General features: G+C 54.0%; 12 protein-coding genes and 2 pseudogenes across 46 annotated transcripts; 9 read left to right on the top strand and 5 right to left on the bottom strand.

Moving 5' to 3' along the window:
• Window positions 1-22,876: 22,876 nt before the first annotated feature.
• DNPEP (aspartyl aminopeptidase) lies at window positions 22,877-33,456 on the bottom strand. 2 transcript variants are annotated; one of them, XM_059703248.1, is made up of 15 exons: window positions 33,314-33,456; window positions 32,658-32,751; window positions 32,486-32,574; window positions 32,261-32,374; window positions 31,901-32,026; window positions 31,557-31,687; window positions 31,186-31,261; window positions 30,984-31,091; window positions 30,179-30,256; window positions 29,189-29,272; window positions 28,092-28,252; window positions 27,732-27,771; window positions 27,533-27,634; window positions 23,374-23,541; window positions 22,877-23,017 (listed from the first exon to the last, which is right to left on the bottom strand). In XM_059703248.1, exons 1-15 carry the CDS (start codon window positions 33,317-33,319, stop codon window positions 22,967-22,969), a joined length of 1,428 nt encoding a protein of 475 aa, XP_059559231.1. In that variant the 5' UTR covers window positions 33,320-33,456; the 3' UTR covers window positions 22,877-22,966. The 2 variants fall into 2 exon arrangements, with proteins under 2 accessions (XP_059559231.1, XP_059559234.1); XM_059703251.1 differs by lacking the exon at window positions 33,314-33,456 and adding an exon at window positions 33,164-33,288.
• LOC132238266 (TIP41-like protein) lies at window positions 23,548-26,220 on the bottom strand (annotated as a pseudogene).
• A 20,326-nt stretch (window positions 33,457-53,782) lies between the features above and the next one.
• Window positions 53,783-54,639, bottom strand: LOC132238814 (transcription elongation factor A protein-like 3; annotated as a pseudogene).
• Window positions 54,640-58,813: 4,174 nt separating this feature from the next.
• Window positions 58,814-66,594, top strand: DES (desmin). The gene is made up of 9 exons (XM_059703252.1): window positions 58,814-59,486; window positions 60,431-60,491; window positions 60,637-60,732; window positions 60,871-61,032; window positions 61,194-61,319; window positions 61,724-61,944; window positions 63,384-63,427; window positions 65,521-65,603; window positions 65,811-66,594. Exons 1-9 carry the CDS (start codon window positions 58,909-58,911, stop codon window positions 65,850-65,852), a joined length of 1,413 nt encoding a protein of 470 aa, XP_059559235.1. The 5' UTR covers window positions 58,814-58,908; the 3' UTR covers window positions 65,853-66,594.
• A 6,889-nt stretch (window positions 66,595-73,483) lies between these two features.
• Window positions 73,484-129,742, top strand: SPEG (striated muscle enriched protein kinase). Of its 15 annotated transcripts, none has more exons than XM_059703258.1 (43): window positions 80,134-80,755; window positions 81,809-81,851; window positions 82,741-82,770; window positions 83,344-83,433; window positions 83,517-83,853; window positions 86,570-87,870; window positions 89,910-90,053; window positions 90,342-90,524; window positions 99,837-100,012; window positions 100,232-100,320; window positions 101,214-101,389; window positions 103,849-104,109; window positions 105,372-105,530; window positions 105,629-105,818; window positions 105,926-106,149; window positions 108,482-108,601; window positions 108,821-108,925; window positions 109,524-109,730; window positions 110,019-110,142; window positions 110,256-110,431; window positions 112,995-113,107; window positions 113,460-113,628; window positions 113,910-114,006; window positions 114,133-114,333; window positions 115,380-115,437; window positions 116,014-116,091; window positions 116,197-116,375; window positions 116,910-116,936; window positions 117,609-117,761; window positions 117,946-117,988; window positions 119,009-119,077; window positions 119,352-121,341; window positions 121,586-121,717; window positions 124,375-124,491; window positions 124,634-124,801; window positions 124,916-125,038; window positions 125,212-125,379; window positions 125,511-126,126; window positions 126,585-126,824; window positions 126,906-127,129; window positions 127,953-128,028; window positions 128,209-128,358; window positions 128,691-129,742. In XM_059703258.1, the coding sequence occupies exons 1-43, from the start codon at window positions 80,723-80,725 to the stop codon at window positions 128,881-128,883; spliced, it is 9,552 nt and encodes a 3,183-aa protein (XP_059559241.1). In that variant the 5' UTR covers window positions 80,134-80,722; the 3' UTR covers window positions 128,884-129,742. The 15 variants fall into 15 exon arrangements, 14 of the variants coding, with proteins under 14 accessions (XP_059559248.1, XP_059559249.1, XP_059559250.1 ...); XM_059703261.1 differs by having other exon boundaries at window positions 80,136-80,755; window positions 83,574-83,853; XM_059703262.1 differs by having other exon boundaries at window positions 80,717-80,755; window positions 82,736-82,770.
• A 2,113-nt stretch (window positions 129,743-131,855) lies between these two features.
• On the top strand, window positions 131,856-134,053 carry SPEGNB (SPEG neighbor). 3 transcript variants are annotated; one of them, XM_059703280.1, is made up of 5 exons: window positions 131,856-131,985; window positions 132,115-132,242; window positions 132,578-132,885; window positions 133,500-133,641; window positions 133,825-134,053. In XM_059703280.1, the coding sequence occupies exons 2-5, from the start codon at window positions 132,115-132,117 to the stop codon at window positions 133,961-133,963; spliced, it is 717 nt and encodes a 238-aa protein (XP_059559263.1). In that variant the 5' UTR covers window positions 131,856-131,985; the 3' UTR covers window positions 133,964-134,053. The 3 variants fall into 3 exon arrangements, with proteins under 3 accessions (XP_059559263.1, XP_059559260.1, XP_059559261.1); XM_059703277.1 differs by having other exon boundaries at window positions 133,500-134,053; XM_059703278.1 differs by lacking the exon at window positions 131,856-131,985 and having other exon boundaries at window positions 132,063-132,242; window positions 133,500-134,053.
• Window positions 134,054-134,573: 520 nt separating this feature from the next.
• On the top strand, window positions 134,574-142,572 carry GMPPA (GDP-mannose pyrophosphorylase A). Of its 8 annotated transcripts, none has more exons than XM_059703271.1 (13): window positions 134,574-134,670; window positions 135,529-135,589; window positions 135,678-135,775; window positions 137,094-137,197; window positions 137,455-137,641; window positions 137,992-138,051; window positions 139,740-139,870; window positions 140,884-141,018; window positions 141,141-141,238; window positions 141,427-141,473; window positions 141,655-141,747; window positions 141,838-142,006; window positions 142,306-142,572. In XM_059703271.1, the coding sequence occupies exons 2-13, from the start codon at window positions 135,550-135,552 to the stop codon at window positions 142,404-142,406; spliced, it is 1,263 nt and encodes a 420-aa protein (XP_059559254.1). In that variant the 5' UTR covers window positions 134,574-134,670; window positions 135,529-135,549; the 3' UTR covers window positions 142,407-142,572. The 8 variants fall into 8 exon arrangements, with proteins under 8 accessions (XP_059559254.1, XP_059559255.1, XP_059559258.1 ...); XM_059703272.1 differs by having other exon boundaries at window positions 134,586-134,670; window positions 135,535-135,589; XM_059703270.1 differs by having other exon boundaries at window positions 134,670-134,808.
• A 6,750-nt stretch (window positions 142,573-149,322) lies between these two features.
• ASIC4 (acid sensing ion channel subunit family member 4) lies at window positions 149,323-172,235 on the top strand. The gene is made up of 10 exons (XM_059703291.1): window positions 149,323-150,724; window positions 166,426-166,570; window positions 166,666-166,793; window positions 166,981-167,143; window positions 167,652-167,708; window positions 169,588-169,741; window positions 170,891-170,982; window positions 171,058-171,137; window positions 171,522-171,626; window positions 171,811-172,235. The coding sequence occupies exons 1-10, from the start codon at window positions 150,143-150,145 to the stop codon at window positions 171,922-171,924; spliced, it is 1,620 nt and encodes a 539-aa protein (XP_059559274.1). The 5' UTR covers window positions 149,323-150,142; the 3' UTR covers window positions 171,925-172,235.
• Window positions 172,236-172,817: 582 nt separating this feature from the next.
• Window positions 172,818-178,198, bottom strand: CHPF (chondroitin polymerizing factor). Its single transcript, XM_059703285.1, has 4 exons — window positions 177,543-178,198; window positions 175,476-176,049; window positions 174,793-174,972; window positions 172,818-174,478 (listed from the first exon to the last, which is right to left on the bottom strand). The coding sequence occupies exons 1-4, from the start codon at window positions 177,848-177,850 to the stop codon at window positions 173,219-173,221; spliced, it is 2,322 nt and encodes a 773-aa protein (XP_059559268.1). The 5' UTR covers window positions 177,851-178,198; the 3' UTR covers window positions 172,818-173,218.
• TMEM198 (transmembrane protein 198) lies at window positions 177,086-185,539 on the top strand. 4 transcript variants are annotated; one of them, XM_059703287.1, is made up of 6 exons: window positions 177,086-177,198; window positions 178,461-178,689; window positions 179,035-179,204; window positions 182,048-182,623; window positions 183,873-184,075; window positions 184,672-185,539. In XM_059703287.1, exons 1-6 carry the CDS (start codon window positions 177,132-177,134, stop codon window positions 184,807-184,809), a joined length of 1,383 nt encoding a protein of 460 aa, XP_059559270.1. In that variant the 5' UTR covers window positions 177,086-177,131; the 3' UTR covers window positions 184,810-185,539. The 4 variants fall into 4 exon arrangements, with proteins under 4 accessions (XP_059559270.1, XP_059559269.1, XP_059559273.1 ...); XM_059703286.1 differs by lacking the exon at window positions 177,086-177,198 and adding an exon at window positions 177,954-178,073; XM_059703290.1 differs by lacking the exon at window positions 177,086-177,198 and having other exon boundaries at window positions 178,463-178,542; window positions 179,000-179,204; window positions 184,672-185,538.
• A 137-nt stretch (window positions 185,540-185,676) lies between these two features.
• Window positions 185,677-205,673, bottom strand: OBSL1 (obscurin like cytoskeletal adaptor 1). 4 transcript variants are annotated; one of them, XM_059703282.1, is made up of 21 exons: window positions 204,322-205,673; window positions 202,338-202,607; window positions 201,999-202,250; window positions 201,546-201,848; window positions 201,084-201,380; window positions 199,702-199,974; window positions 197,765-198,037; window positions 196,957-197,229; window positions 193,918-194,190; window positions 192,888-193,163; window positions 192,521-192,808; window positions 192,097-192,372; window positions 191,208-191,477; window positions 190,767-191,039; window positions 189,516-189,782; window positions 188,562-188,674; window positions 187,872-188,028; window positions 187,546-187,707; window positions 187,119-187,223; window positions 186,538-186,807; window positions 185,677-185,809 (listed from the first exon to the last, which is right to left on the bottom strand). In XM_059703282.1, exons 1-21 carry the CDS (start codon window positions 205,331-205,333, stop codon window positions 185,802-185,804), a joined length of 5,691 nt encoding a protein of 1,896 aa, XP_059559265.1. In that variant the 5' UTR covers window positions 205,334-205,673; the 3' UTR covers window positions 185,677-185,801. The 4 variants fall into 4 exon arrangements, with proteins under 4 accessions (XP_059559265.1, XP_059559264.1, XP_059559266.1 ...); XM_059703281.1 differs by having other exon boundaries at window positions 190,767-191,477; XM_059703283.1 differs by lacking the exon at window positions 189,516-189,782 and having other exon boundaries at window positions 190,767-191,477.
• Window positions 205,674-206,334: 661 nt separating this feature from the next.
• Window positions 206,335-208,951, top strand: INHA (inhibin subunit alpha). The gene is made up of 2 exons (XM_059703292.1): window positions 206,335-206,673; window positions 208,028-208,951. Exons 1-2 carry the CDS (start codon window positions 206,403-206,405, stop codon window positions 208,858-208,860), a joined length of 1,104 nt encoding a protein of 367 aa, XP_059559275.1. The 5' UTR covers window positions 206,335-206,402; the 3' UTR covers window positions 208,861-208,951.
• A 13,935-nt stretch (window positions 208,952-222,886) lies between these two features.
• On the top strand, window positions 222,887-242,650 carry STK11IP (serine/threonine kinase 11 interacting protein). Of its 3 annotated transcripts, none has more exons than XM_059703293.1 (25): window positions 222,887-223,029; window positions 223,195-223,280; window positions 230,252-230,457; window positions 230,659-230,733; window positions 230,947-231,042; window positions 231,429-231,536; window positions 231,655-231,726; window positions 233,296-233,422; window positions 233,675-233,778; window positions 233,910-234,005; window positions 234,246-234,287; window positions 234,481-234,615; window positions 234,751-234,835; window positions 235,367-235,711; window positions 235,851-236,056; window positions 236,339-236,455; window positions 236,535-236,712; window positions 238,528-238,761; window positions 238,881-238,984; window positions 239,952-240,049; window positions 240,150-240,328; window positions 240,534-240,615; window positions 240,807-240,877; window positions 241,315-241,562; window positions 242,253-242,650. In XM_059703293.1, exons 2-25 carry the CDS (start codon window positions 223,220-223,222, stop codon window positions 242,400-242,402), a joined length of 3,219 nt encoding a protein of 1,072 aa, XP_059559276.1. In that variant the 5' UTR covers window positions 222,887-223,029; window positions 223,195-223,219; the 3' UTR covers window positions 242,403-242,650. The 3 variants fall into 3 exon arrangements, with proteins under 3 accessions (XP_059559276.1, XP_059559277.1, XP_059559278.1); XM_059703294.1 differs by having other exon boundaries at window positions 235,382-235,711; XM_059703295.1 differs by lacking the exon at window positions 242,253-242,650 and having other exon boundaries at window positions 240,422-240,615; window positions 241,315-241,454.
• Window positions 242,651-252,372: 9,722 nt separating this feature from the next.
• Window positions 252,373-265,631, top strand: SLC4A3 (solute carrier family 4 member 3). Of its 3 annotated transcripts, XM_059703299.1 has the most exons (23): window positions 252,377-252,575; window positions 252,726-252,867; window positions 253,205-253,370; window positions 253,964-254,238; window positions 254,358-254,473; window positions 254,841-255,040; window positions 256,561-256,709; window positions 256,848-257,028; window positions 257,467-257,602; window positions 257,879-258,062; window positions 258,490-258,589; window positions 259,012-259,196; window positions 259,800-260,025; window positions 260,229-260,447; window positions 260,795-260,943; window positions 261,139-261,333; window positions 261,799-262,017; window positions 262,344-262,433; window positions 262,931-263,097; window positions 263,532-263,785; window positions 264,130-264,299; window positions 264,472-264,645; window positions 265,297-265,631. In XM_059703299.1, exons 2-23 carry the CDS (start codon window positions 252,817-252,819, stop codon window positions 265,372-265,374), a joined length of 3,684 nt encoding a protein of 1,227 aa, XP_059559282.1. In that variant the 5' UTR covers window positions 252,377-252,575; window positions 252,726-252,816; the 3' UTR covers window positions 265,375-265,631. The 3 variants fall into 3 exon arrangements, with proteins under 3 accessions (XP_059559280.1, XP_059559282.1, XP_059559279.1); XM_059703297.1 differs by lacking the exons at window positions 262,931-263,097; window positions 263,532-263,785; window positions 264,130-264,299; window positions 264,472-264,645; window positions 265,297-265,631 and having other exon boundaries at window positions 252,373-252,575; window positions 260,795-261,006; window positions 262,344-262,907; XM_059703296.1 differs by lacking the exons at window positions 252,377-252,575; window positions 252,726-252,867; window positions 253,205-253,370; ... (6 more) ...; window positions 264,472-264,645; window positions 265,297-265,631 and adding an exon at window positions 255,065-256,080 and having other exon boundaries at window positions 260,795-261,006; window positions 262,344-262,910.
• The last annotated feature ends 9,080 nt before the right edge of the window (window positions 265,632-274,711 follow it).

A 274,711-nucleotide genomic window follows, 5' to 3' on the forward strand; every position in this document is an offset into this window, starting at 1 on the left:
CCCTTCTTATGGAATTACTGAGCACCCGTCTGTGCCAGGGGCTGGGGTACAAAGGCAAAGCTAGCATCTCCAAGACCTCACCGCCCAGTGAGAGCATCATCCAGAAAACAGCTGTGACTGGGGTGGGTGCAGGATGCAGGGCGAGCCCTAAGTGACTCAGGGAAGGTTCTCCAGTGGAGTTAAAGCTGAGCAGGGATTTGAAGGATGAGGAAGGGCATTCGAGGTGGAGGGAACTGCATGTGTGAAGGCAGGGAGGCAGGAAACAGCCCGCGTGGTCTGGGAACTGTGGGAGGGTGATGGCGCCCAGGCCCAGGAAATCTGCTAGGTGAGGTTGGGGTCCCCGAACCCACTACCTGGACCCTCTGCCTCCTTGACTTCCTTTGTTCTCGGCTGCCTGGCCAGGAAGAGGCCCCGCCTACCTACACAAAAGGAGGCTTTGAAGCTGGAGAGAGGAAGTGAGTATGGAGGGGCCACCTGGTGTGTATTTTTGGATTGCTTCTCAGAAATCTCTTCCTCCTCCAACACCATGGCAACCAGGCAGCAGCTGGGGGAGCCACCTGTGAGCTGGGCTGAGTTGAGGGGGAGGTGGGCTGGGGGTAGGGACCTCTGCTCCCCCTCTCTGAGCCTCAGTTTTGGCATCTAGAATATGGGCACAACAGAGGCCCAGGCTGGAGTCATTAGGGGGAAGGCCTGGGAGGTAAGGGCAGGGCTGGGGAGTACTCTGCAGCACCCTGCAGCTGGGGGCTCGGCAAGGTGGGGAGGAGTTTCTGAGCCACGTAGCCTGCACTTCCCACCAAGCAGCCTGCCCTGGTGTGCCCACTGCACTGTCACTGCTGAGGAGCCACCGGGGGAGTGGGAGACAGGGCCGAGGCACAGACACAGGGGTGAATCTCCCTGTGAGCTCCTGCAGTGAGAGGTCTAGGGGGTCTCCCTGGGGCACAGGGCTCAGCTGTTCCCAGAACCCAGTCAAAGCCCCAAAAGGGGCAAGGAGCGGTCTATTTCCTGAGGCTGCTGCTCTGGTGACTACAGATGGCCTAAACAAACAGGAACATGTGCTCTCCCCATTCTGGGGCCAGAATCTGAAATCAGGGTGTCTGAGGCTGTGCTCCCTGGAAGGGCTCCAGGGGAAGGTCCTTCCTGCCCCTTCAGCTCCTGGGAGCTCCTGGCCACACTCCTTCCATTTTCACATGGCCCCTCCTCCATCCTCACTGGAGAAGGACTTCTCAAGTGTGTTCACGTGGACCTGCCCCCTTGTTCACGTGAGCACTTCTGCCTGATCACGTGGCCCCGCTCCCTTGAGACCCTGGATGGTCTCTGTTTCCAGGCTGCTACCTCCCTGGTTGGCTACCTGCCCCTGCTCTCACACCTGTCAACAGTCCCTTTGCCAAAGTCCTTCCAGAAAATTGTTTGTGCGTGCTCTTTCCTGCTGGGACTGTGACAGCTGCGATTGAAAGGACACAGGAGAGCAGTGGCCCATCCAGAGTCCATGCAAGAGGTCCAGAGGAGCCTATGGAATTCCTGGAAGGCTCGGGGAGGGAAGGATAGTGAGGCTGATTAGGGAGCAGAAAGCCCTCAGGACAAGTGGGGTACACACACCATCACCCCACACTTCTGCGATGAGCAGCTGTGGCCCATTGTACAGGTGAGGCTACTGCAGCACAGAGAGGGTGAGCAACTTCCTCAAGGGCACACAGCAGCAAAAGGTCAGAGCTAAAAATGGAACCCTGGGCTACCCACAGCCTGTGTCTCCTTTGCCTGTGACCCCTGGGTAAGCAGCCCCTCACCCTGTGGCCATTTGCTCTGATGGGCTTCACCTTTCCCCCCACTCCTCCTCTTCCACCCGCAGCAGACAGGGGGCCTGTCATTGCACAAGTGCCTCTGGGCAGCTGCTCTCTTTGTCCTGTGGTCCCTCCCAGCTGGTAACCTTGGCAAAGTCCTGCTGCATTGGGGGGAGGGCATTGTGTGGAGAACGCCCCGCCTCCCCTCGCTGTCTGTGGCTTAGATTGCAAAGTAGCATTATTTTTCCTGTGTCTGGCTTCCAGCGCCTGCCTCCCCTGGCAGATTTTGTTTTACCTCAAAAAGAAATTGATTGGGGTCTGCAAACCGCTGACTTCCTGCATTCGCTCTGTGAGACATGGCTCTGTCCCGCTGCCGCCTGGTCCATTTCCCTGATGCCACCCCACCTCTGTGGTAGCAACTCTCAGCCCCTGGAGTCCCCATTCAGCCTCAGCTTGTCACTAGCCCCCCAGGTCCTGCCTGCAGCCCCAGGGTCCTCAAACCAGTCTGGGAGGGGCAGGTGAGTTGACCCTGAAAGGAGTTTTTTGGGAAAAATAGGAATTTTGGGGGGTGAAATAGGCAGGTTTAGGAAATTTTAAAAATTAAGGGGTCCATGGAAAAAACACAGGGTTACAGAGTTGCAAAAGGGTACATTTCCATAAAACAAGGGAGCAGAGAGCAGAAGTTACATTTCCATAAGACAAGGAAGCTGGGAGTAGCAAAAGGTACACATTTACAGAATAAAGGGAAGGAGGAAGAACGCCCAGAGGGAATAGGAGAACAATGAGGAGCAGAGGCTCACGTGTCCTGTGCGAGGTTCGACCTTTGAGCTCAGAAGTTGCTATAGTGACCAAATCAGAAGGGGGTGGTGACCAATCAGAGGAGATATCAAGGCACACAGATCTGCAGCCTTATAAACCGCAGGGAAGAGGGACTCGGTGGGACTCGGTGGGAGTCTGTACTTGTTCTTCAATAAATTTCCACCTTTACTATACCATCATCCATCTGTGATTTCAGTCCGTGATTTCATTCTTCAACTCCAACGGACAAAGAGCCTGGGAAAAGCCATCCTGCCCAGGGAACACCGCGCGTTCCAGTCCAAAATTCCCGTCTCAACCCCTTAGAGTGCCAGTGGTTCTCCACCTTCCTAATGCCTGATCCTTTAATATACTTCCTCATGTTGTGGTGACCCCCAACCATAAAATTATTTTCGTTGCTACTTCATAACTGTAATTTTGCTACTGTTATGAATCGTAATGTAAATATCTGATATGCAGGATGTATTTTCATTGTTCGCAACCCACAGGTTGAGAACCGCTGCGAGACAGCGGGGTGCGACACCAGGTGGGCACCCTCCCCCCCCCCCCCCCCAAAAGCCATGACCTCTGCTGACGTCCACCTCCTGGAGGGCTCGGCCTGTGCAGTGTGGCTACCAGAGGGGACCCGTCTGCAGAGTGGTGGGCGGAACAGGCCTCCCAGGGCAGCTGGGTGACCACCTGGCCCCAAAGCCATAGTTCAGCCTCCCACCTACCCTGCCGAAGGGTAACCAGGTGTGGTTTCCACCCAGTCCAGCTGCCTGCTTTGGGTTTCTCAGGAGGTGGCAGATGCTGTCTCCCTCTGCTGGCCGTTCCTATCACTGCAGAAGGTAGAATCATCCTTGCCGCCCAGCCAGTGCTCACCAGGAGCCAGCCCAGCACATCATTCCCATTTCACAGGTAAGAACCAGGCCTCGGCGCTTCTCGGCCAGGATGGAGCAGAGCTGGACTGGGAATCAGGACGGTCTCTGCAGCTGATGTGCAGAGACCCCATTTTCACGAACCCAGGAGGCTCCAGGGCCCTCTGTGCATTTGTAACTGTGGATATGTCGTTGTATTACCAGAGGTCCCTTCAGGGCACAAACTGGAAGGGGTGGCCAGAACTTGTAGGCAGATTCTAGGATGGGAGCCCTCTGCTCTTTCCTCCACATGCTGCAGGGACATCCTGTCAGGCGCTCCGCTCAGAAACAAGAGGGTACCTTGCATCCAAATAGGCCACAGACACGGGCCTGTGGGTATGGAGACGACCCCTGAGCCGGCTCCGAATCAGATGAGGCAGAAGGTGCTGGAGCCCAGGCTCAAGCCAGAATATCTGTTCTGCAATTGTTGGTTTTAGTGTTCTATAAATATCAAGGAAGTCATGTTGATGAATGCTCAGTGTTTTCATATCTGTATTGATTTCTGTGTGCTGGAACTATCTATTATAACCTAATAGATTTGTGGAATTGTCTATATTCCCTTTAGGTTCAATCAGTTTTGCTTTGTTTTTTTTTGAAACTGTCATTTGATGCATCCACAGTAGGACTGTATGCCCTCTTGAAAAATTGACCCTTTATCATTATGAAATATCCCTCTATCTCTCTAGTAATGCTGCTTATCTTAAGCCTACTTTTTCTGATAGCGAGATGGCCACAACAGCTTTCTGTTGGTTAGTATTTTCATGGTATATGCTTTTTCATTATTTTACTTTCAAGTAATCCTTGTCATTATATTTAAAGTATATCTCTCTTGCCTGGCTTGCATGACTCAGTGGTTGAGCGTTGACCTATGAACCAGGAGGTCACGGTTCGATTCCTGGTCGGGGCTCAATCCCCAGGAGAGGGCGTGCAGGAGGCATCCGAACGTTGATTCTCTCTCATCATTGATGTTTCTCTCTCTCTCTCTCCCTTCCTCTCTGAAATCAACAAAAATATATTAAAAAAAAAAAAGATTTTCTCTTGATTATATTTTATATTTTCCTGCTTCTTTACCAGCTAATTTTTTCTTATGCACTGGATCTATTTGGTTGAGATATGGTAGCAACTTTGAATGATCTTCCTTTTAAAGGGTGTTGACATTGTTCTAGCAGACAATTCAATTTTGGGCAAAAAACTTGAAGCCTGGCTAGGACAAGAATAGTTCAGTCCTGTCTTAGTCCAGGGATGAAATCCTTAGTCCTGGGACTTGGGATTTGCAGTTCACCTTGGGTGTGGTACTTGTAGGATTTCAATAAAGATCCCAAGGTGTTACCAAGTCCCTCTAATTTTGCAGGTCCTGGACCCCAAACGGTCTCTCTAACACTGTGGAAGCTTCCAACATTTCTGTTCAGACATTTTACTTTTTCACTAGGTTCCTTGAAATCTCTCTGTAAATGTGTCATTGAGAAGGCAGCTAAGACTTTGAGGGAACTTTGCACATGGATTTTGGTTTCCCCTCTCTGTAGCTCACTCGTTTCCCAGATGTCTCCTTCGATTTCCAGCTGCTCTGGTGTTTCACCAGCCTCTGCTTCCTCGGTCAGTCACACTGCCACTCTCTGCATGAGCCATGTCTCCCCCTGTGCTGCAGGCAATGGTAGGTGAAGTGTCCTCAGGGGAAAAGCTTGTTAAATGTGGAATGCATAAATCCTTTTTTCAAGGATTATATTTCACCTCATTTTTCTTGCTTTTGGCTGGTCTCCATGCTTCCATACGGTTATTTTTATATTTTGTCTTGTTAGTGGGAGGGTCTGACACAAGTGATTTTGTCACTCCAGGCACTGGAGGTTAATCTTGTATCATTGATGTGTGTTATACATAGTATTTTTAAATTATTGCATAAATAATATGAGGCCTAGGAGCCAATGAGTGTGAACATTCTCTGAGAAGTATACTACTACAGGACACAGGGACAGATGCTCTTTGGGTAGGTTGAGCATAGGTGGGAGTGCTTCTCTCTCCACTTTAAGATGTCAAACTACCAGGGAAATAGCTATGAAATTGATACTGTGCTTCTTTTTGGTATTTATTGGAGGGGCCCTAATTCTGAGAGCAATATTCTCAGAAGACCAAGCAGATCCTCAAGCCTTTTGAACTTGGGGTTCAAAGGAAGTTCCTTTCCCAAGGGGAAAAATGACTCTCGTAAGTGTGGCGGATGGAGGGGTGGGCGTGGTTGAGGAAAGATTGCAGTTCATTCGAGGTCCTATTCTGCCTTACATTCACATTATGAACGATGTCTGGAAGGAGAAAGGGTTCAGAAACCAGGCCTCCATCCTCCACCAAGAATCCATTCTACCTCCCGCCCCAACGTCCCCTCCGTCCTGGTCCTATGTAGTTTACTTCAGAGGTTCTGGCTGGAACCCACCTGCCCTGGCACCAAACAAGACCACAAAAAGAGTTCCAACAAAAACCACTCAAAAAATTCAGAGGTAGGTTGTCCGACTATCTCCTCTGACTGGCAATGCAGGGGGTGGGGGATGGGGATGCCTCAAAGTTTTGCTCAGTGAAGGAAACAGTTCAAGGCAGCTCTAAATGGGAGGAAACATGGGATTTGTAATCTGTGTGCTTCTGTGCTGGAGGACCCCCCCCTCTACAACATAAACCTCCCCGCCCCCAGTAAATGGCATGCTCTGATAGCAGTCCTGATTTGGGCAAGTTCTGAGGCAGAGTGACTCAGCACCTGCCTGACAGCGGGCCTCCCCTTGGCTCCACGTCTGATCTCCTTTCCTTTAGGTTCAGTCAAGGACCTTGACCTGGAGAAGAATAGGGTTCCATACTTTAGCACCATGGCAACCAGCTTTTCTGTGTGGATCAGTCACTTAGTGATGATGATGTCACCCCAGCGACCAATCCAGACAGATGAAGCATAGTTGCCATGGTGACAGGAGTCAGAAGCTGTTTCCTTGGAGAGCATGAGAGTCTGAATTCCCCCTGAAGTTCAGGCTGCCTCTGGGTAGAGTGCATGACCAGCTGGAGATGCTCAGCTCTACTGAGAAAGCCCAATCCAATCCACCCAATGTCCCTGGACCAAAACAATGCTTCCTAACAGGTCGATCTGTTCCACTCTTGCCCTCTACCTCCAACAGTGCTAGCCAAAGAGCATCTGTCCCTGTGTCCTGTAGTAGTATACTTCTCAGAGAATGTTCACACTCATTGGCTCCTAGGCCTCATATTATTTATGCAATAATTAAAAAATATTATGTATAACACACATCAATGATACAAGATAAACCTCCAGTGCCTGGAGTGACAAAATCACTTGTGTCAGACCCTCCCACTAACAAGACAAAATATAAAAATAACTGTATGGAAGCATGGAGACCAGCCAAAAGCAAGAAAAATGAGGTGAAATATAATCCTTGAAAAAAGGATTCTATGCATTCCACATTTAACAAGCTTTTCCCCTGAGGACACTTCACCTACCATTGCCTGCAGCACAGGGGGAGACATGGCTCATGCAGAGAGTGGCAGTGTGACTGACCGAGGAAGCAGAGGCTGGCGAAACACCAGAGCAGCTGGAAATTGAAGGAGACATCTGGGAAACGAGTGAGCTACAGAGAGGGGAAACCAAAATCCATGTGCAAAGTTCCCTCAAAGTCTTAGCTGCCTTCTCAATGACACATTTACAGAGAGATTTCAAGGAACCTAGTGAAAAAGTAAAATGTCTGAACAGAAATGTTGGAAGCTTCCACAGTGTTAGAGAGACCGTTTGGGGTCCAGGACCTGCAAAATTAGAGGGACTTGGTAACACCTTGGGATCTTTATTGAAATCCTACAAGTACCACACCCAAGGTGAACTGCAAATCCCAAGTCCCAGGACTAAGGATTACATCCCTGGACTAAGACAGGACTGAACTATTCTTGTCCTAGCCAGGCTTCAAGTTTTTTTGCCCCAAATTGAGTTGTCTGCTAGAACAAAGTCAACACCCTTTTAAAGGAAGATCATTCAAAGTTGCTACCATATCTCAACCAAATAGATCCAGTGCATAAGAAAAAACTAGCTGGTAAAGAAACGGGAAAATGTGAACTATAATCAAGTTCAAAATCAAGGCACTGGTGTCTGGTGAAGGCCTACTTCCTGGTTTATAGAAGGTGCCTTTCTGCTGTAACCTCACACGATTTTGGGCTTCCCAGCCTCTAGCATCGTGAGAAATAAATTTCTGTTTATAAGCTACCCAGCTGATGGCCTGAATAGAACCAAAAGGTGGAGGAAGGGTCAGTTGGCTCTCTCTGCTTGAGCCAGACATCACGTTCCTGGTTCTCAGGCCTTTGAACTTGGATTGGGACATCTGGAGCTGTATGAGCTGAGCAATGATGGCTCGATGGCTGGTCTCCCTTTCCCAAGGGCAAACTGACCACTGGCATCGAAATGTTAAATGTGCATAGCCTTTGGCTGCAGAATTCTTTTTTTTTTTTTTTTTATCAAGGAACCTTGATTTATTTTATTTATTTATTTCTCTGACTTAGAATGCCAGTTTATTCATGGCATCTGGATGTCAGGTTTTTCTTTCTTTTTCATTTTTGGTACTTACCTCTTACAGGACACTCTAATAAGCATTTGCAAAAACCCAACTATTTCGAAATTAATTTTCATTAAGGAAATTAACACACCAATTAAAAAGCCCATTTCACTGAATCTTGTCTTTAAATCTGCTAACCAGCCCTGTGAAAATGCTTTATGTCTTGAAAAATGCAATATATGCAATGTTAATTTGGCAATTTACTGTCCTGGGATCTTTTAGAAATTCAAGTAATGATTAATCAAAAGTAGTCCTGCCAAGCATAAATCACCACTATACATTAACAATAGTCAATCCACTTTCAAACTGCTTGTCATCAAATTTCTTCTCTGGGGTAGCTGACTTGTTTATGTTCACACTCACTCTGGGAAAGAGCAATTTTATTTTGCTCTTAAACAAGTTTTTTTAAGCTGACACTACCATCTTCCTCTTGGTCTTTCCTTTTCCTCTCAGTATCTGGGTTGTTTTTTTTTTGTTTTTTTTTTTATTGCTTAAAGTATTACAAAGGGTATTACATATGTATCCATTTTATCCCCCCGCCCTAGACAGTCCCCTAGCCTCCCCTATCACCCAGTGTCTTATGTCCATTGGTTATGCTTATATGCATGCATACAAGTCCTTTAGTTGATCTCTTACCCCCCTACCTCCTGCCCCCCAACCCTCCCCGGCCTTCCCGCTGCAGCTCGACAATCTGTTTGAGGCAGCTCTGCCTCTGTATCTATTATTGTTCAAAAGTTTATAATGGTCTCTATTGTCCACGAATGAGTGAGATCATGTGGTATTTTTCCTTTACTGACTGGCTTATTTCACTTAGCATAATGCTCTCCAGTTCCATCCATGACGTTGCAAATGGTAAGAGTTCCTTCCTTTTTATAGCAGCATAGTATTCCATCGTGTAGATGTACCACAGTTTTCTAATCCATTCATCTACTGATGGGCACTTACGCTGTTTCCAGATCTTAGCTATGGTGAATTGTGCTGCTATGAACATAGGGGTGCATATATCCTTTCTGATTGGTGTTTCTGGTTTCTTGGGATATATTCCTAGAAGTGGGATCACAGGGTCAAATGGGAGTTCCATTTTCAGTTTTTTAAGGAAACTCCATACTGTCTTCCATAGTGGCTGGACCAGTCTGCATTCCCACCAGCAGTGCACAAGTGTTCCTTTTTCTCCACATCCTCTCCAGCACTTGTCGTTTGTTGATTTGTTGATGATAGCCAGTCTGACAGGTGTGAGATGGTACCTCATTGCTGTTTTGATTTGCATCTCTCGGATGATTAGTGACTTTGAGCATGTTTTCATATGTCTCTTGGCTTTCTGAATGTCCTCTTTTGAAAGGTGTCTATTTAGGTCCTTTGCCCATTTTTTGATTGGATTGTTTATCTTTCTTTTGTTAGGTTGTATGAGTTCCCTATAAATTTTGGAGATTAGGTCCTTATCAGATATGTCATTGGCAAATATGTTTTCCCACACAGTGGGTTTTCTCGTTGTTTTGTTGATGGTTTCTTTTGCTGTGCAGAAGCTTTTTATTTTGATGTAGTCCCATTTGTTCATTTTTTCTTTAGTTTCAAGTGCCCTAGGAGCTGTATCAGTGAAGAAATTGCTTCGGCATATGTCTGAGATTTTCTTGCCTTTGGATTCTTCTAGAATTTTTATGGTATCCTGTCGTACATTTAAGTCCTTTATCCATTTTGAGTTTATTTTTGTGTATGGTGTAAGTTGGTGGTCTAGTTTCATTTTCTTGCATATATCTGTCCAATTTTCCCAACACCATTTATTGAAGAGACTATCTTGGCTCCATTGTATGTTCTTGCCTCCTTTGTCAAATATTAATTGAGCATATTGGTTCGGGCCGATTTCTGGGCTCTCTATTCTATTCCATTGATCTATATGCCTATTCTTGTGCCAGTACCAGGCAGTTTTGAGAACAGTGGCTTTGTAATACAACTTGATATCTGGTATTGAGATCCCACCTACTTTGTTCTTTTTCAGGGTTGCTGCAGCTATTCGGGGTCTTTTTTTATTCCAGATGAATTTTTGGAAAGTTCGTTCTAGATCTCTGAAGTATGCTGTTGGTACTTTAATGGGAAGTGCGTTGAATTTATAGATTGTTTTGGGTAGTATGGACATTTTGATGATGTTGATTCTACCAATCCATGAACATGGTATGTTCTTCCATCTGTTTATGTCTTCCTCTATGTCTTTTTTCAACGTCCTGTAGTTTTCTGAGTAGAGGTCTTTTACCTCTTTAGTTAAGTTTATTCCTAGGTAGCTTAGTTTTTTCGGTGCAATGGTAAACGGGATTGTTTTTATAATCTCTCTTTCTGAAAGTTCACTATTGGTGTATAGAAATGCCTCAGATTTCTTGGGGTTAATTTTGTATCCTGCTACATTGCCAAATTCATGTATTAAGTCTAGTAGCTTTTTGATGGAATCTCTAGGGTTTTGTATGTATAATATCATGTCGTCTGCAAATAAGGACAGTTTTACTTCCTCTTTTCCAATTTGGATGCCTTTTATTTCTTCTTCTTGCCGAATTGCAATGGCTAACACTTCCAGTACTATGTTGAACAGGAGTGGTGAGAGGGGGCATCCCTGTCTTGTTCCTGTTCTTAGGGGAAATGGTGTTAGTTTTTGTCCGTTGAGTATGATGTTGGCTGTGGGCCTGTCATATATGGCTTTTATTATGTTGAGGTATGATCCTTCTACTCCCACCTTGCTGAGAGTTTTTATCAAAAATGGGTGTTGAATTTTGTCAAATGCTTTTTCTGCATCAATTGATATGACCATGTGGTTTTTTTCTTTCAATTTGTTTATGTGATGTATCACGTTTATTGATTTGCGGATATTGTACCATCCTTGCATCCCTGGGATAAATCCTACTTGGTCATGGTGTATGATCTTTCTGATGTACTGCTGGATCCGATTTGCTAAGATTTTGTTGAGGATTTTGGCATCTATGTTCATGAGGGATATTGGCCTGTAATTCTCTTTCATTGTGTTGTCTTTACCTGGTTTTGGTATTAGGGTGATGCTGGCTTCATAGAATGAGCTTGGAAGTGTTCCTTCCTCTTGAATTTTTTGTAGTAGTCTGAGGAGGATAGGTTTTAGTTCTTCCTTGAATGTTTGGTAAAACTCCCCTGTGAAGCCGTCTGGTCCTGGGCTTTTGTTTGATGGAAGCTTTTTGATGACTGCTTCAATTTCTTCCATAGTTATTGGCCTGTTGAGATTTTTAGATTCTTCCTGATTGAGTTTTGGAATGCTGTATTTTTCTAGGAATTTGTCCATTTCCTCCAGGTTGTCTAGTTTGTTGGAGTAAAGCTGTCCATAGTATTTTTTAACAATCATTTGTATTTCTGTGGGGTCTGTTGTTATTTCGCCTCTATCGTTTCTGATTTTATTTATTTGGGTCCTCTCTCTCTGCTTCTTGGTGAGTCTGGCTAGAGGTTTGTCAATCTTGTTTATCCTTTCAAAGAACCAGCTCTTGGTTTCATTGATTTTCTGTATTGTTTTTTTGGTCTCTATGTCATTTATTTCTGCTCTAATCTTTATTATCTCCTTCCTTCTGCTCACTCTGGGGTTTTCTTGTTGCTCTCTTTCTAATTCTTTGAGCTGTAGAGTTAGATGATTTACTACCATTTTTTCTTGTTTTTTGAGATAGGCCTGTAGAGCTATAAACTTCCCTCTCAGGACTGCTTTCAATGTGTCCCATAGGTTTTGGATTGTTGTGTTTTCATTGTCATTAGTTTCCAGGATGTTTTTAATTTCTTCTTTGATCTCATTGGTAACCCAATCAATATTTAATAGCATGCTATTCAGCTTCCAGGTGTTTGAGTATTTTGGGTTGTTTTTATTGTAGTTTATTTCTAATATTATGCCATCGTGGTCTGCGAAGACGCTTTTTATGATTTCAATCTTCTTGAATTTGGGGATACTTTGCTTGTGACCCAATATGTGGTCTATTTTTGAATATGTCCCATGAGCACCTGAGAAGAACGTATATTCTCTGGCTTTGGGGTGAAGTGTTCTGAAGATGTCTATTAAGTCCATCTGATCTAGTGAGTCATTTAGGATTGCTGTATCTTTGCTGATTGTTTGTCTATAGGACTTATCCAGTGCTGTCAATGGTGTATTAAAGTCCCCTACTATGATTGTATTGTTGTCGATCTCTCCTTTGATATTTTCCAGGAGTTTTTTTATGAATTTGGGTGCTCCTACATTGGGTGCATATATGTTTACCAGGGTTATATCTTCTTGTTGTATTGATCCCTTTAGTATTATGAAGTGGCCTTCCTTATCTCTTGTTAAGGCCTTCACTTTGAGGTCTATTTTGTCCGATATAAGTATTGCTACCCCAGCTTTCTTTTCCTTTCCATTTGCCTGAAAGATATTTTTCCATCCTTTCACTTTCAGTCTGTGTGAGTCCCTTCTAATGAGGTGGGTTTCTTGTAGACAGCAGATGTATGGGTCATGTTTTTTTATCCATTCAGCCACTCGATGTCTTTTGGTTGGAGCATTTAGTCCGTTTACGTTTAAAGTTATTATTGAAAGGTACTTGTTTGTAGCCATTTCTTTTTGTGTGTGTGTGTGGCTGTTTTCTTTCTGAGCTTTTTATTTCTTCTTTTTATACCAGTCCCTTTAGCATTCCTTGCATTGCTGGCTTGGTGGTGACAAACTCCCTTAGTCTTTTTTTGTCTGTGAAGCTTCTTATTTCCCCTTCAAGTTTGAATGATAGCCTTGCTGGATAGAGTATTCTTGGATTCAGTCCTTTGCTTTGCATCACTTTGTAAATTTCAGTCCATTCTTTTCTGGCCTGATGTGTTTCTGTTGAGAAGTCATTTGACAATCTAATGGGAGATCCCTTGTATGTAACTTTCCGTCTCTCTCTTGCAGCCTGTAAGATTCTCTCTTTGTCCTGAACATTTGCCATGGTGATTATGATGTGTCTTGGTGTGGGTCTTTTCGGGTTCACCTTGTTTGGGACTCTCTGGGCTTGTGTGACTTTTTTCTTCCCCACCTCAGGAAAGTTTTCTGATATTATTTCTTCGAGTAGGTTTTCTAATCCTTGTTCATCTTTCTGTTGTTCTGGTACTCCTATTATTCGTATGTTGTTTCGTTTCATGTTGTCCCAAAGCTCCCTTAGGCTCTCCTCCTGTCTTTTAATTTTTTTCTCCAATTGCAGTACATTTTGGGTGTGTTTTGCTTCCTTGTCTTCTAATTCACTTATTCGGTCCTCCGCTTCTCCTAGTCTACTGTTGATACTTTCAATGGAGTTTTTCATTGCAGCTATATCACTCTTCATTTCTTCTTGGGTCTTACTTAGGTTGTTGATTTTTTCATCTGTTTCTTCTAGCTTCTTCCATATGTTATCGATTTTTTCATCTGTTTCTTCTTGCTTCTTGCAGAGGTTGTCGATTTTTTCCTCCATCCGGTTTATGCACTCTAGGATCCTTATTCTGAATTCTTTATCTGTCATGTTGCATGCCTCTGTATTACTTAGCTGCTTTTCTGGAGAGTCCTCCTTCTCTTTCCTTTGGGGGTTTCTTTGTCTACCCATGTTTGATCTCACTGACATATCTAGACGTTGAGTTGTTCAGTGGTTGCTCCCTTGGTGGCAGTGATTCCTTGGTCTGTGGTTGCTCTTCGGGCGGTTGTGGTAGCAGCTGCTCTTCAGTTGGCAGCAGCTCCTCTGGTGGGTGCTGTTCACAGCTGTGGTGGCTCTTCCGGCTGGTGGGGCGAGGTTTCACGTACAGCTGCTGTTCCTCAGCAGAGGATGAGGTGCTCAGGAGGTTGCTGTTGCTTGGATCTGCTGCGTTGATTTAAAGGCACAAAATACAACACAACAAGGCACCACGTACCAGGCACTATACACAAATATATTCACGATATTAATAACCCCAATTAAAGGTGACCACCTGAATTAAGAGAATTAGGGGATAAGGAAGAAGGAAGAGAAAAAGATAAAAGAGAAAAAGGAAAAGAAAAGTAGGGACCAAAAAAAAAGGGAGTGCAAAAATGAAATTGGGAAAAAGGAAGGGGGAAAATAAAAGCGAGAAAAGAAAAGAAAAAAAAAAAAAAGAGCGAAAAGAGAGAATGAAGTGGAAGAGGGAAGAGACTTTTTATATGAGGAGAATACTCCTATAGAACAGCCATTAATCCCAACAAATTCCAGCAACAGCTCCCTGGATATGAATGCAAACTAGAAACAACCAATAATATAACGATGAAAATAGAATGGTGAACACTAATCCCAAAATAAAATAAAGAAAAAATAAAATGGCACTTTAAAAAATGGTAAAATGGTAGCAGTAATAATACTGGTTAAAAATAAGAAGGTAGTAATTAAAAGGGTAAAATCAGGTGATGGAAAAAGAAGAAAAGAAAGAGAAAAAAAAAGAACAGAAAAAAAAAGAATGAAAAAAAAATTGGTTTCTTAGTTAAAAAGTGAAAAAAGAAAAAAAATTGCAGTAGTGAAGGTCCTTCGTTTCTTCTATTCTTCAGTGTGGCTCGCCTTAGACCTTCCAGGTATTCAGGAGAGTGTTGAGTTTCCCTGCGATATACTGTTCCTCTGTGTTGTAAACCACAGTCCTTATTTTAAAGCATGCCGCATTTATTTCCCAGACTGCCTTATTTTGTGTTTAGCAAAGAGTCAGTTTGTGGGTCAGCCTCTGGGTGGCAGTGTTCTGGGGTTGGCCTCTGAGGCTATAGGGCCTCTCTGTCCAGTGGAAGTTCACTGCCCAGAGCTGACTGCGTAATAGTTAGTTACCGGCGCTATGTTGTTGCTGGGATTGAAAATCCCCCTATAGGCCAGACCCTGTTAACTCCCAGGGACTGATCAGGTTATCTTAATCCTTGATCTCGTACACGGTGGGATCTGGGTGTGGCTGTGCTCCTTGCCTGGGGGCTGGGGGGAGGAGACTCCCTCTCAGGAGCGGGTGGCTGCCCCAGTCCCGGACTCTGGGGTGTCTCAGCACTCAATTCACTACCACCTCTCCCGGCTCCCCCTCTTTCCCCAGTCTCTCCCCAGATTCCACTCCCCAGCACACTCTCCCTCTCTTCAGCACAGGTGAGTGTCTGTATCCGAAATGTCCCATGAACAGGATTCAGTGAAAACAAACAAACAAATGCTGGCCGCGGAAACGGGGAAGGCTTGGTTTCTGTAAGCTTCTTCTCTTACCGGGACTGCATGGTCAGGTCAGCTCTTCAGGCTGCCCCCTTTAGGCTCAGTCCTCCGTGATCACAGAACCCAGCTCTCAATTTCCCTGGCGGCGCCAGGAATCCCGCGGTTCCCCCCCCCCCCCCGTCAGGGGCTGTGCCTGTCCCAAGGGACTCGGCTGTCTGCCACGCGGTCTCCCTCCGACTCTCTGGGCTCAGAGGTCTGGCAAACTTTCCTGCCCAAATCCCTGGTTTTTTTTTTACCTTACCAGGGGAGTTCTGCTCTTCCCGGCTGTAAACCCTCTCACCAGCTGAGCAATTTCGCCAATTCGGTGTGAGTGTTACTAGCTTCAGCTGCTCGTTCCATTTGCTCCGGGACACGACCTGGGACACGTCTGCCTATATCGCTGCCATCTTGGTTCTCCCCGGCTGCAGAATTCTTTGTGTGGTTTCTTGGGGTCAGGGCTGACATGACTGCTCTGTCGGGGACCATAATGCTCAGGGGACACAGTGACCATCAAAAAGCAGAGTAAGGTCCCAGGCCTGCCTGACCTGGGGTCTGGAGGGATTTCCTTCTACAAATGGAAGAAAACCAAGACACATTTGAAAGCTGTGGGTGGGGATGGCTGTCATTCCAGCTGTGAGTTCACCTCGCTTTTCACTGCTTTCGAAATGATCTGTGGGAGGAAGGGATCTGAAACCAGCGGCTGTGCTCTCGGAACACCACACCCCAAACTTCCTGTCTCACCTGACTCTGGTCATGTCCAAACCCTGTCCATCTTGCCTCCAGAAAAGTCTAGAAAAAGTTTAACTGAGAATTGGCTTTAATAATCCAGATTTGGGTCAGCCTGAAATTGCCCTTCTTGAGAAGATGAGGGAAAGTGTGGGGGATTGATCGTTTCTCTCCACCCTTCCTCCGCTCCCCCCCAAGTCCTTAATCAGCTACAAGGTTGTGAGTCAAAGTAGGAAATAGCTCAAGGACATCCTAAAATGGGGAGCAACAAGGGATTTTCAATGAATGCACTGAGGCAGGGTTGCCACTCTCTTCCCCATCCCTCCCCCACAAAATTAAAAAAAAGTTTCAATAGCAGTCTTGGTCTAAATAAGCCTTGAGACGAGTGATTCAGGAACTTGTAAAAGTCTGAAGTAGATTCTGTAGGCGCTTCCCTGATCCCGACCTCTAATCCTGTCTCCTTCCTGGGATTTTCCATCAGACAGGCCTGGTCTGTCCCCTGAGCCTGAAGAAGAATGGCAGTTCCTTATTTGCGTATTTGACAGAACCATGGCAACCAGTTCCCATCCTGACATCAGACACAGGACCAACATTGGTCTGGCAACCAATCCAAGCTAAGGAGGCCCAGCTGCCATGGTGACAGGGGTGGAGACTAATTTCTTTCAAAGGAGTGAGGGGCTAAAGCACCTTTCAGATGCCGGCTGCCTTTGGATGGAGCCCAGCTAGGAGCTTCCCAGTGATGCTGCCATGATCTTAGTCCAAGGTATCACCAGACCCCTGCTGGACAACTCAATAGCCCCAAACAGGCCTACCTCTCTCTCCCTCTCCCTTCCTCTCTGAAATCAATAAAAATATTTAAGAGAGAGAGAGGGAGGGAGAGAGAGAGAGAGAGAGAGAGAGAGAGAGAGAGAGAGAGAGAGCCCAAATAAAGGATTTCAAAATTCCTGAAAGAATCTCATCTTAGGGAACAATAGTTAAAGTTTCTCTTCATGCTTGCCCCTAGAAGACAAAGATGGGGACAGCAAGTAGCAGACATACTTCCTAATCCCTTCCTTTGCAGATATCACTCATGGAGCATGAGATTGTTTCTTGCTAAAGTCAGACAGGTGCTTCAGGTGCTCTCTTCATGCAATTCACTGGACTTCCCAGAGCTCCTACCTGTACCCCTAACATTCATGCTCTTCCCAGTTGCTCTGTCTTCCAGACCACAGGCCTCACACACCTCAGCCCAGTGGTTTTCGTGGTGAAGGCTGCTTGCCCATTCCTCATGCTGGTCTCATAGAGCCTGGGTGTCTTCTGGTCTTCACATGTTGAGTGATATCATCCTTCTAGAACAGTCCTGCAGGTTGAAAGGATTGAGAGTTGACACTTGGGAGAGTCTGAGTAGCCCACCCCAAAAACCAGAAGTTGCTTTCCCCAAAGTGCACAGGGATCATAGGTCATTGGAGGGATCAGAGACTGGCTAGGGCACAGAAGTTTGCATTCTGCCCACCTCAGCATTTGAATCCCTGCTCTTACTAGCTCTGTGACCCTGGGAAACGTAATTAAATTTGCCAAGCTTCAGTTTTCTCATCCATGAAATGACTAACCTCAAAGGATTGGTGAGAGGATTAAAGGAGATAATGCATGTAACTTTCTTAGCACAGTGCGTGGCATATAGTAAGTGATCAAATGGGAATTTAATAATAATGCTGTTGTTTCTTAAGTGAGGCTGAGGATGGAAAGAGTGCTAAAACACTAAGGTATTACTTGCACATTAGACACTATTAGTAATAGTAGTAGCAATTTGAACTCAAAACTTCTGAACCCTGCGACCATGAAACTGATTTTAGAGTCAGACACATTTTTCTGAGGAACCCACCTCCCACGCTCCACCCCGCCTTTCATGTCTTCCATTGCCATACACCGAGCTGCCCGCTGCCCAATTCAGAGTCTGGCATAGGTGGGGGTGAGGAGGGGTTCTGACTGGGGACCCATTATTCTTGGCTCTGGAGCGCTCAGATAGCACCAGTGGGTTGGACCAGTCCCAAGGAGATGGATGCTGTCTCTTCCAGATACTGTGCTTCTCTAGAGACCCAGTGTGAACAGCTTCCCTGTGACACTGGGAGGCCAGCACCCCTGTCTCGCCCAGGGTCCGGGGAGGTAAGGGTCCAGAGGTGGGCATGATGAGAAAGCTCAGGCAGAAAAGTTTGGGGAAGGAGCTTTTAATGTCGAGGTGGGGATTCCCTCTCTACCCCTATATCTGACAGGCCCAGCCTCTCTCCTCCAGCAATTCAGGTTTGATCTTGAGGCACAAGCTGCTGGAGCAACCTGCCAGGATTGGAAGACTGGGGCGATGACTTCTTGGAGGGGTCTGACCAGCTGCACTCCCACTTGGCTCTGTCCCTCTAAGGGCATGAGAATGGCATTAGCAGGGACGTTTGACAAAAGCCTTCAAAAGGCCCCAGTTGCATCCTCTGGATCTCACTCTCCCTTGGCATAGACTTTCAGGTAAGAGTAGAGACTTCTGGCAAAGCGGCAGCCTATGGACAGACAGGAGAGCAGAGCCTCAGATGGCTACAAAAATTAAATGGACAGGTGGACAGGCTAGGGCTGAGGAAGAAGTTTAGCTGCTTCCTGGGAGGAGAGTTGGAAGGAGTTCTAGGATCCTTGGAAGGATGAAGCATGGAGCTGGGTGTCAGACAGTGAGGGCTGGAGAGTCCAGGTTCTTTTCCTGAAAGCCTACACAATTCAGGAAATGACCTTGCTACTATACAGACCCTCCTCAATCCAGGTAGATGGGGTAGGGTGGGAGAGAATCCAGGTTTGTTTGTGTCTGTTTTTTCCTATCCTGAATCTTTCTCCCTCTCCAGTTCACAAGCAGACCCTAACAAAGGTGCAAAAAGGTGGCAACCCCAATAAAAAGACAAATAACCCAGTTTTAAAAGGGAAAGGATCTGAACAGACATTTCTCCAAAGGAGATACTCAGGTGGCCAATAAGCACATGAAAAGATGCTAAATTCTATAGCCATCAGGGAAAAACAAATCAAAATCAGGGTGAGATACCACTTCTCACCCACTATGATGGCTAGAATAAAAAAGACATGGTAACAGGTGCTGGTGAGAATGTAGAGGAACTGGAACCCTTATAAACGGTTGGTGGCAGCTATGGAGAACAGTTTGGTAGTTCATCAAAAGGTTAAACAGCCCTAGCCGGTTTGGCTCAGTGGATAAAGCTGTGGACTGAAGGGTTCCAGGTTTGAATCTAGTCAAGGGCACATACCTCAGTTGCAGGCCCCTCTCCAGCCTGGACCCTGGCCGGCACACATGCAGGAGGCAACCAATTAATTGGTTTCTTTCCTTCTTTCTTCCACTCTCTAAAAATCTGTGGAAAAATAACCTTGGGTGAGGATTAAAAAAAAAAAGTTAAACATAGAGTTACCATATGACCGAGCATTATCTCTATATTATAGGTATCCACACAACATAAATGAAAACATGTCCACACCAAACTTCTATACAAATGTTCATAGCAGCATTATTCATTACAGCCAAAAAAGTAGAAACAAACCAAATGTTCATCAACTGATGAATGAATGTGATATAGCTATACAATAGAATACTATTCATTAATAAAAAGAAGTGAAGTGCTGATACATGCTCCAACATGGATGAGCCTTGACAACATTAAGCTAAGCAAGAAGCCAGTCACAAAAGATATGAAATGTGAAATGTACAGGATAGGCAAATTCAACAAGACAGAAAGTAAATTGCTATTTTCTTAGGGCTGGGGGAGGTAAGGGGGAAGGAGGAATGGGTGTGATGCTGAAGAGTATGGGTTTCTTTGGGATAATGATAAATGTAATAAAATCAATTGTGGTGATGGTTGCACAACTCCATAAATATGCTAAAAACCATTAAATGGGCAATTATATCTCAATACAGTTATTGAAAAATCACAAATAAATTTAATTTGACAAAATGGAAGCATTATAGCTTAACACAGCTTTCCCAAAACCAGTTATTTAGGAACCACCAATATGATTTTTGGCTTATCTTTGTATCATTGTACTAGTACTATTATTGGCTTATTTTTTAAATTGATTCATTTTTTTTAAATTCAAGAAATATTATTTTAAAAGGAAGATTTTCCACTGTAAATGGAAAAATCATTATCTCTATAACTATTATAGATAACAGTAATTATAAAAAATAAAGAAAATTTAAAAATGAGAGAAAGCCCCTCCCCCCTCAGCACCCTACTGTGGGAGAAGCGGCTTTGGCAGGGGAGCTGGGCTTCTGAGGCAGCGACCCCTTTGACCTGTCAGGTGAAAGGAGACGGGTACCACGTGCAGTATGTACATGCAGGTATATGTGTGGGGTAGTGTTTTTGTGCCTGTGTACTAGTATATGTGTGTGTTTGTGTGTATATATAAATTTGTGGTATATATGAATACCTGTATATATGAATATGTGTGCATGAGCATGTACATGTGTATGTGTGTGTGTGCATAAATGTGTGTTGGCACATACATGCAAGCTTAGAAATGTCACCTGCTATGTGCTGTGGAGGAATCCAGAATGGGTAGATTCATGATTCTCTCTGCATTTGGCTCTCCTTTGTCAAGGCTTCCTTATTGGTTAATTTTCGTTTGAACATTTCAGTCTTCCTTGAGCTGTGCACTAAGCAAAGGGCTTACTCTAGGCCCTGGAAGCTGAGTTTAGTGGAGAGCAGCGCCCTCTGGGGGAACCAGAGAGAGATGAGCCAGGGGAAGGGGATTTTCCTGGAGAGACCCATTGAAACTCTCATCTAGTCTCCGTCCAGGGCCAATCCGGACCTTCTGGGTTTATTAGGCAAGAAGGGGGCATTTCTTTACTTCTAACAATCCAATCATTTTAGAAGCAACTCCTCTTTCAATTTAGAATGCTTCACTTTTGCGTTTGGAAGCCTTTATGCTTTTTTCTTTTTCCCTTAAAAAAAGTGTTTACCTCATGATTGTGAAAAGTAATGCAGATAAACAAGTGGATAAAATATAAAGGTGCAGCTCAACAGATTATTAGTGTGAACAACCATGTGATACTCTGCAGGCAACAGAACACTGCCAGTACCCCAAACACCCCCTCGTCCCTTCCAGATTACAGCCCTCTCTCTCCTTCCTCCCAAAGTTAATCACCCTCCTCTCTTTGTGGGCGTAACGTCCTTCTTTGCTGTTGTACAACATAAGCACGCATTGGTAAAGACCAGTGTTCAGGAATGTAATTATATAGCGTGCTAGCTTCCTGGGGCCGCCACAACAAACTACCACAAACTTGATGGTTTAAAACAACAGAAACGCATTTTCTCAGTTCTGGGGCCAGAAGTCTGAAATCAAGGTGTTGGCTGAGCCATGCTCCTGCCAAGGGTTCTCTGGAGGGTCCCTCTCTGCCTCTTCCAGCTCCTGGGGATCCTGGCATTCCTTGGCCTGTGGCAGCTTCAGTCCAATTACTGCCTCCATCTTCACATGGCCCTCTTCTGTGCCTCTAAATCTCCCTTTCCTTTCTCTTCTAAAGACAACTAGAGGCCTGTTGCACAAAAAGATTCGTGCAAGAGGCCTTCCCTTCCCCTGGCTGCTGGCACCGGTTTTCCTCCGGCACCCGGGACCCAGGCCTTCGCTCTGGCCGGAGCCACCTTCAGTCTTCGCTCCACTGCTTTGCGCCTAAGTATGCAAATTAACCACCATCTTTGTTGGTGGTTAATTTGCATATTGCACTGATTAGCCAATGGGAGGCATAGCAAAAGTACAGTCAATTACCATGTTTGTCTATTATTAGTTAGGATAATCATTGGATTTAGGCCCACCCTAAATCCAGCATGATTTAATCTCAAGATACTTAACTCATTACATCTGAAAGACTCTATTTCCAAATTAGGACATTCTAAAATTCTAGGTAGACATGAATTTTTGGGAGACACTATTCCATTCACTCAGTAGAATGTGTATTATTTTGTGTTTGACTTTTGTTCAATATTGCATTTTAAAGATTCACCCATATTGCTGAATGTAGTTATATCCTATTCATCTTCATTGCTGTATAGTTTTCTATTGTGTAATAACATTACACTACAGTTCAGAGTAGGATGTACTTTGAAGCTAACAAGTCTTTAAGTTCAAGGGTCCTCATCTTCACAGACTTCTTCCAAGGCCCTGGTAGAAGCCCTAGCAATGTGTTCACATGATCCAATATTTTTTGCATGGTTTGCAAAAGTAATTTGTTATATTTTCTCATGTTAGTAGTGCCTTTTTCTTGTCTAATTGCCCTGGATAGAAACGCCAGTATAATGTTAACTAAAAGTGGCGAGAGCAGCCCTAGCTGGTTGGCTCAGTAGATAGAGCGTCGGCCTGCAGACTGAAAGGTCCTGGGTTCAATTCTGGTCCAGGGCACATGCCTGGGTTGCAGGCTTGATCCCCTGTAAGGGGTGTGCAGGAGGCAGCGGATCAATGACTTTCTCTTATCATTGATGTTTCTCTCTCTCTCTCCCTCTCCTTTCCTCTCTGAAATCAATAAAAAAATAAATAAATAAAAGTGGTGAGAGCAGACAGCCTTGTCTCGTTTCTCATCTCAGGGGGAATGCTTTCAGTGTTTTCCCCTTTTAAGTGGGGGGCTGGCTACTGCTCAACGCTGAGACCTGAGGGCTAAGCTGGGCTTCAGGACTATTGTGGGAATGGAAGTAGGGAAGAGCACTGAGGGAGGACTGAGGATGGGAGAAATGACCTTCCCATTGTGGGCCCGCCCACCTTTCACACACTTCAGGCATGAGCTTCAGGAAGAAAAGAGATTGGAAATCAGCTCCCAGGAGTTGTGGTCTCCTCTACTTGCATCCCAACCTCCCGTTCTGGTTCCAGAGGTTTAAGCCTGGCCAAACTCCACCCCTCCAATCACCAAATAAACACAACAGAATGAGTTTAAGTGAAAAATCCACTTTAATATTCTAGCTTCAACTCAGCTGAGAACTTCCCTTCTCCAAGTGCAAGAGAAGTCTTTCCAAGAGGCCTCAATCCACTAAGAGGTTACGGCTCAGAGAAGGGTACAGCTCAAAAAAGCCCTAAATGGGAGACAACATGGAATTTGCAATCAGTAGAGACCAGATGGGGGTGCCCCACCACTCACCTCCCACCAACTTGGGCTCCAGCAAGAGAAGCATAGTTGTTTCACCCACTTACAAGTGCTGCAGTCTTACCCCTGATCCCTTCTCTGTCCCCTCATTATCCCCTGGGGGCTGATCAAGGCACAAGTCTTGAGAATAATAGGGACCCTTCTTTCTCTACATGGTAGAACCAAGACAACCAGCCCCATCACCTAGGCCAGCCACTCAGTGATGGTGATGTTGCCCCAGCAACCAATCCAGGCACTAGAGGGGGAAGGAGCCAGCCCGATGGTGATGGGTGGGAGGGGAGTCACCTTGAAGAGGGTGATGGTCTGGAGCACTCCTGTGGTGCAGGCTGTCTCCCGGATGGAGTGCATGGCCAGTTGAGGGCTGCCTAAATCCAGTACACGCAGCCCCAGCCGAGCAGCCAAGATAGGCCCAATGGTGGTCCCACAGGGAGAGTCATTCCGGACCATGATATCCTGGGGAGAGGTGAAGAGATTTTTGAGTAACATGTAGTCTGTGCTCATTAAGGCCAATGAGGAAGTCACCTTACAACTTCAGGGCTGAAAGGGGCCTGGCAGATGGTTTACTTCTACCCCCTCGGAGGGTGGATGTGACCAGCTAAAATCACAAAACCAACATTAGATGGCAGGCAGGGGAATTAAAGGAAAAAAGTATCCTTTATGCCACTCTCTTGCTTAACACATACTCAGCCCCATATAACACACAAAGAAAAACCACTCCGTAGTTTTGCTATTGACATTTTTAAACTATTTTCTTTATATCCTTGGAAAAAACTATATAATAAAATCATGTTAGATATCAAGACTTCAGTATAAGGGAAAAACAATTATAAAATCAAATTAAGTAATAACTATTCTTATTTTTTAAGATTTACAGTATTACCTCAAGATTTTCAAAATACATATATTATGAATTTTGACACTTCTAGCTATGCCCTCCCAATAACAATGAACACTCCTGGTGCCAGACCATGGGCTCCGATATCATTATCTATTAAATGCTACCAAGTCTGGGGAGAGAAATGAACAAGATGAGCCTGTAGTTTGTTGTAGTGCCAAAAAGCAAGAAAACTTTAGCCATGTCAAAATACACAGGCATTAAAAGTGGAAGGATATCAGGTAGTGTGATTCCTCCAACGTTGTTCTTTCTCAAGACTGCTGTGGCTCTTCAGGGTCTCTCGTGGTTCTAATTCTGTGAAATATGCCATTGGTAACTCCAGGAACATAAATCTGATTATGAATTCGAAGACAGACAGTACAAACAGCAGTTGGTGGAACTGACCTGCAACTATCTCTTTTTTTCCTTTGAGGTTACAGAAAATCGGCACATAGACAAGGCAATTAATTCTCAAAAAAACACCCGTCTTCATCAGGTCCCACGGTGAGCATACGGTGCATCACATTCTATTCCACAGCTGCATTTTCTTTCGAGTCTACGGGGTTATGATCAATTCTTTCTGGAAATAGTAGCTTCTCACAAACTCCTCCCTGATCGGTAAATACTGTGACATTTCACTAGGTTCCATGAAGAGGAAAGGTGAAACATGCAATTTTGCTCTCTTGTGACATATGTACTTGTAACATCTTTTGTTAGCCTCGTGGTAGTCTCATGTCATTCATTCTGATAAGCACTCCATCAATTATCAAGAAAAATTACAATAGCAAAAAAAGCTGGAAGGCCTTCCTCTAATTTTCATACTTAGGCTTGAAATTCCATGATCATGAAGCTCATCCTCAAACAGAACTTCTTCAAGCCAATCTGTGTTCTGGCTTTCCATTCCTCCGTATCTATAACATCCGTTGTAGGCACAACCTTTAACTTGAGTGGCTCTCCAAGGAATGCTCCTTCTAATCTGCTGTATAGGCCCACTTGTATGGTTTAATAACTGTGGAGTGTTCACCCTCCATCCTGCTTTCCCGCCACTCTTCCACACAGGCTACTTTCGGCATCTGTGGCACTGAACTCAATCCCAAAGCCATGCCGGATTCTTAAAACATTGTCTCCAAACACCATTTTGGGGAGAGATGGCATATGCAATTCGTCAGCTAAACTTCTCCAGGGCCACCGACTTCATGATGTGGGTCTTGGTTGCCATCAGCTTCCAGGGCCTGGAGAAATCCTCCTAGTGGCTGTTCTGCAAGCTGGGGATCATCATGGCTGAGGGGGGGGCCCACATGGACCTCGTGGAACAGGCTGGAGTGGCGGCAGTGGACAATGGTTCCTCCGCCTCAACCTTCAAATTATTACTTATTGACAATGCACTTGGTCACCCAACAACTCTAATGGGGACATACAAAGAGATTCATGCTTTCACGCCTGCTAACACAACATCCATTCTGGAGCCCACGGATCGAGGAGTAATTCTGACTTTCAAGTATTATTAAAGAAATGCATTTTATAAGCCTATAGTTGCCTTACAAAATGATTCTTCTCATGGATCTGGCAAAGCAATTGAAAACTAAGAGAAAGGGTTCACCATTATAGAACATTCACAATTCACGGGGAAATGGTCATAGTATCGACATTAACAGTTTGGGAGAAGTTGATTCCAACCCTCACAGATGACTTTAAGGCATTCAACTTCAGTGAAGGAAGTAACTACAGATGTGGTGGAAGTAACAAGAGAACTAGAATTGTCAGTGGAGCCTGAACATGTGACTGAGTTGCTGCAATCTTGTAAGATTTTAATGCAACTCTAAGGGTGAGCAAATGAAGTGGTTTCTTGAGATGAAATTTACTACTGGTGAAGTTGCTGTGAAGATTGTTGAAATGACCACAAATGATTTAGAATATAACATAAATCTGGTTGCTAAAGCAGCTGCAGGTTTGAGAGGACTGACTACATTTTTTAAAGAAGTTATACTGTGGGTAAGATGCTATCAAACAGCATTGCATGCTACCGAGCAATCATTTGTGAAAGGACAAGTCAATTGATGCAGCAAAAACTTCACTGTTGTTTTATTTTAAGAAATTGCCAGTCACCACAACCTTCACCAACCACCACCTGATTAGTCAGCAGTCATCAACATGGAAGTAAGACCGTCCACCAGGAAAAAGGATTACAACTCGTGAAGGTCCAGATGATAATTAACATGTTTTTAGCAATGAAGTATTTTTTAATTTATTGATTGATTTCTTTAATATATTTTATTGATTTTTTACAGAGAGGAAGGGAGAGAGATAGAGAGTTAGAAACATCGATCAGCTGCCTCCTGCACATCTCCTACTGGGGATGTGCCCACAACCCAGGTACATGCCCTTGACCGGAATCGAACCTGGGACCTTTCAGTCCGCAGGCCGACGCTCTATCCACTGAGCCAAACCGGTTTCAGCTGATTGATTTTTTTAGAGAGAGAGGAGGGGAGAGAGGAGTGGAGGGGGAGAGAGAAACATCACTTTGTTGTTCCACTTATTTATGCATTCATTGGTTGATTCTTATATGTGTCCTTACCAGAGATCAAACCCACAACCTTGGTGTATAGGGACAATGCTCTAACCAACTGAACTACCCAGTCATGGCCAGCAATAAAGTACAGAGGGAAAGAGACAAAGCCACACCACGCCATCAGGCAGTATTTTAAATTAATGTGTATACATTATTATTATTACTTTAAATATATTTTTATTGATTTCAGGGAGGAATGGAGAGAGACACAGAAACATCAATGATGAGAGAGAATAAATGGTCAGCTGCCTCCTGCATGCCCCCTACTAGGGACCAAGCCCAGAATCCGGACTCGTGCCCTGACCTGTAATCTCCTGCTTCATAGGTAGGCGCTCAACCACTGAGCCACATCAGCCAAGCTATACATTACTTTTAGTCATAATGCTATAGTACACTTAATGGACTGCAATACAGTCTATTTTTGGGAAACCAAAAACTTCATGTGAATAGCTTTATTGTGACATTCACTTTATTGTGGAAGTCTAGAACCGAACCCACAATATCTCCGAAGTATGCCTGTGTCTACACCTACACCTATGACTAGATGGGCCATTGCCAAGGGAAGAGTGAAAACGAACAGTTAAGAGTTCCAAGCCCCTCAGCCCTGAAGTTCCCTTATGGAAGCCCCCAGGGTGTGTAAGAGAGACACAGGGGAGGTGGGAGTGCTGGATGAGAAAAGGGCAGGACTAACTCACCATGTGCCATAAGCACACTGTACCTTTAATCCTCAGAGAAATCCAGCAGAATAGGCATCGTCCTCAGCCCCATTTTACAGGTGTAGAAACTGAGACTCCAAGAAATTAGAAGACTAGTCCGAGGTCACAGGGCTAGTACCACGGCAGAATCAGCATGGATTCCAGCTCTGCCTATATCCCAAACCCCTGTTCTCCTCACTCTACTGGGACCCTCTCCACTAAATACTGTCTACCATGGTCCCCACTCATTCGGGGCCCATCTGCTTGTGCCCCTCTGCTCCCTTCCGAGGCAGTGCCAGCTCTCACCTGCAGGGGCACCCCGACATTGTTGGCCACCCTGCGGATCAGGGCCTCTGAAACGGCATTGGAGGCATAGCGCTGCTTGTTGTTCACCTTGATCACAGGGCCCTGGGGAGAGGGAAACCAGGTATCAACGGTGAGGCAGCCATGAGGCCCAGAAACAGCCAAGCTGACAAGTTCTGAGAAAGAAATAGGGGCACCTCACCTTGTGGAATAAGGGCCGGTGGTTCTCCTCATGCTTGTCCCTGTAAGAGACAGTTTAAGGGCAAGAGATGGCAAACAGGAGCCGGGCCTGTCAACACCCACCTCTTCCACAGCAGACATCACTAGTGGATCACAGCATGCTTTCCCACCAGCCCGGCAGCACCTGAGTCATGCCAAACAGTGTTCTAGGCAGCCTCTAGCGATAGATGGAAATAAGTTCGCAGACAGAGCTCAGGCATTATGTGACTTTGGCCAAGCTCAGCCTTGGAGCAGTCAAGAGGAAGGGGGAATTAGGGGAAGGGGGAAGAAGCCAGGGCTCTCCAGCTATGTGAAGACTGCATGCCCGGCACAGTACACTCACAGGTAGTTGGGGTGCACGGCATGGGCCATGTCTGCGCTGATCATGTAGGACTTGGGTATGGCTTCCTCGAAGGCCGTCAGGTGCTGGGGCGAGGCCGAGATCCGCCGCAGCACCAGCTCCGTCAGCAGTGACTGTGCCCCTTGGGCGCTTTCAGACCCCACCTGCCAACAGCAGAGACCTGGCTCGGGGGGTCTGGGCTGGAGGCCAGGGAGAGGGGCCCAAGGCCCACACTGGCCCAGGACCCCACTGAGTCACTGGGTGAGGTATGTAGGATGTTATTAGCAACTTCCCCAACCCTGTGTCACCAAAAGCCTGATGGTGGGCTGGGGTCAAACTAAACCTCAGTCATCTCTGGGGCAGAAACAGCACTTTCTAGTGGGCTCCCTGCACGGCCCCCTTCCTTCTCCCGACCCTGGTAACCAGGGCTCAGAACAGTGCCCCACCACAAGGATGAATCTTCTTTTATGCATGTGACAGACTCTGTCCATGGCATCTCCTATAACAGGACCTCCAAGCTATCGCTAAGCACATGACGTGCCAAGGTGAGGTGGCATTCCTAGTTTCCCTGAAGCTACATGTGGCCGTGCTCAGTTCTGTGGAATGTAGGCAGTGACAAATGCCGTCTTTGGGTCATGCCCTTTAAAGGCTGGGCAGCACTCCCCCATGCCCTTTCCTCCCTTCCTACTCAGTACAGACGTGATGGCATGAGCTGGAACAGCCACCCTGGGTCCTGAGCTGGAAGCCCTGTGTTCAGGATGGCAGAGACCTGTCCCGAACTGCTAAGTCTGACCTGTGCGGTTACATGAGAGAGAACCACCCAGCTGTTCCAGTTCTGTTACAGTGTCTGAGACAGCAGCCCAGCACCAGCAGGCATGAGGACCCACCATGTGCTGCCCTGGGGCTTTGAGGATGAAAGGGCACAGAGAAATTGGGAGGTATGGTCACACTAGAGGCAGATAAAGGCTGACCCAGAGGGGACCAAGTGCTAAGGGAATATAGGCAGCGTCTCCCCTGCTGGCTCAGTGGGCACCTGGCAAGGGATGGCCATGGAAGACTCCCCAGAGGGCCCCCTCCCCCGCTCAGAGCTCTCCGCCTACCTCTTCATTGTCGTAGAGGGCAATCATGCGCACATGGGGATCAGCAGCCAGGGAGGCAGGGGCCGCGCAGGATTCGATCAAGGCCTGGTTTGAGGGGGGATCAACAGCATCATCCTCACCCCTCCCGCTTCTGTAACTCGGCCCACCAACACCTCGGAGGTGCCCATCCCCACCCACCTGAGGGCACTGCCTGGGAGAGGGTGGTGTGGAACCCTGAGATGCGAGAAGCCACCCTTTGGGGTTCTTCTCCCACACCTTCCCATGCAAAAGACAAGCAGGTGTGTAGGACAGAGGGGAAGGGCTGAGAATCTCATAAAGTCCAAAGAACCACACAGATCATGCAAACTGATTGGCCTCAGCGAAGAGACCGAGGTCCACGGGAGTGACTGTGGTTCCATCAGGGTGACATGACTGGCTGGCTGGTGGCAGAAGTGAGTAGGTGTCCTAGGCCTAGCTCTGGCCTCAGTGACAGCCCAAAGTCTGTCTCTAAGAACAGGATGGGAGGGAAGAAGAGGTGTGAAAAGGGCAGAGGGAGGGGCAGGGGTAAGAGGAGAAATGGTGGGAATACCAAGGTGGTGAGGAGGAAGAGACCGCCAGGCACAGAGAGAAGGCTGGGTGGGCTTAAGCCTGAGGTAGGGGGATGGGAGAGGAGCAGGGAGAGGTGGGTGAGACTGCCTGATGGGCTAAGGCCTTTCCCTGGAAGCAGAGTTAACTTAGAAAAGAGGCAGCAGGAGCAGGGTTAGGATAAGACACTGTGGTGCCCCAAACCTCTCAGCCTTCCCCACTGCAGCCCCAGCCTCCAGATCAGTGTAAGGATGGAGCCAAGAGGCTGCAGCATTTAGGCCCCTCCCCATGGCCCACCAGCACCAGCAGACTGGGAAGGGTGGGGGCTACAGCTATCTCACAACTGTTGGGGCTTCAGACGATCCCCCCACCCCATTATTCCACCTCTCCAGGAGCTGTGTGCCCCCTGGGGGTGCCCCAGCTCACCTGCAGGGCACAGAAGCAGCTGTGCAGATTGTCCAGTCGAGGGGCAAAGATGAACTCCTCATAAGCACCACCCAGCACCTAGGAAGACAGGACAGTCAGCCTGACCTTTAAACCCTCATCCCAACTCACCTGCGTTTCCCTGCTCTCAAGGGCCTGAGCTTGAGCTACCTCTTTGGTTCCTTGTGCAACCACTCCCTGACCTCTGGCTTAGGACTCTGATACTGCTGTGCAGGGCTGAGTGGAGAATGGGCTGGGCTGGGCTGGGGCAGAGGGAGGGGAGGTTGCAGGCCTGTAGTTCCTGACAAGTTCCTATGGGACAGGAAAAGAGAGAATCTGAATGGTCACAAGAAAAGCTAAGGAAATAAATAAAGAGACCAGCCAACATACAGAAACTTAGTGCACGTTCAAAGAGGATCGAACATCCAAAGCCTTAGCAATGCCCTATGGTCAGCAACTGGGAGGGACGCGAGGGCAGACTCCGGAAAAAGAGTGGGTACATCGAGGCCTCTTGCCCTCAGAGGTTCAGAGCCAGTGTGGGTCACAGAGGACAGGGCCACCTGTGGTAGAAACTCCTAGGGAATCTTGGAAAAACGGATTCCCAAACCCCACACCAGAAAGTCCGGAGGCAGGTCTAGTGTGGGAAACTACCATTTTTTTTGACAAAGAGGTAGGTGGTGTCTTCTGGGAAGAACAGAAATGAGAGTAACTGGGGGACTGGCCGAGTCGATGAGTGCCTAGGGGGCACTCTGGGACAGGCTGGGATCCCTGAGGTTCCCCCGCCATGAGATCGGCAGCCGTTCCTCACCGCAGGCTGGGTGTCTGCAAGGCAGAGCTCCATCTCCAAGATGTCCTCAGGGCTCAGCCCCAGATGGCCACAGAGAAGGGACACGAGGACCGAGTGGTGCCGGTCATCCTGCAGTGAAGAGGATGCTAGGAGGGTCTGCTCTTCCCTCCTCTCCCGTTCTCAGGGGATCGGTCCCTCCCCGGTGAGCAGGGGACTGTCTTACTGCAGCATTGAAAGCCCCTGGCTCAGCATTCTCCTTCTCCAGCTCCTCCTGGACGGCTGTGGCAAGGATGGGGACTCTGTGGAGAGACACATGAGGAGGGGCTGTGAGGAGGCCTAGAGGGCACAGCAGGGCGGGGCACACCTCAGCTCAGACATCTCCTGATGGAGTGCCCTGGCCCTTCAACTTCTAGTCCCCCCCCCTTCCTCAATGGCAGAGTAGTGAGGGCCCTTGGACATCACCTGGGTCCCAAGAATAGAACCTGAGGGTGGCTACCATTAGGTAGTACTCTCCCAGGGCCCACTGGGGCTCCTTCCATCAGCTGGTGCCACACCCCATCCCTCCCAGTCACCACAGCCCTTGCCCAGTCTCACAAGTGCGTCTCCGTGTTGGGCCCAAAGTTCTCATTGACATTTCGCTGCAGATGGATGGCCAGGTGTGGGATGCGAAGAATGGGCCGGTCCACATGCACCAGCCGCTGCTCCAGCCGGTCTGAGGTAGGGCACTGTGGCCAACCAGGCCTGGTCAGCCCAGGCTGCCTCCCAACCACAGTCCGTTACAGCCCCTGCTTCACACAAACTAACCAAGGTGGTCCTCTGACCTGGACCACCCCAAGCCCCTCCCCCCGGGGGGCTGTCCACAGGTTCCCTGAAGGAAGGTGAGTCAATCTTCAGGCAGTTGAAGGTGAGAACCTCCCAGGTTCCCTCCCTGTTACTACCTTGACAATGACGCGTCCAGCCAAGGTCAGGTCACGGTCAAACCAGGTGCTCCAGATGCCACCACCATAGGTCTCCACACCAACCTGATGGAAGCCCACCTGGCTGCGGCGAGATCGCCGCTTCACCTGAGTGTGAAGATGGGGGACAGGAAGTCAGGGAAGGCTGCGAGGCGTGATTTGGAGATGAGAACGACTGTTCACAGGCTAAGTCACAGAACGAATACTCAGGACAGAGCAGGGCCCAACGTGTGGCAGAGGCCCTGCTCCAGGGAACAGCGCCCCGGAAATGTACCTCGTACCTCCTGGCTCTTCTGCCCTGTTCCCTGCCCCTCCCAGCTCAGCACAGCCCTAGGTGCTTACCCGAAGGCAGGGGCTGTCCGTGTGGGCACCAATGAGGCTGAAACCATTGCCAGGAACATACTGGCCTCCCACAGCAAAGGCGATGATGGTGGAGGAGTTCCTGGTCAGGAAGTACTGGGGGTGGGGGAGGGGAGGTTTTGAATCGGATGAGCCGGCCTGCTGGCATACAGGACTTTGAGCCCCGGCCTAAGGACCTGCCATTTGCCCCTACCCCATCCCTGGTACCTTGCTCTCGGGCTTCAGGTCCCAGCTCTCCGTCTCCTTGAGTTCATGGAAGCCAGCCTGGAGGAGACGGCTGCGACACTCGGCCACAACTGTAGGGAAAGACCTTGCTCACAGCGATGCAAGCCGGTAGGGGCACACCAGCGCCCTCTCCTCCGCTGCCCTGGGCACTGACCGTGGAAAGGAGAGGGGCTCCGGTTCACGAACTTGAGGAGTTCCCGGGCCGCAGCCTGCACCGCCTCTTTGCTGGCCCAGCCGTTCATGGCCACCTAGGGGAGGGGGCGCTCAGAGGCTCCAGGGACTTCCACCCCGACCACGAAAGGGACCGCTCCCAGGCTCAGACTGCTGCCTCCCCTAGCTCCACGGAGAGACCCAGCCTGACCGGACCTCAATCTGCAGAAAGCTCCGGCGCTCGAGCCAAAGTATCACAACCCAGCAGCGATCCCCGCCCAGCTCGTCCAAGACGCCGCGCCCCGAATCCTTAGCCCGGCCCCCAAGTCCCGCCCCACGTGCCCGCCCAGCAGAGAAAGCCCGGCCGGGGTCCCTAACTCCAAGCCCGCCGGCGGCACCACGTGCGTGACCCCTTTCCGAAATGAAAGCCCGGTTCTCCAGGGAATACCCCGACTCCCCTCCACCCTGTGCCCCCGTCCCCCCGTCTCTCGCAGGCCACCCTCTTACAACCTCCGGACGGTCAGGTCACGCGGGGCTGGGCTTTCGGTTTTGCTCTGGGATGGGCGCCGCCCCAACCCCGCGTGCTGGGCAGCTGGGGCCCGAGCCGGCCGGGCTGGGTCTGCGACCGAATTTCGCGCGGGGCGGGCGGTGGCCACCTACCCGCATTGGCCCCGCTCGTGGGCTAGACTTGACTCGCCAGGCCCTTGCACTTGGCCAGCCCCCGCTCCCGCCACGCCAGGCCCGGCCTCGCCGTCCGCCCCGTTCCCGCCCCAGCCCTCCGCGGCGATGGCGGGTGCCCTCTGGCGCACCGGAGGTGGTAGGACAGCCACAGCCGCCAAACACCATCCCCACCCCTCCTGGAGGTCAGAAAGTCAGAAAAACTCGCCCCCGCCAGCTCATCTGGTCCGAAGATACTGTCCAAAGTGCCCTCTCTTTCATAGGCGCCCTGCGATGGTAAAAGCAACACGACTAATGGCCATGGAGCCTCACCATGAGCTTTGGCTTTATGATAAAGCTTGAGGTGTCATCTCATTTAATCTTCACAACCGCCCTGTCGACTTTGTACTTTGTCATCATTTTACACATGAACAAACCTACACGCAGAGACCAGTAACCTGTCCAAGGTAGTAAATGGCAGAGGTGGAGTTTGGACTCAATTAATGACAGGGCCTGGAACTACCCGCTCTCAGGTCTTTTCTGGGCCTTCCTTTTTCTCGGTCAGTGTTATGTTACTTGGGAGGCCCTGAGGGACAGGGAAGTTAGTGACTTGCCCAAGATCACACAGCTGTTGGAGACATCTGGGATTCGACTCTAATATATGTACTCTTTCCACATCTTAAGACAGAAAAAAAACTAGATCCATATGTTCTTGGAGGTATTTCTAATATTCCTGTGTCAAGAGTGGTGAGTAGCAATTTAATAAAACCATTCACCTGCCTAACATAGACAATGACCAGGACCCTTGGAGGCCTCTTAGTCCTGACTGGACCTCAATCTGCAGAACGGGTGTTGTCAGTATCCCAGGTTTGCCTGGAGGATGGAGCAGTCTTCATGTATGTACTGGGGTGGGAATGTCCAAGGTTGGAAAGGTCCTGCAATCCTCACTTTGAAGGAGTAGATATTGCAGGGGAATGTTCAGGAATATACTTGTCCAGCTGGTGTGGCTCAGTGGTTGAGTGACAACCTATAAATCAGGAGGTCACAGTTCAATTTCTGGTCAGGGCACATGCCTGGGATGGGGGCTCAAGGCTCTATCTCCAGTGTGGGGCGTACAGGAGGCAGCCAATTAGTGACTCTCATCATTGATGTTTCTATCTCTCTCCCTCTCCCTTCTGTGAAATAAAAGTGCCCTTTTTTTTTTTTTTTTAAGAATATACACACTAGGTGACAGGTTAAATTCATGGCATTCCCTAACCATTCAGTGTTGACGTGACATGAAGAAAATATTCGTGGGGAAGGGACACATTCGAAGACAGTTGAAAAGAGCTGAAATGGGGGTACAATGCGTAAGGGAAGGAGACAAAGAAAAATCTTTAATGTTCTTCTGATCACAAAAAGAGTACATGTAAATGTGAGAAATTCAAATATCACCAAAATGCATAGCTTATTAAGTTAAACTGAACATCTGTTCTTTCTTTAAAATACATTTTTATTTCTGAGAGGAAGAGAGAGAGAGAGCATAAATGATGAGAGAGAATCATTGATCAGCACATCCTCTACTGGGGATTGAGCCCACAATCTGGGCATGTGCCCTGATGGGGAATCGAACTGTGACCTCCTGGTTCATAGGTCAACACTCCACCACTGAGCCACACTGGCCGGGCTGAGCATTCATTCTTTATAAAAAACAAAACAAAACCCTCTTAAGAAACCACAAAGAGAAAGGATAAAGGCTATTTGTCAGAAATCTATAGCAGACATTAGTGGGGAAGAACAGAACTGCTCCTATTCAAATCAGAAGACACAGGTGGGCTGTCACCACTGGTAGCCAATGTGGACCTGCAGTCAGAGCCAGCGCCACAGAACAAAATAAACAATTATACATGGGAAAGTAAAATTTGTCATTATTTGTAGATTATTTGATTATTTAGAACCTCCAAGAAAATAAACTGACAAACTTTTAGAACTGGTGGAAAGGATGGCCTGATATTAAAAATTATCAGCTTTCCTGTACAAGAATCAGCTAGAATACTAGTATATAATAGTAAAAACATCTTATTTACAAAAAATTACTATTAAATTCTTAGGAATGAACATATGAGAGACCCAATCTCACTGTAACTAAGGAAATGCAAGTTAAAAATGAGATACCATATTTTGATTTGCCAGATTAGCAAAAATGAAAAGGATTGGTAATATCAAGTGTTGGAGAAGGCTTGGAAATACATGCCTTTATACCCAATTTCTGTGGTACAACCACTCCTTGTGGTGATTCCAAGTTGCCAATGTGAACTGAACGTGGAATTGGGAATAGATTTGCAAAAGCACAGAATTATATAGCTTCTTCCTACCATAGAGATATAATAGACATTAACCCCAAAAGCATAGATTTACAGCAAGGTAATTAGGAAAATGATGATTTCTGAGTATATCGTATTTCTCTTTGTAATATAATTTATGTAATTGTAAGTTTATGTAATTTAAATTTTAAGTGACTGCTGTCTTTAACAGTGGGATCACAAATTCCTGGAAATTTGACAGTTTCTATGAGCTAGTCCAAGATGGCTCTAGCACACAACTTCACCCATACTCTATCTACATCTTTGATCCTCAAAGTGTGATTTTTTTTGACCTGGACACTTTTTAGAAATGCAGGACAAGGTCTCTAGTGGATTCGAATGCATGTTAAAGTGTAAGACACAGTGTTTGAATACCATGTGGTAGTAAAAAATAATGGGAGGCCAATCTTTATGTATTGTAGAAAAAACTCCAAAAATATTGTTGAGTGAAAAAGAACAATTTGCAAAATAATGTCTACAGGACATTTAGATAAAACTCACACAATGAGCTAATTCCTAGATTTTATAAAAATATACATGTAAATGCATGGAAAAGGTTTGGGAGAGTGGTCATGTCTGGACTGGGGGATGATATTGTATATGAGGTGGGAGGACCAAGGGGGAAACTTAGCTATCTGAAAAGAGTTTCTGAGAATCATTCTTGCCTCCAGCATCTTGAAAAAATCTTCCATTTATTTATCTTTTTGGTTTAACAAATGAGTTAACATTGCAATCGGTTATACACACTTCAGTGTGAGTTGATGTGATATGCCTGTCTCTTCTGACCCATCAGTTTATGAGAGAACTTTCTAAGTAGTAGTTTGTCACATAATTATTAAGGGTGATTTGGGGTATAGGAGACCAAAGCAGTGCTGTAAGGAAGAATGGGGTGTGTGTGTGTGTGTGTGTGTGTGTGTGTCCTGCCTCTCCCCGTCTACTAAAATGGGTGCAGAGTGGGGCTGAATCAGATGATCTTGATTTCCCTGGGTGTCTCATTGCTGGTAGGTATCTTGGTGGTTTAATGAATAAATAATTTGCTTTTGGGTAAAAGGATAGGAACTTGCATAAACTGTACAATTTGTCCTCTGACAGTGTTGTTGGAAGGGCACTTTAGTTTCCAACATGTATCTTCTGCTCAAGTTCTGTTTTCCAAGCAAGACTAAATTGATCAAGAACTACAACTCCCAGGATGCCTTGAGGTGAGTAGCTCAGGCAAGATTATAATTTCCAACCAGTTATGTTCTAGGAGGGAGGTTTAAAAAGCACTTTATATAGCTACAAAGAATGAAGCACCTCTATAGATATTAATAAGGAACAAATTCCAAGATAGACTATTAAGTGAAAAAAACAAGATGCAAAATAGCAGTTGTGATATGCTGCCATTTGTATGTGTGTGTGAACACACAGGCAAACATATATATTCTTAAATGTTTATAATATGCCACAAGAAAATAGTAACTGGCTCTGGGAAGGAGAAATGGAAGGGCTCAGGGTCTAAGGTGAAAGACACACTTCTTTTTTCCTATAAATTCTTTTGCACTTCATATATATATATATATATATATATATATATATATATATATATATATAATGTATGAATTTTTTTCTACATATATATATCACCTACTTTAAAAGACTAAATAAGTAAATTTTATTTATTTATTTTTTTAAATATATTTTTATTGATTTCAGAGAGGGAGAGGGAGAGAGATATCAAAACATCAATAATGAGAGCAAATCACTGATCAGGCTGCCTCCTGCACACCCCACACTGGGGATGGAGCCCACAACCCAGACATATATGTGCCCTGACTGGGAATTAAATTGTGACCTCCTGGCTCATATGTGGATGCTCAACCACTAAGCCATGCCGGCCAGGCAGTATCCTATATTCTTATTTGCTAAATCTGGCAATCCTAAAAAAAAATGACATGGGCCTATACACACACCAATGTCACTTGCCTGGTTGTGAGATTGTACTGTAGTTAGGTAAAATGGGAAACTGGGTGAAGGGTACACAGAACCTCTCTGTACTATTTTTGCGACCATCTGTGAATGTATAATTCTTTCAAAATAAAAAGGTTTTTGAAATGACCCTCAAAAGAAAACCCACTGCTCCTGTTGGTGATAAAAACAGAGATACAGGGAAGTGCTGATTATTAAACCTTGGGAGTTTTATGGAGCATTGTAAAACTGGCTTTTTGCAAAGGTCTGAGATGTATCTCTCTTGAATGTCAATGATCTTGCATAGTTATTGACAGTAAAACCAAGTGGCTATATGGTGGGCTCAGGATCAGACAGCATGGGTTCAAATCCGGACTCCTCCATGGATTAGCTGCGGGCCATAATTGCAGGGGAGCACTGGAGTCAGCTCATACTCCACACTCGGTGACATCAGGCAGAAGTTATACTACCAAGAATGGCAAACATGACAAATCAGGGTTATTTATTTATTGATTTATTTATTTTATTCAGGAGAGCTAGTTGTTCAGCATTTACCACTACCCTACAGACTTTGAGCTTCAGTTTCTTCATCCATAAAATGGGGGAAGATAACAGTAATAACCCATAATGTTTTTTTTTAATTAAAATACATTTTTATTGATTTCAGAGAGGAAGGGAGAGAGAAAGATAGAGATAGAAACATCAACGATGAGAGAGAATCACTGATCGGCTGCCTCCCGCACACCCCCAACTGGGGATTGGGCCTGCAACCCAGGCAGGTGCCCTTGAGTGGAATCGAACCCAAGACCCTTCAGTCCTCAGGCTGACGCTCTATCCACTGAGCCAAACCAGCCAGGGCACCTCATAATGTTTTGAGGATTAAATGAGACCATGCCTGGAGGGTGCTATCATGAAGTCTGTCAAATAGTAAGTGAGCAATAAATGTTAGCTATTAATATCTCTGACATCAGTATCTCTCATATTAAACTGTGAGCTACTTGAGGCCAAGTTCATGCCTTACTCATCTTGATATCTTTAGTGACTGGCACAGGGCCTGAAACAGCAAGGGCTAAACGAATGCTCTCTAAATTAATGAATAAATGACAATAGTGCCTTGAGGTTCTCAACCTCCAGGAAATTTGCATTTTATCAGAGACCTTTTAGGCACACTTTGATCTTTCATCATGAGGTTTTCAGGCCCTGTGTCAGGCTGCCAGGAAGGTCTGGGCAGCACTCGCACTCCCCCCAAGGTAATCCCCAGTGCCTGCAGGCCTGGCCCTGGCCTCCCTAGGTGGCACGCTTGGAGCGCCCCCCCCCCCCCGCCCATTGTTGGGGACAGGCCCTCACATCTCCTTCCTCAGGGAGCCAAGATGGGACATATCTGGCTCCGAGCCTAGAGCCTGTCTGACTAGAGGTCATTTAGCCCTCGCTGGATTTGTCCTGTTTATCTTAGTGAACAGGGCTGTTTACTTTCATTTCTTATTTCTAGGGGCGCTTGCTCAACTTGCTTCCCTTTTATTTACTCTTTGTAAGCACTTGGGTTTGAGTAAATATATCTATAAAGTTCCAGGGACTAGGTTATTCTGTGTCTGGTATTTTAATGGCCTTTAAACAGTGTCTGCTCAGGTAAGCATTTTATAGACGGGTCGAAAAGATAAAGATTTCTGTACTCAGTGGCTTCTGATTCCTTCCAAGCTGTCAGCTGGCCACCAGCAGCCTGTGAATCATCAATAATAAAAACATGAAAAGCTCACACCCTCCCGGACAGAGAAACCGACCCACCTTGGTCAGCCAGACAGAGGATGTGGGTACTGTGGTAGGTGTTTCAACTCTAGGGCAGTGCTTGGGGAAGAATGACCGAGAGCGATTTTTAAAATGAAGATTCGTGAGCCCCACACTTGAAAATTCTGATTTGGAAGGTTTGGGCTGAGGCCCAGGGATATGCCGTTTTAACCCATGCTGCAAATAATTCTGCTCTCCTTAGATTGCTCATCTGTTTTCTTGAAAACATTTATGCCAGGGGTGGTCTGCTGCATTGTAGGGCAACGTGGAGAGAAGCTCCAGGACCCAGAGAGGGCTGGTTGGAGTGGTTCCATCGGCACTTAGCATACTGCCCTTAGCCGATGATGAGTATTGCGCTGGTAAACCCCTTGCTCAGGCTCTAACTTGTCAGTAACTTGAGGGCAGGGACCATGTCTCATTCATCTTTTATCTCCTGCAATCCAATCCCTAACAGAGTGCATGGCTCACAGGTTGGTGCTCTGCACTGACGGGGACATTCCCACCGAGGACAGACCTAGACACAGGCCGGGTCCCCTCAGGGTAGCCTGGGAGCCAGTTGCTGGGAACAGATGTGGTGGAGAGGCTGAGCATGATGGTCACCTGCTCGCTTCTTCCTGAGCTGGGCTGGGTCTTTCAGAGGCTGAATGGACGACGCCTGGACCTACTGCTTTTTTTTTTTTTTCTTTTGCCAGCCTCTCCCTCTGTCTCAGCCTCTCTGCTTTAACTTGCAGAACCCTTATGACATCATCGGTGTGATTTGATATCGTAATGTCCTCACAGCACCCAGGCCTCAGGTTAGCCTATCGTGGCCAATGTGTAAATGATGACCTGAGCTGGTTGTATTCCAGGAGGCTACGGGTGTAGACTTTCTTTGAAGACCTCCACTCCCACTTTCCAGCTCAGCCCCTTTGGGACTTTCCCCAGTCAGTGTGCTAATTATTTTATTTGTGTGTTTCCTTGTGTATTGTCTGTTTCCCCCACCAGAGGATGAGCTCCAGGCGGGCACAACCCACAGCTGCCTTGTTCACTGCTGAATCCCCAGTGCCTGGCACATAGTAAGTGCTCAGTAAAGATTTTGTGGTTGCACTAACACCAGAATGACAGTCTTTGCTGGCTCCGCCATCCATTCATTTATTCATTCGACAAGCATGTTTTGCACATCTGTTGTGGGTCAGGCTCTTGTCAACCTGAATAGCTCCTTTTCTGCCCCAGGAGCTCCCACGCCGGTGATGGAACGCTGGAGACACATCCTTTGTGTAATGCACCCTGACAAGGGCTATATATCTGAGGTTTAACAGAGATGGGGTTGCAGGGAGGAGCACGGGGTGGCAATGACAGGCTCTTAAGCCAGAGAAATGGTATGTGGTCTGGCAGGATTTCCATCCAGGGGGCCTCATCTGCCCCAAGGCCTCAGTCTCTGCTGACAGCCACGGCTGCTTGTTTCTGTTAATATTGCAGCAGGGTGCATCTTTAGAAGCAATCTATAAAACACCATTTACAGCCATAACTAAACCACAAAAATCAATCCCCAACACTCACTCCCATCAACAAACATGTGGGGAGGGCCTCCTGCGTGTGGTATACAGTGTTGTCGTTTAGGTGTACGGTTTTAAGGGGCTGTGGGAGACACAGGGATGAATGAAATGAGGACTCTGAGCCAGGGGGCTGCTAGAGAGACAGGACATGGGGGCATGAGACCGTCAACCACACAGAGTGTGCGCCAAGGAGTGAATGAAGGCCCTGGAGCTGTGCTGTCCAGCCCAGTAGCCAGAAGCCACAAGTGGACACTGAACATTGAGAGGTGCTGGACATGTAAAATAATGTACAAAAATATGTATCATATACCTCACGTGTAAAATATTGGTTACATCTTGAAATGATAACATTTTGGATACAATGTGTTAAATATACATTATTAAAATTAATCTGTCTCTTTTACCTTTTTGAAATGTGGCTAATAGAACATTTAAAATGGCATAGGTGTACCATTCTATACTACATCATCTGTATATTGTATTGTGTGTCCATCACCATTTAATCCTCCTTTATCCTAACCAATGTCACACACAAAAAAACACCCCCAAAACACAGCAAAACAAAGAACTAGCTAACACAGTGATACTTCTAACTTTCAGTTTGTCATTTTATTTAAAACTAGAGGCCCGGTGCACGAAATTCATGCACTGGGTGGTGGTGGTGGGGGGGTCCCTCAGCCTGGCCTGTGCCCTTTCGCAGTCCGGGAGCCCTCAGGGAATGTCCAACTGATGGCTTAGTGCTGCTGCGGAGTCAGGAGAGGCTCCCGCCACCACCACTGCGCTCACCAGCCATGAGCCCAGCTTCTTGATAAGCTCCTGCATTGAGTGTCTTCCCCCTGGTGGTCAGTGCACGTCATAGCGACCGTTCGTTCTGCCATTTGGTCAATTTGCATATTAGCCTTTTATTATATAAGATTATTTATATCTGAAACTAATATAAAACATTGACTGTCAACTGTAATTGAAAAATAAACTAAAATAATAAAAATAATTATTTATGAAAATAAATAAAATGGCATACATGGCTTCCATTGTATTTCTGTTGGACAGCATTGGTCTAGGAGTTGAGGGGACCCAGTGAGGGACCTGTGCTATTCAGCTGCGAAGAATTCTAAGGAAATGGTGATTAGGGGCAGCAGGGGGTGCCAAGGAAGGGGTAGGAGACTTTCAAGAAGTTTGATCATGAGTGGAAGGAGGGAGGATGGCAGCACAAAGAGGCAACAGAGTCCCATGAACAATGGGCATTTGTAACAGACGCTCACCCAGCTCTTCCTGCTGCTCAGGCACCTTCCACAGATGGAAGCACTTCTAGCCACTCTTTACCCAGTGCCTCTAGATCAGCGTTTCTCAACCTGTGGGTCGCGACTCCTTTGGGGGTCGAACAACCCTTTCACAGGGGTCGCCTAAGACCATCGGAAAACACACATATAATTACATATTGTTTACAGTAGCAAAATTACAGTTATGAAGTAGCAACGAAAATAATTTTATGGTTGGGGATTAGATGCTAAATATTGAGAAAGTTAACCCAGGCCATTCATTGCAAGGTGGGTTAAACACCACCCCTCCACCCTCCCACCTCCGACTCCCTGCCCTGGACCCTGGGCGAAGGCAGTGCTGGGAAAGGGAGGGGAGATCAGGGGCCCCAAGCAGGTGGAGCTGGGAGTTTGGTCAATGTTTGAGATGGAGAACATTTCTCAGAGTAGCAGTATGGCCCAGGAGGAGGAAGTCAGCCCAAACCTGGCCAGACAAAGCTTCCACTATGGACACATTTCATCAGGGGCCTCAGGCAGCCTGGATTTGAGGTTCCTGCCTCTGCCCTCTCACTCAGCCACACAGAGAAAGAAGCTGTAAACACTCAGATGCAAGGATTAACTCTGCATGTGGTGTCTGGGACATTGTGAACAACTCTTGGCAGCAGTATTTATGTCTGTATTAGATTGATCTTTTTAACCCCCAGTACCTAGGACGTGAGGCTTGGTACACAGCCAGTGTTCAATAAAATGAATGCAGGGAGAGAGGGAGGGAGGAGGGAGAGAAGGAGGGAGGGAGGGAGGGAGGAAGGAAAGAAGGAAGGAAGGAAGGAAGGAAGGAAGGAAGGAAGGAAGGAAGGAAGGAAGGAAGGAAGGAAGGAAGGAAGGAAGGAAGGAAGGAAGGGAGAGAGGGAAGGAGGAGAGAAGGTTGAACAAGTGTCCAGAAGCAGATTCGTGACGTGGGCTATACTTGTTCTGTGCTGGATATTTGGATGTGGCAGCAAGAGGGGTCTCGCACCAGCCAGATCCCACAGTGTCCAGGTCAGAGGAGAACTAATGCCCAGCACACAGCACTCCACCATCCTACCTCCCTGCGGCAGGGCCCTCGCCCAGCAGCTTTGAGAAACAGTTTACGTCCAGGCTGTAGCATTCCTGGGCTAAAGCTCTGCCCCTGGTGTCTTGTCCTATTAAGTACTTTAGAAAGCCCCTTAAGGCCTCTGTAAAAGGAAAGATAAAGTGAAGAATTCCAGTTGGGTTAGATAAGCCTGGCCTGGGGGTGGGGTAGCTGAGTTAGTTCCTGGACCAGCAAAAGGACTCCCCAAGTGAATCAGGAAGCCTGCAGTTTCACAGTATGGCCACTGGAGGGCACGTCAACCATGAAATACCAGATCTTCACCTCCCAAGAGTCCAGGTTCAATTCAACAAACATTTAAAAATCATCACAATACTGATAGCTCTCCTATATTGAATACCCAATACACGCAAAACGCCTTAACATATATGATCTCATTTAATATTCACTACAATTGCTGTGAGTTATCTTGGCTGTTTAGGTAAAACTGAGGCTTAAAAAAGCCAAAGAACTTGCCTGAGGTGGCTCAACTGTGATTTGGGAGTAAGGACTTGAACCCAATACCTTGGGTACCAGCCTTCAACAATGAATGCACAGCCCAGTTGGTGTGGCTCAGTGGTTGAGCATCAACCCATGAACCAAGAGGTTGCTGGTTCGATTCCTGGTCAGGCTCGTGCCTGGGTTGCAGGCTTGTTCCCCAGTAGAGGGTGTGCAGGAGGCAGCTGATTGATGTTTCTATCTTTCTCTCTCTCCCTCTCAACTTCCTCTCTTTCTAAAAATCAATAAAAACAAAACAGTGAATGCACAGAAGCTGAAAAAGGACTCTCTGGGTAGAAGCAGAGACATCGGAGAGATGAGTATGCGACACAAATTTTGTTACTGAACAATTTACACATGTGAAATTGGAAGATGGCTTACAGATAATTTGTACATTTTATATGGCAATGATTTTCCCCTCCCCCCAAAATGATGTTATTAAATAAATGAAGTGTTTCACAATTCATGGTGTCTTCACTTGGAGGAAATAAACTCATTGTAATACAAGACTGGGAAAGAGAATTTTTGTTTAACACTTAAAAAGCACTTAGTATGTATCTGGAGCTATTCTAAGCACTTTACATAAAGTAACGCAGTTAATCCTCACAGCTGTCTCTGAGGTGCGCGCTGATATGGTCCCCATTTACAGATGAGAAACAGAGACAAGGAGAGGGAAGCAGCCTGCCCACGGTCACATGACTGGTCAGCGGCAGAGCTGGGACCAGGAACCCAGGTAGTCTGGTTCCAGATTTTGTCCTCTGGAATTTGGGGAACCTTCCCTTGAGGTGGAAAAGCGGGAGGTGAGGAGTCAGGATGGGCTCAGGCCTGGGTTCCCTTGGGGTTTCCTAGGCATGGGGGGAAGAGGAGGGGGTATAGCAGGAGGGCCCAGGAAGCGGGGGTGCTCCAGTCTAGGGAAGAGCTGGGGCCACCCTGGCCCTGCCCCTCTCCAGGGACTGGCAGTTTGGAAGTGCAGTGTGTGGCCAGGAAATGGCCAGATTGCATTACAGGGAAGATTAAAGGAGCTAAATTGGGCCTGGGGCTGAGGGAGACGTCCCAGAAGGGAACTGCAGAGGGCCAGCAGCTGAATGGCCAGAGAGGCTGCCGGAGCTAAGGGTGGGGGCAGGGATCTCACGCGAGGCAGGAAGCCCTTGTGAGCTCTGCAAGGCTGGAATGTGGGGTCACCCAGCAAGGGCATCATCCTCTCTTTTTAAAAAAATATATTTTATTGATTTTTTACAGAGAGGAAGGGAGAGGGATAGAGAGTTAGAAACATTGATAAGAGAGAAACATCAATCAGCTGCCTCCTGCACACCCCACTGGGGATGTGCCCGCAACCAAGGTGCATGCCCTTGACCAGAATCGAACCCGGGACCCTTCAGTCCGCAGGCCGACGCTCCATCCACTGAGCCAAACCAGTTAGGGCCAGGGCATCATCCTCTTAGAAAGAGCTGGGGGTGAGGGTAGAGACCCTGACCCCAGAGAAGGGGAGGGGTGGGGCATACCCATAGGGGAGGTGGAGACAGACCTAGAGCTTGAGGTGTTCAGGGGGGAGAGGGGAAGAGGCCTGATCTGGGGAGGGAGGGAAGGGGCAGGGACCAGACTCGGGGAGGGGTGGAGGCCAGAGACTGAGAGGGGGAGGAAGTTGGGTTGGAGACTCAGCCTGAGCCCTGAGAGGGGGTCTGGAGCTCTAAGCTCTTCCTGGCTGTTGTTTGCAGGGTGTTGGTGGGGAGCTCTTTGTACTACACAGAGGAGCAGCTGGAAACAGCCTGGGTCCCTGGAACGCCTTCCCACAATCCCAGCCTCCCCACTCCTCTCTTCCCAACCCCACTCCCAGCCTGAGTGGCAGCACTGGCTGTGGCCCCTTCCAGTCCCCAGGGCAGGTGGTCAGTGGTCTATTCTGGTGTGCAGGGTGGCCGGGAGCCTGGGGACAGAAGAGGAAGAGAGCCTTGCCCTCCCTTTGAAGCTGGATGGGGAGGGGCACCAGGGGGCTCTCTGGGACAGGAGGGATGAAAAAGCTTCAGTGCTCCATTTTCAACAAACTATATCTCAGGGTCCTTATCACTGGGAAGGGGATTGTATCTGGGGCTTTCTAGGTGGCGTTGGGCCTGGGATCTGGGCAGTGAAAATCCCGGGCAGCTGACAGTGGATTCCCCAGTTGCTTTTGAGTCCGAGGCTGCAGGAGCAAGCCTGGCCCCCAGTGCTAGCCCTCCAGGCAGCCTCTCCAGGACCGGATTGTGCCTGCTGCTGCCCAGGCCCTCTCCCAGGCCGGTTGGGGGCAGTCTGGGGCCAGGACGCACTCAGGGGAGCCTCTCCAGCTTGCAGGGGAGCCCCAGTGCCTGGTTGGCCTGAGGGTGGCACTAGGCAAAGCAGCCCCCAGTGGCCTCTTTACTCCCCACACAGGAGGTCGGCAGTGTCCCCCGCCTCTCCCCCGGGGCTCGTGGGAAAAGGCCAGACTCCTCTGCTGACGGGACCTGACTCCCTAACAACTCCTAACTGAGAAAGAGCTGGTTCTTTCAGCCCAGGCCCTTTTCCCGAGAGCAGTGGGGTTGGGGAGAAGAGCAGGGCAGAATGCTGGGAGGGACTTGCCCTCTACTGGACAATGGACTTTCCAGTGGAGATCCCCCAATAAGGCCGTTTAAAAGAAGTACCTAGAAAGGAAACTGCTTGAGCCTGCCAAGTCAGTCTGCAGCAAGGCCTTAGAGACGATGCAGAGAAATGAGTCCGGCTTCCAAGAGCCATTATCTAAAATACAGATCCAGACTGTGTGCTTACTTGCTGTGCAACCTTAAAGAACTTACCTAACCTCTCTGAGCCTAGAATCTGTGATTGTAAAATGAGGATAATAGTTATTTCCCAGTATTATGAAGTTTGGAGATACAGTGATTTTTACATGACAGGTGTCCAGTATACAGTAGGCACTTAATAAGTGGTATAACTGTTATTCTCAGAGGTGGCATGCCTCTGATAGAGAGCTTTGGAGTTAGGCAGTCTTGGCTATTAGTTTTGGTCCTACACTTGCTGACCTGAAGCAAGGATTCAAGCCAGTCCCTGGGCATCCGAGAACCAGCTCTTTATTAGTCAAAGGAGGTAACGTTCTAGCGCTAGCTGACTCTTATTGAATACTTACGGTGCGCCAGGTGTACCTAGTGCTTTGCAGACAATTTCCCATTTAATCTTCCTAGAAAACCTATGCTGTTATTATTGTTTTTCAGATGAAGAAACTGAGGCTCCAATAGGTAGTAACTTACCCAAGAGTGGTAGAGGATTTAAGCCCAGGTAGTGATCCAGCAGCTGCTCCCCAAATCTCTCTCCTTGCTCACACCTCTGTGAAGTCAAATGGGATTTAGGCCATGACTGGCTATCTGGCCAGGTATGAGAAGACAGAGGGATGAAGGACTGAGGCTATAAAAACACTGAGGGCCCAAGAAGGTCTTCTGGACCCAAGACTCACTTTCATTGCATACTTGGATGGTTTGGAGAATAAAGAACAGCTCAGGGTGCTGTGGTGGGCTGTGGTCTGGAGTGGCAGAGAAGGTCCTGGGGTCTGAGTGGACCCCAAGCTGACTGTGACTCAGCTGGTTGGAGGAAGAAGAGGATGATCCTATAAGGCTATATATAGCAACTGTGCATAGTGGCTCTGTGAGGTCATTGCCAGCCTGCTCAGGCCCTGTTTAAAGAACCCCACAGCCTCAAAGGGCGGTAGGAAACCTGGAAAGAGTCCAGGACAGCAGGGATCTGACCAAACTGGAGGGGCTGAAACCAAAAAAAGCCTGTGAGGGAAGATGAAAGGAATGAATGAATCAGGCAGAAGAGAAGGCTGAATGACGGCACTAAGAACCTGACAGAGAATTCCAGGGAAGAAAGGAAACTGCTTTTCTCTATCTGGGTTAATGTCTAAAGAAAGAAGGGGCTTACAGTTCAGCAGAGGGTTAGGGGGCGTGAGAGCCGGGTCCCAGCATAGGGGAAAGAGACTGTGAAATCTCCTTGGAGCGGGGCTGAGTACCACCCTGCACATACCTGTTTCTGACTCACCCTGATCCCCCCACCCCAGTTCTCACACCCCTTACCCTCTTCCACCTACTCTGTTCAAAGAGCATTTGCCCCTGTTCTGCTAGGGGGTTTCAATGTGGCTGCACGGGACGGGGGGAGATGCACGTCTGTGTTGGGGCTCCTCTGCCTCCTGTCTCTGCTGCTTCAGGACTGGGTGGATTTGGAGAAGTTCAAGGGTAGACTTCTGGGAATTGTGAGGAGGTGGCCAGATATGCTGAGGGGACAACTGAGATGCTGAGAGCCCTAAGGGGGCTGCATTTGTTGTGCTGGGCAGGACCAGGTGCTCATCCAGGGAAGATGAAAGCCTGGGGAGAGGGAGAAGAGGAGGAGGGAGGAACCTGATTCCATTTCTGCTGGCAGGTGTGGCCACGTCCATCCACGTGTGGTGGGATTCAGGCTATTCTGGGGACATGCCAGTGATCTGGGTCCCACCTGATGGTGGATTCTGAAGAAAGGGGCCTCTGTCACTCCTCTCCTTGGGGCGAGAATAGAGAGGGATATGTCACTTCAAGCAAGAGAAACAGACCCAGAGAGGGCACGCAGCCAGTCCAGTGTCACCCAGCCTATCCACTCCCAGCCACATGCTGCTCCCAACACATCAGGGTGCCTTCCAGGGCATCTTCCCTTAATGCTACCTAAGTCTCCTCCCCTTCCCTGGACCGGACCTCCGACCCCATTCTCGCCATTCCCCATCCCCCCATCTCTAACTGATGCAAATAACACCTGGACTTTGTGGGGCGCTCCGAGTCCACAAAGGGCTTTCACCTCCACCCTTCTCATTAGCTCCTCCCCCTTGAGGCTCAGCTTCACCCGCCCCCTCCCCCCCTCCCCCCGCCCCTTCTTCCCTCCACCACCGCGGCCCCCTCCGCCTCCCCGCAGCCTGCCAGACGTCCTATTTGGTAGGATAGGTTGGGAGCTGGGAGGAGGTGAGATTAGCTTCAGACTTCTCCTACTTTGGCAGAAAACCCGCAGCGCTCCATGTCTGTAAAAGGAGCGCGGGCAGGAGGGGGTTGGCGCCCGGAGAAGGAGCTGGGGAGTGGGTGATGAGGAGGAGGCGGAGGCGGAGGCGGAGGCGGAGGAGGGGTTTGTGAGAACTGGGGTGGGTGTGCGCTGAGGGGCTTACGGAAGGGTCTGGGGTCAGGTGGAGAAAGCTGGGAGTGGAGGCTGCCGCCTGAAGGTCTTAAACTAATGAGATGCGGAGAGTAACAGAGGAGAGGGGATGGTCGCTGCCTGCGCCTGGGGAAGAGGGGCCAGCGCAGCAGGGAGAGATGCGTTTCAGGGAGGATCCTGCCTCCGCCACTGTCTGGCTGGGCCCCCCAACCCAACCTCCCCCCAGTGATATCAGGGAGAAACAATTGCCTCTGGACATTCCTTCCCTTTTACAGTCACTCGGGCTCCTCAGCAGCCTGTGGAGGTTAAGCAGCATCACAGCTGAGGGAAGGTGGGTGGAGGGGGCAGCATGAGCGTGGCTGCTGGGGGAGGGGCTCTGGGAGCAATGAGGCAGGGAGGCTTCTGGGAGCAAGGGCCCGGCTGGGGACCTGTTCCACCCAGAGACTGGGCCCAGAGACTCAGGATGGGAGACACTAAGGGACTTCAGAGATGACCTTGCCTGGGCCCCTTTCGCACCTGGGCCTGATGGGGGGTGGGGGTGAGGGGAACAGGACTTACCCAGGTGGCACAGATGTTCAGTTGGTAAAACCCCAGGATGAGTGCTGTCTCTGTCTTAGCCTCTGGATAGTGGGCCACCCCCACGGCCCCAGGCTTGGGCCTCGACCAAGGGCTAAAGCTGAGGCAAGAGCCAGGCCACCCAAGTTCACACCTGCCACACCGTCCCCAAGGCGCACATGCAGTGGCAGCCTCCTGGCCCAGTCCAGGTTAAGGATGGAAGCATGAGGTCCTCGGTTGGGAAACAAAAAGAAGAGGAGGATAAGCCCTGGAGAAAGGGGCAAAGGACTCCCCCCTCGCCCCAGGTGGGTGTGAATCAGAGGAGGGAGGTGTCAGCCCCCAGGGATTCTGGGGTGGACCTGGGTAAGGTGAGGTGCTTCCAGACAGGGCAAAGTGGAAGAGTCACTTCTATTTCTCTCCTTGCGGACCTCCCTCAGTTTTTCTCAATCTAAATGCTCTGTGCTGTCCGGGTCAGTGTCCCCATCACAGCCACCCACTCACATCAGCCGCCTGCGCCCTATTCGTGCCATCCACAGGATCTGGGAGGTCCTACGGGTGGGCAGGGCCCTTGTCTGCCAGCGAGCCCTCTGTGAGGTTCGGAGACCTGCCTAGGCATCCATGCGCCCTCCAGACACTCGGCAGAGGGGACAGTAAATGCAAAGAAGCCTGGTGGCTGGACAGAGCCCAGCAATATGATTCCACAGAAAAGAGGGCCGTGTGCCTGACGTGAGGTGAGCACAGCGGAGAGGTGAGTGAATTGAGAGGGCAGGGTGGGCAGGGCCAGTCCTGTGGGGACTTGGGGGCCATGATGAGCTTGGGTGTTGCTGGTGCAGTAGTCCAGGGAAGGGAGAGAAGGTGGCGATGGTGAAACAGGCCGTTTCCAAAAGGCAGGAGCATTCCCCAGAAGTAACTGAGGGGCAGGTCTGTGAAAGGGGGTTCTTCGTGCTCTGTCTGGCTCTGAGGTTACAATAAGCGGCATAGCAGAGACACATCAGCTGGGTTCACATACAAAGAAACATTTTCTAACAACAGAACTGTCATGCGTTAGGTACCCAGTGACTCTTTATGGAATGGAATGGGCCGCCTGCAGACGCCAAGTTCCCAGGCAGTGGAGGGATTCGAGGCGGAGCAGAGCTTGCTGGAGTCACAATGAAGAAGACTTCAGCCTTAACTGAGAAGTGGGGCCGTGAGACTGGTCAACCTCGTGATTTATAAAGTTACCTTCAACCTGAAGTTTCCAAGACTCTCCAAGGTCAGAGTAACTTGGGAAGATCTCAAGCGAACTTCAGGACTGGCTTTCTTTTTCATTTGATTCAACAAAATATATTGATAGCACGCACTGTACAAGGCACCATATCACATACACAAATTTGTGAATTTTGAGTCCCCCTCCCCCGCCCTGTCTTCTCTGCACTGGGAGCAGCTCCCCTCATCCCTGAAATGTGTGCCTGCATCAGGTTTGTCTCCACCCCCTCCTGGGTCAGGAGCACCTCTCAGGTGAGCCGATCGCTGTCTGCAGTGGTGCTGAGACTATCAGAGACACCGACAGATCAGAGCCTCAGCAGCTTGGCAGCCCCATGTTCCCTGGCCTCACTTATTTCTAGCCATCTGGGAGCTCTTCTGCCTGATGGTGGCCTTTCTCATCCTCTTCGCCATGTGAAGGAGCTGTCTCCACCTCCCATAGTTCTTTTTTTTAAAAAAATTTTTAAAAATATATTTTATTGGTTTTTTACAGAGAGGAAGGGAGAGGGATAGGGAGTTAGAAACATCGATCAGCTGTCTCCTGCACACTCCCTACTGGGGATGTGCTCACAACCAAGGTACATACCCTTGACCAGAATCAAACCTGGGACCCTTGAGTTCGCAGGCCGACACTCTATCCACTGAGCTAAACCGGCTAGGGCACCTCCCATAGTTCTTTTTCCCGTGTCTTGTCTTCCCTGTCTGTTCCTTTTCCTGTACCTCCCCAGGCAGCCTGGGGAAAGTGGTTGGCTCAGGGTTGGACAGAAGGAAGACAAATACTGTATTAATAAGAAAAAAATATTTGCCTTGGTGGAGCTTCCCATTTCCAATATCAATCAGCTTACGAGGTGTGACCATAAAATAATGTGACTGCTAAAGTTATATATTTAAAGTGTGTCCCCCCCAAAAAAGTGTGTCCTGAGGATGTTCATCGCTGTGTTGTTTATAATAGCAAAATACTACAAATAATATAAATGTCTATCAATAAAAAATTGGCCAAATAAACGATTGCAAATTCATACAGTGAAATACAAACGAGAATAGTAAGAGGAATGACTGAAAACCTCCCATCAAAGAAACAAGCTGGACCAGATGGCTTCACTGGTGAATTCTACCAAACATTTCAGAATTTACACCAATCTCTTCCAATAATTTGAAAATAAGGGACTTCTTCCTAGCTCATTCCGTCATCCCATCATTACCCCGATATCAAAGCCAGAAAAAGACACACAATAAAATAAAACGATAAGCCTTATGAATATTGTTATAAAAATTCTCAATAAAATACTAGCAAACCAAATTCAGCACATCTTAAAGAAATTATATCATATGATCAAGTGGGATTTATTCCTGGAATGGAAGGATGGTTCAAGATATGAAAAATCAATTAGGATAATACACTACAATAACAGAATGCAGGAAGACCCCCAAATGATCAATTTCATTTACAGTAGCATAAAAAAGAATAACATACTTTGGAATAAATTTAACCAAGCAGGTATAAGACTTGTACATTAAAAACTACAAACCATTGCTGAAATAAATTAAAGAAGACAGAAATAAATGGAAAGGCATTCTGTGTTTATTAAGGGAAGATTTAATATTGTTAAGCTATCAATACTACTCAGAGTGATCTACAGATTCAGGATGATCCCTGTCAAAAGCCCATCAATGTTTTTTGAAGAAATAGAAAAATCCATCCTAGAACTCATATGGAATTTTAAGGGACCCTGAATAGCCAAAACATCTTGCAAAAGAAGAACAAAGTTGGAGGATTCATACTTCCTGATTTCAAAACTCACTAGAAACATACAGTAATCAAAACAGTATGATACTGGTATAAGGACAGGTATATAGATAGGCCAATGGAATAGAATAGAGAGCCCTGAAATAAATAATCACATATATGGCTAAATGATTTTCAACAGGGTGTCCAGACCATTCAATAGGGAAAGACTGTCTTTTCAACAAATGCTGGAAAAATTGGATATTCATTTGTGAAAGAATGAAGTTGGACCCTTACCTTTACCCGGCATACAAAAATTAACTCAAAATGGACCAAAGATATAAAACTGTAAAGCTCTTAGAAGAAAACACAGGGGTAAAAGTCATGACATTGGATTTAGCAATGATTTCTTGAATATGAAACCAAAAGCACAGGCGATAAACGAAAAAAATAGAGCCCTAACTGGTTTGGCTCAGCGGATAGAGCATCGGCCTGCGACTGAAGGGTCCCAGGTTCGATCCCGGTCAAGGGCACGTACCTTGGTTGCAGGCACATCCCCAGTAGGTGGTGTGCAGGAGGCAGCTGAGTCGATGTTTCTCTCTCGTTGATGTTTCTAACTCTCTATCCCTCTCCCCTCCACTCTGTAAAAACTCAATAAAATATATTTTTTTAAAAAGAAAGAAAAAAAAATAGATAAATTTGACTTCATCAAAATTGAAAACTTTTGTTCATCAAAGGATACTACCAACAGAATGAAAAGGCAACCCACAGAATAGGCCTCTTGCATTTTGTGATGAGTACATTAACCATCCAAATAAATTTTTTGTTTTTGTTTTAGTGTGTCCAATTCTAAGTGGTCCCTGGGGATGCTAAACCCAACCCAGCAGTACTGCTGCCAAAACAGAGCGCTTTTCCACCTGTCGTCCAAGCCTCGGAGTGTTGTTTTGCTGTCCTCCATGGTAGCAAATCCTCAGGGTGAAACTTAACTTTGGAAACAGACCCAAGTGGTTCAGAGCCAAGTCTGGTAGAGATGTTGATTTTGACTAGAGAATAGGTGGATTTATTTATTTACTTATTTGCTTTCTGCCTCATTTCACAATTACATTGAGCTGTTGGACTAGTCAGAAGAGCAATTTTGTGTGTGTGTGTGTGTGTGTGTGTGTGTGTGTGTGTGTAAACTTTTTCCTTCATTGTTTTACAAAGTGCCATGAATATCTCTTCCATGCATATGGGTGAACATCCCCTACGGATATAGAGCACTGTATAGTTGGATAAAAAGGCCGCTGGTAACAAGAATGACAGGCACCTGAAGCAAAGTATCAGCTTAAGGTGAAAACACATCACCTGGCAAATGCCCACCAGAGAAAACAGAGTTGAAATATTCTTACCAGAGAAATCAGAATTAAAGTCCAAAGGCTTTAAAGTATGGGATATCATGTAAGTCCCTTTGGGTCCTATCTCCACCCTGCACTCCCCTGACACCCCGTTAGCCCCTTGGTAGGAATGGATCCTATGCATCTTTTTGCATCCAATGAAAACCATCCGTTTTGTTCTTTTTTTTTTTCCTTAGCTCTTCCTGAGCCCTTGAGGCGTCTCCACCTTTCCTCATCGTCTCCTCACTGCCCAAATGCCTTTCCTGTAAGTCCTCCTGATAGTCCTTGGGGGAATCATCTGTCCACCCGTCCGTTTTTGGTTTTATTTTTCCGGGGCACACAATCTTCAGCCGGGCGCTCCTTGGCAGCCCATGGCTGGCTCTCTGGCTTGGCCTGGGTTCTGACTTGCCCTCACCTGGTGCTTTTCCCTCGCCTTCTGACTTGCTTCCCCTCATCATCTGGCTGTCCCTCATGTTGGTGCTTTTCCGCATGCTCTGGCTTCCCCTCCATTTCTGGCTTTTCTTCCTCATAGACTTTTCCTTCATCTTGTGTATCTACATCATCTTCAGTCTTTCCCTCGCTTTCCAGCTTTCCTTCGTTTTCACTGTAGAGTTTTTCCTGCTGAGATAGCCCCTCCTTTTCCTGTCATGCAGGGATTCTGGATAGGTTCTTTCTCCTTTTCTAGCCTTGCAGAGTGCTGGGGACAGACACGCAGACCTGTGGACTGGGCCAGGCCTGCACCTCCTCGTACACATGAAGCTGGCTCATCCCTCACCTGCTGGGGCAGCTCAGGAGGTTGGTAGCACATGGACAACAGGAGTGGACAGTGAGGGGTAGAAGGGCAATTTCCTTCTCCATGAACACTGCTGTCTCTCCACAGCAGTAATCCCAGTTCCATCCATAAATCCCAGGGAAGGTCTCTGATTGGCCCTGCTCAGATCCAGCACCACCCTTTGAGCCAATCACTACAGTAAGAGGGATGCAGTTCTTTTTTTTTTTAATTAAATCTTTATTGTTCAGATTATTACATTTGTTCCTCTTTTTCCCCCCATAACTGCCCTCCTCCCAGTTCCCGCCCCACCCTCCTCCCTCACTGTCCTCATCCATAGGTGCACGATTTTTGTCCAGTCTCTTCCCGCATCTCCCACACCCCTTTCCCCCCGCAAGAATAGTCAGTCCATTCCCTTTCTATGTCCCTGATTCTATTATGATCACCAGATTATTTGTTCACTTGATTCTTAGATTCACTTGTTGATAGATGCATGTTTGTTGTTCATAATTTGTATCTTTACCTTTTTCTTCTTCTTCCTCTTCTTAAAGGATACCTTTCAGCATTTCATATAATACTGGTTTGGTGGTGATGAACTCCTTTAGCTTTTCCTTATCTGTGAAACTCTTTATCTGACCTTCAGTTCTGAATGATAGCTTTGCTGGATAAAGTAATCTTGGGTGTAGGTTCTTGGTATTCATCACTTTGAATATTTCTTGCCATTCCCTTCTGGCCTGCAAAGTTTCTGTTGAGAAATCAGCTGACAGTCGTATGGGTATTCCCTTGTAGGTAACTGAGTTTCTTTCTCTTGCTGCTTTTAAGATTCTCTCTTTGTCTTTTGCTCTTGGCATTTTAATTATGATGTGTCTTGGTGTGGTCCTCTTTGGATTCCTTTTGTTTAGGGTTCTCTGCGCTTCCTGGACCTGTAAGTCTATTTCTTTCACCAGGTGGGGGAAGTTTTCTGTCATTATTTCTTCAAATAGGTTTTCAATATCTTGGTCTCTCTCATCTTCTGGCACTCCTATAATTCTGATGTTGTTACGCTTGAAGCTGTCCCAGAGGCTCCTTACACTATCTTCGTATTTTCGGATTCTTTTTTCATTTTGCTTTTCTGGTTGGGTGTTTTTTGCTTCTTCGCATTTCAAATCTTTGCCTTGATTCTTGCGCTCCTCTAGTCTGCTATTGGGAGTCTGTATAGTATTCGTTATTTCAGTCCGTGTATGCTTAATTTCTAGTTGGTTCTTTATCATAACATCAAGGGTCTCATTAGATTTCTTGAGGATCTCACTACATTTATCAGCGGCTTCTAGACAGTTCTTAAGAGACCTTAAAAGTGTGGTTCTGAACTCAATATCCTCCATTGACAGTTTTGTCCTGTTTCATTGTCTCTGCATTTTTTATGCTTTCTTGGTACACCCCCTAGTGGTCTTTGTGCGCAGTCTTGTTGTAGTTAAGCCTTGATTGTTGTTGGCAATAGTGGGGGTGATTTGACCTCCAGGCTAACTGGCTATGAGAGTCCGCTGTGTCTGCAATGGGAGAGCTTCTGTGCTGGATCTCTAGGGCGGTGCTAATGTAGCATTTGCCTGAGGCTATCCGGCAAATGGCTCTGCGCAAGGTTTGGGCGGGGTGGGTCCCCGGGGATCTACAGGGCGGGCTGGAGCGAGCAGTTATGGCTGCTCTCGGTTTCGTCCCTAGGGGCTCTGCCTCACAGAGTCCCAGCAACCGCTGCAAACCTCGGAGAGAAAGCTCCCTTTGAGTTCCGACCGAAGCCAGACAGTCCCGCTTCTCCCGTTTGAGTCTGGGTCCCTAGAGACTCGCCCGGATCTGGAGCTCAGAGTCTGAAACTCCCTCCTGATTGAAAACAACAACCGCGCCCTCCGCACCTGAGTATTTCACTTCAGCACTGCGCCTCCTCTGAATCTGGGTATGATATTCTCTTTCCTCCTAGTTGTAGAATTTCCACTCAGCCAGCCTTCCTGTGGTTCTGGATGATGTCCGTTCCGTCTTTTAGTTGTTTTTTGAAGTGGTTGTTCGAGGCAGCAATCTCCGGCATTAACCTATGCCTCCATCTTGGTTTCTCGGATGCAGTTCTAAGACTGGCTGAGAGCTGAATCACTTATCCACTCCTGATGTGTGTGTGTGTGACATTTTTTACCAAAATAAGGAAATGAGAAAGGAAGCTCACAGGCTACTTTGAACTACAACAAGGACAAGGCTGCCTGGAATGTACTAAGAACCACATGCTCTCCAAAATTCTCCAGGAGTCTAGAATCTAGATTGGGAGACAGACACAAAAATAACCAGAACGCAACAGCTTGCAGTGACTCCAAGAATGGATAAGAATAGCTGGAACTCTCCACCGACCTCATAAGCTTGTCTCTTGGGTAAAAATTAGACACATAATGTGAAAGGGCTTTGAAAAGACAGCAGTAACAAAGCTCTTTAAGATCACCTGGCACATTCACACCCACCCTGGGGACAAAGCATGGGCTCTGGAGTCAGATTGCCTCAGCAGAGTGGCATAGGGTAGGCGGTTCATACATGTAAAGTATTATTATTATTTTTGCATATTGTTACCTGAGGCATGTATAGGGTAAACATGGCAAGGCTAGTATTCTCTCTCTATAATGAGGACACTGAGAAGTAAAGGACGTGTCTGCTAGTAATTAGTTCTGCTGGTAATGGCAGAGTTCGGGAAGGACCAGAACTCTATTTCCAGGATTTGCATTCCAAAAGGGTCAGGCCTCAGAGAGGCCTGTGGAGTGCCAGGTGGAGGTGTGGAGACAGCAGTGTTCATGGAGACGTGGGCATGTCCTGTGGGGTCAGTCAGTGCCTTGCAGATGGGCAAGAAGACCTCTGCAGGGCTCCATTCCTGCTGGGGGCTTAGAACACTGTGGGGGTGGGAAGTGAGTGGGGCTTAGCGCCCCAAGCCTTCCTCCACCATCTGACACTCACGCCCCCTCCTCAGGTACCTGGCCCCCACCCCAGAGCTTCTCTTCTGTGCGCTTGTTTACCGGACCCATGCATTCTCCTCTATAAATACCAGCTCTGGTATTTCGGGTTGGCAGCTGTTGCTGTCAGGGAGATGGCTGGGTTGACATGCGGCTCGTGACAAAACACAAACCCCTGGTGTGTGTGGGCGTGGGTGATGTGGGTAGGCCCTACCCGGTAGGGGGTTGAGTCAGAGAGGGATGGAGTGGACACAAGGGGATAGAAACCAGATGAATTTGGTGGTGTGGGGGTGAGAGTGTCCCTAGCCATTGGAAACTGAAAGCACACCAGACTGTTCTGGGAAATCACCCTGTTGCTTATAAACTTGAGGCCGTGTCCTCATCAGTAGGTGGGGAGGAAAAGGCCTATACTAGTCTAGGGGGAAACTGAGGCTCAGAGCTAGAGCCCAGGTGCCCATGGACAGCTCTGGCCATGATTGCTCTCTGGCCCTAGGGCAGGGATGGGCAAACTTTTTGACTCGAGGGCCACAATGGGTTCTTAAACTGGACCGGAGGGCCGAACAAAAGCATGGATGGAGTGTTTGTGTGAACTAATATAAATTCAAAGTAAACATCATTACATAAAAGGGTACGGTCTTTTTTTTTTTTTTTAGTTTTATTCATTTCAAACGGGCCAAATCCAGTTTGCCCACGGCTGCCCTAGGGCATGCTCACACTCTGAGGCCTGCCTAGAGACCCTCCCCTCCTCCTCTAGGTCTGGCTGGTGGACTCCTGGTCTTTGCCTGACACCCCCCCCCCCCGGCCCCCAAACCTCTGCCACTTCCAGAGAATCTTTGGAAAAATGGTGACTTGGAGCCTTTCTTGGGAACAGGCCTTGTTCCTTCAGGAAATGACCCAAAGTCTCACCTTGGAGACTTCAAAAATGAGACCCTCAGACTAAACGGAAGCCTCTCCCAGGCTCTCTCCCCTGACTACCGCCAGTATGAGGCCGGCACCCAAAGGCTGAGGGGGCCTGCCTGGGGATTCCGGCGTGCTCGCTGCCCTGCTGAAGCTGTGGGCAGGCCGGCCACTCTTCTGCCCTCCTAGGTGGATCAGCCTCTCTCACACCCCTTACGAGCCCCCCACAGGCCTCTTGCTGGGAAGCTGGGCTCCCCGCCCCCTCGCCAGTGGCCGCCCTTTCCTGGCAGGACAGCCGGATCCTGCAGCTGTCAGGGGAGGGGCGGCGGGGGCTGATGTCAGGAGGGATACAAATAGTGCCGGCTGCTGGGGGCCCGGTATCCCCTGTCGAATCCACTCTCCAGCCGGCCGCCTGCCCGCCGCCTTCTCTTCGCCTCCCAGCCTCGCCCGCGCCGCCACGATGAGCCAGGCCTACTCCTCCAGCCAGCGCGTGTCCTCCTACCGCCGCACCTTCGGCGGGGCCCCGGCCTTCTCGCTCGGCTCCCCGCTGAGCTCGCCCGTGTTCCCGCGCGCTGGCTTCGGCAGCAAGGGCTCCTCGAGCTCGATGACATCCCGGGTGTACCAGATGTCGCGCACGTCGGGCGGGGCGGGGGGCCTGGGCGGGCTGCGGGCCAGCCGGCTGGGGACGGCCCGCGCGCCCTCCTCCTACGGCGCGGGCGAGCTGCTGGACTTCTCGCTGGCCGACGCCGTGAACCAGGAGTTCCTGACCACGCGCACCAACGAGAAGGTGGAGCTGCAGGAGCTCAACGACCGCTTTGCCAACTACATCGAGAAGGTGCGCTTCCTGGAGCAGCAGAACGCGGCGCTCGCCGCCGAGGTGAACCGGCTCAAGGGCCGTGAGCCCACGCGGGTCGCCGAGATCTACGAGGAGGAGCTGCGCGAGCTGCGGCGCCAGGTGGAGGTGCTCACCAACCAGCGCTCCCGCGTCGACCTGGAGCGCGACAACCTGCTGGACGACCTGCAGCGGCTCAAGGCCAAGTGAGAACCCTGTGTTCCCACCAACCCCTTCCCACGGGCGGGGCGCGCCTTGCAGGGAGAAGGTCATCTGCCTGTGTCCCCTGAGCGAGAGGCACTCCAGGTCTCTCTCCTGCGCTCCACGCTACAAAAGAGTTTTCTTGGAGACATTATGGGGCGGAAATGGGGAACCTGGGAAGACCCTGTAGACAGCCCCTTAAAAAGCATCTTAAGATGATGCGGTGATGTGGCTGGCGGTCAGGCGGGCAGATGGGAGGTGGAGGGAGGAGGGGCCCAGGTTCAGTCAGAGGGAAAGGGGGTTTGATAAGAGAGGAGGAAATCTGGGGCCAGCTGGGAAGGGGAGGGGCCGGGGAATCCCATGGTAGCTCTCAGCTCCTCTGTGATGAGACCCTGGGGAGGGGGGTAGAGTGGGGATCTGTGCCCTGGGCCTAGCTGAGGCTGTGCCATTTCACAGGGGAACAGATAGTCCAGAGGAAAAAGGAGAGTGGGTGGGGGCCCTCAAGACAGCTGGGAGGACCGGATGGTGGGCTCCACTGGGCTCCCAGTAGGAAAGGGCAACAAGGATAAGCGAGTGTTCATGGGTCCTGTTTCTGACAGCCCAAGTGAGCAGAGTCGCCACCCTGCCACCCAGGTCACAAACATTAATCGAGCCCTACATGGGCCAAGCTGGGGCTAGGAACCAGGGACATAGAGGTGGATAAAATAGACAGGCTTCCTAATCTCCGCGAGGTCACAGTCTGATGGGGACATAGACTTCCAGGGTGTGGCTCTAGGGCAGATTGGGCCACTTCCTGTCCCCTCCCCCATTGGGCAGGGCCTCTCCTGTTTCTACCCAGCACCCAGGCCTCCTTTCTCTGTTCTCAACCCACTCTCTGGGCAGCCCTGGGCAGTTTTATTCCCTACAAACTACCGATCTTTCTGTCTGTCTGTCTGTCTGTCCCCACCAGGCTGCAAGAGGAGATTCAATTGAGAGAAGAAGCAGAGAACAACTTGGCTGCGTTCCGATCGGTGAGCCCTCATTGATCACTGGGGATCTTTACCCCTCTGTTTCTCCCCGCCTCCCCCCCGCCCCCCCGGGGAGGGGGGGCCCTGGTTTCCCTCAGCCCTGCCCGGGTGATCAGTGACCCTGTCCCTCTTGCTTGACCTCTCCCAGGATGTGGATGCCGCCACTCTAGCTCGAATTGACCTGGAGCGCAGGATCGAATCTCTCAATGAGGAAATCGCATTCCTTAAGAAAGTGCACGAAGAGGTATGCTCTGGGCCCTCCTCCTCAGGGTCCTTAGATTCTGGTGAAAGCAGGTGGAAAGGGGGGATCGTGGTGCTGGGCCCTGGGAATGGGGGTGTGAGGGTGCCTGGTAGGGGACTGAAGCCCAGATGCTCCCTGCAGGAGATCCGAGAGCTACAGGCCCAGCTTCAAGAACAGCAGGTCCATGTGGAGATGGACATGACCAAGCCGGACCTCACTGCTGCCCTCAGGGACATCCGGGCCCAGTATGAGACCATTGCTGCTAAGAACATCTCTGAAGCTGAGGAGTGGTACAAGTCGAAGGTAGGCAGCCTGACCCCTACGTCCCCCTCAATTCCAGTTGGGAAGTGTTTCCTGTGGCCCCATCCACGGGGAGGAGGGTGAGCCAGGGTCTCTGTGCTCCCTTGCCCACCCCCACCTGCATCCTGCATCCTCCTCATGTCAGGGCCCCTCTCTGCCCTTAGGTGTCCGACCTGACCCAGGCAGCCAACAAGAACAATGATGCACTGCGCCAGGCCAAGCAGGAGATGATGGAATACCGGCACCAGATCCAGTCCTATACCTGCGAGATCGATGCTCTCAAAGGCACTGTGAGTCCCTGCCCACCTTGCCTGGCCCAGCCCTTCCTACCTATAGCTCCCACCCTCACTCTGTGACTTTAGGCCCATCACATGCCCTCTCTGGGCCTCTGTCCCCTCAAATCTACCACAGCGGTAAGAACAGGTGGATTGCCAGTTGGGCTCTCAGGAAATCATGAGGCTCCTGTGTGGGGGTGCAGAGGCTGAACAGCGATACCGCCCTTTGTCAGTTCTATTGTCTGAGTTTCCACATAATACTTAATTTGAGTTCAGGGTTCCCTGGCTGAGAAGAGTTTGACAACTCCTGGGCTTGACCATCTGGAGTGTCTCCAAGCCCCGAAGCTGTCTTTCCCCCATCCTGGACCCCTCCCCACTTAAAACAACCTGACCTTGACTTGGGCATCCCTCCCCTGCAGAATGATTCCCTGATGAGGCAGATGCGGGAGATGGAGGATCGATTTACTAGCGAGGCCAGCGGCTACCAGGACAACATCGCTCGCTTAGAGGAAGAGATCCGTCACCTCAAGGATGAGATGGCCCGCCACCTCCGAGAATACCAAGACCTGCTCAATGTCAAAATGGCCCTGGATGTGGAGATCGCCACCTACCGGAAGCTGCTGGAGGGCGAGGAGAGCCGGTGAGGGGCAAGGCAGGGCTGGCAGTGGGGTTCTGGGGCACCCATTCCTGCCATGGTGGGGGCTCAGGATTACCTCAACAAGACCTGGAAACAATATTACACAAGAGGCCACCACTCCACTAATAGCAGAGAATTAACCAAGGCCACCTGAGTAAAAGTGATTTAATTAATAGCTTTTATAAAAAGAGAAATATAACTATTCCCTCTGCTACCTTCAGAATTAAGAACCCGCAGCATAAAACCATGTTCAGCAAACGGTAATAAAATATTACTGCCAGTCAAGGGAGAGATGAGAGCAAAGTGGGGAATGATGAGGTAGGAAAGGGAGGGGCAGATAAAGGCAGAGACAGGGAGAGACAAGCTAGAAGAGAGGGTGCAGACTTGTACACTGAGGGCGCACATGTGCACACACGTGCTCATAGGAAAAAACCAGAATGACAAGCTCGGACATGTAAATTCATTCATCTCTAGACACAGAAAACAGCACACAATTGGAAGGGGACATGAGATCACCTGCTGGGGTGGAGGGAATGTTCTATATCTTTATTTAGACTTGCAGTTAGACACTGATCAAAACTCACTGGATTGCACACTAAAGACCCATGCATTTCACTGTATGTAAACTTAACTTCAATTTAAAATAGGTCATTAACTAAAAAAAATGATGTCCATTGATACTCATAAAAATGATAATATTGGAAGTTCTTAAAAATCAGCAGACATGTTTAGGTGGAGACTTAAACATTTCAGGTTTTGTAGAGTAACACCTATATGTAATGACTTTAAAAAATATATAATTGTTATTGATTTCAGAGAGGAAGGGAGAGGGAGAGAGAGATAGAAACATCAATGATGAGAGAAAATCATTGATTGGCTGCCTCTTGCATGCCACCCACTGGGAATTGAGCCCACAACCCGGGCATGTGCCCTTTCCTGGAATCGAACCTGGGACCCATCAGTCTGCAGGCTGACGCGCTATCCACTATGCCAAACCGGCTAGGGCTATAATGACCTTTTAAGGTAGCTAAATGGCATTTCCTGGAACTTGGCCTCACATGTGGATGGGCCAGAAGTTCCCACCCTGGCTGGAGGGCACACACAATGGATGTCCCCCTGAGCTGCTATCCATACTTCCTGCCATGTCAGGAGCAAGAAGGGAATCCTGGTGAACAGGACAGTGCAGCAGGATTGGGGGTGTTGGTGTCATACCAGCAGTCCGAGATGGAATGGGTGATCCCTCCTGAAGGGACAGTTCCGGGGACAGCCAAAGTTGGCCTTTGACCCTATGCCCTAAGCAGTATGGCAGTGGGAGTGCTGGGTTCCCTGGGACTGGGACAGCTGAGGATGGTGTTTAGAGAGGACCAGGGCAAACTTGATAGGTGGTCACGGGGAGAGAGAGAGGGTCCTAACCCTTTGGGATTTGATCTCTCTCCTTTCAGGATCAACCTCCCTATCCAGACCTTCTCTGCCCTCAACTTTCGAGGTGAGTGTATGTTAGCAAGTGGAGGCCTGGGTGGTGCGGGGCAGGAATCCAGCATGGGCAGTGCTCAAGACCAGCCAGGAGGGGAGGATGGAACTGTGGGGACAGGACTGGGGCTTGGAGAAGAGAGAGGGAGCTGCTGCCAGAGTAGGGGAGTGGTGGGGAGGGGGGTTAGGTAGAGGATCTTCTGACAAAGAGATCGTTTTATTTTATTATCTCACTAGAGGCCCAGTGCACTAGTGGGGGGTGTGGCCTGCGGGGATCAGCCCGCAGTGGGAGCGGTGGGAACGCTGCTGCTCCTCCTGGTCAGTGGAGCGGCCGTGGACCTGCCCTCTGAGTGGCTGATCCCTGGTCCGGCATCTTCCGTGGAGCCGCAGCACTTGCCTCTCCAGGGGACCTGCTCAGGGCAGACCCAGGGACAATAGCACTGAGAGCCGGGGGAGTAGGCCTCAGTTCCACAGCGGCCACGAACCTGCTTTCCAGCCTCCTGGGTCAGCTCTGCGAGCCCCGTGGCCTGTGGGCATCTGGAGGAGGTGGCAGGGAGCGAGGAGGAAGAGGAGGAGGCAACTACCACAGCCCGGGTTCCTGCCCGTGGGCCCGGGGTTCACAGTGGGAGCAGCCACTCATCCTGGTCAGCCCATCCTAGTCAGCCGAGCGGCGCTCCCACTGTGGTAGCGCACTGACCACCAGGGGGCAGCTCCTGCATTGAGCATCTGCCCCTTGGTGGTCAGTGTGCATCATAGCAACTGGTCGACCAGTTGTTCTAGTTGTTCTGCCATTCGGTGGCTGGGCTTTTATTATATAGGATGATATTGTATTGACCATGTCCCCTGAACCTTCTGAAAATATTGAGCATCAGCAAACAGCTTCTTTTTCCTGATACACCCAAACTCTGAAGGAACCAGGGGTGTCCTTAGGGGCCAGGCAGCAGAAGCAACTAGGATCATACTTCCTGGCTATAAGGCACCAACCACCCATTGCCTGGCAAATTGCCAAGTGCCACCTCTCCCACCCCCACCCTCTCCGCTGCTTGCTGAACACCTCCAGTTTGCTGGAACAAGATGTTGGATTCAGGTTTATAACAATGAAGCCAAACCTTAGCAAAGCCAAACAATGAGAAGTAGCTGCTAGGGCATTGTGCCATTCTGCCATTAGTAATATGCAGATCGCATGGCTTTCCAACCCTGGAGAACAGAAAAACACACTATAATGATACATTAGGAAAGGAAGTCGGAGTCGTTGGCAGCTTTGCCTTTCCTAGATCACACCTTTTATATCTTCGATGTTCATTTCCATCAGGGAAAAATACATGCTGGCTCCACGGAGTTACAACGTTCATCACAGGCTGATTGCTTGCTAAGGAGATTCACGAACACCAAACTCTTAGTACCGCGGACCTAAACTTGACCCTTACTGTAAAACTCAGCACCTCTCTTTTTAGTTAGTCATTTATACAGATACCAAGTGTGAGCCTCACATTTAAAACTGCTTCACGCTTTTTGAAATTAATAGTCCTGTGGCCATGATAGGACAAGTATCATTGTTACCATTTCACAATGAGGAAACTGAGGCACAGAGAACAAGTCACTGGCCACCAACACAATGAATCAGTGACTGACTCCTGTCCATCTCTCTTTCATTAAGACATCAAGTTACTCATCCAGAGCCTTAAAGGGGGCTGGGTACCATGAGATCCTCTAAGAGAGTATCTTGGGACTGGGTTTTGGGTTCTAACTGTACAAATTCATGCAGGGCTCTCCTGCAGCCCAAGGGTGGAGAGGGAGCAAGATGTATGGGGAATGGAAGTGCTGGGTGGCCTGGGCCTCAGGGGTCCTGCCCTCCTGAACCAGTTCACATCTGGAGCACTTTTGTTGGTTCCTAATCTCGTCTCAACCATGGGACTAATTCTGGGATCCATGGAGCCACTCACTGTGCTCAAGGACAAGTGATAAAAGTCCTGCTGAAAAAGTACCAGGTCCATATAGAAGGGGTGGGAGTCTTCTCTCTGCCCCTTGGGACCAGGGGTAGACTCCCAGCCCCTGGAGCAGCCTGGTCTGAACTCGGTCAGGCTGAGCATGTGGATGGATCTGTTACAGAAACAAGCCCTGAACAAAGGGGTTCCGAAGTCCATACCAAGAAGACAGTGATGATCAAAACCATTGAGACTCGAGACGGGGAGGTGAGTCTGCCTGGTCCCCTTACTGGTGGGGGCCATGGGGTATGTCTGGGAAGCTGTCAGCCAGGTGCTTTCTGCCAGCTGTGCTTGTTTGAGTCCCTGTCTGCGGGGAGAGGGGTTCCTGCAGTTCTGGAATGGGGGCTGGGCGGCTGGCCTGGGCTCCATTCTCCTGCCAGCACTGGATTGGACTGTGTTTCTCTTCCTCCCCAGGTCGTCAGCGAGGCCACACAGCAGCAGCACGAGGTGCTCTAAAGCCAGAGACCCCTCTGCCACCAGAGACCGTCCTTGCCCCTGTCCTCACTGCCTCCCGAAGCCCGCCTCCTTCCATCGAAGGGCACCACACCCAGCCACCGTCTCCCCTCACAGCCTCTGACCCTTGCGCACCAACCCCCCTCATGGTCCCCACAAGGGACATGGCCCATCCCTGCCCGGCACAGGGAGCCCCCAGCAATGTGAGTCCTGGATGTTGGACGTGAGCGAGCCTGGCTCTTGGCCGCCCATGGGTGTGCTGGGCAGGGCCTGAATGGAGCCAAGGCAGAGCAGTGACCCTGCCCCTCCCACCTCTGTGACCTCAGGCTCTAGCCTCTGGCTTTGGAGAGGGCCCCTCACCCCAGCAGGGTGTTGGGACCCATGGGGTGGACCTCTCCACTCCCCAGCCCAGGTCAGAGAAAGAAAGGGCCTCCTCAGTAAGCCAGGCAGGCAACTGGGGGATTGGTCCCTGTGGAGACTGGGGGGCACTAAATTAGCTCCATAGTCCCTTATGTTCCCAGGGTAGGCTTAGCAAGCAGTGGCTGCAAGAGGGAACCCCCGAAGGTGCCAGATGTGGGAGCAGGAGATTCAGAAGGAGTGAGGGAGGGCGAGATGCTGAGAGGAAAGGAGAGGACAGAGGCAGAGCGGTCTCAGGCAAGGTGGCAGGGCGCCCACCTCCCTGTGCCTGCCCCTCCCCCACTGCAGGGGCTGGACAGAAACAATAAAAAGAGAAGCACAAGCCTAATACGTCCCCTGTTGTTTTGACTGCCAGGTCTCCTCTAGGAGCCCAGCCAGACTGTCCCCCAGGGCCTGTCACCTCCTCTGCTCCCAGAGCCTCCCTGCCTTGTTGTTTGTGTGTAACATATGGGGGCGGGAGCTGGACGGAGCATTTGTTGGGGAACCACAAATCCCTCCTATTAGGGCCCAATTCTGGGACTGCCCCCCTTGGGCCTCCTACCCCCTTCAGATCATCAGGGCCCAGGGACACCACTGCTGCTCTTGTTGAAGGTCATGGTTCCCCACAGACTGGCTCTGAAGTAGGGCTCCTCCCCGGTTCCTTTCCCAAAGAAATTCACACCTTTCCATGACACCTGCCTAAGCACCTTTATGCACAAGAGCCAATTCAGGAAAAACAACCATGTTAAGGAAAATGAAAAGCTTTATCTTGTTCTTGGAGAAGAAGACCCAATACTCTAAAGCTGTCCATTCATCCTCCATTAACTTATCATTTTAATGCAGTGCTACCTCAATTAAAACACTGAAGGGAAATTTGGGGAGAATTTGGGAAGATGGGAGAGGAACATAGGTCATATGAAAAGAACATTAGGAAATTGTGGAATAAAACATTTACACTGATGGGTAGCGCAGGGGCAATTGGGTAGCCACACGGGACAGAATGAAGGCTGTCACTCTTCATTCCTTCCAAAAAATAAATTCCAGGTGGATCAATGATTTAGGAAGCTTGATGGATCCATGTGGGTCTCAGCCTTCCTGACACTCCTCACAGATGGAGAGATTAGTTAGCCTTTAGAGATGGGAAGAGGGTAGAGATCACAAACAATGAATTCAGATGGTCTGTAGGGGAAATAAACCTAATGGAGTTTTAGTCTTAAACTGCCTAATCTGATGTTCCTAAGTGTTTTTTTCCAGAAACTTCCAAAAGCCTTTCCGGTGTCTTTTTCCCTTCTTTGGATGCACTCCTCCCTCACAACTTGCTCCTTCCCCTCTGGGCTGTGTAGTCCCTCCCTCTATGAAGGCCCCTCCCCCCCTTTTTAAAAAGTATTTTTATTGATTTCATAGAGGCAGGGAGAGGGAGAAAGAGACAGAAACATCAGTGATGAGAGAGAATCATTGATCGGCTGTCTCCTGCACACCCGCTCCTGGGGATTGAGCCTGAACCCCAGGCATGTGCCCTTGACTGGAATCGAACCCGGGAACCTTCAGTCCGCAGGCAGATGCTCTATCTACTAAGCCAAACCACCTAAGGCTTTTTTTTTTTTTTTTTTTTTTCAATCTTCACCGGAGGACATGCTAGAAAGAAGAAGGAAGGGAGAGGGAGAGAGATTAACATCAACGTGAGAGAGAAACATTGATCGGCTCCCTTTCATACTCTCCCCAACCAGGGATGGAACTCACAACCTGGGTATGTCCCCTGATTGGAATTGAACCAGCAACCTTCCAGTACACAGGGCTTCTTGGTGTTTCTTCACCTTTGCGCTAGGAACATCTGGAGCTGCAACCTGGTCGCCACCCTCGGCCACTGTCCACTATCAACTCATGGTCACTGTTTCCCCCAGTGCTCCAATGAGGTGAACCCTGCAGGCCCCAGAATTACCCCCATCAACCTGTAGCAGAGCTCCAAGTGAAATTAGAAATGGCATTTCTAGGGTCTTCACGCTGGAATAGAGGAGGAGGGATCGGTGAGGGATCTTATCCTTGAGTCTGCTGGGGACCCTGAAATCTAAGCTAGTCTCTGTGAGAGAAACACCTGGGCGAGACTGGGCCCCGGTGGATAAGAGGTGATGTATGGATCTGTGAGTACTTTCTGGAGCCTCTAGCTTCCTTCTTTCCCTTGAATGAGTTATGTGCATTCATCTACCCATCAAAGCACAAAGGGCCACATAGGTCAGGGAAGGTCTGAGAGGCAGCCCCATTCTCCAAAGAAAAGCTTAGATGTGGATTAGTCACCATGGTGGAGGGAGAGTAGGAATCCTAGTCAGAGTCAGACCTCAAAGGCAATGATCCCCACACTGATGAAATCCCAGCCTTGCTCCAATGCCTTGATGAGCAATCACCGAGCTCTGCTTGGAAGTCTCTGTGTCAGAGAACTCCCTGCCTCCATGGTGACCCCTTCCAGCTGGGACAGCTCTGCACACATCCTTCTCAGCACACATCTGTGTCCTGTGATGACCACACACTTGTCCTCAGAGCAGAGCAGAGAAGAGACCCAGACCCACCCTGTCCCACAGTAGGGATGCATTCTCGGAGCAGAGTCCTCCTGGGACTAGTAATTCTGGTTCTGAGCCCTAGGCTTTGTCTGCCTCCTTGGGAGCTGGACAGTGACCCAAGGAAGTTAGGGGTTGGGGAGACAGGTGCGGTGCTCCTAGAGAATGGACAAAAATAAACCAAAGAAGATCTGGGTCTCATGCTGGGGGCACTTGGCATCTCCTCCTTCAAGACTCTGAACACTGAGAAATAAGAGGGCTCACAGAAGACTGACAGCTTCCCACTAGAGCCATGGGACCAGTTCCAGACCAACTGGAGGAGTAGGAGGGACTGTGGAGGCAAATATATCCCTAAGCCAGGAACTGAGGCCTCAGTGGGCACTCTCTGGCCCTGTCTGTCCACTCTGGCTACCCTCCCAGCCCCTTGAGACGATGCATCACACCCATTCACCGCTTTCTCGTCCTCCTCTCACCACGAGCTTGCCCCGGACACATATGCAAATACATCCGTGACCTTTGGTTCAACACCTAACATGTCAGCTACCCAAGGGCAAGGTTTTTATTCACTAACTGTATCCTTGGTGCCCATAAGAGTGCTTGGTCCATAGAAGGTGCTCATTAAATATTTAAGTACTTGTTGAATGAATACCCACTGGGTACTTTTATTTGCTTTTCTCTAAATCAGTGGTTCTCAACCTTCCTAATGCCGTGACCCTTTAATACAGTTCCTCATGTTGTGGTGACCCCCAACCATAAAGTTATTTTCGTTGCTACTTCATAACTGTAATTTTGCTCTGTTATGAATCATAATGTAAATATCTGATATGCAGGATGTATTTAGATGACCCCTGTGAAAGGGTCGTTCGACCCCCAAAGGGGTCTCACCCACAGGTTGAGAACCGCTACTCTAAATTAAATATTTATCAGAAAGGCCCATGGCCCCCACTTCATTCACTGATTCAACCAACATTTACTGAGCCTTTACCATGTTCCGGGCATGTGGTATATCATTATGAGTAAGAGGAAGCTCCCCACTGCCCAGAGAGGTGGGGTGAACTGCCCATATCTGTAGCAGAGGAGGACCAGGCCCCAGGTTCCTTGGCCTCCGGAGCCCAGATCCCTTTCCATGACACCATAGGCTTGTGATTGCTAGTCAGGGAAGACTGGCAGCACACACCCAGCCCGGTGCCAGGCCGCAGGGCACTGTGGGGCCCATTCTGGGGGACAGATGAGCACCTTGCAGACAGCTGCCCTGGGTGACAGGCCTGGCCAGGATGATGGCTTCTTGCTGTCACAGCTAGTGCAGGCTCCTCCAGGAGAGGGCGCCAGCGACTGGAACAGGTCAGTGCCTTCCCTACCCAGGCCCACACACCCCTGCTTGTGCATCAATGCATGCCCATATTGTGACTATTCGAACAGGAGACACACAAGCCATGTTCCAGGCTCTGTGCCAGGCCCTTTATAAATAGTTAATATTCATGTTAATATTTAATATAATAATTTAAAGCCATCACAACAACCTAAGTCAAATCATGTAATTCCTTGGCTCAAAATTCTCTGCGATAACTTTCTGGTTCACTAGGAATAAAAGTGCCATGGCCTACAAGGTGCTAGGCTGTCTGACCTCATGTCTCTGTTCAGCCCCACTGGTCTCCTGGCTCCTCTTGGAGGCCACCTCTGCTTGGAGCAGTCCTACCTGGATCTCTGTGCCATTTGCTTCCTCAGCCAGGAGTAGGAATCCTGGACTCAGAGTCAGACCTCAAAGGCATTGATCCCCACACTGATGAAATCCCTCCCCAGCCTTGCTCCAATGCCTTGATGAGCAATCACCGAGCTCTAACCACCCTACCACATTCCTATCTCCATACCCTGTTCCATTTTTCCACAGCACTTATCTTCTTCTAAAAATCTTTATTATCTACAATAATAAAAGCGTACTATGCTAATTAGACCTGACAACACCGGGGGCGCGAGGGAAGCCCGGGTCCCAGGTGCCGTAGGGAAGCTGGTGCTGGCAGCCGGGGGAAGGAAGGCTCACTCTTGTATGAATTTCGTGCATCAGGCCTCTAGTTTCTTTATAAAGAAGAAATAAGCAACACAGGGGCAGGAATACTTGTCTGCTTTGCTCACTGCTATACTCCTAGTGCCTAGAACTGTGCCAGGCACATAGTAGGAACTCAAGAATTTGTTGAATGAATGAATAAACCCTGAGTTGGATCACCCCCATTTTGTAGATGAGTAAACTGGGGCTTAGAGATATCAAGATCACACAGTTCATGATTCAACCAACAAACCAACCAACCAAGCAGCCAACATTTACAGACCATCTACTGCATTCTACACAAATCATTGAGGCACAGTGCTAGGTGGCTTTGGGTTATTGGTTTTTAAAAACAGTTTCTAGTCCTTTGTTCTTGATGTTCCAACTGCTTGCAATGTCTTGCCTCTACATTTTAACAATTCAGTTTACAGTTAAAAATTCAATTTATCATCAGTGGTTGTGTGCAGAGGGCATGTTTGACTACAAAGGGGATGCTCAGGCAAATATTTAGGGTGATCAGACTGTTTTGTAAGGTCCTGGGGTAGTGGATTCATGATTCTCTGCATTTTTTAAAACCTGAGAACTGCACAGTACAAAGAATAAGCTTTAATGTATGCAAACAACAAAATTTTCATTCCTCAAGGTTTTTAATCTCTATGGACAAAATTCACTATTTAAATTGTTTCTTCTTTCCCCTGTCCATGAACACACACACAAGCACACTTTGACTTTGGTCTCCCAGAATGAAGATGTGGGGTAAGGGGGCTACATTGAGAGTACCTTTCTCCATCTGTTGATGGTTTCTTTTGCTGTGCAGAAGCTTTTTATTTTGATGTAGTCCCATTTGTTCATTTTCTCTTTAGTTTCAAGTATGAGTTCCCTATAAATTTTGGAGATTAGGACCTTTCTCCATCTGCAAATGACTCAGGGCTCCTCTGCCTTCCCAGGCTTATTCCTCAGGGCTCAAGGTCAGACCTGGGCCTCTCACCTGGACTTTAAAAAAATATTTTTTATTTTGAGATCATTGTAAACTCACATGTGGTTACAACACAGAAAAACAATACAGAGATAACCTGTATGCCCTTCATCTGGTTTCCCCCAATGGTAACATCTTGCATAACTATAATACATGATCAGAACCAGGAAATCGCCATTGATATAGTTCACCCAGCTTCTTCAGATTTTGCCAGGTTTATATATATGATTTGTGTGTATGTGTGCTTGTGCATGCACACATGTGCATGCATTTAGTTCTATGCAACTTTATCATGTGTAGATCCATGTGACCACCTCCATAGTCAAGATACAAAACTGTTCCAGCACAAAAGTCTCAGTTGGACTTTTAAAAGCAGTTATGTCCCGCCCTGGCCAGTGTGGCTTAGTTTGATGGGCATTGTCCGGTGCACCAAGCGGTTGCAGGTTTGATTCCTGGTCAGAGGCATGTGGATTTTGGGCTGGGTCCCAGGTATGGGATGTGTAGGAATCAGCCGATTGGTCTCTCTCTCTCTCTCTCCTCCCTTCCTCTCTCTCTAAAAAGAAATAAAAAATATTTAAAAAAGAATTTGGCAGAGGGCATTTAAAAATAATAAATAAATAAATAAAACATAAAAGTGGTTATGTCCTATCTTGCTGTTTCTCAAAGTGCAACCCTTATGCATCAGTCACCTGGGACACTAGTTGAATGTGCAGACTACGGACCTTCCCAGCACCGCCTACTGAACCCGCATCTCTGGGGGTGGAGCTTGATTCTCTGTACTTTTCACAGGTGCCTATTTTGAGAACCACTGCTCTAACTGGCCTCCAACTCTCCCATCTCCAATCCACCCTCCACACTGTGGCTGCCAGAGAGATTCTTCTACAGCATAGCTCTGACCATGTTATCCTGCTGCTTAGCACCCGGCAGTGGCACCCAACTGTCATCAGGAGACTGACTTTAGCAAGCAAAGCTCCCTGGGTCAGGCCCCACTTCCCACCTCCACTCACCCTCCCCACGGCAGTTCAGTCCTTCCAAACGCCTCTGATTCCTAGAACACATCATCTGCTTTCATCATGTTCTGATTCCGGCCATGCTGTTCCTTCCCTCTCCTCTCTGCCTATTGCAAACCTGTTCAACTACCCATTTTTACAGATGAGGACTTGGAGGTTGAGAGAGGCTTGATGTCACCCAGCAAGCGCAGGCAGGACCCGCTGGGAGCCAGAATCCACCCTACTCCCTGCTCCTGGTCTTGCTGTTTACCACACGGTCATGGAGGCTGCCGAGGCCTCTGCTCCCTCTTGTCTGGCTGTCGCTCCCCTTCGCCGGGCCTTCCTTCCCATCTGCCGCTCAGACACTTCACCCAAGACCTCCTGTCCCTCTCCCAGCTGGGAATCTGGGGCCTGCGGGGAGGGAGGAAGGGAAATGGGATCGAGCCCAAGGGTAACCCGACTCCTCGGAGTGGGCTTGGGCGCAGACACACCATGGGGGAGGAGGCTGGGACTCGGTTAAACTTGGTGAGGGTCTGGGGGCACCTGGAGGGAGGGAAGGAGTGGAGTGGAGTCCAAGTCCCCTCCTCTGCTGCCCCCTCCCTCCACAGCTCCCTCGAAACTGGAGCCGGGGGCCCTAAAAATAGCCCCCGAGGAGCAATTGCCAGCAGGCCGCCCTGGTGACCTTCTGGGTAGCGCAGGCTGAAGGCGGGCGGGCAGCAGAAAGGCAGGGCGCCGGCCCCCCAGGACTCATCTTCCAGGCACCATCCCCCGGGCGCCCCCGTGGCCGTCGGTTCCAGCACCCCCCAGCCCAGCTCGCTGAGGCCATGCAGAAATCGCGGGGCCTGAGAGGCGAGGAGGCGGGCACCAGGGCACCCCCCAGCCCCGGAGTGCCTCCGAAGAGGGCCAAGGTGGGGGCCGGCGGCGGAGGGGCTGGGGCCGGCGGAGGGCTCGTGGCCGGGGCGCCAGTCTTCCTTAGGCCCCTGAAGGACGCCGCAGTGTTTGTGGGCTGCGACGTGCGGCTGCGGGTGGTGGTGAGCGGAGCGCCGCAGCCCAGCCTCAGCTGGTTCCGAGATGGGCAGCTCCTGCCCCCGCCAGCCCCCGAGCCCAGCTGCCTGTGGCTGCGGAACTGCGGGGCGCAGGATGCCGGCAAGTACAGCTGCAGGGCCCAGAACGAGCGGGGCCAGGCCTGCTGCGAGGCCGTGGTCACAGTGCTGGAGGTCGGAGGTAATGGGGAGGGAGGGGCTGGGTGGGTGCTCAGCGGTAGAGGACTGCCAGGGCCACGTGCATTCATCCAGACTTCTTCCCAGGTGCTTTGGCGTCTCAGCTGCGCTGACCCAGAAGTGCCCACCGAGAGGAAAGTGCAGGGAAAGGGGTGTCAAGGTAGAGAAGCTCCCCACAGGAAGGTCAAAGGTCATGGGTCAGCAGTGGGTAAGCAAAGCCCGAGCCCCACTCAGGCCTCGCTGGGGATTCCATAGTGGACACCCTCATAGTTTCCCCGTAGCAAGAGGCCACCTGCAGAAAATCATCTTCATCAGCTCCAGTAACTTAGACCTGAGACTCCTGATCCGCTCCTGACAGGGGTGTGCACCCCTGGTCCAGCTGCGATGTTCAGGGGACGGGTCAGAGCTCCTTGCAGTCTGTTGCTGGGGGAGGTTGGTATGCCCAGCACCAGGCTGGTTGGAAGAGACCAGTGGGTGGATGAGTATTAATAAATGGAGTCCAGGGCAACCGGAGATAGGTCTGGGGGCTCCCAGGCATGTATGGAGGTGTGTGCCTGAGAACCTACATGTCAGCATGTGCTTGTGTGCATGTGTGTGGGGGTTGTGGGCTGTGGAGGGGTTTGGTGGTACCAGCAGATGAGGGACAGAGGTTTGTGGAGTTGGTATAGAAAGCCCATGGCCTGGACACACTAGCGGAGGTTTGGAGAGCATGGAAAGGGAATGCTTAGGCGGGTGCCCGGGCCCTGCCCCTCTTGTGTAGAGTGCTAGTCTTGTGTGAAGGGACCAGGGATGGTCCCAGGCAGGAGAGTGTCTGAGGCTGGGCTTGGTGCTCAGGGTCCTGTGGGTGTGTGTGCCTGACCAGGGCCCATTCTCCTTGGGTCCTTGTTGGGGCTTCCTTTTTTACCTTCTCTAGGCCAAAGGCAGAGCCTTAGGTTAACTGAGCCTTAAGAAACAGAATTCTGAGGAAATAGACTGCAGTTAGGGGAGATGGCAGCGAGCTTGGGGGAGGTCACTGAGTGTGTCTGGGCAGTTTCAAGAGGGAATTCTCACTCCAGCTGGCTGGTGTCATGTAGGGGTACATCCTTGGGGGCTGAGGAGGAGGCATAGGGATATGAAGGGCCTTTGTACCTGGAGGGAAAGAAGGTGCTAAGGGGCAGCCATGGCAGGAGATGGAGCAGGGGCTCACCCTCCCTCTGTCAGCATCTTCTCTTTCCCTAGCTCCACCCTGCCCACCCTCCTACAGTCTTCAGTGACTAGTTCCTTGGAGTTTCCTGAGGCCAAGCATGAGGCAGAGAGGGCCAAGGCTGGCTTCCTTGACTGGCCTTGTACTTGGCCAGGTACAGGCTATCCCAGTCTGGAGTTAGAGAATGGGGCTCATCCTGGAAGAGCTTTGAGCTGGGGAGGGATCGGACTCCTTGGGGGATCTTAGCTCTGGTCCCCTAAGGGGATGGGAAACAGAACATAAATCGAAGGGCATGATAGATAGAGTGATGAGACTGCAGCTCAGGGAAAGGAAGTGCTGAGGAGCTTGGTGGTCACAAAGTTTGTTTAGAGCTGGAAAGAACCACAAGGAACTGAAGCTTCAGATGCCTCCTTTTACAGGTGGGGACACTGTGGTCCAGAGCGCAGGGAGATCTGCCCAAAGACATACAGCTAATTATGGCCGCCTTGAATTAAGAACCCAGGTTTTCTCTCTGGAAGCTGTTTACTGCTCCGGGAGTTCTAGAGGAGGGAGAGAGTAAGCGAGGGGAGCTGTCCATTGTGTAGAGAGTAGCTCAGGCCTGGTCTTGAAGATGAGAGCCTCCTAGCCTGCCCTGGTCCCCCAAAGTAGGCAGAGTGATAGGGTACTAGAGCCCCTTTCCTTGGGGCAGGGTTGTCTTCTCAGCTCCTCTGTCATCTGGGTGGCATGGCCAGCAGGCTGAGCCCTGGCTGGCATATCTAGATGGAGGCCAGGGGGATGGTCTCCAGGCTGTTCTGTTGGAACAGCATGTGGGAGAGGAAAGGACCCTGGGGGCAGTGGCACTGGACTTGGGGCCTTTAGACAGTCATGTTAAACAGGAAGAGGGTTGGGCTGCAGCAAGTCACATTTGAGAACTTTTCCCACCTGTGAAACCTTTAGCCCAAGAGCAGCTTTATAATTAATATTAATTGGTAATAATTTTTAGTAGTAACTTATAATAGTATGAATAGCTACTACACTACTGTGTGGCAGGCAATATGCTGTCATATCCTTTGACATATCATTTAAGCCCCACATGACCCTGGGGAAACTGAGGCACAGAGGGATTAAGTGGCAGGTACTGCTGTACAGATAGCAGGTGGCAGAGCAGGGATGAAAGCCTTGGTTTGTTCCACTGCGAAGAAGAACCACGTACTTAACGACTACACCCCTCCCACATGATTTGGGGCGGGTAGGGACTTTGCTTTGGTGATGCTGGGGGCTGACTAGGTGAGTCTGGCTTCTTTCTCTTCCTATTGCCTCCTCACTCCCACCAGTCCCTGCCCAATGGCAAGTTCTGGTCAGGGGCAGCTGGGCAACTAGCTCAGCACTGCTCAGACTTTCTCATGGAAAACGTTCTTGGTTAGGATCAACAGTGGGAGGATTTCAGGGCTCTCGAGGAAGCCCAGCCAGGACCTGGATGCAGAGGGAAGGAGGCAGTTTCCTGGCTGGAACTGTTGTCTGGCTCAGCAAGATGGGGTTGATGCTGAGGTTCCTGGCACTCCTAAAGCCTGAACTATTAGCTCAAAAATGGAGGGACATTGCATGGCTTGGGGAGGCTGGGCCCTTGAGAAGACAAGTGGACTGAAGGATGGAAAGTTTGAAGATGGGAAACAGAAGGTTGGGATTGAGGGCCTAGAAATGAGGAAAGAATAGGAACAATGAAGATGGTAGAAATATAGAATCCTTAACACGTGTAAAGCACCTGATCTCATTTCATTTTTTAATTCCTTAGCCCAGGTTACTGTTATGTTATTACATGTATAAGAAAATGGGGTTATAGAGGGAATTTACCCAAGGTCACATGGCTAGTAAGGTGGCAGAGCCAGATCTGAAAGCCAGGTCTCTGGGTCTAGGTCCACATTTCCTGTCAATATCCCAAAGTCATCTCCTGGCCTGTCTCCAAGACAGGCAGGCAGTCTTCTCCTTCGAAATCTCAGGTTCCCATCTGCATGTGCAAATCAAGTGACCAAAGTAAGTGCCACCCTCAAAGCTTGGGGCATGTGGCTGGAAGGGACGGTCTGCACTAAAGGGCAGGGGGTAAGGAGGATCTGATGATGCTCACTGTCTAGCTAGAAGTTTCATAGCCAAGAAACCAGTGTCAATCAGAAGGGCCAATGGTCAACAGATGGTAGTGAACCATGCAGGAGGTGGGGGATTTGAAGAGAGGTTAGGGACAGGGAGAAAGGGCCAGTTTATTTATTTTATTTTTTAAATATTTTTTTTTTAAAAAAATTGATTTCAGAGAGAGGAAGGGAGTGAGATACAGAACTAGAAACATCAATGATGAGAATCATTGATTGGTTGCCTCCCTCCACTGCAGATCGAGCCCACAACCTGAGCATGTGACCTGACCAAGAATCGAAACATAACCTTCTGGTTCATAGGTCGGTGCTCAACCACTGAGCCACACCAGCCAGGTGAGAAAGGGCCAGTTTAGACAAGGGAAAGGTGGGGAATAATACACCAGAGCCTGCATGGAGGTATATTCTGAAGTTGTCATCTTTTTCACCTGGAATTTGGAATGTCTGGATAAAAAGCCAGGAGGGAACCACTATGGAGTTGGGGATAGGTATGGAGTGTCTCCATCCATGCATGCCAGGTCCTAATTAGGAGAGGAGGAGGGACCAGGGAGGAGCTCCTGGAGGAAAGAAAGAGAAGAGCAGAGAGACCCGGAAATCAGCCTGAAGCAAGGCAGGTCCTCCCAAGCAGATCCTGAGTGGAATGTGAGATGGAAACTTCTCCAGCCATTTTTTGCAAAAGGTCTGGGTCAGGACAGAGAAGGGAGGGAGGCTGGATGAATGAGCTGCTGCAGGAAGATTTACTATCCCCATCCCCACCACCTCTTGTCCTCTCCACCTCCAGCTTTGCCATCCATTCCCATGTTTATCAGGTGGCTACTGTGTGTCAGTCACTGTTCTCAGGATACATGAGTGTGGGGAGGGGGTAAAGCCCCCAAACTCCTGTCCTCCCAGAGCAGTAGTTTTCAACCTTGGCTGCACATTAGAATCACCTGGGAATCTTTTTAAAATCCTGATTTCTGGGCCTCACCCTCCGGAAATTCTGTTTCTTTGTTATGGGGTGGGGCCACAACATTAGTAACAAAGAAACAGAATTTCCGGAGGATGAGGTCCAGAAATCAGGATTTTAAAAAGATTCCCAGGTGATTCTAATGTGCAGCCAAGGTTGAGAACCACTGTCCTAGAGATGACACAACATTCAATAAACATAACAAATAAGCAAAAATTATACAATATGCTAGAAATACAGAGCTCATAAGGTTTCAAGCTCAGGGTAAGTGAACGAAGGGAAAGGAGAAACTGAATCTAGGCATGAAAGAGAGGAGGCAAAGAGTAGGGGAGTGAGGCAGGGCATGATGACAGGGGTTTTCTCTGGTAGGGGAAATGCTGGCAGTGCAGAAATTAGAAGTCTGGGTTTGGGAAATGAGAGGGGGCCACAGCAGTACAGCCATGAAGGAAAAATGGGGTAATATTGGATCTACCCTGCAAGCATGCCCCAGGTCAACCTTGTGGGGGTGAACAGAGCAGGCCCAGGAGCGGGAACACAGAATCCCACAGGCCTCTGCTCAGCCCAGCTGTCCCGTCACTCACGCCCGTTGCCCATTGGTTATTTTTGCTATGGAATGTGCCAGCCCCTCGGATTCTCCTGGAGAACAGGGGCTCAGGTTACTCCCTCTCCTCACTCAGCTCCCCCATCTGTGAGTGGGTGTGTTTGGGGGTGGCAGGGAAAGGGCCTGTGGGTGGTCAGGGTCCTCTGGCTGGAAATGATATAGACACACATGTGTACCCTCTCAGCACAGGTCCCTGTGCATGTATCTGCATGTAGAACATTTGCCTCTGGGTATCTGGGGAACTGAAGCACTTGCATGTACCCAGAATGTACCAGACATGACTGTAAAGTAAAGGGGCCACAAATAACTTCAGGGGCCAAGTGGAAACTGATCATGAGCAAGGTCCTGTTGTCAGCGGCTGAACTTGAGCATGCTTGCCCCCCCTAAAATATGTACTGTGCAGGCTGAACAAAACTCATCCGTTGGCTCTGTATTTATTTTGGACCCATGCTTTCAAGAAATAAAGTTAGGGAACCTACTGACCAATCAGTGTGTGAGTCTTTATGGCACAGTGGTCACTAATTCCATCACAGTGTCTGGATTAGAATCCCGATTCTACCAATTGTTGGCTGTGTGACATTGGGCAAGTAACCTCTCTGTGCCTAAGTCTTCCCCTTGTTGTGAGGATTTAGTGAATTTATTCATAGAAAGTGCTTAACACGCTAAGGTGCATACTAAGCATACAATAAGTGTTGATGATAATGACTCTGTAGTCACATCTCGGAAACCAGGACTGGCACTACTTGTGTATGCTGGGATGGAAACTTGGATCTGGGGGACACATGGAGACACACAACCTGTGTGGCTTTGGCTAAGTGACAGGACTTTTCTGAGCCTTAGTCTTGTAGGTTAAATGAAGCCAGTTAATGCTCGTAAAGATTTCAAGCTCATAGGGTTGTCGTGAATGAGGTAGTATTTATAAAGTGCCTGGCACTTAGTAGATGGTTAAGAAAGTTACAGTAATTGGGTGGAAAGTAGAGTTTTGTGTAGGAAAAGTGTGCATAATGCTATGGGAGAACTAAGAAAGTTTGGTGAGTACGCTCACCTGTGAGTGAGAAGATGGGTCCTATTTGTGAATAATTAGGAGAGCTTCTTGGCACCTTAGCTTGCGTGTGTGTGTGTGTGTGTGTGTGTGTGTGTGTGTGTGTGCAGGGATAGAGTACCTATCATCAAGAAACTCAAGAGCCCTCTCTGGGCTTTCCTGAGAAGCCGGGGGGGGGGGGAGGGTGTTTACAGCTGGGGCCATGTCAGCACAGAGCCCCCAGCCACGAGGAGTCTTGTCCTGTGTACGACCTAGGCGCTCTCACCCAGCGCTGTGGCCTGCAGCATACTCGGCCACCGCGAGTTGGGTACCGCCTGGCACAGGTCCGTGTGCGCATGTTTGTAGAGTGAGCAAGTCGAGATGCGCTGACCTTCCGGAGCCGTCCCGCGGGAAGCGGAAGGAGGTGGCGTGGAGATTGCGTAGGGCTGCCAATGAGAGCGTGGCTCGATCTCTCGTGGGGGCCACTGCACCCCTTTCTGTGCCTCAGTTTCCCCATGTGTCCAGGGCCCGGGAGGCAGATGAGGGATGGGGGTGCGGGAGCGCAGGTGATAGCCGTCCCAGGGGACGCAGGGGTGCAGGCCAGGAAAGGGGCGCCAGGTGGGGTGCGGGCTGGCGGGGGAGGGGCGGGCTCTGGGCGCGGCCGCCGCCTTCCCCGCGCCTGGGCTCCCGCGCCCCCAAGGCTGCTTCCGCCACCCGCGCTGGCTCCAGTCCGCTCCCCGGCCGCCCCCGGCCCCGCCTCCGACTCCGACTCCGCCTCGCCCCCGCCCGTCCCCTCCTCGCCCGGCCGCCCGCCCGGCCCCCTCCCCCGCCATGAAGAAGCTGTGGGTGAAGAAGCGTTTCCAGGTGAGGGCTCCGGGGGCGGGCGGCGCCGGGAGGGGGTAGGAAGGGCTGGGCACCCGGAGGGAGGGCGGGTCACCGCGGCTGGGCCCGGGGAGGGGGCGCTGGAGTCGCGCCTGTCCCACCCTGGCCGCTGAGGCCGCGGGGCCGGGCGCTCTGGGGACTCCCGGATCTGCTGTATGAGCGCACAGCCCCCCGCCCCTCCCCGCGCGGAGCCCCCCTCCCCCCCTCCCCATCGACTGTATTCCCCGCGACCACCCGGGGAGATCTCCGCGCCGCCTTTGGCGTGGAGCGCCCACTAGCTTCTTGGCCACCTTGTTCTCTTCTAGCCTCTGGCCAACCTGGGCCCGGGCCCTGCCCGGCTTCCCCCAGCCCCCCACTCTGGAGCCTTCCATGTTCCCGAGCTCCTGGAAGCCCGGCACAGGGATCCGCGCTGAGCTCAATAGATTCCCCAAGCCCTGCCTTGTCCTCGCATACCCGGGCCTCCTTCCTGCATTCCTGAGGCCCCGGCCTTTTGGGGTACTTTGCCTTCTGGCCCCCATCACCCTCCCTGCCCTCTTGACACCTATCCTTGGGATCTGTCTTGCTCCCGGCAGGAATTTGTGTCCTTATCTCTCCATCTCCCAATCAACCAAGCAACCTCCACCCCCCCATCTCTTCCTTTATCTCATCTCCCAGTCATCCAAGCAAACACTGCCCCCCTCCCCCCCAATCTCTTCACCTCAGCCAGCCCCCTATCCTATCTCCTAGCCTCTGTCTCTGGGGGTATCGCTCAGGTCCCCAGTGCTGTGAGACTATGAATTATGACCCACAGCCTTGCTGTCCTCTCTCTCCTTCCTCCCCTGCTCCTCCCCAGAGCCAAGCTGACCTCCCGCTGGGAGGGCTGACAGGCAAGGAAGAGTGGAGACATTCTCTATGAGGGAAGTTGGCCACCTTGAGTCTCTGTCCCACCTCCCCCCACCCCCCTGCCCACTGGCCCTGGAATGTTTGGACAGGAGGTATAGGGATGTCAGAAGCGAGCCTTCCCCTCAACAACTCATTCTGGCTTTTCTCTTTCAGAAAACCGGCCACTCCCGCCGGGCCTTTAGCCGCCTCACCCATGGTGTGTGGACTGTGGGCTTCCTGCTCTACCCCATCCCACTCCTTCTCTTGGTCCATGCTCCTACATGAGGCACCCAAGTCCCGAAGACAGCTCATGAGATGTGGGACCCCCCCCCCCCACACACACATACATGCATCCATACTCACCTACCCACCCAAGAAGGCCCCTGTGCCCTGCTGCTGAGAGAGGACCTAGCAAAGGGGGGGGGGGGGGAGGAGTCATACACATTCCACCATAGGTTCACTGTTCTTCACCCACGGGACAGAGTGAGGATGCGCTCATTGCCATAGTTGGCCACCAGTACACGGCTCCTGCTTGTCGTGGCACTCATAGAGAAACTGAGGCTCAGAACCGGATAGAGTCTGGGAAAGTTAAACATGGCCCAGAAATGTTGCTTCTAGCCTAACTGGGCATTTTTGAAGACCACTCAGCAGAAGAGAGGGATGGGGAAGAGGGTTCCGGTCACATCATGATGCAGAACAGATGAGGGTGTGGTTTTCAAGGAGGGGTCAAAACACAATACAAATATTGTAATAGCAGGTGAGCCTGACCCCTAATGGGGGGTGGCTGGGCTGAGCAGAAGCAGGCATGTGTGTGTATGTACGTGCGTGTGTGTGTGACCAGTAAAAGTGCCAAGGGTACAGGAATAACCAGCCAAAGCACGTGGGCTTCCCAGCCCTGGGCACACTGGGAGCTTGCAGGCAGTCAAGAACTAGAGATGCTTTCCCCATCCCAGGTGTCTCCCTCCCCAGCCCTGGTCCCACAGGGCATCTCTGGGCACTGGGTACCCTTGTGCCCTCTCTGCTGCCTGCCCACCATGCCCTACCCCACAAACGCTCTGATAACAGTCTGTCCATGTCTCTCTTCTGCTGCTCCTATGGAAGCGAAGTTTTCCGCTCCTGCAGAAAGCAAAGTTACGGTAGGAAACTGGCTCCTGCCCTAGCCCTCCACTCCCCCCTCTTCCCTGCCCAACCCGCCTCTCCTCACCCTGCCTCAGCTGCACCCTGATGTGTTCCGGCTGGCTTGGGGTAGAGGACAGGCTGGTCCTGCGATTGGTCGAGTGCCCTGACAATACGACTCTGAGGTGACTCCCCTTTATTCCTGGGGTACTGGAACCCAGAATTTAGAGCCTTGGAACCTAGGACCTTGTTATTTGGGGGACTGCATGGGAACTTAAGCTACCGCTGGCAGGGGAGGAGGGGTAGGGGCTAAGGCCCTGGTAATTCATTAGGTAGTTGAGGGGACTACAAGGAAGCGAGGGTGAGTACCCAGGGGCCCAGAGTTGGAGCCAGGGAATTGGCAGGGGAGGGGTTACCCTGAGCAGCCCAGGATGGGCAGGGGAATATGGGGAACAAAAGAGAGGAGAAGATAGGTACCAGACATCCTACAGTGGTAAGATGGAGCCTGCTGTGGGGGCGGTAGGAGGTGACATGGGGGAGAGTTGTAATGAGAGGGAAGAAGGCCCTGCCCACACAGGCCCCTGTTTCTTCAGACTTGGAGACAGGTGAGGATGACATCAGCGATGTGCAAGGGACCCAGCGCCTGGAGCTTCGGGGTGACAGGACCTTCAGCACCCCCACAGGTGAGCTGTCTGGGGTGCTCAGAGAGCAGGCGGGTGGGCCTCCCACGAGAGGCGTGTGTGCTTCACCATGCTCCTTTCTCCAGGGGGCTCCGACACCCTGGTGGGCACCTCCCTGGACACTCCCCCGACCTCCATGACAGGCACCTCCGAAGAGCAAGTGAGCTGGTGGGGCAGCGGGCAGACGGTCCTGGAGCAGGAAGTGGGCAGCAGGGGTGGCACCCGCCGCCTCCCGGGCAGCCCAAGGCAAGCACAGGCGGCCGGGGCCGGGCCACGGCACCTGGGGGTGGAGCCGCTGGTACGGGCATCTCGAGCTAATCTGGTGGGCGCAAGCTGGGGGTCAGAGGATAGCCTTTCGGTGGCCAGTGACCTGTATGGCAGCGCATTCAGTCTGTACAGAGGACGGGCGCTCTCGATCCACGTGTAAGTAATGCTTCTCAGGGGCCTGCACTGTCCCACATTACCATGCTGTCCTGCACTGCCCCTCCACCCCCACCTCCCGGCACCATCCACCCCTCCGTGCACTTCTCCACCTTCCATTGCTTCCACTCCCGGCCCCAGCTATTCACTCATCTTCCCACACTGCTCCATCCATCTCCTGTGCCATCACCACCCACATCCTCCCACACCTACTGTTCTGGCTCACCATGCCCTCTCCATGGTCTCTGTACCCCTCTGTCCCTTCCTTGTCTCCTCCAAAATCTCCACTTTCCCTGGGGCCCTCTCCTGCCTCACCCATTCAGGCTCCAGTTGTCCCCAGGATCCCCCCCCTTGGGGCCCCCTCCGTGCCTGCTGTCTCTGCAGCTGCTGCCTTTTCATTCTCTGCACATTCCTGTTCCCTGTGGGCCTTTCTCTGGGAGGAACGGAACCACGGCAGCTCCCGGGAGAGCAGGAGAGAGCAAGGAAGCAAGAGCACACCAGGAGAGAGAAGAGAGCGAGCGAGGTGGTCAGGGGGCAGGTGGGGTCAGGGGCCTGGGAAAGCAGGAGTATGTGGGGGGTGGGGGAAGTAGGGACCAGGGCAGGGAGTGATGGAGACAGGAGGCTGGGGTAGAGGCAGAGGGGTTGGAATGCTGGAGGGGGGTGTCTGTGATGATCTTGTGGGAAACGCCTGAGGGTGGGGTTGAAGGTTGTCCTGGTAGGGGGTGTTGAGCACAGGTATTGGAGTGAGGCATTGGAGCCATTTTTGGAGATTTGGGGGTTGGCCGATACAGAGGAGAGTGCTATGGTAGAAGAGGGGAATGGCTGGTGAAAGATGTATTGGGGGCATTTGGGGAGCAGACAGGGGGCATGATTTGTGATGGGTGTGGGTGTGTTGGGGGGGGGGGTGGGATCATCATGGAAGAGAAGGAAGGGGCCTGTTGTGGGTAAGGAGGTTTGAACGGCTAGTGGTGGGTAAGGGAGAGGTCTGGGCAGGGGCAGGGGCAGGAGAGGCTCCCTTGCTTTATCTGATTGGCATTAGCCAGGTGCTCCTGTGCCCTGGACTTGCCTTTTCCTTCCCTGCCTGTCTTTGCCAGGCTCCAGCCAGAGCCTGGAGTTGCTATGGCAACTTCGAGGAACCCATTTCCTTAGTGATGTCTGTGGTACAGAGGCTGGCCTGGAGCTAGAATCTGCCGGCAAGAGGCCTCCTCTGCTGTCCCAATTTCTCTCTTGCCTCACCCAGTTCCCATGGGCCATTCTTCAGGGACTGTGCTGTAGAGTAGATTCCCTTCAGGTGGCTGGCTGAGGTTCTGCGCCCTCAGGGCACTATGGGTTGCCATCCCCATGTCCCCTCCCACCCCCACCCCCGGGTCAGAGGTGAGGTCTACAGTGGAGGTTGCTGACCCAGGTAGTCTAAAACATCCTTAGAATTTATGCTTGTGGCTGGTACCCTATTTCTCCTCCCTTCTGTGCCCCCAGAATCCCAGACATTTTGGAGGGAGCAAGGGCTCACAAGTCAGACTTCGCTGGCTTTCCATCCTAGCACCATTTCCTAGCAGTCTCGCCCTGCTAAGGCACGTTTACCTCTATAAGCCTCAGTTTCTTCATCTGTAAATGGGCCTGTAACAGTTCCCATCTGAAAGGGTTGCTGTGAGGATTAAATGACTCAGTGCATTTAAAGCATCTAGCACATGCCTGGCACACAATAAGTACTCAGTGAGTCATTTCATACTTTGTATTCAGCTCTCTAATGTGTCAGGTGAGATGCTAACATCTCAGATTCCCTTTCTTATTAATCTTTATGTTTAGCAAGGGTCCAGGTGGGGGAAACTGAGGCCCAGCTCTTGGCCCTCAAAGCTCTGTAGGTGAGAGGTGTACTCTGGACTGACCAGCTCCTTCCCATCTCCTCTTCGCCGGCACTCCCAACTCGGGCCCACGCAGTAGTTATTTCTGAACTGAGTTATTTCTGAGCATACCCCTTTGGGGAGCCTCTGTGCTTCTCCGGGGAGTTCCAAGGACTCAGGTGACGTCCCCAGGCGCAGGACAAAGTCAAAGGCCTGCACTGGGGGCAGACTGATGAAATGGAATGGGAACCTGGGCATCCTAGCCTCCTACCCTAGGGACCCCTGCTACCACCTGCTGTGTCCTCTCAGTACTGGACTCAGGTCAGAGCTGGTGTTAGGTAACCCCAGGGATGGAGCGATGCTCCTGGAAGGAAGGCTGAAAGGCTGGTGCCTGTTCTGGGGCCGCTGTGAAGGCGCCATGTCCTGCGGAGGATGGGCAGGACTGTGGGGGGCAGCTGGGGGCAGGAATGGGTGGGAGGCTGCATTCCTGAGAGGGCCCCTCCCGGTGCACCCCTTCTGCCTTTCCTCACCACGTCATCCTTTGGGTCCTAAACCTCATTCTTTTCTCTCCCACCGCTCCGTTTTGTTTCCGCTGTTCCCCAGCTTCCAGGGCTGGGGGGAGGGGCTGGCCCGAGCGCCTGGGGCTGAGTCCTACCTGGACCCAGTCACTAGCCCCATCTCCCGGTGCCTGAGCCGCCGCCTCTCCCCAGCACCGCACCTGCCCTGGCTGTACCTTCCTCTTTGCGGGGAGGGGTGGTGGTCTGGCCCATGTCACCCCAAGCCTTCCCGCATGTCCCACCGCCAATCCCTGTCCCGAGCTAAGGGTCTAGGAGGGGAGGCCGCCTGAAGCTTCTACCCTCTTGGTCTCGGTTCCGCAGCAGCGTCCCGCAGAGCGGACTGCACAGAGAGGAGCCCGACCTTCAGCCTCAGCCAGCCAGCGAAGCCCCTCGTCGCCCGGCCCTGCCGCCTCCCTCCAAATCCGCGCTGCTGCCCCCACCGTCCCCTCGGGTGGGTAAGCGGCCCCCGCCGGGGCCCGGCGCCCAGCCCCCGGCCACCCCCACGGCGCCCCACCGGCGCGCTCAGGATCCTGTGCTGCCCGAAGACGCCACCGCCGAAGAGAAGCGAGGGAAGAAGGCCAAGTCGTCGGGGCCCTCGCTGGCGGGCACGGCCGAGTCCCGGCCCCAGACGCCCCTGAGCGAGGCCTCGGGCCGCCTGTCGGCGCTGGGCCGCTCGCCGCGGCTGGTGCGCGCCGGCTCGCGCATCCTGGACAAGCTGCAGTTCTTCGAGGAGCGACGGCGCAGCCTGGAGCGCAGCGACTCGCCGCCGGCACCCCTGCGGCCCTGGGTGCCCCTGCGCAAGGCCCGCTCGCTGGAGCACCCCAAGTCCCACGGCGATGCCTCGTGGGGTTCGCCCGGGGCCTCTCAGGAGGAGCTGCGGGCGCCGGCGGGCAGCGTGGCCGAGCGGCGCCGCCTGTTCCAGCAGAAGGCCGCCTCGCTGGACGAGCGCACGCGGCAGCGCAGCCCGGCCTCCGACCTCGAGCTGCGCTTCGCCCAGGAGCTGGGCCGCATCCGCCGCTCCATGTCGCGGGAGGAGCTGGTGCGCTCGCACGAGTCCCTGCGCGCCACGCTGCAGCGCGCGCCGTCCCCCCGGGAGCCCGGCGAGCCCCCGCTCTTTTCGCAGCCCTCCACCCCCAAGACCTCGCGCGCCGTGAGCCCTGCCGCCCAGCCTCCCGCTCCGAGCGTCGCGGGGAGGTCCGGGGATGAGCCGGGGAGGCCGCAGAGCCGCGGGCCGGCCGGCAGGACAGAGCTGGGGGAAGGCCCGCAGCAGGAGGTCAGGCGCCGGGACCAGTTCCCGCTCACCCGGGGCAGAACCATCCAGGAGTGCCGGAGCCCCGTGCCGCCCCCCGCCCCGGGCGACGCCCCCGAGGCCAGGACAAAAGCCCCTCCGGGTCGGAAGCGGGAGCCCCCGGCACAAGCCGTGCGCTTCCTGCCTTGGGCCACGCCGGGCCCCGAGGGCGCTGCTGTGCCCCAGGCGTCGGAAAAGAGCAGGGCGGGGCCTGAGGCCGAGAAGAGGCCGCGCCGAGGGCCCGAGGAGGATGGTCCCTGGGGGGCCTGGGACCGCAGAGGGACTCGCAGCCAGGGCAGAGGTCGCAGGGCCCGGCCCACTTCGCCTGAGCTTGGTAAGGCCTCCAGAAGCACCACTGAGAAGGTGCTGGGACTTGGGTGGGAGGGTGTTTGGGGAGAGGAGGCTGCTAGGATATGGTCTCCCGGGGCAGGAATGGACTCAAGCACAAGTCTGAGTGAAAGTTTTGAAGGTTGATGTGCTAAAACCTGCCTGCTGGTGAGATAGTGTGTGTGTGTGTTGTGTTTTTTAGAGTGTTTGTGTTCTTATGGAGGCGAGGCTGAGGTGTGAGCAGAAACCCAGTGCCCAGATGCCTGCCATAGGCCCTCTGGGTCTAGGGGCCTGCTAGTCTGTTGGGTTAAGGACCTAACTGATGGAAGGCACTGGTGGAAATCTAAGGAGCTCCTCCCCACACCACCCCTCCGTGGGGGTCGAGATGGAAGCCTGTCTCAATATACCAGTGTAATTGGTTAGGTCCCTGTTACAGGAAAGCTCTGGATCAGCCAACTCTCATCTCTGCCCTCCCCATCCTGGCACCATCCCCGGACCCATCTGTGGCCACTAAGGCCTAACCCAGCCTCTCCTTCTAGCCTCTTTGTTCCCAATCTTGAGTCCCTGCATCGCTGAGCTGACTGTGGTCACCTGCCAGCCTGTGTGTGGTCTCCCAATCTTCCTGTGGGTGATGGCCAAGAGCCAGACTGCCCTGGCCCCTAACTCTGCTCATCCTGAACACCAGCTTGGGGCCCACTCCTGGGCTGAAGCAGGGGAAGCCATCCTTCACTCGCTCCCACCCGCTGCTGCTTCCCCAGGCCAGAGGCCCCTACACACCGCTCCCAAGAGACCCTGTATGTCTTTTTCATTGCACTTACCACCCAGTATTTTTCTTCAGCAGAATCACTTTATTTTTCATTAAAGTATTACCGCCCCAAAATTTCTAGAGATGGTTAGGCCCCTGAACCTTGTTCTACTAGCCATCATTATTGCACATGCACAGCCATGTCCCAGGCATTGTTAACTGGGTGCCTAAGGGGTGTTATTCTTTTAAAAATATATTTTATTGATTTTTTACAGAGAGGAAGGGAGAGAGATAGAGACCTAGAAACATCGATGAGAGAGACATCGATCAGCTGCCTCCTGCACATCTACCGGGGATGTGCCCGCAACCCAGGCACATGCCCCTAACCGGAATCGAACCTGGGACCCCTCAGTCTGCAAGCCGACGCTCTGTCAACTGAGCCAAACCGGTTTCGGCTAAGGGGTGTTATTTTAACTTAATCTGTATGCCAGCTTTGCGAGATATTGGGTATTATTTATCAGCTCCATCATACGGATAACAAAACTGAGGCACAGAGAGGTTATCTAATTTGCCGGTTTATGTCGCCAGAAGACAGCATAATTGGGATCATCACTGCTCTTTTGGCACTGTGCTTTATCTAGCTTGTAGACGTCAGAGTTAGAAATGCCCAGAGAGAGCTCTGTGTGTACAAGCGTCCCGTAAGCAGGGACCACGTCTTATTTCCTCTTATCGCCCTGGTGCCAAGCAGAGCTTAGTATGCAGTGTTACTGTTTGATGAATGGACAAAATCAAAGCCGATTTTCATGGGGCCTCTCAGACGGCTATAGGGCGGCATCACTAATATGACAGTACATCCCATGTTGCCCTGTGACATCACTATTATTACTTACATGTCAGGTTGCTATTACCTTGTCTTCTGTCTGTATGGAAACTTGTAGTATCTTGTGCCCCTCAGCGTGCCTTGCACAGGGATGACCTACCATCCCTGACCCCTGATTTGTGTAAAGATGTGGCAGGGCTCCTGCCTTCCTCCAGAAACAACCCTGTGGCTGAGGTTGAAGAGCAGACAAACTAATGCAGAGTCCTGGATGCCCTGTCCTGCTTGAGAACCCCCTTTCTATCTTTCTTCCCTGTCTCAGGACATTCAGGAGAGAGGTTTTTTGCTCCCCAACCCCCACCTTCTAGAAGCCCCTCTCTCTGGGTTTGGATTTCTAAATTGCAGGGCTGCCATCACAGCCTCTATCCCCGAGTCATCTCCATAGGACCATATCCCTTTACCCTGTCACCCGTGTCTCTGGCAGAGTCTTCGGATGACTCTTACGTGTCTGCTGGAGAAGAGCCCCTGGAGGCCCCTGTGTTTGAGATCCCCTTGCAGGACGCGGTGGTGGCCCCAGGGGCGGATGTGCTGCTCAAGTGTATCATCACCGCCAACCCCTCGCCCCAAGGTGAGCTCCAGAGTTGGGGCCTGGCTAAGGTTGAGACAGGGAGGGATGGGTGAAGAGGGAAGCTCATCTGCTCCCGGGCTGGGCTGTCCTGACTCCTGCATGTGTTAGAGCTTCCCCAGAATCCCCTGAGAAAGGGGAGGGCAGGCCTGGGCTTCTGTGAGTGAGGGGAGTCCTCCAAATTCCCTAGGGTGGGGGGAGGAGAGGCTTGGGCTCTGTGTCGGGTGGGGGCTGGGGGGAGATTTGTCCCAGTGGGCCATGGTGACTGGGCCCCCTGCTGCTTCCCCCCAGTGTCCTGGCAGAAGGACGGGTCCACGCTGCGCAGTGATGGCCACCTTCTCATCCGGGCGGAGGGCGAGCGGCACACCCTGCTGCTTCGGGAGGCCCGGTCGGCTGATGCCGGGAACTACACGGCCATCGCTACCAATGAGCTGGGCCAGGCCAGCTGCGCTGCCACGCTGGCTGTGAGACCTGGTAGGGAGCCTGTGGGCCCCAGGGCCGGGTGGGGTGAGCAGTGACCCTTCCCTGTAGGCCCAGGTCCCCTTCCCCTCCCAGCCTAGAGCTCAACTTTCAACCACTGCGCAGTTTGTTCTTGTGTCCCTTGCTCCGGTGGAAGCATTTTAAATGGCCTTGGCCTCAGGGCCGAGGCCAAATTCCCAAGGCACACAGCAGGCTGGCCAATTCATGAAGTCCCTGAAATTTGTCTTTAGACATCCTCTAAATGCCATCCTTTCATGGCATTTCCCTGAACAGGGCCCTATGGGGAAAGCAAATTATCCGTGAGTCTCAGAGAAAAAGAACCTCCCTGCTCAAAGGGCTTAAAAACCATCAGGAACCTCTGAGGTCATTTCCTCTCTAGAGCAGCCCCCCTGCTCCCTTAAGAGAGATGCTTTTAAGTGCTTTCCTCCCTCCCTTGTTCCTTCCGTTGAACCCAAAGCTCTAAAGAGGGTCCAGCTGAGACCACTTCTTGGGAGGTGGCAGTGGCTGAGGCTGCCCTGTTTTCTATTTTTATGAAAGTCCTCACTTGGTGTCAGGCTACTTCCTTTGGGTTTAAGCCCAGTTGCTTTCAGGTTCAGGGTAGGGCTGGACTGGTGTCCATGTCCATGGCCATGGCCTGTTCAACTCGTTCAGGTCACTGGGCCCAACAATGTGTTGACCCTGGGCAGTGGGGGTGGGAGGAATTGAGGCTGGGGAAGGGGCATTCCAGAAGCAAAAGATGCAGACTCAACCCTCAAGGAGATTACGCTGGGTGATGACCCTCCACCAGAGGACGTAGGTTGGAAGAAAGTGCAGGGCAGTTCAACCCTGTCCCTAGGAGAGTCGAGCAGTTGGTCAGTGTTGTGGGATGCTCGATGGAGAGACATGAGGGCCCTGAAGGAGGCTGGGATTTAGACTGGCAGCGGGAGGGGTGGGCATGCCAGGAGGGGCGAGAGAACACGCTGTTCTGTCCCTTCTTTCACTCAGCCCTGCTGGTGACAAGATTGCAGAGCCTGTCTTGCTGTGGGTCAGGGCCTCGGCACCGTCACCATCCACCATCAGGGAGTTCTTGGTGGTATCTGACCTGCGTCCAAGTCCTGCTTTACATCCTTATGGTTGTAACTCTCTCACTTTGCAGAAGAGCAGGTCTTAGCCGACAGACCCCTCCCAGAAGCTCAGATTTAAGACTCTCTCCTTCCCCTGGCCCCTCCCACCTCAAGGAAACATACTGTCCCTCCACTGTGTGCTTCCCTCCTTCCATCACCTCTGGGATCTGCTTCTGATTCAGCTCCCAGCTCCGCTTAGGGGGCCCAGGCATGGGTCCAGGACTCTGGTCAATACCTGGCTTGGATGTTTGGCAAGGAGTGGGGTGGGGGGTGTTCCCTAATACTGGCGCAGGGCCATTTGGGAGCCTTTTATGGTTGGGAAGGAGGCTTGGGGCAAGGCAGCTGTCTGCACTCCTCTTTGCCTGCTGAACCTCCCTGCAGTTTCAGTTTCCTCATTTGTAAACCAGAGATAATTATACTATTCGCAAGGAAGAAAGCAAATGTGTGAACAAGCTTTATGAACTGTAAAGCTATAGACAAATGCTAGTTGTTAGCATTATTAAGTGATGCTGTTGTGCACGGGAGCTCAGGTTCCCTCAAAGCTTCGGGAAGCTGTCTTTCCCATTTCTTTCCTTTCTTCATACTGTTTATCCCTTGGAGTCTCCTCCCTGCCCTTGCTAGGCCCACAGCCCCCAACCCCCCATATTTCCCAGATGTCACAGCATCTCTGTGCCTCTCCACCCCGGGGAGCTAGGGTGTGCACCCAGAGAATAGCTCCTGAAAGTCAGACTGGCTCCAGGCTCCAGGGCTTGAGGGGCAGGCACGTGGGTCCAGACTCAGCTCTTGTGGAGGAAGCAGACTTTCTTACCCTACAAGGCTCTGTTTGGTCCAGAGCAGCTGGATGGAGGCCAGTGGACCGGGAGAGCAGCAGGAATGGGCGGAACCAGTGGGTGGCACAGACATTTGGCAAAGGCTGGGGTCCCAGGCCTGGAGTTTTTAGGGAGTGGGAGGGGGGCTAGGGAAGGGTGTTCCGCAGTGTGGCTGTGGGTGGGGTAGGAGTAGGGTGAGGGAGGGAGTGTCTAGTGTATTTTGGGAAGAGGCCTTGTGGAACCGCCTTCTTTTCTTGCTCCTCACCAACCCCTTTGGTAACCAGGACTGGCTGCCCAGTGCCCTCTTGGGGTTCCCACCCCAACAGGACCTGCTTTTGAGGGCTCACAGATCTCAGTTCCTGGTTGGGAACCATTGGAACAGGGAATTGGTAACTAGAGAATGTAGTTACCCTGGTGCTGTGGTTTGGGGGGCACAATGTCCTCACCAGCTCTGGCAGCCCCACCCAGCCCTGGATCCCTCTCATCCTGCCCCACCTCACTGAATAACTGCTGAGTTGAGCTCCCAAAGGGTGTGTGTATCGGGACAGTGGGTTGGAGGGTGTGAGAAGTGCTTAGCTGAAGCTAAGCGTTTCACAGCTGTCTGCATCCATCACACAGGCATTTATTGAGTCCCAACTGGGTGCCAAGTGCTACGTCTCTTGAAATAGTTTCGTGTGTTTGTGGAGTGCCATATGCTTTCTTCCAAACCCTCTCACATCTCTTCCCTTACTTGAGCTACGTCACACATGTACAGTTGACCCTTGAACAATTTGGGGGTCAGGGGCACTTACTGCCATTGTAGTAGAAAACCCTCATTTAACTTTAGTTGGGCCTCCCTCCCTGTGGGCAGATTCCCAACTGCCAGGTGACCCTTGAACAACGGGGGTTTGAACCGCTCAGATCAATGAGAAACATTCGTGTATAAGGAACCATTGCAGTTCAAACCCCTGTTATTCAGGGTCAGCTGTGTATTTCTTGGAGGGACATGATGGGTGGTGACATTCCCAGTTTATAGATGGGAAGGTGAAAATGTGGAGAGTAAAGCGACACAGAGATAGCCCGAGGCCAGCATGTCTACTTCGCATCTGTAATCTGCCTGGGGTGCTGTAAGCAAGAGGTGAGTGAAATCCTCACCTATGGAAAAATAAACATAGTGTGATGGCAGATGAAAATAACATGACTAGTTAGCATCTCCTGAGCACTTTGTATATATCAGGCCCTGTTGTTGACTGGGTTCTCACATTTAATCCACCCTGTGAGGTAGGTTCTATTATGCCCATGTTACAGATGAGGGAACTGAGACTTGGAAAGCTTTAGCAAAGTGCTCTAGAGTAAAGCTCTAGAGAAATTTCAATAGGAATTTCTGTGATAGAACTACTATATACGTGCACAGTCCCATATGGTAGCCACTAGCCACATGTGGGTTTTGAGCACTTGAAATGTGGTTAGTGTGACTGAAGGGCTGGATTTTTTATTTCATTTTCATTGATGTACATTTAAATCATCTCAGTGGCTAGTGGTTGCCCTGTTTGCTCAGCCATGGGAGCATAGGGTCCGTGGGAAGCTGGGTGGTGATTTGAAGCGCTGCCCTTGGATCTCCCAAGTCTGCATCCCTAACCACTGCACCATACTGTCCCCTTTCCTCTACTCAAGAGGCTCGGGGTTCAGGTAGAATTGTGCTCATGAGCTCATGGGGTGGGGGTGGGAGCAGAGACTGCCGAGGCCCTCGGGTTTTCTTTCCTTTCCTGCCCTCCCCCGCCCCTGTGACGGTGGTCCTGTGTGCACACAGCTGGCTCACCCCACCAAGGGCTCTGGCCAGGAGGAAGGGGGACATGGTGGCTTCATGCACCCAGGCCTCTGTCCTGCTGCTGTCAGTCCTCCCCTCAAGCACAGGTCTCATATATTTTCCAGCAGAGACCTTGGCCTCTCCGCTTCGCTTTAGCTGGCCACCATGTCCTCATCTGAACAGCAAGGATCATAACCCCTGAGCTGGTTTCTCAGTCAGATTTGTGAGGCTCTGCAGAGCTGAAGATTCAGCTAAGGACCTTTGGGCCAGAGGAAATGGCTTATCAAAGCTCATTTTGGTCCCATCTGTATGATGACATGATCACAACAGAAAAGAGGTGGTTTGGGGAGGTCATGAATATAAAAGGAAAGGAAGAAATTATGGCACTCCTGTCTGCCCCCTTCCCCTGGCCTGGCCCTGACCCCGGCAGATTCTTCCTTATGAAGTCAGTGGCTGCCTGTGGAAGGGATCTTAGAATGCCACATGGCCCCAGGGCCCATCCTTGATGGGGTCTGGACAGCATCGAAAGAAAGCAGTGTGGTCTCTTGCCTAGACTCAGCCCTCCTCCCCTTTTCGGTCTCGCAGGAGCAGGTCTGCCCCAACAGGTGTCCCCCAGGGCTGCTACCTCAGAACAGGGGTCCTCACACACAGCCTATCAGAGGAACGTGGACCTAATTTACTGTGGGTGCCAACGCTGATCTAACGTGGGGCAATCTTAAACAGCAATCCTAAATAACCATACGTAAGAGCTGAACCACTTCCATGCCTAGGTCAGGCTGACCATGTGAAATGCTCTCTGCTTCCTTGTCTATTTTTAAACCAAAATTAAAACATTCTCAGCACAACTCTTCTCCTTTTCCCTCCCTTTCATGGTGGGATTAGCACAGCAGGCACTTGAACAAATTGCCCCTGGAGAAACCCACTGGGACAGTGGCGGGTGGACAGTCGGCTGTGAGCGGGCAGGCCACGTGCAAGGCTGTGAACCTCCAGCATATTCTCCCTTCCACAGACACCTCAAGGAGCTCCCTTAGCCCTCAGGGAAGGCACGGAAGCTGGCCTCCACCTTCCGCACCTGAAGTTGATCTGAGGGTGGCTGGAGGCAGCTGAGGCAGCGGGAGGGACCTGCTCTAACATGGTCGCGTCCCATTTATTTCTTCTTTACCTAGTTCTGTAGCCGGAGGGGTTGAGCTGCAGTTCTCTGCACACGCTTTCTGCCTCTGAACATTTGCTCCCATGGTTTCCTCTTCCAGGATTGCTTTTTTTCTGCCTAAATGGAACTAAGTCTTCATTCTAATACACCCCTTCCCTCAGTCCCCTCTTCTTCCCTGGGCCAAAAGTAATGTCCTACTGTCTTCACTACTGTGGCCTTCTCTGCCCCTCTCTTGCCACCTTCCTTGTTCCTGTTTGCTCTTATAGTCCTGTGTGTATCTGGCTTGTCATCCCATCAGCCAGAAGGCTCCTCAGGTTATGGCTGTGCTTTGGCTACTCTTAGCCCTTGCAGCCATACCTGGTGGTCTTCCTGGACAGTCAAGGTCTGTGTGTGAGCTGACAATGGGGGGTAGAGATCCCCAGGACTTTCCAAGTCCCCGGAACAACCTGGATAACACACAGAGGCTGGGTGAGACACACATCAGCAAAGGGTAATGAGGACCTGCCTGAGAGTGGAGGTTGGGGGACAGAGGAGACCATAGAGCAGTGGTCCTCAAAGTGTTGTCTCCAGACCAGGAGTATCAGCATCACCTAGGCCAGCGATGGCGAACCTTTTGAGCCCGGCGTGTCAGCATTTTGAAAAACCCTAACTTAACTCTGGTGCCGTGTCACATATAGAAATTTTTTGATATTTGCAACCATAGTAAAACAAACACTTATATTTTCGATATTTATTTTACATATTTAAATGCCATTTAACAAAGAAAAATCAACCAAAAAAATGAGTTCGCGTGTCATAGGTTCGTCATCTCTGACCTAGACCCAAAATACCACGTGCGGGCGCGCACGTACAGTGCGATTGAAACTTCGTGGCCCATGCGCAGAAGTCGGTATTTTGTGGAAGAGCCGGTATTTTGTGGAAGAGCCACATTCAAGGGGCCAAAGAGCCACATGCAGCTCTTCCTAAGCCTTAGGAGTACCCTAATTAAGTTAATAACAATGTACCTACCTATATAGTTTAAGTTTAAAAAATTTGGCTCTCAAAAGAAATTTCAATCATTGTAACTGTTGATATTTGGCTCTGTTGACTAATGAGTTTGCCGACCACTGGGCTAGGGAATGTGTTAGAGACGCACATCATCGGCTCCAGCACCGACCTAGTGAATCAGAGACTCAGGGCAGGTCCCAGCAATCTGTGTTCTAAGGAGCTTTGTGGGTAATTCTGGTGAATGGTGAATTTGTGAACCACTGCCCTAGAGTGAGGGACCTTGAACAGGTGGGAGGCCAGGTGGTATAGTGGGAACACGTGAGCTATGGAGCCAGACCTCTGAGGTTCAGAGCCCTGTGCTGAAATTTGGTGGCTGAGTGAGATGGGACTGAGTAATACCACCTCTTAGGGTTATCCTCCTTCTCACATGGGGATTGTGTAGGTCCCTAAACTTTCATGTGCATAAGAATCAACGGGGTGCTTTTGAAAATGCAATTTGCTGACCTCTGTTTTAAGAAATCTAATTTTGGGGCGTCAGAGTGAGGCCCAGGAATTTATAGTTTAAACAGGCTCCCAGGTGGTCCTGCTGTGGGTGGTTTAAGGACCATTCTGAGAAGCCCTGAGGTAGAGGGCCTTACGCGACGCCTGTCCTGATGGTGACCCTGACTTGTGGGCTCCCCAATGCCAGTACTTTGACTGACCTGGGAGCAGTGTTGACAGGCCAGGCATATGCAGAGTCAGTGTGTTTTGCAGTGGTGGGGTGTGCAGGGGCAGCACCTACATGGTGGTCATTTGTGCATCTCGGGTTTGGGGGGTACCTGCTCCCCATTCCCTAGCTGGGGTAACTGTTTCCCACAGTGAGAGCTGGCCTTGTGGGTGGAGCACAGCTGGGATGTAGGGACTGGCTACAAAGATGGTTTTGGTGGAGGGGCCAATGAAAAGGGGTGGTACCAGAACCTGGTGTGGAACCGTAGCAGCTCTGGGATCTGGAGACAGAGATCCCTGATCAGCCTCCTTGGCCACACAATTTTGGGAGTCCAGAGGGGTGGGGGCCATGGTCTTGTTTCAGAGGGGCCCAGTTCTGGCCCTTCTGTAGCCTGAGCCTCCTGCTTAGGCTGCACTGACAGCCCCCTCTCTGAGGTGCATGAAGGACTCTGATTATCTTGGCCACTGGATGCCCCAAGGTGCTGTTCCGCTAGCCACCACCAGAGGACTCTGAGGATCCCTGCAAACTTTACCCATCAGCTTTAATCTCTCCTCTCCCTCCCTGGGCCAGTGGCCTCAGCGCTGTCCAACCTGGAGGTGACTCAAGAGGTCACCAGGATCCACAGAGGGGAGGGGTGCCTGCCTTCAGAGGCCATGCCTGTGATCTCAGCATCAGCTAATGGCAAGCCCGGAGCAGATACTCACCAAGTGACCATTCTGACTTCCTTCCCCACCCCCACCTCAAGACAGCCAGCCTGAATGGTGAACCCCCTCTTCTGCCAGTCCCCCCCCTTCACTGGCAGTGATGGGAAACACAGGTCATAGCTTGGGAATGTGGCCCCGGGCAGGGGTGATAGGAGGAGGGAGAAGGACATGTGACCTCTCAACAGCTCCCCTGCTCCCCTGCTCTGTCTCCAAGCCCATTCCTCACCCCAAATACAGATGGGTGCTGGTAGTGAGGGGCTGTGGGGGAAGCAGCCCCTGCCTCCGGACCATTGGCCCTGGTGGGGCTGGATGAGGGGAGGGACAACTGCCAACTGGTAGCGCCCGTAGGAAGAGTGTTGGGCACAGGCCCAGTGTCCTGTGGCGGCTGCCGGGCCAAACCTGCCACGGCAGGATGGGGAGACAGAGATGGGATTCTGGATCCACTCAGACGGAGAGGGGCTTCTCTGGGAGCCGAGTTCTCTGATTCTCAGCACCAGAGAAAACAGGCTGTGGCCTGGCTCGTAGCATTTGAGGCTTGTTGGGAATCTCGGTGGTTTGGTCAGAGCAAGGGGCCTCATAGGGCCTGTTTGCCTTCCGTGCCTCCTCTGGTGGACTTGTTGAAATGAGTGGGTCAGGGCAAGTGTCTTGGATGCTGCATGCAGTGCCACCCCCATCTTCCCCTGGGGACCAAGGCCTTGGCGCTTTGAATCGAGGCGCCACTGAGGGGGCTTTGTGCTTGTCAGGGTCCAGGAGCTGTAAGGAGAGAAAAGGCAGATCCTGCTGCTTGGGAATGAGCAGGGTGGCTAAATACAGCCGCCTGCACTCTGCCCCTCCCCTCTCCTCCCCCTCCACTCCAGGCCCAGGCTGCCTGTGGTCTCAGCAGGCACCACCTCCCCAGCCAGCTGCCTGCCTGCCACCCAGCCTGTCCCCACCAGGCCAGCCCCCACCTTTCCCTTCCCCTCCCCCAGGACCTCGTGCAGAGCCTCAGCAGGGTCAGCGAGTGAGTGGGGCTGGGCAGGCTGGGCTCTTGCTCTCTGGGGAACCTGGCGGGGTGGGTAGTGGGCAGGCAGCGGCAAGGCCTGGTGCCAGGGCAGAGCCTTCGGGACAGGCTCAGGCTGGGGTCTGTGTGGCAGAGTCTCCAGGTGAGTTGGGGTGCAGCCCTGTGGGGGACTTGGGGTGGGGGAACCAGGAGGAGGGGCCAGGGGGCTGTGGCAGATTCATGTCTGTATTTGGCAGTCGGCGAGAAGCCAGCTCAGTGAAGCTGGGCCCCTGGCCAGTTGCAGGGGAGGGCGTCAGGGCCCTGGAGACACCCCTCCCCCAAAGACACACTGGTGCCCCTTCCTCTTCCCCAGCTGCCTTTCTTTGTGGATGACTCAAACTCTGCTCTCCCATCTCCTGAGAGTTTGGGGGCCCATGCTTTAGGTCTGGGGCCAACAGGTGCTCCTGGGGTATCTGGGGCAGGAAGCTGAGAACAGAGAGGGGGAAGGGCAGGCTGAACAGTGCCACCTCATTGGCCCTGGCACTGAGGTCAGGATGGGGCTTGTCTGAGGTGTGTGTTCCTCTGCACTAGGCCCAGTTCACCCAAGATACGGGTGTCCTAGTTGTGCCACCCTGGGGTCCAGAGACGTGAACCACCTGCATTAGGAGCCTGCGATTCTGTGCCAGGAATGTGTGAGTTCCGGGCTCAGTGGAATTCCACGTCTCCCACAAGGCCCAGGAGCGGCCCCTCTGCTGCCTGAACCCTTGGCCCCAGGCCATTCCCTCTGGCTCCCCTGCTCAGGAGGACCAGCAGGGTCAGTATTAGGAGAGTCTGTGGCAGGATTCAGGGACTCAGGGAAGGAAATACTTGGCAAGGTCACATAGCAAGCAAGCCCCGGGAAGTGAGGTCAGGGCTGGGCCAGCCTGCAGGAACCGTTGTCTCACCTCCTGGGCTCCCATTCCAGACCTTATCAGGTCCTTGATCTCAGGCTGATCGATGTATAGCTCTCTCAGTCTCTCTGCCCTCCTTCCTCTCCTGGCATCCCGCTGTGTGCCACCGTCTCTCCTCTGTCTCTCCTCCAGGTGGGTCCACATCCCCTTTCAGCAGCCCCATCACCTCTGACGAGGAGTACCTGAGCCCCCCAGAGGAGTTCCCGGAGCCTGGGGAGACCTGGCCCCAGCCCCCCACCATGAAGCTCAGTCCCAGCCAGAACCGCCGCTCCTCAGATGCTGGCTCCAAGGCGCCCCCCACCTTCAAGGTCAGATCACGGAGCCCAGCCTCAGCCTCCTGAGTACCTCCATTCCTTTGTGTGGCCTCTTGTTTTGGGGGCCATACCAGGTTCTAGCACAGCCTGGAGCTTGGCCCCATTAACTGAGAGCCAGTCTAGGTCAGACTGGGGTGGAAGAGGCCTCTGTCCCAGACCTCCCACCCGCCCAGGAGCTGCAGCTGGGCCCTGACACTTTGGGGTTCCCTGCAGGTCTCCCTTATGGACCAGTCAGTAAGAGAAGGCCAAGATGTTACCATGAGCATCCGTGTGCAGGGGGAGCCCAAGCCAGTGGTCTCCTGGTGAGTAGCAGCTAACCACGACTGCCAGCTCCCCTCCTCCCAGGCCTGGCCCTGTGAGATCTGGCTCTGGGCAGAGGGGACTGGGCCCTTGGTGGACTTTCCCTTGATCTGTAGGGGGCCACATCCCAGGTACAGTGGTGCCACGCCCCCAACCTGCCCCTGCCTCTGTCCCCGCCTGCGTTTAGGGCTCACTGGGGACTTCCTCCTGGGGGCGGGGTTTGTTCACTTGGGCTGAACAGCCTGGAGCCATCTCACTCCCTGAGGAGGCTGCCCGCCCCCAGTCGTTGAGCACAGGCTGATTTTTGAGGCCTTCTCTGCGCCCAGCCCTGTGCTAAGCCCAGGTGGAACCATTTGTTTCTGAGCTGCCAGAGCCCGGCGTTAAATTCGGGCCTCATCTGTGGTGCTACATCCCAGGTGCCTGGAGCTTTGATTAGTTCGCTCAGGTTATTGTTTTTATTGGTTTGGGTTCTACTTTCATTTTTAATTGATTGTCTCGTCCCCAGTGTGATTTCTTAACATTGTAAGTTATTTCATGTCCCTTTGGGGAAGTGGGGAAGCTACCTGTTCGTTATAAAGAAATAAAAATAAGACATGAGGAAATTTAAGAGCTATTAAGAGCTGAAGAGCATGGCGCCACTCTAGGTGCAGTTCAGCTCCTAGAAAGGAGATACCCAGGTGGGCAGATGTGATCCGGAAGTTCCTGGTGGAGGTGGGATGCGGAGTCAGGGTGAAAACCTATCTGTAACCCAGGGTGCCCATGGTCAGTGGGACAGAGCTGGGGAGGGGACAAATGATGAGCAGGGAGGAGAGGCCAGCTTGGCTCTCTGCCCCCACTTCCTCATGTGCAGGTGAGGACCCTGGGCCCTGGGACTGAGTTCTTGCCCCTCTGACAGGCTGAGAAACCGCCAGCCCGTGCGCCCAGACAAGCGGCGCTTTGCGGAAGAGGCAGAGGGTGGGCTGTGCCGGCTGCGGATCCTGGCCGCTGAGCGGGGTGACGCTGGCTTCTACACTTGCAAAGCAGTTAACGAGTATGGCGCTCGGCAGTGCGAGGCCCGCCTGGAGGTCCGAGGTGAGTACATCCCACTCCCCATGAACACCCCCCCCCCGACACACACACACATCTGGCCCTGGCCTCATTCCTGCCCATTAGCCAATGTTCACATAACCTTAGTTATGGGATGCCAGAACTGAAAGGGCCTCCAGAGCCCCAACTTTAGCTGCTCATGTTGTGGTTGGGGAAACTGAGGTCCAGAGAGGGAAAGTGACTTTCCCAGGCCACATGGCAACTTGCCCAGTGCTCAGCTTACTACCCAGTACTGCCTTCCCCATGCTCAGGCATACCTGCTCCTGATGCCAGACAGAGATCTTGTTCCTGCCACCAGCCATCCTCTCCTTCCACTCTTCTATGCCTTTGTCACCTTGCCCTTCCCAGGGCCCTCCCTCACACCCACTCCCCTCTCTCCTATTACCCCTCTCATTGCTGTGCAGAATCTACTGTGGCTGGGGGTGGCAGTGGGAATGTCTGATGGTTGGACCCGTTCGGAGGGGCCCTTGGAGTGACTTGGGCATGGAGCATTGCCGGGACCCAGGGGTGCCAGGGTGAGCAGAGCTGTGAAATGTGGAGAGGGCCGGGTCCCAGAGTTGGGCCTAAGGGTAGGGGGCCTTTCAGGCATCGGGGATGGCAGGCCCTAGCCAGGCTGCCTGCCCTGGGGGGCAGTGCTTTTCTTCCCAAGGACTGGCCATTTGCCTCTCCTTTCACCTCCCTTTTCCCTGTGGACAGTTCAGGGCTGGGAACCCCTTCTCAGCTCCGCACTCAGCCATCGTCCCCGCTTCCTGGCAGAGGCCAGTTTTGAGAGCTTCCAGGATCCCCAGACCCTGCTGGAGCCCAGACCCTCAGTCATGGTTGCCCCAATGGGCCCTGCCTGCCTCAGTCACCGGACCCTGTGCCTCCTGTTCCTGGGGTCGCCTCCTCCTCAGTCTCTAAATTCTTCCATCCCCACCCCCAACCCCCATCCCCACAGCCTGGCCCCATTCCCTGGCCTGCGCCTGCCCCTTCAGGGTCTGGTCTGCCCTGCTTCTCTGTGCTAACCCATGTCTCGGTGCTTCTCTCTCTTTGGAATTCTCCCCAACATCTCTCAGGTTTTGGGGTGCTCCTGGTAACTGTGAATGCCTCTCCCCTGGTTGCCCAGGGCCTCTACCTGCCCAGAAAACCCAGGGCCCCGGCCTCTGGCTGGCTGCCTGCCCCCCACCCCAGGGCTGCGCTTGGGGTAGCCGAACGTGGCAGTGCTGCCCTGGCAGTTGGAGAGACAGCTGTCTGTGCTGGGGGCCTAGCCAGGCTGCGTGCGTGTGCGTGTGTGCGTGTGCGTGTGCGTGTACTGCACTAACCTGCCGCTTGCTGACTGAGGTTTTTGTCTGTACACAGGCGAGTGAGCTCAGGGGGCCGACTGCGCTCCCCCCGCTACCCTCCGAGCCGCGCCCTGTCTCAGGCACCTCTCGGACCTCGCTGTGTTTCACTGCCTCCTGCCCACAGACCCTGCCGGCCTGGACCCTGTTCCAGCCTCCCCTCCCCTCCCTTTCCCGTGCAGCATCCTGGGGTAGCCCTGGGCCCCTGTGGACCCCTCCCTCCCCAAGTGGACATATGACTGGGCTGGCTAGGAGCCCCCACATGGACTGAGTGCCAGGAAGGGGTGGCCATGAGGACTATCAAGACCCCTTCCCAGTCTCTCCCTGCAGGGGAGCACCCAGTGAGTGCATGTGCTGCCACTGCTACAGGCCCTGTCTGTCTATCCGTTTGTCTGTCTGTGTGTCTGTGACAGTTAGGAAAGGATGCCTCCAAGCTGGCGTGGGATAAAGCAGAGGGGGAGAGACAGGGCATAGCACCTGCAAGGTGGAGGGCCCAGAGGGGTCGGGCTGTTGACAAGGAGCTCATGAAGTGGGGGCAGAGCACTGACCATTCCAGGAATGGGTTTTCAGCGGTGCCACACTATTTCACAAGGGGCCAGAAGCCAGAGGCCCCGGCCCTGCGCTGACGAGGAGGCCCGGCTGAGTCCTGGCTGTGGGCAGGTGTAGGGCCCACTTGGGGCTCCCCCTTTCACGCACAGAGTCCGGGAGGCTCTGTCTGGGAGCGAGGGAGTTAGCCAGACTTGACGTGGGGGTAGGGGCCTCCTGTAGAGCGTGTGGAGATACTCAGAAGTACCTGTTTCTTAGTTCAAATAAAGTCCAGTTTGTACCCAGCTGCTGTGCTGTGTGGTATTATTTTCCGCCGCCGTCTCTTCCCTCAGTTTCACAGTCCTTGATTCCTGCCGCTTCCCGAGTTCCCCCCCCCCCCCCCCCGGCCCAGCTGGGGTTGCTGTCCCGAAGCCAGGCCTGAGCCTGGCCAGCCGTGAGGGTGGGCTTTCCCTGTGTCTCCAAAGGAACAAAATGCATCTCTCTCTCTGTGTCTGTCTGTCTCTCTCTGTGTGCGTGTGTGTCTCCCGCACCCCGTGTCTCCGCTCCATGCGTGCCTACTCCCCGTGGCCGCTCCCCCAGCACACCCTGAGAGCCGGTCCCTGGCCGTGCTGGCCCCCCTGCAGGACGTGGACGTGGGGGCCGGGGAAATGGCGCTGTTTGAGTGCCTGGTGGCGGGTCCTGCGGACGTGGAGGTGGACTGGCTGTGCCGTGGCCGCCTGCTGCAGCCCGCGCTGCTCAAATGCAAGATGCATTTCGATGGTCGGAAATGCAAGCTGCTGCTCACCTCCGTGCACGAGGACGACAGTGGCGTCTACACCTGCAAGCTCAGCACGGCCAAAGGTAACTGCCCACTTGGGCCCCAGGGCTGCCTCGGGCCCCCAAGAGCTGGAGGGAGGTCCCTGGAGGGGACAGATTCTGGGGGAAGAGTGATAGATGGGAGAGGGTGCCATACACCTGCCTCAGTAAACGCACTTGGAGTGGCACCGAGAGCAGCACCTGGCAGCAGCTGGCAGGAAGGGCCCCCCGTGTCGGTGTGAGCTGCTGTTCCTGTAGGAGCCCATCTGCTGAGGTGTGGCAGACAAACCTGGGTGTGGGGTCCAGTTCCTGCCCTGTCGCATACCAGCCACCTGACTTTGGACAAGTCACTTCATCTCTCTGAGCTCAGACTATTCATGTGTAAAAACGGGATCATGATAATGCCTAGCTCGGGGATCGGTAGGATTAATGAGATAATGAATGTAAAGAACAAAGCACAGCGCCTGGCGAAGGGTGCCACCTAATAAATGTCAGCCATTAGTATTATGAATGACTTCTCTGACCTGGTCCCCGTCCTCGTGTGAGGAGGAGACAATGCCTCGCCAGGTTGTGGTAATGAGCACCTAAGGTGACACTGGAGGGACCTTGTAGGCAGGAAGGGACCAGGTGCTGTCACTTCCCCCAGAAGATTGTCTGTGGGGCAGTGGAGTGGGGAAGGGGCATGTGCTTTATGTCTGGGGTGGTGGGAGGAAGTATGGGCACAACCCAGGTGCAGAGGAGAATTCCAAGGGGAGGGAAAAGGGGTGCAGGGGAGGAAACAGGCTTGCCTTCTAGGCCCCTCTTTCTTTTTTTAAAAACATATTTTATTGATTTTTTACAGAGAGGAAGGGAGAGGGATAGAGAGTTAGAAACATCGATGAGAGAGAAACATCGATCAGCTGCCTCCTGCACACCCCCCACCGGGGATGTGCCCACAACCAAGGTACATGCCCTTGACCGGAATCGAACCTGGGACCTTTCAGTCCGCAGGCCGACGCTCTATTCACTGAGCCAAACCGGTCAGGGCTAGGCCCCTCTTATTGCTGAGCTGAGCATCATCCTGGGTGGGCAAGGTGAGCGGAGGATGGGAGAGCCGGGCTGGGGCCCTGGACACCCATCGTCTTCCTAGCCACCATGGCAGCCTCTGCCACCCTTGCCGACCTCCACCTTCCTGAGAAGGCCCAGTGCCTCTTCCAGTGCCTAGGGACCTTGCTGGGTTCCAGCTCCTGGCCCAGGCAGGGGGCCTGTGGGTCGGGGCGCCAGGGGTTCCATGGCCTTTGATGCCCCAGTGCTGATCCCTCCCGCAGATGAGCTGACCTGCAGCGCCCGGCTGACGGTGCGGCCCTCACTGGCGCCCTTGTTCACACGGCTGCTGGAGGACTTGGAGGTGCTGGAAGGCCGCACGGCCCGCTTCGACTGCAAGATCAGTGGCACCCCACCCCCCTCCGTGACCTGGACTCATTTTGGTATGGCCCTCCACCCTGCAGATGTTGGGGGACCCCCAAGGGCCAGAGAGCAGGACCCCTCTCTGAGTCTGCTGTGCATTCCCCCTCTCTCCCCCCAGGCCGTGCCGTGGAGGAGAGTGAGAACTTGCGTCTGCGGCAGGATGGGGGGCTGCACTCGCTGCACATTGCCCATGTGGGCAGTGAGGACGAGGGGCTCTACGCAGTCAGTGCCACCAACACCCACGGCCAGGCCCACTGCTCGGCCCAGCTCTATGTGGAGGAGCCTCGGACAGCCGCCACTGGCCCCAGGTATTGCCTGGGCCCGGAGCTGCCAGGGCTGCCTCTGTGGGGCCCCAGCCCAGCCTGTGACAGGAGGCAAAGCTCTGGGACTCTGGGCAGCTTTGTGATTTTTGCAGCTCGAAGCTGGAGAAGATGCCATCCATCCCTGAGGAGCCAGAGCATGGTGAGCTGGAGCGGCTGTCCATGCCCGACTTCCTGCGGCCGCTGCAGGACCTGGAAGTGGGACTGGCCAAGGAGGCCATGCTGGAGTGCCAGGTGACTGGCCTGCCCTACCCCACCATCAGCTGGTTCCACAATGGCCACCGTATCCAGAGCAGTGATGACCGGCGCATGATGCAGTGTACGTGCTGGGGAAGGGGCCCTGGGGAGTGTCCCCTCCAGCACCTCTCTGCTTGTGGTGCCCTCTGCTGCGCTCACCCTCAGGCCTTCCTTTTCTAGCCTCGTCAAGGATGAGGCATCTAGTGGAGGGGAGCCCAGAAAGGCTATGAGGTCGCCTTCTGCCTTGAGCCCACAAGCACCCGTCTTGCTGAGTCACAACTCTGGACCTCAGTAGCTCCGTAGAAACTTACTAGACAGCCTGCTACTGATCGTGGGCAGGTTACAGAACCCCTCTGTGCCTCAGTTTCCTCATCTGTAATCGGTTTGTTAGAGAATTAGATCAGCAAGTACATATTTAACACTTAGGGCGTGGCAAATAGCAAGTGGTCAGTGTGTGTCACATCTTATGATTATTGCTACTGATTTTGCCACCATTGCCATTCCCATTGGTAAAGCAGAGAAATTTCAGTGAAAAGGCCCATGTGGCCAGTGTCTGGCACCGAGAGGATGCTTGGCCAAGGCTATTAATGAATAGCAAGTAAAGAAGGAGCCGGAGGAAAACAGAGGGATGTATTTGGGACTGTGTCCTCTCAGCCTGGGGTGTTTCCCATGGGACTTTTTCAGTTCCACCCTCGAAGGAATCAGAGTCTCCAGTGGAAAGGGCCACCTACCCCCATCAGACAGCGCCACCCTGTGCCACATGATGGCCGCCTCTTACAGCAGCAGTGTGACAGAACTCAGCGCCTCATGTGTGCCAGGCCCTGAGTGCTAAAGGCCTGGCGTGGATGATCTCACCACGGTCCTGTGAGGCAGCTACTATTATTTCTGTTTAAAGATGGGGAAATTGAGGCTTACGGAGGATCAAGGACTTGCTCAAAGGCAGGCAAGGACCATCTGACTCTGGCTCCCACCTCCTAACCAGGATGCTCCCTGTCGGCCGTGCCCATTTCCAGTGCCACCACTGAGGTCCTTCCCCTCTGCCCTCCACCACAGCAGTTGTCTGCTCAGCCCACAGGCTTCCTATCTCTCCATCTGCTTGAGGCCCTGGGTGGGTGCCTGGCTCAGAATCTGAGCTGGCGTCTCTTCTGTTTGTATCTGGGGTCAGTGGCGGCCCTTGGTTTCTCTTCCTTTATAAATAGTCTCAGTCGAGATAAATGGGTGACTGCTCCATGGGAGATAACCACTAAGAGGAGGGAGGGGTATTTGGGGATAGCCCTTATATGAATGAGGATAGTTAGGCCTCTTCCTCTTCCTGTCCCTGCTGGAGACAGCCCCCTTATCATCTTTCTGGGAACACGGCATAGGGACAGAGCTTTGAATTCAGAGGGAACCAAGTTCAAGCCATTGCTCCATCATTTATTAGCCATGTGACCTTGGACAAGTCCATTAATGTCTCTGACCTCATTGGCAAAATAAGGATAATTTTGCAGGGTTATTGAAAGGATTATGGGGGTGGAAAATGTATGTCAAGTAGCTGGCATAGCAGAACACTCATTGGAGGTTATAATGTAATACATATATTTGGCACTTACTGCATGCTAGGTAGTGGGTTCTGCTGGAGGTCCTGGGGAGGGGAGAAGGGATGGGGGTGCAGAGTGGGGCCCCCAGTCATGGCACAGGAGGTTTCCCAGGCTGGCACTCCCTTGAACTATGTCTTGAAGGAGAAGGAGGCCTTAGTAAGAGAAGAATGTTCCAGAAGGGAGGAATTTTGTGAGCAAAGACCTGAAGATGGAGCCCCTATGGCTTGTTCAGGGACCTGCTGGCTTGTCAGGGTCAGATGGTGGAGGACTAGCAGGGGATGTGGCCAGGTGGGAGTTCAGTCTGAGTGCTCTGGCTGCTGTCAGTAGGTGCCTGTGCAGTAGGTGCCTTTAAGATTTCCAGGCTGAGATGCAACATGCAGTGCTGTAGGTGGAGTGTGGGCTGCACTAGTGGAGCGCTCTCAGGGGCTCTGTGCTGGCCATGGGACCGCCAGTGGCCATGGGAAGGGCCCTAGGAACAAAGCCTTGATAGAACTTTGACACAGGGGTGTGACACCCTCCCCAGAGGTGCGAAGAAGAGGGGCAGTCAACAGTTGGTGGATGGTGTGGGAGGAAGGTAAGAAGCTGCAGGGCCTGAAGTGTGGAAGGACAGACAAGAGGGGCCAGGGCTGCAGGTGTAGACTTGGCAGTCTGGACCTAGGGTTTGCCACACGATGGACACTCTTCTTGCTTGTCTGCTATTCTTTCTCTCTCCTTTCCTCCCTGAGTGGGTGGGGGTGAAGGGCCAGGTCTAGGGTGGCATGGGCTCATCCCTCAAGGTATTCTCCTAGCTCAGGCCCAATGTTACTGTCCCTCCCTACCCCCCCGCCCCCCCAGACAGGGATGTCCATCGATTGGTGTTCCCTGCTGTGGGGCCTCAGCATGCTGGTGTCTACAAGAGTGTCATCGCCAACAAGCTGGGCAAAGCTGCCTGCTACGCCCACCTCTATGTCACAGGTGAGACAGGCACCCTCCCAGCCAGCTGCATGCACAGCCTAGCCTCTGGCCTACCCAGGTGGCTGGTGAAGGGGGCCTTTGCACCAGCTCTCTTCCTTCCATCCCCTGGGGAGCCGTCTGGCCTTGCCCCTGCCCCAGCCCACTCCCCTGAGGCCCGGTGATCCTGTAGAGCCACTGGGACGTAAAAGCCTCGGCCGATGCTTGACCTTTGGCTTTCAGATGTGGTTCCAGGCCCCCCAGATGGTGCCCCACAGGTGGTGGCTGTGACTGGGAGGATGATCACCCTCACATGGAACCCCCCCAGGAGTCTGGACATGGCCATCGGTGGGTCAGAGCCACACAAGGCTGAGTGGTGGGGCTGGAGGCATGGGCAGGGCTGGCTCGGGCAAGGGTGCCAAGGGAGCCAGGAGGGGAGGGCAAGGCCCAGGGAAGCATAAGGGGTGGGGCGTGGACGGAGTGCTGGGAGCATGGCTAGGAGCAGCCTTGACTGCCTCCTCTGCATGGTGGATGGAGCTCCAGGTCAGGAGGGGACAAAGGGAGCCACCATATTCCCATCTCTTTCTCAGAGGGATTGGGTGCCTGGGTCGTGCTCCCGGGAATATGCTCTTCTTCCCTGTCCATGACCTCTTCCTGCTCTCTGCCTCAGTTTCCCCACCTCAGATAGTAACAAGGAACTGGGATACAAGGCAAGCTCCCTCCATGCCTGTAACTGGACCCCATGCCTGGCACTTTGTTGGCTCTTAGCCTGGCTAGGCCAGTGGTTGGGCAAGAACAGATGGAGAGCAGTTAGAAGCAACAAGAGACCCTGAGGCAGGTCCTCAGAGCAGACTGATGATGAGTTCCTGGGTCCTGAAGAACTGAATGGGGGTGGAGCAGGGCACGCCCCAGCCATGCCCGTCTCTAACAGCTGCCTCCCCATCAGACCCGGACGCCCTGACCTACACCGTGCAGCACCAGGTGCTGGGCTCAGACCAGTGGACAGCGCTGGCCACGGGCCTGCGGGAGCCTGGATGGTCAGCCACAGGGCTGCGTAAGGGGGTTCGGCACATTTTCCGGGTGCTCAGTGCCACCATCAAGAGCAGCAGCAAACCATCACCCCCTTCTGAGCCTGTGCAGCTGCTGGAGCGAGGTGAGCCTGGGTGTGCTTGTGGAGCGCGGATGGGTACCGTTGGGCCAGAGAACTGGTTCCCCCCGGTGGGAGCTCAAGGGCTGGTCTGGACATTAGAGCTTTGACAGGAACAGTGTGGCTGGGTGCGACCTTGACCGTCAAAGTGCTTCCTTCTCACTCCTGAAAGCGGCTCCTAGACAAAGTGCTGACCCTCTCTGAGACTCAGCTTCCTCCTCTGTAAAAATGGAGCTCACAGGGCGATGGGGAGGGTTAGAGGAGCAGTGGGTCCTAAGGATCTCCTCCTCCCAGGCCCGCCCCTGGAGGAGGCGCCCGCTGTGCTGGACAAGCCAGACATCGTGTATGTGGTGGAGGGACAGCCTGCCAGTGTCACCGTCACCTTCAACCACGTGGAGGCCCAGGTCGTCTGGAGGAGGTGGGGCCCTGCCTTGCATGCCCCATTCCCACAAGTGGCAGTCCAGTTCCGGCGTCCTAGCCTGACCTCCTGTGGCTGGGTCCTGGATGACCTCCCTCTCGTGTGTCCCTTAGCTGCCGAGGGGCCCTCCTAGAGGCGCGGGCAGGGGTGTACGAGTTGAGTCAGCCAGATGACGACCAGTACTGTCTTCGGATCTGCCGGGTTAGCCGCCGGGACATGGGGCCCATCACCTGCACTGCCCGCAACCGTCACGGCACACAGGCCTGTTCGGTCACACTGGAACTGGCAGGTGGGTGATAGCAGACCCCCTTCCCTCTCCTCCCTCTGACGCCCATAACCCTCCCCTCCTGCCCCCAGGTGCACACACCCATTGGCTAGTCCTAGGTCTTCTCTCTCAGCCTGTCCATCTAACGGCCATACTAATACCAGTACTACTACCACTAATAGTAATAGTACTAATAAGATATTTATTGGGCACCAGTACTTGTCAGGCTTAGTGCTAAGTATCTCACATCTAACTCCTCATTTAATATTTACATCAACCCTGTGCGATGGGGGGTTGGTTATTATCCCTGTTTTACAGATGGGGAAACTGAGGCTCAGAGAGAGTGCGAAATTACAGGCTCAAAGTCACACAACCTAATAAGACCGGGAACTAGGATTCAAGCTCTGATACCCAATTCCAAAGCCAGAGGGTGCTCCCTAGCTCCTGTGTTAAGCACAACAGGAAATAATACCTCAAGTGTAACAAGCATAGGGAGGCAAGATCACTTTAAAAAAGAAAAAAACCCCAAGGGAGTGCATCTTACACGAGACTCTCAGCTCCCAGATCCTGGCTGCCCTTGGCTCAACTTGTCCGACAGAGCCTCCCAACCTTCGCTGTGAGGACTTTTTTTAAAATTTCTCCATTACAGACCTTGTCCCTCAACCCCCAGCATGCATTAAGTAGTAATTGCCTCGTGTTCCAGTTTGTTAATTAACTCTAGACATATGTAACTGCCACTCAGGGTTTCGGACCGGCGCCAGCTAAACAGTGTTACCTGCTGAGCAGATACAATTCCAACCAAATGCAAAGAAAGTGACATTTTAGTTAGCACAGGCAAGCTTCTCGTGGGTAAATGGGCATTTTCTGGTGCTTTTAAAGAATTGTTCAAGTTCATCTGATACACCTAGTGCTTTGACCTTCATAGAGCCTACCCTCTCACCCCCACATCCTCCCCTCCCACTAGAAGCCAGATTCCTAGAGGGGAGGGAGAGCATCTTTAAAGTGGAAGAGAAGTGGCAGGAGCGTATGAGAAGATGGGAAACCGCACTGCCCGCCTGTGGATGGTGGATGGGGTGAGGCCGCAGATCATCTGGGCCCTGGATCTCCCTTTTACGTATCTTTTCCTTGCCCAGTTTCCCCCACCCCATCCCCTGTCAATTTCTCCTCAACCACCGCTTTGCTCCTTGATAGTACCATCTGCAGGGCTCATCTTTCTTTCCAGATATAGGGAGAGGCCCTGGCCACCCAGCCCTCAGCCTGGCCTGGCTGGGACAGTGACACGGAGACTGTGTTCCAGCCAACCAGGGCTAGAACAGGCCTGGGGCTTGGGTCTACACTCTCTCCCACTGTGTCCCCGCCCCCCCAAGGCAGGGCAAGTGGAATGGCCCCTTTCCTCTATATCCGCCTCACTCTAGATCAGTGATGGCGAACCTATGACATGCGTGTCAGAGGCGACACGCGAACTCATTTTTTTGGTTGATTTTTCTTTGTTAAATGGCATTTAAATATATAAAATAAATATCAAAAATATACGTCTTTGTTTTACTATGGTTGCAAATATCAAAAAATTTCTATATGTGACACGGCACCAGAGTTAAGTTAGGGTTTTTCAAAATGCTGACACGCCGAGCTCAAAAGGTTCACCATCACTGCTCTAGATCTTCCCCACTCCCAGGATGCCCTTCCCTTTTATCTATATAAAACCAAGCAGTGTGCCTGTGATGGTGGGGGTCCCTGCCCAGCGCCCTTGCTTTTCCCCAGGGCCTGACCACTCCACTCTCCTTAAAGCCTAGATCCTCAGCCATGCTGAGGAAGAGGGCTACAGGAAGTTACAGGCTCCTCTGCAAAGCACACTGGAATATGATTTAATTCCATCACGAGAATTAGAAGCCACTTCATAAGGAAATAATACGATTGCATGATATGTGTAGAGAATAAAATCATAGTCACATGTGAGAGGACTAAGCTGAGATTCAGCTCCAGTCTGTTCTTACATCTCCAAGGTGGCAGAGGGCCCCTTCAGCATTTAAACAAGATTCGGAGAGAAAACTTCAAGACAGAGGCATTGCCATCGGGAACTTGATTCAGGGTCACAGGCTCAGCGGAGTTTGGAGCTCAGGACAATAAAGTCGGAGAAGCCCTCAATGGGACTGTGCACAGGGCGATCGCCCACAGGGGGCAGCGTTGAGCCACTCCAAGCCAGCCCATTAATGCAGTGAGGGAAGAGGCTCAGTCAGGATGGCCAGCCCTGATTTGTCAAGAGAGACAGGAAACCCAGATTTCTTTTGTGTGTGAAAATCTCATTTCAAAGCTGGCAGATGAACACTGAGGGTCAAACAAAGCAAGCCTCTGGCTTAGGTTTTCTGAGATTCGGGAGACATCACGTATGGATTTACAGGGAGAGCGGTTGGTCCAGGCTAGGAGTTTGAGAGCCCCAGTGGGTGAGGTGCTGGGGTCTGGGGAGTGGGGGCGGGGGGGGGGGGTCCTGGGTGGCCAGGGCCTCTTCCTCAGTTGCTGAGGAGGCAGACGCACGTTACCCCAACATTCTGTCCCCCTCCCTTCTCCACTCCCACCTCCTGTGTTTCAGAGGCCCCTCGGTTTGAGTCCATCATGGAGGACGTGGAGGTGGGGGCTGGGGAAACCGCTCGCTTCGCTGTGGTGGTTGAGGGGAAACCACTGCCGGATGTCATGTGGTACAAGGTCAGAGGGTGACGCCATGTCCTCAGGGGAGGCCTAGCCTGGGGCTGGCCAGGAGCTTGGGGGGAAAAAGGAGGGATTTCCTGGGAGTGTAGGAGGGGTCCAGGCAGCCTTAGGAGGAGGGGAGCTGAGGCAGAGAAGAGAAAGGGTGCTGCCAGAGGTGCGTTTAGAAGGAAGTGGGACCCAGAGGTGCTGAGTGATGCTGGTGGGTGTGTGAGGAACCGGCGGACTAATTGGGGTAGAAGGGGTTCCTGGCCCTGAGAGGGGTGAGACTGGGTCTCTGGCATGGAGGTAAAGCTGGGTCCCAGGTGAGGTGAAGCCAGGCCCAGGCTGGAGGTAACGGCCGACTCTGCAGGATGAGGTGCTACTGACTGAGAGCAGCCACGTGAGCTTCGTGTACGAGGAGAACGAGTGCTCGCTGGTGGTGCTCAGCACGGGCGCCCATGACGGAGGCGTCTACACCTGCACTGCCCGGAACCTGGCTGGAGAAGTCTTCTGCAAAGCAGAGTTGGCCGTGCGCTCAGGTGGGCTGGAGCTCGGGGGCAACGTGCTCGCCCCCTGGGACCCACATGAGCCCCTGTCCAGGAGTCACTCATCCGGCCCTGCACGCCTGGGCTCCCACATCTTCCAGCCCCAGCACCCCACCCAGGCTTCCAACATTCTTGCTCCTTTTTATTCAACATTCATAATCCATTTGTCCAAACAGTGTTCACAGGATGCTTCTCCACCTACCCTGCCTGTCTCAGTCTCTGCCCTCATTCCTCTCTTGCCCTTCCCCAGCTAACACCAGGCATCTCTTCCCCAGCTCAGACAGCTATGGAGGTAGACGGGGCCCGGGAAGACGAGGAACAGCGAGGAAAGAGACTCAGCGACTTCTATGACATCCACCAGGAGATCGGCAGGTGTGGGCGAGGTGTGGGGTGTGGTGTCCGGGGGCCAAGAAAGGCTGCGTCTGTGGCCGGGAGGGTGTGGAGAGTCAGGGTTGCAGCCATGCCTGAATCCCATCCTCTCCGTCTGTCATCACCCAGGGGTGCCTTCTCCTACCTGCGGCGTGTGGTGGAGCGTAGCTCTGGTCTGGAGTTTGCAGCCAAGTTCATCCCCAGCCAGGCCAAGCCAAAGGCATCAGCGTGGCGGGAGGCTCGGCTACTAGCCCGGCTCCAGCACGACTGTGTCCTCTACTTCCATGAGGCCTTCGAGAGGCGTCGGGGGCTGGTCATTGTCACCGAGCTGTATCCTGGGACAGGCTGGGTGTCTAGGGGATATCTGCCTGAATGACCGGTTCCTGTAACAACCAATTAGTAACATGTTTCACACTTAACAAAGTGGTCCCATTGACAGTTGGGAGTTCTGAAGGCATCTTATAAATACTTCATAGGGTGGAAGTATTTAAAAACCAACATTTTCTGCCCCGCTCCCCTTTTAGCTTAAACGTATATAGAACTTAATGTGTGCCTCACAGTGGTCTAAGATTTTTATTTATTTAATCTTCATGTATACCTACTTATCTTGTGGACTTTTATCATCCCCATTTTACAGATGATGAAACTGAGGTACAGAGAGGTTAACTCACCAGAAGTCACACAGCTAGGAAAAGGCATGCGATTTTTGTCACGAAATGCAGTACAGCACTGCATTTCTGAACATTTGAAGTGACCCCATTTCAGATGAGCATCAATACTTGGCTTTAGTAGGAGGCTGTTACCATAAAGAATGGACTTTAGCTTTATAAGAGAGCTTGTTAAACAAAGGCACACTATGGTAAGGATGCTGGGTGGTTGGCTTATCACTCTTACAAGCAGGGTGACCATGTCCTTCACACCAGGCTCCCAGTCTGCACTGGTAGAACCCAAACCTCAGCACAACGGCCGATTATTATGTGTCATGGACCTTCTAGGTCGTTCTCAAATAGTCAAGAAGTCCCATCTGCAGTCAACAAAATTCTGCTCCAACTTGATCCCTACAAATACCTCACAGGGTGGGCAGGAGGAGGTGTTATCCTCGTTTTACTCCTGAGGGAGTGTAGGCTCAGAGAGGGTAGGTGGCTTGCCTGAGAGCCCACAGCAAGTGAGAGTCCAAGCAGGGCTGTCCCATCTGTGCACCCAGGTGACAGGCGGAAGAGTGAAGACACGGTTGCTAACTGGCACAGATGTGCTTTCAGGGAAAGGAGAAGCCTGCGCTGAGCTGGGACCTGACTTGAGCTCTGGGAGTGGGGGCACTGCCCAGGGAGGGCTGGGCAGTTGGCATTGGTCACTGTTCTCCTTGATCCAGGACACAGCTGCACAGAGGAGCTGCTGGAGCGAATGGCTAGGAAGCCCACCGTGTGTGAGTCTGAGGTGAGGGCAGTGGGTGGCAGGGGTCAGGTTGGGCACTAGCGTTCACCCACCTGAACTCTGAGAGCTGAGGGGTGGGCCCTGGACGTGCCATCTGTACCCATGAATAGGCCAGGGGTGGTCCTGGAGAGCACTGGTAGGCGGGCAGCAGAGCCCTTTTCCTGCATCAGACCAGACCCCCACCCAGGGACTTGCATATCTCAGCAGACCCACCCTGTCCCTACCGTGTTTCCCAGGCCTCCTCGCGTCAATTCCTCAGACACTCCTCCCAGCAGGAGCTCCACCCGGACTCCAGGCAGCCTCACTCTGTCCTGGCACAGGGGGCATGCAAGTTGTGCACTGCACACTTCTATTCATTATCATGTAAATGACTCCTTTCTGTAATTGTGGTGTGCTTGACTGTGTAGCTGTACATGGAGGCCCTGGGTCTCAGCAACCCAACCTATGTTCCAGTCCCCTCCACCAGCCATCGGAAGGCCACCTACCAGGCCCAGCCTGACCTCTTGCCACAGCCCTGGTGGTGATCAAACATAATGCCCCACCCTTCCCCCACGGACTCTGGGTCACCTGTTTCCACAGATCCGGGCCTACATGCTACAGGTGCTCGAGGGGATATGCTATCTGCACCAGAACCATGTGCTGCACCTGGATGTCAAGGTGAGGTGCAGGTGGGGGTGGGGAGCAGGCAGCCCCGTGGGAGCCAGGCAGCGGGGTGTCCTCCCCTTTTCACTCAGCTCCCACACCTTGCCCTGTGTCCTGCAGCCTGAGAACCTGCTGGTGTGGGATGGTGCAGAGGGTGAAGAGCAGGTGAGGATCTGTGACTTCGGGAACGCGCAGGAGGTGACTCCGGGAGAGCCCCAGTACTGCCAATACGGCACACCTGAGTTCGTGGCGCCCGAGATTGTCAACCAGACCCCTGTATCTGGAGTCACTGACATCTGGTAATGTTGGCATCCTGAGCGGCTGGGGTGGGCCAAGGCAGCTGCCCTCGGTGCTGGGGAGGTGCTCACTGGCACAGAGGAGCTTTACTCAGCCCAGGTTCCTTCTCTGACAGTGGACGGGTGGCATTGCTCATGGGTCCCTTGCCCACATAGCTACCTCCCCCTGCCCCTCATCCATCAGGGATGACCCAGGCACTCAAGGCCTGTCCATCTTGGTTCCTTATCTCCCCTGGGTGATCAGCCGCCCCCTCTGCAGCCATCTTGCCCCCCCCCCCCCAGTGAGGCAGGCATTGTCCCTTGGTTCCCCAGATTTCTCATGGCTTCCTGGGCTGGCCCTGCCATGACCCTGGACTCCTCCAGGGAAGTCTGGACCTTTGAGTGCAGAGTCTTCCCTGAGGAGGCATCCTTGCATAATCCATTTGTCCAAACAGCGTTCACAGGATGCTTCTGGCTAGATTCTTGGTAGCCGAGACCGGCTCGCTTCTGGTGGGAGGTGGGCTGTCCCCTCACCGACCCTCTCTCCTTCCCCCACAGGCCCGTGGGCGTCGTTGCCTTCCTCTGGTAAGGACCTCTCTGCACCCAGAACCCCAGTCTCCAACGGTCTCTTAGCACCCCCACTCCCAACATGTATAGGGTCTGGGGCTAGCGAGCAGTTGGGGGTGTGCAGCCCACCCCTTCTCTTCCACACCCCCTGCTGCTTCCTGCACAGCAAGGGGCCGCATATGCAGGAATGCAGACGTCCCAGCCTGTGTGTCTGACTTCCACCGCTGTGCCCCTCCATAAGGGGTGGCACACAGCTGGATGGAGAGGCCAGAGCAGGCTCAGTGCCATTTAGGCAGGGACTACAAGGCCCTGACTGTCCAGCAGGGACTGGAAGGAGTAGGCTCAGTCTCAGGGAGGCATATCCCCCCGCCCCCCTTCTCTCCCCCCACCCCTCTCGCCCCACTCAGCACAGACTCCTTACCTCAAGGACAGGCCACGGCTGGAGGAGGCACAGAACAGGTCCTCTAAGCATGGGCCCAGGGCAGGGATCTGGTGGCTGCCTGTCTGGGTGGTGGTGGGAGCAGGACAGGCAAGAGTCCAAAAGACTCTGTCCAGGTTCACCCAGCCCCTGTCTGCCCCACAGCCCCGAGGCCTCCACCTCTCCCCGGCCCTATGTCCCCACCGGCATCCTGTCATCTCTTGCTTAGCCCTAGGGCGAGGCCTACCTCTCAGCTCTCTCCACCCCTGCAGCCTGACGGGAATCTCCCCGTTTGTTGGGGAAAACGATCGGACAACATTAATGAACATCCGAAACTACAACGTGGCCTTTGAGGAGAACACGTTCCTGAGCCTGAGCAGGGAGGCCCGTGGCTTCCTCATCAAAGTGCTGGTGCAGGACCGGCTGTGAGTACGAGGCCCCGAGGCCCCCCGCCCTGCAGAGTCCCCTCATGCCACCCCTACTGCTGCCCAAGCCTCTGCCCTTAAACATCCAATCCTCCAAGTCCTTAGAGGCCCCATTTTTCCAAACATTTATTGACTGACTGAAGTAATGAGTGATGAATCCTTTCTTAATCCTCATTCCTTACAGGAGGCCTACCGCAGAGGAGACCCTAGAACATCCTTGGTTCAAAGTGAGTCTAGTACTGCAAAGTCATGGTAGAAGAGGTGGAGAGAGAGAGCATGTGAACAGCTTCATTTATTGAGTAGCTACTGTGTGCAGTTACCATGATAGGTGTTTTATATACTTACGATCTATCCGCCTCAAATAGCTCTGTAAGGAAGGTATAACTCCCATTTTGTCCATGAGGAAACAGAGGCTCGAGTTGGGGTATCATGGATTCCAAGGCACAGATCTGGACTTCCCATCCTGGGATCCTCATCAGGGTTTTTTCTGGCTCTTGAAACCAACCGTGTGTCCACCTCTGTCTTGCACTGGTCCCACACACTGTGGTTGGTATGTGGCCTGGCCTCTTGGCTTTGAGCTCTGTGTGGGCAGAGTTCTCATTCATCTTCAAACGCCAGCACTGCAGGGCACAGCGCCATGTGTGGGGGGAGGGGAGGGGGGTGAGATTCAGCAAATGACCCAGAAAGAGCAACTAAATAAACCATCCATTGAGAATTATGCTGGGACAACTGAAGGCTGAGGTAATTCTGGTATCTGTCCTTGGAGAACCAGCCTTGTCTCCCAGGTCAGAAATGAGCCCCAAAGAGGACAGCCTGGGTGGGTTGCTGAGGGAGGCCTCTGTCATGGCCTGGCCCACCAAGGCTCCAGATATTTGGGCTGCTAGCTCCACATGGAGATGGGTGGTGAGCTGAGCACTAGGGCCACGCCCAGGGGCCTAAGCACAGGCCTCCCAGGCAGCCACTGTACTAGGACAGGGCCTTGAGCCCTGGTGTAAGCTCTGAAGCCCACCCCAGAAGCCACCAATTTTTGGCCTCTCCTCTTAGGTTCAGGGAATTTGTCTACATGTGGGCACCTTGGCTGTTGGAGTTGTTGTGACAGATCCAAGGGGAAGGGGACCCCCAGGACCCGGACTCAATGCTGCTCGGTCCACTGTCCCCTCCTGTGGACTTTGTCTCTCCATTGTCAAACCTTGAGGGTCTAGGTTGACAGAAAACTTTCTCTAAGTCCCTCTTTCCTGGGTTTGCAGACACAGGCAAAGGGCGCAGAGGTGAGCACGGATCACCTAAAGCTATTCCTCTCCCGGCGGAGGTGGCAGGTGAGTTTGGCTGGGTCCTGCTTCTGTGCCTTCCACCTTCTCATTCTGAGCCTTCTCTCTCTAACCTTGCCTTTTTTCTATCACGTGCCCTCACCTCCTGCTCATCTGTCTTCATCTGCTTTTTATTCTCTCAACTCCTGGTTTCCCTCCTGCCCCCTGACCCCTGCCCCTCTCTCTGTCTGCCTTGGGCCTTCTCCGGGGGCTGAGGTGAGCCTGAGCAGTTCAATATAGCCCCCAGGGGACTGTAGGTCTGACTCTAGCACTCTTTCTTCAGCGTTCCCAGATCAGCTACAAGTGCCACCTGGTACTGCGCCCCATCCCTGAGCTGCTGCGGGCACCCCCCGAGCGGGTGTGGGTGGCTGTGCCCAGAAGACCACCACCCAGCGGGGGGCTCTCGTCCTCCTCTGACTCTGAAGAGGAGGAGCTGGAGGAGCTACCCTCCGTGCCCCGACCACTGCAGCCCGAGTTTTCGGGCTCTCGAGTGTCCCTCACTGACATTCCCACTGAGGATGAGGCCCTGGGGACCCCAGAGGCTGGGGCTGCCACCCCTATGGAGTGGCAGGAGCAGGGAAGGGCCACCTCTCAGGACCAGCAGGCCCCGAGCCCTCCTGTCATCCCCTCCTCAGGCCAGGAGCCCCCAGCTGGGCCCAGCCCCAAGCGGGGAGAGCTCCGCAGGGGCAGCTCAGCTGAGAGCGCCCTGCCCCTGGCCGGGCCGCGGGAGCCGGGCCGGGGCCTGCAAAAGGCAGCGTCTGTGGAGCTGCCACAGCGCCGGAGCCCCAGCCCGGGGACCGCCCGCCTGACCCGGGGAGGCCTGGGTGAGGGTGAGTATGCCCAGAGGCTTCAGGCCCTGCGCCAGCGGCTGCTTCGGGGAGGCCCCGAGGATGGCAAGGTCAGTGGCCTCAGGGGTCCCTTGCTAGAGAGCCTGGGGGGCCGTGCCCGGGACCCTCGGCTGGCACGGGCTGCCTCCAGCGAAGCAGCACCCCACCACCAGCCTCCACCAGAGACTCGGGGCCTGCAGAAGAGCAGTAGCTTCTCGCAGGGTGAGGCAGAACCCCGGGGCCGGCACCGCCGAGCCGGGGCACCCCTTGAGATCCCTGTGGCCCGACTTGGGGCCCGCAAACTACAGGAGTCTCCCTCCTTGTCTGCCCTCAGCGAGACCCAGCCACCCAGCCCTGTACGGCCCAGTGCCCCGAAAGCCAGTGCCCGCAAACCCAGTGCCCCCAAGTCTTCAGAACCTCCTGCCACCAAACCCAGTGATGCTTCTCAGCCCTTGGCATCCCAGCCAGCCCAAGAGAAGGCCCGGGAGTTCAAGGCAGAACCAGTCCCAGCCCCCAAACCTACACAGCCTCCCGTGGCCCTGCAAACCCCAGCGCCCCCCCTCACACCCTATGCCCAGATCATTCAGTCGTTGCAGCTGGCGGGCCACACGCAAGGCCCTCCCCAGGGCCCGGCCACACCTCCGACGGAGCCCAAGTCCCACCCCGCGGTGTTCGCCAGGGTGGCCTCCCCACCCCCGGGAGCCTCTACCAAGATCGTGCCTGCAGCCTCCGCTCCCCCAGCACCGGACGAGAAAGCCCGGGTCCCCACGGTGCCCCGCAGGCCGGGCAGCAGTCTCAGCAGCAGCATCGAGAACCTCGAGTCAGAGGCCGTGTTCGAGGCCAAGTTCAAGCGCAGCCGTGAGTCGCCCCTGGCACGGGGGCTGCGAATGCTTAGCCGCTCGCGCTCGGAGGAGCGCGGCCCCTTCCGCGGGGCCGAGGAGGACGGCATGTACCGGCCCAGCCCGGCGGGCACGCCGCTGGAGATGGTGCGACGGCCCGAGCGCTCGCGCTCGGTGCAGGACCTCAGGGCGGCCGGGGAGCCGGGCCTGGTCCGCCGCCTCTCGCTGTCGCTGTCCCAGCGGCTGCGGCGCACCCCGCCCGCGCAGCGCCAGGCGGCCTCGGAGGCGCGCGGCGGCGGGGACTGGGAGAGCTCGGAGGGCGGCAGCTCGGCGCGGGGCTCCCCGGTGCTCGCGGTGCGCAGGCGGCTCAGCTCCACGCTGGAGCGGCTGTCCAGTCGGTTGCAGCGCAGCGGCAGCAGCGAGGACTCCGGGGGCGCGTCGGGGAGGAGCACGCCGCTGTTCGGACGGCTACGCAGGGCCACTTCCGAGGGCGAGAGTCTGCGGCGCCTCGGTCTCCCGCACAACCAGCTGGCCGCCCAGGCCGGCGCCACCACACCTTCCGAGGAGTCCCTGGGCTCCGAGGCCAGCGCCACGTCGGGCGGCTCAGGTGAGGAGGGGCAGGGTGCAGGGAGAACGGGTGGACAAGTATGGGTGGGTTGGGGGTGTGGGGCCTGGATGACAGGGGCAGAGTTCAGAAGAGGGTGGCGCTCGCTGGACGAGAGGCTCTGGGAGGAGGAGAGAGCGGGGCACCCGGGGCTGGGTGTTCTCCACTTCCCTGGGCTGAGGGCTGCAGCGGGCGGGAGCTGCCTGGCCCTGGCTGGGCAGGTACTAAGGCGCCTGGGTCTTCACAGCCCCTGGGGAAAGCCGGAGCCGGCTGCGCTGGGGCCTCTCTCGGCTGAGGAAAGACAAGGGCTCGTCACAGCCAAACCTCTCTGCCAGCGTCCAGGAGGATTTGGGTCACCAGTATGTGCCCAGTGAATCAGGTAGGAGGTGCCTGCTGGGTAAGTAGCTGGGTGGGAGATGGGCCGCTCTGAGGAGCCCCAGCAGTGATGCAAGGGACCTGGGATTAGGAAAACAATAACAACAACAATAATAGCAGCATTGTCATTAATTAGCAATGCCCAGTGTCCTATGAAGCACTTTACAAGGGCTGCCTCACTCAACCCTCCCACACTGTTGAACTATTTATTATTTGTGTCATGTCCATATGGCTCAGGTGAGGAAACAGGCTCAGCCATGCTAAGTAGCTGGTGGAAGGCACAGAGCTGGTAGTAAGCACAGCAGCCAGAGTTGGAGTGTATGCCCCTGTGCACCAGACCCCAGAAGTGGCTTCAGGACACCATAGCTTTTCTTTGGCTCGCCTCCTCCCTCATGGGAGAGGGTCCTCGTAACTCCATGTAGTTCTGAAGGTCAGGGGCTCCTACAGCCCCCATACCGATGTGTGTATGCAAAGACACTATTTCTCTCCCAGTCTAGAGGCCCACAATCCGGACTGTGCCCCCAATTCTGCATTTCTCTACAGCCTGAACACCCGCCCCCTGCCCTGCCCCTCCCTGCCCCCTGTCCTGCCCCTCCCTGCCCCCTGCCCTGCCCCTGCAGGGTCTCCAGCACTTTCAGCACCTTCAGGGCTCTTTGCTGGAATGAGGGGAACATGGGATTTGCCCTGGTCTGTTTCTCTGCCTGGTGTCCTGCAAGGAGGCAGGTATTTCCCATCTGGGGTCACCCCGTCCCTCACCTAAAAAGGGGGCATTACTCAAGGACTATACACAAAGGCTCAGGAGGCCAGGTTTCCCCTGCTGGCATGCAGAAAGGAACAGGCCACCAGGGCAGGCTGTGTGCAGGATCTTCAGCAGTCACCAGTCTGTTCTTCCCCAGTTTCCGATAAAACTCCTCCGAACTGGTCCAGCTGTGCCTCCAGTAGGCTTGAGATGACTATGTCTGGCCTTGGCCAGGGGAGCTGGGGCGCCTTCTCCTCGAGGCAGCGGGCATTGGGGGGCTGTAGTACAGAAAGAGGGAGGGAGGCCAGCTGGTGGGGGCAGGGGTGCAGAAGGAGAAGGACTGAGACAGAGAGAGAGAAGCCAGCACAGAGGCCTGGGGACAGCTGATCCCTTCCCACCAGGGGCCTCCCTCCCAAGTCCATTTTGCTTGTGCAGCTGATTTCCTGCTGAGGCAGTGTCCCCTTACCTCATCCTCCCCCCTCCCTGCAGACTAAGGCTGCCCCATGTCCACTTGACCAGCTAGGGCTAGCCTCTGGGGGGGTGGAGGTAGAACTGGCAGAGCTGGGCCAGGATCACCTTTCACCTTGCCTCCTGGCCTCCCTCTCTCGCCCCTACCCAGTACCCTCCCTTTGTCTGATGAAACCATATTCACTTTGTTATTGGAGCCTCAGTGTGGGACCCCTCCTTAGGGAAACGGGTACAGTGGGAAGGGCGGGCATGCTGCTATTCGGACCATGCAGTCCTGCTGAGCATTCCTCTCCTGCCCAGCTCACCCCACCCCCACTCCCTCCTGGTTCTTTAGACAGGCAGCTGGGGCTCCCTGGGGCATCTATCCCTCAGCCTTCTCTGCCCACGTGAGAAAAATCCACCCCCCCACCTCCACCCCCACCCCCGGTGGCCAGGACCAGATTGGAATATTTCTAAAGACATATGCCAGGGAGCAGGAATACAAGTGTTCACAGCACTAAGGAGCCACAGGCGACTGCACCGAGCAGAGACCTTGGCCCATCTGCACCCAGGCCATGACCGGTTCACCAGCCAGCTGTGAAGCCAGCTTTGCCGAAACAGCCTCTTTCTCTGAGGGTCTGTGCCTGGCTCGCTACTGAGCATATTCATGAGCTAATAATCATAACAATAACAAGAGCTTACGCTTATGAGCACTTATGGTTATATCTTAGACACGTGCTAAGCACTGTATATGCTCCTTGTAATTCTCACAACAACCCCATGAGCTTGGTGTTTTTTTCTTTTCCTCAATTTACACAAGACATGGTCCAAGGTCGTGCAGATACTGTCTCTTGCCCCTTCAAAGGCTCTCACCACTCGGCTGACCTGAAGGAGTATTAGAAGTCTAGAACTGAATCCCTGGACCCCAGGGGCAATGAGGGGTGCGGAGGCTGACACACTTTCTGGCTCTGCCCCCTGTTTTGCCATGACTTCAGAGCTTTTGAGACTGCATTTTTGGATTGAATATTGTGTTCAACCCCAGGATTCTCAGCTCAGGTGACCAGCTCCTCTCACTTCCCTGTGGTCCCCCAGAGGGAGTGAGTATTGCCAGCTTAACCATTACGGTTTTTCAATATTTATTTGTTTTTATTTTATTTAACAAGTGTGTATAGAGCACTTGACGCAGTGCCAGGCGCTGCTCTGAGTGATTTGCAAACATATGAATGAGGTCACTACCATGCATCTTCCATAGTCAGCGAAAGGAAAAGATAGCTCTACACACAGCGAGTGCCTGGAGAGAGTGCTGCTCACCCCAAAGAAAATTCTCGAAAGTGTGGCCTGGGGTGGCACTGTTCGCATCTGACTGGGAAGAGAGAAGCTTTTACTCTGCTCTCCACCTCTCACATGTATCCTCTCCTCCCTCAGCCGTGTGAGCTGAGGTCCTTGCAACCCATGGCCATCTGCTCTCCCTGCAGACTTCCCCCCAGTCTTCCACATCAAACTCAAGGACCAGGTGCTGCTGGAGGGAGAGGCAGCTACCCTGCTCTGCCTGCCGGCAGCCTGCCCTGCACCCCGCATCTCCTGGAAGAAAGGTGAGATCACTTCTCCCCAGAGGGGGGCATGGCATGTGATCCCAGTGCCCTGTGAGGCTTGGGGGAGTGGCGGCTGAGGGGTCCCGGAGGACCAAATGTGCTGCCCCACCCAGCAGCCCCTCCTGCTCCTCTCTGTCCGCAGACAAGCAGTCCCTGCGGTCAGAGCCCTCAGTGGTCATCGTGTCCTGCAAAGATGGGCGGCAGCTGCTGAGCATCCCCCGGGCGGGCAAGCGGCACGCGGGGCTCTATGAGTGCTCAGCCACCAATGTCCTGGGCAGTGTCACCAGCTCCTGTACCGTGGCTGTGGCCCGTGAGCCTGGGGCAGGGGCTGGGGGGGAGGCTGTGATGGAGGGGGTTGGGGCAGGGCTAGATGGGCTCTAAGCTGGAGCATCGGGGCTCACTGAGGCTCCCTTTCTCTTGCCAGGTGTCCCAGGGAAGCTAGCCCCTCCCGAGGTACCCCAGACCTACCAAGACACAGCGCTGGTGCTCTGGAAGCCAGGAGACAGCCGGGCACCCTGCACGTACACGCTGGAGCGGCGGGTGGACGGTGAGGGACTGCACAGGCTGGCTGGGGGAAGGGGTGGCAGGTGGAAGGCGAAGAAGCCAGGGGGGCAAGTGTCCTCCCCGGGCAGAGTTCCGCTCCCTAGACTCCTTACAGATAGCACTGGGAGCTTGGGCCACCCCTCTGTGACCTCAGCCCTCCTCCGATGGTGCCCGCAGGGGAGTCTTCCTGGCACCCAGTGAGCTCAGGCATCCTCGACTGTTACTACAATGTGACCCACCTACCAATCGGCGTGACTGTGAGGTTCCGTGTGGCCTGTGCCAACCGTGCAGGACAAGGGCCTTTCAGCAACCCTTCTGAGAAGGTCCTCGTCAGGGGCATGCAAGGTCAGTGCGATGGGGGGGGGGGTGGCCAGATAAAGAAGGGGACCCTAAGCCCAGGATCCACCCCTTTCTCAGAGCACCTCAGTTTTGCGGCTAGGGGCACCATGGTGATGATTTTCCTTGTCTTTCCTCAGATTCCTCAGCTCTGCTACCTGCTGCTCACCGAGACACCCTTGTTACCTCAGGGCCAGCCAGGGCCCCGCCTCCGGACTCTCCTACCTCACTGGCCCCATCCCCGACCACTGCTGCAGCTCCTGGTCCCCCAGGCCCCCAGCCAGCTGCTCTCAGCCCTTCATCTCCCCCAACACCCCCCAGCCAGGCCTTGTCCTCACTCAAGGCTGTGGGTCCACCACCCCAAACCCCCCCACGAAAGCACAGAGGCCTGCAGGCTGCCCGGCAAGCAGAGCCCTCCCCACCCAGTGCCCAGGTCACCCCAAGTAAACCCAAGTCTTCCGTCCCTAACACTGGGACCCCGACCCCAGCCTCCACTCCTCAAGGGGTTAAACCAGCGTCTTCCTCTACTCCCCTGTATATGGTGACGTCCTTTGTGTCTGCACCACCAGCCCCCGAGCCCCCAGCCCCCGAGCCCCCTCCTGAGTCCACCAAAGTAACTGTTCAGACCCTCAGTTCCGCCAAGGAGATGACCAGCTCCCCTGGCGTCAGTCCCCGCAGCTCTCCGGGGCCGGAGGGCACCTCTCTTCGACAGGGCCCCCCTCAGAAACCCTACACCTTCCTGGAGGAGAAGGCCAGGCAAGCAGAGAGGGGAAGGGATGGAGGACAGGGGGGAGTGGGTGGAGCATAGGGGACACAGGAATTCAGAGAAAAAACTGGACTGCCCACCCAGCATGGAGAAGGCGCGGAGATCTGGGCCATCAGCACTATTGAGCTCAAATTTTCTCTGGGCCACATACTGTGCTAAGCTCTGTAGCCATATGATCCCATTTAATCTTCGTCACTTGGAGAGGAAGCCACTGCATTGTTATCATCACCCATTTCACAGATGGGAATACTGAGGTTAGAGAGGTTATGGGATTTGCCTAAGGTACAGAGTCACTGAAGGCAGAACTGGGACTTGAACCCAAATTTCTAAGATTAAACCCCAGAGCCCACACTTGGGTCCCTGCTCGCCAAACCCCAGTCCCCTTAGCCTTCACAATGGTGGTGTCCCCCTCTTTCCTCTAAGCCTGTGGTGTCCCCTTAACACATAGGGGGCGCTTTGGTGTAGTGCGTGCATGCCGGGAGAATGCCACCGGGCGGACGTTTGTGGCCAAGATCGTGCCCTACGCAGCTGAGGGCAAGCGGCGAGTCCTGCAGGAGTATGAAGTGTTGCGAACGCTGCACCACGAGCGGCTCATGTCCCTGCATGAGGCCTACATCACCCCACGTTACCTTGTGCTCATCGCTGAGAGCTGTGGCAACCGGGAGCTCCTCTGTGGGCTCAGTGACAGGTAGCTGGGCATTCTGGGGGAGAGGGAATGGGAGCAGAGGAAGCTGGGCTGAGATACCACCTGTCTTCCCTGGACCTCCAGGTTCCGATATTCAGAGGATGATGTGGCCACCTATGTGGTGCAGCTGCTGCAAGGCCTGGACTACCTCCACGGCCGCCACGTGCTGCACCTGGACATCAAGCCAGACAACCTGCTGCTGGCCTCTGACAACGCCCTCAAGATCGTGGACTTCGGCAGTGCCCAGCCCTACAACCCCCAGGCCCTGCGGCCCCTTGGCCACCGCACGGGCACACTGGAGTTCATGGGTGAGGGCACCACGCCAGCCAGGGTAGGGGGTTGGGGTACTGCCAATGGGACAGCCGCCATAGCTTCCCCCACTGCACCCACATATATGCCATTTATTGGGTGCTTACTGGATGCAAGAAATGAACAAAGCCCTTTCTATGTTTTTTTGTTTCCCCCCCCCCAGTGTATCTTCACAATAGCCCTGGAGATTGGCATAACATTACTTCCACTTTACAGATGAGGAAACAGAGGCAGAGTGAGGCTATTTGTCCCGTATAAGACAGTTTGCAAAGGTGGAGCCAGGATTTGATAAAGCTGAAAAGATAGGAGAACCAATATTAATTTATATAAGTAAGGAAAACCAGCTACCACTTAGCTACCTGCTAAATACTTTATGTTCATTATCTGTACCCTTTAGATTTATTCTGAAAGCCACACTTTACAAATGAGGAAATTGGAGCGCCAGACGGGTTTAATACATTGCCCAGGGTCCTATAGCTAGAAGGGCCAGGCCTGGGATTATAGCCAGCCAGGCCGATTCAAAGGCTCTTCATCTTTGTGCTGGCCACATTCATGGTGAATGGGCACTCCACCTTGGAGCTGACCCGAGGGAGCCAGTGACCCTGGTTCTCAGCAACTCCGCGGTTCTGGTGACCCCACCATTCAGAGCCTGGGCTGATTCCTCAGGTGCCCACAGCTCCCCTGGAGGCCACCCCCACTTCCACCCTGCCTGCTGCTCTGGTCAGACCCACCTTAGGGTGGTGGCCTCAGGGGCCTCCCCAGCCTTTTCCTGCTTCCCTGCCACCAGGAAACTGGTTCAACTTGGCCTCTGTCTCCTGTCAGCTCCTGAGATGGTGAAGGGAGACCCCATCGGCTCCGCCACAGACATCTGGGGTGCAGGGGTGCTCACTTACATCATGTGAGTGCCCCGGACCCACCTTCTGCCCACGGTCTTCCCCCTCCCCAGCACGTGTGTACCCAGGTGCCAGTAGCCCTGTCCCTGAGTGCTGTGCCCCTGAGGACCCCCATACTAATGTCTCCCTGGACCTGTGAGTTGACCCTCTGTTCACATGTCTCAACTGAACTGTCTCCACCACAGGCTCAGTGGACACTCTCCGTTCTATGAGCCAGACCCCCAGGAAACAGAGGCTCGTATTGTGGGGGGCCGCTTTGATGCCTTCCAGTTGTACCCCAACACCTCCCAAAGCGCCACCCTCTTCTTGCGAAAGGTCCTCTCAGTACACCCCTGGTGAGTGGGCCCTACACCTGCCAACCCCCCAGTATTACCTTCTTGGCCTCGGACCGCCCTGGTCTAGCCCATGCCCTGGTCTAACGCCTCCCCTGCCCTCGGTAATACACTGTTGCTACTACTACTACTAAGTGGTTGTCCTACCCACCATTTAAGACCTATGACACAAGCAGAATCACTGTCCCCATTCCAGAGACTGGGAAACTGAGAGTTGCCCAGAGTCACTCACTAGGGGTAAATCCAGGCGTGGGACTCAGATATCTGGGAGGACAGAGCCCAGCCCTGCTCTAGGCTGTCCCTCCAGGCTCACCATTTCTGGCTGGGCCTGGTAGGAGCCGGCCCTCTCTGCAGGACTGCCTGGCCCACCCGTGGCTGCAGGACGCTTACCTGATGAAGCTGCGCCGCCAGACGCTCACCTTCACCACCAACCGGCTCAAGGAGTTCCTGGGTGAGCAGCGGCGGCGCAGGGCTGAGGCCGCCACCCGCCACAAGGTGCTGCTCCGCTCCTACCCAGGCAGCTCCTAGTGGCTCGGACCACAGCCTGGCCCCGGGATTCCACTCGGGGCTCCCGCTGATGCTGCGGGACATTCCAGGGCCCACGCTGACTGGGTGGACTCAGGGCTTCGGACACCACCAGCAGAAAAATCCAGCCGGGCTGTTACCTCATGGACCTGTGGGGACAGAGGCCCCGGTTTCGGGGGCTTCGGCCAATGCCACCAGGCCAGAGCCAGAGCTGGAGACTCACTGGCCAGGCTGGGTGGAGTTGGAAGCAGGAAGAAGGGCAAGAACAGAATGGGGAAGTGCGAGGACGGGGTGGGAGACTCTAGGAAGGTTCTGGGAATGGGAGACAGTGCATCCAGGGGAAAGGAACCCAGGAGGGTGTGAGTGGCTGGAGAGGTGGAAAAGGAAGGAGCCCGGGGTGTCAAGGCCATGGGCTGGGAGTGCCAGTGAAGCAGGGACAGGACGTGGGACAGTGACAGGGTGCCAGAGGCAGCGTGTGAGAGAGGGCAGCAAGATAGGGGAGGGAGAGGAGAGAGGACTCAGGTGGGGATGGGATGGCCAGCTGCCAGCATCCCATTGAGGAATTGTGGAGGGCTGGAGGCAGGAGGCAGTGGTCCCTCAACCCAGTGCTCTCCTGTTGCACTCCAGTGAGTGCAGCTCTGGGCTCGGTGTTGGCCCAAGGATGTCCCCACTGGCCCTCCATGGCCTCTGCCCTTCTTCCCATCCATATTTATTTATTTATTGACTTTTATGACGTTTTCCTTCCACCCAGTCCTAATTGCTCATGTTGTCCTGACCATCCCCCTCCACCCAAGCCATCCAGCTGTCTGTGCAGCTGTCTGTCTGTCTGTCACAAGGGAAATAAAAATAGCAAGCAGCAGGACCTATGTGTGTTCTATGGGGAGAGATGGCTGGGGAGCAAGGTGCTGTGACAGGAGTATTCCAGCCTTCCCTGGGCCAGTGAGAGCCCAGGCATACCAGCCAGCACCTTCAGATGTCCTCCTCCCTCCCTGGCCCTCCTGGCCCCTTACCTCTCCCTTATTCCTAGAGGGAAGAGAGACTTCAGTCTGCTTTTCCCTCTGACATTTCTGGAATCCTGGCGGGACCCTGAATCCCCACCACAACCCTCTAACCACACTCTGGTGGTCCCCACCCTTTCTCACATGTTCCATCATCACACCTTGGAAGACGCCAGGCTCTGAAATGGACCGGCCCACACCCCAATCCTGGCTCAGCCTTCTTTCTGCAATGCTTCCCAGCTCTGGCCCTGGTGCCCCAAGCAGAGGGGGTTTTATCATGACGCGAGCAGGTGGTGTGAAGAGCTGCACAGGAGCCCAGGACAGGCCCACCCCCCATGTTCTCAGTGTCAGACCGCCAATCAGCTGTGAGTTCTCTGGGCAGTGTGTCTGCTGTGATGATGCTACAGATGAGCATTTTCCTAGACCCCAGGGACACCCAGACTGGACCTTCTGATCCCCATGGCAAGCTGCTGTGAAGTCTGCTGGGGGTGAAGGCACCTCGACTCTGGCTGCAGTGCCACAGAATGGTTAGTGGGTTCTAGAACTGAGGTGGGGAGAGAAGGGAGCCAGTTCTCCTGGGGCCCAAAGGGACTGTCCTCCCCGCTTCACCCCTTGAAAACCCTGTTCTTGACAAGGTGACAAGAATAAAGTTGCCACCATGAGCAGAGAGCTGGTGCTGGTGTGTTGCTGATCTAGGTTGAGGGCCCCTTGGCTGGAGCCCAAACAATGTCATCCCAGCCCAGCCTCTCTGGCTTCTCAGGACCTGAGGGAAAAGGCAATACCTATCATCATAAAACAGCAGTTAAAGCAGCTGGAAGGGACCAGAGAGACATCTTTTAGCTCACCTGTCATTTTAGCGATGAAGATATACAGTTTGCCTGTGAGAATCTGTAATCCCCTACTCACTGCAAGTGTTTTCATATAAAAATGAGGTGCCTGAACTCATATCTTGATAAATGGTAAAATTCCTCTCCCGTCCCCCTTCTGATCTTGAACTCCCTTCCCATCTCCATTGGAAATGGCATATGAACTGCTTGTTCCAAACCCGGAGGAGCAAAGGTAATTTATATCAGCAGAGCGGTGTCAAAATTGCTCTGATCAAAAGGTGACAGTGCTCCATACCCGGGTGGGCAGTTGCCGTAAATGGAAGCAATGCTCTGCCTGGCAGGCTGGACACCAGGCATGTCCCATCACCTCTGGTGCCCCTATACATCAGCTTTGCCCCATAATGGGCCTGGGCCCACCCAAAGTTGCTGAGTCAGTATTAGTGCCAATCTCCAGGGACAGTGCAGCCCATACCATATCACATGGAGGAGAGTGCGTGGAGATGGGGGTGGCAGGAAGGGATGCTGTTCTTAAACATCTTTACGGTCCTCTCTAGGTTTATCTCAGTTTACCGCCAGGGGGCACAGTGCGGGAATGACAACCCTAGACTCTGGGGTGGGGGTGGGGGTGAGGCGCTTTCGGATTGGTCCGGACAGCCACGTGGCCCTCTCATAATTGGCTGGATGGACAGTTAAGTCCGCCACTTCTCTGGCTTCATTCAAGAAACCCTCCACCGCCACCTCCCCCCTCCCGCCCCCCCGCCAACACTTGCACCCCTTAACTTACAGTATCTCAGGAAGGGAACATTGTCCCATTGTCCAGGGACCGACTGAATGTAAAGTTGCCGCCCACAAGGAGTTGAATCTCCTGTCGGCGTGGAGCCCGCCTGGTCCTCCCCGGAGTGGGATGGTACCCCTTGCCTTGGAAGGAGATGGGGCCTTGTCCAGCTGTCCAGCTGTCCAGGCGCTGACGCCCGGTGCACCCCAGAGCCGCTCGAGTTTCCCCCCACCCCACCCCCCTAGCCCTATTCTAGCGACTGAGCCAGCATCGCAGGCATCCTCGGGCTAAATAAGGAGCCTGCTTGGGTCAAGGGGCGGGAGCTGGGGTCCCGGGGGGCTTGGGGCAACCACGCCAAACAAGGCAAGGAGGGGAGCGATGTATAAAACCAGGGCCCAGGGCTGAGCACCTGCCCGCGCCCCTACTGTGCCATCGGAAGGGCTTCGCACCGCCTGCTGCCCACCTAGTTCACTCAGGTCCCGAAGTCGACGCCCCCACCCCCACGGTGAGTCCGATCCTCAGACCAGCTCTAGCCACTTCCATCCCGGGGACGTTTTTGAATCCAAAGGGCAAAGGCTGAAGGTCGCAGTCTCTGTGTCAGCCTAGACCCCCGTGTTTGTTTTCCGCTGCCCAGATGTCCAAAGCAGCTCCTGCCAAAAAGCCGGCGGCTACGGCCCCGCCTCCGGGATGTAGCCTGGACATCAACGACCCCCAGGTCCAGAAAGCGGCCATTCGTATCCAGGCCTCTTACCGGGGCCACAGGTGAGGGGTAGCCCTAGCGCCTCTGAGGGAAGGGAACGGAAACTGCAGAGTCCGCATTCCGCATTGGGGAAGGGCGGTCCTGAGCACAGGGCCAGGGACTGCCAAGGCCACTGGGTTTAGGGGAGAGCAGTTGCTGAGGTGTGGCAGGAGGCCGACAAGAGCAGGTCATTTCATCGGGGTAATGATTCAGGAGCGGCCCCTCCCCCGCACCTCCCTGTGCTTACGGGTCTAGTCGCCCGAGGGGGCGGGCAGGGGACTGTGTGCGGGCGGACAGGGCTGCGGGAGGGTGCGAACGGTGTCTGGGAGCTCTGGGCCCTGCCCCTGCCCGCGAGCAGGTCCCGGAAGGAGCTGCGGGAGACCGGGCCGCCGCGCGTGCTGGAACCGCTGAAGGACGTGGTGCTGATCGAGGGCAGCGCGGCCAAGCTGACTTGCCGCATTTCGGCGTTCCCGGACCCATTCATCCGCTGGAGCAAGGACGGCAAGGAGCTGCGCGACGGGCCCAAGTATCGCTACATCTTCGAGGACCCTGACGTAGTCGCGTTGGTGGTGCGCGATGGCGAGCTGGCGGACCTCGGCCAGTACAGCATCAACGTAACCAACCCCTTCGGCCAGTGCTCCGACTCGGCGCGCATCCTCGTGGAAGGTGCGCACGCCCCGCGTGCAATGCCGCGGAGCAGAGCAGCATCGCCGTCTGCAGCCGGGTTCAGCCGCGCGTTTATCCTCGGGCCTAGCTGAGTCCGGGTGGGGATGTGGCCAGCCCAGCCCCTGGCACAGCCTGAGGCACAGAGTAGGGCGCAGAGCCGCACGGCCTGTGTAGTCTTTTCTACCTCGGGATCCCATCCCACCCAGCCTAACAAGTCCGGTATGGGTTTCAACCACTGGACTTCAGGCGCCAAGGGCACCGCGATCCAGGGGCAGAGCTAGGGAGAGAGAGCCCTGATCTTCTGGCTCCCAACCCAGGGCAATCTCCACTATCCAGAGCTGTCTCCAAGGCACCCCGAGAGGTGTGAGCATTCCTGGGCTTTCACCCATAGTATCTCTTCTCATCCTCCATTCAACCCTACGACGTAGGAGGGACAGGGATTCATCTCGTTCAACAGCTGAGTTGCTGAAGCCCCGAGAGGCTAAAGGCGTGCCCAAGGTCACGCTGAGAGTTCAAATCCATCTCGTATTTAGGGCCGGGTAATAGTTGGGAGGGTGATGTCCCGCCTCACCTTTAGGTCCCTCACTGGGTCGCATTCCTTTCCCTTTCTCTAGTCCCGGCGAAAATTCAAAAGGGACCGGATAACACCAAGGCGCGCAAAGGCGCCACGGTGACGCTGACTGCGGCGATCATGGGCGAGCCTGCGCCCAACGTGGGCTGGACCAAGGACGGCAAGGACATCGAGGAGGATGACAGGCGAGGGCGGGGAGCGGCTGCAAAGGCAGGGCCTGGCGCTGGAGCCTGGGCCGGATGGGGCCCAGAAAACCCGCGGGAGTGGGACGAGGGGGGGGAACCGGGAGGCAAAGAACAGCGCTGGCTAAGAAGCCGGGCCCGGGAAGCCCGTAAACTGACACGCGGCCCCGCCCCCTCCCCCCGCAGGGTTTACTTCGAGATCGGCAGCACCAACACAACGCTGACCATCCGCCGGGCCACCCCCCAGGACAGCGGCAAGTACGAGGTGTACGTGGAGAACAGCCTGGGCATGGACCAGAGCTTCGCTCGCGTGGACGTGGCCTGAAAGGGACTCTCGGAACTTTCGCTCTGTCTCCACGCCTTGGGGTGGGTGGGACTAACAACCCCCTTCTTCTTGCTTAATAAAGCTGCTCTCTCGGACCCTCCGCGTCTGTTCTCTTCTTATGAGTCGCCATTTCCACTCCCCGGTACCCACACACCGAAGTCACAGTGTTGGGGGCAGAGGGAAGTTTGGAGAGTGCCTAGTCCAGTGCCTGTATTCACAGACAGTAAATCTGAGCGAGATCGGCTTCTCTCACGGTGGGAAGCTGCTTCACTGCCCAGCAGGAGGGCAGAGGCGTCTACGACTCCTTTTCTTTTGTAACCTTCAAGCCTCACCCTTTCGTGGGGGATTTGCGCGCTGCCCACGTCCGTTTCAAGGGTGACCACACCCCACTCTCCTCTGCAGGCTCGCTTCCCCTGTGACCTACTTTCTCTACTTGAACTACTACCCCCGGGCCCATTCCCAGACGGCTCGCGATCCTAATCCAGGCTCCCGCCTCCGCTTCTCATTTCGACCCTCCCCTTCAATCCCTTGGCCACGCCTCCTTGTTCTCCCACAAGTTCCACCCCTTTCTCTGTGGGAACGAGGGAGGAACTTCAGGACTACAATTCCCGGCAGGCCCTGCGAAGTTCTCGCGAGTGGCGAGAAGACACGTGCGCGGAAGCAGCCAGCAGTAGCGGGCGGCAGAGCTGGCGTAAAGGGGACTGGGGGTAAAGAGATCCGATGGAGGGGGGGCGAAAGGGGGAGAGGGCCGGGCACGGCCCCTAGACGAAGGGCGGCGCGGAGGTCCGGGCTGGCTCTCCGCACGGCGGATGCAGTCCTGGTCCCACAAGCCCTGGATACGCGAGGTTAGGGTTTATTAGTCAGTTGTGGGGTTCAGAGGGTCAGCAATCAGTCCTCCGAACCCAAAGATTCAGCACTTGTCAGTCTTGGGACACAGGCGATTGGCATGTTGTGTTTGGGATGCTAAGGGAACCTGTCTTTTTGATTCAGGGATCATCACCCTAGAGGTTAATTTTAGGATTTTAGGTTCAGCATAGAAAGGGTTTTTGCCAGGGGTTGGAGTTGTCAAATGTACATCAGTGTTAGTTTAATACTTAAAGTGGACTCTTAGGACTGTAGTGAAGTATGTGGGGCTCACTCGGGATTTGAGGTTCAATATCAGGATTCACTGTTGGGATGCAGGGCTTAACACCTTGAGTGGGGATGGACCAATTTGGGAATCCGTGGTTTGGGGGTTTGGTTTTTGAAGATTTGGGGTGTGAGAGGGAGGTCTATTGCTGAGCTTCGGAGTTTGCTGAGCTTTCAGCCAGAAGGAAGTCTGTTAGGGATGAGATTGCGGGGTGTGGATTTCAGAATTTGGGAGGAATCACTGTGAGGTTTGAAGGCTGGCTGGATTTGGTTTGGGATTTGAGATGTGTGAGGTGGGGTGCCCAGGGAGGGACTAGATTGAATTTATATCCCGGAGGGCTGTGTTGCTATTTTGGGTTTAGGGTTTGGTTGGGGTATGAGTGAGGTTCCAGGATTGGGGTGTGAGATCTGAGCCTAACTTTTCTTTGCTATTTGAGGTTTAGGTCGCAATTGCCGTCATGCTTAAAGCTGTGATCCTGATTGGAGGCCCTCAAAAGGGTGAGGAGCCAAGGGAATGTCGGGAGGCGGTTGAGCTGGAGTGGTTGGGAAGCAGAAAACAAAAATATGCTTCTCTCTCCTCTCTCAGGGACTCGCTTCAGGCCTTTGTCTTTTGAGGTGCCCAAACCCCTGTTTCCAGTGGCAGGGGTCCCTATGATCCAGCACCACATTGAGGCCTGTGCCCAGGTAATCCTGTAGGCTCCCCTCACCCACTTCCATTCATCTCCTTCATGCTGTATTTCCCCCTTTACCAACCATGACCTCTTCCAACCAGGCATAACTCTAGGGACCACCATTTACAAATGACACTATGAATCACCTCCCTCCACCATCACCACACCACCAGTTGTGCAATGCGGTTGTCATACGTCTTCTCCTAATCTAGCTTCTTGTCTAGCTTCTTCTTGCTCATATTTCACTCCTATGGAATGTGAGATTAGGCAGGAATCTTAGAGACAACTTAAAGCCGTAGCATGAGGAACCTTAATGATAACAAAGCACAGAATCATATACTATTCTTGCTCACTATGGAGCTAATTCCTTTATTGCTTTTGGTATTGGGACTGGCAAGGTTGATTTGAGTCCAGTCTCTGCCTGGTAAAAGGAATTGAGCAAATTTCTCACCCTTTCTCAGCCGTAGTTTCCTTATTTGTAAAGCGGGGCTGATTAGACCTACTTTGTGGGGTTGCAAAACTTAGAGATGATGTTTGTAATTAGTACAGTGTAGACCAGGGCCACAATGGGTTCTTAAACTGGACCGGAGGGCCGGAACAAAAGCATGGATGGAGTGTTTGTGTGAACTAATATAAATTCAAAGTAAACATCATTACATAAAAGGGTACAGTCTTTTTTTTTTTTTTTAGTTTTATTCATTTCAAACGGGCCGGATCCGGCCTGCGGGCCGTAGTTTGTCCACGGCTGGTGTAGACACTTGATAAATGTTATCCTTAACCTCATGCTGATCTTAAGCTCAGATTGACAGATAATAAATATGGGGGAAATTAATGGATTATCCTGTAATGCAGCTTGATAGGCAAAATCTTTCCTAGGGTGAACCCCACTTCAGATTGGGGGTGGGGGGAATAATCTATAATAATAAAAGCATAATATGCTAATTAGACTGGACGTCCTTCCAGACAACCTTCTGGACGAAGCTGGGGCTGTGAGGGAAGCCCGGGTCCCGGGTGCCAGAGGGAAGCTGGTGCTGGCAGCCGGAGGAAGGAAGGCCTACTCTTGCATGAATTTCGTGCATTGGGCCTCTAGTAGAATAATAAAGGATTAAAGGACTCTAACTTTGAGAGTCTTTTAATTAAAGGAAACAGACTCTAACTTCATCATTGTCCAGAGGAGAAATCGGACCAGCATGGTAAAATGAATGCCCAAGGCCACAGTTGAGACTGAACGTGTGACTTCTGGATTTTGGGCCAGTACCAGGGATTCCTCCCTCCCATAATTCCCTCCTATCAGATGCTGTTCTTCTCTCAACCTCTTCCCTTGACTTCAGGTCCCTGGGATGCAGGAGATTCTGCTCATTGGCTTCTACCAACCTGACGAGCCACTTACCCGGTTCCTAGAAGCTGCACAACAAGAGTTTAACCTTCCAGTCAGGTCAGGTGTTTGTGCGCATGTGCTATGTAGGGGTGGGGGAGCAGTGCCCTAAGCATCTGAGTTCTCAGGAGTGGGTTGAGCCAGCAGGGCCAGAAGTCACCCTCACACACTAGGAGGTTTCTGAATTCCTGTATATATTGAGTTTCTCTGTGGGGCTTGGGCAGGCATATCCTGGGAACAGGAGGGGTCAGTGCCCAGATTCATGGTATCTGACTCCTCTGATCTCACTGAGCTGGCTCTGGGGTCCCTGGGGACAGGTACCTGCAGGAATTTGCGCCTCTGGGCACAGGAGGTGGTCTCTACCACTTCCGGGATCAGATCCTGGCTGGGGGCCCTGAGGCCTTCTTCGTGCTCAACGCTGATGTGTGCTCCGACTTCCCCTTGAGCGCTATGTTGGCTGCCCACAGACACCAGCCTCACCCTTTCTTGCTCCTGGGCACCACGGTGAGGGGGGCAGGAGGGTGTCCAGAGGGTGATCCAGCGAGGTTCCTGGGATGCAGGGTATTGGGGAGGCAGGGCCAGAACAGGGAGTTGGAGTGGGAATGCAGGTCAGGGGGGGTAGGTGCTAGAAACCCCAGCAGTAATGGAGGTGGTGGTGGAGGTGGAGAGAGACCTTGAGCCCTTTAGCTGCTCAGAAGTAGAGTGGGGAGGGCAGCTGTCAGTTGTCACCCCATCTGAAGGCTTGTCAGTGGCGGAGCTACGTGCCAGGTGCTATAGGAGAGGGAAAGTACAAGAGAGAAAACAGACCTTGCTGCCCTGGATCAGGCAGGTCACTCCCTCATTGTGTCTGTCAGGCTAACAGGACACAGTCCCTCAACTATGGCTGCATCGTAGAGAATCCACAGACGCACGAGGTAAGAGCAGAGAGGAGGCTGGCTGGGTGCCTATTCTGTGTATCATCATTCTCCCACTCTTCAGCCTCTAGAGCAGCGGTTCTCAGCCTGTGGGTCGCGACCCCTTTGGGGGTTGAACGACTCTTTCACAGGGGTCGCCTAAGACCATCGGAAAACGTATATAATTATATATTGTTTTTGTGATTAATCACTATGCTTTAATTATGTTCAATTTGTAACAATGAAAATACATCCTACATATCAGATATTTACATTTCAATTCATAACAGTAGCAAAATTACGGTTATGAGGTAGCAACAAAAATACTTTTATGGTTGGGGGTCACCACAACATCAACTGTATTAAAGGGTCGCGGCATTAGGAAGGTTGAGAACCACTGCTCTACAGAATGCTGGAATGCTATGGGGTGGGCCCCAATCTTGTCCAACAGGTGTGGCACACCCTCAATTGTTCCCTTCTATCTCTTTAAGAAAGATTAGGAAGAGGTAATAGATAAATGCCACGGGTGTGGTGCTCCAATAGATATATGCATAGGTCATATATCACAAAAAGGGCTCCTACCCAGCCTATCTGGGTGGGGGTGGGGAGGGCTCCCTGGAAGAGGTGTGGTCTGAACTGAGTTAAATTTGGCAGCATGAAGGAGACAGGAAGGCATTGCAGGTAGAGGGAACAATATATGCAAAGACATGGAGGCAGGAAACAGCATAGTGCCTCCAGAATTATGGAGGTGGGAGCATAATTAGCAAGGCGGGCATGGGGCTGGGGATCTCTGTCCTTGTCTCTGAAACTCTCTGGAGCCTCACTGACTTTCATACGCCCCTTTTGTCTGTTCAAATTTTAGTATTAAAAATACATATGTGAATACATTATATATATATACTAGAGGCCCAGTGCATGAAGTTCATGCACTGGGGGGCGGGGTGTCCCTCAGCGCAGCCTGTGGCCTCTCACAGTCCAGGAGCCCTCAGGGGGATATCCGACTGACAGCTTAAGCTGTCATCTCCAGCCATGAGCCCGGCTTCTAGCTGAGCACACTGACCACCAGGGGGCAGCTCCTGTGTTAAGTGTCTGCCCCCTGGTAGTCAGTGTATGTCATAACGACCGGTCATTCTGCCGTTTGGTTGATTTGCATATTAGCCTTTTATTATATAGGATATTTACACACGCACAGAGTTTTGTGTTAGGCACTAACTAGTGTGAAAGAACAGCCAGAAAGACACAACCCTGCCTCTCAGGAGCCCTCAGTCTGGGGGAGACATCAAAAACCAACCATTGCAGAGGACACAAGTGCCACCATGGGTGGGTGAGGTGTGGCCAGAGAACAGGAGTGCCCAGAGCCGAGAAGCTGACTCGGGCAGACAAGAGTGTCCTTAGAGAGGGAGTGACGATGTCAACTGGGTTTTTGAAATCAAAGTCTTCCAGACGAAGAGTTGGTTAAGGGCATTCCGAAAGGCACCGGCATGCCATGGCATGGAGTTGTGTCCTGGAACCGCTGGGAGGTGGGGAGGATCGGGAGGGAGAAGGCAGACAGTTCGGACTTATCTTGAAGGTGGAGTTGAAGGGCAGTGACAAGATATGCTCTGAATTTTAGGAAGACTCCCGTGGCAACAGGAGGACTGGCCATTTGGAGGGTCTTAGGGGATGGTGGCCGTGGCCCCTCTGCTGACCCCAGCCTGCTCTGTCCTCAGGTTCTGCACTATGTGGAGAAACCCAGCACGTTTGTTAGTGACATCATCAACTGTGGCATCTACCTCTTTTCCCCGGAAGCCCTGAAGCCCCTTCGCGATGTCTTCCAGCGTAATCAGCAGAATGGGCGACTGTGAGGCAGACCCCATGGCCCTGTAACCCCAAGTACCCTGAGTCACAGCCCCCCTGCCCCAGTCTCTGCTGGCTCCATCTCAGCCAGCTCATCTTCCTCCTCCCTTCCCCCTTCCACTTGTCATCTCCAGCCAAGCCTCTCCAGTTCCTCCCCTTCTAACCTCATTCTGTCCCTCTTCTTTATCCATCCCAGCTCCTCCTCTGTCACCACCTGCCCACTCCCCTTCTGGTCCATTTCTCTCCAGCCCTGAGTGTCCCAGAGATGTCTTTCAGAACAGACGGTAACACACACACTTGGGCGCACATATATTTGGGTGCAGGCATGCGTGTGTGCACGTGTGCGCGCACACACACACACACTCTCAGGCTGAGGAGGCTCCCTTTGGAGTATAGTACCCCAAAGGGAGCTATGCTCACCACAAACCACAATCCCAGGGTCGTCCTCCCAGGCCTGGGAACGGTTCCCTTCTCTGGCTCCCCTGCCTTCATTCCCTCTCATGCCTCATTCCCTCATAGCCATCTTTTCACTCCCACTCTTATCTCTGCTTCTCTCTCCATCTCTCCTGGCCTCTTTGTTTCTGCTGAACTGGCATCTCTACCATCTCTCTCTCCCTCTTTTTCTGTGACTGTCTCTGCCCTCACCAGCTGCCTTCCTCTGGGGTGAGTCTGTCTGTGTTTCATTCCATCCAGTGAGAGGGAGGGACCGGAGGTGGGGTTTAGAGGGGTGGATGGGAGGAGGATGGGATAATTGGGGGAAGCCAAATCTGGTCGAACTCCTTCTGGACATGGGGCAGGATGGGCAGCAGGTCTATGCCTGGGGCTCCCCTGGGATAATCCCCAGCTGGGAGAGTGAGGGGCTGAGTGGTGGGTGAGCCTCCTGGGATGTGAGCATCCTTGGGAGAAGCCTTGCAAGGTAATGGGGTTCCCTCCGATTCCCCTTCCTGAGAGACTGTATTGGCCACCCAGTTGGGCTCGGTTGGGGAACTGATGTCAGTGTCCTGTCCCCTCTACCAGGGAGGACTCTTCAGGCCTGTGGCGGGGGGCAGGCACCATCCGCCTGGAGCAGGACGTGTTCTCAGCCCTGGCTGGGCAGGGCCAGATCTACGTGCACCTTAATGACGGTATCTGGAGCCAGATCAAGTCTGCAGGGTATGGCTTGATGGGAGCCATATGGGCGAGGCCTCTGATGGGGTGTCTGGGGGTTGAGACTTCAGGACGGTGGGCACAGGCCCTGCTGGCCCCTGAGCCCCTGCTCTACTTTTGGCGCCCAGCTCGGCCCTCTATGCCTCCCGCCTCTATCTGGGCCAGTACCAGTTCACTCACCCCGAACGCCTGGCCAAGCACAGCCCAGGCGGGCCGCGGATCCGAGGTACCCATCCTGCCACAATTCCTGAGCTCTGCCCTTCCCCCTCCCCCCTCCCCCCCCACTCCCCATCCCTCTACCCTCAGAGCTTTGACTCTGGACCTCAGACCCAGAGGTGAAATCTGAATCCCTGCCCTCCCTGAACCAGATATGGTTTGGGGCATTTGCCTCCAGGTCCTCTCTTCTGCTTCTAGGAAACGTTTATATCCACCCAACGGCTAAGGTGGCCCCATCAGCTGTGGTAAGCAGTGCCCAGCCCAGGGAGGAAGGTGGGTGGGGCAGGGCGGGTATCTCCAGAGCTTGGAGTACAGGCCTCTTATGTTTGTCACAGCCTGTCATATGGCCTCAGGTAGGTTCCCTCCCCCTTATGAGCCGGTCCTCCAAGCCCCCCCAGGGCTTATGGTATATGTTCCTCTCCACAGCTGGGCCCCAACGTCTCCATTGGGGAGGGGGTGACTGTGGGCGAGGGCGTGCGGCTGCGAGAGAGCATTGTCCTCCATGGAGCCACGCTGCAGGTAGGCACCCTGGCATGTGCCCCAAGAAGCTGGGGAGAGGGGGTACCCCACGGGCTCTGCCCCCTCACTTCACACTGTCCTGTTTGGCAGGAGCACACGTGTGTGCTGCACAGCATTGTGGGCTGGGGGAGCACTGTGGGGCGCTGGGCCCGCGTGGAGGGTACCCCCAATGACCCCAATCCCAACGACCCCCGGGCCCACATGGACAGTGAGAGCCTCTTCAAGGATGGGAAGCTGCTGCCTGCCATCACCATCCTGGGTATGGCTTCCCAGGGGACTCAGGGCCGTGAGAAACCACCACAGGTGATAGGTGGGCTCTATGGGGAGAATTTGTGCTTGTGTGAGGGTGTGTGTGTGTGTGTGTGTATTTTCCTTTAGCAAACATTTACCAAGTGCCTGCTGTGTGCCAGGCCCTGTGTGAGTCACTGGGGGCATGGGGCCAGGGCACAGATGGGCAGGGAGGGATCCCCCCTAATGGCAGTGGCCCCCCCCCCCAGCTCCTTGCCCCTGGTTTCCTCTCCCCATGGCCTCCTCCTGGTGCCCTCGTCCACACTGCAGGCTGCCGCGTCCGGATCCCTGCTGAGGTGCTCATCCTGAACTCGATTGTTCTGCCACACAAGGAGCTGAGCCGAAGCTTTACCAACCAGATCATCCTCTGAAGGGGGCCGCCAGAAGGCCCCCCAACTCCTACCCCTCCAGCCTCTGTCCAGAATGGACCTGGGGAAGCCAGGCAGAATCTGCACACACTGGGAGCAGCGTGGGTGGGTGGGTGGAGGACTCGGCCTCCCTCTCCGTTGCTCCCTAATAAACCCCATGAACCTTGGAGCCAGTGAGGACTCGGCTTGTGCCTGGACTGGTGTGGGGGTGGAAGGGGGGCAGCTGAGTCAGGCCCCCCCACATTAGCATTTAAATTGGAGTCATTGCTGCGGGCTCATGAATAATGAATCTGGAGCCCTGGTGAATCTCCCCCTCCCACTGCCTCAGCCTCAGCACTGCTGCTCAGAGAAAGGCCCTCCAGGCTCCCAGCCTGCCGGCCCCGCCTTCACCCCTACCCTGATGCTGCCTGCCTGCCCGCCTCCCTGTTCCTCTTCACTGGGTTTGGCTCAGGCCTGGGAGTGGAGGACTTTCCAAGGGAAGGGTAAAGGATTTCAGTTGGGCAGTGGGGTAGGGGCGGCGGACACAGGGACCAGGAGCCACAAGTCTGAGATTGGATCACAGACATCCCCCGTCTTCAGTTTCTGCCTCACCCCGGCCTGTTTTCTGCTTTGCCAGCTCCACCCGCTCCTGGCCCAGCCCCAGCGTTTGGCAGAGTGGTGGTTTCCCCCTCGCCCACCAGAGCTTGGTGTCTGTCTTCTACTCCCCTGGCAGGCACGGTGGGCCTAGCTGGTACCTCTCCCTCCGTAATCACCGTAGGCAGCGCTGTTCAGGGGGAGGAGGACACCTGCCACCTCCCACCATCCTGGCTTTGTCTCTGGGAGGTCCCAGCCCTCCACTCCACATTCCTGAAACCCCAGAGAAACCCAGCACCACTCATGTTTGCCCATGACCCCCGCGTGCCCCTCTTGGTGCCCCCCCCTTTCCCCAGCTGTGGGTGCGGAGCTTAGTTGCCAGATGAGCTGGTAATGATCGTAATCTGCTAATTGAGAGGAATCTAATTACCCGAAGAGAATGGGGGGGCAGGGCGTGGGTGGGAGGGAGGAGGGGGTCCTGGCAGCAGGCTGCAGGGTGCTGGGCCTTGTCAGCACCAGGGCCTGGGACAGAGCCCAGGATTTCATCGCCAGGCGGTTAGGAAGATGAGCTTGTTCAGCAGCTGGGCTGAGGGTGACATGGGGATTGGGCTGGAAGTGACCTCCCAGGCCCTCAGGTCCTGCAGGCTGGGTGAGAGTGCCTGGGAAATGACCCAGGGTTCTAGTGGGCGTGGCTTCTAACCTGCCTTGACTCGGCCCCTTCCTGTTTCCTGGAGCCCAGACCTGCCATCACCTCTGCTGGGCGTGGGAGGAGGCTGCAGGTGCCTACTCTGGGCCTGGGGTCAACTCCCTGAGGAAGGGATCGGGTCCCTTCTCTTTCCTCCCCCCAGTCCTGACCCTTCTGTTCTGAATGGTTGGCAGAGGCCATGGCAGCTCCATCATAAATATGATAATTTAATTATTTTCTCAGCAAAACACCGTGAAATCCAATAAGTCTGTGTCAGGCCCTGGCCCCCAGGACCCCCCTCCTATGCCCAGTGGGGGTGGGGACTGGGTGGGGAGGCACTGGAAGGGGAAAGGGTCAGTGTTCAAAGTGGGTGGGGGCTAGTGAAGCGGAGGTCTCTGTAACATGCCCCCCAGGCTGATGGAGCCACTGTTGTGTGTTTGTGCTCAGGTGGAGGGGGGACTAAGAAAGGGGGCCTAGAGCCCCATCCAGCTCTGAGGGCACCCCTCAGGGCCCAGGATGTGGGAGCCCCCTGCCTCTGGAGGGGGGAGAGCAGGGAGCCCCCTTCTCAGTCCCCTCTGGGACCAAGGGTGCTGGCCCCCTGGAGGGGTGGAGAAGGGAGAACTGAGGGAACTGGGGTGGGAAGTGGGGGATGAGGAGGGGAGGGATGCGGGGGAGGGGTGTGCGCCTGCCATTAGTGCTTTTCTCCGTTTCCATAAAAAGATTATTCTGTAAAATCAGCGAGGGGGAGCGAGCTGGGGGCCGGGGAGAGGGGTGGGTCTCTGGCACCAAGCTGGATGGGGCGCTGGAGAGGAGAGCTGGGACGGGAGATTTGGGTGGGCTTCCAGAACCAACCAGGGGAGAGGCCACGCCAAGAACACAGCTTGCCAGGAGGCTGGCCAGGACAGGGTGGGTGGGGACCAGCCCTCATCCCCTTCCTGCCCCTTTGGTGGGATTGCCCTGGGCCCCAGTCCCACCCCCACCTCCATCTCCTCCCCCAGCACTTAGCAGCCATTATCGGGGGAGCAGATTGCATCCCCCTCCTCCTCTCCGGGAAACAGACACAGCTGGGGCCCGCCACATCTGCCGCATCAGCACGGAGCACAGCTGGGTGTGCCCAGAGCCACCATCCCCAAAACACAAAGGGGGGCGGAGGCCAAGGAGAGCCCAGACCCCTGGGACAGACACACTGACACCTCTGCCAACAGACATACTCCTAGTGGCAAAGCTCTACCCACCACACAGGCTCCTTCGAGTGCAGACAGAACTGACAAACATGCAATTACTCTGCCCCACCCACCACCCCCGCTCCCCTCCCCCTGCCCCCTCTACTCCTCCTCTTCCTTCCCTCCAGGCTCCCCTCCGTCACCTCCACCACCTCTGAACGGCTGCAGACTCTCTCTGGAAGGAGCAGGGGTCTCACCCTCCCCAAGTGCACACGTCTGGGAGGCTTGGGGAACAGGAGGGCTGGAGATGGCGAGGGGCTTCCAGTCCAGGGCGCCAGCCTGGAGAAGCTACCTGCCTCCCTCCATGCCCACACCTCTCCCCACAAAGATACCCCCTTGAAATGCGGGTCCTTGCGACCCTGGGCATGATGAGGTCTCCATCCAAGGACAGGCTGGCTGGGTACCCTACGGATGTTCCCCGTGACCCTGGGTTTCATTGGCCACCTCTAGGAGGCGGGCGTTGCGTGCCCTCACTCTTGCCAGGAGCTCAGAGGCTCCCAGGGCTGGCCTCTGCCTCTTACTCCCACCCAACAATCTACCAGCACCCTGCCCTCAGCAACGGCCCCTTCTGCTCAGCTCTGCTGCCTCTGACAGGTGCAGGGTGTGGGGCTGGCCAGTGGCCGAGAAGACCACCCCCCACAGGAGATGCGCTGGGGTCCCTTCTATCCCCCCTCGTTCCTAGGTGATGATCGCCTCTCGGTTCCTGACTAAATCCTGCCCTTTTGGCAGCCCTCGTTTCTCCCATCATCGCCTTGGTCCTGATGTCTTGCCCTCAACCCTCTCCTCCCTGCCTCGCCCCCGCCCCCGCCCCCACCCCTCAGCGCTTTAATCCCTCCTGCTGCTGTGCCGCCTTATCTGTTCCCAGCAGCTTTCGCTACTGCAAAGCCCTCTCCCCCTCCTCTTCTGGATCTTCTCCCTGCTCCTTCCCTGGCTCTCTCTTCGCTCTGACCTGTACTGCCCACCCCCCCTCGCCTCTCAGGCCGGGAGATGGCTCCTGGCTGACACCAGATCTGCACCCCAATGCCCTCTCTCCAGCCTCAGCTCCGACACTGCCAGCTGCCCACCCACTGCTACACTAGCCTCCTCCCCCCACCCACCCCTACCCCAAAGGCCCCACAGACTTGGTCAGTTTCTATCCAGCCAAGATTTATCTTTCTTCTTTCCCTGCCCTCCCTTTCCTGGCCCCCTCCCCAGTTCCTCCAGCCGCCCTTCAATCCTGGACCTGGCCTCCTTCCGTCCCTAGTGACCCACTCTCAGCGTGGGCATCCCAAAGGGGTTGGGGGTGCCACAGGAGTGGGGTCTGGGCTGGCCCTAGGATGGGGCCTGGGGTGCAGGGGGCAGTGGGGGAAGGGCCTGGTGGTGGGGCACTAACCCTCCTAAGTCGCTTCAGATCACGTCCGGGCCTCCCCACCCCCCTTCTCCGGGACTCTCATTAACCGTTTCTCCTGCCTCGTCCGCAGCATAAATAACCCAGATAAATCAGCCGCGGTCCGCCCCCCGCCCCTCAGCCCCCGCACAGCCCGTTTGTCACCGCTGCTTGCTCACCAGCCAGCCTGGCCCAGTCCCGGCCTCCACCCCCCAGCGTGGTCCCTGCCCACCCACACTGGCTCATCCCTTGGTCCGCACCAGAGCCGGGGCTGGAACAAGTGTCCGGGCTGTCGATGGCAGGGGGGTGTCCTTTGGGACCAGGAGGGAGGCTGCGGACTCTCTCTAGGGGAATGCTTTCTAGGATTTTGGGGGTCATGTCATTTAGAATGGGGCCACCAAGACAAGGAGCTGGGGCCACACGTGGTGGGAAGGGGCGGATGCAGCTCAGCGTGGGGGTCCCTGTGCTGGGAGGAGAGGCAGAGCCCAGGAGCCCCGATGCAGGAAGACCCGGAGGGTCCTCGGAGCCCCACAAGCTGCATTCTGGGAGGTTTTATTTTGCCGGAATAACACCTCCTGCCCCCTCCCAGGTGCTCTGAGTCAGAACCCTCTGCCCTCCCTGTCCCCTCCGTCACTCTGCCCCCATTCCCATGCCCTGCCTCGCCAGGCTGTACAAATGCCCCTCTAATCTCACCTCGCAGTCCATCCACCGTTCTCTTTCTTGGTCTGGAGGCCAAGTTCATCCCGTTTGGGGTGGGGGGCGGGCGGGTGGAGAATTGAACTGGGAACTAATCTGGGGAATGGGGACAACAGGGGACAGAGGACACCTGGCTAAGGCTTCAAGCCAGACCCTGTAATCACCCCCCACCATGGCCCCCGCTCTGTACCGGCACTCACACTCCCAACTAGAGTCCCTGACGGCCCTTCCCATTTTGATCACACCCAGTTCGGGTTCTGGCCAGCTACACTTGGCCCTGATGCTCACTGCAGGGGGCAGCCTGTCCCCTGGGAGCGGGTGGGGGGGGGCAGGGAGGGGATGGGAGAGCTTGGGCGCTGGGCTGGGGGTGGGGGTGGGGAAGAAGCTGGGCCGGGCCCCAGGGACCAGCTGGGCAATGAGCCGGGGAAGCAGCCAGGAGGCTAAATGAGGGAGATTATCACCCAACTGCAGCCGGGCAGAGAGGGAGGCAGGCAGGGAAGCAGGGAGAGGGAGGGGAGAAAGGACGGGGGCCAGAGGGAGAGGGGGTGTAGGGGGCCAGGGGGGAAACAGGAGACACTGAAGTGGGGGGCAGACCAAAGGATGGGCTGAAAGGGTGGGGTGGGGGACTCCCACTGCGCATAGCCTGATGCCTGGGAGTCTGTAGATGGGGATGCGGCGACACCTGGAGACAGCTGTCTGTGGGGCGATGGTGGGGGCGCCTGCCCTCCCACTTCCCAGTGCCCCGGAGCTCCCGCTCCTCCCCCCACACCAGGTACCACCCAACTTCATTCCCTCTAGAGGCTGAAGGCTTCCTGCCAGGCCCTCAGGAGGAAAGAGGATGTGCTTTTGGCTCCTGATGGAGGCCAGTGTGTTGTGGGGAGTATGACTATGATCTCATGGATGGCAGGGCAGCTTAGGGATGTGCACTGAGTCCAGGGCAGCAGTGAGTACTGGGGAAAGCTTGGGGAGTAGCTCCCCGCTTTCTTGGCTGAGCCCCAGACTGAAATAACCTTAAAAAAGCAATTAAATCACCTTTTAAAAAAAGCAAAGAAAAATCAATATTAGGAGAAAGGGGAAGAGAGGCCGGGGGAGGACAAGGAGGTGGGGGAGGAAGCACTGGAAGGGTCTAGACTTAAAGTCCAGCAGAGAGGGGAAAGCATGGGAGGGGCTGCGGGACAGGGGCAGGGAGCTGCTCCCGGTGCCAACCCCACTTTTCTTTTGGGGACCCTGCCAGATACAGCCCCTGGCCCCAGGGGCCTTATCTTCCCAGCTTGGGGGTGCTGGCTTGTGGGGAGTCTCAGCCATGGGACCCCTCAGGATGCTACTTTGGTGAGAGGTTGGGGACAATCCCAGCGAAGTGCCAACAGGGCCAGGGTGTGTGTGTGTGTGGGGGGGGCGGGGTGTTGAGATCCATGCTGGGGTGACCTGTGATGACTGAAGGGGCTGACCTGGTCTTGCCTCCAAGGGTGGCTCCCTGCAACCCCCACCCCCATGGGGCTATCCCTGGGCCCCTCCTCCAGGGCCAGGCAGGGGCTGCGCCCCGAGGGGCAGGCCTGACGCCTGACACACAGGAGGGGTGGCCACCGGGCAGCGGGTGGACCTCGGGCTCTAATCCCCAGCAGCTGCAGTTTCCCTCAGATCGATTCCCTTCTCACTTTTTTTTCAGCTGCTGGTTCCACGGCTCTCGGATCGATGGAGCCGCCTCCCCCGCCCCTCTGAGCTTCCTCTCCCTGCTGCTCATTAGCGCCCCGATTAATCAGCCCCCCCTTTCCTCTAGGGGACAAGTGCTTCCTCCTCCTTGAGGACTTGCGCTTTCACAGGGCACCCCAGATCACAAGCTGCTCACTGGGACCCCCCCACTGGGGGCACCGAGACTTCTCCCGGCTGCCAACAGGGTCTGTCCCTGCCTGTGATAACAGCCCACATGCCTGCCTCCCCCACCCCCGCAGGACAGCAGCCCCCCTGGGCTCCCCTGCCCCACTCTGCCAGGGGACACCCCGGTCTGTTTTTTTGGATCGCACACCCTGCCATTCAAGCCCTGCGCGCATCTGCTCCCTCCAATACCCCCATTTGGCCTCTCTGCTCTCTCGTCTGTTCACTCAACAGCATTCTCCCACCCCCAGCCTGGTTGTGGCTAGAAATTTGGGGAAGCAAAGTGGCCATAGATGTACAAGCCAGCCAGGGTGCCCTCTGTCCCAGACATAGGAGTGACTGAGTTGGGGTGGGGGCGGGAGAAAGTGGGGGAGGGGTGGCCAGCGTCCCAGAGGGGGCAGAGTATGGTCAGTGTGGAAGTCTGGGGCAAAGCTCTAAGGAAGCCAAGAATCTTGGTGGCCTCATGTTGTCCCCTTGTCTGTCTATCCTGCCCTCCTCTGCCTCTGCCCCCCCCCCCCATTCAAACAAGTGGCTCTCCCAAGGAGTTTCTAGAAGCCACTGTGAGCGGGGGTGGGGGGGGGTGGGGGGTGGGAGTGGGGTCAGGTGGTGGCTGGATGCTGGAGTCAGGAGTCAGGGAGGCCAGGAGCTGGGAGACGGAGTTGGCTGACCCTCCTGGGGTGTGGTCCAGAGAAGTGGCAGAATGAGCTGAGGACTCTGGGTGCAGCACTCTTCCTTGGGTGGCCTGGGAGTGGGGCCATCAGAGGACCCCACGAGTGGCCAGGGTATAGCAAGAGTTTGTGGGGCAGCTCGACGAGGTCTCCGGCAGAGACCTGGGATCCCTGTCCTGGGCTGGGGGGCTGCCCCCTCCCCTGGCCTGGCTCCTGCCGCCCGTGCCGCCGGTGAAACGCTGTTGACATGTCCTGAATTATTAAGCACGGGGTGGGCTCCGGAGCACATGCTGAGCGGAGCGGCTGGGGCTGCGCGGCGTGGCGGAGCAGCTCACTCGCTTGCTCGCAGGGACACACGCAGGGGCTGACAGCTGTGCTGGTGCTGATAAGGGAAGCCACAAGGAGACGATCGAGGAGAGAGACAAGCGGCGGCAGAGGCGGCAGCGGCAGAGGCAGCACCAGGGCTGCGGAGCTGCTGGGAGTGGGAGTGACTCCCCCACCTCGGGCCCCCACCCTGTCCCCGTCCTCCTCCAGCTTGCCCTGAGTTTAGAAGAACAGCCGCTGCCACCACCGACACTCCGGAGGGCACCGGGGGCTGCTGGCCAGGGAGGGACAGGGGCAGGGAGGCTCTGGCCAGTTCCAGCAGCCGGGGACAGATGCCGATCGAGATTGTGTGCAAAATCAAATTTGCAGAGGAGGATGCGAAACCCAAGGAGAAGGAGGCAGGGGATGAGCAGAGCCTTTTGGGGGCTGCGCGGGGGGCAGCAGCGCCCCGGGACCTGGCCACCTTTGCCAGCAAGAGCACTCTGCACGGGCTGGGCCGGGCCTGTGGCCCAGGCCCCCATGGACTTCGTAGAACCCTGTGGGCACTGGCTCTATTCACCTCGCTGACCGCCTTCCTGTACCAGGCGGCAGGCCTGGCCCGGGGCTACCTGGCCTGGCCTCACCTGGTGGCAATGGACCCCGCTGCCCCAGCCCCAGTGGCGGGCTTCCCGGCTGTCACCCTCTGCAACATCAACCGCTTCCGGCATTCGGCACTCAGCGACGCTGACATCTTCCACCTGGCCAATCTGACAGGGCTGCCCCCCAAAGACCGGGACGGGCACCGAGCCGCCGGTCTACGCTACCCGGAGCCTGACATGGTAGACATCCTCAACCGCACTGGCCACCAGCTTGCCGACATGCTCAAGAGCTGCAACTTCAGTGGGCATCACTGCTCCGCCAGCAACTTCTCTGTGGTGAGTCCTGCCAGCTGGCCCGCCTGGCCCGGGGTGGCCGGAGGGTGGTGGTGGTGCGTGGGGGCATCCTCAGCGGGGTTTTCCTTCCTTCCGCCACCAGAGGCTGGCCTCGAGTCTCCCCCAAGCCTGGTGTTTCCCTCTGGCTCCCCAGCCATGGAGCTGGGGACACCCAGGGGCTTACCCTGGCGCTGCTGCTGCTCCTCCTCTTGGCTTTGCTGCCACTGCAGTGCCCAGGTCTGGGGCTGGGGGTCCTGGAGGGGCCCAGGAGCCCCAAAGCTGGTCAGCTTGCAGGGAAGGAATGCACCACACCACGGCAGGGCCAACTGACCCCACTTTTCTTCTGCGGCTTCTGGGTTCTTCTCCTCACCTAATGAGGGTGAAGGGGAGAGGTGGTGTGGGGGGTTCCAGCAAGGGAGGGCCTCCAACTGCCTCCTGGGGAGCTGGCCCGGCCGGCGGGCTGGATGGAGAGGATCTTCGTGTACACTGGGTGTCAGTGTCTCTTCTGTCTCTGTCTCTCACACACACCCCCTTTCACAGACTCCCTCACACATCCCTCTTTCATGCTGCCCCTCCAGCTTCTCCCGCGTTCCAGTCCCTCCCTCCGTTTCCTGGTTGCTGCTGCTCCCTTGCCCGGCTCTGGCTCTGACACTGAGAATCACTCATTCACTCTTGTGTGCATGGCTCACCCTCACTGCTGCCCAGCACACACACACACACACACACACACACACACACACACACACACCCATGGCTCCGGGACACAGTTTCCTGCACACTCCCTGTCACACACATTCAGTGTCCCTGCCATTACACTCACGTGCACACCTGCACACCCACACAGCTAGAGAGCTACATAGCTCTGTGCACACATCCCAGCTCTTACTTAGCTGCCAAGGATCACGGGGTCACGCAGTAGATGCCATGCCCTCTTGTGACACCCCCCATCTCTCAACCCTGCTCCCCATGTGGGGACTGCTGTTGCCATCTCTCACCATGTATGTGAATGTGGGGGTCTTGCATGCCATCTGTCTGTCAGTGCTCCATTCACCCAGTCAGGGGTTATCTATTATTCCTGGTGCCTGGGATGCCTGTCCCAGTCCAGCTGACTCCCAGCATTGTGTATGTGAGTGTTTTCATGCGTGTTACCACTGCCCAGACGCCTATGCACATATGTGTTGTCAACATGGTACCCACTTCAGCCCAGCCTCCAGGGCCAGCCCAAGAGATGGGGGACTTTCCCTCCTTATGTACGGGCCACCCCTACCCAGGCTCTCACTCACTCACTGCCTCAGTATCACCAGGAAACATGCTCCCACTAGGTGCCTGCCTCCCTCCTGCAGCCTCGGGGTCCTCCTGCCATTGGGTAGGAATGGGGGAGGGGCAGAGGGAGAGGGGTGTGCTGGGACAGGAGTCAGGGCACTGACCTGCCATCCTGCTACAAACCTCTTTTATGAGAAAGTCACTGCTCCCAAAGCCAGCGCTTGAGTGTCCCCCAGAAGAGGTGGGGAGTGCAGTGTGAATGCGGACTTTCAGATCCGTGGGGCTCTTCTATGTGGTAACTCACCCGTCTGAGGTGGGGGGACAGAGCCCGGTCTTAGCAGGTGCTGTTGGGGCAGAAATCAATGGGTGCTTTGTGTCCCTGAGCTGGAGTTTGTGTCCTGGCCCTGGCTGGGGTGGAAAGGGAAGGGGAAGGGTGATGAAACCCTGGCAGGAGGGAAAGGGAGGAAGAGATGGAGGGATGGGGAAGCAAGGTGAGGGAGGCAGGGGGTTCCTGCCTGGCCTTCAGGAGAGGAGCAGGTGCCAGAGGATACGGGAAGAGGGAGTCCCCTGCTCAAGGCTGGCGAGTCTGAATCCTGGGGATGCCCCAGAGAGATGAAGCTGGATCTCCCACAGGCCCTTGTGTGCGCTGGGGCTGGGGAGAGGAGGATAGTACAAGTGTGTGGGTCTCAGCTCTGGGGCTGCGGCAGGACGATGAGGGGCAGAGGGGCAAAGCAAGCATCGAGGGGAAGGAATTTCTCTTTGGATCATGCTCCCCCTCTCCCCCACCCAGCTTAGACCCCATACCTCTGCCTGGACCCCTTCTCCCATCTGCTGAGTGTAACTCTCCTTTGGACCTGGCATTCTAGGGCTGAGGCTGCTGCAAATTCACAGGGTCTGGGATTATGGGTTGTGATGGGGGTTCATGAACTATGGCATTGAGGAAGCTGGGGCGTATTGCTGTGGCAAGATGGGAGAAGTGGCATGGGGTCTCTGATGAGGGCATGAGGTCCATTATGAACTGTGGTGAGAACATGGAGCCATGATAGAGATTTGGGGTCGATGGTGGGGAGATGGGTACAGGGACGGTTGGTGGAGAAATGGCCAGGGTGTGAGTGGTGAGATGGCCGGTGACAGCGACATGCTTTGGGTAAGGAAGGGGCTGTTGTGTGTTTTGTGTTGCTTTTCCTGTTTCCTTCTTTCCACTCCCCACTCTGCTGTGACCTTTCCTCCGGAATCCAAGTTAATAAATGTCACATTTTCCAGCCTATTTTTACTCCGGGTAATGCACCCTCCCCCAGTCCCCTAAGCTGCTGCTCTGGCTTCTGTTACCACTGCAATTGCTTCCCCCCCAACCCCACCCCCACGCTTTCTGATATCCCCTCGCTGACTCCCAATCAGTACTTACTCAGTTAATCAACAGGGTGTTCTGAGCACCACCCTGGGTCAGGCTCCCTGCCAGGTACTGCGAGGAGAACAAAGAAGGGAAGCCCTACTGCCCAGTCCCTGTCCTCAAGCAGCCTCCAGTCCTGTGGTGGAACGGGGACAGGGCCACTCAAAAGCTTAACCAGCCACGCAAGCGTTAACCAGCCATGCACACCAAGCGGTGTCATGAGGTGCCAGGATTAATTGCCAAACTAGGTACCTGGATGGTAAGAGCCTGAGTTCAGAGAGGGAGGCTACTCTGGGCCAAAGAGAACTGGGAAGGTTTAAAGAATGAGCCACGCTGGTCTGGATGAGGTTTGGAGAGGAGAAAGGGGAAGGGGGGGAGAGAGAAGATGGCTCCTGGATGGTGAGGATACTCTGGCCTCTTCGCCCATGCTGCCCTCCACCTAGCCCACCTGGCTCTTCTCCTCTTCCCCTTCCCTCTCCTTACTCGGTCTCCTACCAAGCCGCTCCCACCTCCACCTCCTAATTTCACCACCACCTATATTCTCCCCTTCCTCCCTGATTCCTTCCGCCATCTGGTCCCCCGCCCCAATGCTCCAAGCCCCATCTACACTTTCCCCACTGCGGCTTGCTCTCAGCCTGCCCACTTACTAGAAGGCAGAAATCACTCTTTCTTCCTAGGCGTCATTTCTTTAGCTGTAAAATGCAAGGATGACTCTAAGATTCAGCATCTCCTCTCAGCTGGGGACTGCACGGTATGGCAGTCAAGTGTGTGGGTTCTGGAGCCAGACCATGTGGATTCGAACCTCAGCTCTACCCTTTAAGCTGTGTGCCCTTGGAGGAGTCAAAAAAGCTTCCCTCAGCATCAGATTCCGTAGCCATTCAATAGAATATTCGAACCTAAAAAATGTGGGTGGCGGTGAGGATTCAAGAGGTGGCTTAGCACACTGCCTGGCAGGCTCCTAGTGTGCACTCTGGGAGTGTCAGCTGTTAAAATGCCGCCACCCAACTCCTGGCTCTCTTTAACCTGACTGTTCCCAGCACTGCCTGCCGTGTTCTGACCCAGACACTGGCATCTTCGCTACTCCTTCACCTAGCCTTCCCTCCTTTCTCTCCCTGAGGCCCGCACTCCCCTCTCCCCTACTAGAGCATTCCCATGCTAGCCAGCCTCCCAAACATTCATGCACCCGAGCACAGGTGCAGGAGCGTGAGCACACACTGGAGATCACCGCTCTCCCACAGGACTCCTGTGGTGACAGAAATGTGCTGCCCCACATGGTCGTCACTAGCCTCCCTGGCTATTGAGCATCTGAAATGTGATTAGTGTGACAGAGAAAATGAATGTTCCATTCAAATAGCCTCATGTGGCTCGTGGCTGCAGTATTGGACAGAGCAGCTCTGGTCCTGGGAACGAGGTTCAGAGGGCCCGATTGGGTGGGGCTGGGAGCGCCAACTGGTATCAAAGGACGTAAGATGACAGCTGCGGGCTGTGATCGGAAGCCTGGCATCCAATCTCTGGGCTGAGGTCCCAGGCTGAGCTGAGGATAGAGCCTGTGTATGGGGACATCAAGGTGTTTGGAAACACCACGTGAGCAGTGCACCTTTCTTCCCAGGTGCAGGATGTGGCCGTGGTCTTTTCTCTCCCATTCTATTGTCTGGAAAATTGAGGCACAGGGGAGAAGGAGAGTCCTTGAGGAGACAGGGGTAGGACACTGCCCCTCTCTGTGGGGTCCAGGCAGCCCCTAGAGCGGCAGGTGACCAGGGACCTGTGGGCGCTTCACTGTCTCCGTTCCCTCTGGGCTCTGGCTTCCCTCCCCCTTCCACCCCTCCTTCTGCACATGCTGGTGACTGCCGAGACTATTAATCACTCGCCCTGTTCTCTTCCTCTCTACTAATCAGGCACAATTAGACAAGGCCTCTTCCAGCTGGGCAGTCCCCCTCCCTGTCCTTCTCCCTCCTCTCCCAGCTCCACCCCAGCTGCCACCAGGACAGCTACGAGGCAAGGAGAGCAACATGCAAGCCCTCTATCATTCTCTGGCTTCCTGGCCCCCAGTTCGAGGCCCCTTAGCAAACCGCTGCCTTCTGTCCAAGCTTCCTCCTGAGCCTGTTCCCTTCCTGGTGTGGTGAGGCCCATGTTGACCATCTCTGCCCCCTACCCTCTGTGTGAGAGGGGCCACTTCACACATATCCCACTCCATACTTGGCCACTGGCTCCAAGGGCCTGAGGCAGGGAGGGGGTATTCACTGAGGTTGGTTCAGGGCTCTTCCTACCAGATGAGCTTACCTCTCATCCCCACCCCCTAGCCCTCTGTCCTCTCTGGTCTATTTTCTCCTGAGGCATGAAACTTGAGAACATTTAATTCAACATCTAAGTTCAGGATTGGTCCTGCCTTCAGGAGCCAGGCAGGTTAGGTCTAGAAGGGCATGCAATTGGGAAGGGTGGGGTCTGAGGAGAACTGGAAACCTCTTCCAATTTGTCCAGAGAAGCCCTGAGCCTTGATTATTTTATTTATTTATTTTTATTATTATTTAAAATATATTTGATTGATTTCAGAGAGGAAGTGAGAGGGAAAGAGAGAGATAGAAACATCAATGACGAGAGAGAATCACTGATCAGCTGCCCCCTGCAGCCCCACACTGGGGATCCAGCCCACAACTCGGGCATGCGCCCCTGACCGGAATCGAACCCGGGACCCTTCAGTCCGCAGGCCCACGCTCAATCCACTGAGCCAAACCAGCTAGGGCGAGCCTTGATTGTTTTAATAAAATTTTTCCTGATTAAAAAAATAATACTCTGAGGTCTACCTACAACTCACAGATTGCAGAAACCCAGTGTATTAGCCCTCATCTTCCGCCCTGCTACTGGCTGCTGCCTCCAGGCCCTCCTGGAGGGGGCGCTCTCAGTCTGGCTGCTTCTCATTGGCCCGTGGAGACGGCAGCGAGGGATTTGAGTGGAGTTGGTGGAGCAGCCAAGGACAGGGGCTGTTACTGTTACAGAGGACTGGTCTGCAAGGGCAGCGGGAGGGCTATGAAGGACGTGCCCCACCCGGCCCCACTCAGCAGCCCTGTGGCCTCTTCATTAATCAGGAATCAGCCCCGAGCTGGGCTCATTATCAGCTCAGCGTCTCGCGGCACTGCCGGAAGATGCTGATTAGCATTTGAAGAAATGGCCCCCACGTCCCCCTCTCCGCCCCTACCCGTACTTCTTCCTGGACTCCCACCCCTGCCCTTCTGCTTCCCGGAGGAATCTGCTCCCTCTCGTGGCTGGCGGCAGGGTTGCCTCTGCTCAGCCCAGGCTGGGGCAGGATCAGGAATGGGGGGCAGGGAGGTGGGAGCACCAGAACCTCAGGGTTGCGCAGGTTGAGACCCCTGGGCAGAGGGCAGGGAGTGAACGCCGGTGCAGACTAAGGGTGGTCAGGAGAGTTGGACAGCCACCCTGGTGGGGGAGGAGAGGGCAGCCTCAGGCCGGTGAGTTATCAGTGTTTCCCTGCCCTGCCAGGCTCTCCCAGCAATGCCACCTCCTTAAAGCAGCTGGGGAGGGGACAGCCAGAACCATGGACAAGAAGCCCGAAGGCAGAATTTTGGGTTATTATTTTTTGCAAATCATGGTGCCGGCTTGGGGTCTTGGAACCGTCTCAGATGAATGAGGGTGGGAAGGCAGGAGGTGGAGGAGGGAGGGAGAGAAAGGAGGGTTCAGAGGGCTCTGTTTTCCAGAGGAGTAGAGGGTGTCTACACTTCTTACCGTGGCTCCCAGGCCAGAGGCTGGCAGCGCTGAAGATCCCCCCACCCCTAAATGTTCACCGCGCCCTTGGGACATCGGTTTGGGTTGGAGGGGGAGCCGTTCCAGAGAGACAGGCCTGGGCTGCAGCAGCCCAGGCAGCAGCGAGAGTTCAGAGAGGAGCCACCGGATGATTAAGGGGAAATGGAGGATTGATTTAGGAGGAAAGATTAAAGGAGCTAAATCCGTGGCGCTTGGCTCAGCGGTGACTAAGCGTGGACAGGATAATAGCTTACAAATGTGTGAAAGGTGTAAATACCAAGCGGGGGGAGGGGCGGCGGCGGCTCGGCGGGCCAGGGGGGCAGGCCGGGGGCTGGGCGGCCCCGCGAGGGCTGGGGACCCGTGGGCGACTGCCCTGTACGGTCGGCCCCTCTCCAGTGGGTGTACATAGGGGGAGGGAAACGGGGTGTCGGGGAACCCCAGGTTCCAAGCAGAGGTTCCGTTTCTGGGGCGCAGCTTTGCTGGCCAGGCGCTGCCCTCCAAGTCCCATTCCCGCCCGCTGGGGACCGAGGTCGAGGGTTCAAATCCCTCCCGAGTCCCTCTGCGCCCCTCCGCACCAGGCCTTTCCCGCCGCTCCCAGGCCCGCCAGCCGGGCCCGACTCTGCAGCATCCTCTCCCCGGCCCCCGCACCGCCGTCCAGGCTCGCGCCCCTCGCCCCTCGCCCCTCCCCGGGGCAGGCGGGGGGCGGCGGTGGCTCCCTCCGCAGTGGAAGCCTCTGGCGCCGCTGTGCGCGGAGGTCACTTTGCCGAGGAGCCGGCAGCCGCGGGAATGCAAATGAGGCAAACCCAGGGAGGAGAGCCGAGGAGCCCGGAGGAGACGGGAGGGAGGGCGCTCGGGCGCGGTGATGGATGCCTGCCCCGCGGGAGAGAGGAGGGGCGGCGAGGAGCGCGCGGCGCTGGGTGCGGCTCTCTGGGGCGGGTTGGCCAGGTCTGGTCCCCAGGGTGTCTGTGGGATTGGGGGGGCGGTGGGGACAGTGGGGCCCTGAGTGGCGTACACCCTCCCACCCGCCGCAGTCGCCACGGCCACTACCACTGCCACCTCTCAGTCTGGGCTCCTGAACTCCCGCCGGGTCGGAGCGGGGGTTGGGGGTGGGGGTGGGGGTGGTTGGCGGGGGAGGGGGCCTGGGGATGTGTGCTCCACGGTGTAAGCAAAACTCTAACGCATAACTTTGCTTCGAGGGGCGGGAATGTCGGGGAAAGACCTCGTTACAAATTAAAAATATTCCCGCCTGGAAAGTTGACGTTTTAGGGTTTAAGGCCTAGGCAACGGTTACCTGGGAATAGGTTTGGCCGTCTCCCTGCGCCTGGCAGGCCTGAGCGCTCCTCTCCGGTGGAAACGCGCGCTGGCCTGGGGCCAGGATTTCTCGCCCGGCCCCAAGCTCTCTGGGGCTCCGAGCTCCAGCTCAGCCTCAGCCTGAGTCAGGGCTTAGACCCGGCTCCTACTTTTCTTCCCCCCGCTCCCACATTTAGATGTGAACAGACCCCGCTGCGCCCATTTCCTCCTAACCCACAGCACTTCCACCTCTGGAGGAAGTCACCGTGAAAAGCACTTGGGGGGCCGTGGGGGTGAGGGCTGGGGGACTGTGCTGGCCCTGTGGTAAGGGAGGGGCCAGGCCTGCTTGGGGAGTGGGTATTCTCCTCTGTCTGACTCTGGCACGGTCTGATGCCCTTTCTGGGTGGGCGATTGGGCTTGCTCTGAGGAGCTTCACTCTCCCACTCAGTTGAACCCCGGTTCCACTGTCAGAGAAGTGGTACCAGCTCCCATCATAGCACCAGTCACTGCTAGTAATGGTCTGTCGTTTGTTGCCCACTGCTTTGCACCTGGCTCAGAGTGTAAGTGCTCAGTAAACACCTTCTGAATGAATGAATGTCTCTGCAGCCGGACAGCAAACTCCTTCAGGGCAGAGGCTGTCTGTTTTGTTCTCTGGATCATCCCCAGTACCAAGCACAGCACCTGACACACCGTACAGGCTCAAGTGTTGGACTAATACGTGTTGTTAGAACACACTGTTTCTTAAGCACCTACTGTTTGTTGGTGCGAGGCCAGGTGTATCTCATCGCACAGTGGCTGTGAGCACAGACTCAGCAGCAGACTGCCCGGTCCGCAGCCCCACGACATTTGCGTGACCTGGCAGGCTCCTTACCTTCTCTGGGCTTCCTTTCTTGCCTGTAAAGTGCAAATGATTAGAGACCTCCAGTTCAGGGTTTTTGTGAGGATTAAGGAGTTAACAAAGCACTTAGGACTGTGCTAGGCACAGAGTGAGGCTAAATAAATGTTAGCTGTGGCTCTTATTTATGTACATTGTTTCCTCCCTCGCAGTACCTCTGAAGGGTGTCTATTTTTTACTTACATTTTACCAGAAGAGAAATGGAGGATGCAAGAGGTTAAAATGACTGCGTCCAAATCCTATAGACAATAAGGGCAGGTCCCACGTGTGAACCACATTGGGCCTCTGGCCTGTGCCCTCGGTATTGCTTCCCATCTTGTGGGGGAGCCCGAGCTCAGAGCCTGGGGGTCTCGCTCTGGCCTCTATGAAAGCGCTGTCTCTCCCAAAATGCAGAGAGAGCCTTTGCCAAGGTGCATGAGGCCCTGTGAGGGGTGGGGGGTGGGGGTGGGGGGATAAAAGATCAAAGTTGCTGCACCATTTTGGCAGGAAGTGCTGTTGCCCAAAAAAGCTCCCCCTTTTCTTGAGCACCTACTATGTATCACTCTGAACTGATCTCTAATCCTCCTGACTAATCTTGGGAGGAGGAATCCTATTCCCCTGTACAGATGAGAAATCCGAGGCTCAGAGAGGTGAAACCACAAACCTAGGTTGTTCGTTCCAGGTTGGCGGCAGTCAGGATTTGAACCCTGTTTGTCAGGCTTCAAGATTTGTGCCCTGCCCCTAAGTTATGAACTTATGTGGCTCCATTCCTGGCACCATATGCAATGGTTGATCTCTGCCCCACTTTGGTTCTTATTGGTCTCTACAGCACTCTTATTATACTAATATTGAGGCATCATGTATATGATTTCGCTTTGCAAATGGCTTTCATATATATCGTCTATTTTGAGACTTACAACCACCCTGTGAAATAAATCAAGCAGGAATTTCTGTCCTCACTTGACAGATGAGGAAACTGAGGTCCAAAGAAGTCAATAAATCACTTTACTAACCCAGCTTACACAGGCTGTCAGTGGTGGAGCTGGAGCTGGGACCAGGCTCTCCTGACTCCCCGGGGGTGACTGCGGTTAGTGGAGGAAGCTGGGGCCCCTGGGTGGGGGGACTGGGTTCTCATTCTGAACTTGCCCCCCTTTTTTCTGTGTGTCCTTAGATAAGCACCTTGCGTCTCTAGGCTTCTGTTTTGGCCTTTGTACAGCGAGGATTTGGACTGAGTGACTTCCAAGTCCACCCCAACCCCCACCCCCGTGCAGACACCCCAGGTTTTTTGAGTTGGTGCCATCTTTCTTCCTCTGCCCCTGGTGAGCATAGAGAAGGAGGCTTCGAACCTGGACGCTTGTGCCACCCCTGAGTAAAACTGGGCTGGGAGCTCTCGGACCTGGGGGTGCTAGTCACAATCCAGGGTATATGCAGGTGCACCCCCTTCCACTGGACCCCAGGGCACTGCAGGCTGAAGGGCAATGACCCCAGGGGCCTAAGTACTAGCAAGAGGCTGGACTGCAGCAGCAGAGGGCTGATGGAATTCTGGAGGAAATGAAGCTGCCATGGAAAATGGGGGGTGTTGTGCCAGGGCCTTGGCAGAGGCAGGTGCCCAAAAGGCAGCAGAGATAAAGCCCAGGCTGCAGATTAGCTCCGGGATTAGCCCAGCCTCGGCTGCTCCTGGCTGCTTCTTATCTCCTGGAGGCTGGGCCCTCTCCCTCGCAGCTCTGAGCCCTGGACTTGCTAATTGCCTGTTAACCCCATGGTCTCTGTGACTGCCGGGAGGATGAGGGGATGGGGAGGGATGGGAGAAAACACAGCCAAGCCAGCCAGGGGAAATGGAAGCTGTGGATAGACGGAAGTCAGGGGGCTGAGAAAAGCCGCTTACATCTCTCCCAACCCCTGATCATGGGCTGGGGCAGACCTGGAGAGAGGGTCAGGTGAAGAAGGGGAGCACACCTAGGGAGGGATTCCTGGCTTGAGCGGGGAGCAGCCTCAGGCCCAGGTAAGTCTCAGAGGAACACAAGAAGCAGACACTGGACAGCAGGACTAAGCGATAGAGAGGAAAGGAGGAAAGCAAATAAGATAGAGATATAGACAGCAAAGGAACAGGGTGCCAGGTGGTGGGGGCGGGGTGGTGGTAGCCAGACCAATGGGAGGGAAAGACAGAGGCCAGGGGATGGACAGGCCAACAAAAGGCAAGGGACAGAAAAACAGGCCAGATGGACTAGAGGCTGAGAACAGACAGGCCAGGAGGAGGGACTTGAGAGACAGACAGATCAGGGGACAGAGGCCAGGGAGACAGACCGACCCAGAGCTGGTCCAGGCTAACACTACAGGGGGGTGATCCGGGAGTGACAGGTAGAGGCTAGCCAGAAGGAAGGTGGTAAAGAGCCCAAGGTCTGCATGCAGCGCAGACAGAGTCTCAGCTGTCCAGCCTAGGGCCAGAGGGCTCTGGGAGGCCATGTGCTCAGCCTAGGGCCAGGAGGGTGGACCTGGGAACTAAGGCAGAGAGCAAGGAAGGGCAGAGGAGAGGAGGGTCTTTGGAGGGAGGGGGTGGGGTCTGGCATGGGGACAGGGTCCAGAGGTGTGGAGAGCAGCCACAATGTTTGGACAGGTTCAAGCCTCAGACTAATGGGAGGGGACCGTCCTCTCGTGGCAAAGCCACGTGCAAGTCCCAGCTTGGAGGGCAAAGCCGTCCCAGCACAATTATAGCCAAAGGCTATAGGTGTAAGCTTGAACCTATGGCCCAAACCTGTGGTCCCACGTGGCTGAGTGAGGTGGGCTTGATAGAGTTCAGGTGCATGTAACTGAGTAGATTTGAAACCCACGAGAACGTTGTGACCACGCCCTTACTTTGCCTCGTGGAATCTGGCTATAAAATAAAGACATGGCTTATAGGCGTTGTCGCTAGCTCTCCATCAGAGAGAACAGCGTCCCACCGAGACCCAGCTTTTTTCTCTTGTCTGTCTTTTCTCAATCCTTCACCGCCCCCTCTCAGGCTCACCGAACCTGGCTGAGCTGGCTTGGCACACAGAGGCAGAGGGCTGGTGGTGGGTGATCTGGAGATAGCCCCTGACCCATCGAGTCACATTCTGCCCCTTCCCATGGCTGAGCCCTAGACTCTCAGCTCCTGTGCACATGCCCTCCTTTCAGGCCTGTCCAGGGGGAGAGAGCAGTGGCCAGCAGTGGGACCATGTGCCTGAGTGGCCGTGCCGTCTCCATGGAAGAGACGGTGGTTGTGCTGCCACAAATGTTCTGCCACTTAGGAGCTGGCGGCTCCACCTGCGCTGCCTGCCTGACCCAGGGGCCGTCTCCAGAGCAACGTTCTGCTCTGCGCAGCAGTCGGGCCTGACCCAGGCCGTGCAGGTGGCCTGGCCCTGCCAGTCTGGCCTGTCCATTTCCTGCAAAGTATACACATCAGACTCAGAGTCCTTCTACCCCTCTCCCTTTGTCACACCCACTCTGCACAGCCAACTTGAGGCAGGGGTGCCAGATAACCACTCCCCTCCAAAGCCATCAGAGCCAAAGCCTCGCCGATGGGCTTGGCCCCGCACAGGGTTGAGCTCAGGGTCATGCGCCGTGTGTCTGTGTGTACCTGTTGGAGGTATCAGGTAGAGAGGTTGGCCCAAACCTACCTGAGTCGTTCATTTGCTAAACACTACCAGGTGTTTTATAAGCATTCTGTTTTGGCATCAGGCTCAGTTCTGTTTGAATCTCTGCTGTCATTTACTTGCTGTATGTCCTTAGCCAGGTCACTGTCCCTCTCTAAGATTCCTCATCGTTAAGTGGAGGTAATATTTACCTTGGCAGCTCAAAGGAGAAAATAGATCAAAGGCACGTAGCGCAGGACCTGGTACTAAGTGGGGCTGTTTGATAGTGTTCACTCTGCACTCCTTCCCTCCATCTCATGTCTCCTTCTGCAAATTGCACTGGGCTCTGGGGATGCCAAGATGGTCAAGTGGGGCTCCTGGCCTCAGACAGTCCATAGTCCCACGGATGAGGCTGAGATGTGGGAAGACCACGAGTAGCCAGCAGTCAGGGCTCTGCCGAGGTGGTGCAGCATGCTGGGAGACACGAGTGAGCAGTTTACTACCCTGGTCCCCATGCAGCTCATGCCTTGTTTAGCCTCTCAACTGGAGCGTATACTTAAAACTGGCTGCGTCAGCAAAAGCTGATTCCAACATCTTGGCCTGGAATAGGAAGAGGGTGGGTGCTTTAAAATTTGGGGCGAATGCTTATATATTCCCTTCTGCCTTTCCCACACCACTGGGGGGGCCCAGATAGCTTGCACCCAGCCCCCTTCAGGGCGCCCCTCTCTCTGGTGAGAGTGTTAGTCTAGCTCAGTGATGGCGAACCTTTTGAGCTCGGTGTGTCAGCATTTTGAAAAACCCTAACTTAATTCTGGTGCCGTGTCACATATAGAAATTTTTTGATATTTGCAACCATAGTAAAACAAAGACTTATATTTTTGATATTTATTTTATATATTTAAATGCCATTTAACAAAGAAAAATCAACCAAAAAAATGAGTTCATAGGTTCGCCATCACTGGTCTAGCTGGACTCTTCCTCTTCACCTCAAAGTGCAACCAGCAGGTGGTTAGAAATGCAGAATCTCAGTCCTGCCCCCTAACACATTCAACACAATCAGAATCCTCATTTACCAAGATCCCCAGGTGCTCTGTGTGCACATCGACACATTGAAGTTTGAGAAGCACTGATCTTGGAGATTTCGGCAGATCAGCTCACCTCTCCAAGCCTCGTTTTCCTCACCTGTTGGACAGGGTGGTTGTGAGGATGCAATTGGAAAGCATATGCTACCCATTTAGCACAGTGCCCGGGCCAGAGAGAGGCTCTGGAACTGCCAGCGATGTCCACTGCTGCCCCACAGAAGGACACATGGCAGGCAGTTGGCCAGGGGTGACACAGACAGAGTCAAGAACTGGAACCCAGAAGATAGCGAGGTGCAGAAGGAGGAGGGGAGGGACAGGCGAGGAAGTGAGGAATTGAGCGGCAGCAGATCTGGAGAGGAAAGAGTCAGGAGGGTATAGAGAATAGAGAAAAGGGGATGGGTGTTGGGTCACATGTCAGCGGAATGGGGCGGAAACAAGGGCTGAGAGTAGACTGGGGGGGCGGGGGGCGGGCACCCACATCTAGATGAATTACACTCCTCCCACTGATGAGCTGTGTGAGCCTTGAGCAAATCCCATCACCTCTCTGAGCTGCGGTTTCCTGTCTGTAATAATCTGGCTAATTCAACCGGCCTGATACCAGGTTGCTGAGTGGGTGAAATGGGGCAGCAGTGCATGTGGCCCTGTTTTGTAAATGCGTGGCGCTTGTTTTGTTTTAGGAACCTGAGGCAGCGTATTAGGATGATGGAAGAATGGTGTGAGAGGGGAGGATCAGCAAGGCGATTCACCTAGTGAGGATGGGAGACCTAACACTGTCCCACAACCAGATCCTCATTCCCACTGCTCTCAACCCAACCCCTCTCCCTTCTACACCCTCCCTCTGAGGCATTTAGGATATCTTTTCCCTTACATGCCTCATGCCTTCTTCCCAGTTTTGCCAGTGTAGCAATGTTCCCAAGGAGAGGGGAGGCGGAGTGAGAGAGAGTGATTGAGTGCGCTGACCCCTGGCCCCCAGGGAAGGTGCTGCCTGTGATGGGTTTGACACAGGGGCTCTGTGCAGTGAGGCGGGCAGGGCGGGGGGCGGGGGAGGACTTGCATCCACCTCTCCCTCAATCTCCTCCCCACCCCAGCTGCTGAATAAATTCCCACCACAGCTCGGTCCCCAGCGGAGCCTCAACTTCCATCCCCAGGGCGCTAGTGCCATCTGGTGCCTATGCTGGAGAACTCTCTGCAGAGTTAGAAGATGGGCTTTGTTCAGCGCTGCAGTAACTGCTTATTAAACAGTTCTTGCCCAGCCAGTGTGGCTGAATGGCTGCGGTGGACTCCAGGAGGTCACGGTTGGATTCCCAGTCAGGACATATGCCTGGGTTGCAGGCTCGGTCCCCAGTGTGGGGCATGCAGGAGGCAGCTGATCAATGATTCTCTCTTATCATTGACATTTCTGTCTCTCTCCCTCTCCCCTCCTTTCTGAAATCAATAAAAAAATATTTTTTAAAAAAGAGTCCTTTGTGTCCCTCTCCACCCCCACCCCCCGCACTGGGGCAGGTGCAGTCTATTGGTGGGGGAGAGTTAGACATTGAACTAAGAGACAAACAGATAAACAAGATCATCTCAGGTGTTGATAAGTACTTTGAGCAAATCCACCAACATGTTGATTGATGGTGGAGGTGGAACTGTGCACGTGAGTGGTATATGAGTGTGTGGTGAGGAAAGACGCTTAAGCTGAGGTTTAAGAGGTGAACAGCTAGCCCTGCCAAAATGGGAGGGGGAGGCATTCCAGGGGAGGGACCCCAGTGAGCAAAGGTCTGAGGAAGGAAGGCGCACCATGAGGTTGAATTTGTCAGAGAGCCGGGGGCAGAGTGGCAGGAGAGGTAGGCAAGGGTCACATCACACGCAGACTTTCAGGCGAGGGAAGGGGTCGGGCTTTGTTCTGCAGGGAATGGAAAGCCGTTGTTGGGCTCTAAGCTGACAGGCGACTTGGGTGGAAGGAGCACTCTGGCTACTGTGTGAACGGCCTGGAGGCAGAGGCAAGGATGGGCCAGGGGAAAGCAGTTAGAGGCCCACTGTGGCCAGGTGGGCGATGGTGGTGAAAGGGGGACACAATGTGGAAGGAAAGTGGATGAATTCTAAATAGATTTCAGACGTAGAATTGCCCACGACAGTTGCTGGTGAGGGAAAGGGAGGTTCCAGGGATTCTGACTTGAGAAATTCGGTAGATAGTGGGGCCCTTCACTCAGAGAAGGATAATGGTGGCGGTGGGGGGGTGGGGCAGGATTTGGGAAGATGTCAAGAATTCTGCTATTGATTTGTTAAGCTAGGGATGCCTTCAATCATCTAAGGGAGGATGTCAGCAGAAAAGATGGAGCTCAGGGGAGAGGCTGAGCTGTAGACTGATTCCTGGAATATGGGACAGGGCTGCCCAGGCAGGGAAGGGGGTGCAGGGAAACCTAAGGAGTGTTAGCTCTCCTTCCACCTCCCCTTCTCTTCTCTTCCCCCTGCAGGTCTATACTCGCTATGGGAAGTGTTATACTTTCAATGCAGACCCGCAGAGCTCCCTTCCCAGCCGGGCTGGGGGCATGGGCAGTGGCCTGGAGATCATGCTGGACATCCAGCAGGAGGAGTACCTGCCCATCTGGAGAGAGACAAGTACGCAGGCGGGAAAGGGACAGGGCCGCCCTGGGGACTCTGGCCGGGGCCAGCTGCCGGGATGGCTTTCCAAAGGTCCCCTCTCCACTGTGCAGATGAGACATCGTTTGAGGCCGGCATCCGTGTGCAGATCCACAGCCAGGAGGAGCCACCCTACATCCACCAGCTGGGCTTCGGCGTGTCCCCAGGCTTCCAGACCTTCGTGTCCTGCCAGGAACAGCGGGTGATCACCTCCAGCTGGGCACTGGGTTGGGCCCGGGGCTGGGCCTTTGGGCTTAGAGGGGATGCTGACCAGACCTGCCCTCCCAGCTCACAGCCCACCAGTCCACCCATGGACTTTGCTGGGGCTGTGGGCACTGGAGGGCCAGATGGTACTCCTGGGCATGACCCCATCATGCCCACCTCTGCAGCTGACCTATCTGCCCCAGCCCTGGGGCAACTGCCGGGCGGAGAGCGGGCTCAGGGAGCCTGAGCTTCAGGGTTACTCGGCCTACAGTGTGTCTGCCTGCCGGCTGCGCTGTGAAAAGGAGGCCGTGCTTCAGCGCTGCCACTGCCGAATGGTGCACATGCCAGGTGGGCACCCACCACCCTGCCGACCCTCTGTGCCACCCTGCCAGGCTCCAGAACCTCCAGGGGCAGAGGACTGCTCATGTGCACGGGCAGGTGCATGTGTGCAACATGTGTGCATGTCTATACCCATGTGAGTGTTTGGGATTTTATGCATGTTTTAACATATGCACATAGATGACATGTATTTATACATACATATGACCATGTACATATATACCTGTGTACTTCTGGGGGTTGTGTGCACGTGTTTCAATCCATGTATGTAAATGTGTGTGCATATGCGTGCACACAAGTGTGCATATGTTTGTATGTCTATATGCATGTGTACATTTACATGCTTATATGCTTGAGCATGTATACATTCATGCCTGTGTGTGCATGTGCAAACATGTACACCTTGGGCATGTGTGTGCATGTGTGTGTGCATGCACAAGTGTGCCCACATTTGGGAATGGGGTGGGACAGAGGGGATGGAACCGTAGACTCCAGGAATAATCTTCTCTCCTTTCAGGCAATGAGACCATCTGCCCACCAAATATCTACATTGAGTGTGCCGACCACACACTGGGTCCGTGCTGCCTGCTCCCTTTCCTGCCTCTCCATCACCCTCCTCTTCACCTCTCTGTCTACCCTTCACCTAACAACCTTGGCTCTCCTCCTCCCAGTCTCTTCCTGGGGGTTCTTCCTGGGGGTTGAGCCTTATCCCATACCTCCAGGGGTCTGAAGACCTTTGCAGGTGTGAACATTTGGGTAAGTGGAGGCAGCTGGGTGAGGGGTTGCAGAGAACTCAAACTTCTAGGTTTGGTTCAGAATGAGCTTGCCTCTCTGGGGAAGTGAAATGACTCCTTTCTTGGTGTAAGGAAAAATGCATTGCTGGCTCCCAGTGTGGGTAAGGCAGGCCCCATCTGTCCATAGGTCCTGTCTGACCTGCACTTCATTCATCATTCATTCATTCATTCATTCATTCATCCATTCTACAGACATTTACAGCCTGTGCTGGTGTGTGCATGGGAACAAGAGCCCTGCTCTTGCAGAGCTCACTGCCAGCAAGGCTGTGGATAGGCATCAAGACACAGTGTGTTAGTCCTTGGGTAGGGGAACCTCAGAGATTCTACAAGGCCCCAGGGAGGGGCATGCATCTGGGAAGGCAGAGGAGCTTCTTAGAGGAAGGGACAGAGACTGGGACTTGAAGGTACGTCAGAGTCACCCAGGTGAAAAGGGGACATGTTCTAGACAGCAAGAAGAGCACATGCTAAAGACCTTGTGGCCAGAGAAAGCGTATGTCTGGGGCACTGAAAGATCAGTGTGGCTGGAGGGCAAAGCACAGCGGAGGGGGTGGGGAAGAATAGAGGAGGCTCTGGGAAGCCAACAATGGCTTAAGGCAAGGCAAGAATACTATCTGATTTTAGGAAGGTGACTCTGATTACATGTGGGAAATGGATAGGTGCGGAGTGAGACTAGAAGCAGGGTGAGTCGGAAGAGCCTGGCAATAACCCAGATGATGCGGCCAGGAGAGGAGAGAAGTGACAGGCTTGAGTTGCTGAGGCAGTAGAATCGCATTGAGGCCTTCCCTGTCCCACTCACCAACTGTGGCAGTCAGAGGGGTGGGTGAAGGATGTCTAGTGAAGGAACAGGTGTGTGAGCAGGGATAAGTAAACCACAAGGGATGGTGAGACTTCATAGAACTAGCAACGCCAGCAGGCTTTCCTCCCCCAGGCCTGGATGGGTGCAGGAGGGGAGCCCCCTGGAACTCACAGAGAAGGCTGATGGGCAGGAGCTGTGGTCACAAGAGGAGGAATGAAGGTCCTGCTAACTATGGCCTGGCAGTAAGGAAGCAGGGAAAGAAATACCCTGGTATCTCTCCCCTCCTGGCCTTCTGACCCTGCTGGGGCCTCCCAACCCAAAGCCAGGGGATGAGGGAGTCAGGCGATGCATTTAGCAGAGCTCAGCCCCGTGGGCACAGTGAAAGACAGAGAATGGAGAGTGGATCTGAAAGTGTGAACAGAGAAAACCCAGCTTACTAAGCATACAAACCTGTCCATCCGCTTGTTCTCTTGTCTCTCCGTCTGTCCTTCCATCCATCCACCCATCCATCCACCCATTCATCCCAGCGTCCTCTCCAAGTCCTTTGTGTGTCCGAGGCCTCATGTGTTTGATGAGCTCTGAGCCATGAGGACCCCCTCCCTGCTGCCCAGGGAGCTGGGGACAGAGGGACAAGCCTGTGGGAGGGTGCCGGGAGCTTTGTCTTCATCTGCTTTGTTGGGTAGCCTGAAGCTGGTCCAGGAAGGGACCTCCCCCTCGCCCCCATCCAGTGCTCTCTAGGCAATGCCAGTGCTGGCCAGTAAAAGCCCTTAGTGTGAGCATGGCTGCCTCAGGACAGCCTCTGCAGCTGGTGGGCCTTTGGGCCACCCCCCACCCCCACTGCAGTTGGTGCCTCTGTGTTGCAGACTCCCTGGGTGGGGGCTCCGAGGGCCCATGTTTCTGTCCTACTCCCTGCAACCTGACCCGCTACGGGAAAGAAATCTCCATGGTCAGGATCCCCAACAGGGGTTCAGCCCGGTACCTGGCCAGGAAGTACAACCGCAATGAGACCTACATACGGTATGTGTGTGCACGTGTGTGTTCGTGTGTGCATGTGTGTGTGGTGGAAGCCACCTTCACACCTGGTGCATGATGGAGACGGGGAGTAGGCTGCATCTTTGTTAATAATGAGCCTTCTGCCAGGAATGCTTTCAGTCCTTTTCTTCTAACTAACCCCCACCCATCCTCCAAGTCACATCCTTTGTCTCCACCTCCGGGGAAGTCCTTGTTGGTCCACATGCCTTTCATTTGAGCTGCCATAGCACCCTATCTCTGTCACTGCATGCACCCATTGTTTTAGAACCCTCCGTTTATGTGTTTTCTTCCTCAGCAACCTGGGGCTGTTAAATGCATGCTGAGTGAATGCTGTGCTGAGGGAGAGAAACTGGAAGGACTGGGAGAGGAATGAGGAGGAGCCACACTGAACACTGGGTCTGGCACCCAGCAGCCAGTCTACAAATGCTGAGCATCCTCTGGGTGCCAGGCCCGGTGCTGGGTCCTGTGAAGACAGATGATTATGATACAAAACCCATGCCACAATTTGTGGATGAGCCCATGTGTGAGGGTGTGGTATGCTTCTCAGGCCCCAGGAGAGATTAATGGGCATGGGGTAGGGAAGCAGGGTAGGCATGAGCTGGGCCTCTGAGGAGCCTGGGTCTGTGAGAGGAAGAGAAAGGAGGAGAGAGGGGTGGCATCTCAATTAGAGAACTGTGTGGTGGTGCGGAGATTGGCCTGAGTAGGAGGGGGACCAGAAGCAGGTAAGAAAGCAGATTAATAAGAAGGCGCAGTGCAACAGATCGTGGGCAGTCTTGGAAGTGTGGAAGAGGAATTTTGGAGTGGACTGTTGGGCAATAGGGAGCCACTGAAGGTTCTAGAGAGGGATAGGGATGAGGCAACATGAACACTCTTTGCTGCTTTGGAGGAGAAGACAGGCGGGAATCTGCAGGCCCAGGCTTTCTTGCTCTCCCAGGCCTTTTGATAACCCTCGAAGTGTGAAGCTCACATGTATCTGGAACTGCCTCCCCTCACTGCCTTGGGGTGTCTGAGGGTAGTCACCAGCTTCCCTGCACAAGGGGTCTCAGAGCAGCATCTGCTGGACCTGGGATGTCCCTGCCAGCCACCACCTTGGAAGGTGATCCCACATGGACACTCTGCTTCCTGCCTCTGCAGGGAGAACTTCCTGGTCCTAGATGTCTTTTTTGAAGCACTGACCTCCGAGGCCATGGAACAGCGAGCAGCCTATGGCTTGTCAGCCCTGTTGGGTGAGACCTGGCTCAGAGTCCATGGGCATGGGTCAGCTGGGCCTGCTCCCTCTGACCCGCTTTCATGATCCCCAGGAGACCTTGGCGGACAGATGGGCCTGTTCATCGGGGCCAGCATCCTCACACTGCTGGAGATCCTCGACTACATCTATGAGGCAAGGAAGGGGCCTGTCGGGGGCCACCACACAGCTGGCGGAGGAGAGGAGGGGCCTGCGGGAAAAGCAGAGGGGAATGTGGGCTTCCTGGTGGAGCCGGCTGCCGGGAAGTCAAGCTCTGGTTTTTTGCCAGGGTCCCCTGACTGACTAGAAGGCCTGAAGTTGCTGAGAAGTCAGGAGAAGGGGGTGGGGGAAGACGGTTGGGAGTCCTAGTTGGGGTTTGCTGGGTAGCAAGTGCTATAAGGTGAACCTGGCTAGTCTGCCCTTCTCCTCTACCAATACCAGGGAGAGATGCCAGGATATTTCTTCCCCCGCTTCATTACTGCCCTTCTCCTCTACCAAGTTTCCCGAGCCCACAACTGTCCCCTCACCCTGAACCCCAAGGTGTCCTGGGACCGACTGAAGAGGGTGTGGCGTCGTCCCAAGACCCCCCTGCGGACCTCCTCTGGGGGCATCTCCACCCTGGGGCTGCAGGAGCTGAAGGAGCAGGTGAGGATGAGCCCTGAGAGGATGCAGCCAGCGCCTTCTCCCAGGACGGAGCACCCTCATGGTTTCTGTGCCAGCCTGAGAGGGGTCCCTGGGCTCCCTTGGAGCCTCTGCCACAGGAGACAGGGAAAGGCTGGCTGTGTGACGCTTGGGGGCATGGTTTGAACTCTCCCTCTTCACCTTGCAGAGTCCCTGTCTGAGCCGGGGCCGGGCTGAAGGTGGGGGAGCCAGCAACCTGCTCCCCAACCACCACCACCCACACGGCCCTGCAGGAGGCCTCTTTGAAGACTTCGCTTGCTAGGATGGTGCTGTGTCTAAAAGGACCAAGGCATCTGGGACTCCTCCCTGGATCCCCAAAATAGTCTCCTCCTGCTCCCAGGACAGAAGGCCTGTGGGCAGCCCAAGGCTGACGGGGAGAGGGTGGTGCTCACTGGGAAGACACTCAGTTCCTGTTCTCACCGACCCTGGCGCCAGCTGCTTCGCACAAGGGTCCTTCTTGTCCATACCCCCTCCCAAGGTTGGTGCCTGGGGAGAGCTGGAGAGCAGACCATGGCCCCCTGTGGAGGAGAGGGGAGAAGAGAGGGAGGTGGAGGAAGTGGCCAACCCCAGAAGGGGTGGAACCCTCTGTACATTTGTATATATTTAGGGAGGACAGGGTGGGGGTGGAGTACAGATATAGAAGATGGGTGGGGTTATGGGGGTGGGTGATTCAGTGACAGCCAGGGTCCCAGCCCTAGATTGTCAGCAGGAGAGGGCGGGCTCCCAGGAGTTGGGACTGCTGGGCTTCTCCTACTTCCTGCCCCTCTCCAGGCCCACTCCATGGAGGCAGGGGGAGCGGATGGCCCAGCAGGCCTGGCCCAGCTCCCAATTCCCCCTGTCCCATCCCCACCCCCAGAGTCCCCTCTATAAGGAGCAAACCTTTCAGACCCTGGCTGAGCTTGGGGGTGGGGGAGAAAGTTTTCTCAGGCCTGCGTCTCCAGTCTGGTTTTATAAGTGCAGACAAAATTAGGAATAAAGAGGCATAAAGAATTCTCTGTGTCTACGTGTGACCAGGCTGGGAGCTGGGGCGGGGCTGGACATATGCAGGACTTGGTCTCCAGGAAAAGGAAATCCAGGCCCAGCCGGGACAGTTTCCATCCTCACTGTCAGCTCTCCCTGCCCCTTGCCTACCTTTCAAAAACCCAGAATCACCAGTCCACACTCAGCCAGTTTATTAAAGGCAGAGAGCTTCATCGGGGTCCTCAGGGGAGAAGCTGGGAGATACCCCACTTCCTCCTCTCAGCTCCCCCCTTTCCCAACAAGTCATCTACAGCCCAGCCCCTGGACTTAGAGGCAGGCCTGGCGTCAGGCGACTGCACTACATAAATATTGAGGCCACAGCTTGAGTCAGCAGTGTCAGGGGCAGGAAGGGGTGGCTCTGAGGGCACCTCCCGCGGGGCTTCTCCTGAGCCCCCACAAAGCCAGAGAGGAGGCCAGTGGGCTGTCCTGGAGTCTGAGGCTGTGGCCAGCCAGCCCTGTCCAGGGAGGCTGACAGGTGGCTCCAGGTAGTTGGGGAGAAGCGCCCCCAGGCCAGGGTTTTGGGGTACAGGGTGGGTTCAGGTGCTGTTGCCCTGCTCCTGCTCAAAAAGTAGCATGGCGAGCTGGGTGCGGGAGCCCAGGCCCTCCAGCACACTCTGGCGACAGCGATGGTACAGGTCCTCGCTGAGCCGTGCACTGCACGTCTGGGCCCGGTAGTGCTGCAGCAGCGCCGGCTCCACCGCCCGCAGCACATGCAGGCTGGAGAAGCGGAGGAACAGCTCGTACACGTCCATGCTCTCCAGGAGCTCCTCCTCCTGCTCCGAGGCCGCTGCCAGCTGCCCTCGGGCCGCCACATAGTCAGAGTTGTAGAAGCAGGCCTCACTGGCCGCCTGGCGGTCAAAGTGGCCCGTGTCTCGGCCCAGCTCCGGGGGTCCCGGGCCCTGTGGTGGGGCCACGGCTGGGTGGAAGGCCTGGAAGTGCATGGGAAAGAAGGCCTGCCAGCCGGAGATGGCGTGCATGCGGCAGCGGTTCAGGAAGTCAGGCGTGAGCACCGTGTCCGGCCCAGCCAGCAGGAATAGCGTGTCCAACGGGTGCTTCTTGGAGAGCAGATCCATGAGGCGCAGTGGTGAGGGGGCGGCTGTCTGCACACTGAGCCAGGGTACCCGGGCGCCGGGGAAACGCTGCTCTAGCTCTGCCACGTGGGCCTTGACAGGTGCGAAGACATCTGCATGGGCTGCCCGCTGGGCCTGTCGTGGCTCATATAGCAGCAGCAGGGTCAAGGCGGCTGCAGCATCGCCAGGCTCCAGAGCTGCTGTGGCGAAGGCCTCCAGGAAGCCAGGGGCCAGGTCACGCTCCGCCGCGGCCAGAGGCAGTAACACAGTGAGACGTGAGGCCTCGGTGACGTAGGGCACAGGCAAAATCTCCACGCGGCTCAGTGGCCGTAGCAGCTGCACCCGGTGAGTGAGGGGCCGGCGGCCACCCTGGGGGGTCAGCGCCTCCAGCTGCAAGTCCAGTGTGTACTCCATACCCCGAGCAGGATCAAAGCGACGGTAGCCATTAATCAGCTGCTGCTTCTGGAGCTGCAGGACTGGGTGGTAGCGGCGGTTGAGCTCCTCCAAGGCTGCCCCCAGGACATCGGCCACATCGGCCTGATCAGCCCCACGCAGAGGGCAGCGGGGCGAGCCATCGGCACAGGAGAAAGCATGCTGCTCAGTGAAATAGTCCCAGCGCAGCACCTCAAAGCGGGAGGCTGGGCGGGACGGTGCCGGGATGCCCACGGGCCAAGCGGCTGCTCGCTCCCCATCAGCTGCCAGACGGCTGGTGTTCTGGATCTCCCACTGGGTTGGAGAAACAGACTGTGAGCAAGGCAGAGACCCCAGGGGCCAGCTGGGGGACTGGTCAGACGGCAGGTGCCACTTGGGATGGGTCCTGTCCCCTGCCAACGTCTGCCTTCCAATGCCCCTACTTATCCTTTCCCCAGACGGAGGCAGCCTGAGAGCCAAGGGGGGTTTCTGGAGGGGCTTCTCAGAATGGACAGACAGAAACAGGGACAGGAGGCAGATGCGTTCTGATTCTAGTGCTCATAGTTTATTTCCCTGGGATCTCTAAGACCTCACAGGACCTGCCACCCTACCCCCTGCCCAGATCATACCTGCAATTCCTGGATCTCCTGGTATGTGCGTTCCAGCTCAGCTCGGGCAAAAGCCTTGTGCAGCTGGTACATGTGCACAGGGTCACGCACAGGGTAGGCGGTCAGGGCGCTGCGGAAACGAGGGTCCCCCTCCTGCACAGACTCCCCAGGACTCAGCTCCAGGTAGCTATAATGCACTCCCTGGGGAGAGAAAGAGTAGGGGTCCATAAAGGGAAGAATGATGGAACAGCCTCTACCCCTCACCTCCTAGTGTGTGTCTCATTTCCCCACCCTATGACCTGTTGTGGACTTGCAATCAGAATTGTGGTTTTAAGTACCTTAGCTGGTTGTCAGCTTGTGTGTGACCTCGGTCAAGCCTCTGCTAGTTCATCTAGGAAATGGGTATGCGTCCTATCTCAGGCTCAAATAAAATAATAATTGCCAATACTGAACACCTACTATGTGCAAAGCTCTCTTATTTTTTTTCTAATCCTTATAACAACCCTGAGCAATAATTGTTTCCATTGGTGTGGATGAGGATACTGCCACTCAGGAGATTCAGTAATTTGCCCAAGGTCATAGGGATAGAAAAGGGCAAAACTGGCATGGAAATCCAGGCCTGTATCTCCAACCACCCCTTTGCCTCTCAGGGGACGTGCACAAGCTCAGATAGGAGGCACCAGTGGGGTGGCTTATCTTCTCACCTCGTGGTCACCAGTGCAGCCCACCCCTGTGGCATCGAGGATGCAGCGCCCCAGCCACTCATCTGGACGCGCACTGACGATGTCGTTGCGGCAGCCTTCCAGATGGGGGCGCAGCTGCTGCAGCAGGGTGCGGGACAACAGTACCCCAAAGCCTCCGTGGCAGTAGCGGCCTGGGGCAGGCTCTCCGCCGATGAAGTCCTGGGGCCGGCCCAGATAGAGGTGGGCAGCAGCTGCCAGGCTGAGGTGGCCAGCTAGGCGCACCAGTCCGTGGGCCTCGGTGTAGGTGGTATCAGGTACTAGGAAGAACCAGTCAAAGTCGTTGCCGTGCTGCTCCAGCAGGTGGCGTAGTGCCAGGTGTAGGTGGCCAATAGGCCTCTCCTCGCCCAATGTCACCACAGCCATGCCTGGTGGTGCCCTACGGCCCCGAGAGCCTGTCAGGAACACCACACGCTCTAGCCGGTGCCCCAGTGTGCGGTTCATGGCCACACCCATAGTGGACAACGTGGCCTGTGAGGTCAGCACTGCCACCAGCAGCTTCTGCCTGATGCCCAGCTCCGTGCTGATGTAGCGGGTCCTAGGGGAGAAGGCACAAGATTATCAAAAAGACAAGGAGGCCCTGGCCAGTGTGGCTCAGTGGATGAAGCGTCCGTCTGCAGACTGAAGGGTATCGGGTTCGATTCCAGTCAATGGCACATGCCTGGATTGTGGGCTTGATCCCCATTAGAGGGCTTGCAGGAGGTAGCCAATCAAAGATTCTCTCTCATCACTGATGTTTCTATCTCTCTTTCCCTCTCCCTTCCCCTGTGAAATCAATAAAAGTAAATAATAATAATAATAATAATAATAAAGACAATGGGGCCCTGGCCAATGTGGGTCAATTGTTGGAGCGTCGTCCCTACACCAAAAGGCAGTAAGTTTGATTCCCAATTAGGGCACATAGTCAGACGGTGGACTCCATCCCCAGTCAGGGCGCATGTAGGAGGTAAACTGGTTGACATTTCTCTCTCTCCCTCTCTTTTCCCTTCCCTCCCTCCCTTCCTCTCTCGAAGATCAATATTTTAAAAACATTTAAGGAAGACAGGAGGCAGCATACATAGGCTTCCGCAGGTCATGTCCTCTCTGGGCCTGTCTCCTCACCTATGAATAGGATGAGAATAACATGTCTCTCCCAGGTGTCATGTGAATTTAAGTAAAATGTTAGTCTTGCCTACGTAGTGCTTTTGGGAGATGGTAATATCCATGCAGATATGAGAGATATATTGTGGGTCTGATTCCCTGTTTCACTACTTAGTAGTTGTGCCCTTGAGCAAGTTATTTAGCGCATCTGAGCCTCAGTAGCCACATCTGAAAAATGGGGTTGACTGTATCTACTTCAAGCACTTAGGCAAATGCTTGACCCACAGGTACTCTACACACCGTGTGCACAGTACTTATTTCTATATAAATATGCCATTACACCACAAACACATCACAGAAATGATGTAATGGAATAGATGGCATAGGGGTGTATTGAGTGTGTTTGGGGGAAGGGCAAGTTGGAGCTCAGGAGTTCCAGTAACTTGCCTTCCATAACACAGACCGTAAGTTGCAGAACTGGAATTTGAACTCAGGGTTGCCTAGGAGAATGACTTCAACTCCTGGGGAGGCATTAGTGGGATGGCTACATCATTTCTCTCCCACAAACCTCATCACGGGGCGTCCCACCCAGGAACAAGAGATCCAGGTAAATCCTAGCTTTATCCTTTTTCTTTCCCTCTCTCTCTCTATAAATGCATTTTCATACCAATCATTTCTCTAAAACCAACAGCCAGCCAGGGAGCTCAGAGGAGATTTGGGGGACCAGGGAGTGGAGCCGGTTTAGCACAGCGCCTACCGGGTAGGTTCAGCCCAGAGAGGGCCTCAGACGGCTCCACGGCCGGGGAAGCAGGGCCATCGGAAGTCATCCGGCCCAAAGACTTCCTGGCCGGCCAGGCTCTTCCTTCCGGAGCCTGACCCGGCCCCGGCGGCGTCCCGGGAGAGCCTGTCCGGGCCGGTGCCCAGGGTGGAGCTGGCGGGGCTGCTCCCTACCTGACGGCCTTTTTGGCGGCCTGGCCCGGCTGTGCGGGGTGGTAGGGCAAGACGCGCGGCTCCCAGTCCTCCCCGGCGCCGGCGCCCGGCCTCTCGCGCTCCGCTCCGTGCTGCACCGAGTTGGGTCGGCGCGCCGCGTTGGTGTTGCCTCGCGGCGGCAGCTCCGAGTCCCCGGGTTGGGGCGGCCCCGGGCCGCACGGCTCCTCCACCCAGGTGACGCTGAGCAGGCTCAGCGTGAAGCCCAGGGAGATGCCCACGGCCACGGGCCCTGCGGGCCGCAGCACCGACAGCAGCAGCGATGCCCGCATGGCGCCCGGACCGCGGGCCCCAGCCCGGGAGCAGCCCCAGAGCAGCCGGAGGAGGCTCCGAGGGGGCGGGACCGGGGAGGGGGCGGATCCGGAGGCCCCGGGCCAAACGGCTGGCCCGCTCCCACCCCGCCGAGCAGAGCTGGCGGCCGAGCCCAAGCCACCGGCGCCGCGCTCCAATCCCGCTCCGGCCGCCGTTCAGGATCGCGCAGGGTCTCGGCTTTCGGTACGGAAGCCGCCGCCGCCGCCGCCGCCGCTGTCCGACGTGTCACTGCGAGGGCTCCGCCCCCGGGGTGGGGTCTCGGGCTCCGGCTACCGGAGAGGGAGGAGAAGGGGGAGGTGAAAGGGGAAGGACCCCCGGAAGTGCCCCCTCCTCAGTGAGCGAGAGGGAGACGCCGGGGGCGGAGCCCCCTACCTCCCCCCGGCGTGGTTGGTGCGTCCCGGATGACGTCAGAGGCAGCCCGCCCCGGCCCGAATGATGCGCCCGCGTGACGTCAGGAGCCGAGGCCGGAGCTGTCCATCAGCACCAAAGGCCGCGGGCGGGCTCGGGGCATGGGGCCGCGGCTCTGGGGCGGCCCGAGCCCTGCTCCTCCTGCTCCTTTCCCTTCCCCAGGCCCAGCCCGAGGCCCCGGACGCCGCGGGACTGGAGTGCCAGCCGGTGCTGGAGGCGGAGCGGCGCCGCCGCGCAGAGACAGGTTCCTCCGGCCCAGCAGCTCCCTTCCCCGCACGACGGACTTTTCCTGGACCCCAGGCAGCTGGGGCCTCTGGCGCCCAGCACCCCTGGACCCTCTGGCCTCTGCACAGCCTCTTTCATTCAAAAGCTCAGGTCGCTTCCAGCCCAGGTAGATTTTGGACAATCCCAGATTTAGCCGCCCACAGACGAGGCTCCTGGCTGCCTCCTCACTGGCAGCACACTCCCCTCATCTCCCCCCAACCAGTTCCCCTTTTGGCTTCTTCATTCTGGCCCCCTCTAGCCAGACACTTTTGTTCCCTTTGTCTTTTGTCCCCCAATTAGCGATGCTTCTGGAGCTGCCCGATGTGGGCACCACTCCTTTGTCCAGCGTGTCCTTGCCTAGGTCTCCCACTCCCATTCTTGCCCCGTCCTGGTGGGGACCCAGGACTCCTCCTTGACTCCAGCTTCCTCTCTGTCAGGCTGACCTGGGAGGGTGACTCCCTTTCGTTCCTAGCACTATGCCAGGCACGGTGGCGACACTGCGGTTCCAGCTCCTGCCCCCTGAACCAGATGATGCCTTCTGGGGTGCACCCTGTGAACAGCCCCTGGAGCGCAGGTACCAGGCACTGCCGGCCCTCGTCTGCATCATGTGCTGTCTGTTTGGAGTCGTCTACTGCTTCTTCGGTGAGACCCCCAATTCATCCCTCACCTCGGCTCCCCATTCTCTCCCTATTTTCCTGATGCACTCCAAATCTCCTCCAGAACTTCACCCCCACCCCCACCACCGCCACCAAAATTAGCATGAATGACTCCCTTTCCTTACTTTCTTTCATACCACATGTTCCTATATCATCTAGACCAGTGGTCACCAACCTGTGGTCCGTGAGGTCCGAAAGGTTGGCAACAGCTGGTCTAGATCCTAGAAAACACAAATTTTTTGAATTAGGCATGCTTCAATTTGAACCTGGCTTTGTACCTTACTAATTGTGATGCTTTGGGCATATTAATTTGCCTTAGCCCAGTTTTCTCATCTGAACAGTGGGAATAATATGTTTTTATTGATTTTATGATATTTACCTCACATAGAGTTGTTGTGAGAATTAGTAGGGACTCAATAAATAATAGCTATTGTGGTGAAGATGTGTTTGGGTCACTGTTCTAGCTAGACACTGAAAACAGTTAGCAGGGTGATTAAGCATGGTCCCTTCACACAGAGTATAATGGGGGAGAGACTTCTGGAATATTCACACCTTGATACATATTATAGTTTACCCTTGAATAACACGAGGGTTTGGGTGCAGTCGAAAACCTACATATAACTTAAGTGGGTTCTCAGCATGCACAGATTCCCAACCATAGATCCAAAATACTGTTTTCAGTCTGCAGTCAGTTGAATCTGTGCATGTAAAACCTGAGGACATGGAGGGCTGACTGTATATTTATTGAAAATATTAATGTATAAGTGGACCTGTGAAGTTCAAACTTGTGTTGTTCAAAGGTCAACTGTAGAGTAGGCTAGATAGTAGTCATACACATGAAGATCGCCTACAAGGTAGGCTCCAATAATCAGGGTGGCTGTGAGCAGTTGTGCAGGATGCCTCCTATACAAGTGAGTTGAATTCATAGGCAAGTGGGGCCTGAAACCCAGCTCATGCTCCACTTGCCAAACTCTAGGCCTTGGCACAAGGCTGCTTTGCCTAGAGGAAGGCGTACCTTTTTCTTCCTCTTTTGTTGTTGTTGTTAATATGTTTTATTGACTTTAGAGAGAGAGGAAGGGAGAGGGGGAGAGAGAAAAACATTGATGTGAGAGAGAAACATTGATCAGTTGCCTCCCACATGCATCCCAAACAGGGATTGAACCCGCCACCTGGGCATGTCCCCTTTCCAGTAATCAAACCAGCAATATTTTGATGCATGGGACACTCAGCCAACTACGCCACACTGGCCTGGGCGGCACACCTTTTTCTAATTTGCACGAAGGTGCCAGATAGACTAGTGGAGTAAGTGCCCAGTGACTCTACAGCTAGAGTTGCAGAACTTCAGAGAGGGGAGCAATCTCTACTGGTTGGAGGCCCAAGGAAAGCCTCCAAGAGGAGCATTATCAGTGACTGGAAGAAGTGTAAAGGAAGCTTGGAGGTCTGGGTTCTAGGCTTGGCAGAGGAGGGGTGAAACTTGTGCTCTGATGCCTCTACACCTCCCCCCTAGCTTGGCTGGGTAGTAGGCAGGAATGGGAGCCAGATGGTCCTTTTCTTTCCACCCCCAAACTCTTGGCTGAACAATTGTAGAGTGGGCAGGAGGCAGTGCCCCTCTATGGGTTCAGGATACATTTGGGCCTCCAAGGAGTCTGTGTTACCTCACTCCTTCCCCTACCCAAATCCATACCCATACCCAATCCCTCTGCAGTTGCTCAATACACCCTGACATTCCCTCTCCTGTGCTTTCCTGCCACCTTACCCCTCTTGGATGCCCCACTCCCAGGCTCTTGGACTCTGAAACTTGTGTATGCCCTGCTCCTCTTTCTGACTCCAGAACCTCCTGGATTCTAATGCTTCCCTTCATTCCCAGAATTGAATCTTCTCTTTGACCTTTCTCGTTGGCTCTCCCTGACCCCTTCACCCCCATCTTCCCAACTGTTCAGGATCAGCAAGTCCCTCACTCTTCTGGTTACCCTTAATGGACCCAAATGGCCCTATAACCTCCATTTTCCTGGAACTCCACAACCACTATTTCATCCTATAATTCTCTTTGAGTCCCTATGACCCCTTGTAAGCCCTAGTGACCCCACGCCTCCAGCTATCTCATCACCTTTTATCCCTCTGACTCCATTCCCCTAACTATTGCTAGGAACTCATTGCCTGATTGCTCCTCCCCCACCAAGATCTCGATAATCCCATTTCTCTGGCCTCAATATTACCCTCTCCCTGAAACCCTTTAATACTCCCAATGATTCCATGTCTATCAATCCCCCTGACCTGCAAAGGCCTCATCTCCTGGAACCAGTCCCTAATAACCCTGCTTCCCTTTTCTCTTTATAACCTTTTAATGATGCCATATCTCTGAAGCCTTGTGACCCCTGCAAGACCTCATCTCTCAAATTCTTTCTGACTTCCAAATACCTCCCTGAACAATCCCCCCTCATAGACCCCAATGACTCTATTGCTGATCCCCTTGTGACCCAGTGACCTATTTCTCTGACCCCCATGACTCCAACGACCCCAATGACCCTATCACTGATGCACTCTTGAGTCCAATGACCTATCTGACTCCTCTAACCCTCAAAGACCAAATGTTCATCTCAATGTCTGTCTCTCTGTTTTCCAAGTGACTCCTAGTGACCTATCTCTCTGACCTCCCTTGACCCTAGTGGCCCCATCACTGGTGCCCTCAAGACCCCAATGACCCCCAATTTTCTTACCTTAGTATCCTGCCTCTGGTTCCCCTGAGATTTCACGTTCTCACCCCTCTACCCATTGCCTGCAGCCGGGTGACCTCACGTTGGCCCCTCACTGGCGCCTGTTCCCCTCCAGGTTACCGCTGCTTCAAGGCAGTGCTCTTCCTCACTGGGTTGCTGTTTGGCTCGGTGGTCATCTTCCTGCTGTGCTACCGGGAGCGGGTGCTGGAGACACAGCTGAGTGCCGGGGCGAGTGCGGGCATCGCACTGGGCATCGGGCTGCTGTGCGGGCTGGTGGCCATGCTGGTGCGCAGCGTGGGCCTCTTCCTGGTGGGGCTGCTGCTCGGTCTGCTGCTCGCTGCTGCCGCCCTGCTGGGTTCCACCCCCTACTACCAGCCGGGTTCCGTGTGGAGCCCTTTGGGGCTGCTGCTGGGGGGCGGCCTGCTCTGCGCGCTGCTCACGCTGCGCTGGCCTCGCCCGCTCACCACTCTGGCCACCGCTGTGACTGGTGCTGCGCTCATCGCCACTGCCGCTGACTACTTTGCTGAGCTGCTGCTGCTGGGGCGCTATGCGGTGGAGCGGCTGCGCGCAGCCCCGGTGCCTCCTCTCTGCTGGCGGAGCTGGGCCCTGTTGGCGCTTTGGCCTCTGCTCAGCCTGATGGGCGTCCTGGTGCAGTGGCGGGTGACGGCCGAGGGGGACTCCCACACGGAAGGTGAGAGGGCAGGGACCAGGGTGGTCATACGAGAAGTGGGGTGTGGGTGGGCGGGTGAGCAATTGGGGAGTGGGGGGAGAAGCTGTGCGCACCAGCAGTGGAAGGCCTCAATAGGGTTAGAGAGGTGACTCCATCGTGGTCTGGGAAGGAAGATAGGACCTCAGTGGTACTATCCATTCCACAACAACGCGCGGAGCAGCAGCTCTGAGCTAAGCCCACTCCAGAACTGGAGATACAACAGAGACAAAAATAGAAGAGGTCCCTCCCTAACAGACATGCAAACAAACAAGATAGTTCCAGTTGTGCAGAGTGATATGAAAGATATGCAGGGTAATATGAGTGACCTTCAGAGGCCATTATAGACAGGTGCTCAAGGAAGGCCACTTGGAAGAGGTGACGTTTAAGTGGAGCTCTGCAGAATAAGGGACCAGCCAGGCAAAGAGCTAGAGAAAAGGGAATAGCAAGAGTGGGTGCCTGAGAGGGGTGGGCTTGGCTTGCTGAAGAAATGGGGCTGGACTGTGGAGACTGAGGGATGCTGATTATGTGGGCCCTCTGGGCCATGATGAGGACTCTGGATTTTATTTATTTTATTTTATGTTTTATATTTTTATTGATTTCAGAGATGAAGGGAGAGGGAGAGAGAGATAGAAACATCAATGGTGAGAGAGAATCATTGATTGGCTGCCTCCTGCATGCCCCACACTGGGGATTGAGCCCACAACCCGGGCATGTGCCCTGACTGGGAATCGAACCGTGACCTCTTGGTTCATAGGTGGACGCTCAACCACTGAGCCACGCCAGCCAGGCTGGATTTTATTAGGAGGGCAATGAGATGCTGCTGGAGGCTTAAAGCAGGGAGGACATGATCTAATTTAACATCTGGGATGTTCACTCTGGCTGCTGAGTGAGAAAACACTGGGGAAGGCAAGTGTAGAAGGGAAACCAGTGAGGAGGCAGCTGAGGTTGTCCGGTAGAGGGATGATGATGGCTGGTCTTGGTGAGTCACCTAGACCTCAGGGTTGGGAGAGGGATGACAGCTGGAGAGGGGGTACCTAGAAGTCTAGGAATCTTCCATAAAGACCTTCAGAGATAAAGAGCAATGGAATTCCCATCTGGGAGGTGGGAGACCAGGAAAGGAAAGGGAGGGGTTACAGATAAGGGGAATCTGGAAGCCCTGGGCCACCAGGTAGGAAGGGTGGAGATGACACATGTGGACCCCTGAGACTCTTCTCTGCCCATCCCTTCACAGTGGTCATCAGCCGACAGCGACGACGTGTGCAGCTGATGCGGATAAGGCAGCAGGAAGAGCGCAAGGAGAAACGTCGCAAGAAGAGACCCCCAAGGGCTCCCTCCAGAGGTTCCCGGGCTCCTCCAAGGCCTGGGCCCCCTGACCCTGCTTATCGGCGCAGGCCAGTGCCCATCAAACGCTTCAATGGAGATGTCCTCTCCCCGGTGAGTACTCCGAGCCCCTCCAATCCGAATGGGGTCAAGGGAGTGTGTAAGCTCCGTCCAAGCAGGACTGGGCTTTCCCCAGGGGCTGGGCACTGTCTAGAACAGCTGTGGGCAAACTACGGCCCGCGGGCCGGATCCAGCCTGTTTGAAATGAATAAAACTAAAAAAAAAAAGACCATACCCTTTTACGTAATGATGTTTACTTTGAATGTATATTAGTTCACACAAACACTCCATCCATGCTTTGGTTCCGGCCCTCCGGTCCAGTTTAAGAACCCATTGTGGCCCTCGAGTCAAAAAGTTTGCCCACCCCTGGTCTAGAAGGCCTAGTGTTTGTCCACCCATCATAACCCCTGACCAGGAGCCTGATGGGCCCAGCGCTGGGATGGGGGAAAAGTGCCTGAGTAGAATTTTAACTAAGTATGGTATGGGGTAGAGTCTCAGGGCTAGACAATGAGTGTGATGAGGTCCTGGGACTGCAGCCGTCTGGGGTGAGTCTCAGGCTTGTGGGGGTGCAGGGAGAGGATGTCTGCCTGAGGTGGCTCTCAGGGCAGGGGTCTGTGGCTGCACTCACACCTGTGTTTATTCTCCCACAGAGCTATATCCAGAGCTTCCGGGACCGGCAGACAGGAAGCTCACTGAGCTCCTTCATGGCCTCACCCACAGACATGGACTATGAATATGGGTCCCGGGGACCACTGACAGCCTGCACAGGGCCCCCTGTGCGGGTATAGCAGTCTAGCTGCTCCCGCCCACCTGGACTCTGTGGTCACCAGCTCTGTTAGCTTGCAGAGGCCTGCTGGGCCACCACCCAGCCCACCTCGCCCTGTAGCCTATGGCTGTTTCTCTACCCTGGAGAGGACTGGCCCGGCTGCTAGAAGGGAGGACCTGTCTCAGGCTATGCCTGGTCTGAGGGAAAGCCCTCTCCCAAGGGCCTCCTGAGGGACAGGGGGTGTGAGCCCCTTTGGGGTGTGCTCAGGGTTGTGAGTGTGTCACCTGTGTGTGCGTGTGCATGAAGGGGTGGGGTTGGAGGGAACACTGGGACCCTTGCCTTAGATTTCTGATGGGTAGGGCTTCTGCAAGGTTTGCCCACCTCCTCTTCCACTGCTGGGGTCCCATGGGCCACTCTCCCGCATGTCCAAGTGGGGGAGGTCTGCCTTCTCCCTCCACTGCTCTGCCTCTCAGCCAGATTCATCCAAGGCTTCTTGTCCTGCTCCACTGCAGCACCCCTCACCCCGGTCCCTGTCCTCTGCAAAGCCACCAGCCTGAGGGCAGTGACAGAGGATGGGGTGGGGGCTGCTGCTCTGGGCTGGGTTGGGGAGGGGGCCTGGGGCTAAGGGGGCTTAAATGCACGATGCATGTCTGGTGTCTGTCATTGCCACCCTGGACACCTCATGCTTCTGTCTCCCTTCGCCCCACCCTGTTTTACATCTTTTATAAATGTGCCAAACTGTGGCTTCTGCCAAGAGTAGTGATCTTCGGTGGCTGGCACGTCCATGGGCCAACTCAGAAGCACTGTAGTTCTTGGTCCCCTGTGTCACTCACTACACAGGGTCCTCCAGGCCAGTTCTGCCCTCCTTCGTCATACAGAGAGCCAAGGAAAAGGGCTACACCACTTTTATTGTTTTTCAACACCTCTGGTTCCCTGCCTCCCATCCCTGCCCAGGGTAAGGGCATGCGCCTTCCAAGCTGTCCGAGGGCACCCGCCTGGCCTGGTTCGGTCCTTCTAGCTACCTGCAGAGGAATAACTCCGCGTGGGCTGGGGAGAAAGTGGGTACCACCATCCTCCCTGGCGGAACCTGGGCACCCACACAGGAAGAGTGGCCCTCACCCTCTGCCCCACCCTTTCTTGGGCCTCTGTCACGGCTGTCTGTGCTGCAGGAAAGTGGGGGGGGGGGGCGGGATGGATTGGAGTGGGGCAAGGCGTCTGAAGGGAATGCAGGAATTGGGGTGGAGAGTGCGGCATCTCTTATGTGGGAGAGGAAAGAAATGGGACTAGCTCAGGAGCCCTCTGCCCAGGCTGATGTTGAACTCACTGAGATGGGCAGAAGCCAGCAGAGAGCAGGAGGGGGTGAGGGTCCTGTGGGGGCCACAAACCAGGAGCCGGTAGTTGGGAGGATAAGAACTTGGCTACAAATGGGGTACTCAAGTGAGACAAACATGGTGCAGTGGCAGGAGGAAGTGAGGAGGGTACTGGACAGGAAGGGGTGTAGAAAGGTGGGAATCGCTGCCCTGAACCCAGTGGTTCCCGGGGAGAACACAGCTCCTTCCTCTCCTCAGCCTAACAGATCCCAGGCCCCCCCCCCCCGCCCCCCCCCCACACTTCCTACCTTCAATACATCCCAGGACCAACTGGCCACCCCACGCCCTGAAATACCTGCGGGAGGTGTGTCTCAGCCCACCAGCTCCCAGGTGACCACTTTTGCCTGGCCAGGCCTCCTGCCCAAGTCAGCTTCACTCACCCTCTACCAGCAGCCGCGTGTGGGCGCTGTCTTGGCCGGCCTGGCAGCAGTAGGTGCCCTGGTCCTCAGGTCGCACGTCACGGATGACCAGGCTGTGGGTGGGGCCATGGCTGCGCAGCTCGTACTTGTCTCCCGGGCACAGCGTGACCCCCTCCCGCAACCAGCACACGTGTCCCCCGGAGCGCGACACAGTCACCTCCAGGACGGCCCGGCGGCCCACCAGAACCGTCTTCTCGCGAGGCGGGCGGCGGCACATCTGGAGAGGCAGTGCTGGGGGTGCAGGACGAGGGCTTAAGTTAATAGGGACACGCAGGACCCCCAGGAAGAGAAACGCGTCTTCCCTCCCCCCACGGCCTCCGCTCCGGGTCTCAGACCTCAATGCCAGGGGCCCATTCCGCTGTACCCTCAACTCAAAGTCTCCTCCTCCCCCGGAGACGGCGCACTGCCCTCTGTGACCCGCCCAGGGAGAGCCCCCCGAGAAAGGGAGGTGGGGGAGGCAGCGTTCCCAGGACAAGCCGCCAGCCTGCCAGGCCCAGGGAAGGTGATGCCCACTCCAGGCGGCCCCCGCGGCAGCGGCTTACCCTCCACTTCCAGCTCAGCTGCGGACTGGGCGGGTCCCGCCTGGAAGCGGACCTCACCGGCGTCCTCCGCGCGCAGCTCACTTAGCACCAGAATATGTTTCTTCCCTGAGGATGAAGGGGGCGCTAGCGAGCGGAGCCACCTCTGGGAAGGGATCGGAGATGAGGGTGGTGGGGCAGGAGTAGGTCGCCGGGTCGATTCGGACGCGACAAACGTGCGCTAGGAAGGGCGGAACTGGGATGCGGAGGGGGAGGAGGAGCCGGCCAGGACCGAGGGCTGAGACCCGGGGGCTCGCGGAGAGACAGGCTGACGGCTTAGGGACGTGGGGCGGGGCCCGTTCGAGATGGAGGCGGGGCTAATCCTAGTGGGCGGGGTCTGTGCGAGCCGGGGGCGGGGCAGCGAGGAGCTAGGGTAGCAAGGCGGCCAGACCTTCCTGTCGGATGCGGATGCGGCCTCCGGGTCTCAGCGGGCGGCCTCCGAGCTTCCAGCTGCCGGTGGTCTCGGCCTCTGATACGGTGCACTCGAACGTAGCGCCGTCGCCTTCGCGGGCGCTCACCGGCCGGAGCTCAGACAGCACGGACACCACGCGCTCTGGGGCGGAGCCGGGGGCGTGAGGCGGGGCGGGGCGGAGGGTGGTACCCACCCACTCCCGCCCCGCCCCTCGTCGGGGAGCCCCGAGTCAGTCCCAGGGAAAGGGCGGTCTGCAGACCCCGAGCCCACATCAGTGCCCGGTCCCAGCAGCACCCCGTACCCACCGCGCACGGTCAGGCGGACGGGGCCCGCGCGGGCCGTTCCCGCCGCGCAGCTGTAGGTCCCAGCATCCAAGGAGCCACAGCGCCGCAGCTGGAGAAGGCGCCGCGCGCCGAGGGCCTGGAGCCTGAGCCGGGGGCTGGGGATGAGCGGGCGCCCGTCCTAGGGATGGGGGTGGCAGAGGGTCCGGATGAACTCAGCTGGGCACCGGCGACCGCGGCCCTGGGGGGCGGTGGCGCCCTCAGTTGATGCCAAGCAGTTTGGAGGCGTGTTTATGTTAGTCTGCGGCCCCCAGTCTGAGGTGGAGCCGTCCTGCGCTTGCGAGCCGCGCTAGGAGCCTCATTGGGAAGGTGTCACCCTTTAGGGGACATTAAGGTTGAGAAGGGGCTCCACAGGCGCGGGAAGCCCGGGGTCATGTACCAACCACATTGGCCATGAGCATGGATTCTGCAATTAGACAAACCTGGATTCAAATATGGGCTCGGCCCCTTTTGTCTTCCCCTGGGCAATACTTCACCCCACAGAGCCCTGGTCTCCTTGGAGATAACATGACCTACCTGAAAGAGTTGTAAAGATTAAAGGATTAAGTGTACAGCACATCTGAGCACAGTGGCAGGCACATCCACTCAGTATTAGTTTGGGGCATTATTACTATTGTGGTGCCAGGGTAGTCTGAGCTGGGGCTGGGCTCTGACCTTCTCCCAGGTAACATCAGCCAAGGCCTGGGAAAGCTCGCACTCGAATGTAGCTGTGTCGCCCTCGGTCACCTCTAGGTCCTGTGGCACCTGCACAAAGGTCACTGGGGCCTCTGGGATGGGAAGAGGAGGACAGTGCAGAGGGAACAGGGGTGAGGGCCGGCTGAGGGCCTGGCTCCCAGGGACATGGAGAACACACAGGGCACAAGGGGTTAGTGGTGAACACATTTAGGCAAGGTGAGCAGTGGAGGTCACCAGTGGGGATGTGTTAGGACAACTGGACGATGCTGGTCGGTGGAGGACACAGTGGAGTTATAGGGGTTAATGGGGCAGGAGTAGCCAGCTGGTGGTCACACTTTAAGGTGGTCAGTGTGGGTCATGCTGGTGCTAGAGGGACTGGGGGGAACTAGAGCAGAGATGCCAGTAGAGTCACCCACAGACAGGCAAGGTCTGTGATGAACAGGAGACACTGGACAATGGGGGGAACAATGTATTCAGAGTAGCAATGGGGGGATACACTGTGCTAGAAACAAACATGGGGGACACAGACAGAGGGCCATTGGGATTTGAGTGGTCAGAAGGGCACACTCAGGTAGGCAGACGGGCACAGCAGGCAGGTGTGGTCAGAGGGGTCACACTCAGTGTGGTGAGTGGGGCCATAGTCAGCACGGCCAGACAATAGGGACCAGACTGGCACAGCCTGTTCACAGTGGCTCACAGTGGCTCACAGTGGCCCAGTCCGTGGTTTGCAGGGACTGGAGGGCCAGTGGAGCCACACTCAGGCAGGGCAGTCGCTGGGGCCACACAGGGCCAAAGGGTCGGGGGAGCCACACTCTGGCAGAGAGGTCAGTGAGGGGCACACTGGGCCATGGTCAGTGGGGGCCACACAGGTAGTGGGATCAGTAGGGTCACACCCAGGCTGGTCAGCAGGCAGCAGTGTCCCGGAGGCCGCACCTCTCACAGTGAGTCTGGCTGCACAGCGCAGGGAGTCCGCCGTGAAGGAGATGCAGCCTGAGTCGGCCAGGCCCAAGCCACTGAGTGCCAGGTGGTAGGTGCGGCCCTCTGTGTGAATGCGGCACTGGGGTCCTGGGCGCAGCCGGACTCCACCCCGGGCCCATTCCCCCATCACGCCCTCCTGGGACAGCTCCAGCTGGAAGGTGGCGCTGCCCCCCTCGATGATGGTCACATCCTCCAGAGGCCGCAACACCCTCAGCTGCCTTGCTGGTGGGGGGAGATGGGGAGAGAAGGAGGGTGAGGGCTCCAGCTCTGGGCATGGGTTTTGGGGGTCTCACACACCCTTTGGTCCTACCTGCACCACCCCTAAGACCTAACCTATGAAGGGCCTATCAAATGAAGCTCAGAACCGGGATGCAGGAAGAAGGGAGCACAGCTCACCAGACTTAGGGGGAGAGCGGAGCTTACTGGGGTTAGGAGAAGGGGGTGAGGTGTGGTTAGAAGGCTGAGGAGTTTGGGTAAAGGGTGCTGTGACCCTCACTCAGAAGAAGCACAGAATTCTGAGTTGGACCCTAGCTCTGCCGTGTAGTTGTGTACTGTGTGACCTTTGACAAACTGCTTGATCTCTCTGGGCCTTAGTTTCTCCAATTATACAAGGGAAATAGCATTGAGATATGGGTTTAATGTGATTAAACGAATGAAATAAATTAGAAAAGAATATGTATCACCAACAAGAACCATTTTGTGGGCATTTTTCATGTTATCTCATTGAATATTCCCAAAGACTCTTGAAGTAGGAATCAGCCTCATTTTTAAGACTTGGCTCAGAGTGAGTAAGTACTTTGCATGAAGTCACACAATTCATAGAGGGCTCCAGTTTGGGGGATGGGGGTGCTATTTGCCGGCCACTCCTGCTTCTGAAATGGACCCACGTATCCTGGGGCCTGTGACTAAAGAATAAACACCACTAGTCTTTCTGGAGGATAATATTTATGTTCATAGCAAAGCCAACTTGGACATGTGAAATGGAATGCAAAATCCACATGGACTTCTAAGGTAAATAGAAAACTTTAGAAAAAGGAAAGTTTTGCTTCCAGCAGGCCACTTCAGGTCACAGTCCTGGAGGTCAGCCAGGGCTGACTGGCCTCAGAAGTCAGGGGCACTTTGGTGGGGGCCTGAGGGGCCCTGGGCCAGCCAGGAAAGGCTGTGCCATAGGGCGGGCAATTCGTTAGGAGAGGACAGGGCACTCACGCCTTACGCTGAGCCTGGCCAGGGTGCGATCGTGGTGGCTCTCGCAGCCGTAGGTGCCTTGGTCAGCCAGTACAACACCATGGATGAAGAGGCGGTAGATGTGGCCATCCTGGGCCACAGACAGGCGAGAGTCGTGGGGTAGGGGCTCCCCACCTCGAACCCAGCGCACGGCCCCTGCTGCACCCACTCGGCCGGTCTCCACTTCCAGGCACACGTCCTGGCCTTCCTCCACCCGCATGTCCTGCAGCCGCCGAAGGAACAGCAGTTCAGTTTCTGGGGAGGCAGGGAGAGGGGACCATGGAGTCTGGGTGTGCCTGGAGGCGGACCCCCTGTTCCATCTCACTGGTTTGTCCCTGGACACAAGGGCAAGGCTGCTAGGGTGGGGCAAGGAGGATAGGTAGTAGAGGAAATAAGACCATTGTGTCCCCATCGGGACCAAACCTCGAATGTGGAGCCGGGCACTTGTTGCTGTGCCCCCTGCTTGGGCAGTCACGGTCCCCGCGTCCTTCAGCTGGCACCCTCGCACGGTCAGGGTGCGGGTTGACCCGCTCTGGGCCATCTCTAGCCCAGGTCCTGGAGTGACAACGGCCCCATTGCGCAGCCAGGTGACGTCGGCGTCTGGAGGGGAGACTTCACACCGGAACGTGGCGTCGTCACCCTCATGGACAGTGAGTGGTGTCAGCTCTGAGACCAGCTTCACCGGTGGCGGCTCTGGTGGGGGTGGTCAGGCAGTGAGGCGGGCTGGGTCTCTCTCCCTCCCCCTTCTCATCCCCTCCAGAGGGTAGAGGCGTCACCCCCAGTTATTTAAGAGACCTTTCCTGGGACCTGCTGTGTGTCAGCCACGGGGCTGTCCCAAAGGACTAGATAGATGCCTCTCTTGGCCAACTCCTCTCCATCCTGGCCTGGTACCCCACCTCTCTGGCTCCCTAATAACAATAAATCACTTACCATGGACCCTATCTATTTCATTTAACTGTCACAATAGCCCTTTAAACCTCCCCCCCCCCCCCCACACACACACACTTCAGAGCTGGGACTCAGAGAAGTTATGCCACTTGCCAGTGTCACTCAACTACTAGGAAGCAGAATCCACACTGGAACCTCGGTGGGTCACTCCAGAGCCCCCGCTTTTAACCACTGGGCGATGCCTCCTCCTATTTGAGAGTTTCTAGACAAGGGGGCTCTGAGCCCCTATCCAAGGAACAGTTGTGCATGAACTGGTTGGAGCCAGAGGCAATGAGGTGTGTGCGGGGTTGAGCGGATTCCAACATGGTGAGGGGTGTGGACCCTGGGGGGACCGGGGCCCAAAGGATGTGAGGGGTGCAGTTACCTTCCACACTGACGAGGAAGATGCGGCTGTCCTGGGGTGCGTCGCACAGGTACTCCCCAGCGTCTCCGCTCTGTGTGCCCCGCACCCGCAGCGCCTGCCTCGTCCCGGCCTGCTCCAGCTGCACCCGCCCCTGGCTCGCCAGTCGCTCCCCGTCCTTGTACCAGCGCACAGTGGCCCCAGGCCCGGAGAGGTGTACCACCAGCTCTAGGTCCCGGCCTGGGGAGCTGCGAACTCTTGTCTGGGGAGCTTCTGGGGTCACCACCCGCACGGGGGGCTCTGTGGGGGCAGAGCTTTGGGTCATTGGGAGGAAGTGGCTCAAGGGCTATATGAAGAGCAGTGGAGGCAAGATGGGGGAAGGCACAAGGAGGGGCAGGCGTGCTAGAGGAGCGGGGAACGCATGGGCTCTTGCCCAGGCTGTACTCACCAGCCACTTGGACAGTGAAGCTGAGGCTGGGGGCGCCTGGGGCCTCCCCGGACTGGCAGGTGTACAGGCCGGCGTGGGCTGGCTCTGCAGCCCGGATGCGGAGGACGCGGCGGGGGCCCTCGGCGAGGAGCTCCACGCCCTCCCCCCCCTGCACCGGCCTCCCGTTGTGGCTCCAGAACACGAGGGCGCCAGCCCGGGAAAGCTCACAGCTCAGCATCACCGGCTCCCCGGGGGCCACACAGAGCGGGCCGGGGGCTGCCTCTGGGGCAAGGAACTGGACTGGGGGCTCTGGACAGAGAGAGGCGGGGTCGGCTTGGGCTTGCTTCCACCTCCCCTGCCCCACCCCGGGCTGGCTAGAGGCACCCACCAGCCAGGCTGACGTTGAAGGTGACAGCTTCATCACGGGTCTCACACACATACTCCCCGGCGTCCTCGGGCTGGGCGTGGGGCAGGGTCAGGGTGCGAGCGGGCCCCTCGGCGCCCAGCTGCAGGGCGTCTGATGCTTCCACTTCCAGCCCATCCTTGTACCAGCGCACCTGGGACCCAGCAGGGGCCACCTCGCAGCGCAGCTCCACGCGCCCTGGAGCTCCAAACTGCAGGTCCAGGGAGCGAGCTGCGGGCCGCACAATCCTCTCTGGCGGGGCTGGTGGGTGAACAGAGAGAGGCACACGTGAGCTCAGCCTCACCTGCTAGCTTCTCAACCATCTCCCTTCACAGTGCAGCTCTTGGGAATGGTACCAGCTACCATCCATAGGTACCTGCTGTGTGCCAGGTGCTGTGACAAGCACACTGCAGTTCCTTTCTCTGCTACTCCCGACACTCTCCAGAGGGGTGCTGCTGCCTCACTTTACAGATGAGGACCTGAGGCCTCTTTGGAGGAAAGTGACTCACCCAAGGCCACATGGACAGAAAGAGGTAGCCCAGACCTGCCTGACCCCCATGCACACCCTTCCTATCCCACACCCACTTTCTATCCACTTTCCCTGCTTTGCCTCCGATGCACGTATACCACGTGAAAAAACATCTATTTTAGCTATTTGTTGTCTGTCCACCCTCATTAGAATGCATGCTCCCTGAAGACGGGAGGCTTTCTCTCACTGGTTCATTATTGTATCCATCAGCATCTAGAACAGTGCTGAGCACATAGCATTAAGTCTTGGTTGAAAAAAATGAATGGGCTCCTGATTGCTAGACTCTCTTGACCAGGCCCCCGGTCACTGTTTCGACCTGATTTGAGTCATCTAGGGCTCTCTGTTGGCTGAGAGTAAGGAGGCTGGAGAAGGCAAAGGCTGAGTGGGGCCAGAGGGGAGCCCTAAGATACAGGAAGTCAGGGGTTTGGGTGTCTGTCCCTCAGCCTCCTGCTTTTCTACTCTCCCTGTGCCCCAGAAACTGCCCACCTGTGACGGTGACAGTGAAGAAGGCCGAGTCGTCTCCAGCGTCGCACACGAACTCGCCCCCGTCCTCGGGCTGGGCAGCAGGCAGCACCAGGCGGCGGCAGGGCCCGTCACTCTCTAGCACCAGGGCCTCGCTCTCCTCCACCTCCAGCCCATCCTTGTACCAGCGCACCAGGGCGTCCTCCCGCGACAGCTCACACATTAGCACCACACACTCCAAGCTCACGGCGGTCAAGGTCACCTCATCCCGGGGGTGTATGATGCGTACGGGGGGCTCTGCAGAGTGAGGGCAACCACGGTCTGTGACACACTCACTGCCAGCCTCCCTGGAGCCATCTGGCAGCGTGACGTCCCTGGCACCCACAATAATGAGTAACGAGGATAATAACAAGGAATCATAGGTCCACACTTGGTTCTCTGAAGTCCCTGGGGCCAGAGGTGTGACAGAATCCAGCATGTATCAGACTGCAGAAGTGGTGCATTTATCACATCTCATCTACCCACCCGTTCAGCCCCCACGGGGCACCCCTATAATCAATCACATTAACGTTTCTTCGGTGTAACATACAGATGTATTCACTCTAAGCAGAATAATCAAGGAGTACAAATAGCCTCACAGCAATTAAGCTCAGGTTTTACTAAAATGACTTTGAATACCGAACTTACAGAAAGCCTTTGGGTTTTGGGAGATTTTTGGATTTCGAGGCTGTGGGTAAGGGATCATGGATCTGTAATAGCAAGTACTCATATACCGCGTTCTGAGGTTCCTAAGCACTTTACACAGGTAACCTTCACCGCAGTCCTAGGAGGTAGGTATTGTTTTACCCCGGTTTTCCAGATGAGGAAACTGAGGCACAGAGTGATTAAGCAACTTCCTTAAGGTCATAGCTGGCTACACCTACTCTAGGGCAGGAGGAAGGGCTACCACCTGTTAAAGGAACACAGACTCTGCAACCAGTGGGAGGGATTCTGAGCCAAGGCTTGCAGGAATACTAATGATGTTTGCATCTGCGCATGGATTGCCAACACCTGGCTGAGAGTTCCCTAGGGACATTCAATGCCGATCCTGGGAGTTCCTCTCCAACTGCTCCAAGGTGGTTGCTCCTCCATAGAGAGAAAAGGATGCCAACACTGAATAGGGCAGTGGACTGAGCAGGGCCTGCTCACATTCCCTCGGCACCCTGGGGGTCTCCCAGAATCTTCTCTAGGGGACACGTTAGTGCTTCTTTAACATTCGGCCCCCTTGTGGCTGAGCTGGGGAACTGCTAGCTTCCCGGCCTGTTTTTGCAGGGGTGTGAGCATGGGCAGAGGTGCCCATCAGCACACACTCAGCCCTCTGCCTCTGCAAGCCACCTTCCTAACTGAGCTCCTCCTGAGTCTAGGATGCAGGCTGGTTCTCTGGGCCCCACCAAGGCCAGCTGCTTGCAGGCTGTGGCTGCCTGAGGGGTGAGGGAGGGTATAGGGCAGTGGAGTGACTGGGTGGAGCAATGGGGCTAGGGTGCCTGCACTGCCGTGGGACCTCAGCTTGGTATCAGACTTAATTCTCCCCGGTCCACACCGAGGTGGTGGTGTGTGAATTTCCTTATTCAAATCTGGTGTTTTGTGGGAAGGCCAAATGTGGGCTGGCCTATGTGCAGCTGTGGCCATGACATCTGGCCAGGGCTTAGAGCAGATGAGTTTGAAGGGACTCACTACAGGACAGATGTGCAAAGGCCTCTCTGACTTCGTGGGCTGGTATGTGTCAAGCTGCACTATTCGGGTGCAGGGAGTGGGGGGCCCTAAGCTGCTCAGCCTAGGCTGAGGCATTATTCCCAGGGCAGAGCAGGGGAGGAGGTTAAGACTGTGCCAGCAGCGGGATGGTCGCTCCAGTGTAGCCAGGGGGGTTCTTCTGCACCACCCAGAGATGCCTAGGCCTTGCACCCTGCCCCCCCCACACCCACACACCCACACCTACACACAGGACTGGTGCTGGCTGCACTGCCAAAGCTCCCAGCACCGAAGGACTAGCACTTCTATAGTCATCCTGTGCTCTTCTCACTTTGCATATTCTCCCCCACCTTCAGCCCCAACCCCATTTCCCTCTTAGCTAACTCAGCCCCCGCCCCAAGTATCTGTTTCAAAGGCACTTCCTGCCACCAACCTGGTTAATAGACCCAGGCCTTGGGCTCCCTCTGCTCCCTATCAGGACACCTGACAACCCCACACTCTACGGTGAGCTCCTGGAGGGAAGTGGCCTGTCTGCCTGGGAGCAGCTGAGCATCCAGGGCGCTGCCCAGGGGAGTCCGGTCACACAGTCACTCGGTGACTCTCCGAGTCCCGTCCTGACTCGCTTGCTCTGCTCTCTTGAGCCCTCTGCCCTGTCCCTCACAGCACTTGTCACAAGGTGTCGCTGTACATTTATTTGCATGTTTATTGATTTAACACAGTCGCAAACTCAAATGCCCGCAGGGGAAGTAGTCTGGGGAGAAGCGGGAGGGTGGGACAGGAAAGGGGGCCCCGAGTTATGGGGGCAGCTGTTATTCAGCACCAGCTGCTCGTCGCCATGGGGGGAAGCGGGACCAGAGCCGCCGGGTCTTCGGCCTTTTCAAGAGGACGCATAACTCCGGATTGTTATTTGAACTGTCCTGACTTTGGTAAGACTCTGCAGGCCAAACAAAAACACATCTGTGGGCTGCATGGGGTGCTAGAGACTACCCATTTGCGCTCTCTGGTTAACAGGTACTGCCCCAGCTAGACTGGCAGCTCTGAGAGTGGGAGGGGTCTGCATTGCATACAGTTACCCACAGCACATAGACAGTGCTCAGTAAATTAGTCTGTGAACCACAACTATTCCTCCCTGGCCTTGGGCATGGGACGGGAGAGTGTGGGAGGGACCTGTTCACTCAAGCACAGACCCTCGGCTCTTCCAAGCCGGGAGCTCTGGTACATGCACCCACAGCCCCCCGCCCCCTCCGGTGTGCTAGCTAGGGGCTATGTGGCCAGCTTCTCCAAGGGCTCGGGACTGTCCTCTGGTGACCCCGGGCAGCGGGGGTGGGTCCACACCTGTGACAGTGACGGTGAAGGAGGCTGACTCGTCATCGATTTCACACAAGTACTCGCCGGAGTCCTCGAGCTGGACGGCAGGCAGCACCAGGCGGCGGACGGTGTCCTCCTTCTGCAGGAGCCGCGCTGGACTCTCCACCACCTCCTCGCCATCCTTGGTCCAGCGCACCTCGGCCCAGGGCCGGCACAGCTCACAGGTCAGCACCACGCGCTCCAGGCGCACGGCCGCCACATACACCTTGCCGCTGGGGTACACGATCCATGAGGAGACGTCTGGGGGACAGGGGCGGTGTGGCCGGACGTCAGGGGCTGGAATCAATGGGCCCTGCCTGATCCATGCCTGTTTCCTACTCCTGCAAAGTGCGCCACAAATGGAACATTCGGGCCCTCCCTCAGAGAGGGTCTCACAGGCCTCACACTCACAGCTGGAGACAGAACAGTCACCAGTCACATCAAGGGCACGACGGCAGCCTCAGCCGTAGGACACTCCACATTCTCTGGGTTGTGACAGGGGCAGTAGGAAAGGTGGGAATGGGGAGAGGAGTTGGGGTCTCCTGAAGGCCTCAGATCTCCTGACCCCTCTAGTGCCCATCTGCCCTATGGTACCACTGTCTTCCCCCTCTTCGGGAGAATGGAGAAGGCAGGGCTTCCCTGTGATTCATGCAACTGTGACCAGCGTATTATGACAATGAATTTCCTGCAATGACTGAACCTGGGGGCGCAGACCATGGGTAGACGTGGGATCAGCTGGAGGAGGAAGGGGCGGGGAACACCTTCCCCTGTCCCGTGGCCCTGCCTGGACCCCCACCTGTGATGTTCACGGTGAAGTAGGCACGCTCATCTCCAGCGACGCACTGAAACTCGCCCCCGTCCGAGGGCTGGGTGGCGGGCAGCACCAGGCGGCGATGGGGCCCTTCGTTCTCCAGCACCATGATGTCGCTGTCCTCCACCTCCTGCCCGTCCTTGTACCAGTGCACAGGGGCGTCCTCCCGGTCCACCTCACAGGTCAGCACGACACACTCAGAGGTTATGGCGTGCACGAACACGTGCTCCCGAGGGTCCAGGATGTGCACTGGGGGGTCTGGAGAGAGACAGGGTCACACAGATACCCCCCAACACAGGAGATGCGAGTCCATACTGGCTGCTTGACCGCAAGTCTTCTCTCTGGAGGACACTGGGAAGGTTAAGGCATGCTGTGCAGGGGGCTCTGGGGAAATGACACGAGGCATGACAGATCATGTGACACCAGGATGCTACGTGAGTGCCCAGAAGTCACCACTGGGTGGGGACATGGAGGGAGGTGGCACGGAGAGCCTCTGTCTAGGCTGAGAGGAGGCCACTACCACAGGCTGTATCCGCTGCTTTGACAAAGAAGCCTCAGGGCACTGTCCCGGGTTGGCGGGAGGTGGGCATGACCTAGCGGGGCCACAGTGGGACAGCTTCTCTCTGGAGGTAGCGAGGTCCCTGTCATGGGTGCATTCACACATCCTTGGAGTTGAAACAGGATCTCCACTTAAAGTGAAGATGACCCAAGAAACCAGAAACACCAATCAGAAAGGATATATGCACCCCTATGTTCATAGCAGCACAGTTCACCATAGCTAAGATCTGGGAACAGCCTAAGTGCCCATCAGTAGATGAATGGATTAGAAAACTGTGGTACATCTACACGATGGAATACTATGCTGCTGTAAAAAGGAAGGAACTCTTACCATTTGCAACGTCATGGATGGAACTGGAGAGCATTATGCTAAGTGAAATAAGCCAGTCAATGAAGGAAAAATACCACATGATCTCACTCATTCATGGACAATAGAGACCATTATAAACTTTTGAACAATAATAGATACAGAGGCAGAGCTGCCTCAAACAGATTGTCGAGCTGCAGCGGGAAGGCCGGGGAGGGTGGGGGGGGCAGGAGGTAGGGGGGTAAGAGATCAACTAAAGGACTTGTATGCATGCATATAAGCATAACCAATGGACATAAGTCACTGGGTGATAGGGGAGGCTAGGGGACTGTCTAGGGCGGGGGGATAAAATGGATACATATGTAATACCCTTTGTAATACTTTAAGCAATAAAAAAAAAGTGTAAAAATAAAAATAAATAAATAAATAAAAAAAAAATAAAGTGAAGATGAGCTGGATGAGTGGTTCCGCAGGCTCTGTCTTGTGTATTCTGGCTCTGGTGGTCTGGGGGGCTGGGCACAGGCACTGTAACAAGCTTCCAGGACAGTTCTAAAGCAGCCAGAACATGGACCAGCTTCTGAGAACCACTGGGCCCTGCACTTAATACTTCCTTTTCACCCTGCTGCCTGGGACAGAGGAATAAGCAGTCCTGTGTGTGAACCCCGCGGGGTGTTTGCTAGCTGTGTGATAATTGGCAAATAACCTCTCTGAGCTTCAATATCTTCATCTGTGAACTGGAGATGTATTGCCTTTCACCTAGTTGTGAAGAGTAAATGAAAGTATGTACCTTGACTAGTAAATGTCCAATAAATGTTAGCTCCCACTCTCCTTCCCTTAGCTGAATCTAGTTCCCCACACCCTACCCCCACAGAGGGTATGTAGTGGGCAAATGTGCTGGTGTATGTGATTTGAAAACACGGCCGCTGGCCCACCAGGACCGCCCTGGAAGGAACCTCCCCCTGCCCCCCGCCAAAAGCAGGCAGACAGCAGACAGGGCTTGCATGGCCCCCCCCGAGTCAGCCTCAGCTAGAGGAACCCAGCTGCCATGGCTCCTGACCTCGGACAGTGATGCTGAAGATGGCCGAGACCCCCTCCGTTCTGCACTCAAACTCGCCGCTGTCCCGGACCTCAGCAGCGGGCAGGATCAGACGATGTTTGCGTCCATCCACCTTCACCACCAGCGACTCGCTCTCCTCCACCTTCTGCCCATCCTTGTACCAGCTCGCCGGGAAGCCCACCCGGGAGAGCTCACATGTCAGCACCACCCGCTCCAAGGTCGTGAAGGTCAGCGGCACCTTGTCCTGGGGGCTCAGGATGTGCACCGGGCTTTCTGTATAAGGAGAAGCTTGGTCACGCGCAGGCGCTGGGCACGTGCGGGCCCTCGTTGTTGCTCTGCCTGAGATAAGCAGTCCTTCCCTCGGAGTGTAGAGGGCTGAGAACATCAGGCCAGACAACTGCTGTTCACACATTTGTTGAGTCTTAAAAAACAGGTTTGGGCTTATTAACCAGTTCTTAGGAGCAGTGGTTTAGTGTAAGGATTCCTAGGGATCCTGCTAAAATGCAGAATCTTAGACACCCCCTCCCCAGTCGGACAAGGGCCAGGGAATCTGCATTATAACCCAGCCTCCAGATGACTCTGATGTTGGTGATCCTGGGTCACATTTGGAAGTGCTGCTCTGGCTGTTAGTTACTTCTTACTTTGCCCTCTTCCCGGGATGCTGGAAGCTGACCACCTCAAGGCCCGTGTTTGGGTGCTGAGGAATTCCTCGATTGGCATTACATCTCCAGCAATGGTGAGACGGCAAATGCCAGTGTGTTCCCTGAACTTTTAGACCCCCATCAACTGTCGTCCTCAGGGCACCTCATTCCCTCTTCTTCTCTGTCTCCACAAGTGATTCTGGAGCCAGAATGCCGGGGTTCATAATCCAGCACTGCCACTCATTAGATCTGTGAATTTCTTTGGCCAAGTCACTTAACTGCTCTGTGCCTCAGTTGCCTCATCTGTAAAATGGGATGACGGAAGAACCTACCTTCTAGGGCTGTTGAGAGCATTGTGTTGATATATGTAAAGTGATTAGGACTGTGCCTGGCACACAGGAAGAAGCTCTGACAGCTAGCGATTACACAATAGGGCAGGAAGGTAGGGCCTAGGGGCCAGGGTCTATGGCTCTGAGATGACAAACATGACAGAGCTCTGTAAACCATAAAGCGCTCCAGAGGATTTGGATATGATGCTCAAGAATTAACAAGGGGGCCCTTGTACATTGCGTGTGGGTTAAAGCCAGCCTCCTGGACCAGAATCTTCCATCTGAGCCCACCATGGGTGCTCCTTATTCTCCTGGTCCAGGTGTCAGAAGTGGGACCAGCATCTGCTTCATTTTGTCAACAGGAATTGTGTCCTGGCCCTATCTGCCCACCCGGGTCCCCACCAGCACCAACCTTGGATGGTGAGGGCAGCCGAATCCTGCACACCCGGGCAGCTGAAGCCGACCAGGGCTCCGCTATCCTGGTGCTTGACGGCTTGCAGGGTGAGTTGGTGCTGCGGGCCATTGTGCTCCACACAGTACCGCAGGGCTCCGGGCCCCACTTGGCCCTCTGGCTCAGTGCCCTTGAGTTCTTCCCCGTTAAGAAACCAGGTGCCCTGGATGATGGTGGAGAGAATGAGGGAGAAAACAGCATCTTCCCCGTCGTATACCTGCACATCCTTCAGACCTGCCACCAGGCGCGCTGTGGGTACTGAGATGGGGAGAGAGTGCAGCCATCAGAACTAGAGGACTAACAGAGGGCTTGCAGGTGGGAGGCATTTAAGAAGACGGGACCGATTGCTGCAGAAGGAAGGAGAGGGTGTAACGTGGGGTAGCACTGCAGACAGGCCCGGTCTGGACTGGAGGACGGACTCACCGAGGTGAGCAGACCCGTGGAACACGATGTGGGGACTGCGGCCGTGCTCGCTGACCGAGCAGATGCGGAAGCGGTAGTCACCCTCGGAGGGCACACAGTCTCCCGGCACCTCCACGGCCCCGGCTTTCTCAACGCTGAAGCACTGGACCCAGTCTTCCGAGCCCACCTTCTGCCGCTCCAGCCGGTAGATGAAGGGGGTCTCGGGAGCTGGCTCGGGAGGCTTCCAGGTCAGCAAGACCACGTTCTTGCGGCCCTTGAACATCTCTGCAAGCACCGGGGGTCCCGGGGGACTGTGCTTGACGCCTGAGACAAAGGCAGGGTTTGTATGGGAGCCCTGCCCCAGCCTCCCATCGCCCTACCTCCCTAGGTCCACTTCCCAACCCGGTCACCCTCCTGCCCTGGCTCTCCCGTCCAGCCCTTGAGGAGTCTGACCAAGGGCTTTCACGCCCTCACATTTGACTCTCAGAAGAGTGGTGGTCCGGGAGTTGCCCAGGCTAAAGGTGACTTCGCCAGCATCTTCTCGAGTGACCCCCGGAAGGACCAGGGCGTGCATGTGGCCGGAGCTGCTCTGGCAGGTGGTCGGCAAGTCCTCCCCATCGCGGCTCCAGCGCCCCTCGACCCCAGCCTCTCGCGTCTCCACCAGCAGCACGGCGTTCTCGCCTTCCAGAACGTCGAGCTTCCGGGGCAGCCGCTTCAGGATAGGCCCTGAGAGGCAGACGGGAGTCCATTAGCCCGGGGTCAGGGGTCAGGGCACCTGTCTCAGCCTCGGCCTCCTCCCGCTGGCCAGCCGACCTTTGACTGTCACATTGGCCACGGTGCGCACCCGGCCGCGCATTTCGCACAGGTAGACCCCGTCGTCATCCGCCTTCAGCCTGTGGATGATGAGGCGCCTGACGGTGCCCTCCTCAATCTGTTCGTATTTGCGGCAGGGCAGCAGCCGCTGGTCCTCGCGGAACCAGGCCGTGGGAATGCGGGAGTTGGGGACTTTGCACTCCAGCACGGCAATCCCATGCTCCCGGCCCTCCACATCCTGTAAGGGCCTGGAGAAGCGGAGTCGGGGCTCTGTGGAGAGGAGAGAGACGGAGAAGGCCCTAGGGAGGGACTCCTCTTGGCATCATCAACGGCCTAAACCCACATTAGCTCACGACATTTGCTTTTCTCCCAGAGCCAGCAGGCATTGTGGAAGCACGGAAACACCTCCAGAGGGGAAGTCAGAGGCCTAAATCCTTGTCTCACCCTGACACTAGCCACATCACCTCGAGCAAGGCCACTGTAGTGAGCTTGGCCCTCAGGTGTTTTACCTGTAAGTGGGAAAAGGGACGGAAGGGCTTGGACCACATCAGTGATTTTCAAACTGTTCCCTCGGACCCTTCAAAGGCACCATACAAATTCTGAGTTGAATTTTCTTTTCAAGCATTTTCAAAACTGCATTTTGCAAAAAGAAAGCATGATGCTGGAAACAACCCCGTGGGTTCACCTGCTGCTGGAGCGGTGCGAAGCTCTGCCTGCCTGCTGGGCTTTTTTGTCCTGCTAGAGTTCAGCTCCCCTGGCCAGTGCGTGGCCGCCTGCCCGAGAGGTCACCCCCGTGGCACAGGTGCCACATGCTTGACTGTGTGCCAGGCTGGGCTCAGGAGATTTGCCAAGTTTTTTCCCTTGGAGGAAAAAAGTTGGACAATAACTAGTAGAGGTATAATCCTGCAGGTTGTGATGGATTCCGATTATGGAGAGCTTAACTTCCAGTGTGAGCTTGGGGTGCTTCCCCCACCCCCGTTTTCTATTTATGAGTATTTATTAGATGTTGGTGACTCAACTTTGAAATATAAATTTCTTCTCCTTCACCTTCCTCTTGCAAACCCAGGGAGAGCAGTCTAAAGAAAGAATGGCTAAAATTCGCAGGGCAGTTTTTCTCCCTCAAGTTTACCTTTGGTCTGAATCAGGAGTTGCTCAATGTGAGGCCTGCCGCTAGGCCTTCCCCACAAGGTTCACAGACCAGACCCAGTAATGAGTACAACCTCCACTTTAAATGTATGTATTCAATAAAATAGCCCCCGTCCTCACTGATTGGCTCTGTAAGTACGTTATAAATCTGAACTTAGAAACTTACAGCCAGAAAATGATCCTTTTCTCTTATAATATACTAGAGGCCTGGTGCATGAAATTTGTGCAAGGGGGGGGGGGAGGTAGGGGATGTGTCCCTCAGCCCAGCCTGCACCCTCTCCAATCTGGGACCCCTCGGGGGATGTCCGACCGCCGCTCTAGGCCCCTGCAGGATTGGGCCTAAAGAGGCAGTTGGACATCCCTCGAAATCTGCAACTGCTGGCTCTTAACCGCTCACCTGCCTGCCTGCCTGCTGGTTCCTAACCGCCTCTGCCTCCTCCTGCCACGGAGGCTTTGTTCAGAAGATGTCCATCTAATTAGCATGTTACCCTTTTATTAGTATAGATTGGGGCCCTAGGTGGGATTTCCATTGGGGGAGAGGAAGTAAAATAACAGGCTGAAAAAAACCACTGGACTAGAAGAGTGCTAGGCCTCTCTCAGTTAATAAGTCAAAGGGAGGTTTTCCACTTCATGCCTTAGAATCACCTGGGGAGTTTGCTAATCAGGTCCTGGATACCTTGGAGACCTAGTAAATCCGAGTCCCCGGGGGTGGGAAGCGGGAAGAAAATGGGACTTTAATACCCCGCCTCCTGTCTCCCAGTCCCCCCACCTTCGCCCGAGCAGCACAGGGCACCGAGGGGGCTGGAGTTGGGGGACCTGGGAGGGGGTGCCGCCACACCTTTGACGTGCAGCTGCACGGCGCTGAGCGTCTGGCCAGCCGAATTGCGCGCGGCGCACACGTAGAGCCCGCGGTCCCGGGCCTGGCAGTACAGCACCTTGAGCACGAAGCCGCCGTCGCGGTCGCGGTACATGAGGCGGCGGCGGTCCGGGAGCAGCGGGCGGCCCTCCCAGAGCCATTCGATCTCGGGCTCGGGCTTGCCCATCACGTAGCAGCGGAACTTGGCGTGCTTGCCCTCGTTCACCCAGAAGGTCTTGGGCGCGCACTTGAGCGGCTCCACCACGGGCTTTGGGGCCTCGTCGGGGTCCTCGGGCGGGCTCTCGGGGAGCTGGCTCACCTGGAGCAGCGCGCCCGCCTGCGCGTGGCCGTGCGCGTTGCGCGCGTGGCACACATAGACGCCCGAGTCGGGCAGCCGCGCCGCCCGGATGCGCAGCGCCAGGCTCACGCCCCCGCCGCCCTCCGCGCGGCCCGGCTCGAGCGCGAAGTGGCTGCTATCCCACACTTCGTCCAGGGCCATCCCGTCCTTCTCCCAGGACAGCGTGGGCGCGGGGAGGCCCCCCGCCTGGCACGCCAGCACCACCTCCGTCCCCCGCAGCACCCACTGCGACCGGGGGCCCGTCAGGAACACCGGGGCGCCCTCTCCGGCCCCCGGCGGCGGCAGTGGGCGCTCGGCGGGCTGGGGCTCGGGCTCGGGGCCCGGAGGCTCCAGCACGGTGACCGCGGCCGCAGCGTAGGCCTCCCCCGCCGCGTTGCGGGCGCGGCACACGTAGACCCCCGCGTCGGTGGGCAGCGCGCCAGTCAGCAACAGGCCGTGCTCGGCGCCGTCGGCCGGGAAGCTCAGGCGCTCCGAGGCCGCCAGCTGCTGCCCGCCCTTCTCCCAGACGACGGTGGGCGGCGGCTCCCCCAGGACCACGCACTTGAGCTCGGCCTCCGCGCCACTTACCACCCGCACGGGCCGCGGGAAGCGCAGGAAGCACGGGGGGCTGCCCTGATCGCCCGAGCCTGCCTTCATCGCGGCGGCCGCCGACGACCCGCAGCGGCTGGGGGAAGGGCGGGTGGTGGGTGGGCGCGCGGAGGCCCGAAGCTGTGGGGGGAGCCCGGGAGGCGGGGGGCGTCCGGGAGCTCGGCGTGGGGATCCGTGCAGCTCTCCCCGGACCGCCCGCCTCCGCTCGCCTCCTTACCCTCGCCCGGAGCTGTGGCTCCGCGGCGCAGAGATTCCGGGCCCGGAGCCCAGAGCTCAGGGGGCAGTCCTTCCTGTTTGCCTTCACAGCGAGGAGCCCTGCAGCCTCCGCGGCAGCGTCTGGGCCTCCTGCTCCCGAGAGCCTCTCTTCCCAGCCCCCACCCACAGCCTGGGCCTCTTTCCCCTCCTCCCTCCCTCCTCCAGCCGCCAGGTCCCCAACCTCCCGCTGGGCTGGGGCCGGAGTGTCAGGGCGCCTGCAGCTGCCAATCCCAAAAATATTCTCTGATGACACAGCTGGAGGACTAAGCCCAGACTGGCTCCTGCAGGCTAAGTTTAGAGCAGGCGGGACCACCTGCCCGCACACTACCCCCGGTTCCAGCCCCAGTCTCAGCCCTTCCTCCAATGCCAGCCCCCCGCAGCAGCTTGTTTGAAAGGGGCCCCAGGAGGTCTGAGGGCTGGCGCACTGTCTCCCTGACAAATGACACTTTTAGGAGCTGGCAGACCCCAGCTCTTAGCCTCCTGCCCCACCTGATGTCACTCCTGTGCTGGGTCTGGGACAGTGACCCACATAGTGGGGTGTGTGTGTGTGTGGGGGGGGGGTTGTAAGTGTGGGTCAGGTCACTTAGGGTGAAAACCCTCCCCAGCACCTTCCCCCACATTCCTGGCGGGAGTGGGAGATAAGGCTCAGGGCCGCAGACATCTGCGTCAGAGAGAAGGTCTCAATGCCATAGGCAGGGGCAACTCAGACTGCAGGGCGTGGGAAGGCCTGGGGAAGACGGGTGAGAAGGGTAGAAGAGGGCGGGGGAGGGATGGGGAGGGGACAGTGGGGAGGTTCTGGGCAGACCCTGACAAAGGGGCAGTGATAGGGTGTGGGTTCAGCATTGACAGGGACAGGTGAGCCATGTTGCTACAGCTGCCGCTGCTGCTCCTCTTGCTGGTGGCTCCACAGTGGGGGCATGGCTGCCAAGGGTCAGAGCTGGACCGGGAACTTGTCCTGGCCAAAGTGAGGGCCCTGTTCCTGGATGCGTTGGGGGCCCCAGCAGTGAGCGGTGAAGGCGGGGACCCTGGAGGCAGGCGTCTGCCCCGAAGACATGCTGTGGGGGGCATCCTGCGCAGGGGCTCTGAGCCTGAGGAGGAGGATGTCTCCCAGGCCATCCTTTTCCCAGCTGCAGGTAACGCGGATGGGGAGCGGGGCACTTTGAGAAGCAGTGTGGCATATAGCATGGGATTGGAAGGTAGGCAGATCCGGGTTTGAATCCCAGGCCTGCCACTCAGCTGGCTTGGCAACGTGGGCCAATGACTGAACCTCCCTGAGCTTCTGTCTCCTCATCTATAAAACGAACGGGTAGTGATGCCTACCTCTCAGGATTTGGGGAGACGGTGTATTCTGCGAACGCACCACTCAGCGGAGGAGTTAGGGGGGTTTTCGCCTGGGAGGCCAGGGGTCTCTAGAGACAGAGATATCTGGTGTGGGAGCTTTTTTGTCACCTTTCCTCTTATCTCTGTCTTTGCTCCCTGCTCCAAACCTTGTTTCTTTTGCCCCAAGTAGCTGAGTCTTGGGAAGACATCAGGGAGGCAGGAGAAAGAGTGGTTGGGAAACTTTTCTGGGATACTTAGTCGAGCTTCTCTTCAGTTCCTTTCTCACCTTTCCTTGGTCCACTAACTCAGTGAGTAGAGGGCTCCTTTGGGTGGACTTTCTTGGGAAATGGCCCACCTTTCTTTTAGGGAGGACCCCTGCCTCCCTGCTCCTCAGTCCCCATGCAGCACAGTGAGTAGAAGTGTGGCTTTGGGATTGGGCAGAATCCCAGCTTGGCCTCTTAGTAATTAAAGGCCACTTTACCTTTCTAATCCTCGGTTTCTCTACCTGCAAAATGGGTCAATTGTTGTGAGGTTTATAATGAGATAATCCATGTAACAGTATAGCCCCAGTTGCCACTTCCTCAGCTGGTGCTGGTTCGTGCTTGTTTAGTATAGTCTGTGTACCTGTCAGGATAAGGATGCCAACAGCACTTTCTTAGAAAGAACTTTCCTTTATTCTCAGCTTCCCTTTCTCCTCTTCCTACTCTTTAGACAGTGGACTTAGGTTAAAGAATTTATCGTGCAATATTTCTGACATGTAAAAAGATATAAAGTGTAATATAACAAGTGCCTGTGAACGCACCATTCAAGTTGCCATCTCACACTAGCAGATGAACAAAACGTTAAGTCCAACTAACAATTCCAAGTGCCCGTGTAGGTAGAGTGGCAGGGCCTCTTGCACATGGCTGATGGGAATAGAAACTGGGAAAACCACTGTGGAGAGAAGCCGGCAATGTCTTGTATTTTTGAAATCCTTTTATGATGAAATAACAAGTGGGGCGCCTTTGTTGGTTCTCCCAAGACTGGGAAGATCCCTGAGTCTGGCAGACCTCTCAGTGGAGTGCTTGGCAGGCTCCTGAATGGTGGTCGCTTTCCTCCTGTCTGGGAGGAGGGCTCCTGAGCTCTGCCAGTCAGGGTTGCCCTTTCTCTACCCTCTGTCTCCTGCAGGTGCCCGCTGTGAGGACCAGCCAGCTGCAGGAGAGCTGGCCCACAAGGCGGAGGAGGGCCTCTTCACATATATGTTCCGACCGTCCCAGCACACACGCAGCCGCCAGGTGACTTCGGCCCAGCTGTGGTTCCACACGGGGCGGGACAGGCGGGGCACAGCAGCCTCCAATAGCTCTGGGCCCCTGCTAGACCTGCTGGCCCTGTCATCTGGGGTTCCCATGGCTGTGCCTATGTCATTGGGCCAGGCACCCCCTCGCTGGGCTGTGCTGCACCTGGCCACCTCCGCCCTCCCTCTGCTGACCCATCCGGTCCTGGTACTCCTACTGCGCTGTCCTCTCTGTTCCTGCTCAGTCCGGCCCGAGACCACGCCCTTCTTGGTGGCCCACACACGGGCCAAGCCGCCCAGTGGAGGAGAAAGAACCCGACGCTCCACTCCCCCGCTGCCCTGGCCTTGGTCGCCCGCTGCACTGCGCCTGCTGCAGAGGCCTCCAGAGGAGCCCGCCGCCCATGCCCACTGCCACAGAGCAGCCCTCAACATCTCCTTCCAGGAGCTGGGCTGGGATCACTGGATCGTACACCCTCCTAGCTTCATCTTCTACTACTGTCATGGGGGCTGTGGGCTGCCTACTCAGCCAGACCTGTCTCTGCCAGTCCCTGGAGCTCCCCCTACCCCTTTCCAGCCCCTTTCTCTGCTGCCAGGGGCCCAGCCCTGCTGTGCTGCTATCCCGGGGACCATGAGGGCCCTACGTGTCCGCACCACCTCAGATGGGGGTTACTCTTTCAAGTATGAGACAGTGCCCAACCTTCTCACGCAGCACTGTGCTTGCATCTAAGGGAGTCCTGCTGGTGGTCAAGCCCTGCCATCACCCCTTCTACTTCTCTGCCTGAGGACTCCCCTCCTTCCCACTCCTGCGACAATAAAGAACCCAGAGCATATTATGTCTATGAGTTGACATTGCATCCTAGGGCTTCTCTGATATGGTCAGGGTGGCGGGGGAGATCTGGTCTCTGGGAGCATGGGACTGTGGGATCTCAGGTCGCTCAGCCTCACTTGACCTCAGAGATCTGGGGTTCAAGAGCTGGATTTGGATGCCTATCTGGTGGGAAGCTATAATGCTTGGGGGTGACACAAAGGTGTTCCACGCTCCTGACAGCCACTCTGGAGACAGAACTAGCCCTCATGCCAGTTGGACCTGATATGTCCATCAGGTTGTCTGCCCTGCCACACGTAAAGGCAACTGAGGCACACAGAGTGCCTACCTCTAAGGCGGCCAGAAGCCCCTCCCTTGCCATTCTCTGACCCCGCGATGGAGACCTACCTAAAGGTCAGGTGATTCGTAGAGTGGCCAGAGATCATTAACACAGAGGTTCAGAGCTGGTCAGATCTTGGATTTCTCAGGAACTTGGGTGGGACGTGAGGGAAAGATGTGTGTCCGAAAGTTGACAAGGGCAGAGAGGAGGTGCAAAAATGAAGACCTGAGGATTTTAATTTGCTGAGGGCTCTGGAACTCCCTCAAACCTATCATTGGGTCTTGATGTAGCCCTTCATGAAGCCTGGTTCTTAAAATCTTTGGCTCCCTTGATGCACCCTGTGTATCTTTTTTTTTGTAATCCCAAATTAAAATGTTTACAAATTTAGAGAGAGGGAAAGGGAGAGAGAGAGAGAGGAAGAGAGAAACATTGATGTGAGAGAGAAACATCAATTGGTTGCTTCCCACAGGTACCCCAACCTGGTACAGAACCTACAATCTTGGTATGTGCCCTAACAGGGAATCGAACCTGCAACCTTTTTGGTGTGTAGGATTACACTTCAACCAACTCAGCCACATTGGGCCCAGACACCCTATGTAGCTTTCTGTTACCCCTTAACTCAGTCCTTAACGCTGGAAGTGTGGAAAGGCCGAGCCCACTGCTGAAAAAATGTGTGATCTCGTGTGAATCTGTGTACCTTCTTTGTGTACATGCTGAGTCCAGAGCAGGGTGCAAAGAGCCCCTTTCTTTTCCCATTGGGTCCATTCTGCCTGCCTTAATTGGCCATTGGGACCCCCACCCCCACCCCTGCTTTTTTCACTCTTCTCCCCTGCTTTTTTCACTCTTCTCCCCTGCTTTTTTCACTCTTCTCCCCTGGGTCTTGTTATCCTCGTGCCCCCCCCTCCCCCGGCCACCCCTTCACTTCCCACCCCTGCTCTGGAAGTCACTGGTTTGGTTCCATCCAGTCTCCCTTTAATGGGGGTATGTATGGGGGAGGGTTGGGGATGCTCAGGTCCCTCAGACTGAAATTCTAATGCTGACTGCACAACTGCATGTGTATTTCTCCTAACAGACTGACTCATCAAAGACTCCCTCCTACTAACCCAGCTGAATGGGGTGAGCCAGTAATGCCCAGGAAGGGCATGTGGAGGGACAGAGCTCCATCGGCACCCTTTGGCTACCACCTTCCCCGTCCTGAGCTGAGCTGAATGAGATACTGTACTGGATGGAGAGAGTGCAGTCATCAGAACCAGAGGGGTGACAGAGAGGGAGAGAGGGAAACAAGAGTCCATGAGAGTAGCCTTCCCTCGGCCACACTCACACTCCTGCCATAGGCAGGCCCCGTTTCTGTTGACACTGAATCCCAAAGGAAACTGCTGTTGTTCTGGAGAGGAGAGCTGCCTGTCAGAGCTCCCACTCCCAGCACCTTCATGTAGACCCAGCATCGGGGCTCCTGGGTTGCTACTCAGGCAGTGCACTGGGGAGGTGACTGGCTGGGCTGGGCCAGTGCTGGGAAAGGGAGATGTGCCTGAAGCCTGTCTGAGCACCACTCTCCCTGTGGCTTCCCTTGCCAGATCCTCCCGGCCTGAGGGGGCCTTTCCCTGGGATCTTCAATCCTCCTACTAGGCTCAGGATCCTTCCTCTTCTTGCTGGCGCCACCTGTGACCCTGTGTTATCTAGACTTTCCTGTCCCAGGAATGTGAATGAGATCCCATGGCTGGGGACACTACTGAAGGGCACAGAGTTCAGCACTAGGTTACTTAGCAGATGGTGTTGCTGGTAAAAATGTTCACGTATCTGAGGCAAAGCGAGAAAAGTGAGTACAACATAGTGTCTTTCAAGGAAGCCAAAGATATTCATTTTATTATTTTTAAAAATCTTTATTGTTGAGAGTATTACAGATGTTCCCCTTTTCTCCCCCAAAAGGTGTTCATTTTAAAGGGCTATCCTTTTTCCTAAAGTTATCATTTCTCTGTGAGTGTGTGTGTGTGTGTCAAAGTGTTATTTCTTTTATTATATTCAGGTGATGGTAGAAGGTAGTGGGTTTTTGTTTGTTTTAAAGTTTTTTAATTAGCAAAATTAAAACTTGGAAATTCTTATTTGGAGCCTAAGATTTTTCTTTGTAATTTTGCTGATGAAAATGATGAAATTCCCAAATCTGTGAAACCCTGAAATCTGGGAGTCAGTCACTGGTCTGGGCCACCCCTTCCAGGGTCTTAAGGCCTTAGATTCTGCTAACTTAGCAAATCAGGAAGCTACAGCCGCCCCTCCCTAAGAGCGCAGAGAGTGGCTAAAGACATCTTTTGCCCTCACTCCTTGCCATGAGACTAAGAGCAGTAACTTCAGAGATCCTCTCTGTTCCCAGTGCTAATCATTAGGCACACTTTGAATACTCTTCATTCAGAGTCAGTTTGAATAGAAAACCCAACCCAAACGAGCTTAGACCAAAAACAAAAAATGAAAGTATCACTGGTTCATATCACGTCTGTGAGCACAGCTGGCTAAAGTATGGCTTGACTCTGGGCCCCAAAGATCCAGCTATAGGGTCTACATCCCCTGAGTCAGCTCTGTCCCAGGTCCATAGCGGCCTGGGCAGGTCCAGCCTCCCATCAGTACCCCACTTGGTCTAACAAGAGGGAGTTCGTATACAGAAGTCCCAGAAGGAATCTTCGTGGCCTGATTGTCCTGATTAGGGTCATGTTCTCCTCCAGGAAGGGTGCCCAAGGGGCCAGAATGAGTTAATGACTTAGATTATGTGTCCTACCCCTGCAGCCCAGAGCCTAAAGCACAAGGGCTAAATGTGAACAAGGTGATCTCCCCAAAGAAGGGGACAGTTACTCCCCAAAAGGGGTAGAGGCTAGAGAAAAGTACTGTTGGTTTCTCCTCCAAGTTCTCTCTCACCTCAAGCCCTTTCTCTCTCCCTACATAGACACCAATTTGCCATGTAGGGGCCATTCTTGATTGGGCAATTTAGCAGTCTCTCTAACCAGTCATTCCCTACCCTTCTGTCCAGGGCATGCCCACCTGGCTGCCAGAGGATACTTCTTTTGTGACCATGTCCCTTATCTACACAAAGTTCAATCCACTTTGTGTGGTATCCGTGCCCTTTACAACTGACCCTAAACCCATCCTTGCAACCTGATCTTACATCCATTTCTCCCTTCCTCTCCCCACCTAACCACCCACCCAAACTCAAATACATCATGATGTTCTCAAGCTGCCATGTATCTTCAGCATGTCTCCTTTCCCCAGGCAATGCCTTCTTTTTTTTTAAATTTTATTTTAAAATATATTTTATTGATTTTTTACAGAGAGGAAGGGAGAGAGATAGAGAGTTAGAAACATCGATCAGCTGCCTCCTGCACACTCCCTACTAGGGATGTGCCGGCAACCAAGGTACATGCCCTTGACCGGAATTGAACCTGGGACCCTTGAGTCCGCAGGCTGACGCTCTATCCACTGAGCCAAACCAGTTAGGGCAGGCAACGCCTCCTTTAAAATCCAATCCTGATGTCATCTCTTCTGTGACTTTCCTTGACCCCCAGATGGTAGAGTCAGCCACTCATTCCTCACTGCTTCCTGGCACATTGCTTTTTAATGCTGATTTAAAAAAATATATTACTTGGCCCTCAGCCGGTTTGGCTCAGTGGATAGAGCGTCAGCCTGCAGACGGAAGGGTCCCAGGTTCAATTCCAGTCAAGGGAACATGCCCAGGTTTCGGGCTCGATCCCCAGTAGGAGGCATGCAGGAGGCAGCCAATCAATGATTCTCTCTCATCATTGATGTTTCTATCTCTCTCCCTTCCTCTCTGAAATCAATAAAAAAAAATTTAAAAAAAATAAAAAATGTTACTTGTTTTTTATTTCATATGTAGCACACATATACAGTCTAATAGTAAAGATTCAAATATTGAATATATTTGAATTCAAATATAAAAAAATATGTGAAGTTCCCTTGATTGTTTCTCCCAATTTCCATCCCCTCCACAAAGATGAGTATCCTGCCAGACCTATTCCTGAGTTTATATACATACATCTATCTTATAGAAATAGTCTTTTTCCCCTTCATGAATATGATGCAATTCTTTTACTTTATTTCTGAGAGCTTTATTTCCTATGACTTTATTTTCCAATCCTACTATTAACCCCCTCCCCCCCCACTTAGCAACCATACTTCTGCCCCCAAGAAATAAGCTTCTTTTGTTAATCGCATTAGTTATATAACAAAAACGTACACAGCACTTACTGTGCCAGGCATGCTACAACTAAAAGCTCATGCAACTCTCATAGCAACTTATGAGGCAGGCACTGAGATTATTATGCCCATTGCACGAATGAAGAAACTGAGGCACAGTGCCCATCAGTAGATGAATGGATTAGAAAACTGTGGTACATCTACACGATGGAATACTATGCTGCTGTAAAAAGGAAGGAACTCTTACCATTTGCAACGTCATGGATGGAACTGGAGAGCATTATGCTAAGTGAAATAAGCCAGTCAATAAAGGAAAAATACCACATGATCTCACTCATTCATGGACAGTAGAGACCATTATAAACTTTTGAACAATAATAGATACAGAGGCAGAGCTGCCTCAAACAGATTGTCAAACTGCAGCGGGAAGGCCGGGGAGGGTTGGGGGGCAGGAGGTAGGGGGGTAAGAGATCAACTAAAGGACTTGTATGCATGCATATAAGCATAACCAATGGACATAAGACACTGGGTGATAGGGGAGGCTAGGGGACTGTCTAGGGCGGGGGGATAAAATGGATACATATGTAATACCCTTTGTAATACTTTAAGCAATAAAAAAAAAAGTAAAAAAAAAAAAGAAAGAAACTGAGGCACAGAGAGACTAATAACTTAAGAGTCAAATCCCTAGTAAGTGGTGGAGCCAGAATTTGAACGTCAGAAGTCTTGTTCCGGCGTCTGTGCACTACAGCTCTACTACATTACCACATCACCTCTTCCTCTCCTCTGTTCTTCAAGTCTGCCTGCTGGAGAGACAAAACTCTTTGTGTCTATTGATAAGAGCGGTGTCCCGGCTCCAGGACACTTGTGCAGACAGCAATCACTTTTTATTTTTGGCAATAATCTTTAATCTGAAATTTCTTATCCTTTTTTTTTTTTTAAATTCTCAGTGAAAACATTCTTTACTGGTAAGCAGACACTTCAAACTTTTTTTATTAGATTTGTTGTGCAAAATGACTGACCTCATACATGTTGTCTAACTGCTTGTTACATAATGTTTTTTGAGCTGATTAAAAGTAACAGTGACTGCAGCAATAAAAAGAAATTGAGGAAAACAACTCTAAACGAAGCAAAACACGATGTAGCACATGCGAAGGTGTTGCTCATCCCTCCTGGGTGTTTCGCTTCTCTCCTAATGTAAACCTCTATATTTTGGAAGACTATTATAGACCAACCGGCACTTGTCTTTGTATGCACATCTATAGGCACTCCACCTAACTGATTTTAAAAATCCTACCAGAGCCTGTGTTTGAGTGTTGGTAGGCGTGGCAGGTGTGGCTCAGTGTTTGAGTGTTGATCTTTGAACCAAGAGGTCCCTGGTTCGATTCCCAATCAGGGCACATACCCGGGTTCCGGGCTCGACCCCCAGTGGGGGCCGTGCAGGAGGCAGCCAATCAATGATTTTCTCTCATCGGTGATGTTCCTATTTCCCTCTCCCTCTCCCTTCCTCTCTGAAATAAATTTAAAAAAAAAAAAAAAAAAAAAGGATGGAAGAAGGAGGTCACAAGCCAAGGAATACATGCAGCCGCTAGAATCTGGAAAGACAAGAACAAAACAAAAAAGAGGAAAATATTCCCAGCACTATTTCCTGAGACGTTAACAACAGGAGGTTTAGCCGTAAACGGGTTCACACTCACACGTACTCCCCTTTGTTTGTTCCTTGAGAGACGAGGGGCTGATCATACAGGTAGGAGCATGAAAGGGTTGAGAAGTGAATTGTTCAAGATGGCAGATGTTCAAGAACTGAGGTTTTACTGTATTCAATTTGTAATCTGGCACTGGAACCGTCTGCCATAGCATTACCTCTACCATAATTTGCATTATGTTTGTGGTAGGCAGAATAATGGCCCCCTCTCCCTAAAGATGTCTACAACCTAATCCCCAGAACCTGTGAAAATGTTACCTTACCAGGTAAGGGAGATTTAAGATTGTCGATGGAATTAAGGTTGCTAACCTGATAACCTTAAAATAGGGAGATTATCATGGCTTATCCAGGTGGGTCCAATGTAGTCACAAAGGTCCTTAAGAGTGAAGTAGGGAGGCAGAATAGTGTCAGAGTGATGTGATGTGAAGACTTGTCAGCTGGTGGTAGTTGGTCCAGTTTAACACCAACAGGAATCCCCAATTAGGGTGTGGTAAAAGAGGAAACTTTATTTAGTGCAAAACAGCTCAATTGTGATACCGCCTCTCTCTCTAGACAGCTCTGCTCCGCTCCACGCTGGTCTGTTCTGGCCTGCACTGTCCCTTCCAGCCCAGTGTTTCAGCTCAGCCAGGAGACAGCAGGCTGAGTGGTGAGGAAAAGTGTGTTCCCAGAGTTAGACAGGAGCTGCCTTGCCTGGCCGTGTGCTCAGTGGTTGAGCATCAACCACAGGAAGCGGCACCTCAATAATTCTCTCATTACTGGTGTTTCTCTCTCTCTCTCCCTCTTCATTGCTCTCTGAAATCAATAAAAAACACACACACAAAAAAACCATAAGAAAAAGAAAGAGGAACTGGCTTATGTAGACAGAAGTCCCTACCCCTGGCCCTTGATTGATTTGTCCTCATGCAAATGAGGGCTCCAAATCCTTATAGTTTGGTCCAAAAGGCAGTGTCCTGATTGGATGGGGAAAGCCTCCGTCCTATTGGTTGAAACTGAATTCCAGGAACTCCTTTTTCAGCGGTGGCTCCGATGGCACAAACAGTGCAGGCAGGCAGTTCAGTGCGGGCTTCTCCCTCAAGTGCAGTTTGTGTGAGAAGCTCCCACGTGGAAATGACTGCTAGGCTTCGATTTTTACAACTTGAGCCCCGTTAGCCACCAGGATACCCTTCTTAGTTGGTGTCTTTCTCCGGGTTCATGGACTACATTGGCCATTGCTGGCTGGGAAGTGGGCAGTGTCTCAAGTTGGCAAAGACAAGAAACAGATTCTCCCCTGGATCCTCCAGAAAGAAACATGGCCCTGCTGACACCTGCATTGTAGCCTAGTGAGATACATTTTAGACTTCTGGCCTTGAGAACTATGGGGTCATAAGTGTTCGCTGTCTTAAGCAGCTAAATTTGATGTAAGTTCTTGAGATAGCAATAGAAAACAAATACAATGTTGAAATGTGATTGCCGGTGTCTGTCTCTTCCACCACACTGCCAGCTTCTGGAGAACAAGAGCCACACTCTCATCTCCTTTATTCACCCAGAATCCAGCACAGGATCTGGCACACAGTCAGGGCTCAGTAAATATTTGTTGAACAAACGAATGAATGAATGAATGAATGAACGAACGAAAGACTGCTCTAACTTTGAGGTTCTACAGAGGCTCTGGGATTCCAAAGCCGGCTCTGCCTCGCCCTTCCTTCAGCCATGGAGACCCTAAGCCAGCGGTTCTCAACCTGTGGGTCGCAACCCCTTTGGCGGTCGAACGACCCTTTCACAGGTGTCGCCTAAGACCATCCTGCATATCAGATATTTACATTACGATTCATAACAGTAGCAACGTTACAGTTATGAAGTAGCAACGAAAATAATTTTATGGTTGGGTCACAACATGAGGAACGGTATTTAAAGGGCCAGAAGGTTGAGAACTACTGCAAGCCCTTCGATCTCACTCTTCTCTTGTTTCCTTTTCCCATTGACTCATGTTTCACACTGCAGGCCTCTCTCTTGCTTCATTGTTCTCAACCTTCCTAATGCTGCAACACTTTAATACAGTTCCTCATGTTGTGGTGACCCCCAACCATAAAATTATTTTTGTTGCTACTTCATAAATGTAACGTTGCTACTGTTATGCATCGTAATGTAAATATCTGATATGCAGGATGTATTTTCATTGTTCGCAACCCACAGGTTGAGAACCGCTCTCTCCAGCGCTGTAGGCAAGGAAAATTGAGATGGAAAGCACATGTCACATATGTATCTAACTTTGCCAACAGGCCTGCGGGTTATGCCGGAAACAGTGACTTTCTCTTCCTCTCCTCCTGCTTTCCTTTCTCTCCGCAGATGCCTCCACTCACATTTCCTATCAGGCGTTCACTCCTTCCCCACGTGCTTGCATGGGGAATGTAGGCTTCACCTCATCTCTTCCTCTCTGGGTTCTGAATGAAGCACAGGGTCCCTATCTTTCTTAAGGCCCTTTGTAACCCCCTTCTCAGATGACTCCACAGGCTTTTAGGATAGACAATGAAAAGAATTAAAGGCACGCTCAGGTGACCTGTTTACTATAAAGCCACTCAGAGAATCCCTCACTGTATTTTCTGCAGAAGTGCAAAGTCCAGTCAGGCTGGGTGACCAGAGTTGCTGCTGGGTCACTGGAATATGATTTTCTTGCTTCCTTTCAGTCAGCCATTCTCAAGCCCTGGCTTCTCTGATTTCACATGAAGCTTGGCTTCTGCCTCTTTGGCATTCTCTCCGTGTGCCTGGTTGTCCTGGAACCAGGCTCTGATGGGCTTGCTTGGTAGTGGTCCAATGCAGAGTTCTTATGCTAGACTTCCTCCAATGCTGCTTATTTGTCCCATATGTTTGATTTTTTGTGACTGGGTACATTCCTGGTGTCTTTTGTGGCTGAATGGGCCAAGGGACACAATGTGTGGTAACTTAAGTAGAAAGAACTGCGTCTGACCACTCAATGCTGGGGCCTTGGGCACCAGGCACAAAGACTCTAGTGTAGGTAATAATCACACCTCTTCATTCTTTTCCATTTGCCCCACCCCCCATCCCAACTCCATGAAGATACCTAGGTGATGAAACAAGTAAATCGTACAATTTCACCCTCCCACCCACAACACAATTGCAAGTGTAAAATGTTCATTTCTGAGGAATCCTTAGATCTCAGGCATCTGATCTGCTGCAGGAGGCTGTAGCCCCGGAGTGGTGAGGTCTAGATCCAGGACATGTCTAGCTCATATCTTACAGATGAACTAGTGCTTCTCTGCCCCTCTAGGCAACCGTCCAGGGCACTGCATGCTCCACGGTAACTGAAACAAGCAGGCGTGTTTCAAACAGACCAGGACCCTGAAGTCTGTAGTCTCAGGTCGCTGATTTTGCCATTCTTGTATGAAGATGCCCTCTCCTTCTTTCTTCCCGTCCATGCTGCCTAAGCTAGTGGCCAGCACACCTTTCCTTACCCCTTTGGCCACACACATTGTGCAGAGGCTACCCCAGTGAACTTAGGAGTGGCAGGGAAGCTACCAGTGGCAGCTGCTTACAACTCACTTCTCTCCGCATGCACTATAACAGGGGGCGTGAAGCCTGAGGTGGGTGAGCTGGGCCTCGCTAGTACCTAGTACCACATCCGCTGCTGCGCTGGGAGGTCTTGGTCATGTGCTTGGAAGGTCCAGCGGCACATTTATTTATTTATTTATTTATTTATTTATTAAACTATTTTTTATTGATTTCACAGAGGAAGGGAGAGGGAGAGAGAGATAGAAACATCAAAGGTGAGAAAGAATCATTGGCCCTCGCTGGTTTGGCTAAGTGGATAGAGCGTCAGCCTGCGGACTGAAGGGTCCAGCGAGCCACTCAGGCTGGGCCTCAAAGAGTTTTATTAGAGCGTGCTATCATAGCATTTCTCTGAGAAACACATTTTGATTCACGGTAATATGAAATTATGCAGTAGCAGGCCATATAGATAACATTGCTGTCAAGGACAAATTTTTTTTTGAAATGACATTGCATGCCTTATAAATAAAGAGCAGCCTTTAAGAAGTAAATTTGAACCTTAAACTTGGAAGAATCCTTAGATTTAATTTTAAAACAATGGTTAGCTCTTTAATCCTTCTGAAATTTAATGTGCATTGTATGAGGGATGGAATTTAGTTTTTTTCTCAGATAGAAAGTTAATTGTCCCCAAACTACTAAATTTTATTGTATACAATAAAAAAAAAATTCCATGTAATCATGGTTGTTTCTGTAGTTCTATCAATATTTATCTGTATCTGTGTCAGTGTCATGCTGCTTTGGTTACTGTGGCCTTACAGACATTTTGCTATCTGGCAGGGTAAGGCCCCTACTAGTGCTTCTTGTGTTTTTTTCTCTCCAACATTTCTTGGCAATGCTCATGTGTTTAGTCTTCCAGAGGAATTTTAGAATCAACTTGTCAAGTTCCAAAATCTTCCTATTGGAATTTTGATGAAAATTGCATTCAATTTAGATCATTATAATATTAAATTAAATGGAATAATCTTTCATCAGGAACATGTTATCTTTTCATTTACTTAGGTCATTTCTAATGTCCTTAAAGTACTCTGGTTGTCTGCACATAGATCTGGCATACATCTTAAAATGTTCTAGGTAGATACTTTATTTTTTCCTGTTATGGTGAAAGATAATATTTTTTTCTTTTAGACTTTAATTTTTTGAAAAGATTTTGTTTTAGCAAAGGTTCATATGGCAGCAATTTAGAGCAATACACTCAAACTTAGGCAGAAAAAGTAGAGGGAGAATTCTTTGGAAGGCGGCCAAGCCCTGCAGGCCAAGGGCGGAAAGAGGAGTGGGCCTCACAAGGGGGCTGGGGGAAAAAACTGCTTCGTCTCCTCCTGCTGCTTCTCTCAGTAGATCTGCTTTTCTCTCCCTCTGTAATTCAACTTTCCTTGCTGCTCTTTGTCCCACTTCCACTTTTCTGGGAAGCAAGGGGGTGCAGAACAAATCTGGCTACAGGGGTTATCCATATGAATGGAGTAAATTCTCAGGAAACTCTGTGGGCTGGGGAAGCACCCCTGAAACAGGTTTCAGAACACTGAAATGGCAGTTACAGTATGGGAAAACTCTTCCTCTTTACAACCAGGTGATTTGATAAACTGACTGACAGTCATCACAGTTATAGGATTAATAGTGCAACAAAAATATACTTACTTTATATTTTACTGCTTTGCTGTTCACAACGTGCTTTCCCTTTAACCCAGTGGTTCTCAACCTTCTGGCCCTTTAAATACTGTTCCTCATGTTGTGACCCAACCATAAAATTATTTTCGTTGCTACTTCATAACTGTAATGTTGCTACTGTTATGAACTGTAATGTAAATATCTGATATGCAGGATGGTCTTAGGTGACCCCTGTGAAAGGGTCGTTCGACTGCCAAAGGGGTCATGGCCCACAGGTTGAGAACCGCTGCTTTAACCACTTTTTAGGCTTTTGGCTCAGATCACACATTGTATGCCACAAACATTAAATTGTGTGGTTTAGGAGCATAGATTACCATTTCAAATATTTTGTCTTTAGAAAATAGGGTGCTCCAAATTTTGCAACTTGGTATAAAGATGATTATGAACCTACTATGGGCTCAGTGCACAAATTTGTGCACCTTGAAAGGAACTGTGGGCCGAGAGGCTGCCGTGGGCACAGGGGCAGGTCTCGGCCCATCCTCTACACCCCTGCCAGGCCCCTTCTGCCATGGCCCCCTCTGCCATGGCCCCCCCTCGCCAGCCACCCCCACCACACACACGCACTCCTGCTGCCACTGCTTCCATGTGCTGATGGTGCTGGCCCCTCTGCTGACTGTGGAGCTATTGGGGCCAGTGCTGTCAGTGGGTGCCACCGGTGGTTCCAGTGGCACCGAGCAATCAGTGCCAGTGCTGGGCGCCGGCAGTGGGTGTGAGCAGCGGCTCCAGCACCAGCAGCAGGTGCAAGCACCAGGTGGGACTGTGGTGTGCGGGAGCAAAGAATTTTCAGTAACCACCAGAGGCTCACCCTGATGACAGTGACTGGCACCCTGCCTTGGTCTGGTGCTCCCGTTCACCTGCTCCACCATTCCTCTGTGGCCGATGCTCGCCATGTTCCACACGCGCCCCCTGGTGGTCAGTGCACGTCATAGCGACCGGTTGTTCAGTTCTGCCTTTTGGTTGCTCCTCCATTCCGTCTATTTGCCTATTAGCCTTTTATTATATAGGATTCTTATTCTCAATTAGCTTAAATTCATTTTGAAAATGAATCAGAAAAGAGGCACTTCATTAAAAACACACGCACAACACACCAAACAACCCCAAACCAAAAACCAAACAAATCCTCCCTGAAAACCAGAAATTCTCTAAAGACTTTTTTTTTTTTTAACTTTTTTGTTTTTTTAAACTTAATTTAGTTAGGTGGTATTTGACAGGGGGCTACGTGAAAGCTACAATGGGCGCAATCGGTTACTAATTGAATGACCTTCGCTAGCAACCTAGCCTGTGTGAACCAGTTTTTCAAATCTGGTGAGGCATCTAGACCTCAGTTGTATTTCAGCTCCAGACCCAGAAAAGCAGCAAAACCAGGTGGGGGACCCCAGGTCCAGCAGCAGCGACAAACGACCCTCTGCCCTGGCACTGACCAGTCAATAGAGATCATGACCCTGAAAGGACTCGCGTGATAAACTGATGAATATTCTGCTAAAACCCTTCCCTGAAACCTCTTCTAAGAGTCCCCCAAGCAAGAGAGAGATCAAAGCTTCAAGATAAAGGACCCAGGGTGCAGTCTCCCTCCTAGAAGCACCGACCGGCTCCTTTCCCTTTTTCCTTCTTCTTCCCCCACAAGCATGCATCTCCTAATCCCCAAGGGACCCCAGGAGACTGGCAACCAGGGAGCAATGGACAGTGGCAGCTCGCCTGGCTAACTCCCTGAACCTGTCCCAAGGCCCCTTTCCTCTGACTTCTTAGTGAGCCAAAGCAGCCCAGCGTAGGCTCATTTTTCCGCCTAGTTCCTCTCCTGTTGCTTCTTCTATCCTAGGCTCTCCCTGGTTTCACTGTCCCCAGCTTTAATAATTTAAAAATCACCAGGACTCCTCCTGTGAAATCTTTCCTGCGGTAAATCAAGAACCCGCACACCACCTGCAACACTAGGCAGATGCGTTCAGGGCCAGGTCCCCTTTTCCCTAACGCGTTCAAGCATGCGGCCCGCGTGCCGCTAGTTTATTATGACTTTCAGATGAAGTGAAGCACCATAAAAACAAAGACGAGATGCACGTAGAACGTTACCAATCACTAATGTGAGCCCGATATTGCTGAAGGGAAAAAAAAAACAAAAACACCCAGAGTCTGGAGGGAGATTTAGGAAAAAGTGCCAAAGGAACCCCAGAAGTGGCACCTCCGCCAGCCCCAGCTCTTTCACACACATCAAAACACTTGCTGTGGAGGACACGCTCTCCTTTAATTGCAATTCGCTTTGGAGGAGTCTTTTCCTAACAGCAAATTCCACTTCTCGAAGCTGTTTCCCCTCCCAGTCTGCAAACAGCCAGTCGGGCTTCCTCATTGGCTCGGAGGGGCCGCGGCAAGCCCAGCGGGCGCCCCAGGCTGTGAGGGGCCCAAGGCGGGGCGGAGGTGGTGGGGGCCCAACTCCGGGAGGCGGTAGGGGCACAGGCAGCTCCGCCCCAAGGCCCGCCTCCGCCGGCAGCAGCGAGCACGCCCCCACCCGACACGTGTGCACGACTTAGGGCGTGGTTTCCGGCAGCGGAGGCGTGCTTTCCGGTCCTCCCTCCATCTGGCCTTTTTTCCGGGGTGGTACTTCCCGTCTCTCAATGCTGGGCGCCGGGCTCCGGAGCCGGTGAGCGGATCGCCCAGCGGGGTGAGTCTGGCTGACCAGGCCTCGTGCTCCTCAGAGGGGCACCATGGAGGACGCTCTTGGCCTCTTTCTTGCTTTATTTCTCTGCGCGAGGCCTCGTTTGCACGGACATCCTGGCCTTTGGGCAGTACCACCCACCTGAGGCTCTTTCGCTTCCTCTTTCTACAGGCTCCGCCCCCAGCGTCCCGTGGCCATGACAACCGCCCCGCGGGACTCCCTGTTGTGGAAGCTCGCGGGGCTGCTGCGGGAATCGGGTGAGTGGACTTCCGGTTGAGCTGGGGTTGGGGCAAGGTGGGGTGCGTGCTGCTTCCCAGGGCCACTCCCCCTGAAGAATCAGGGAGTTACAGCTCTTTAGGGTCACGAGGGTGTGTGTCACTTTCCTTACTCCTTCGGGGTTTGTTCGCTGTTGCCTAATGTCCTTTGTCTTTGACAGTTTAAACCTTAGCCATGCTTCCCGGCCCGGCTCCACTGCCACTTCCTCCGTGCGCCCTCTGGGCTCTCACAGGAAGGTGATCCTTACTTGGCTGTAAGCCCCTGGAGACCTGAGACAGGGCCTCATCACTGTTGTGTGGCGAGGACCTAAGTATAGCATCGTTAAAAGCATGAGATTTGAAGTCAGACCCACGTGATTTGAAACCCAACTCTCCTTCATTCTTGGCCTCATTGTTTTAAGTTTTTTGAGCCTGTTCTTCTCACCAGCAGAATGGTATAATGATTGTACTTAACTCAAAGGTGGTTGTGGGGATTAATTCTAATTCACATAAAGCATTTAGTACAGTGTTTGCGTATATTGTCAGTGCCCAAAAGTGGTAGCTGTTATTATAATAGCACTTCTCAGTGCCCGGGCACAGTGGAGCCATAATAGTTGTTCAGCACATGTTTGGCGTTAGTTGTGGTTAGAAAAGTGTTGGCTTTGAGATCACACAGAAGTAGCAGCTTCCTACCAGCTATATGATATCAAATCAATACTCTTAACTGCTCTGAGCCCCAATTTCTGTATTTGTAAGAGGGGAGTCAATAGTGTTCTTTAGGAGACTTTGATGAAGTTTAAATGAAGTAACAGTTGTCTGGCACATATCACTCAGTTACTGGTAGGTGCCTTCCATCACTGCACTCCCATTGATGGTCTCTGTGAAATCTCTCGTAGCAGTTAAAACTGGTTTGTGTAATTAACTGCGCACATACCTAATCTGCTCTTCTAGACTGGGAGGCTCTTTGAGGGTGGGAAGAGTCCTTGAGCCATGTCTGTATCTAGTGTCTGGTACATAGAAAGTCCTTCATGCAAGGTTATGGGATTTGTTAATTTATTCGGCAAGAACCTGACTTGGCTCCAGGGGTTAGGGATGATAGTGTGTGTGGGTAAAAAGAGGTAGTAGGAGGGAGATCTTTGTGGTAAAGGAATAGTTTGGTATCTTGATTGTGGTGTTGGCTTTAGGAATCTACACAGATGACATGGCATAGGACTATAAAAGTGTACATTGTACCGTTGCCAGTTTTCTGGTTTTGACATTGTACCATATATGAATGTAACCATGGGGGAAATTGGCTGAAGGGTTTAGGGGGACTTATTTGTGCTATTGCTGTTATGCCCAGATTTCAAGATCCCCAAGGAAACCACACTAGGGAACCAGCCAGTCCGATGCAAAAGCAGAGGGACTCCTATACAAGCTCGCTTGGTCCCCCCCTTGCCTCCATTACTGGGTGCAAGAGAGAGCCCCGAATCCCAAGAGAACAAAGAATTTATAGGGCTTGGGGTCGGGGGTTGGGGCAGGGTGCAGCTAGGGTCTGGTTACACAAAGACAGGGGGGGTGGCCAGCATACTTTTGGCCTTGGGCTAGTTTCCCCCGCTTTCCCATTGGCCGAGATAAGGGCAGGCTGAGTAACTTACACACCCTGCGGCTTCCATCAGTCCTGCTCTGTCCTTTCATTCCCCCCTTGTCTTGGAACTTCCGGCTCAATCATGAGACGGACTGCATTTCTATTCCACCGTTGCTAGAGGCCCGTACTGGGCATACAGAACTATCAATTGAACTATTCTTATAAGCTTAACAAATGGTCCGGTGGAAGGGAAAGAAATCATTTTAGCTTTAACAACTTCTATTGAAATAGGATTTTTCTTCTTAAAATTCCTCCATGGCTATTAAAAAGCCAAATCAAGATAAATTTATTTACTGTCCTGATGTTTGCATAAACACAACAAGAATGGTAACTGACTATCTTTGCTGGAATTTCATGGTTGAACCTTAATGTGCCCCGTAGGGCCAGGAAGCCAAGCCATCCAGATGCCATCAGGCCTGCCTGCAGTATCTGCTGAGTTAGGTGAATCCCTCACCTGTAGCAACTCCACCTGAGCCCACGCTCCAGGCTTTAAGGCCCATCTCAGTAGCCCTCCTACTCGTTGCGGCCCAGAGTGTGTGGGGGTTCCGCAGGGATGCAGAGGCATCTTTACTGCTCCCCTTCTACTCTTACCAACCGCCAGTGATGGTAGGGCATGGGCCTGACGCTCCAGCGCCAGCCATCTTCAGGGCTCCCAGGCAGGATACCAGGCTTTCTTCGTGGCATTCTTAGTGGCTTCAAGTCTTTAGAGCTCAGATAGGGCTCTTCAAAACATGATACTCCAGTCAAAGTTTTCCGTTAATAAAACCACTATTAGGAACCAGTCTCATTGGATCTATGCAAAGAAACGTACTTATTTAGCATTGCCAGATTTCGGAGGAATTACATAAGGAGAAAAACATACTGATCTACTCTAAGATTTTCTGACTTTCCTTGCTAATTCCTTTTCATGGATTTAAAACAAAACAGTAATTGTTGGTATAAAACCTTCATTCTATGCATAACCATGCCTCAGACTTTCTAGTCTAAACAGGCTTTTTCCAGCTTCACTACCCCTGACATGGGCATGGTGACCCAGGCCTGCAAGACAGTATTACAGGCTGTCAACTGTTAGCTGTCTCTCAACAGAGACCAAAACCTGATGGGCACCCTTCCTTGCCCAGTTGGGCACCTGCCCCCTTGGCAGCTAGGCACCCTTTACTTTTGGGGGTCACCCCACACAGCTCCCTTCCAGGACAGCCAACATACATTCAAACCTGCAAAAGAATCAAAGGTTAATATAACATAAACATAATATTGGCGTCATGCCGCTTCAGGTAGCCAAATCTACCACTAAACATGTGATCCTATAAATGGTCCTTGTCTCTTTGGAGCCATGTCCATGAAGATGCAGGCATTATCTAGGTGTATTACACAGTATTGTGGGGGCTCCTGGTGACAGGAGCGATCGCGAGTCATGTTACCGGCATCAGGCAGGTCGAGCACGCCGTAGCTTGAGCTTGAGCGGGTTGCGTTGATCTCGATCTATGCTCCATTTGGTGATGAAGTCTTTCTGGGTCATGGATGGATCCGCTGACCGGACGTGAGTGTGATGGATCCAGGTCGCGACGCCGTCTACCTTTACAGTCTTGGGATCTTGAGCAGACAGGAACAGATGTGGAGGCCTCCCTTTCTCACATCCTAGGACAGGACTTTTGACCTATGTCTCATCCAGATAGAAACGGTCCACATTTATATCACAAAATACCAACAAATCAGTTTCAGTTGTGTAGTCAGTCTGAGTTTTGACTTCTCTCTGGAAGTCTCAGAGATGGTGAATACCATCTAGAAGCTATTAATCCATTTACACAGTCCCCCAAAAGTTAAAGAGGAAGGAAAGAATCATTCAATGTCACTCAAGAGGATTTCAGCGAAACAACAAAATTGACAGATTAAACACATTGGAAAACCAAGGCCAGAAGTACCCTCTGACGTTTCAGGGGTACCAAGGAAGGAGAAGTTAGGCCACAACCAGCCCTTCTCACAATCCACCATTAGTGACCAGTCCCAGCTCACTGGTCTACCATCCATTTAACATTTCTTTTTTCCTCCTATCACACCAAGGCCATGCTTTCCAGGTAGCTAGAACTCTTAGCCTTAATTCTTAGGTGATTAGCAATACATTTTAAGAGACACAGAAAAAAGAAAAATCTTTCTTGGGTAACCTAGGTAAAACTTAGGAAAACATTTTCAACACTTAAAAACAGTTCTCAACATAATAGGATTTAGTCTTGACCATGGAATCAATTACTCTTAATTTGTTTATGATATTATGTATACATACCACTGAAATTATATTAAGACCGTGATTGCTAATTTATTAAGTATTAAATAAATCCACGAGGCTAGCACACTTTTTGCCCCATCCGCATTTCCGCAGTAAAACTCCGCCTTAAAACTCCACCTCTGAAATTCTATCCTCCCTTAGTAAGCAGCAACTTCCTGGTGGTACTTGCCTCAGGGCGGGAAATTTCAAAAGAGCTACTTTAAATCGCCTTGGGAAACCTGTCTGCATTTCTTTCTCAGGTTCATCTTCACCGTTTTTAAGACCAAAACAGTCTCGGGTTTTTATTCTGTACACAGCAAAAAGTCAAGTCCAGCTCAAAACTATGCGCACTCGTTTTTAAACTGGCCTTTTCCCTTTGCATGTGCACAGAAATCCCGGATGCATTTATAAATTTGTAAATGCTTTTCAATTACAAGAAGGATTTTAATTTTAGAATACTTGGGGAGGGGGTGACCTGTTTCCACAGACCCTCACTCAGGCGGCCGCCCGACCGCCACACAAAGGAGGGGTGAGAGCAGTCCCCCCTCCCTCCACATTCATACACTTTCATCAGACATTCATTCAGAGTTTAAACAATCCATTCAACTCCTAACAACTTCCCCATTCCTGAGGGAGCTCTAAAGCCTCCCCCAATCTCCTTGAAATTATTAATCCAGCAAGTCCACAAAATAAAACGGAAACACAAACAACTAAAGGGCCCAAAGAAATACAGCCTTCCAACTCCATGGAAGCAAAAAACAAAGACAAAAAACAAAACAAACCCAAAGCCAGACGTTGGCTGCGCGCCAACCAGCAGGAGCGACCCGCCTTTTCTCAGATTGAGGGGTTCCTACAGACCTTCCGACTCCACGGAAGCAAAATTTCCCCTCTTCAGATGGAGGATCGGGGCGCCCCCCGACTCCTCCTGCCTGTCTCAGATTAAGGGGGTTCCTACAGACCTTCCGACTCCGCGGAAGCAAAATTTCCCCTCTTCAGATGGAGGATCGAGGCGTCCCTCGGCTCCTCCCGCCCGTGGCCCCCCCAGTGCGTCCACCTTAGGCCATGTGGGCTATTACGATTACAGATTTCAGACGTGAGCTCACACCGGACAGATATAAAACATACAATGACATACAAACACCTACCGCGGTCAGTCAGGCGGGCCCTCCGGACTGGGGGGGGTCCCTCAATGGTGCTGGGGATCCCGGCGAGCCCCCAAAATGTTATGCCCAGATTTCAAGATCCCCAAGGAAACCACACTAGGGAACCAGCCAGTCCGATGCAAAAGCAGAGGGTCTCCTATACAAGCTCGCTTGGTCCCCCCCTTGCCTCCATTACTGGGTGCAAGAGAGAGCCCCGAATCCCAAGAGAACAAAGAATTTATAGGGCTTGGGGTCGGGGGTTGGGGCAGGGTGCAGCTAGGGTCTGGTTACACAAAGACAGGGGGGGGTGGCCAGCATACTTTTGGCCTTGGGCTAGTTTCCCCCGCTTTCCCATTGGCCGAGATAAGGGCAGGCTGAGTAACTTATACACCCTGCGGCTTCCATCAGTCCTGCTCTGTCCTTTCAATTGCTAGGACATCCTTTGACTGTATCCTTATATTTTTTAAAAAGGTAAAGAAAAATTCTCCGTGCCTACCATATAGTTTCACTTTTTTAGGTACAGGGTTGAATACCAAAAGATTCCTTGAAGGGTGACAATCTCATTGGAGAGAGCAGTTTTAACAGAGAGAGCAATACCTTGGTGCTATCATGAGTGGTTATTCTTTCTGTGACATGAATTTTGGTACTGTTTGAGAGTTTCTGTAAGTGTGCATATTACCTTTGCAACCAGAAAAAAAAAAAAAAGATAAAACGCCCAGTTAATCCTATATAATAAAAGCCCAGCGACCGAACAGCCTAATGACCAGAACAGCCGGTAGACCAGTAGCTATTATGTGCACTGACCACCAGGGGGCAGATGCTCAATGCAGGAGCTGCGCCCTGGTGGTCAGTGCGCTCCCACAGTGGGAGTGCTGCTAGGCTGACCAGGATGAGCAGCGCTCCCACAGCAGGCCAATCCCCGCAGGTCATGCCCCCCCACCCCACCAGTGCATGAATCCTGTGCACCAGGCCCCTAGTTTTTATTATTATTATTATTATTATTTTATTGCTTAAAGTATTACAAAGGGTATTACATATGTGTCCTTTTTTTCCCCCCTGCCCTTGACAGTCCCCTGGCCTCCCCTACCCCCCAGTGTCTTATGTCCATTGGTTATGCTTATATGCATGCATGCAAGTCCTTCGGTTGATCTCTTACCCCCCTCCCTCCTGCCCCCCAAACCTCCCTGGCCTTCCCACTGCAGTTTGACAATCTGTTTGAGGCAGCTCTGCCTCTGTATATATTATTGTTCATAAGTTTATAATGGTCCTTATTATCCATGAATTTTTATTATTATTTTTTAAAATATATTTTATCAATTTCCACAGAGAGGAAGGGAGAGGGATAGAGAGTCAGACACATTGATGAGAGAGAGAAATATCGATGAGCTGCCTCCTGCACACCTCCCACTGGGGATGTGCCAGCAACCAAGGCACATGCCCTTGACCGGAATCAAGCCCGGGACCCCTCAGTCCGCAGGCCGATATCAAACCGGCCAGGGCGGCCCCTAGTTTTTACATAAAAGGAGTGAGTATAGTGAAAAGTTGGACAGTATTATGTATTGAGAACACTGCCTGGGGGTGTCAAGCTGGGCAGAGTGGAAGGGTTGTGTCAGAAAATGGAGGCGTTATGAACCAGGTTGACCCTGTTTCCAGCAGTGTGAGTAGAACAGGCTCTTCTGAGCAGAAGGGAAAGGAAATTTAGAAAAGTCAGGGGCATGTAATGAAGCAATCTCACATGTCAGGCTGAAGAGTTAAGGCTTGTTTTGAAGATGGAGGAGCCTTTGACAACTTTTAAGTGAGGAGAAGATAAAAAGTTTGATCCTATAGTGGAAGGTCTACAATATAGACTGGAGTGGGTGTGTCCTGGGGTCATAAAGTCTCAGAATAAAGGGAAAGAGCCTTTCCTTATGTTGTCCTTCCTGTCTGCCCCTCTCCCTTGCAGGGGATGTGGTCCTGTCTGGCTGTAGCACACTGAGCCTGCTGACTGCCACACTGCAGCAGCTGAACCACGTATTTGAGCTGTACCTGGGGCCCTGGGGCCCTGGCCAGACAGGCTTTGTGGCTCTGCCCTCCCACCCCACCGACTCCCCTGTCATCCTCCAGCTTCAGTTCCTCTTCGATGTGCTGCAGAAAACGCTTTCACTCAAGGTTCTGGGGTGGGAACGGGGCAGGATATACGAAAAGCCCAGGAGAATAGTGGAGGTGGGACTGGGGTGTAGCATGGGTGCGAGAAATCTGCAGGGCTCAGATCCAAAAGATGTGAGAGCTAGGGGTGGCTGTGCTAAGAAAGACATGCCAAGGAAAGGGAGCTGTGCCGAACTTCACTGACCTGAATGTTTTTCCTTTTAGCTGGTCCATGTCCCTGGTCCTGGCCTCCCAGGGCCCATCAAGATTTTCCCCTTCAAGTCCCTTCGGCAGCTGGAGGTATGGGGCATTGGGGGATGTTGCAACACTAAACCCAGCTGGAGGCGGCCTTTTGAGGATGGGGAAAGAGAGGTGGCTTCTTTTGGTGGAGGAGGGGCAGGCCTGAGAGTTCCCATTGCTCTGCAGTAATGTGGCATCTACTCTCTTCCACTTAATGCTTCCCTGAACCATAGTTGGCTTTGTCATCTTTTCCCTTCCCTTCCTTTGCTGCAGCTCCGAGGTGTCCCTGTCCACTGCCTTCATGGCCTCCGTGGCATCTATTCCCAGCTGGAGACCCTGATTTGCCGCCGGAGCATCCAGACATTAGAGGTAAGGAGGAGGGGGGTGGGTCCAGGTGCCTTGTCCTGAGAGACCTAGAGGACCAAACTCTGACATTCCCCCTTCTCTGCAGCCTTCCCTGCTCCTGCCCCCTGCTTCCCTCTGGACAGTGTACTTCCTCCCTCCACTCTGCTCCCACAACACTCTGTACCTGTCCATATATTCATAGTCACACCTGCCATACTGTGTTATATATTCTCCTCTCTGTCCCCTCACTGTCCCCACAGTGGACACCTTGAGGATAGGGCCCTGGGCTCTCTCTAAGTCTGTACTCAGACTGAACTCAGCATAAAGAATGAATGAATGGTTGGGCCATAGAGTGAGGCCTTGGTGTGGGGAGGAGGGGAGAGTGGAGGTGACTGAGCACCTTGTCTCAGGAGCTCCTCTCAGCCTGCGGTGGCGACCTCTGCTCTGCCCTGCCCTGGCTGGCTCTGCTTTCTGCCGACTTCAGCTACAATGCACTGACTGCCTTAGACGGCTCCCTGGTGAGTGCCTCAGAGGGAAGGGGGTTTGGGGAAGGACAGGGGTGGGTCTGTAGGGAGAGGGGCCAGCTGGCTGCCTGGAGGTGTCCGATCCTCTGTTTCCTCTTCCCATCCCCCACAGCGTCTCTTGTCAGCTCTGCGCTTCTTGAACCTGAGCCACAATCAACTCCAGGGCTGCAAGGACTTCCTGATGGTGAGTGTGAGGAGTCTGCCTGGAGCCGATACCACTGGGGCCTCTAATGGTTCTGCTCTGACCTCTCCTGGACCCAGTTTTGCTTCCACGTGCTCTTGCCCGTGGGATGGAGCTGTATCCTGTGAGGCAGTGTGGTTTGGGGGCTCAGGCTCAGCCTAAGACCAACCAGTATTCACATCTCAGCTCCTAATCCCTGTGTGACTTGGGACAAGTTGGTTAACCTCTCGGTTTTTCTTCACCAGAAAAGTAGAAACCACAGGAGTACTCACTTTTTGTTGTGCTTTTTTTTGTTACTCCTCACCTGAGGACATTTTTTCCATTGATTTTTAGAGTGGAAAGGAGGGAATGAGGGAGAGAGAGACATTGATGTGAGAGAAACACATTGATTGGTTGCCTTCCACATTCCATTGGTTGCCTTCAGCATGTGCTGCGACTGGGGAGGGGATCGAAACTGCAACCCAGGGACACGCCCTTCGGTGTGCAGGCTAATGCTCTAACCACTGAACCACTGAACACAGGGCAGGAGTACGCACTTTTATATTAGAATGATTATGAAGAGTATCTGATGCTACTTAGCCCAGTGCATAGCCAGAAAAGGGCGGCTCTTGTGATGATAGTGAAGAACCCTTCTCTTCTGTCTCCCTGTGAAAGAGAAAGCCAGACACTAGTTAAAGTGGTAAGAACAGGTTTTAATAATAAACTATTGTAGTAGTTTATTAAGTAATAAACGATTGTGATGTTTAATCAGTAGTAAAACTCCTAATCAGTAATAAACTATTCAGCAGGAACTGAACTCCAGTTCGGTTTGTGCAGAGGTAATTGGGCATGTTAAAGTGGGAGTGAGGAGATGGGGAGGGGGCCAGCGGAGGCTTGAGCAGATCCTGTCCTTGGCCAGACTCTAGTCAGGTTCCTCTGAAGTCAGGGAAGTGGAAATTTACAGAAAGCAGGAAGGGGCCCTGCCTGGTTTGGCTCAGCGGACAGAGCATCGGCCTGGGGACTGAAGGGTCCTGGGTTTGATTCCGGTCAAGGGCACATGCCCGGGTTGCAGGCTCCATCCCCAGTTGGGGGCGTGCAGGAGGCAGCTGACAGATGATTCTCTCTCATCATGGATATTTCTATCTCTCCCTCTCCCTTCCTCTCTGAAATCAATACAAATATATTAAAAACAAAACAAAACAGGAAGGGGACATTGGACTATGTGAAACCAACCTGTCTGGGTTTGTTAACTGGCACTTGCCAAAGTTAGGCTTCTAACCCCACGGAAGCTGGGAGACGGGCCCCATCTTTAGGTGCTGGCTGGAACAAACACAGTTCTCCTGGCAGCCTTGAGTTTTTCCGGGCCGGAATGTAAGGGGGCTGGAGTCATCCTAGGGATGTGGGCTTGAGCTATCAGAAACTGAACTAGTACTGGTTCAAGTTTAACGTGGGGGAGAGGATGGGTAGATGAAATCGTTTGTGCTGAGAGTTTGCCATTTTCACAGGCCAAGGATAAGGCCTAGTGGAGAAGAGGGCTTAGGGGAGCCTAGAGTTTGGTCAAGGAAAGGCTCTTTGTCGCCCGCTTCCTCCCAGGACTTGTCTGAGCTCTGCCATCTGGACATCTCCTATAACCACCTGTGTTCGGTGCCGAGAATGGGACCCTCAGGAGCTACTCTGGGGACCCTGATACTGCGAGGCAATGAGCTCCAGGGCCTGCATGGTGAGTGGGGGAGTGCGGTGGTGGTAGGCAGGGAGTAGGGGAGGGTGGGGCTCAGATGGAGGGGATGGGGCAGCGTGAGACTCAGGATGGCCAGGCGGCCTGGGAACCGTGTCCCTCCAGAGCTGATGCTCGCTCACCGGCAGGTCTGAGGTGCCCAGGGTTATCTTTTCCCTGCACCCTCCCCAGCCTATCCCCACCCTCCCCACGCTTGCTCTCACTCACATGCCCTTCCTCTTTTCTCGCCTCTGCCAGGCCTGGAGCAGCTGAGGAAGCTGCGGCACCTCGATGTGGCATACAACCTGTTGGAAGAACACAGGGCACTGGCACCACTGTGCCTGCTGGCTGAGCTCCGCAAGGTGAGGCTTGGGTGCTTCAAAGGCCGGGAAGCCAGCTTTGCGCCCCTCCCTCCTTCCCATGCTGATGTGGTCAGTGCCCTTCCTCCCACAGGGAGGCTCACACCCACCTCTGTCTCCTTCCTGCCCCTCAGCTCTACCTGGAGGGAAACCCTTTGTGGTTCCACCCTGCACACCGAGCGGCCACCGCCCAGCACTTGTCACCCCGGGCCAGGGGTGCTGCTTCTGGCGTGAGTGATCTTCCCATATCCGCTCGCTTTCCCTTTCCTGCCCTGGCCGCCCTCACCCCTGCACCTCTTGCCTGTTCTCACCCTCTAACTGGACCCTTTACTTCTTGCTTATTTTGCTGGTACCACCTGCTGAGCCTGGTGGTCCTCACAGCCCCAGGAGGGCTCCCACCTGGGCTTGGAGCTCCCCCAGGGAATGAGCCCCCCACCAACACTGCCCCCTCCTCTTTTCTCTTTGTTCAGTTCCTTCTTGATGGGAAGGTCTTATTACTGACTGATTTCCAGGTGAGTGTGACGGGGCGGGGCGGGAGTGGGACAGCAAGGGCTGATTTGGGAGGACGCTAGCTGAAGGAAGCAGGGTTTCGGGGTAAGGGGCCTCCCAGGTAGCTGCAGATGGGTCCCGCCTCTCGGCCAGCTTGGGTAGGACAGAGGTTCCTCTGGCTCTGACCTCTTTCTCTTTCCTGTTGTCACACGTCAGACCTCCACATCCTCAGAGGCCCCGACTCCGTCCTGGCCGGTGGGGAGCACCACTGAAACCTCGGGGGGTGTTGACTTGAGTGACAGCCCCTCCTCAGGGGGCATTGTGGCCCAGCCCCCGATTCGTAAGTTGAAGGTAACAGCGTCCTAGGCTGCCTTGTACCTGGGGTTGGGTCCCTTGACTGGGGCTCTAAGAATAGTAAGGCTTTGTCCTTGCGTGTGGCTGGGCGGCCTGGCTTTCATGGAATTTCATCACTCTACCCAAACTCAGGGCCGAGTTCGCGTGAGGCGGGCAAGTATCTCAGAACCCAGTGACACGGACCCAGAGCCCCGGACTCCGGACCCCTCCCCGGCTGGTGAGTCGGCCCTCCCCCAGCCTCCCGTGTCCCAGCCCAGCGCTCCCCGTGCTCTAGTTGGGAATGTTGTTGGGTGGAGCGCAGCACTGTAGAGGGCCTCTTAGTCTTTCCTCTTAGTTTGGGGAAAGGAGAAGAGACCGCTCCTGGACAGCACCTTCCGAAGTGTTTTACAAGGAGCTTTAATTAGTGGGATGTCACAAGGATTCCGCGGCCAGATGTGTTTGGGAGATGCTTGGTGAGCAAATAGGTGTCCTCCCTCTGGGCCATCGTAGGACCTTAAATGTGCTGCTCTGTATGGCGAATCTCCAAAGTAGTACATGAGGTGCGGTTGTGAACTGCATGTGACCAGGGTGTTTCGTAGGATATGCTTTGGGGCATGTTGCTGGGGGGAGCCTTTAGCCTCTCTCGGAACCCTTACCACCTCCACCTGTTACACAGACTTTTACTTCACCCTGAGGAGCACTCACAGGGAGGTGGGAGGGATGGGGGCTGGCTGAGCCGTGTGCCTCCCCCGCCCCTGCCCTGCCCCAGTACACACCTGTCCAGGACGGTTTGTGCAGCAGCATCGGGAACTGGAACTCATGAACAGCTTCCGGGAACAGTTTGGCCAGGACTGGCTGCGGTACAGAAATCACCTCGAGACCTCGGGAATCCCTGCTCTGGCTTCCTCTAAGACTCCTGCCCTCGGCACACTGCCCCCGGACACACTGAGCCCAGAGCCTGTGCCCAGTCCTCCACTTACAGAGGAGTCACCACAGAAAGTGGTGGCAGAGGAGGTCAGCATGGGGCCGGAGCCACAGGCGGAAGAGGAGTTTGAGGAGCAGGGAAAAGAGGAAGAGGAGGAGGAGGAGGAGGAGGAGGAGAAGGAAGTGGAAGGTGAGCTCTTAGTGGCTGCAGGTGGTGTGTGTGGGAGAGTGGGGTGGCTGACCCCTTGTGGATGGAGGGCCAGCTCACGGGAGGGCAGAGTCTGGGTACCTTTCCGTCCTTACAGGGCCCCCTCTCGGTTTCTCCTCAGCGGAGCTCTGTCGCCCCATGTTGGTATGTCCCTTGGAGGGACCTCAGGGCGTGCGGGGCAAGGAGCGCTTTCTCCGGGTCACGTCTGGCCACCTGTTTGAGGTGGAACTCCAAGCAGCTCGAACCCTGGAACGGCTCGAGCTCCAGAGTCTGGAGGCAGCTGAAATAGAGTCCGAGACCGAAGCCCAGAGGGACCCACTGCCTGAGGTGAGTGTGGGGGTGGGGGTTCTGGAGGAGGCGCTGGGCTGTTTTTGGGAGCCAGCTCTGACAACATGGCTCTCCATGGTCGAGGAGGTAGCTGGGGGCCAAAGGTGGCCCCGGGCGGCTTGGGTGGCCGGCCAGGCGCAGAGCTTGTGGGCCAGAGCGCGATGGCAGCAAAAGCATTTTAATGGAGTCCAGAGCTATGTTTCCCTCTGTGCTCTCAGTATAACTCTAATCCCTCTGCTGTTTTTTTTCTTTGTTTTTTTTTGGTCCCCTCTTTCCTCACAGGGCTCAGAGCCGCCCCTGTTGCACCCTGTCCTCGCTCTTCGCTTCTCTTACATTCGCCCAGACCGGCACTTGCGTCGCTATGTGGTGCTGGAGCCTGACGCCCAAGCCGCTGTCCAGGTGATGGGGCCCAGGAGGCTGGTGGGAGCTTGGAAGCTGAGGGCCGGGGTCCTCCTGCTCACTGGCCACCCTGTTTCAGGAGCTGCTTGCTGTGTTGACCCCAGCAGCCACCAAGGTTCAGCATCAGCTGGGGGAAGCAAGGGACCAGCTGGAGGACAGACTCCAGTGTCTACGTTGTGGCCACGATTTCAAGCCAGGGGATACCAGGTTGGAACTGGCCAGTGTGGAGGGCTGGAGGCCTCTGTTCCAAAATTCAGGTACAAGCCCTGCCCTTGACCTCCTGCCCATGCACCTTCTGCCGTTGTGGGGGAAAATGGCTTGGAGGGAGGGAGTGTGGAAGGGTTCCCCAGGGAAGAAAGGAGTGGGGACCATCTTTCTGCCTGGAGGAAAAATAAAACTGTCTGCCTGCTACATTTACAAAAGCAAAAAAAGGAGAGATTATCTCCCCCTCCTGAAATGTCAGGAAATACAATCTCTGTAACTATTTAAACATATTCATTATTTTTTCATAACCTGGAGGCTTTCCCCCCTTTTTGGCTAACATTTCAGAAAGTACATAAAACCTAATGAGCCCTAGGCACTGCTGGGTTTTAGTGATGCCATCCGAGCACGTCTGGCTGTTGAGTAAGATGCTTTGGGAGTTGGCTGAGATTCTCCTTCCTGACTGACCTTGGAAGCTGCTAGATACTGAGTTGTGCCTGTGGCATCTCTTCGCATTCTGTTCTTTAAGACGAGAAAATTTTCCATTGTAGGACAGTCAAAAAGACATTTGAAGACACTGAAGAAGAAAGATATTCTTGATAAGTCCTATGTTGAAATGCATGCTTTTTATTACTTTCCTCCTGGCAGCAGCTGGAGCAGGAATTTACATTTTATTCAGAAAATGGACCCTCTCCAACTTCACCCTGAGCCTACCAGGAGGCGGCGGCCCCTGAAGCTCCGCAGGGCAGTGTGTGTAGTGGAAATAGCCCTGCCTCCGCCCAGGCCCTGGCTCTCCTCCAGGGGGTCGTGTGGCCCCTGGGGTTTCTTCAGTGGGAGCATTATTAATGAACAGTCCTGTGTGCTCCATTCACTTTTTGCTTGAGCCTCCGGTATCTTGTCCGAACAAAGATGAGAATGAAATTGCCGCAAAGTGCTGGTGGGAGATTTAAGTGTGACAGAAAGGCACCAGGGACAGTGCTGGGCTCCTAAACGAAGTCTTGGGAGGGGTGTGTCACTTGTTTGAAGGCTCCAGCACATGCCAAGCACATTGTAGCTGCTCAAAGAATGCTTCTTGTTGCTGATCCCTGTCCTTTACCTGATTACGTTCACTCATCCTGGCAACCTTATAAGATTGGCACTGTTGCCTGACCCGTGTAGCTCAGTGGTTGAGTGTCGACCCTGCACCAAGAGGTCGCCAGTTCGATTCCTGGTCGGGGCACATGCTCGGGTTGTGGGCACGATACCTAGTAGGGGGTGTGCAGGAGGCAGCCGGCCCATGTTTCTCTCTCATCGATGTTTCTATCTCTCTCCCTCTCCCTTCTCTCACTCTCTAAAAAAAGCAAACATTGGCACTGTCATCATCCTCATCTTACCGATGAGAAACCAGGCACAGAGAGTGTAGGAGTCTTGTCATAGTGCATAGATGATAGCCTTTATGTGATGGAGCCGGGAATTGGACCCATCTCTGGTACCCTGCCTTCCTGGTCTGTTGATTTGGGGCTTAGACATTGCTGGTAGAGCATCGAAGCACATGACCAGCCCAGGCTGTGGGAGGGAACCAGAATTTGGCTGTGGTTGACTTTGGCTCCTTTAAGAAGGCCTGAAATGACATGGTGTATTTTGAGGGGGCTGTGGGCCATGGGTCTGGGTTTGCTTGTCCCTCACTGGATGGGGAGTGATTGGTTAGCAGCCAGGCCTGCAGAGGGAGGCAGGTGTGCTGGGAGTGGTGGGCAGTGTATGGTGGGTAGTGTATGAAGCTGGAGATGGGGGACTAGGTGAGTCTGAGAGTGGGTGGGGAGCATTATGAGCATGGTGGGGGATTGTGGTGCTGTGTGGGGGTTCACGGGGATTGTACCCATCCCCTTCTCCAGAGTCTCCTACTGTGTGTCCAAACTGTGGTAGTGACCATGTGGTTCTCCTGGCTCTGTCCGGGGGAGCCCCCAACGGGGAGCAGAGCCAGGAAGAGCAGCTGCCAGCCTCGTCGCAGTCCCCCAGCACCGTCCACGATGACCCTCCTGGCGAAAGTGACGACAGCACCAGGGCTGACAGTACCCCATCTCAGGCACTGGGCTCCCACGACCGCCACAAGTGGAGCCTCAGTCCCCGTGAGTATAGGCAAAACGAGACGGGGCTGGTGTTTGGGGGAGGGAAGGGGCCCTAATGTGGGGAGGGAAGATGGAGCCGCGCAGCCGGGGCAGGCTGATGGCCCATTGCATGTTCCCAGCCCCCGAGCGCTGTGGCCTCCGCTCTGTGGACCACCGACTCCGGCTCTTCCTGGATGTTGAGGTGTTCACCGATGCCCAGGAGGAGTTCCAGTGCTGCATCAAGGTCTGTGCCAGCCTGGCACTGCCCCTGCCTCTAGCTGAGCAGGGTGCCTGCTCGTTCCATCACAGCCAATGGAGTCTTAAGCTGTTGCTCTGGAACTGCTAGGTCTGGCTTCCCGTTTGGCTCCAGCGGTTACTTGCTGTGTGTCTGTGGACACGGTCCTTGATGTTTGAGTCTCCGTTGTCACTCCTCTGTAAGGGGGATAACACTTAACCTTTCAGAGTGTGGTAGCATCAGGGAGAGTCAAGTCTGTAAACTGCCCAGTCCAGCACCTGGCCTCAGTAAGTGGGACCTCCTGTCATTATTGTAAATACAGGATGCGTTTGGACCCTCTGCTGAGCACCTAGCATGTGCTGGACACCAAGGAGCTAGAGTAAATCAGTCTTGTCCTCTGTCTTACGTTCCAGTGTGAGAGACAGGCAATGATCACGTGATGCAATAGTGCTGGGATCAGGCGAAGGCCCTAGAAGGGCATCTGGTCCACCCGAGGGGGTTAGGGAAGCTGCCCTTTCCCGGGGAGGTGATGGCTAAGCCAGTCCGAAGGATGAGCTGCAGAGGAGGGAGGAAGGATGTTCTAGGAAAAGGAAGCGGCACATGCATGGAGACTTGAGAGAGTAGTGGGGAGAACTGCTCTGATGGCGGCAGCTAGAATGGGGGGGGGTGTGGGGGGCTGTGACCAAGAGGAGCAACCTCATGTGTCTGCTAAAGAGTTTGGATTTGATCCCAAAGGCCATGGGAGCCCCTGAAGGATTGGAAGCAGGGATGGCACCCAGTTTTATGTTTTAGAACAATTAGTCTGGCAGAGTGTGAAGGGCAGGGGCTGTGGGATGGAGAGCGTGGCCAGTGGGGAGGCCGGGATGGATGAGCAGGGAGGGGCAGGCTGAAGGTGCTGTCACAGGAGCTCGACGCTCCGTCTGGCAGCTGCCTTCCTGGTCCTCTCTGTTTCTCATCAACTTCCTTTGCTCTTTAGGTGCCACTGGTATTGGCAGGCCACCCTGGGGAGTGTCTGTGTCTCGTGGTTGTGTCTGACCACAGGCTGTATGTGTTGAAGGTGACAGGGCAGATCTGGTGAGTGAACGGGGCCGTGGCCAGGGAAGGGTCAGGGTTCCCCTGTGGCTCTCACTTCAGTCTTCTCTTTCCTGCCACTCTGCCCCTCCTCTCTCCACAGCGGGCCTCCAGCTAGCTGGCTGCAGCCAACCCTGGCCATTCCCCTGCAGGATCTGAGTTGCATAGAGCTGGGCCTGGCAGGACAGAGCCTGCGGCTGGAGTGGGCAGCTGGAGCGGGCAGCTGTGTCCTGCTGCCCCGAGATGCCAAGCATTGCCGAGCCTTCCTAGAGGAACTCACTGGTGAGAGAGGAAAGGGAGAGACAGGGAGGGCAGGCCGAGGGTCATAGGTCCACCCATGCCTGAGACACATGGGTAATGAAACTCCACTCTCAGAGAAGTTCCTGGAATCTAGAAATACGGAGAATGGGAAGGTGTTGAGAGGCGGTGAGGTTGGGAGAAGAGGTGGAGTCATGACAGCTCCCTGTCTCTGGCTGGCACCGTCCAGATGTCTTGCAGTCTCTGCCCCCAGCCTGGAGGAGCAGCGTCAGTGCCACAGAGGAGGAGGTGACCCCAGAGCACCGACTCTGGTGAGTCAGTGGGAGGGTGAGGCTGGGGTTGGTCTCCAGCGGCTGCTCTTGGAGCACAGGCCACCTGACCTCAGGCCCCCAGGCCTGGCCCTTCCTCCCTGTCTGCCCCTCTTGGTACTCCCCCCTCCCTAGCCCCCCCCCCCGCCCCCCCAGCTGACCACTCTCTCCTGGGGCTGCCACCTTCCCCGCAGGCCACTACTGGAAAGAGACTCTTCCTCGGAGCCTTCCCGGTTCTTCTACCTTCAAGTGTTCCTGGTTGAAGGTGCGGCCTCTGCGTGCCCTTGTAGCATTCTCAGCTCCTGGCATCGGGACTTCCTGTCACTCCTGGGCATCCCCAGATAACCCCCTCAGTGTCCCCAGTCTCTCTGGGTGGGCCGAGAGGTGCCCAGAAACCTTTGCTCTCGGGCCCAGGCTCGCTGTGAGGTGGAGCAGGTTGGCTGGGTCTGCTCTGCCTCCTGTGGGAGGAGGCGAGAGTGGACCCTCCTTTCTGAGTCCAGTGGGTGGTGGGCAGGTTTCCTGTGTCTTAGGCCTCAGAGGTTTTGGAGGCTAGAGGTCCCTGACGTTGGGCCCAGAGGCTTAGCTGCTTTGTGGCCACCTCGGTGTGGCTGGCCCTCTTCTCCCACGCGCTGGGCCTGGGCCCCAGCGTCTGGGCTTCTCTGCGGCCTTGCGCTCGACCTCGCCCTGCCTCTTTCACTGCAGGCCCTGAGACCTGTCCTGTGTCCCTGTTGCTGACTCTGTCCAGCTTGTACCTGTTAGATGAGGACCTTGTAGGGTCCGAGGCAGAAGCCCCTCTTCCAGCGGCGTCTGGCGAAGCCTCTGAGAAGGCCCTGCCCTCGGGGCCTGGCCCTTCCGTGTGTGTCAGGGAGCAGCAGCCGCTCAGCAGCTTGAGCTCGGTGCTGCTCTATCGCACGGCCCCGGAGGACCTGCGGCTGGTCTTCTACGATGAGGTGTGTGTGCACATGTGTATGTGAGTGTGTGAGAGAGAGAGCTTGTGGTGTGGGAAATGGTCTGGGAAGGCTAGGAATTGGGGGCAGGATGGGGAGAGCAGAGAAGTAGGGTAAAGGACCTGGGAGGCTCACTGGGTTTGGACAGTAGCAAGGGGGAGGAGGGCGGGCAGCTGTAGGCTGTGGAAACACCATGAACGTGGAGCCCAGCCTTGTGTTAGCTGGGTGGCCGTGAGTGAAGCACCCAGCGGCGGCCGCTCCCTGGGGTTTGCATTTGATTGGTGATTGGGCTCTTCTGCCAGCCAGTTAACCTTTACAACCTGCACATGAGGAGGTCCTCTCATCAGTCCTAATACTGATGAGGAAACTGCAGTTTCGGGATGTTAACCAGCTTGCCCAGGTCACAGGTGGTAGAACTAGGAACCCAAGCAGTTCCTTGAAACTGACTCCAGAACGTCCATTCTGGAAAACGGAGAAGATTAAAGAAACAAGATAGTGGCGTGAAAGCCCTTTGGGGGCCTTCAGTAGGATCGGTCGGGTTCTGTTTAAAACGTCAGCGTCGTTTATGGGGAGTGACCCTGGGTTGGGGAAGGGAAGAGGCCAGGAGCAAGCGGGCAGTGGTCCTCCCTGCGATCTCCCGCCCCTTCTCTGGTGTGGCCCCCTGAGTCTCACTCGCCACTCTTGGTCTGCCAGGTGTCCCGGCTTGAGAGTTTTTGGGCACTCCGTGTCGTGTGTCCAGAGCAGCTGACCACCCTGCTGGCCTGGATCCGGGAGCCCTGGGAGCAGTTGTTTTCCATTGGCCTCCGGACGGTGACCCAAGAAGCTCTAGACCTTGACCGGTGAAGCCTCCATGCGGGCCCCGCCCTGGCCGCAGGGGCCTGGCCACGGGTGTTCTCCAGGCTCTGGCTGTGGACTTCCCCAGGGTCTGGGCGCTGGTCAGTGAGGCCCTGGATGATCCACGGCTCCAGGGAATGGGGAGAGAAATGGTCAGGCCTCTGGATGACCTGGCCCGAGGGGACAGGCTAAGTGGCCATAGGAATGTTCCTTCTGCACTTTTTCTCAGGTATCAATAAAGCTGTTTCCATTCTAGATGTTATGCTTGTTTTTAGATGCGTCACTCAGGAGGCCTGTGGTTCTTCTACGTTTTCTGACAAGAACTGCCGCGCCCAGTGAGGGGCCCAAGCTGCCTTGTTTGTCCTGTGAGACCCTGTCTCAGCCCTCCTCTGCCCCCATGATGGGATCGAGTGGGACCCCTGACCCATGGGCACCATCCTCAGCACGCAGCGCCTGGTATGCGGGCCAGCATGGAAATCACTGCCTAACAAACAGCTGGGCCAGTTAGGTTCTCACTCCTGAAATGCATTTGGGAACTGGTGAGGACCTCAGGCCATGGGCAGGGGGGCTGGACATGCGAGGCTGACTGGAGAGAGGGCACATGGAGTTGGGGCTGGCATCTGGTGGTTTCTGCTCCTGCCTTCTGTCAGCACTGCCTCACTCCTTGACCTCTGTCTGCGTGGCCCTGGTGATTGGTTGAGGAATGCTCATGTAGACGGTTTGGCCTGCCAACACCCAGACCTTTTGGTGGAACGATCAAGGAAGAAGCAAGTTTCCCATGCAGGTTGCTGAGAGGATAAGCCTGAAGCCACTGGCCTGAGGGGAGAGCTTTGCTGGAACTGGAACGTGCAGAGAAGAAAGAGCTGGGGGGGAGGTGACAGGGACAAGTCCTGTAGTGTCCTTGGAGTCCCCTGGCCCAACTGTGCCTGGAGGCAAATAACCCTGGACTTTAGGTGATGTGAGCTAAGGCAGCGGTTACCAACCGGTGGTCCGTGGACCACTGGTGGTCCGTGAGGTCCAAAAGGTTGGTGACCACTGAATTAAGGGAGACCTCTTCTTTTAGCTTAAGCTAATTGGAGCCAAATATGAGCCACTAAAAAGGTCCTAACTACATGAACCCCCATTCTGACTTGAGCTAGCCTAGCGGGATCTGCTTCTTGTCCCCAAGAATGAGCACTGGAGTAGTGGCACCCACACACTTGTGTAGACAGGCTCTGCCCTGGTAAGAGGGCTGGGGAAGGTGTGCTGGGGACTCAAGCCAAGCTGCCCTTGAGCCCCAAAGCTGGGCTCGGTCTGAATGTGTGTGTGGTTTTGAGTCATGATGGCTGGATCTCATCTATGAACATTTACATGCCAGGGTGCTGAGCTACGTGCTTGGCAGAGTGCTCCTCACAGGGGTCCTGGGAAGTGGGTGGCATCTTGTTACAGGCGAGGAAACGGAAGCTTAGAGGAGTTCAGTGACTTGCTCTAGATCACACCAGTAAATGGAGGAGACCTGGTGAGTCTAGGCTTGTATGACTTCAAAGCCTGGGCTGTCAGCAAACCACTGGGCCACAGTCCCCTCCTTCGCTGCAGGGGATGGGCCTGTGTGCCCAGCCCCACTCACAGACAGGGGTCATTGCCCACATGCCCTGGGTTGGCGATCTCCTGACAATCCTAGACTTGTTGGAGACAGGCAGACCCAGATGTATATTTGGTTTCTCTTTCCCCTAGAGTGTGGTGAGGTGTTAGGTGAAATATTAATTCATGGGTGGTTCTCACCCCTCTTAGCCGAACTGGAGAGAATAAAGATGTCAGGTTTTAAGTGAAAGGGCTAAGCTATCAGAAGAGGTTGAAAAGGGACCATAAATAGATAAGAGCTCCAGAATGAGGAGGGGAGGGCTTTTAGAGAAGAGCATTTGAAGCAGTGGAGGAACAAGTCCCTTAATATTGGGGTGGGGGGCTCTCAGGATGGAGGGGCCCTGGAATTAGGGGGGATAGTGATCTGTCAGATGCTCCCCATGCCACCAAGGCAGCAGGAGATGGCAGTTTGGAATGACCTGACAGGATAGGGCTGGTGACAGCTGTCCAGGTTATTTTGCCTGGAGAAGGGTGGTGTCCCAGAGAATCCTGTGGGCCCCGGAAGTCAGCTGACAGTGCTGGGGGATGGGATAGGCCCAGCCCCTAAAAGGGGATGTGACCCAATTAGATGTGAAATGATTGAGTTTAAATCACTGGGCTCATTATAAGGATAAAGTTGAGTTGTAGTAAAAAGCTTACATTTTTTCGTACCTGGGGACTACTACATTCCTGGGATCCCATCTGTTGTTGGAAAAGTCAACATTGACAGGTTGAGAAGGTATGGACCTAGAGGGCAGGTGTGTGTGTGTGTGTGTGTGTGTGTGTGTGTGTGTGTGTGTGGTTATTTTGTAGTGGTCTTGAAGGTACTCCTTCCCCCACTCAATGGGCCTTCAACTTAGGGTTCCTGGAGGAGGTGTGTGTTCGGATAACTTGGTCAGACCTCATTTAAAACTTTGTTTCGGGCAAGTCCGCGGTGGGACCTCCTTAGTGGGGTGGGGAAGGAGGGGGATGGTTGTAGTGGGCTGGAGACTTAAATCCCCCTGGAGCCCAGTTCCACCCGTGACCCAGCCAGCCCTCTACAAACCCTAGGGCCCTGAAGGGTGGAATCCTGTGGGAAAGAAGCAGCCACTGCTGACGGTCCCTCAGCCTCGGGGCTTTCTCATCAAGGGCAGGAAGTCCTTGGATTCCCAGGGAAAGGGCTGCTGGGCCCCAAGGAGAAGCTGTGAGTGTGGTTAGGCCCATCCTTCCCAGCTCAGCCTTTCCAGACCCCCACTGTGGGCCAGCATTGTTCCTGTTCTGAAATGTGTGCATTACATATTCACTCACACACTGAATGGGTGAATTTATTTATACTTTCACTTAACAGAGATTAGCAGGACACGGGTCCTACCGCAGAGCCCATTAAAGCAGATGTCAGGGCTGGAGGGCTTCCCCTGTGGCTCATAAACTGCCTCCCTGGAAGCAGCTACCTTCTGGGCCAGGGCTGCGGGCGGGCGGGGGCTTGGGGGCAGTATTTAAAGCTCCCTTGAAGATTTATAGAGGAATGCCTATACACAGTGATGAGGGCAACAATCTAACAGATTAGATTAGTGAGCCCTTACTGTGTTCCATACATTCTTTAAAGCAGCATTTCTCATACTCCTTTGATCACAAGATACAGAGCCCATTTGCTCAAGAAAAGAGTATAGACATGACCCAGACCTGTCGGCTGGAGCCCAGTGGTTTCTCTCCCCCAGCAAGGCCCTGGTCTGGTCTGGCGGGAGAGTCGGGAGGAGATGGTATGAATCTTGGAACTGGCCAGTTGGGAGGTGCTGGCTGGGGTGGAGGTCCCTCAGTGACAGGCCTGCAGAAGGGTGGAGGGGCCCAGAGAGGACTGTGCACAGATTCTGAAAAGAAGTTCACCTACTTCTGTTTTGCTCAGAGCTGGCCTGAATTTTTTAATTGAAGCAAATTAAAACTTCCCAAAAATATTAGTCCACTTTCCCGGCAGCGTGCACACCCCCCTTCCCCATCAGTGATTTTGCACCATCTGCGATGCCCAGCCTTTGGCCCAGAGCTACCTTCCATGAAGGCCGGGCCCATTTACACTCACTTTCCCACAAGCCCCTTCAGGTCCTGGTCCAGATGGGGTGGCATAATCTCCAATCTTTTTTAGGGTGATTTGCGGTATGAGGCTGAGGCAGTTGAAAGAAGAGCTTCCATTTCTTTGTGCTTAAGATCTCGGAACATTTTTGTTTTCTTTAATGATTCACCGACATCCTCTGCACCCTGTGTCCTGTGGGTGCTCTTTTGTTGGTGACCCAGAAGACAGGTGCTGGTGTTGCCTGCTGACTGTTTGTCAGCTCTGTGCCCCTCCAGGAGAAGATGCCAGGATGCCCTTCTCAGACCCTGCCGTGCTCTGAGCAGATGGGACTGCTTTGCCACTGACACTTGTAAACAGATGTCAATCAGCAGAACTTGCCTTCCGTACCCTGGATTGTCCCTGGAAACTGATTCGTCCGTTCAGGCTGGCCTTGCCCTCCAACACGTGCTTATTGATTGCCTGCCTCTGGCCTCGGGCTTGCTGGCAGTGGCAGCGAAGAAAAAGGATTCACGCCCTGAAACTACATAACTACATGATGCTGTATTTTCCATGGGGAAAAAAAGGTGGGAGGGAAATGCATATTTATTTTTGCTTCTGCTTGTATAAATAAGCTCTAGAGGGACAGACGAAAGGGAAAATGAGGCATGAAAACGAGAACAAGGCAGAAAGGGGGAATAGGTGATTTTGAGTTGTTTTTACATTTTATCTAAAGTATTTTAAAACTCTCAATGTATTATGATTCAAAATTATATTTAAAAATGTATATGAGACCCTCAGGGGTCAGTGGTCAAACTGAGCAGTATGAATGCTGATTCCTAAGATTTTGGAAGAGGGGAGTGGGTCAGCTTGAAGGATCCATCTCTCTATCTCAATGGGAGAGGGGTCATCTTGGCTGATGAATCATTTCACATAGAGTGAAGGGTGAGGTCCTTCCTACTCCTTTGTCATGCTGCTGGGATAGCTTCTGAGAAGGCCCTGCCCAGATTGGTTACTGCGGCTGGAAACTCAGCCAGGTTTCTGTGTGCGAGGCCTTAATCGTCTCTGGGCTTGTGCAGTATTTTGTATCTACCCACTTGAGAGCCAGTGTGGTGTGGGGGTCATATGGGAGAATCACAGTGAATTTAGATCCAAACAGATTCAGGATTATGCCTTAGTTCTGCAGCTCACTGTTTAACCACGAGCAAGTCACTTGCCCTTCCTGACTCACGGTGCCCTCACCTACAGAGAGGGCATGAGGCTAATCAATCACTTACCCAGTTCACACTGCATGTGGAAGTGCTGTGTGAACCATAAAGCATTAATAATAAGTGCTGATTTAAAAACCTGCCCGATAGTTGTTACCACCTGCTCTGTTGCCCAGAAAAGCCCTTTGCCATCAGAAGAGGGAAAACCCGCATCTCACTGTCCATGGTTTCTCCACTTGCTGCAGACACTGCTGGAATGTGAGCAAGCCATGGCATGTTTTTTCTTGGCTCATCCTTTGTCATTTGATCTTCTTGGACTTAGTGACTTCTCTGTCCTCCACAAAAACATTCTTCAGTTTATTAGTCACTATAATTACTTGTGCACTGTCCACAATTCCACAGATGCTTACTGAGCTCTTGAAGTGTTCCAGGCTCTGTGAGAGGAGTGAGGGTGGAATACAAGGAGGAATCAGACACGCTCTTGCTTTCAAGAAGCTTACTGTCTAACCCGGCTGGCGTGCCTCAGTGGGTGACCTTCGACCTATGAACCAAGGTTGGATTCCCAGTCAGGGCACATGCCTGGTTGTGGGCTCGATCCCCAGTAGGGGGTGTGCAGGAGGCAGCTGATTGATGATATTTCTCTCTCACCCAAGTTTCTTATATATATATATTATTTTTTACAGAGAGGAAGGAGAGGGATAGAGAGTTAGAAACATCTATCAGCTGCCTCCTGCATACCCCCTACTGGGCATGTGCCGGCAACCAAGGTACATGCCCTTGACCAGAATTGAACCTGGGACCCTTCAATCCACAGACCGATGCTCTATCCACTGAGCCAAACTGGTTAGGGCCCAAGTTTCTTTTTTTTAAGTGTATTTTTGATTTCAGAGAGGAAGGAGAGAGAGAGAGAGTTAGAAACATCAATGATGAGAGAGAATCATTGATCAGCTGCCTCCTGCATGTCCCATACTGGGGATTGAGCCCACAACCCAGGCATGTACCCTGAGTAGGAATCGAACCATGACCTCTTGGTTCATAGGTCAATGCTCAACCACTGAGCCACACCGGCTGCCCGGAATGTCCTGCTTTGCTGATGAGGAGGGCAAAGACTCGCTCCTCCATCCCCACTCCAGCTTCTGTATCTACTTTCCAAGACGCTGTATCTACTCTTGCTAACCCTTCCTTTTTCCTCCTCTGCAAACCTCTCTACCCATTCTCCAAAACAGCTGAATTCAAAGCAGGCTACTTGCTCGGGTGGGGTTGGAGCAGGAGAGAGAAAGGACATAGCTTCATGTCAAAATGTCATCCTAGCCATAGATGAATCTGTACCTCTTGAGCTAAAAGGTGGGCTCTGCAGGAATGAGAATCTCCAGGGACAGGCAGTGCTGGCCTGAGGTTGGATTTGTTTCAAATCTAAGTCCAGATTTATTGAGGGACACAAGGATTATGACGGGATTAACCACTGCAGAGTAACAACCGTAGTAAATAGGAATGGCATTTATTGAGCACTTAGTGTGTGCCAAGCATCGAACTGGCATTTTATATATAGCATCTCTATCTCCAGAGGCTGGGCTCTTTCTAAATGCCATGCTACCTCTCTTGTAAAAATAAGGTCTTACTCACCATGAGGCCAGTCACAGCAAATGACATTGGCCCTCTTCTCTGGAGAGCAGGGAGGAGATATTCTTGACAAGAGGGAATTCCAGGTCAGTCTAAGTGACAATTTCGCGCTACTTGAACCCATGTCCTACCATCTTCCAGAATCTCTTTGGTCTGCTAAGTTAGGATTACAGAGGCAGAGATAGGTCCACTGGCCAAGGAGTGTCAGAATCTACCTTGGTAGAGATAAAAGTGGTTCTGATCTTTCTGTCTTCTTTATTTTAATCATTAATTTACATGGGTGGTATCTGAAGGACTTGTCCTTGCAAGTATAAGCCAACTTCCACTTCCTTCCTGTGTGTGTATTCATTTCTCATGTTGCAAGTTACCTGAGGGCTTCCCAGTACTTTAGTTTGGAGTAGTGAAACTAGCTAACATTTGTTGAACACTTACTATGTGCCAGGCACTGTTCTAGTGCGTTACATGGTTGAACTTATTTCATCCTCTCAGCAAACCCGTTATTGTGGTGGTTATGCAGATGGGGAAACTGAAGCCCATAGAGAGCAAATTGCTTGCTCAAGGTCATGCAGTTGTCAAAATATCATCCTAGCCACAGGTGAACTATGAACTCAGGTCGCTGGGCTCCAGGCGTCATGCTTAAATGGCTTCTAGTAGCAAAGAGGCAGTCTCCTTAAAAAATTCATCTTGGAAGTTCATGGTGGGGACATTCAAGTCAGACTGGGCTGTGCAGGAAGGGGGGGGGGGTCTGTGCTTTTGACTTTGTTGTCACCTTTCCTGTCACCATTTGAGTATCTACAGGCTCTGAGCTGGGAGCTGACAGGGCAGCCACACACTCAAATTCTCTCCCTCTCCCTCTCTCTGTGACACACACACACACACACACACACACACACACACACACAAACACACACAGTGGCCATCCTTTGTGCATACAAGAAATATTCTTTTAAAAAAAAATATATATATATATATGTTATTTTTATTGATTTCAGAGAGGAACAGAGAGAGAGAGAGAAACATCAATGATGGGAGAGAATCATTGATCGGCTGCCTCCTGCGTGCCACACACTGGGGATTGAGCCCGAAACCCGGGCATGTGTACTGACTGGGAATCAAACCATGACCTCCTGGCTCATGGGTCGACGCTGAACCATAGGAGCATTCTTGTCACAGGATTGAAGATCCCGTCGGGAACAGTCTATAGGAGACTGGAGGCAATAGGACACAATGGAAAAGCCTCCAGGATGCCAGGAGATCAGAGTAGGAACAATGAAAGCATACACTGACATCTAATTGGATGAGCTGGTACGGAAACTGGTGGCTGTGAGCGTCTTCGCCTTGAAAGGAGAGATGAACTTGGATGCCTAAGTTCATAAGATCCTTTCACGGGAGATTGCACTCCATCATCCCATGGGGCTAGGGAATACAGGAAAGAGCTGGCAAGGCCCGAGACCAAAGCTGCTGACTGCGGGTGGGGTGGGGGAGTCCCCAGCTGGGAAGAGGAGAGGAGTCTGAGGTTTCAGGAAGACCAGGACCTGTGCAGGACCTCAGAGGACGAGCCACGTGGTGCCCATAGGCATCAATGTCTGGGGCCCAGTTCACAAGGTCCCACATTGGCAAGGCCCACTTCAGACTGTTTTGGTATTAAAGGCGCTACTGTCGGAATTTACTGGGTAGAAGTCAGGGACTGAGGCCATGACCCAGCTGTAGAAGGCAGGCTGAAGACCAGAGAACCCGCCAACACGTCCCCGCTGGGAAAGGCTCCAAGACTCTTGCTTATCTCTGAGGAAGTGAAGGCTCCACCCAGACAGCACTCAGGTGGAGACTTGGAACCCAGTCACCTGGCTCAGCGGTAAAGGATTGGGTTGGAGCAGTAGTGTGTGGGGCTGCCAGAACAAAGTTCCATAAACGGAGTGGCTTCAGTAACAAACCTATTATCTCACAGCGCTGGAGGCTGGAAGTCTGACCAAGACGAGGGCAGGACCACGCTCCCTCTGAGGAGCTGGGAAGGGTCTGTTCCGGCCTCTCTCCCAGGTCCTGGCAGCTCTTGGCTTGGAGCAGCATAACTGCAGTCCTCACATGGCGGCTTTCTCCCCGAGCGCAAGTGTGTCTGCTTCCCAAATCTTTTTGTAAGGACACCAGTCCCATTGGAAGAGGGGCCACCCTACCCCAGGATGACCTCATCTTAACATCTGTAACTGTGCCATTTCCAAATAAGGTCACATTCAGAGGTACTGGAGATTAGGACTTTAACCTATGAATTTTGGGGAACACACTTTGACCCATCATGGAGAGGACTCACATCCTGAGACTTGGGCATTGGTCACATGGGCTGCTTACACACAGCTGATTCCCACACCGGCTTCTTGTTTTACCCTCTCAACACCGTGCGAGACACCCAGGGGCCTGCCCCGGCCTGTGCACATGGCCTGCGCACATCGGTGAAACAGGCCTGCAGCGGTTAAATGGCTGTGGCTCGGGCATTCACCTCTACACCAATGATACTCTGTGGGCATCTGCTTCCCAGCTGTGACCACAGCAGGTTAAGCCTCCCTGAACCTCTGTCGTGGGTCTGAGATGGGTTGGTGAGGGCTGAGCACAGGCTACTGGCATAAAGCAAAGGGGGTGTTGCCCCTCCCCCCTTGTGCAGCTCTGAATGTGGAGAGATCTTCCTTTGGGTTGAGCTGAGACCCAGATGAGGACAGAGGTTGGAGAAGGTAAATTACACGTCCAGCTTCTCAGGGTTAAACTCTCCCCCCTCTTTGGAGCACCATCTGGCCAGCACCCTCCCCCTCCTCCTCCTAGGAGTTAGTTCCTCTCCTGGGCCTGGCCAGTTCCATCTCCCCCTGCCCACCAGCTCCTTCTCCCCTCTCCCCTCTCCATCCTCTTAGTTTTTCTTAAGGATTCAGGGATGGCCTTATTGCGCATGGCCTCGGGCTAGGTGCCCAGTTTCAGAGAGACCTCAGAGGGTCAAACTGGGATCCAGTGGTTTCTGCCAAAGACCTCTGCCCTTGGAAAAGGAGGTGTGAGCCCGGGGAGTGGGAGACCAGGGAGAGGAGCTATGGAAGCAGCCACAGGATCTTAGAGCCCTTGGGACTTTGGAAACTCCTCTTCCAGGCCTGCGGGCTACAGGTGGGGAACGGAGGCCCTGGGCGGGAGGTAAAGTGCCAAGGTCAAATGTTGGGCGGTGCCTGCGGGCAGAAGCCAGGCATCAGGGGCTATGTTGGAAGTGGCGTGTGCTTCCCGGTGCTGTGAACTCAGTTCCTAAGATTGCAGGGGCTTAAGTCTGCGGAGGGGTCGCCCCCGGGGGCTCTTGAGGGGAGGGGAGGCTAGAAGCCAGGTGGGGGGAGGACATGTGGGGATCGTGGGACTGGAGGGCCGTGCCCCCACCCCCAGCGATGAGTGGGACGCCCGGGGAAGGGGCTGGCGGGCTGCTGCGGGGGCGCGCGTGGGGGCCGGGCGGCCGGGGCGGGGTGAGTCACCGCCGCCCGCTCCCATTGTGCGGCCCGGCGGCGGCGGGGCGGCGGCGGGGCGGCGGGGCTGCGGAGCCGAGCGCGGGAGGTGGAGCCGCGGGCTGCGGGCTCCGGCGCCTGCGTCCCCAGCTCGCCCGGCTCGCCTCCGCCGTGGGCGCCCCGCGGCTGCCTGGCCCTGCGCGGCGACAGGCCCCGGAGAGAAAGCGGGAGGGAGATGGGGCGCGCAGGCCGGCGCGGGTCCCGCAGGCTCCAGAGCCCCGAGGTACCGCAGGGCGGGGCGGGGTGGGGCGGGGCGCACGGGCCGGGGCGGGCGCCTGGGTGTCCCAGGCTTGGCAGGGCCTGGGCGCTCGGGCTCCTGGAGGGGGAGAGGGCCGGGAGGGGGAGAGGACCTGACCCTGCCTTTCTCCCCCAGGACTCTCCACTAGGTCCCCGCAGCGCCCCCTTCTTCTCACCCGGGTCGCGGGTCCCTCAGTGAGCGAGAGCCCCCCAAGCGCCTCTCGGCCATGGCCAACGGAGTGATCCCGCCGCCCGGGGGCGCCTCCCCCCTCCCCCAGGTGACTGACGCTTCCGGATGGGGGATGAGGAGGGAGAGACCCCATGGAGGAGAGGGGCGCCCTCTGGCTGACCCTGGGACACCCCTGCTCCATCTTGGGCGGAATGGATAAAGCGGAGGGTTGGGGGGGGGGGCGTCCTTTGCTATTTTTCGGATCTGTTGCCCCGCCTCCCCAAGCCTTGGGAGCTGGGGCGCTGGTCCCAGGTTGGGGCCCTGGAAGCGGAGGCCGTAGAAGATGGAGCCTGCTGGTCCCCGCCCCCCTTCCACCCAGGGTTGGAGTTGGGGGAGTGGGGCGCTCCTGGGTCCAGGGTCCTTAGGTGAGCTGTCTGAGCCCGCAGGTCCGGGTGCCCTTGGAGGAGCCCCCTCTGAGTCCAGACGTGGAGGAGGAGGATGATGACTTGGGCAAGACCTTGGCTGTGAGCAGGTTTGGGGATCTCATCAGCAAGCCCCCCGCCTGGGACCCCGAGAAGCCCAGCCGCAGCTACAGCGAGCGGGACTTTGAGTGTGGGTAGCCTGGGGACCCCTAGTGTGGCCGCCCTCACCACCATCACCTCATTGCCACCATCACCGTGCTCACACTGGCTTGGTCACCCAGTGCCATCATGTGCTGGACGCTGTGCTGGACGCTGTGCTGGGCCACCATGCCATGTTAAGTCATCCTGCTCACTCACCCATTGCCTGCTCGCCTGTCAGGGAAGCCGGTCCCAGCCGCAGGGGAGATGTAGGGACATGGGCCAGAGGCCTCCCTTAGTGACCCTTGTCTTCCCCGAGGCTCTGCCACACCCCCGGCCCTCCTCTCTCCACCAACTCATCTCCCGTCCTGAGCTCTCTGACTACTTTTCCTTCTTTGCTGCATCATGTCCTCCCATTCCCACCACCCCTCTTTCATGGCCCCCTCTGTTACTCCCGGCCCCCCACTCTACTAGGCCTCACCAATGACAGGACATGGACACAGGTGCTAGGGGGAGGCTGGCTCTGGAGGAAGGACTAAGGTGCCCTTGCTTGAGGCCTTGAGCTAGAATAAGGTGTGTGTCCCTAGGGTGGTGTGGGGTCCCCCTCCGCTGTGGGGGTCCCAACTGGCTCTCCGGCCCCCGCAGTTCACCGGCACACCTCCCATCACACCCACCACCCGCTCTCCGTGCGCCTGCCTCCACCCCACAAGCTGCGGCGAGTGCCCCCCAGCTCTGCCAGGCAAAGCAGGAGGAGGAAGAAGGAGAAAACCTCTGCTGCTCCCTCCGAGGGGACCCCTCCCATCCAGGAGGAGGGGGCGGCCGGGGTGGAGGAGGAAGAGGAGGAGGAGGAGGAAGAGGAAGGGGAATATGGAGCCGAGCCTGTGGAGCCTCCACCCTCAGGGTCCCCACAGAAAGCGAAGGTAGGGGTCTGGCCCTGAGGGAGGGCTGGCTGCTTAGGGCGGAGTGAGAGAGGAGGCCTCGCCAGGCGAGCGGCGGCTGCGTGGGGGCAGGGCCCAGGACGTGTCTGCTTTGTCCACAGTTTTCCATTGGAAGCGACGAGGATGACAGTCCCGGCCTCCCCGGGAGGGCTGTCTTCCCCAAGCCCTTGTCCTCGGGGGACACTCGCTCGGACAAGAGCCCCCAGCACTCGGTCAGGTACTGGCCTCCAGCCCAGCTCAGAGGAGATGCCAAGCTGCTTCCTGATCCTGGGAGTGTGTCCACCTCTGACCCCAGAGAGGAGAGGAGGGGGGGCGAGGAGGCACCGAGGGGTGCCCCGTCTGTCCGCATGATTGGCAAGGAGGAGAGAGTCAGAGGCTAAGAGGGGGATCGGGAGGAAGGGGGACCAGCATGACGGGGGCAGGAAGGTGGAGGTGAACTTTCTTCTCTGCCCAGGAGGAGCCTGTGTCTAGTGCCCAGGGGGGCACTCCAGGCCCTGCCCCAAGTTGGAGGCCAAGGAACCCCCGATCCTGGTCTATCTCCACTGTGGTTCCCTGTCATCCAAGGCTGCCTGTTGCCTCCTCAGCTCCCCCAGTCCCCGGGCCCGGGCCCCCCGAGTCACAGGAGAGAAGAGCCGGCCCTGGAGCCCATCGGCCAGCTATGACCTGCGGGAGCGGCTATGCCCAGGCAGTGCCCTGGGCAGCCTGGGTGGCCCAGAGCAGCAGGTGCCCACTGACGAGGCGGAGGCCCAGATGTTGGGCTCTGCAGACCTGGACGACATGAAGAGTGAGTGATACCCTGCGGCAGCCCCCGTGGCCCACTCCCATGAGCACTCAGCCTGTGAGGGACCTTGGAGAGGCTCTGTGTTCTCCCCCACTCAGTGACGGGGAGCTCACTACCTCGGTTTCCAGAGCTGAGATTTCCCTTCATGACACCTCTGCCGTTCTGACCCGATTCTGTCCTCGGAGTCACCCCTGGAATAGGGCAGCCCCCCTTCCACATGATGTTTGGAGATATCAATATAGCGCCCTCCTCTTCTCAGGGCAGACTCTTCACCCTTTCACACCAGCCCCCTGGGTCTGAGCCACTCTGCCAGGCCCTGCTTCTCCCTATATCAAGGGCTCACCTCCTCACTCCTGACCCACTACCCTTGGCCTGGCCTGGCTGTGATCTCGGCACATTCTTTCCATCTTATCAGTCCTGGTTTCTGTGCCACCTGTCATCACCCATGCGGCTCTGTGCCCAGGCCAGAGGCATCACTGACCCCGCCTTCCTCCCCTTAGAACAGTGTGTGGGCGGGGGTGGGGAGGAGGGCTTTGAGCTCAGTACGTCATGGAAAGTTGCCAGGACCCGAGGACAGGGACAGGAACAATCCGATGGCAGCAGCAGTGGTGCTGGCGGGATGGGAAGGGTCAGAGGGAGGGCGTGTTTACAGATCCAGGGTTGGGGCTTAAAGCAGCCGGGAGCAGCCCCGGGGACCTGGGAGTTGGAGTTGAGAGGCCTGGACATCTCGGGCTCCGGTTGGAGAGACCATTCCTGTTCAGACTCCCATCTCTCAGGAGAGCCGGGGCTTTGGGGGGACAGGGCTGAGGCCTCAGCCCGTGTCTGGGGAATGACGAGCCAGCTGGAGCTCACGGAGCCCAATGGGGCACTGAGCTCCGGGCCCTGGGATGCCAAGGGCCTGGGCCCCTGGAGGACTCCAGCTCAAAGCCCTCGAGACTCGCTGGCCTCAGAGGACTTGGAGATGTTTGTGCGGGACCTTGAGGACTGTGACCCGTGGGAGTCTACCAGGGACCAGCTGAGCCCCATGGCAGGGGGACCAGCTTGTGAGTAAACGGGCTGCTGACCTTCCACCAGCTGCTGGCCTGGAAGGGGCAGGCGGGGAGGAAGGGAGAGAACATCTGCCTGAATCTGCTCGGCCGAGGACCTGTGGGGTTAGACCTGGGCGCCGAGAGAGGCTCAGGGACAGCTGGGGGCTTGGGGCCTGGCGGCTCCATGTGGGTGCTGGCACTCTGAGTGAGAGGCAGTGGCCATGGGGGGCTGCGGACTGAGTAGGGATCTGCCTTGTTACTGTGACTTGGCTAGTGGTCCTCTGTGCTTTGGGCTAGTGCTTCCTCCGCTCTGGGCCTCAGTCTCCTATCTGTGAAGTAGCCACATTGACAAGGTGGTCCTGTTGGCATGGCCCCTGGGTGACTGTGGCGCCCACCAGTGGACTGGCTGGGCAGAGCAGGGAGCTAGAGGGGCTGGCCATGATCCTGAGGCCGGGAGCTAGACCCCTGGGACTGCCAAGCCCACCTTCTCCGCAGGCCACCGGCTGGAAGACAACCCTGGCATGCGGCGGCACCTGGTGAAGAAGCCGTCTCGAACACAGGGCGGGAGGGGCAGCCCCGGTGGCCTGGCCCCCATCCTGCGCAGGAAGAAGAAGAAGAAGAAGCTAGACCGGAGGCCTCATGAGGTACAGGACCCGGGCGTGGGCCACCAGCTTCCTCTTGCCTCTGCTCCCAGGGCCTCCTTTTCCCTCACTTCCCGCCGCGCCCTGGCGCCGGGTCCCATCGGGTGGCCCCCAGGCCCTCATCCTTGGTGCTTGCCCCAGGTGTTTGTGGAGCTGAACGAGCTGATGCTGGACCGCAGCCAGGAGCCCCACTGGCGGGAGACGGCGCGCTGGATCAAGTTTGAGGAGGACGTGGAGGAAGAGACGGAGCGCTGGGGGAAGCCCCACGTGGCCTCGCTCTCCTTCCGCAGCCTCCTGGAGCTCAGGAGGACCATCGCCCATGGTAGGGGCCCTGCAGGCCTGGCCCTGGGCTGCATGCCCTCTTCACAGACTGCAGAGCCTGCGCCAGGCTGCTCACCTCCCGGGGACTCCTCCCTGGAGTCCTGGGCCCAGGCACGGTCTGGCTGCCACCCTGGGGATGTGGGGTCCAACTGCCTGCCCAGCTGTCAGCTCTGAGGGGTGGGGTGCTGCCCCTGGTCCCTGGCACTGCACCGTGGCATAGTAGACTCCCCTCCCTGGGTGAAGAGGGGCCATGCCCTCGTTCCGTGCTCCATTTTCACGACCGTCTCTCTGGCTGGGCTATGGCCACATGGAGTAGTTCATCTGCCCGGGTACAGGGGTGCTTGGCTCCCCAAGTGTGTTCGCCTGCCCTGGGGGAGCAAGGCCGCTGGGGCGGGTTTTCCTGTCTGATAGGACCGTGTCCCCTCCTCTGTGCCCCCAGGCGCCGCCCTCCTGGACCTGGAGCAGACCACTCTGCCGGGCATCGCGCATCTTGTGGTGGAGACCATGATTGTGTCTGACCAGATCCGGCCAGAGGACAGGGCCAGCGTCCTGCGCACCCTGCTCCTAAAGCACAGGTGCCGGGGGAGGGGGTGCCCAGGAGGGGGCCTCCTGGTTCCGCTGTCTCTACAGGAGCAGACTGTCCTGTGGGGCTTGGGGCCTCTGCTTGAGCGCCCAAGTGACGGGGAGCTGGTTCCTGATCCATCCTTGGGCAGCACTACCCGTTAGAAAGTTCTTTCTTACATTGAGGCAGAGGGATAGAGGCCCTGGCCCTCCATTTCTCTCTTCCTCTTCACCTCAATCGCCAAGATCCTCCCCTCCTAACTGCCTCCCCTGCTGTGCCGTTTCCCCAGCCACCCCAATGATGACAAGGACAGTGGCTTCTTTCCCCGAAACACATCCAGCTCCAGTGTGAACTCGGTCATGGGGAATCACCACCCCACCCCCAGCCATGGCCCTGATGGGGCAGTGCCCACCATGGCCGATGACCTGGGGGAGCCAGCCCCACTCTGGCCTCACGACCCTGATGCCAAGGAGGTCAGTCGCCTTACTCTGCCCTGGGTTGGGGGACTGAGAGGGTTTCTAGTTTCAAAGGAGGCCACTGAGTGGGTCAGGAAGGTGGGATGCCTGGCATCATGCTAGGCATGTGGAGGGATCTTTAGGGGGAAACCACGAGGGACCCCTACTCTGGAGAAGCAGGAGGTTTAAATGGGAAGATGTGGCAGACCCAGGGGAGCCATTTAAACAAGAGAAGGCTGAGGTGATTGTGGGGGGGCTTGGAGAAGGGGTCCAGATCCTGGGCTGGTCCCCTCCTGATGTGAGGCACATCACCCATGGTCCTTCCCCTGGCTGGGGTGGGAGGTCCAGGGGTTGGCGGGCAGAGTCCAGGGCTGGAGCAGGGAAGGGAGGGCCTGCCATGGCCTCCGGTCTGGGTCCCAGCCCTATTCCAGTTCTGCGTCCTCAGAAGCCCCTCCATATGTCTGGGGGAGACAGTCACCGGGGGAAAAGCCTGAAGCTGCTGGAGAAGATCCCCGAAGATGCTGAGGCCACTGTGGTGCTTGTGGGTAAGGAGGGACGGGCGCTGGGGGCAGCGGCAGGGGCAGGGGCATGGGTGCCTCCCCTGTGGCCCACCGGTCTTGAGCTCTGTGCCTCCCTCTCCCATCCCCACCTGGCCCCACCTGCCCCTCCCAACTCATCCCCAGCCCTTTCTTCCCCAGTCCTGCCTGCGTCCCTCCGTTTTCGGCAACCTTGGACAAATGCTAGGCCATAGAGCACCTTTGTGAGAATTAGAGGAAAGCACCCCTTAATTTCCATCTGTTGGTAAATGGTGGTAAATGTACAAACATATAAATGAATAAGTCTCCTTTAGAACGGGGTTTCTCTCTTCAGTGCACACCTGCCCCATTGCACATGATGCTCCTGAGCCACCCGCTCCGGGCTGCCTTGCCCGCGCCCCTGTGCCCAGCCCCGGGCCTTCTCTCCCCAGGCTGTGTGCCTTTCTTGGAGCAGCCGGCAGCAGCCTTTGTGCGGTTGAACGAGGCGGTGCTCTTGGAGTCTGTGCTGGAGGTCCCCGTGCCGGTCCGCTTCCTTTTCGTGATGCTTGGGCCCCGCCACACCAGCACCGACTATCACGAGCTGGGGCGCTCCATCGCTACCCTCATGTCTGACAAGGTTGGTCCTCCAGCCCGTGGGCTGGGCGCCCCAGGCCTGTCCCCCGGGCCCTCCTGGTTCCTGTCCCTCTCACTGCCCCAGGATACCATGGATGCAGGGGTGCAGGGGCCCTCCTGGGTGGAGCAGCGCTTCGGAGAGTGGAGAGGCTGTTGGCCGAGGGGAGAAAGGGAGCCCTCTGAGCTGGGGCTGTGGGAGGGGAGATGGGACAGGGAGAAGCAGCCAGACCTCCAGGTTTTGGATGTGACATAGGCTGGATGTGAATGGGCTGGCTGTGTTGGTCTTCGCTGTGGCTTCTCCTGGGCTTGGATAGGACAGTGATGTTCAAAATCCTTCCCAACGGACGTGGGCCTTGGAGGCCTCTGCAGTGCCAGGTGTTACCCCGTAGTGGTTGGATTGTGGGAAAGCCTGGAGGCTCCCAGGGGAATAGAGGGCCCTGGGAAGGGGCAGTGCTGAGGGCTGTGGCTTGCCAGCCAGCAGGGCCTGTGAGTCAGAATTTTGACAACTGGACTGGACCTGCGTATGTGGCGGAACGTCCTTACCCCTCTCTCCAAAGCCCCGTGCCAGGGCCCCCGGGTCAGATCAGCCCTTGCTTTCTGCCCCCAGCTGTTCCACGAGGCTGCCTACCAGGCTGACGACCGGCAGGACCTCCTGAGCGCCATCAGCGAGTTCCTGGACGGCAGCATCGTGATCCCCCCGTCGGAGGTGGAGGGCCGCGACCTGCTGCGCTCCGTGGCCGCCTTCCAGCGGGAGCTGCTGAGGAAGCGGCGGGAGCGAGAGCAGAACAAAGTGGAGATGACCACCCGGGGAGGCTACGTGGCTCCTGGGAAAGGTCAGACCCTTTGGGGTCCAGAGTCCCCCATGCTCCCCCCCAACACAGCTAAGTCCATGACCTCAGCTCCGTCCTGACTCCCAGAGTCCTGGCTGCAGCTTCCAGCCCCTGACCCAGGCCTCTGCCCACGGGCGAGGCCGGGAAGGATGGAGGGCCTGCAAGCGGAGGGGTGGTCTGTGTTCCAGCACCCCCTTGTCCCCCAGGGCTGTCGCTGGAATTGGGGGGCTCTGAGGCGACCCCTGAAGATGACCCCCTGCGGCGGACCGGCTCGGTGTTTGGGGGACTTGTCCGGGACGTGAAGCGCCGCTACCCGCACTACCCCAGTGACCTGCGGGACGCTCTGCACTACCAGTGTGTGGCCGCCGTGCTCTTCATCTACTTCGCTGCCCTCAGCCCTGCCATCACCTTCGGGGGGCTGCTAGGTGAGGCGGAGGGGCGGGGCTCAGTGTCATCTCCAAGGTTTCTGGGACAGGGCGTCCCAGTGATCACTTTAGGGGCTTATGGGTGAGAGGAGATAGTCATCAGTGTGACCATCCTGAGCTGCTGGGTCAGGGGATTCCAGAGTTCACTTTTGGGGGAGCTATGAAGATCACCTTGGGGAGCTGGTGGTGAAGGGGCAGGAGGTAAGGGGTTAGTAAGGGGGCCCTATGTACTGTTCTGGGGGGCTGCGCCACTCTTGCTGGGTCCCCAGGTTAGGCTAAGCTAGATAAGGAAGAGGGGCCAGGGAGGAGCCAGGCAGGGCTGTCCCACTGACCCTTGCCCTCCCCAGGGGAGAAAACCGAAGGGCTGATGGGAGTGTCTGAGCTGATCGTGTCCACGGCTGTGCTTGGAGTCCTCTTTTCTCTGCTGGGGGCCCAACCGCTGCTTGTGGTTGGCTTCTCAGGGCCCCTGCTGGTCTTCGAAGAAGCCTTCTTCAAGGTGACAGCCCTGCCCTGCTGCTCCCCTGGGATCACCTGCTCCTCCCCTGGCCCCTCAGCCCAGGTGACAGGTCCCTGCCGGGTCCCCCTCCTCCCCTTGGAGTTACCCCTCACCCCACCCCACTCCCTACCTCATGGGGCCCTGATATTCATAGAAGACTGCTGTGGGTAACCACTCCTCCCTCCTGGCCACCAGTTCTGCCAATCCCATGACCTGGAGTACCTCACCGGCCGGGTGTGGGTTGGCCTCTGGCTGGTGGTCTTTGTTCTTGCTCTGGTGGCCGCTGAGGGCAGCTTCCTGGTCCGCTACATCTCGCCTTTCACCCAGGAGATCTTCGCCTTCCTCATTTCTTTCATTTTCATCTATGAGACCTTCTACAAACTCTATAAGGTAGGGGTCCCGAGAGGGTTTGGGGGCAGGGCAGGTGTAGATGTGGGTGGGCAGCATCCTGGCAAGGAGCATGGGAGCCGGTGGCATGGAGATTGGGGCAGAGGGCTCAAACGGGGGGCTCTGTTGTGTGTCGGCGTGGGGGGTTGGGGACACCCTGGGGTAGGCCTGAGCTGAAGGGGAAGGAATCAGACCCATAGGGTATTGGTCAGAACTCCAGGATTTACCTGCACAGGTGTGTGAAGTGGTCACAGCGCTAAGGGCTGGGTGTCCTTGGGTCACCTTTTGTAGAGTGTGTGTGTGTGTGTGTGTGTGTGTGTGTGTGTGTGTGTGTGTCTTATGTAGCTGGATGTTGTGTGTTACTGTTGCCTGGTCAGGTAGGTGAGGGAACAGCCTTCTTCCCTGCAGCTGATGAAATCAGGGTCACCTGCCCAGGTGAACACTAGGGCAGCCTTGTAACCCACATAGGTGTTCACGGAGCACCCACTGCTGCCGTTCTACCCCCCTGAGGGGGCACTGGCGCCTAGGCTGGGCCTGAATGGGAGTGCTCTGCCCGCCACTGAGGGGCCTCCAGGCCCGAGGAACCAGCCCAACACGGCCCTGCTGTCCCTCATCCTCATGCTTGGGACCTTCCTCATCGCCTTCTTCCTGCGCAAGTTCAGGAACAGCCGCTTCCTGGGGGGCAAGGTACGTGGCTTCCAGAGCGGGGCCCGTGGAGCCCCTGGGGGACTCTTAGTTCTGCTCTCCCTGCCAGACCCCCCTCTAGAGCGGGGCTGCCCCTTTCTCCAGGTCAGCCTCTGGCTCTAAGCCAAGTCTATGTGGCCCCAGCCCATCAGAGCCTCAGAGAAGTCTACTCAGAAGAGAAATGCCCACCTGGGCTGGCTGGCACTCATGGGGTTGAAAGAGACAGGTTGGGGAACTTCTGGAACCAGCTCAGACCCAAGAGAGGTCAGGAGTGATAAGCCCTTGTGAGCCTCCAGCCCTCACCTCCACCTCTGCTCCCTTCTCCCAAGGCTCGCCGCATCATCGGGGATTTCGGCATCCCCATCTCCATTCTGGTGATGGTCCTGGTGGATTACTCCATTACGGACACCTACACACAGGCGAGTGAGCCCGACCTCTCTGGCAGCTGGTTCTCACCCCTGGGCCTGAGCGGCAGTTAGATTAGGGCTGGGACCCAGCTTTCCTGGTGGAATGGCAGAGACCTGCTGGGGTCACACTGGATGGGTGAGCTGGGGGTTCAGAAGCAGCCATGTGGTCCCACTAAGGAGGCCACCCAGTGGTCTGAGGCTGTGTGTGACCCGTAGGCAAGACCTGGAGGAGCAGGGATGGGGCTGGGGCAGAATGACAGGTGGCCCCCAGGTTTCCTGGCAGCTCTGGGGATCTGGGAGAAGGTATGTCATGTCTCTGCCCTATCTCGGACCCTTGTAGGGACAGCAACTTTGGAGGATGCAAAACTAATTTCCTTCAAACCTGTTCACACCCCAATTCCCCGAAGCCCTGGTACTGGGGACACATGGCTTTGCGGGAGCAGCTCCTGCGTGGGCTCCTAGCGTGGGGGGCACTGTCCCTGAACCCCGCCTTCCTTCTGGCCTCGCAGAAGCTGACAGTGCCCACGGGGCTCTCGGTGACCTCCCCCCATAAGCGCACGTGGTTCATCCCGCCTCTGGGCAGTGCCCGTCCTTTCCCGCCCTGGATGATGGTGGCAGCTGCTGTCCCCGCCCTGCTGGTCCTCATCCTGATCTTCATGGAGACACAGATCACTGCGTGAGAGGGCGGGGACCCTGGGCAGACGAGTGCGGATGGTGGGATTGGCAGCAAGGGGACAGACAGTTTTTTGCCTTGGTGCTTGGCCATGCCATCTGTCTGGTATCACCGGCATTTGCAGGGTGGCACTTGACAGTTCTCAGAACGCTCTGGCAGTATGTTCTCTCACCCGGGGACGCTCACATGATCTCATTTTGGTTAAGTCACAATAACGTGGTGAGATCTGGCATCTGGCTTTTATGGTATTTTAAACATCCACAGTGTAAGGAATTTAGCTCAGACTTGCTTAAATGTGAGAACTTTAATTTGGGAACTTGAAAGAGGAAGCTGGCAGATCCTGGGAGAGCTCTTCTCTCCCCCCGCCCCGCTCCCCACCCGGCTGTGTGCGCCTGGCCCGGCTGCTGGCCCACTCACTCCCACTTCGTTCTCTGTAGGCTCATTGTCAGCCAGAAGGCACGGAGGCTGCTCAAAGGCTCCGGCTTCCACCTGGACCTGCTTCTGATCGGCTCCCTGGGGGGACTGTGTGGGTTGTTTGGGCTGCCCTGGCTGACGGCTGCCACCGTCCGCTCAGTCACCCATGTCAATGCACTGACTGTCATGCGCACCGCCATTGCGCCTGGAGACAAGCCCCAGATCCAGGAGGTGCGGGAGCAGCGGGTCACTGGCGTGCTCATCTCCAGCCTCGTGGGTGAGAGCGCCCACCTTGCAAGGCCTGGCCCCGCTCCCCAGACTTGCCTTCTTGGGCCCCAAGGCCTTAAATCAGCTCTCTCATCCGGGCTTGGCCAGGTCCCTTCTGACTCTCCAAATGTGGCCTGTCTAGCCCCTGCCCTGCCTGCCAGCCCTGCTTCCTGACCCCCATGAGCCCTTTTGCCTCGTGCCCTTTCCTGGTTCTCTTTCCTGCTCCATCTTCTCTTGTGCGTGGTGACGAGGCCCAGCCGGTCAGTTAGATGGTCCGTGCCCCCTCCCCATCAGGTCTGTCTGTCCTCACAGCGCTGTCTGAGGGGTCAGGTAGGTCTGTGACTCCTCCTCCAGGCCTGTCCATCGTCATGGGGGCTGTGCTGCGCCAGATCCCGTTGGCCGTGCTCTTTGGGATTTTCCTGTACATGGGGGTCACGTCGCTGTCTGGCATCCAGCTGTCCCAGCGTCTGTTGCTCATCTTCATGCCAGCAAAACACCATCCCGAGCAGCCCTATGTGACCAAGGTATGGCCAGGAAGCATGGAGGTGGGGAGCTGGGTGACGGGAAGGGTGTCCAGGGGATCCCTGGGCGGGACATGGGCAGGATAGGCTGACTATGAAGATATATTGGGACCCGGGGAGCCAACTCCCCAGAGATGTGGGTGGGAGTGTGGTGAGACCTGACGCCTGTTCCCAGGTGAAGACGTGGCGGATGCACCTGTTCACCTGCATCCAGCTGGGCTGCATCGCCCTGCTCTGGGTGGTCAAGTCCACGGCGGCCTCGCTCGCCTTTCCCTTCCTGCTGCTGCTCACGGTGCCTCTGAGGCGTTGCCTTCTGCCCCGGATTTTCCAGGACAGAGAGCTGCAGGCGGTAAGGGACTGTGCTTGGGGCAGGGCCAGTGTGGATGGGGCCTGGGTTCCAATCTCTGCTGTACCGCCGGACAGCTGTGTGCCTGACACAGGTAACCTAACCTGAACTCTCACTTTCATCTATATAAGGGCTAATAGAAGATTCTACCTTATACGATTGCTGTGAGGCTTAAGCACTAATCCAGGTGAAGTACTGAGTACGATGGTTTGGTGTGAAGTAAGCACAAGGCTGCTGCAGACAGCTGTGCAGGCTGTACATTGAACAGAAGCGCATAGCTGAGGGGCGGGTGGGGGTGGGACGGTGCTGAAATCCATCTGAGCCCTATTTTTGTTATCTGGAGGAAGGGGCATCTTTTTGCAAATCATCCACCAAACACAGTCCACAGAAGTACACCGCAAGAGCTAGCTGGGAGCGGCCCCTAGAAAGTGCTTCATCTCTGGTAGCTGCTCTCATTGGTATTGTTATTAGGAGCTGTCACTGGAGGGGGTGGTGACCTGGAGGGAAGTGCTTCAATCTGGGGCCACAGTCCCTGCAAACTGTGAGGCTTGGGAAGGCCTGGGAGCAGCGAGGGCTGCTGGCCAAGGAGGAGCTGGGGAACTGGGGGCACCCCTTGGCTTCCTTGCCTCTTCCGACCTTCCGCTCCTTCTGCAGCTGGACTCGGAAGATGCTGAACCAAACTTCGACGAGGACGGCCAGGATGAGTACAACGAGCTGCATATGCCTGTGTGATTCTCCGACACGGCGACCCCAAGAGACCCCGACATCTCAATGACTGATACCTGGGCCCCTGTCAGAGCCCAGCCCCAGGGCGGGCGGGCGGGGGCTCCTCATGACCCAAAGACGTGCCTGGAACCACTACTGATGCCACGGCCAGAGGGGCCCTGACTGTGCCCGAGGCTCTGACCTTATCTCACCAGGCCCTTTGACAGACCGGCACAGGCTTTGAGCTCATTATAACCACACCCCTCGTCTTGTGTCTGCTTCACTTTCTTGGTTCCATGTCTGGTTTCTCAGGTCACAGTTATCCATCTGGAATTGGAAGAATTGGGAGAATTCTATATGCAGGGTCATCAAAACCTGAGGAGAGGTTTGAGGCAAGGACAGAATTCTTGGGTGAAAGGGAGAGAATCAAGACCACAGAAGGTCAGAGCTGGGCTTTAGCATCACCCCTTGAGGCCCCTCAAGTGCCGCTGAGGCCGCTGAGGAGGAGCCTGGAGGCTCAAGGTCTGGCTCAAGGTCACATGCCTTTAATCCTGCCCCTGCTTGGGAGGGGTGGGTGGGGGAGGGGAGAAGCGGTGGTTGTTTTGCTTTAGCCGCTAGGGAAATCAGAGCTTGCCCAAGCGCTGTGGAGCTACAGAAGGGAATGTAGAAACTTTTATCTTCTTTTCTTGATTCCTGGCATTCAGAGGAGCAGGGACAGTAGCCCAGTCCCCCAGACGCCAGGGTGGTGCTGGATTTGGGGTCCCTGGACCATTTTAGATTCTCTCGGCTTAAAAGAGAGGCGGTTCTGGGATTCCTGAGGCCACTCCTTGTGCCACAGTCTGTTAAACCAGAAATAACCTGGGGGCCTTGAGGAGGGTTCGAACTGGGTGCCCTTTACGTCACAGTTGCTTGGCAACCGGCTGCGTGTCGGAGCTAGTTGTCTCTGTGTGGCCCTCTGGTGGCCGCTCTCGCATACTGCAGGCTCTGCCCCATCTGGTAGGAGATGCCCAGCCGCCTGGAGGACCCCCTGTGGTCAAAGAACCCATTCAAGCACGTTCTCCTTCTGAGACGGGAGGCAGAGAGGTCCCCTGGGGCTCCCCAGCCCCAGGAGGCTGTGAGCATCCAGAGCCAGGATCCCTCATCCCCATGAGCCGCTTCCGCTGGAGCCAGCCCTGCTTCTTCCTTATCCTTTTACCAGTTTCTTCCCAGGTATTCAGGCAAAAAGCGAGAGCCGGGCAGCTGGCCAGGAGAGAAGGGACAGACTACTGTGAGGCTGTTTGTTGTGTTCCTGAGGAAGACTGCCCCTTCCCAGCTGTCTGGGATTGTCACCCAGGTTTAAGCATTTCTTTCCAGTCCCTTTGCCTCCCTTGGTCTCTGGCGCCACGATGTCTCCTAACGGCATCTGGCCTCTGACGAACTCTCCTTGCCTGAGGGCCTTTTCTCTGAGGTTGGCCAAGGCCAGGTGGAATGTCGGGGGAGCTTTGCTAGCAAAGGCAAACGCAAAAACCTCGAACATAGTTGTGTGCAGAGCAGATTCCAAACACAGATAGCAAGGGCCAGGCAGAGAAGCACGGCTGAGAGGTTTGGCATGCGGGACCCCATTCCTTTCCTGAGCCCCACATCAGGCTGCCTGGCTCCCCTGTGGGCCTCAGTGGGGGCGGCTGGCCCGTTTGCTATCGGCGATGCCAAGACCCTCACAGGAAGGAACCGCTTCTTCCCCAGCCTCTGAGAGGAAAAGGGCACCCTGGCTGGGAAGGCTTGGCTCTTCATTGGCCCCTGGTGGTGTCAGTCATCTCTGCTTGGCAGATAGCTGAGAACTGTGGATGTTCCTCAACTGGGAAATGAGAAATAATGCGGAAGCTTTTGAAATAGAATGAACTTTGGTCCTAGGTGGTGTGTCAGGGTGGCCTGTAGTATAACTAGGCCCTGAGGCCTCAGGAATAGAGATGAAAAAATTTCCGTGAAGGGTAGAACCAGACATACCCTCTGGCCAGTGAACATGCCACCAGTGAGAAGTGCATGAATAAGGCCCAAGAGCCTGGAGCCTCGAAGACCATGCCATCCCCACCTGCCTTTACCCCCCAGCCCCTGAGGGAAAGCAGCTGCAGTTTGGTTATGTACCTGAGACCAGAGTTGGCCCAAAACGTACTGAACTGGGCCTGTTCAGGGTGATGCTTCCGCACTCGGAGTAGGGGCCCGTAGAGGCCCTGAAAGGACTTAGGAAGTCGTAGCAACCCGGAAGCTTACTAGGTAGGGACAGGTACCTTGAGGGATGGGAGAGGAGAGCGTCAGTGGGGCCAGATTGGGTATCAAAGAGAGAAAGACAAGAGATAATGGGCCTGTGCAACCCCTTAACTAGGCAACTGGGGTGGGGGTAAGGAGGCTGGGAATTCGAAATCTTTTCATTTGCGGACATTAGGGGTTTGTCCTAAAGCCATTGTAGCCCCTAACTTTCTCTTTACGTACCTTCCAACCTTATCCTCCTGGATAAGCTTGGTGAAGGCCTACTTCTTCCGGAAGTAGAGGGCAATCAACAGAGAGAAGTCCCATTTGGTCCTCGTGGACTAAGGGGTGGGTTAGAGGCCATGGTATTTTTGAGTGACAGGTCCCACACCATCTCCTTTAGACTGGAAGCAACTTGACAAGTGGGCATGTACAAGGTGACCCAGCACCCTTCCAACAAGGAGGATGGCAATCCCATTGCTATCTTACCCCTTGTGGCGCTCTGAGTGGGGTTAAGGCCACATTTTGGACAGCTGCTGATAAAGTTTTATTATTCTTGCACAGGTTCAAGCTCCCTTTATGACCAAAGAAGTGCTAACTGATTCTTCTACTTTGAGCAAAGAGGGCAGCTGGCATTTCCTCATTCCATGCTGAGGAGTCAGCTCACTCGCAACGGCTGATGCCCTCATGAAAGCTCCTGGCTGTCAGAGCTCAAACGCAGTCTGCCTGGATTGCCCTGGGCCCCTCCTTTAGGGCACAGAACCTGGCAATAATGTGTCCCCTTTGGCAGCCTGTGTGACAGCTCTTCTTGTATTGTATCAGGTGACTCCAATAATGATCATGCCTGTTGACACCTAGAGCTCTCAGAGGGAATTCTGAGCAGCATTAGAAGGGCAAAACAGAACTCAAGGGCATTTGCACACAACGCTGCCCATACAGCTGGTGCTTAAGCCATTCTGAGAACAACAATAAGACAAGTTCTGGGCAAGCACCGAATGGGATTGAATCCAATGTGGCAAGTAGGAGACCCAAAGTGAGGAGTTTAGTTTCCAGATAAATACATTATATAATTGAGAGGGAACCTGACTGCTCGCATGACTCACCACTGTACAAAGCGCAAACTCTAATATTTACAGGGTTTCTGTTCCAGAAGGGAGATTTAATATTTGAGATCTCTGCTGGGATTATTTTTACTTTAGTTGGAACTCTTTCTTTTTATTGAACAATTCTATATCAAATGCTGAGTAAACACACAGCTGTTGGGATGTTCTCTGGGTGGTGGGTGAGTCCCACTTGGCTCTGGGAGCCCGAAGGAGGAGCAGGGAGCTCCTGGGACAGGGCTTCCAGGACCATGGGAGGTGAAGGGCAGAGAGGAGATGAGGTAGGGATGGGGAGCAGCTGGGATTACGGGGAGCAGCTGGGATGATAGGATCTAGTGAAAGCCAACGGTGGCACCAGTAGAACTTATAAAGAATTCTGGAAATGTTTTGATGAGCATGTTTGGTAGTTTCAATTACAGCTGTCACTTCTCTCTGTGTTAGTAACAATACCCTCAAAACCCAAAGAGGCACTGGGCGCTTTCCGAGCCAGCTGGAGTGAGAGGTGTTGGTGACCCTGCATACGAGGCTGATGAGTAGACAGTGGCAGGTGGGAAAGACAAAGTGCATTAGAGGCCCCAGGAGCCCAGGAGACAAGATGGGGATAGATAGTGAGCCTGAGAGGTGGCACTGGGACTAGTGCCAGCAGGAAGCCTTGTATTCCATCTTAGCTGTCCATTCCTAGTCCATCAGTGGTTCTTCACAATGCTAATGATGGCCCTAGCCGGTTTACTCAGTGGTTAGATCCCTGGCCCCAGGTCAGGGCTCCTGTGGAAGACAACCAATTGATATGTGTCTCTCACATCCATGTTTCTCTCTCTCCCCTCCTCCCTTCCACCCCCTCTAAAAGTCAATGAAAAAATATCCTCAGGTGAGGATTTTTAAAAAAATGCTAATGATGGGGACCAGAGCATCATCTTTATTCTGGCTTTTGGAGGGCCCATTGTGTTCAGGGCTTTTTTGTAAAAACTTGCCCCAAAGACAGGGCTCCTGAGGCCTCCCTTCTTCCCCATTTTCTCTCCTCCAGCTCTGCTTTCTGGGGCCCAGATCTACCTCACATTCCCACGCTAGCTGAAAGCTATTTCTTTTTTTTATTTTTATTATTATTTTTAAAATCTTTATTGTTGAGATTATTACAGATGTCCCTCTTTTTCTCCCAATAGTTCCCCTCCACCCGGTTCCCACCCTGCCCCAGGACTTCACCACCCTATTGTCTGTGTCCATAGGTGATGCATATATGCATCTAAGATCTTTGTTTAATCTCTTCCCACCCCCAACCCCCTTCCCTCTGAGAATAGTCAGTTTGTTCCATTTCCATGTCTCTGATTCTATTTTATTCACCAGTTTATTCTGTTCACTAGCTTTCTTATTTGTTTATTTTGATTTTTAGATTCAATTGTTGATAGGTATGTATTTGTTGCCATTTTGTTGTTCATATTTTTGATCTCTTTCTTTTTCTTCTTCCTCTTCTTAAAGAATACCCTTCAACATTTCATATAATACTGGTTTGATGGTGATGAACTCCTTTAGCTTTTTCTTATCTGTGAAGCTCTTTATCTGACCTTCAATTCTAAATGATAGCTTTGCTGGGTAGAGTAATCTTGGTTGTAGTCCTTGCTATTCATCACTTTGAATATTTCTTGCCACTTACTTCTGGCCTGCATAGTTTCTGTTGAGATATCAGCTGACAGTTGTGTGGGCATTCCCTTGTAGGTAACAAACTGCTTTTTCCTTGCTGCTTTTAAGATTCTCTCTTTGTCTTTAGCCCTTGGCATTTTAGATGATGTATCTTGGTGTGGTCCTCTTTGGGTTCCTCTTGTTTAGGGTTCTCTATGCTTCCTGGACTTGTAAGTCTATTTTTTTTTTCACCAGGTAGGGGAAGTTTTCTGTCATTATTTCTTCAAATAGGTTTTCAATATTTTCTCTCTCTCTCTCTCCTGCTGGCACCCCATAATGTGAATGTTGAAGTTGTCCCAGAGACTCCTTACACTATCTAAATATTTTTGGATTCTTTTTTCTTTTTGCTCTTTTGATTGTTTTTTGCTCCCTCATATTTCAAATCATTGATTTGATTCTCAGAATCCTCTACTCTACTGTTGAATCCCTGTATATTATTCTTTATTTGAGTCAGTGTATGCTTAATTTCTGACTGGCCCTTTTTCATTTTTTTGGAGGTTTGTAGAAGATTCTTGAGTAAACGTATAACTGTGGTTTTGAACTCTATATCCAGCAGTTTGCTTTCTTCTATTTCTTTCATTTGTGACACATTTCTTTGCATTTTGTCTGCTTCCCTGTGTTTGTTTCTATTTATTGGGTAGAGCTGCTATGTCTCTTCGAGTTTGTAGAGTGGTCTTGTGTAGTAGGTGTTTTATGGGGCCCAGTGGCTCAGCCTTCCCAAGTCACCCTTTGTGGGCTGTGAGCACAATCTTGTTGTAGTTGAGACTTGATTGCTGTTGGTGTCATTGGGAGGATTGACCTCCAGGCCAACTGGCTGTGAGGACCAGTTGCAACGATAGTGGGAGAGCTGCTGTGCAGGAGACACTCCTATGGAGCAGGACTTGCTTCACTGGGGCTTTGGTGCTCACTGAGTCTGCCCCTGGGGTGTGTCAGTCTGCCCCTGGATGTGTAGAGTTATAATATGGTATGGTCTGATACTGACCACTGGGTACACTGGCTCTTGGGTCTCCAGGGAGGTGCAAAGTCAGCCACTGCCTGGGGCCACCCAGCAGGCGCTACAGAGAGATCTGTAGATTCCTCCTCTTTGTATCAGGTTTGGAAGTGCCCAGATGGGGCCCAGCTATGAAGCAAGGCAGGCTGGTACAGGTGCCAGGTCTTGGGCCTTTTATTGATAGGTTTGGGGTTCCCTAACCTACCTGCAGCTTGTTTGAGAGATTTTACCCTATGCAAGGACAGGCCATTCATATGCAAAAGCAGCTGCATGCAGCTTGTGTGAGATTGTAAATTGGATGAGGCAGGGTCTTAGGGAATCACCAAGGTGGAGCAAACAGAAATGGCTGCCAGTCAGCCCTGTGACCCAGGGAGGTCCCAGCATAGGAACAATGATCCCTGTGAGCACCTGCCTCTCGGAGAAAGCCACCCCTGAGTTCCTGCCCTGATGCCATACAATCCAGTTCCTCCACGTATGTGTCTGTGTTCCCCAAAACCTTACCCTGGTGCTGGAGCTCAGAGGAAACAGGACCTTGTAAGTTCAGGTCATGGTGCTGGCCTTTTAAGAGGAACAGCTGGTTCTCCAGCAGTGTCTGTGTCACTGAGTCCCAATCTGCACTGGTTTTTACAGCCTGTAGTTCTTACTGCCTGTAGGGACTTCTTTTCCCAGCTCTGAGAGCATGGGCTGGGGGTCTGGTGTGGGGCTGGGCCCCCTTGCCTCCTCCAGGTGGCCTCCACAGAGACAATCTCCCTCCTGGTTAAAAAAGTGGCACATGTGGGTGCCAGACCAACCTGTTCTGTGCCTTTGCACCTCCTACCAGTGTCAGTGTGTTTTCTTCTTTACTTCTCTAGTTGTAGGACTTCCATTCAGGCAGCTTTCCAGTGGTTCTAGATGATGGTTGCTCTGTATTTTAGTTGTAATTTTGATGTGGTTGTGGGAGGTGGTGAGTACAGGCCTTTACCTACACCGCCATCTTCAAATCATCTGAAAGCTATTTCTTTAAAAAAATTTTTTTTAATTGATTTCAGAGAGGAAGGGAAAGAGATAGAATCATCAACAATTAGAGAGATTCATCTATTGGCTGAGTCCTGCACACCACATTGGGGATCGAGCCCGCAACCCAGGCTTGTGCCCTGACCGGGAAGTGCACCATGACATCCTGGTTCATAGGTTGACATTCAACCACTGAGTCACACCAGCCAGGCTGAAAGTTATTTCTTATTATCACTTCTCCTCAGTATGGAAATACAAAAACATGGTATGCATATTTATTATAGAAAGAGTAGGAACTGTGCCTATTTCTATTCTGTTTACCAAGTAACTTAAGGGCTGTACATAACATACTCTAACGTTTGGGCTGGTTGGTTGTGGCTGTGATCTGTGAGCTCCTTTTTGGCCCTGCTGACTTGATCCTCATTAAGGGTCTGTGGTTGAGTGGCCGGAGCACAGGCTGGGAGTTGCAAGTCCTAGGTTTTACCACAGCTGGTGACTTTGGCTAAGGCCCCTCATCCTTCTGGGAGATTGGGGGTTTGGCTGTAGTGCCTCCTATGTGGATCTTGTTCATCCAACAGACCTTGATTACTGCAGTGAATGCTCCTGGAAGGGTGGAAAGCAGGAGGCTATCGTGTCAATCTCTGGGTGAAGTTATTAGGCTTTAGAACGTTTTCCTTAGCCTTCTAGCTGAAAGGATGCATAGATCTTGGGGAGCCCACTTTTCCTTTCCCAGGGGAATTAGGAACTCAAGTACCACAGGGGGTGAAGTAGGGTGAGGGGTGGAGCTGAGCAATGACCTTGGAGAATGACTTTGGGAGCCATGACTGAATACTCAGCCAAAGCTCTAAGAGAGAACCAGAAATAAGAAGCATATGAAAAGAATTCAGGATTCTTCAGAGTTAGATAGAAAAATATTTAGTTATATACCTTAAGGGTCAAATAAATGCAAAATCAGGGGAGGGCAGTGAATGGGGGTTATGGACTGAACTCTGGTTTGAAAACTAGTAATTAATAGTAATCAGTTCCCTTGGCCACCTCCACCTTTAAATTAGGATGTTAGAGACAGGAGATAGGCCCTGATGTCCATAGAATCACCAATGAGGATCCAGTCAACCCCACACAAAATCTCTCATTGATTAGGAGCCTCAGTTAGAGAGAAGGAAATTAACTCCCTAATGGGCAGACATTTTAGTAACCTAGAGAAAATTTAAACTAGAGCATACAAAAGTTTAAGGGAATCATAACTGTAGTTTTTTTTTCAACTAAAATATTTTATTATGAACAGACTAGTGGCCTGGTGCACGAATTCGTGTACATTAAAAGGAAATTAATAGGAGAAATATTTTAATATCACTATTTGCCCTTTCTCTATAATAGATGTGTCAACCAAATTCATGATTGACAATGACAGATCGAAACACACACTTGCGATTGGCGCTGGTGAGAGCTTTATATGTATCGCGCATGCGTGAGCCAACTTAGCCTTTTATACTGGTATGCATATAGAATAAACTTGCTTAATTAGACCTGTTTTCTGATTTAGCTAAACTTTTTCCAGTCCAGTAAAGCCCCCCAACTTCTCTTTCAGGTAATTGTCAGCAACACAGCAATAAATATCAACATGAAGCAGATTATTATTGTAGCTCACACAGGGAAAACAAAGGGTAAAATATTTAACTGCAGCAGTGTTTGACTATATTCTGTGCAGTGAGAAACCCTGAAGTCATTTTTAAGGTCCACCATTTCTTTTTTTCAGTTGGGTCAAGTTTCTAAGCTTTCTAAATATTCATTTTCCAGTTAATGAAAAGATAATAGTATTCCACCGAATCTATCTACCTACTCCAGGACTTCTGTGAGGATCAAATGAGCTGTGGCACAGGAAAACGCTTCACAGACATTTGGTTAAAGTGTAAAATGTTTCTACCTGGCTATAAAGCAAGTCCTGTTCCTGGGCTGAAGAAACTCCAAGGAGGCTAGTCACTAAGGAGAGGAAACCAGGCGTTGCTATGTGAGGTCATTACCCAGCGCCCCCAGCCACCGTTTCTGGGTTGGGCTGGGCTGTGGGCCACATTTTGTGCCATGGGGTTTCGGCAGTGTTGGCTGCAAGTTGGTGGGCTGTCGCTCTGGGGTGGTGGCGGGGACTGTGTCCCACTTGGGGGAAGTCGAATGTTGCTTTGTGGGCACCAGGTCCCTGGTGCCGTTTCTCTGTAAATGGCCAATGTGCATCACAGCAGCTCCTGCACTGAGCGCCTGCCCCCTAGTGGTCAGTGCGTGTCATAGCAACTGGTTGGATGGTCAGACACTTAGCATATTAGCCTTTTATATATATAGATGGCCCTCAGCTTACGATAGTTCAACTTACAATTTATTGACTTTATGATGG

The sequence above is a fragment of the Myotis daubentonii genome, chromosome 7 (assembly GCF_963259705.1).
Source record: "Myotis daubentonii chromosome 7, mMyoDau2.1, whole genome shotgun sequence".
NCBI classification, from domain to species: domain Eukaryota; kingdom Metazoa; phylum Chordata; class Mammalia; order Chiroptera; family Vespertilionidae; genus Myotis; species Myotis daubentonii.

Excerpts from the sequence above, each read along its gene's own strand:
- TMEM198 (XM_059703287.1), top strand. The coding sequence starts at position 177,132 with ATGGCTACATCATTTCTCTCCCACAAACCTCATCACGGGGCGTCCCAC. Across the intron at positions 178,690-179,034 it reads TCAGGTCGCTTCCAGCCCAG|CACTATGCCAGGCACGGTGG; the intron begins GTAGATTTTGGA and ends TTTCGTTCCTAG. Across the intron at positions 179,205-182,047 it reads AGTCGTCTACTGCTTCTTCG|GTTACCGCTGCTTCAAGGCA; the intron begins GTGAGACCCCCA and ends GTTCCCCTCCAG.
- SPEG (XM_059703267.1), top strand. The coding sequence starts at position 73,625 with ATGCAGAAATCGCGGGGCCTGAGAGGCGAGGAGGCGGGCACCAGGGCA. Across the intron at positions 114,007-114,132 it reads ATCCACCAGGAGATCGGCAG|GGGTGCCTTCTCCTACCTGC; the intron begins GTGTGGGCGAGG and ends GTCATCACCCAG. Across the intron at positions 116,937-117,608 it reads GGCGTCGTTGCCTTCCTCTG|CCTGACGGGAATCTCCCCGT; the intron begins GTAAGGACCTCT and ends CCACCCCTGCAG.
- DES (XM_059703252.1), top strand. The coding sequence starts at position 58,909 with ATGAGCCAGGCCTACTCCTCCAGCCAGCGCGTGTCCTCCTACCGCCGC. Across the intron at positions 63,428-65,520 it reads CTCTGCCCTCAACTTTCGAG|AAACAAGCCCTGAACAAAGG; the intron begins GTGAGTGTATGT and ends GATCTGTTACAG. Across the intron at positions 65,604-65,810 it reads TTGAGACTCGAGACGGGGAG|GTCGTCAGCGAGGCCACACA; the intron begins GTGAGTCTGCCT and ends CTTCCTCCCCAG.
- SLC4A3 (XM_059703299.1), top strand. The coding sequence starts at position 252,817 with ATGGCCAACGGAGTGATCCCGCCGCCCGGGGGCGCCTCCCCCCTCCCC. Across the intron at positions 254,239-254,357 it reads GGTCCCCACAGAAAGCGAAG|TTTTCCATTGGAAGCGACGA; the intron begins GTAGGGGTCTGG and ends CTTTGTCCACAG. Across the intron at positions 261,334-261,798 it reads CCTTCTACAAACTCTATAAG|GTGTTCACGGAGCACCCACT; the intron begins GTAGGGGTCCCG and ends TAACCCACATAG.
- SPEGNB (XM_059703277.1), top strand. The coding sequence starts at position 132,115 with ATGTCCAAAGCAGCTCCTGCCAAAAAGCCGGCGGCTACGGCCCCGCCT. Across the intron at positions 132,243-132,577 it reads GCCTCTTACCGGGGCCACAG|GTCCCGGAAGGAGCTGCGGG; the intron begins GTGAGGGGTAGC and ends GCCCGCGAGCAG. Across the intron at positions 132,886-133,499 it reads GGCGCGCATCCTCGTGGAAG|TCCCGGCGAAAATTCAAAAG; the intron begins GTGCGCACGCCC and ends CCCTTTCTCTAG.
- STK11IP (XM_059703293.1), top strand. The coding sequence starts at position 223,220 with ATGACAACCGCCCCGCGGGACTCCCTGTTGTGGAAGCTCGCGGGGCTG. Across the intron at positions 234,006-234,245 it reads CCAGGGGTGCTGCTTCTGGC|TTCCTTCTTGATGGGAAGGT; the intron begins GTGAGTGATCTT and ends CTCTTTGTTCAG. Across the intron at positions 234,616-234,750 it reads CCCCGATTCGTAAGTTGAAG|GGCCGAGTTCGCGTGAGGCG; the intron begins GTAACAGCGTCC and ends ACCCAAACTCAG.
- CHPF (XM_059703285.1), bottom strand. The coding sequence starts at position 177,850 with ATGCGGGCATCGCTGCTGCTGTCGGTGCTGCGGCCCGCAGGGCCCGTG. Across the intron at positions 174,973-175,475 it reads GCTGCACTGGTGACCACGAG|GGAGTGCATTATAGCTACCT; the intron begins GTGAGAAGATAA and ends TTCTCTCCCCAG. Across the intron at positions 174,479-174,792 it reads AGGAGATCCAGGAATTGCAG|TGGGAGATCCAGAACACCAG; the intron begins GTATGATCTGGG and ends TCTCCAACCCAG.
- INHA (XM_059703292.1), top strand. The coding sequence starts at position 206,403 with ATGTTGCTACAGCTGCCGCTGCTGCTCCTCTTGCTGGTGGCTCCACAG. Across the intron at positions 206,674-208,027 it reads CATCCTTTTCCCAGCTGCAG|GTGCCCGCTGTGAGGACCAG; the intron begins GTAACGCGGATG and ends TGTCTCCTGCAG.
- OBSL1 (XM_059703281.1), bottom strand. The coding sequence starts at position 205,333 with ATGAAGGCAGGCTCGGGCGATCAGGGCAGCCCCCCGTGCTTCCTGCGC. Across the intron at positions 194,191-196,956 it reads CTTCACCGTCACTGTCACAG|AGCCCCCCGTACGCATCATA; the intron begins GTGTGGACCCAC and ends CTCACTCTGCAG. Across the intron at positions 189,783-190,766 it reads GGCCAGGCTCAGCGTAAGGC|CAAGGCAGCTGAGGGTGTTG; the intron begins GTGAGTGCCCTG and ends TCCCCCCACCAG.
- ASIC4 (XM_059703291.1), top strand. The coding sequence starts at position 150,143 with ATGCCGATCGAGATTGTGTGCAAAATCAAATTTGCAGAGGAGGATGCG. Across the intron at positions 166,571-166,665 it reads GCCCATCTGGAGAGAGACAA|ATGAGACATCGTTTGAGGCC; the intron begins GTACGCAGGCGG and ends TCCACTGTGCAG. Across the intron at positions 171,627-171,810 it reads TGCAGGAGCTGAAGGAGCAG|AGTCCCTGTCTGAGCCGGGG; the intron begins GTGAGGATGAGC and ends TTCACCTTGCAG.
- GMPPA (XM_059703268.1), top strand. The coding sequence starts at position 134,773 with ATGCAGTCCTGGTCCCACAAGCCCTGGATACGCGAG. Across the intron at positions 137,642-137,991 it reads TCTTGCTCCTGGGCACCACG|GCTAACAGGACACAGTCCCT; the intron begins GTGAGGGGGGCA and ends TGTGTCTGTCAG. Across the intron at positions 138,052-139,739 it reads AGAATCCACAGACGCACGAG|GTTCTGCACTATGTGGAGAA; the intron begins GTAAGAGCAGAG and ends CTCTGTCCTCAG.
- DNPEP (XM_059703248.1), bottom strand. Across the intron at positions 32,375-32,485 it reads ACCTGAAGCCCGAGAGCAAG|TACTTCCTGACCAGGAACTC; the intron begins GTACCAGGGATG and ends CCCCACCCCCAG. Across the intron at positions 28,253-29,188 it reads CCCTCTACGACAATGAAGAG|GTGGGGTCTGAAAGCGCCCA; the intron begins GTAGGCGGAGAG and ends TGCTGTTGGCAG.